Genomic DNA, 288,358 nt, shown 5'->3' with positions numbered 1-288,358 from the left:
ATCATCTCTCACCAACCCTGAGTGTATTATCCCTTTAAACTACAGGAATCATTAGCTTTTGGCTTGTTTATGATCAAATTTTGCTTTATATTTACATTGCTCTTTACACTCTGCCTGTTCAAAAATACACTATGTATACAGCGTAATCAGTAGCCCTCTCTTCATTACCGCTCCACTATATTTTCTGGTAGGTGGTGAATTGACAGTTCCTGCTTGTAGGCCCAGCGTCAACGTTATTGCACCCAGGGGACCGCTCCAGGCGCACTTTATCGAGCGTGAAACGTCATGGAGTAATAACAAACTGAATGCAAGTCCTAAATGGAGAGTGCTGTGTTTAGTGACCCATGCGTGCAGGCAGAGGAAACTCATAATATCCATTACTCCGGCTAGTTAATGGCTCTTAGCAAGCCCTATTAATTATATGCACAGAAAGTGGCCCAACAATGCTGCCGGTGCCTTCCAACTACTCTCCTCTGCTGCATTATTAACGACTAATGAAGCAGACTCTGTCCCTTTTGTGGGATTTAATAGACTCTAATAGGCTAGTCCTGGGCACTGTTTACCTGCCTTAACCACAGGATTGGCTCTTAATGATGCTAAGCTAATGGGTTTACGCATCTCTGTTTCAGTGGGTGACATCATTGTGAGCTGTTTGTGTAGGGATTTATATTTACATTCGTATTTACCATGTCTCGGATTGTTTTCTTTTTAACCAGTGTGTCAGCGTTAGGAGTCTTGCCCAGGGATTTTTATTGGTCGTTGTTAGTCACATGTGTTTTTACCCTGTGACATTACTAAGTGTCAAAACTAAAACGGGAGGAGCCTAAGCGCCGTACTCCACACAGAGACAAACCCAGCTCCAGTTCTCGAGAAAGAGGCAAAACTTCAGAACAAACTGTTCTCTGATTGGACGGTGAGCTGTCAGTCAGGAACGTGATCCTCAGGGGAATTCTGGGAGTTGGAGTTTTCTCAGGTTTCCCTGTAATGCTTATATTGCTATAGACAACTGATGAGTGTAAAAGTATAAGTCCTAGGCACCTGAGAAATTCAGATTTAAAACCTGTTTGTCCAAATAGTAAGAGTTTATTTGCTCAAAAACAAACAACAAAAATCCCATAATAATGACTTTAATGGCATTTTTTATGATCATTTCACAACCGTCCAATGAAATTTGACCTCTGCAATTAACCCATCCATGACAGTGTGTGTGTGTGTGTGGTTTAACCCTTTCCACATCTCTCCTGGTGACAGTCCAGTGTTATTTGAGGTGATCGTCCCATGCCTAGTGTCAGCGGCTAATAAACACTCCATTGTATTAAAAGTGTGCTGTAGATTTAACAAATCCATACGATCAGGAGAAACATCTAAAAACACAGTGTTCTTCACTCACTCACAACACAGCGGCTAATTCTTAGAACCAAAATTGTTTTACTCTTTGTGTTTTTCTATTTATTGTATTTTCTTTCTAAATGCACCACACTTATTGAGAAGATGTAATGTTCTAAATAATCACGGGTATCTTAGCTTTTTGCACAGTACTGTAGATAACGACCTGCCCCATGGAAAATGTAGATCTCAAGCTGAAGGTGTGTGTGCACCCTGTTTTAAATCTCATCCAATGGTTAACTGCAGCCACGACATTCACACAACATCGCACCCTGTCACCAGTCAAAGGAAGTGAAGGAAAAGTAAAAGCTCAGAGTCGACTAATTACAGAACAGCCACAGAACACCTCCAAAATGGCAGTGAACACTAATCAGTGACCTGCTGGGTGAGAGTGATGTAGTTGCCTGGGTTTGGCTGTTTCTGAACCTGCTCTGACGGCTGAAGCCTACCATGGGGCTCGATGACCAACACGCTGTGTCCTTCGCTGATGGAAGAGGTTTTATTATTTTTGTCATTAGAGAGTAGAGGAGGTGGGGGAAAAGAGTGCATGCAGTTTATTTCATTCTCCGAAAGGCTCTGACCGTAGACGTAGTGTCTGTGAATGAGTTGCACTCGAGTTCCTTTATTCCTCTCGGTACTCGTCTGAAGGAACTGTTATGGCTTCCAGGAAATCTCAGGATTGTGAGTGTGTCTCCATCTCCAGAAGAAACTCTGCTGAAAGAACCGTTAATGTTTGGGTGGGATCTTCTCTCTGAGGAGTGTGGTGTGGGTTTCCTCCGGGTGACTGTCTGTGAGGAGTGTGGTGTGTTCTCTCTGTGCCTACGTGGGTTTCCTCCGGATGACTGTCTGTGAGGAGTGTGGTGTGTTCTCTCTGTCTATGTGGGTTTCCTCCGGGTGACTGTCTTTGAGGAGTGTGGTGTGTTCTCTCTGTGCCTACGTGGGTTTCCTCCGGGTGACTGTCTTTGAGGAGTGTGGTGTGTTCTCCCTGTGTCTGTGTGGGTTTCCTCCGGGTGACTGTCTGTGAGGAGTGTGGTGTGTTCTCTCTGTCTATGTGGGTTTCCTCCGGGTGACTGTCTGTGAGGAGTGTGGTGTGTTCTCTCTCTGCCTACGTGGGTTTCCTCCGGGTGACTGTCTGTGAGGAGTGTGGTGTGTTCTCTCTGTGTCTACGTGGGTTTCCTCCGGGTGACTGTCTGTGAGGAGTGTGGTGTGTTCTCTCTATGTCTGCTTGGGTTTCCTCCGCTTTCCTCCCTCAGTCCAAGCACACGTCGGTATGTGGAATGACTGTGAATGTGAGTGACAGTGTGTAATGTCCTTAAGGCTTGATCTCTCCAGTCCCTGGCCTCCTGGAGTTGTGTGTTTGTGTGTTTTCTTTCCTGAGAGTGTGTACCACTTGCTCCTGATTTGCTCTCAGTTTGCTGTTCAATTAAACTTATTATTAAACAAATCTGCAACAAAAACAGTGTCCGCACACATCCCTCCCTCGGACGGGCATTAAACACAGACGCACACAAGAAGCCTGCGCCTCTAATGGGGCCTTCCACTTAGGTGCAGTGCTCAGCTCGTTCTGGGATGTATCAGGTTCTCAGATGTCTGGCAGGTTCTGAATGATAAAGGCGCTGAGAGATTTGGAGGAAGGCCTTTGCTGAATCAGTGGGGGAACTGTTTGAGTGAATGCACTTATGTTTCACAGTAACTGGGGGTTTATTTAGTTGTGTTGTTTATTCCCTCACTTTCTGAACTCTTTGGCCATTGATCAGGGTCCTGTTTGTTGTCTCCCTCCTGACCGCCACTGTCCAGGAGATTTTTAATGCGCAGTGTCAGCACTGTTTTGTTTGAAATGAGAGATTGTTTTACAGCCAGAAAGTTGTGTCTTTCTTTCTGACTGCAGCTCACACAGCACCACTGCACTGCTCTACTACACGGCAGTAAGTGCATGGCTGTGTGAAACTCTACACAGGGGTGTGTGTGTGTGTGTGTGTGTGTGTGTGTGAGAGAGAGAGTGGGTAAGTGTGTGAAACTCTCCACAGGTGTGTGTGTGTGTGTGTGTGTGTATGTGAGACAGTGTCCTTTGGGGTGTGTGTGTGTGAGAGAGAGAGAGAGAGAGAGAGAGAGACTGGGTGATTGTATGACAGTGTCCACAGGTGTGTGTGTGAACGACAGTATCCACAGGTTTGAGAGCGTGACTAGGTGAGTGTGTGACAGTGTCCACAGGGGTGTGTGTGAGTATCAGTGTGTGACTGGGTGTGTGTGAAACTGCGAGTGACAGGGTGAGTTGTTGCTATGTCAACGTTAAACCCAAAGATGATTGTTCTTATTGAGTTACCAGCTACACGTGTGCTCCAGTTCATTTACAGTGCAATGAATAAAAGGCACTGAGTGAATAACAGCTTTAAGACTGCTTCTGTCTGGTACCTGACCTCCTGGAGTTGTGTGTGTGTGTGTGTGTGTGTGTGTGTTAGTCTTCCAAAACTGTGAGTGTGTGCCATTGCTCCTGATTTACTCAGAGTTTAAAGTCGAGTTTGCTTTGCTTTCCTTGCCGCTCGATTAAACTTCAGACGATCTGCAACAAAACCAGTGTCCGCACACATCCCTCCCTCGGACGGAACTCAAAACAGCATTAAACACAGACGCACACAAGAAGCCTGCGCCTCTAATGGGGCCTTCCACTTAGGTGCAGTGCTCAGCTCATTCTAGGATGTATCAGGTTCTCCAGCGTCCGGCAGGTTCTGAATGATAAAGGTGCTGACAGATTTCGCTGGAAATGAGCACTTAACCGATACAGAAGCACAATATGGAGATAGCGCTTAGGAAGGCCTTTGCTAAATTAGTGTGGGAAATGACGCTGTACTGTATTTATTTATATATTTACTGGCATTGGGTTTTATCTCATAATCATGTTTTTCCATCAATTTTTGAACACTTTAGCCATTGATTAGATTAATTTTCGTGGCTTACGTTGTCTCCAACCAGACCATCACTGTCCAGGAGCTTCTTAAAGTGCTACATCTGCACTGTTTGTGTGACTTATAAACTTCCAAATGCTTCTGCCAAGACTTTCTTGCTAACTGCTGCTAACACAGCGCTACTGCACCTCTCTACACACTTAGAGGAGTTGGTGTGTCTAGTGGCTGTGTGTTCCGGTCCACAGGTGTATGTGTGTGTGTGACCGAGTGACTGGATGAGTGTGTGAAATTGTCCACAGGAGGTGCCGTAAGAGCCAATCTGTCTCTAAATATGGAGCGAGTGTGACTGATCTCTGAACATCACCTGCTACACCAGATTGTGTGAAAACACATAATGTCACGGGGATTCGCAAATGGGAAGGACTCCTTTTTATAATGTGTTTAAATAAAGAGCCCAGTAGTTAAAACTTCTGCTTCTTTTGACTCCAGTAAACAGAGGGCACTGAGATCGGAATCCCCCCCAATTGGTTACTCTTGGGCAGCAGTCTGATTGGCCAATGAGAGGTTAGCCTGCTGATTGGCTAGTCAGCTCAAGCATTAAAACTGAGTCGAAATGTATGCTTATGATTCAGGTTTGAGCTTTTACCTCAAAAGTAGGATGTGTGTGTTCGCAAAGACTTGTGAAACCTCACTGTTGAACATTTCCATCCAGACCGATCATGGCGCTTTTAGGGTCGAGCCTGTAACTGCTGATCAACAAAGTGCACGTTTGACACTAGTGATGCTAATTTGACTCCATAGTGATAAACTCATGTTAAATCACAGTGTCTTATATGCACACACACACACACACTGTGCTGTGCTGGGAATGGTCCATCATTACAATAACATCTGGATAACAGCCATCTTGAGCTCAGAAACTGACCAATGATGAATGAAGAAGAGTTGAGCTGATAAAATTTGCACAGTTTGTAGCCGAACCGCAACATAGTGGAGCAGTAAGCAGGAGCTCTGATACCTCACAAAATACGTCACCACACCTCCCAAAGACTACGATTCTCAGTCCAGCAGTGACATTGAGGGGGTTAAAAACTCCAGCAGCACTGCTGTGTCTGATCCACTCTACACCAGCACAACACACACTAACACACCACCACCACGTCAGTGTCACTGCAGCGCTGAGAATGATGCACCACCACATCACACCTGCTCTGTGGGGGTCCTGAGCGCTGAGGAACAGGGGGGAAAGGGGGCTCCATGGTACCTACTCTACGTTAAGCAGTAGTAGTAATATAGTAGCAGTATTACATGGTACCTACGTTAAGCAGTGTTTACTCATGGTGTATCGGCGTGTTGTTGTTGTTTGGGACTGAACACAGCTCCGTCATCAGTTCAGACAGATCAGTAGAGTTTGTTCCTTCCTTGTTGCAGCGTCCAGCTCTCGCTGGATTATTTCGTCGGCCACCGATCCAAGGAGCGTTTGAACCTCTTTAAAAGACCACGGCGTAATTTTCCGAGCTGCCGTCGTGAGTCGGATAAAAACAAACCTGATCTCTGCTGCAGCTGGAGATTTTACAGATGGAGAGTTGGTGCTGGTCGTCTGCGTTGCGTGGCGTAGAGTGACGACTCTCTCTGGACGATCAGCGCTCTGCAAGATTTACACGCCACGGTTTAGTCCCTACTCGCCTCGCTCTGAACCACGAGAGAACAGCCACTAAACAAGAACCCGCTTCCAGAACCAGAACCTGATTCACCTGGTGAAGGAGGGGAATAGACATCAATGCAGTGGAAGAGTGGTAAAAGTATGTAGAGCAACAGATGGACTACAGTCTGTATGTGCTCCTGTGTGGTCAGTGGAGCTGAAAGAATGGACAATGAGTGCAGAATCGAGGAGGTAATTTTAAAGGTTTGGCTGTGGGTGTATATTAAATAACTCCAGCTGTTTGAGCGGTGTGTGTGAATCATATCCTACTGCTTCTGTAGTAATGAACTCTCTCTGAGCATATGGTGTAGCCCATGGTTCACATCAGACTGAGAGATGGACAGAGCCTCCTGTGATCATGTTGATCGAATGCCATGTATCTGCAGCTTCTGGACAATAGGAGTGGGCTGCTAGGTCCCAGCACGTGACTGACTGAGTGAGTGAGTGAGTTTTGGACTGCCTGTCTGGCCTGAGCTGTGTGAAACAGTCTGGACTTTGTAGGTACTCACAGCTTGTTCAGTCTCCATTTCTGGCATCCACCAATGGAACAGGACACTCTGGAGTAGCTACAAATGAGCCTAGAGTCACCATGCTCAATGCCAAGTGTTGAATAAAGGGATATAACGCATCCCATCACTGGGTTTTAGACAAAACTGTTCTCAAAGTATAACCCCATTTAACTGTACTCCATCACGTCCCAAAGATACTGAACATTGCTTCATCTCTCCAGAGAGCTCAGTCCTTACCCTAACTTCATATTGAGATGCTTTACACTCCTCGGGGCATGGTGTCCTCAGGCTCATGTATAGCTGCTCTCATTGTAAATGTCTGTGCTATTCTGTGAAGATTGCAAAACCTGTGTAGCGTTTAAGCTGCTTAAACCTGACGCGGCCCAATGTCCTCAGCAGACTAAGCCATTTAGATCCAATCATAATTATCTACTCGACTGGACTTCAAGGGTCTTTAGCCATTCCCTGATGTGTCAGGGTGACAGATCTGGCAAACTGCTGCCAGGAGTCTGCACACGCTTGATGAAGGACAAAGAAGGAGAGAGAGAGAGAGAGAGAGAGAGAGAGATAAAGTTGGATGTCTGCCAGATCAGTGGCCCAACGCCCTGAAATCGCCTCCAATCTGCTGCTCTGGACCCGGCCACCCTGCTCAACTGCAGATCATTTGGAAAAACATGGGTGACCTTGTCCACAGACTACTGCTTCTGTCAAATGGGGTGACCAAGAGTAGCTGGAGAAACACCAGGCCACGGAGAGCCCAGCCGCTTTCATGCAGATGCCCTAGACTGGTCACTGGGATGGTCATCTCGCATCTTCTGTACCTTTCGTTAGGCAACAATCTAGTGTTTCTACCATACAGATGATACACAGACCAGAGTTAATTTCTTTAACGAAAACTATGATGAAAAACATTAGCTGACAATTTATTTTTCACAATGAAAATTAGGCAAGAACTAAATTAAAATATAGATTTAAAGGCTAAGCACCACTTAATGGACCTCCATGAATATTTGACATTATTGTAGTTACTGACAGATATAAGTATGAATTAAAATGAAAATAGCTGCTTAATTTGCTTTAAAACTGACAATTTTATTAAATTGAGGGAAAAAACCCGAGCTCTCTACGGAAATTCTCGAACGCGACCGTGACGTCACTGGTGGACAACAGCTGAACAACGCTGCGGTAAAACACCGTTATGACTGACTGTTATGACAGTATCTAGCTAAATAACCAACATTATTCATGACAATAGCCTAGCAATAAGCTAAACTCAAATGTAGAGGTACCGTTATTCTTGTAAATGTGGTAAATATGCTTGTAAATATGAAGTCGAACTCGAATTCATCCGACACTAGAAACCTCCGTAATGCAGCTACGTAGCCGAGTATAATCTGAGCCACCGAGTTTAGCGAGTCAAGCTAACGTTAACTAACACCAACTAAAACAGGCGAAGTGAGTGTCCTTACCCTGTTTACCTCCATGTTACTGTAAAGGCTCTTGAACACCTTTTGTTGGTGTCCTTACATGCCCATATTGTTGGAAAAGCGCCAGTGAAATGAGCTACAGATAACGGAGTGAGCGGACGGTCCTTTCCAAAGTGCCCGTTTAAAGTGGACAAATGTAGTCCATTTTCTGGATATTTTGGGATCTTTGGGCCAGTGGTCTTTTAAACTTTATTCCTTGAATTATTAAGAAATAACATGTTTTCTGAATATCAATAAACATAACTTAGGAACTCAAACACCACTGTATTTATTTGTTTGACACTTTCATAGAGCTGGTGCTTAGCCCTTAAAGACGAGATCTATGACAAAATGTTTGTGGTTTTCATTAGTGAATATAAACTGAAGAAATATTTGAAAACTGACAATTGCAAGGAAATATATACAGGGAAATGCTCCGCCTCTTGGCTGTTGTCAGACTAAAACTAATACAAACAATATCAAACTACATCTAAATCAGATTCCGTTATGTTCCCTGATAATAAGCTTTTAATGTTATTTCTCTGGTTTAAAAAGTCTCCTGCGAGAGAGACATGCCCTTGTTTGTTGTGTTTTTCTGAGTGTAAAAATGATCACAATTAAGAAACACATCCACATCCTCTTGAGCTGGTCTGTCAATGAGAGGCAGGATTCTGTGAATGAGGAAACCTTTATATACTCTTACAAACACGGTGATGGTTTGTAGATGTCCATGATCTGCAACATATCCACGTCCTCTGACTGTTTCTCTCTGTTTGTGTGTTTATTTGACAGAGTAAGTGACTATGCCCACAAAACCATTACGGCCAGGATGAGTAAGTTATTAGATCAGACCACAGGCTGGCAGTCCTGCATCTCCATTTGGTGCCATTAGGCTCAGAGAGGATGCTTTAGAGAAGACGGTTTGGTGGGTTTGGGTATTGGGGCGGATGTGGTTCTTCTCTTCTGTGGCCTGGGATGATTCACTTCTGGGGGGAGGAGGGGGGGGGGGGGGTTGTAAAAACATAATTGCCCAGGGCTTTTCTGTTTTATTGCTATTTATTGAAGAGAGAATGAGGTGATGTTCTGGACCCTGTGAGCCTTTAATGGACGTCTTCTCCCTTTCTGGGCTCCATTTTGATTCCAGATACACTGCAATAATCCAATAGGGAGCGTACAGATGGGTTTGGTTTGGGTAAAAAGCAGATGTCTAAAACACTAATGAGATAAGAATGAAGACTCCAGTCTCTGGTTGCTGGCTTTAAAAGCTCGTGCTTCAGGCGCTTTATGGGACGTGATGGAAACATCACAAGTCAAATGTCTTTAGTGTCTTTGTTTATGTAAGAGTGTCCTGAACACTGCGTAATGGCCGCTCTGGTTTTGACATCACTGTCCCTGGATGCGCACGTATTAGAGTTAGATTTGGAACACTGAAAATGATACACACTTCCACTGTCCTGTCCTATTAAAGGGCACATACTATCTCTGGGGTCAACCAACACACACAGTGTGAAACAAGACCCCCAGTTATAACCCTCAGGATTCTGATTCTGCTCCGCTTCTGACATCAAGTGCGGAGACTTTGGAATTGCCCCGCCCCCTCGTCTGAGTCTGTCCAATCACAGCGCTGGACCCGTGTTTATCTGAGAGGGCAAAGACAAGGTTAAATGCAGCGAAACAGAAACAACGAGTGCAGAGATCAATAAGTAAAAACGGACTGAGTAAAAACAGAAAAGGAGAATGGAGAAGAAAGAGAACTGAGCAAAAACAGCTAAAATCTTCTGCTCCTCACTGCTGTGCACTGGGGTCTGGGAGAACAGCGAGTGGCTCATTGCCATTTTAAAGGAACAGGTGCTGAAAGCATTAAGACACAGCACTGTGTTCCACTGTGGAGAAGAAGAGGATGTCACGTTAATACCTTTGCTGAGTGAATTACACTCGACTGGGTGTCGCTAAATGACCACAATTGGTTGTTTGGTCCAAACATTGAGACTGAAATCCAAAAAACATCATGTTGCTTTGCTTAAAAGCCTCTTTTTACATTCAGTTAATACACATCTGATCATTTGTGTGGTCTGGCTATTTTATAATTAGATGAATATGAACGGAAAGTCCTAATGTAGCAGAAATAGATCATTATTTGCGTTTTTAAAAATAACAGCTGCGGGCTGAGTACTCTGTGGGTTTTGGTGGTGTCCTGTTGTGTCCTCAACATTTCATCTAACCGTCACAAGCCACTGGCCTCGCACAAGGACTCTTCACTCAGGTCCAGTTGCTCAGTTCAGAACTGGCTCTAAGAAGAATCGACATAAACCTCTCCATCTGTCCATCACCGTCCGCCACTCATCATGAGTGAAGGCTCGGTCCGAATCTGTGACCAATTTGTAATAATGAGAATAAATAATGACAATGAAACAAACGATTTGGAAAGTCATGGTGATGACTCAAAGGCACAGCTGAGCCAACCAAATTGCTTGTTAACACTGAGGCGAGTTCACTACCGAGAGCGAGAGCGATGTGAGAGCAAGGACAGTGTGGTTTCACGATGTAAAAATGCGTATATGATTAAAATGTAATGTGGTAAAATGGTGTTCCTGAATTAAAGGTGTAAGATGTACTGCCGAGGGTGTCACCACAGAGACAGCGTGCTTACTTTTTTATATGTGCTTTATATTGTCATTGCATATTAAATTTTTGCCTCTGAATTAAAGCCGTCTGTGGCAGTAATCTCATTCTCTTTCGCTTTCTCTCTGAAAGTGGATTACATTATCAGCTAAAAACGAAACAGAGTAAGCTTTGCGTATGACGCTCCCTTCATGAGATTACCGTACATTCATATCCCTTTTCCTGTACATTTATTTTCACACATAATTTTGAATTTGGCCAAAATGGAGTCCAAGAAAACATTAAAACAATGCAGAAATGACTTGGTAATACACTATGAACCAGTGTGTGATTTATCTTTTGCTGATCATTTGTTTGGGCAGATACATTCCCGTTTAAACTAGAACTGAAGGACACATATCTAATCAGTTATTTCCCGTAGACACCAACGTGTCCCAGAAAGATGTATTACTCTTAATAAAGCTATAAATGGAGTTCATTGTGGCAGGAGATCTCAGAGAACTTTGAGCTCTTTCCTATTTCTATTACAACTAAGAGTTATAGAGAAGGTTTATGAAGGAACTGGAAATAGTGATTATACACAGTGCTGTGATCACACACCCCTCAGTGTCCTCTGGATTCTTACAACCCTGGTGCTCTCCAGTGAAGCTCCCAGATCATAGTGACCGCTCCTCGAGAGCCTCCCTGAGAGTGAACGTGTGATTTCTGTGTGTGTGTGTGAATGAATGTGTATTTTTTTCTCAAGTGAGTGATTGTGAGAATGTGATTATTTTTTGTGTGAATGTGTGAGTGAGCGAGTCGATTGTGTGGTTTATTTTGTGTGTGAGTGATTGTATATTTGTGTTTGTGTGATGTGTGTCTGTGTGTGAGTACTTTTATGTACGTGACTAAGTGAATGTGAGCGACTGAGTGTGTGTGCACGTTCACTCACAGCCTGATATATGAACCTACCTCAACAGGGGGCACTGTACCCACTGTAGACCATCAGTGTTATTCACTTCCCCTGTCAGTGGGTTTATAATCTTGTGGCGGATGGTCAACTCTTTTGGATCACGTGGGTCTCTCTGGCCTTTTGTCGCAACCATCATGACCCAACACACACTGGACACACTCGGCAACGTCTCCGTAATGAAAAAAGCATTCAGGAGTCTGAACCACGCTGTGCCTCTTTCTGTGAAAAAATAATTCACCCCTCAGCCACCCACCCCCACATCACATCACTGGTCAACAGAAGCTATACCTCCCCCTACTCTTCCTGTATGGTACTGCAATCTCTCAGAATAACTGTGAGGATCTTGTATATATTCTATTACAAATACACAGCCATTTAAATTCACAGTTAATGTGTCCAGCACAAAAAAGGATTGCACTTTTTAAAGCTTAAGACGTTAAAAAAGATAGAAATTGTGCATTCAAACCTGCATAGAATCCATATCATCACCCAACCCCCCCCCCCCCCCCCCCCCCCCGGTAGAGGAGGGAGGTGTTAATGTGTATCCACCAGTAAAAATGTCATTTGAACAGGCGTGTGTTTCCACGTTGTTGTAAATGACTACAGATTGTCTGGATGTAGTCGTCTGTTACGCTTCATGTTACATCACACTGTATTGCAGCTCTGGAGGGAGGCCAACCAAGCTGTGTTCACATTATCCACAGAAACTGCTCTCTCCTGGGCAGAGGTCTTCATCTCCTGCCCCCTGGCCCCTGGGGGTCTTTCCTCTCAGTTTTGGAGCATATGTTCCCCTGGCCCATTAACCTTAGAGAACAGCAGTGGAGTTAGAGGGTCTTCTCTGGGAGTTAAAAGGCATGTGGTAAGCTGGCAGAAGGCTTCGTTGTCATTTTGTGGGATTTAAAATGCCTTTTGATGCCTTTTAACACTAATGATGCTGCTACTGCTATTACTACTTCTGCTATAACTACTTCTGATATTACTACTGCTGCTATTTCTATTTTGATATTACTACTTCTGATATTACTACTACTACTACTACTACTGCTGCTGCCATTACTACTAATGCTACTGTTACTTCTACTACTGCTATTATTACTACTACTACTGCTGCTATTCCTACTAAAGCTACGGCTACTACTGCTATTACTACTAATGCTACTGCTATTACTACTTCTGCTATTACTACTGTTATTAGTACTACTAGTACTATTACTGCTACTACTGCCATTACTACTACTACTACTACTACTACTACTACCAATACTGCTATTACTACTACTGCTGCTATTATTACTACTGCTATTACTACTAATGATATTACTACTACTACTACTACTACTGCTATTACTACTACTACTACTACTACTGCTATTACTACTACTACTACTACTGCTGCTATTACTACTACTGCAATTACTACTGCTATTACTACTAACAATATTACTGCTACTACTACTACTACTACTATTACTAATACTACTCCTATTACTACTACTACTGCTATTACTACTACTGTTTTTACTGCTATTACTACTACTTCTAATACTAGCACTACTACAGGTATTACTGCTGCTGCTACTACTACTACTTCTAGTAATACCACTGCAGCTACTATTAATACAATGTATTTAAATAAGATCTCCATGACTAGTACAAGTTTTATTAAAAAAGTACACTTCAGATATTCCTAACATTGCTGAATTATTGGTCAAACCTAATTGAGTAATGATTAATTTTTCTTTCTTTCTTTCTCTTTCTTTCTTTCTCTTTCTTTCTTTCTTTCTTTCTTAGCTATAGATTGGTGCATCAGTTTATCCATTCTGCACATTCTCAGAGAGAGAATGAATAGGAAAAAAGACAGAAAAACAGAAGGCAAGGGAAGAGAGAGAGAGAGAGAGAAGAAATAGAACGAGAGAGAGTTAGAGGTGAACAGTAGTTTTACTCGTCCCTGATGTACCACTTACCTTGATACTGTTTTACAGAAACACTAGACACACTCTGAACACAGTCAGGCTACAGACTCCAGATTCACCTAAACACCACTCTGGGGCATTTCATCATCACAGAACACACACACACACACACACACACACACACGCTTCACACGCACACAATACTTCAACAGCAGCAAAAAAAAGAACCTAGGTTTTTTTTTAAATCAATTTTCAGTTCAATTCCAAAGCTCAGTGTCTCTATTTCTATGAATCTGTGTAGTTTATAGATACATAGATTTCCCTGCATTATGTTTTAACTCTCTATCATCTCTAAACCAGCAAATACACTAATGGTTAGGGACAGAACACACACGTCTTAACAGACTGAAAAGTCCTTGAGTAGCTGCAGGTGAGAATTGTTGCCAAGGGGCGGAGACTGGGAGGAGCAGGGTTTTTATTTATTTTATTTTTTTAAGGAAAAAGTCCTGAGTGAAACACAGTGACAGTACTCTCAAGACTTTAAATATTTAAAGCTGGGCTCGGTCTCCTCTAGAGGAGCATCAGAACCCCCTGGATAAATCACAACCTGCCACTGAAAGTTGAGTTTGTACATTTTTGATTAAAGACATTCCCATGATTCATACAATGTTTACTAAATATATCTAGCATTTGTAAAACGTGTTCTGTTTATATTTGTGCAGGTTCATATGAATTTCTGGCAACCCACAGGGAAAAAATCAGCATTGAGTTCAAATCCGACTAAAACCAAGAAAATAAATAAAGTCTTCAGAAGTCTGATGTCAGCGTAAAGATAACTTCACTCTTTTGAGGCGTAAGCTTCAAAGGCTTGATCCCCCTTTGATTTTAGTTTATTTTGAGGGATTACTAATAAACACTGATGTGATGATGTAGCCGTAAACTTAACTATAAACACAACTGTAAACAAAAGATTAGAAAAACAGCAGTGTGTTGTGTTTGTTTTGGTTCAAAGTGAAATTTGTGTTTTGTTAATAATCACAACAAAAGATAAATGAAATTTCATTAACGTAGTCTTTGTCTTTTAAAGACGTTGCTGAGGTAACAGTGTGGTCAAAGAGTGGGTCTCACCAAGCTCGCTTTCATCAACCCTGTTTAACCCTTTGATGAGTCAAGACCCCACGTCACCTCCAGCTACACAAAATAAAGTGCGTGTGAATTACGAACGGAACACTAGTTTAAAAAACCGTGTTAGAAACGCGGAAACAAAAAGCCGAAACAAAAAGAAATGGATATAACAAATGAATATGAATCATAACCAAAAATAACAGAAGTATAAGGAATGCGTATCAGAAATATGTGTAATATGTGTATATTGTTTGTGAGCTGATAAACACAGTGAAGCGAACATGTCCGGGAGCATCTGCTCTCAGCTCTCAGCTCTCAGCTGCTGACTCAAATCAGAAAGTTCTAACACTGCAGACTCGGTAATTAAACAGCTAAAAATATGCATTTTTCCATTCAACATTATTTTTTCTAATGGTACAGCAGTCACCAGCGTGTGTGTGTGTGTGTGTGTGTATGGTATGGAGGAGGACCCGAGTGAGAGCAGCAGATGGCTCCAGAGGGGGGAACCGTGGGCTGAGACACTGAAAAACAGAAGAGAAAAAAGGCAGCAGTTCAGAGGCGCCATTCTCTTTCGCTTATTCAACCAAATCCTCGTAAAATTACGACTTCTGAACTGAATAGAAGCCACAGACTCGCATTGTCTTCCCAAACAATGTGGACTGCTCCTAAACGAGGGAGTTCTTTACGGGTAATTTAATTGGGTGCTAGCCTTTTAATCTCTATGTAACTGTATGTAGATTCAAGCTCATTTAAAGTAGTTACTTTGTAATTACTTTGTCATTAGTAGTAGTTACAGCTGGAGGGGCATGATTTCATTTTAATTTAAGAAGATAATTGTAACTTATTCTATTTTAATGGTAGATTTTAAAGTTGTGTTGATTTCACACGCTCCATTTCATCTCCAGGACTTTTACACAGTGGTATAATGAAAGATTACAGATGTCCCCCTCTTCTTCTGGAGAAGAGAATGTAATGAACCTTTAGGGAACACCACTGCTGAACCTTTAAAGGTTTGTACCTTCAGTGACCAATAATGTACCTGTACTGTACCACACACAGCTGTCTGTGAGGAGTGTGGTGTGTTCTCTCTGTGTCTGCGTGGGTTTCCTCCGGGTGACTGTCTGTGAGGAGTGTGGTGTGTTCTCTCTGTGTCTGCGTGGGTTTCCTCCGGGTGACTGTCTGTGAGGAGTGTGGTGTGTTCTCTCTGTGTCTGCGTGGGTTTCCTCCGGGTGACTGTCTGTGAGGAGTGTGGTGTGTTCTCTCTGTGTCTGCGTGGGTTTCCTCCGGGTGACTGTCTGTGAGGAGTGTGGTGTGTTCTCTCTGTGTCTGCGTGGGTTTCCTCCGGGTGACTGTCTGTGAGGAGTGTGGTGTGTTCTCCCTGTGTCTTCGTGGGTTTCCTCCGGGTGACTGTCTGTGAGGAGTGTGGTGTGTTCTCCCTGTGTCTTCGTGGGTTTCCTCCGGGTGACTGTCAGTGAGGAGTGTGGTGTGTTCTCCTTGTGTCTTCGTGGGTTTCCTCCGGGTGCTCTGCTTTTCTCAGACAGTACAAACGCACATGTTGGTAGGTGAAGTGACTGAGTGGAGTAACTAAGTGGAGTGACATTGCCCACAGCTGTGAGTGACTGGGTGAGTGTATGAAATTGTCTGCAGGTGTGTGTGTTGTGTGATGGTCCTATGTCCATGTCGTGTTATTGTCCTGTGCCCAATGACTTAGGGCAGGCACTGGACACACAGTGACCCAGAATTGGATGAAGCAGTTATTGAAAATAGATGAAAGTAATAGTAACACTTTAAACGATCTCTCAGTCACTTTATAGTTGTATACTGCTTAGAGAACAATAACAAAACACACCGTATGTAAATGCTCTGGAAAACACAACCACCCAAGGGCTGGGGTGAACCTCAGGATGTGTGAAATGGTGGTGGGCTACAGCAGGGGGCGCTACACATCACCTCACTGGTGTGGATTGCATGCAGCGCTGAGTGTCGCATATTTCTGAACTGGTTGAACCTATTGATCAACTTCACGCGTGTATTGATTACTCAAACGACAGCAGTGGTGTTCTGTGTCATGTGCTTCATTGTTTGGTTGATTCTGTGTTTGTTTATTTGAGTCATTGTTGGTTTTAAGAAGCCGTGGTCACTCTGGATGTCTTTGGAATCAGAGTTGGGCCAAAAAATACCAGAACAAGTTGCTTAGTTTCCCCTCTCTTAGATTCTGTCACGCCTTCGTCCTGTTATGTCTGTTGTCCCCGCCATGTGCTTTATTTGCCCATGGCTATGTTTTGTTTATGTTCTAGTCTCCGCCTTTGTCCCGCCTCCTCGTCTGTCATCTGTTAACCCGTCCTCCTTGTTATCTGTCCAGGTGTGTCTCGTTTGTGTGAGTATTTAAGCCCTCTTGTTTCACGTCCTGTTTGTCGTTCATTTCATTCACATTCTCTTTTCTCTTTTGTCATGTCAGTCATGTTATCTGTCTGTCTCCGTAGTTTCTCTCATCGTCGTTTCGCTCCCCAGTCTAGTCTGTCTAAGTGTTAGTCTAGTTTCATTTCGTGTTGTGTTGTAACTACTGTTTCCTGTCGTTGTTTTGTTATTTCTTTCATTATAAAAATACCGTGTTTTAGCAAATGCGTCCGCCTCCGTCAGTCCGCTCCGTGAATCCTGACAGAATGAACGACCCACTAAAGGACGCAGCTAGCACGGACTATTTTCTCAACGAGGCGTTCAGGAGAGTACAGGAGTTTCTAGCGGCAAAGGTGGGCGATCAACCTGCTGCCCTGCAATCTCATATGGGAGTTCCCCCCGAGTTTGAGGGGACTTCAAACGTTGAGGGTTTTCTGCTCCAATGCCGCTTATACTTTGACTATCTGACTGTTCCTGCGCCACACGAATTTATTAAGGTAATGTTCATGAGATCTCTTCTTAAAGGGATAGCACTGCAGTGGGCTGATCGCGTGCTGAGAGAGAGAGGCCTGCAGATTTCGGTGGAGACTTTCAGAGATCTATTGAGAGCCAGATTCTCCCGATCGGCTCTCGAGGTCAGCTCCGCAGGACCCTCTGTTCCCGAGGATTGCCCCCTCAGGTCCGGGGAAATTTTTGGGGGGGCGTTAAGGGTAGGGGCTGTTAGCCTCACCTCCGTACCTCTGAGGCCTGAGGCTAACAGGGGCGCACCTCGAGGTGATCTAATGGGTGCGCCTGTGGAACCCCCTAAACCCTTTACAGCTCCAGCGCGAGCCCGGCGAGCAGCACAAACCCCTGTCCTCGAGAGCGCGGCGCGCGGCTCTCCTGTCTTCGTGAGCGCGACGCGCGCCTCTCCTGCCTCCTTGGACGTCGTCGCGGGTCCCCCTGCCTCCTTGGACGTCGTCGCAGGTCCCCCTGCCTCCTTGGACGACGTCGCAGGTTCCCCTGCCTCCGTGGACGACGTCGCAGGTTCCCCTGCCTCCGTGGACGACGTCGCAGGTTCCCCTGCCTCCGTGGACGACGTCGCAGGTTCCCCTGCCTCCGTGGACGACGTCGCAGGTTCCCCTGCCTCCGTGGACGACGTCGCAGGGCTTCCTGTCTCGGTGATGGCGGCACCCGCCGCTCCTGTCTCGGTGATGGCGGCACCCGCCGCTCCAGTGTCCGTGATGGCGGCACCCGCCGCTCCAGTGTCCGTGATGGCGGCACCCGCCGCTCCAGTGTCCGTGATGGCGGCACCCGCCGCTCCAGTGTCCGTGATGGCGGCACCCGCCGCTCCTGTCCCGTTGATGGCGGCACCCGCCGCTCCAGTGTCCGTGATGGCGGCATCGGCCGCTCCTGTCCCCGTGACGGTGGCTACGGCCGCTCCTGTCCCCGTGACGGTGGCTACGGCCTCTCCTGTCCCCGTGACGGTGGCTACGGCCTCTCCTGTCCCCGTGACTGTGGCTACGGCCGCTCCTGTCCATGTCCGTAGGTCGGCCCGAAGGACTTCGGGGCCGATCCCCAGAACTGTGCCCAGGCTGGTTCCTCAGACTGCCACACGGACATTAGCCAGTCCTGGGCACCCCCCTGTTATTTTGGTTCCCTTGTCAGTCCCTGTCCTGGTTCCCGTCTCTGTCCTTGTCCCTGTACCCGTGTCTGCCTTTGTCTCTGTCCCTGTCCCGGTCACTGTGTTTGTGTCAGTCCCTGTAAATGTCCTTGTACCTGTTCCCCTACCAAGTCCAGTCCAGTCTCCTGTCAGCCCTGTCCAGTCTCTGTTTCAGTCTCATGTCCAGTCCCCTGTCAGTCCTGTCCAGTCCCTGTTTCAACTCTCTGTCTTGTCTCACGTCCAGTTCCCGTATCCGTCCAATGTCCAGTCACCTGTCTTGTCTCCGGTCCAGTTTCCCTTTCAATCCCCTGTCCAGTCTCCAGTCCCGTCTCCGTTCCAGTCTAGTGTCATGTCACCTGTCCTGTCTTCTGTCCAGTCACGTACCCCTGTCCAGTCTAACGTTCCTATCCTGTCCAGTGTCTTGTCACCAGTCTCTGCTCCCGTCCAGTCCCAGCACCAAGTCATGTCACCTGTCCCGTCTTCTGTCCAGTCCCTGTTTCCATCCAGTGTCATGTCCAATGTCAAAAACCCTGTCAAGTCCCATGTGTCCATTCCTGTCCTGTCCAGTCCGTTCTCGTCTCTTGCTGCCCCCCTTTGTCAGTCTCCTGTCATGTCCCATGTCCCGTCTCGTATATTCGGTCCTGTCGTGTCCCCAGCTCCTGTGTCTGTTCCCGTCCTGTCCTGAGTCCTGTCACCCGTTGGTTTGTTGTCCTGTCTTGTTTTCCGTGCCCTCTCCATTGCCAGCTCCTGGGGGGTTTAGGAGTACGCGCCCGGGAGTTGCGCGTTCTTGGGGGGGGCATCTGTCACGCCTTCGTCCTGTTATGTCTGTTGTCCCCGCCATGTGCTTTATTTGCACATGGCTATGTTTTGTTTATGTTCTAGTCTCCGCCTTTGTCCCGCCTCCTCGTCTGTCATCTGTTAACCCGTCCTCCTTGTTATCTGTCCAGGTGTGTCTCGTTTGTGTGAGTATTTAAGCCCTCTTGTTTCACGTCCTGTTTGTCGTTCATTTCATTCACATTCTCTTTTCTCTTTTGTCATGTCAGTCATGTTATCTGTCTGTCTCCGTAGTTTCTCTCATCGTCGTTTCGCTCCCCAGTCTAGTCTGTCTAAGTGTTAGTCTAGTTTCATTTCGTGTTGTGTTGTAACTACTGTTTCCTGTCGTTGTTTTGTTATTTCTTTCATTATAAAAATACCGTGTTTTAGCAAATGCGTCCGCCTCCGTCAGTCCGCTCCGTGAATCCTGACAGATTCTTTTATTTATTGATTTTTTGATGTTAAAAAAGGTTTGGTTGATATTTCTTGGCACAGATTTGACTTCCTACACCTCCAGAGAGACAGAGCCCTTAAACAGCCCACGCGAGAGTTTTGTGTGAGAACTACAAAGAGAAATCAGGCCACACTCGACCATTTTTAAGGGCTGTGTCCCTATTGGCTAATGAGGTTTTGAGTGACAGCTCGTTGCTTCAGTAAAATACACACGGTTGCTACACTGAACCGCATTTCGGACACATCTTACATCTTACACAATCGCCCCGCCCCCTCGTCTGAGTCTGTCCAATCACACCCCTGGACCCGCTTTTATGTGAGAGCACAGGGAAAGAGAACAGAGTGAAAACGGCTAAAAACCAGAGCTTCTGCTCCTCGCTCCTCACTGCTGTGCGCTCGGGGTCGGGGTGAACAGCGAGCGGCTCATTATCATTTAAAGGAACAGGTGCTGAAAGCAGGCGTTCTGAACAGGGGCTGTTTACACAGGGGGAGAACACTGGGGGGTGTAGGTGTGATGTGTTAAGTCTCTCTCTCTGTGGTGTTATTAGCATGGTGCTGCACACACAATATTACTGAAGCAATTGTTACAGGTACCGTATAACAGCACCGAAGTAACAGTTAATTCCTGAAAACAGGAGAGAAATAATGAGGCAGGGAGGCAGGTCTTAGCGTTACCGAGTTCTCTTGAGCTATATTTTATTAAGTTATTATATTTTCTTCATGTACATACATGGTCTTATTCCCTCAATTCACTTAATCTTCAAAGTGTCTTTATAGAAACAAAAAGATATTACCAATGTTTACATTGAATACAAAAATATGAAATCAATTCTAACCACACGTTCATGTCTTTTGTTCTTTTTATCACATATACTGTGTACTATTTTAATACATTAAGTGACCACCCTAAACTCTATTTAACATACAATTATGAACTGTACTTTTAGCACTTAAATATTCAGTGTTTTTCATACACTTCAGATGTATCAAAATTAGTTTAAGTGTACTGCAAGAGATTCTCTGTACTAACATTGCTTCTGTAAAATTACACATCAAATGATTTTTTTATATTCTACATGAAAAACAGTTTTCCTATAAAACTAACAAAATAGCAAGAAACATATAACGTTTGGTGGGAGACTCATGTGACCTATGCTAACTTGAGATTCTCTAACAAAAGAAATTTGTGGCGCCATTAGCCAGCTACACTCGGCAGAGCTTAGTTTTCTCATTCCAAAAAGAAGCATATATTACAACAAAATGATTATCTTAATGCAAATTATTCCATGAAAAGTGCTGGCTCACAACGCAATGTGTTTTTTTATGACATCTTTAAAGAGATATTTCACATTACCAACCTGAAAACAGGAGAGAAATAATGAGGCAGGGAGGCAGGTCTTAGCGTTACCGAGTTCTCTTGAGCTATGAGAGAATTTCAGCAACGTGCGTAAGGCAACTCTCCATGTCACACTGCCCCCTACTGTCGCTGAGTTAGATCTACTGGCAAAGTCTCCAAGCTAGAAATGCTCACATTGCTGGCCAAACATTAACATATGAATAATGAGAATATGACCGTATTCTCCCAAATTAAATACATTCCACACCACACTTCAGAGGAGTACAGCAAATAAAACATTATATACGAAAAAATTTAAATATTCACCAAAATGAATGTGACCACACTTTTGTGGGCGTCACACACTCCCAGACAAAAAGAAATGGGTCCCACAATTTACCAAAAAAATCTCTCACTAAATGCTCCCTTTTTTATTTTTCTCTAACATGTCAGGGTGACAGGTGGTATGTATGATAGTGAAAATAAAGGTGCAAAACAAGTATAAGGCATGTATGTGAGTGAGGGATAGCAAGTAGGATATGGTTGTAGGGTATAGCTTGGTGTGATATTATACTCAGGTAGATGTTGAAACTGATTAGGATTAGGGGTGGTATGTGCAAGTGGGGGCGGACCTGTTAACACCTTCGCTGAGTTAACCCTAGCATAGGTCTGTACTGTCGGTTGACCAAGTGATTCATAGGTAAAAACCTGCCTGGGTCTTCTATCCCGAGCTGACCTCCTGACCCCTGATGTGGCATCTGCTACAGGAGGAACCAGGTACTGCTCTTCGTGGACAGTTTCTGATTCCTCATATACATCCTCCTCCCCAAACTCTGCAAAAACAGGCGTGCGTTCATCAACTCCTTGTCTTTCTGTTTCCCTTTCTCTTACAGGCACGCTTGATGGACTGTTTTGGTCTATGGTGGGTTGTTGGTGGTAAATTCCTGCAGGTCTCTTCTCTGCTTTTTCTGTTGGTACCCTTAGCCAATAATGTCCGATGTCTGAATCATCACTAGAATCAGTATCCAGACTGTCTCGTGAGTTGTTTAGTCTGTTTGTGCTAAGGGGTCTGGATTGACCTTTTGGTTTTCCTTTCTTAGGGACAGATGTGTTGGAATTTGAAAAGGCCTCCACTGGCAAGTCATTTACTAGTAATAAAAGATTGCGGTGAAGCGTCCTCGTTTTCTGCTTTTCCCCTGTTTCAGGGTACACTACATACACTGGGTTATCAGCAAACTGCTCTTTTACAATATAAATGACCTTCTCCCAGTATGACCTCAGTTTTCCTGGTCCTCCACGCTCACTGAGGTTCCGAACTAGGACCCTATCCCCAGGTTGTAATGTCACTCCTTTAACTTTTGCATCATAATATGACTTGCCTCTGGCACTAGACTTCTTACTATTTTCATTGGCGATTTGATAGGCCTCCCACATCCGTTTGGCCCACTTTCCTGCATATCCCTTAGGCGAGTTTGGTTCTGTTTCTTCTACCAATCCAAACAACAAGTCGACTGGCAAACGCGGGTTGCGACCAAAGAGAAGAAAGAAAGGGGAGAAGCCTGTTGACTCATGCCGAGTACAATTGTATGCATGCACAACTTGCGGCAGTCGATCCTTCCACCTCTCTTTTTCCTTGTCGGTTAAAGTTCTTAACATCTGGAGTATCGTTCGATTAAACCTTTCAGCTGGGTTGCCCTGTGGGTGGTAGGGTGATGTTCTAGAATGACGGATACCAGAAAGCTGTTGAAGAGTGTGAAATAGTTCGTTCTCAAACTCACGGCCTTGGTCGTGATGTATCTTTGATGGATACCCAAAGCGGGGTATAAAGTCATTAAAGATGCGCTCAGCAGCCGTTTTTCCACTCTTGTTTCTTGTCGGATAAGCTTGGGCGAATCTTGTAAAATGATCAATTACCACCAGGATGTACTCATAACCACCCCTACTTGTCTCCAAGTGCAAATAGTCAATGCAAACCAACTCTAGAGGAAAATTTGAGGTGATACTACCCATGGGAGCCCGGACATGAGTAACTGGCTTCTTTGACTTTATACAAGGACATCTCTTAGTGATGTAGTCCTCGATCTCCCTTGCCATGTAAGGCCAGTAAAATCTCTGCCTCGCCAAATGCAATACCCTTTCTGTGCCAACATGAGACATCTCATTATGAAGTTGCTTTAAAACAAAGTCTCTATATTTGGCTGGGAGGACTAACTGTTTCCTTTCATTCACTCGCCGGTAGAGGAGTTCATCCTCTAAAAATAATTTACCCCATTCATGGAACAGTTTCCTTGTGGTTCCTCTGGCTGACTTTCGTACCTCCTCAGTCAACGGTGTACCTGCTTCCTTTAGCTTTATCACTTCACTGATGGCGTCATCTGCCCGTTGTGCTCCTACAAGCTCATCATGACTTATTTGACCTGGATGGTCACAGGATAAGAGAGGGGGACCTTGGGTGGAAATGTTGAGAGCTGCAACCCAGGCTACATCTTTTTGCTTAGCTACTCTGCTTCCATTCCAAACAGCATGTACCACATCCTTGGAAACCTCCTTTGTACAGGACTTAGCATAACTCTCAATGTCCAACGGGACACGTGATAACATATCGGCATCAATGTTTGACTTTCCTGGCCTATATTTGATGTCAAATCGGAAATCTGAGAGTTCCCCAACCCACCGATGACCCACTGCATTTAGTTTAGCAGTACTCATGACATATGTCAACGGATTGTTGTCGGTGTATACAGTAAAGTGTGTTGCGTAGAACAGGTAGTCCCTAAATTTTTCGCACACTGCCCACTTTAAAGCGAGGAACTCTAGTTTCCCACTGTGCAGATGGTAGTTACGCTCAGCTGCTGTTAGTGTCCTGGACCCATATCCAATGACTCTCAACTTGTTATCCTGATGCTGATAGAGAATGGCACCCAAGCCCAGGTCTGAAGCATCTGTATGTAGCACAAAAGGCAGGCTGAAATCAGGGTATGCTAACACAGGGGGGTTCACTAGAAGAGCGATAAGTTGTTCAAGAGCTAGCTGGTGTTCACTTGTCCAGATAATCGGTTTTCGAGAAGGCAATTGTGGCCCTCTAATTTTTCCACCACCTGGACTTTCCTGATCGGGCTTGTTTTGAAGCAACTCATAGATTGGCTTGGCTATTCGCGAAAAGTCCTGGATGTAAGAACGATAATAGCCCAGAAACCCAGTGAGCTTCCTAACATCTCCCACCGTCTTGGGTATGTTGTTGGTCAGTAACTGCACTGCTTCTAAATCTTTAGGGTCAATCCGCACTCCCTCAGCTGACACTAGGCGACCCACATACCTAACCTCATGTCGAAACAGCTCACATTTCTCAGGTCTTAGCTTAACCCCGTGACGCTGTAAGGCTTGAAGCACGTTGCGCACAGATTCTATGTGATCGTCAAAGTTTTTTGCATAACATAGAACGTCGTCAAGATATGGTATGCAGCATTCATCCCTCAGCGGCCCTAACATCTCCTCCATGCTCCGCTGGAATGCTGCGGGGGCATTGGAAAGTCCAAATGGGATACGGACCCATTCATAGAGTCCCCATGGAGTAATGAATGCAGTGAGATGCCGGGAACCCTCTGCGATGAAGCCTTGATGATAGGCTTTTCCCTGGTCAAGAATGCTGAACCAAGAATAGCCACCTAGAGTGTCAGTCAGGTCTTGTATCCTAGGTAGAGGATGTCGGTCAGGAATGGTCTTTTGGTTTAATAGACGATAATCTATGCATAGGCGGAGGGTCCCATCCTTTTTACGGACGCAAACCACGGGAGCAGAAAAGGGGGACTTAGATTTTACAATCCAACCTTTCATCAGCAGCTCCTGGATATACTCCTTCACTTCCTTGAACAATGGCTTAGGGACTGAAGAATATGCTCTTTGTACGGGAATATCGTCTTTAAGGTTGATTGACATCCGCAAACTAGGAATGCACCCGATATCATTAGTGTCTCTAGCGAAAGCTGCTGATTCCTCCCACAGCATCTTCTTGACTTTCACCTGTTCTTCCTCGCTAAGGTGGTTGAGGTCAACAGGAGGCTGCCACAAGGATAGACTAGTTTTAGTCAATGACGATGATGCAGCACTGCTGACTGCTGCTTTAGCCTTTGGTTTCACGGGTTGATCAATCTCAATGACTCTTGCTATCGTTTGGACACTACCAAGGGCTGTCTTCCTTGGCAAAGTAACAGAATGTTTCCTGCTGTTTCTCACAGGTATCACAACGTACGGTCTCTTTGAAATGTGTATTTCCAGCAGGCCTTCCCCTACATCCAACTCTGCGAGCTGTCCACTGTTCTCATCAGGCTCAAAAAGAATGTAAGTATCTGATGGATCAATACTAGATGGGGCCTGGCACTTGACCCAAGCTACTTGTCCTGCTGGAATTATAGTGTCACATGTACCAGTTCTCAAACGTCCATAATGCATGGAAGGTTTCCCTGCTTGGATGAAGCTCACAAGCAGCTCTGCCTTCTCAGTTGGTATCGCTATTGCATCAGAAAGGAGGGAGGTAAGTACTGAAGCCAACCCTACTGGGTGGCTGTGAATCACATTCTCTAGTACATTAAATCCCAGTAGTGGTCGTTCAAGGGGAATACTGCTAATGAGGAAGGGCACCATAATAGATTCACCAAAACCCTTATCCTTCCCCAAGCTGACAGAGATGAGAACCCAACCGTCAAAGGGGAGGATATGTCCATTTACCGCATGAACCTCCAATTCTTCATTGTCATCAAGAATATCACTGATAGGCCAAACACTGGTGTTGGGTAGATATTTCTCTCTCCAATTTCTATCAATCATGCTAACCTGAGCCCCGGTATCCAGTAAGGCACTAACTGCTATGTCATTGAGATGACATTGTGTGAGAGCTTTTTCCCCAATAAATTTAGCTAGACGCTCATCTCTGTGGGTAGGTGAGGACAGAGAGTGTCGAGGAGATATTTGGCTTTGCTGGTAATTCCCCTGTACTCCTTTTTCACCCTTTGGCTTTGACATAACACTGCCTAGGCACCCAGCATGGCACTCTGAAGCATGAGGTAAGAGCGGTTGGGACTGAAGATGGAGCCCGGTCACCACTTGTCCCCTGGCAGGGACCGGCTCCAGTTTTCCTGGTACTTTGACTTCTTTAGACATCCCATTGCTCTGTGGCCTTCTTCACCACAGTAGAAACAATGAGTGCAGTCAGAACGGTTCTGTTCGAGGCATTTGGCACAACTATAGGTTTTCCCTTTTCTTTGGTCCACCTTCCTTGAACAATGCTTACATGATGATTCTGTTGATTGGCTTTGTGATGGGTTCTGTAGAAGTGCTACGATGTTTGTCAACCTCTCCACTTTCTCTGTTAACTGCTGGAGCATGTCTACTCTAAGCTTTCTATCTGAGCTTTCATTCTTCATACCAGATTCTTGTGCAGCTGCAACTTCAAACTGTGTGCTATGTATGTTTACATGTTTCTGTCGAACAACTGGCCCAAAACGCCTCTGTCTTTCGTTTTCATCATTTGTTATCTTCATCATTTGTTTTAGAATGGTCTCATCGGTCACTTTGCAATCTAAAAGTAAGGGTTTAAGCTCCCGGCGAATATCTTCATGCTTATGTCCAAGACCCTGGTATACAGTGTGTAGAAAAATATCTTGAACTGTGCTTGCACTGTATTTCACATCTGGGTCAGTATGTTTTGAAGAAAACAAGATCTTCTGCTTGAGCCCTATCACGCGGTATAAAAACTGTTGGGGTGTTTCACTGTCTAGTTGTTTCGTGCACATAAGCTCTTGAAATAGTTCCATATTACTCCGTCCCCCTAGGTGGGATTGTAGGAAACCCTTAAGCTCGTCAACAGTTAAATCATCTTTATGCATTAACATGTCCTTGAAATTTCCAGATTTGATGACTTTAAGTACACCTCTCACTATCTCAGCATTACTGAACTGTTCCCTAATGCCTTCTTCAATTTGTCTACATATGTTGTTGTAGCTTATATCTGAGCCCTGATCACTGATCTGTCCACCTTGAATCTTAAATTCTCTACGCTGGAGCAATGAAAGATCTCGAATTGGGACTAGTCTATCAGGTGTTATATGTGAATACTGTTCAGCTGAACAATTGCTGTGGGCACCACTTGGTTGTGAGGGAGGCTGTAATGGAGGGGGTGAAGGAAATGTGGGTGGTGGAGTGGGCGTGGTCATGTACTGCATAACTTTCTGACCAAGTTCAACATAGCTAGAAAGCATTTGCTGTAGACCTATGTCAGTGTCAAGTGTAGCTTTGGCAGCAGTAATTGTGGTTGGACGGGCCAAATGAGGAGTTGGAGCTAAATTAAATGAGCTACTTGTGACTGTGTGGCTTATGTTAGTGTTAGGAGCACTCACTACCATACTGTCAGCATCTGCGTTAACTTGGCTTCCTGCAACACTCAAATTATGTTGATGATCTGGCAGCATTTCATGCATCTCAACCCTACTATCTACCCCAGATTTGAATGAAGAGCATGACTTTACATGACTTTGAATGATGGCATCAATGACACTGTTTAACTCTAACAACTGTGCCATACCTGTGTCCTCAGACTCTAATAAGTTCTTGCTAGACGTGAAGGCTTGGATGTACTCAAAGCAGCCTTCGTCATCACTCATCTCAAGCACGGACAGATCCTTCCCCGGCACTGGACCGACACTCCTTGCAAGCTGGAAAAGTTCCTCAGTCGTGAGCGTGAGCAGGTTCTTCTTGATGGTCCACACCAAGTTTTTTCTCTCACTGTCCCCCATGGCCTTTTCCCTCTACACTCTCAGTCCCCAGTCCAGGAAATTTATGCCGCTCTTTGGTCTTGGTCTTCTTCTACCTGTATAGCACAGTCTTTGCTTTCATTCTTTAAAAGAACTCAGAACCATGGAGACAGAGTCTCAGAGTTGTGGTTGTTATCACTGCGGTCATGTTGCATGTAGCTAGATATCTCTTCCTAAGCAGCAAGATAAGAGAGTGTATTGATGTCCCAGTTAAACACAATCCATTCTTTCCCAATGGGAAAATCCACAGCAGCACCAGTTCACTGGTTCAATGGCTTCTTTAAACAATTGGGTCTGGATCAGCTCCTCGCCTGTGCATATGATGCTGATCCCCGTACGGGCCACCAAAATCTGTTACAGGTACCGTATAACAGCACCGAAGTAACAGTTAATTCCTGAAAACAGGAGAGAAATAATGAGGCAGGGAGGCAGGTCTTAGCGTTACCGAGTTCTCTTGAGCTATATTTTATTAAGTGATTATATTTTCTTCATGTACATACATGGTCTTATTCCCTCAATTCACTTAATCTTCAAAGTGTCTTTATAGAAACAAAAAGATATTACCAATGTTTACATTGAATACAAAAATATGAAATCAATTCTAACCACACGTTCATGTCTTTTGTTCTTTTTATCACATATACTGTGTACTATTTTAATACATTAAGTGACCACCCTAAACTCTATTTAACATACAATTATGAACTGTACTTTTAGCACTTAAATATTCAGTGTTTTTCATACACTTCAGATGTATCAAAATTAGTTTAAGTGTACTGCAAGAGATTCTCTGTACTAACATTGCTTCTGTAAAATTACACATCAAATGATTTTTTTATATTCTACATGAAAAACAGTTTTCCTATAAAACTAACAAAATAGCAAGAAACATATAACGTTTGGTGGGAGACTCATGTGACCTATGCTAACTTGAGATTCTCTAACAAAAGAAATTTGTGGCGCCATTAGCCAGCTACACTCGGCAGAGCTTAGTTTTCTCATTCCAAAAAGAAGCATATATTACAACAAAATGATTATCTTAATGCAAATTATTCCATGAAAAGTGCTGGCTCACAACGCAATGTGTTTTTTTATGACATCTTTAAAGAGATATTTCACATTACCAACCTGAAAACAGGAGAGAAATAATGAGGCAGGGAGGCAGGTCTTAGCGTTACCGAGTTCTCTTGAGCTATGAGAGAATTTCAGCAACGTGCGTAAGGCAACTCTCCATGTCACACTGCCCCCTACTGTCGCTGAGTTAGATCTACTGCCAAAGTCTCCAAGCTAGAAATGCTCACATTGCTGGCCAAACATTAACATATGAATAATGAGAATATGACCGTATTCTCCCAAATTAAATACATTCCACACCACACTTCAGAGGAGTACAGCAAATAAAACATTATATACGAAAAAATTTAAATATTCACCAAAATGAATGTGACCACACTTTTGTGGGCGTCACACAATTACAGCCTGACAGGCAGCGCCATAACTCCCACCTCCATAACGAGAAACATCGGACCACAGAATCATAATGTAATTAGCAAGAGTTACATATCATTTCCCTTCCATTAATACACTGTAATATTAATGCATCCTCTTTATGTGGAATATTAAATAATCAGAAAAACAAAGACGCAAATAAGTGAAATAATATATGAATGATTTGAAAGCGCGTGTTTGTGTGTGTGTGTGTGTGTGTGTGTGTGGCTGGGGGGTCTTGTTCTGAAGGCTTAGCTGAAGTACTGAGTTGTTTCTGGTTCTAATTGTGGAGTCACAGGGCTGGATTAGATGGAGTCTTCACTCTGTGTGTGTGTGTGTGTGTGTGTGTGTGTGAGAGAGAGAGAGGCTGAAAAGGTGTGAGGAGAGAAACCAATTTCTGCTCTTCATTTCTTTTTTTCCAAGGAAAGCTATTCAAGCAAAGCACTGAGTTCAATTAAAAGGCCGTTACAGGGAAACTGTGTGTGCTCCGGCCTTTATTTATCACCCAGCGACTGTCTCTCTTTCCCTCCACCTCCCCTCTTCTCTTCTTTCCATCATTCCCTCTTCCACTCTCCCCTCTTCTCTTCTTTCCCCTCATCCCACTCTCCCCTTCTCCTCTCTCTCATCCCCCTCTCCCCTTCTCTTTCCCCTCTTCCACTCTCCCCTCTTCTCTTCTTTCCATCATTCCTCTTCCACTCTCCTCTCTTCTCTTCTTTCCCCACATTCCACTCTCCCCTTCTCCTCTCTCTCATCCCCCTCTCCCCTTCATCCCTCTCTCCCCTTCTCTTCCCCTCATCCCACTCTCCCCTTCTCCTCTCTCTCATCCCTCTCTCCCCTTCTCTTTCCCCTCATCCCACTCTCCCCTTCTCCTCTCTCTCATCCCCCTCTCCCCTTCATCCCTCTCTCCCCTTCTCTTTCCCCTCATCCCACTCTCCCCTTCTCTTTCCCTTCATCTCTCTCTTCTCTTCTCTTTCCCCTCATCCCACTCTCCCCTTCTCCTCTCTCTCATCCCCCTCTCCCCTTCATCCCTCTCTCCCCTTCTCTTTCCCCTCATCCCACTCTCCCCTTCTCCTCTCTCTCATCCCACTCTCCCCTTCTCCTCTCTCTCATCCCCCTCTCCCCTTCTCTTTCCCCTCATCCCACTCTCCCCTTCTCCTCTCTCTCATCCCTCTCTCCCCTTCTCTTTCCCCTCATCCCCCTCTCCCCTTCTCCTCTCTCTCATCCCCCTCTCCCCTTCTCCTCTCTCTCATCCCCCTCTCCCCTTCATTCCACTCTCCCCTTCTCCTCTCTCTCATCCCCCTCTCCCCTTCATCCCTCTCTCCCCTTCTCTTTCCCCTCATCCCACTCTCCCCTTCTCCTCTCTCTCATCCCTCTCTCCCCTTCTCTTTCCCCTCATCCCACTCTCCCCTTCTCCTCTCTCTCATCCCCCTCTCCCCTTCATCCCTCTCTCCCCTTCTCTTTCCCCTCATCCCACTCTCCCCTTCTCCTCTCTCTCATCCCTCTCTCCCCTTCTCTTTCCCCTCATCCCCCTCTCCCCTTCTCCTCTCTCTCATCCCCCTCTCCCCTTCTCCTCTCTCTCATCCCCCTCTCCCCTTCATTCCACTCTCCCCTTCTCCTCTCTCTCATCCCCCTCTCCCCTTCATCCCTCTCTCCCCTTCTCTTTCCCCTCATCCCACTCTCCCCTTCTCCTCTCTCTCATCCCACTCTCCCCTTCTCCTCTCTCTCATTCCTCTCTCCCCTTCTCTTTCCCCTCATCCCACTCTCCCCTTCTCCTCTCTCTCATCCCCCTCTCCCCCTCATCCCTCTCTCCCCTTCTCTTTCCCCTCATCCTACTCTCCCCTTCTCCTCTCTCTCATCCCCCTCTCCCCTTCATCCCTCTCTCCCCTTCTCTTTCCCCTCATCCCACTCTCCCCTTCTCTCTCTCATCCCTCTCTCCCCTTCTCTTTCCCCTCATCCCACTCTCCCCTTCTCCTCTCTCTCATCCCCCTCTCCCCTTCATCCCATTCTCCTCTTCTTTCCTCTCATCCCCCTCTCCCCTTCATCCCTCTCTCCCCTTCTCTTTCCCTTCATCCCTCTCTCCCCTTCTCTTTCCCCTCATCCCACTCTCCCCTTCTCCTCTCTCTCATCCCTCTCTCCCCTTCTCTTTCCCCTCATCCCCCTCTCCCCTTCTCCTCTCTCTCATCCCCCTCTCCCCTTCTCCTCTCTCTCATCCCCCTCTCCCCTTCATTCCACTCTCCCCTTCTCCTCTCTCTCATCCCCCTCTCCCCTTCATCCCTCTCTCCCCTTCTCTTTCCCCTCATCCCACTCTCCCCTTCTCCTCTCTCTCATCCCTCTCTCCCCTTCTCTTTCCCCTCATCCCACTCTCCCCTTCTCCTCTCTCTCATCCCCCTCTCCCCTTCATCCCTCTCTCCCCTTCTCTTTCCCCTCATCCCACTCTCCCCTTCTCCTCTCTCTCATCCCTCTCTCCCCTTCTCTTTCCCCTCATCCCCCTCTCCCCTTCTCCTCTCTCTCATCCCCCTCTCCCCTTCTCCTCTCTCTCATCCCCCTCTCCCCTTCATTCCACTCTCCCCTTCTCCTCTCTCTCATCCCCCTCTCCCCTTCATCCCTCTCTCCCCTTCTCTTTCCCCTCATCCCACTCTCCCCTTCTCCTCTCTCTCATCCCACTCTCCCCTTCTCCTCTCTCTCATTCCTCTCTCCCCTTCTCTTTCCCCTCATCCCACTCTCCCCTTCTCCTCTCTCTCATCCCCCTCTCCCCCTCATCCCTCTCTCCCCTTCTCTTTCCCCTCATCCTACTCTCCCCTTCTCCTCTCTCTCATCCCCCTCTCCCCTTCATCCCTCTCTCCCCTTCTCTTTCCCCTCATCCCACTCTCCCCTTCTCTCTCTCATCCCTCTCTCCCCTTCTCTTTCCCCTCATCCCACTCTCCCCTTCTCCTCTCTCTCATCCCCCTCTCCCCTTCATCCCATTCTCCTCTTCTTTCCTCTCATCCCCCTCTCCCCTTCATCCCTCTCTCCCCTTCTCTTTCCCTTCATCCCTCTCTCATCTTCTCTTTCCCCTCATCCCCCTCTCCCCTTCATCCCTCTCTCCCCTTCTCTTTCCCCTCATCCCTCTCTCATCTTCTCTTCCCCTCATCCCTCTCCTCTTCTCTTTCCCCTCATTTCTCTCCCCTTCTCTTTCCCCTCATCCCACTCTCCCCTTCTCTTTCCCCTCATCCCTCTCTCCTCTTCTCTTTCCCCTCATCTCTCGCCCCTTCTCTTTCCCCTCATCCCTCTCTCCTCTTTTCTTTCCCCTCATCCCTCTCTCCTCTTCTCTTTCCCCTCATCTCTCTCCCCTTCTCTTTCCCCTCATCCCTCTCTCCTCTTTTCTTTCCCCTCATCCCTCTCTCCCCTTCTCTTTCCCCTCATCTCTCTCCTCTTCTCTTTCCCCTCATCCCTCTCTCCTCTTCTCTTTCCCCTCATCCCTCTCTCCTCTTCTCTTTCCCCTCATCCCACTCTCCCCTTCTTTTTCCCCTCATCCCACTCTCTCCATCTTTTCTCCTTCTCACCCTCTCCATCTCTGCTTCTCTCTCTCTCTCCATCTCTCCTCCTCCTCACTCTCTCCATCTCTCCTCCTCTCTCTCACTCCATCTCTCCTTCTCTCACCCTCTCTATCTATTCCCTCTCCTCTACCCTTACACCTTTCACTCTCTCCTCTCCTCTCCTCTCCCCTCTCTCCGTCTCTGATAGGATCAGTTTGTGAGTGGGGACTGAGAGCCAGCTGCTGCTGCTGCGATTCACGGCGAGTGCAGATCAAAGAGAGAGTGATAAGTGATTCTGCATTGTTCTCCTTCATTTGTAACAAACATTTGTAAAAAAAAACAAAAACACTGTAATAACATTGTAGTTATGAGTAGTAACAGTGTAATAAATGATTAATGAAGTCACTGAATGACGTTAACATTTCTCTTCATGTTGTTCTGATTCCAAAGAAGGACCTGAAAGAGAACACAAACAATCTCTCTCTCTCTCTCTCTCTCTCTCTCTCTTTTCTTTTGGTCTCTCTCCTCATATTTTTCACTTTATCTTCTTTCTGTTTTTCCTTTTCTCTCTCTCCTCCTTGTTTTCTCCTTCTTTATCCCCCTTTCCCCTCCCTCCTTTCCTTCCCACTTAATCATCCCTTAAGCCCACCTTCTTTCTTCATGTACCTTGACACTTCCTGATTCATTTATGTGACTTCAAAGCACAGCCACACACACACACACACACAGATGTGTCAAAAACAGCACTGATGAACACCGCTCTGCACACACACACAACGTGACACTAAAGTAAACAGATGCATTAGCATCAACAGTCTGCTGAGAGATGAACATAGTGGAGGCTTCTGAGTGCTGCAGCCGTGTGTGTGTTTGGGGGGGGTGGGGGTGGGGTGTGATGTGGTGTGTTAGAGTTCCATCAACTCCTGGAGGAAATGTTCCTAAATCTGGAATCATAAATCTGAGTCAACACACCTTTTAAAATTCAATGAATGTTGTAACATTCACACACCGCTCCACCTTAAAATATACAATTCCTTCTTACTCACACACACCGCTCCACCTTAAAAGATAGTCGCTTCTTACTCACACACACCGCTCCGCCTTAAAAGATACAGTCGCTTCTTACTCACACACACCCCTCCACATTAAAAGATACAGTCACTTCTTACTCACACACACCCCTCCACATTAAAAGATACAGTCACTTCTTACTCACACACACCGCTCCGCCTTAAAAGATACAGTCGCTTCTTACTCACACACACCCCTCCACATTAAAAGATAGTCGCTTCTTACTCACACACACCGCTCCACCTTAAAAGATACAGTCACTTCTTACTCACACACACCGCTCAACCTTAAAATATACAGTCGCTTCTTACTCACACACACCGCTCCACCTTAAAATATACAATTCCTTCTTACTCACACACACCGCTCCACCTTAAAATATACAATTCCTTCTTACTCACACACACCGCTCCACCTTAAAATATACAATTCCTTCTTACTCACACACACCACTCCACCTTAAAAGATACAGTCGCTTCTTACTCACACACACCGCTCCACCTTAAAAGATAGTCGCTTCTTACTCACACACACCGCTCCGCCTTAAAAGATACAGTCGCTTCTTACTCACACACACCCCTCCACATTAAAAGATACAGTCGCTTCTTACTCACACACACCCCTCCACCTTAAAAGATACAGTCACTTCTTACTCACACACACCGCTCCACCTTAAAATATACAATTCCTTCTTACTCACACACACCGCTCCACCTTAAAAGATACAGTCGCTTCTTACTCACACACACCGCTCCACCTTAAAAGATACAGTCGCTTCTTACTCACACACACTGCTCCACCTTAAAAGATACAGTCACTTCTTACTCGCACACACCGCTCCACCTTAAAAGATACAGTCGCTTCTTACTCACACACACCGCTCCACCTTAAAAGATACAGTCGCTTCTTACTCGCACACACCGCTCCACCTTAAAAGATACAGTCGCTTCTTACTCGCACACACCGCTCCACCTTAAAAGATACAGTCGCTTCTTACTCGCACACACCGCTCCACCTTAAAAGATACAGTCGCTTCTTACTCGCACACACCGCTCCACCTTAAAAGACGCAGAGCTCCTGAATGAACACTAACAGAGGGAGAGTCTGTTTTGCTGTGAGAACAATAGTCCTCCAGAGTCGTCCATGTTGCTTTTAAACTTTCAAGTAGAGAACACAGTAATATACAATGCAAAGTGTGTGGATTTGAAGCCCACCACTCTCTCTGACTTTGTAAGAGACCTTCATGATGTACCTCGGGGGTCTCTGGTGTAGAGTGGACGCATACACACACACACACACACACCCATGTGCTTCAGCTTGTCTTCTTCTGCCTCATCCTTCAATCAGGAGCACTTTGTTACATAAGTCCTGAGGAGGTCTGTGGACCGAGAGATATTGATCTCCTCTGTGTGTGTGTGTGTGTGCAGTTTGTGTGCAGTGATATAAGCCTCTCTTCTCCACCCACCTACAGCTTCACTCTGTGATTTCCCTGCCACAAAAACACGGGAGGGGTTTATTTACATCTTATTCGCCAGGAACAGAGGAATCTCTACAACACTCTTTAACTGTTTGAGCAGTAAATGCACTCTGTGTGTGTGTGTGTGTGTGTGTGTGTGTGTGTGTGTGTGTGTGTGTGTGTTGGATGGTCTCCCTCTCTCTCAGCACAGTGCTAGCCAACACAATGTCAGGGTGTTTGTAACACATTGAGCAGTTAGTGTTCTCCTCCAAGTGTGCTGAGTGGGAATGTCAGTGTGTTCCCTCCAGAGAATGTGTGTGTGACTTGTTCTTGTTTAGAAAACATGCAGTGTGTGTTTCACACACATTAACAGTTCATAGTCTCATTAGCGTCCTTTAAATGGAAGTGTAAACGATGGTTATACGTCCAGAACGACATTTAATATCAATGTACTGCCACCAGGGGTCACCACAAGGGTTTATCACAGGTTCCTCACACACTCACCCAGTCACTCGCACACTCACCCAGTCACTCACACACTCGCCCAGCCACTCGCACACTCACCCAGTCACTTGCACACTCACCCAGTCACTTGCACACTCACCCAGTCACTTGCACACTCACCCAGTCACTCGCACACTCACCCAGTCACTCGCACACTCACCCAGCCACTAACACACTCGCCCAGCCACTCACACACTCACACATTCACTTGCACACTCACACAGTCACTCGCACACTCACCCAGTCACTCACACACTCACCCAGTCACTCACACACTCAGTCACTCGCACACTCACCCGGCCACTAACACACTCGCCCAGCCACTCACACACTCACACATTCACTTGCACACTCACACAGTCACTCACTCACCCAGTCACTCGCACATTCACCCAGTCACTTGCACACTCAGTCACTTGCACACTCACACAGTCACTCACACACAGTGGAGTGTTTCAGACAGTCTCTCCATCTCCTGCCCTGTGTGTTTAGTCTGTGGGTGGATGTGGTGCTGTATCCTGTCTCTCTCTCTCTTTCTTTCTGTGGAGATGAGTGAAAGTCTTGCATTAATTGTGTGTAAGAGACAATCACAGAGGGACGGTGTTGTTCTCCACAGTGAGACGAGCATGAAAGGGACATCCTCTGTGAGATCTGCCTCCTGCACAGCTCCTGTTTTCATGGAAACCCACCACACGTCTGTTTTTCAGACTGTTACATGGTACAGGGAATGACGTGTCAAACCTGCTGTCCTCGGGTCACACAGAGGAGGACGCAGCGGGAAACGACAGAAGCCAGAGCAGAGGACTCATGCAGACGTCTTCAGAACAGACATGACAGACGCAGTTGAGCTGCTGCTGCACAGCGAACAGGCAATTAAACACTGCACAGTCCAAACAGTGGCTGAGAAACTTGCCCTGAGGGAGGCAGGGGCCCCACTGGAGCGCTGCAGCTGGGCCCCTGCTGGAGAGGGCTCTCATTTTCCAAACCTTTAAAGTACAAAGAACGTTTCTGAGGTTTTATCCTGAGCGTATTCTCTAAAGGAGAATTTTGTCTTTTTTCAAACTCCTTAAATCAGCAGACTGTATTACGGCAGAGTTTCAAGGCCATGGAATCGACAAACAAGTAAACAAAATGGTTCTGAGTAAAAACTGTATATTTCTGAGTAAAAATTCAGAATAATTCTAAGATTTAATTTTGGAAAAATTCTGAGTAAAATCTCTGAATAATTTTGAGTAAAATTCGGAATAATTCTAAGATTAAAGTCGAAAAGGTTCTGAGTAAAAACTCTGAATAATTCAGAGTAAAAATTCGGAATAATTCTAAGACTAAATTCGGAAAGGTTCTGAGTAAAAACTGTTATAACTCTTTAAGGTACTTTAAGGTGTGGAAATGGAAAGTGACCCGATTGAAAAAGTGAAAAAGCCCAGGCACAGCTCTGTGTTCTAAGCGCTGGAGTCGTTGCTAGGTTACATGTGTTTTGTGTGTGAATACAATTACAGTTATCATTTTTAATACCACACAACAGTCACCATAACACAGACAAAGAGCTGGAGATTGTATTATACATTGAATTATAATAATATTTGTACACCGAACGATTCCTGGAGCTTGTGTCCGACTCTGACTGCGTTAACTCCTCCCCCCCTGGAGCAGTGTTGTGCTACAGATGTGTTTTCCTGAGCCGCAGGTTGAACAGCAGGCGCTGTCGTGTGTGGTGGTCTCTGCTCTTGTGTTCAGAGGGGTTTAAATTGGCGTGAGACCGAGGCTAAGTGATTTGCAATCAATTATTTATGGCATAACCGCGTTGTCCATTGTGGGCAGAAAGCGCTTGTAATGGCTCCCTGCTCGTAATGAAAAGCGAAGCTGTCACGCTGCAGCATTTCTGTTCGACTTAATGATCTATAGCTTTATAAAAAATACATTTATATAATATATATATATATATATATCCACTGTGTAAGGCCAGTGCTTCAGGAGCAGGTTCATGGGTTCTGGATTTATTTGTGTGGGAGGCTTCTAACTGTAACACTTATCGTCTAATAGCTTGTTAACTATTGTTGATAAATTATAAAAATTATGCTCTCCCAAATCCATAAAGAAAAAAAAAGAAAAGAAAAAAACGTGGTCAGTGATGTTCAGTTACAGTTTGACAGCACTGTGATTTCCCACTGCCTCATACACTCCATACTCCAATAACACAGAAGGGTTTGTGTGGATCAATCTGTATCGGTTACATTTTCAACACCGCTGGCCGTTATGGGAGGAGTCAGTGGGCGGTTCTTAACTCTGGAACTTGTGTCTGATTGGCTCTGCTGGCTGTTATGGGAGGAGCCAGTGGGCAGCTCCTAATCGGAGGCTTGTGTCTGATTGGCTCTGCTGGCTATTATGGGAGGAGCCAGTGGGTGGTTCTCAACTCTAGATCTTGTGTCTGATTGGCTCTGCAGGCTATTATGGGAGGAACCAGTGGGCGGTTCTCAACTCTAGATCTTTTGTCTGATTGGCTCTGCTGGCCGTTATGGGAGGAGCCAGTGGGCAGCTCCTAATTGGAGGCTTGTGTCTGATTGGCTGCAGATGTTTTTCTTCTGAAGATTCTCTCCTGACTGCGGTGCTCTTACGGACCGATCTACTGTAGATCAGATTCTTCAGCTCTGTTTCTGCTGTCAGAATCACTCTGAGAGACCACTGCACAGTATTTTACACATGGCTTCAGAGGCCAGAGTCCTGTTGTTCTGTCTGAGGGCTGTTTGTAATCGTCCTGCGCTTAAGACAATAACCACCCGTGCATCATTATTATTCCTTGTGTGATCATTTTCATGAGATTTTCCCCTTCACCGTTGTGTTTACGGCAGTCCACAAATGTCTGATAAATAAATGTCAGAGAAAGAGAGAGAGAGAGAGTGCGGTCTGTGTGAGAGAGGGAGAGTGTGTGTGTGTGAGAGAGGGAGGGAGGGGTCCTTTTCCTCAGAGCTGTGGGACTGAGATTGCGATGAGGATTTCTTTGTTTTTCTTCCATTCTTCCTTCATTAAGAAGCACACACACAACACACATCAACAACTTTCTCTCTCTCTCTCTGTCTCTCTCCCTCTCTCTCTAACACACACACACACACACACACACAACACACATCCGGCACATCAACAACTTTATCTCTCTCTCTCTCTCTCTCCCTCTCTCTCTAACACACACACACACACACACACACACAACACACATCCGGCACATCAACAACACTCTCTCTCTCTCTCTCTCTCTCTAACACACACACACACACACACACACAACACACATCCGGCACATCAACAACTCTCTCTCTCTCTCTCTCTCTCTCTAACACACACACACACACACACACACACACACACACAACACACATCTGGCACATCAACAACTCTCTCTCTCTCTCTAACACACACACAACACATCAACAACTTTCTCTCTCTCTCTCTCTCTCTCTCTCTCTCTCCCTCTCTCTCTAACACACACACACACACACCACACATCCGGCACATCAACAACTTTCTCTCTCTCTCTCTCTCTCTCTAACACACACACACACACACACACAGTCTGTATGTGTCTCTCTCTATCAGTGTTTCTCACTCTTTCTCCCCTCTATTTCTCTCACATCTTTTATTCTCTCTCTCTCTCTCTTGATTTCTGTGTGTGTGTCTGTGTGTGTGTGTGTTCTGCACGGTTCATTTCTGAGGCTGAATGTAAAGCTGTGGCTCTGTGAATCAGTTTCATCACAGAACTGTGTCCTGCTCGTCCTGGATGGGGTTTAATACTCTGCCACCAGCTCTCGCCTAAAGCCTCACACACAGGATCCACCTGGATGTGTGTGTTGTTCTGACTGAGGCAAGCACAGTGATCCAAACACGCCATGCTGCTCCACCAGAGTCTGGGATCACACACGTCCAGTAAGAACAACAGTGGCGACTGGAGGGTGAGCGGAAGGAGCTGGGGGCCGGCTGTGCCCTGCCTCCCTGGAAGAGGCAATAACCTCAGCCTAGGGGGCAGAGGTCAGAGCCAAACTCTGGGCTTCCAGCCTGGTGTCAAGGTGAAACTGTGGAAAGAAAAACCGTGTCCTGAAAATAGTACATTTACAGGAGAAAGAAAGATCTTCTAAACTTTCAGTGCAAGTCAATGTAAAATACACATTTATTTGATAGTCATTTTGGAGCATTCCTATTGGTCCATTCATCATGAAATGTCCAGACTGTGTGAAGAAACACTGCTGTGTTCAGATGATCCACAAACCTGGAGGTACACGGACTAAAAGAGAGTTCCTGGGGTTGTATAATGTGTATTATACTACTGCTATTTCTGTTTATCATTGTGGAAGTTCACTTGAATATTTGGCAACCTGGCCTGGATCAGCCTTAAAGGCAACACCCACGACTGTAATCAACCCTTTTTAATAAAGCTCTGAGTGTGTGTCCTCTCCATGTGCTGCTCTGGAAACCGCTCTAATGTGTTTACGAAGCCCCAGTGTCTGTAAATGGGTAAAAAAACAAAGTGTCTGGGTCCGGTGCTAGGCTTTCTCTCTCTCTGCTCACGGCAGAGAAACGCCATCTGGAGGTTTTTAGACAACGGAGAGACTCCAAACGCTGAAAAGCACCAACCGAGATGAGGATGTTGCTCTATTCCTGCTCCATAGGGGGGTAACACTGACTTATTTCTGCTGTTACAGTTACATTACTTAAGGTGGACCTGACTCTAAATTCAGGAGAGCGCTGACTGCATGAAAGTAAACGCAGAGGGAAAGTGCTACAAAACTAAACAGCTCGAGTTACACATGAATAAACACTTACAGCAGAGTCACACTTTTATCCAGTGCAGGGTGGCGGTGGTTCTGGAGCCTACCCAGAATCACTAGCCTGGGTGTCCGGGGTGTGAGAGATCGGAGATGATTTTCTCTGCACGCGTCCTGGTTCTGGAACTGTGCAGATCCAGCAGTGTGAGCAACACCAGTGGTCTTCTGCGCAGACCTGATGACGTGCAGCTGCACCACACTGTGATGGATGCGGTGATGGCTGGGTAAAACCACACCATCAGCTCCTGGGGCAGGTTGAACTTCCTCAGCTGACACAGGAAGCACATCCTCTGCTGACAATGGAGCTGATGTTTGTGTCCCACTTCGGGTTTCTGGTGATCACTGTGCCCAGGAACTTTCAGGACTCCACAGTCATCACTGTTCTGTCAAGGATGGTGAGTGCTGGCGGGGTCCAGAGGCTCTCAAACCTCTCCTTCCCAGGGCAGCGTTGTCACTGCAGCACCTACGTACGGAGAAAGAGTTTTCTACTGCTTTAAAAACATCCCATCTGTCTGTAACCTGGTGTTGCTTCTGTAAATGTTCCCTCGCGGGCGCTTTAACGCCGTGTCTGCACCTTTGCTTTTCTGTGAAACCTCTCTCTTGTGTCAGAACGGATCAAACCGAGCTCCCACACTCAAACCTTCTCTCTGTCTCCGAATTACCATCGTTCTGAAAGTACCTTTCGCTTTATGGATGCTTCAAACGTCCCCTGAAGACAGCGCGGACTGAGAGGGAGCTCCATCCGTGCACCACACACTTCCTTTACTGTCTCAGTGATGAGAATGACAGAAACAGAGCAGTGTGAACCCCTTGGTTCCTGCTGGGGACACTGACCCGAACGCCGCTCTCTGGGTGGGGCTCTGTGGAGACGGTGCTTCTACCTTCTACCTGTCAATCAGAGACTTTCTCTGGGCATCTGTCTCCTCCTTTCTTTTTAAACTCACTCTGTCTTTCTCTTACACACACACACACACACACACACACATTTTACTGGACGTAGATAACTCGATGCTGCGCATAATGTTGCACATTTTGCACTTCCTCTGGGTGACTGTCTGTGAGGAGTGTGGTGTGTTCTCCCTGTGTCTGCGTGGGTTTCCTCCGGGTGACTGTCTGTGAGGAGTGTGGTGTGTTCTCCCTGTGTCTGCGTGGGTTTCCTCCGGGTGACTGTCTGTGAGGAGTGTGGTGTGTTCTCCCTGTGTCTGCGTGGGTTTCCTCCGAGTGACTGTCTGTGAGGAGTGTGGTGTGTTCTCCCTGTGTCTGTGTGGGTTTCCTCCGGGTGACTGTCTGTGAGGAGTGTGGTGTGTTCTCCCTGTGTCTGTGTGGGTTTCCTCCGGGTGACTGTCTGCGAGGAGTGTGGTGTGTTCTTTCTGTGCCTACTGCCTAATGCCTAATTTTCGTAGGTTATTTTATGTTGAATAAAAATTGTCATTTGTATTATGCAACATATTAAAATACTCCAGCATTGATTATGGAATTACAGTTAAACACTTCACAAAAACACTTTGAAGTCAGCTTTAAAAGACAAATGAAAGATTGCCAGGATGATATTTTTAGTTTGCTTTGTTCTGTGACCGTCTCTTAGTAAGGAATCTCCCGACTGCAGGCCGGCAGACGCAGCGTGGCGCAGATGGTGGAGTCGGGTTGTAGTTTTAATTGTGCGAGGTCCTGATAGGGCAGAGAGCAAGGCCATTAATCCAGTCTGGAGTTCAGGGGGCGGCCAGCGTAGCGGACTCAGCTTTCAGAAACACGAGAAGATGATGGTCAGACAGAAGCCAGGGTTCAGAGAGCTGACCTGTGACGGAGATGACCGCTCTGACAGGAGAAACCTGCACTGGGAATGACAGAACTCGGAGAGGGTGCATTCACTCAAAGACCTTTAAAAGCTTTTCTTTGTTTCTTCGTGTCCGTCTTTCATTTTGTGATTGTGTTGAACATTTGGTGCCTCCGTTGGTCCACCTTGTCAATGTAAAGTCAGAGACAGTAGCTCATCTGTCGCTGCACAGTGTGTGTCGCTCGTCCTCTAGTCCTTCATCAGTGACACAGGACGCTGTCGGCTGGATGTTTTTGGTCGGTGGACTGTTCTCAGTCCAGACACTGAGGGGTTTAAAAACTCCAGCAGCACTGCTGTGTCTGATCCACTCTACACCAGCACAACACACACTAACACACCACCACCACGTCAGTGTCACTGCAGCGCTGAGAATGATCCACCACCACATCACACCTGCTCTGTGGGGGTCCTGAGCGCTGAGGAACAGGGGGAGAAGAGGGTAACAAAGTATGCAGAGCAACAGACAGACTACAGTCTGTTATTGTAGAAATACAAAGTGCTCCTGTGTGGTCAGTGGAGCTGAGAGAAACAAGGAAATGGCCATAATATTGCGGCTGGTGTATGGGTAGATGACCAGTGTGAAATACTGTACTGATTGTGTGTGTGTGTGTGTGTGTGTGTGTGTGTGTGTGTGTGTGAGTCGCAGTGTGGTGTTGACAGTGCTGTGCTGTGGTGATATCTGCTTTCCGTCGTGAGTAGTTTGTCAGGCTCAGTTTATAATGCGGTCATTTCTACAGATAAACGCCTCTTTGTTTTTCCTGGATGCGCAGATTCCACATTATCTGCATGTGTTTTACCACTGAGTGTGACTTTATCCAGGCGTCTCATCTTGATGCACAGCGCGGTGTGAGTACAGAGTGTGTAATGTATCGTTTGCGGGACCATGTCTAACGCAGTCCACAAACTACACCAACCATAACTATAACTATCACTATTTAGATGATGCATCATTTAGACGGGTGAAGGATAGACAGTAACAGCCCAGTCCTGTTTCTTATTTCTTCTCCTACCCCTTGTTTCCCAGTGTCACCTTGAGCCTTGGAGCTGAGTGACATGGCAACCCTTCAAACGCCTGATACAGGGATTCCTACACGACTCCAAAAGTTACATAGTGCCGCAGAAACCGAGTAACAACTGTATTGTCTATAGAAATCACACGGATTTTGAAGATGTGATTTTGAGGTAAAAATATGACCTAGTGTTGCTTTAAGGTAAGTTTAGGGTTAGGGTCAGAGTTAACACTATGTATTGGGCCTCATTATAATAATAATAGTGCAGCACGGTGGAGCAGCAGGTAGTGTCTCTGTCAGAGCCGCTCCACTCTGTGAGGAGTGTGGTGTGTTCTCTCTGTGTCTGCGTGGGTTTCCTCCGGGTGACTGTCTGTGAGGAGTGTGATGTGTTCTCCCTGTGTCTGCGTGGGTTTCCTCCGGGTGACTGTCTGTGAGGAGTGTGGTGTGTTCTCCCTGTGTCTTCGTGGGTTTCCTCCGGGTGACTGTCTGTGAGGAGTGTGGTGTGTTCTCTCTGTGTCTGTGTGGGTTTCCTCCAGGTGACTGTCTGTGAGGAGTGTGGTGTGTTCTCCCTGTGTCTGCGTGGGTTTCCTCCGGGTGACTGTCTGTGAGGAGTGTGGTGTGTTCTCCCTGTGTCTGCGTGGGTTTCCTCCGGGTGACTGTCTGTGAGGAGTGTGATGTGTTCTCCCTGTGTCTGCGTGGGTTTCCTCCGGGTGACTGTGTGAGGAGTGTGATGTGTTCTCCCTGTGTCTGCGTGGGTTTCCTCCGGGTGACTGTCTGTGAGGAGTGTGGTGTGTTCTCCCTGTGTCTGCGTGGGTTTCCTCCGGGTGACTGTCTGTGAGGAGTGTGGTGTGTTCTCCCTGTGTCTGCGTGGGTTTCCTCCGGGTGTCTGTCTGTGAGGAGTGTGGTGTGTTCTCCCTGTGTCTGCGTGGGTTTCCTCCGGGTGACTGTCTGTGAGGAGTGTGGTGTGTTCTCCCTGTGTTTGCGTGGGTTTCCTCCGGGTGCCAAAAACACACATTGTTAGGTGGATTGGAGACTCAAGTGTCCATGTGTGTGAGTGTGTGTCGCCCTGTGATGGACTGGTGCCCCCTCCAGGGTGTGTTCCTGCCTTGCGTCCAGTTTTTCCGGATAGGATCCGGACCCACGGTGACTCAGAATTGGATATATGTTATAGACAATTAATGAGTAATAAAAATAATAATACGTTTCTTTATTTATATTTTATTTTTTATTTTCAGTCTTTTCAGTGTGCATTAGGAATACTGCAATAATTTCTAAAAGTCAGATTTGTGTGTCCTTCCACGCAGGGGGGACTACAGTACTGTTTAAGGGTTTTAGATACTTATAATTATTATTCTTATATTATGTAAAATTATATGTAATTGCGCCCTGTGAAGGACTGGCGCCCCCTCCAGGGTGTATTCCCGCCTTGCGCCCAATGATTCCAGGTAGGCTCTGGACCCACCGTGACCCTGAACTGGATAAGGGTTACAGACAATGAATGAATGAATATATGTAATTGCAATAAAAACGGTAAACGTAAAACGATTTTTTTTCCTAAAAAGTAGCTTGATTTACTGTGATGAGGTATTTATTGACACTAAATCTAGGTGATAACTTCAAATAAAACTGGACGGCCAGAAGGGCGGCGTGGAAAGGGTTAAGTCCAGTGTGTGTCCAATGATTCTGGGAAGGCTCCGGACCCACCACGACCCTGAGCAGTTACATGAGATGAATGAATGGATATTTAAACACCATGCTCTGGAACGCTGGGTTTGAGAACGGAAAATTGTAATAAATTACAGTTATTATTATTATTATTATTATTATTATATTTATTATTATATTTATAGCCAGATGACGGAAGGGAGGGCAGCGTTTCTGATGTGATCTCTCTGCTCTTGTGCAGGTGTCAGTTTTAAATCTGCCCAGTAGGTGGGACTTGATGTTCAGAGCATGAACCCCTTCTCTCTCTCTTTCAATCTGCACACACCCACACACACTCTCTTAAACCTCTCTCTTCCATTCTCTCTCTCTCTCTCTCTCTCTCTCTCTCTCTCTCTCTCTCTGTCTCTGTCTGTCTCTCTCTCTCTGTCTCTGTCTGTCTCTCTGTCTCTGTCTGTCTCTCTCTCTCTGTCTCTGTCTGTCTGTCTCTCTCTCTCTCTCTCTCTCTCTCTCTCTCTCTCCACACACACATCTATACTCTCTCTTCCCCCTTCCTCCTCTCAGTCTCTCGCTCATTCTCTCTCTTCACACACACTCTCTAATACTCCCCCAATTCTCACACACACACACACACACACACACACTCTCTCCATCTCCACCTCCTCTCTCTCTTTTTCCCTGTCCCTTGCACACCCACCATCTCCCTCCCCCTCTTTTCCTCCCTCCCTCCCTCTCTCTCTCTCTCTCTCTCTCTCTCTCTCTCTCTCTCTCTCTCACACACACACACACGCCCTCCCCTCTTCTTCCTCTCCGCTGCCGTAACTCCTCAGCGCAGTGTGTGTTAGAACTGTCCGGATCTCTGCACCGTCCTCAGCTCCGTGTCTCCAAGGCTGTGTGTGATGCGATGTGTGCAGCGAGGGGCTCTCCTCGCGCGCGGGATGCTGCCGTCGTTTCTTCACTAACGGAGTAGTCTTCTCTCCCTCCCACCCTCTCTCCATCCTTTCTCCCTTTCTTCTCTTCTCTCCCTGCTCTTTCTCTCGCTCCTCTCCCGGCTCAAGTAGCAGGACCTGTGTTTTTAATTCTCACTCCGCTGCACCTGCAGTCTCCTTTCCTATCCGTGGATAAAAGAGGCGTAAGGGCTTTCCGCCTGCAGCCGTCCGTCGCCTGGATCTCTCCGAGCCAGCGCCCGGCACTCATGGACGGCTTTCTGACTTGGTGCGCGATGTGCTGGTGGAGGGCTCTCCTCGTCCTGGTGGTCCTCCACCGCTCCCTGGGCTCTATCCTGGACTGCCCGCCCACCTGCAGCTGCTCCAGCACGGAGATTTTCTGTAACAAGTCCTACCAGGGGAGCTTCTTTCCTCTGCTGGCGCTGCACGACACTGGCAGCGAGGGGAACGCGACCCACAGCAGCCTACCGGACCTGTTTGAGAACATCTCCTCCATGTAAGTGTCCGTCATGTCTGCTGTGCCTGTGCTCTTCAGCCGTGGGGTTTGGGGGCACTCGCTTTTCATGGAACAGGGGGGTCTTTAGACTTCAACAACTTGCTTTTTGCAAAGATGGACCACTCGGAGGGTCTCAGGACCTATGGCGGTTCTTCTAGGGGTCCAGCACACTAGGTCTGAGATGAATAAACATTCCTGCTGGAGTGATGGCTTCTAGTAGTGAGCTTTGAGGCTGTTTGATGCTTTGTAGAACCCTCTTTGGTTCCTTAAAGTGCAGGTTTCATCAAAAACCCTTGTGCACTCTTAAAAATAAAGGTGTTGCCAACGAAGAACCGTTTTCATTAAAGCGTTAACATGGGTAAAGAACCTTTCGAAGGATATTTAAACTTTTTTAAAGGTTCTTCACACTCACACACAGTTCTCTGTGGAACCAAAATGGTAGACCCCTTGGTAGCACCTTTATTTTTTAGTGTAGCACTCGTAAATTAAGGTGCAGAGCCTTTCCAATGGTTCCTGGAAGAACCTCTCGTATCATGCATGTGTGTGTGTGTGTGTGTGTGTGTGTGTGTGTGTGTGTGTGTGTGTGTGTGTGTGTGGTGGTGGTAAGCATGGACGCTGGCGATGGTTCTTTAGAGAGTGCAGTGGTTCTTCAACACCGTTTCTCTCCCAGACGTAACCCCGAGACCTCGGTACGTTCAGGTGCAGTGTTCACTGGTGTGTGATGCTCAGGGCCAGCCTCGTTTATGTGCTGTGTTTGTTGGAGGACAGCAGCCGGTTTGGTTTTAGGACGTGCCTCAAAGACGCTGCAGAAGGAGCAACACCAGGGGGATGTTCTGATCTGCGAGGTGCGGGAACTGAGACGCAGAGCTGGGCTGTAGATGGAGAGGAAGAGTTGGGGGCTAGTTATTCTCCAAAGGAAATCAATAAGAACAGCCTGGAGAATAAGTTTGGAAATTAATTCAGCCTCAGGAGAGAGATGAGGTGTTTCTTTTCCCTTCCTTGCCTTTTCCTTTCCCGTCCTTTCTTTTCCCTTCCTTTCCTTTCCTTTCCTTTCCTTTCCTTTCCTTTCTTGCCTTTTCCTCTCCTTTCCTTTTCCTTCTCGTCCTTTTCCTTTCCTTTTATTTGCTTTGTTTTTCTTTTCTTCTCTTTTAATTTTATCTTTCAGTTTCTTACTTTGATGTACTTACTTTCCCTCCACTACTTTGTATTTCCTTTAATTTCCTTTCCTCTTTCATAAAGAGAGAGAGAGAGAGAGAGAGAGAGAGAGAGAGAGAGAGAGAGAGAGGTGTCTTTATGGAACCTACTTTGTATTCACGGCACAAGCTCCAGTAGGAATTTTTCGATTTCTTCTCTTTCTCTCTCTCTCTCTCTCTCTCTCTCTCTCACGCCTTCAGTAGCTCAGGCAGCGTTTGGAAAAGCAGATCGTCCTGAGCTCCCTCGGTTCTTTCTGCGAATGTGTTATGTGTTTATCTCTGTGGAGATCGAGAGTCTTTAGAGCTGCAGGGGTCTCAGCTCAGAGCCCACATCCCACTGTCACTATCCAGAGCAGCGTAGTCCTGGTCAGAGATGGGGTTTTTGAGGGGAATCTCACTGCTGTGGTCAAACCAGAACCAGCTTCCGCATCCTCATCATCCACCGCGGCGGAGGCGTCCTGTTCTCCCTCTGTCTTTTGTTCTACAGCCGTTTCCGAGCGAACGCTTAAGGCACAGGCTTTGCTCCAAACAGATGCTGTTGATATCGCGTGTGAAAGATGTGCTGCAAGTGAGGAATGCCAAGAGTGGGGGAAACACAAGCCACACTCCTCTCCAGGGTCTCTCTCTCTCTCTCTCTCTCTCTCTCTCTCACACAGTCAAATGCATCATTACCGTGCCTCTGAAAGATGCCAGAGCTTTTGAAAGTGATCCACGGCTTTGTGGCTCTTTCAGGTGCTCAGTAAACACTGTGCAGACACCGAGGCTGGACGCTGGACAGAGGTTTTAGCGGCAGACGCCAGTCCAGGCCACTAGGGGGAGTACTGATGGTCATTTTCATGATATTTACACTATTAAATGCAAAAAAAAATCATCAGATATTAAAAATATATGTAGCAGAGTCTAAAGTAAAAACATGAGTAAAACACATTGCAACAGAATTTAAAAGTCAATGGAAACCATAAAGTGTAATAAAACGAGTTGGACGTTCTCAGTTGTAAACACAGTAAAAGGGGCATGTTTTAACCTGGATTTATAAACACAGTGAACAGGGGCACAGTGAACATCTGGGTGTTTGTACCAGCTGTTTTCAGCATCACAACCAAACACCGTTTCATGCTTAATTCAGTTTCATTGATTTGTAAACTAACAGAAGCACTTTAAAATCAATTCTCAAACCCTGCTCTGCTCCTTGGGTCCTGGTTAAAGCTCCAGATGCTGAAGGAGATGGAGCTGTTTAAGACTTCAGCAGTTACACCAGTCCACTCCGCTGGAGATAGAGCATGGACTAAGCTTCTCCGGGTCTTTCTGCGACCCCACACTTAATAGTAGTGTAAGTGATCACAGATAATCCATGGTCCTCCATCGGATCAGTCGCCACACTGTACAAAAATGCTGTAACTTTACAGTGAGTCTGCTACACTATTTCACTGTGAATCACAGTATTTACAGTACATTATTGTATTATACAATTACAGTAATACGCTGTAAATTTGAAATACAGTAGTGTTCCTCTAAAAATACAGTAAATGGCTGGGAACTCTGTAAACCATACAGTGACGGTTGAACCATAACCGTGTGGAATACTTCTTTTTTACAGCAGCAATTCCCTGTGTTTCACATGTGGATGAATTACATTAACCCCTAATGACATTAGGGGTTGTAAACACTGTGCCGTGAGAGCCAGAGTCCAGTCGCAGATCTGCAGCCACGTCACCGTCCAGTCTCTGGGGGCTCAGACCAAATAAATGTATAAGAAAGGTCTTACACTCTTAGAAAAAAAAAGTATGATAGAGGTACGTTACTGTCACTAAAGGTACAAACTGTTTAAAAGTACATCAATGTTTAAAAGTCCAGATGTGTTCCCGAAAGGTGGTAATAAAACATAAAAGTCCTGGAGATGAAACGGGGCGTATGAAAGCAATACAGTTTAAAAATCTATAGTTATAATAGAATAAGGTACAATTATGTTCCCTAATTAAAGGTACAAATATGTGCCCTGAGGGTGCCATCACAGAGAGATCAAAGGGAACCACCACAGTGGCTTTCTGATGGTGTACCTTTTTTATATTGAACCGCTCACTCTGGAACCCTCAAGGGGATGGCTTTGGCTAAAGGACAGAGGTTCACAAAGTGGGGGGCATGCCCCCTAGAGGTAGTGTGGTGGGGGAGTGGGGACACAGAAAAGCAGATGAAAAATAACGAGTCTCATCAGAAATTCACCTTATTTGGTTTGTTTAGTAAGAAGCTGCAGTTTTGTTTGACTCGCTGTGTTTAAAATACATTCCAGTGGAGGTTCGAAGCAAGACTGTGTGTGTGTGTGTGTATATGTGTGTTGTGTATATATATATATATATATATATATATATATATATATATATATATATATATATATATATATATATATATATATATATATATTTTTTTTTGGAGGTTTTTCTTAAGCAGCATTCAGTTCATACTCCACTAGTTTTGTTATGAGAACGTACAGATGTTCAGCTTTCCCTCTGGAGCCGTGAACGTCATGTACCTTCAAGGCACACTCCTGGATCATAAGACCCATGCTGTACCTTTTGAGGCTACATGAACACTGTCTGTGCCTTGAGAGAACAACTATGTACCTGTAGAGGTTCTGTGCAGACACTGCGGGGGTCTACTAGCGTTTATCATTTGTGTTTAGTTTGATTTTATTTTTCTTTATTTATCTTTACTTTCCTAATCTTTGATCAACATTTCTTCATGTGGTTTGATTATTTGGGTCCATTCTTAAAGGCAGGGCTGTGTGTATATGGGACAGTGACCCGACAGTTCATTCCTGTTGAGGTCGTACTGTTGATTGTACTCACTGTACTGAGATTGCAGAAGCACCTGGTCGTGAATGATCAGAATCCTCTGGGAGATATTTTCTTAAAGCCGTTATATGAGGAAACCAAAGACTTCCACCTTAAAGTCATATATGTCTAATAGGAGAAAAGGTCACGGGTATTACAGTGGGAGAATGCCCAGTTTAGGTTTATTTTACCATAGTTTTATTGTTGTTACATAATTATTACAACAAGGAATGGCTATAAACGGACACTGGAATCTATGCAGTGATTCTTTTATACCACATAGAGATAGAGGTATCAAGAGCATATCCATCACACATGACAGATTTTGAACTCGGACTACGTTCCTACTTCACTACAACAGCCTCTGCTCTTGTGGGAAGGTTTGGCCCAAGATGTCAGAACATTGCTTTGAGGATTTGATTGCATTCAAGGGCTTAGAAACTGGTGTTGGGTGTTAAATGATTAGTTCTGCCACTGGACTGAGCACCATCACTTCAGAGAACACAGCTCCACTGCTTCAAATCCCATTACTGGGGGCTTTATGCTTTTTCAGCTGGCGGATATCACTGGGCAAAGTGACCGCTGGCTCATGTGCAGCTGCTCCTGAGTGCCCCATGTCTCTGTTTATCTGTGGAGATATTGCAAAACCCCTCTGTCAGTAGAAGAGTCATGACAGGGCGCCACAGTAAAATAAGACTACGCTCATAAAGGTTTATATATGTTTTAGAAATCTGTATATTACATGGTTATTAATTAGGTTGTAAACATATTATAGGTCATTAATAATGACTGTAATACAGAGATAGAGAGAGGGTAACAGTGACCTCTTTTTTTCTAACAGTGAAGTTAATAAAAGTGTGGAGGTAAAGAATGAGCTCAGACCTGAGGAAGTGAATTTAGTCGTTTCACATGTTAAAGTGCAGCACGTTATCATCAGCGTCTTAAAATGCATTCTATTGAGTTAATGGAGTAAACCTGATGGTTAAAAAGGTAAACATATTAACAAATCTGTGCTGGAGCTGGCGGGGTTAATGTCGACTGATGGAGGAGACACAGTGAGGTCAGTATTCGGCGAGAGCTGAGGTTTAACTGTAGATGGAGGTGGGTTCACTATTTGGCAAACAACTCAGATTGTAAACCATCTCTACACCTTTATAAGTGAAGTCTTATTCTAAAACTGTACCCAGGACGAATAGTGATCAGTGTTCAGTTTTTTTGGACAGCTCTGGTGTGTTTAGAGCGTAGAGGTCAGCACCTCCTTGCTGGACAGCTCCCTCACTGTGCTGTGGTCAGATCTGAGTAGTTTGTAGTTTCCAGGCCGAATTGCACATGAAACACGAGGCCGATATTTTGGCTGCGTTCGCGTTCCCCGACGAGTCTTCAGCCCAGTTTCACTGCCGTCGACCACGACCTCTGGAAGATTCCTAGTGCTGCACTCTTAAAAATAAAGGGTCCTTTGAGCTATGACATAGAACCACTACCAGGTTGGTTTAAGAGATGTGTGAGTGTGTGAAGAACTTGTAAAGGTTTAAAAATCCATCGCTTGATTAAACCAAAAGTGGTTCTTCTCACACATAAAAATGATGGTTCTATGTAGCACCTTTTGGAAAAGGGTTCTATGTGGTACTAGACATTGCTCTTTTATTGTTACAAGCTTGATATCACAGCAATAGGAGAACCCCTTTTGATGCCGTATAGAACCCTTTTCTAAAACCTGTAGCACATTCTCCATCACTTTGAAGAACCCTTTCATGATGCAAAAGGTTCTTCAAGTGTTGAGGGTTCTATCCTTTACTAAAGAACCCTTGTAGAGCCATCATTTTTAAGCGAGTATGACATCGCTCAAGGGAGCTTTTGTAGGGCCTTTATTTTGAAGAGTTTTGTTTTGATCAATGAATCACTCCTTCATTCACTTCCTCACTCACTCACTCACTCATGCCTTCACTCACTCGCTCACCCCCTCTGTCACACACACACATTCATTCAGTCACTCATTATCAGTTCACTCACTCACTCACATTTAGCAACGTTCTCCACAGGGGGCGCTATTCAATGCTCTGAAAGTACGTATCTTTGTTTATATTCAGTTTGTTTCATTCTTGTTTATTACTCTGTTGTTAATCCATGTGCTGTGGGTTGTTTTATACGTTTTAAAGCACAGTGTATTTCTCTGGAACGGTGGAACGCTGTTCCCCCACTGTCTCTGTCGTGTTTTGAATCCCTGCGCAGTGACAGATGTTAGTGAGGGAAGGTTCTGAAAGTCTCCGAGACTCGGCGGACGTGTGGACTGTGAGCGGGACGATCCATCATCGCCGGCCTCTCGAGCCGCGGCGAGACGCGGGGCGCGTTATCTATCATAATGATCACCCTTCCACCGCCATTTTTCAGAGGGCTCTTTTTGTCGTTGTTGTTTCTCGGAGCGTTGCAGGATCCGTGTTCTTCCGCGCTGCTCGGAGAGAGATTTATGTGTTGTTTGGAGTCTTTTCAGCGCGTCCTGCATCACTGTTGTCCGATTAATGAGTCGGAATCATTCTACACCAGACGTCAACTTCTTGTTGCAGAGAGAGTGAGCGCAAATCGGTTCTTCAAAGCAAAACTCCACGTCTTAAAGGGGAAGATCATCTTTTTTACACCGGAGCCACTTTAAATTCATAGTCATCAATGCAACACATTTGAATCAGATGGATTTATGAGTAATTACAACATCAAATTCATATAAAAACAGTTTCTAAAGACATACAACAGTACAAAAGACTTGTTATTCCTGGTGATGGTCAGTGTGTGTGTTCCTGATGTGTTTTAGTGAACTGCAGGAAGGAACGTGTGTATGAGGCAGTTAAGACAAATTGATTCTTTAGCCTCCACAAAGGCCTCTTCATGAACAATAAGGGTGACAATGTCATATGGGATGGATGTGTGTTCACTAGGGTGTGTACAGTGTGTGTGACCTGGATTTAGCACTTGAATGAAGTCCAGTGAGTGTGTGTGTAGAGTGGAGGGAGGGGGCGGGGCTTTATTTATTATCGTTAATTGTAACAAATGACAAACCTTCCCTTTAACTTGTGCACGTTTATGTTTCTAGCTTTGCAAACGTGTGTATTACACACTTAGACGTGAAGCTACGTAGCCAGATTGTACTCTTGTGTGTGTTTTAGTGGCATCTAGTGGTGAGGCTGGAAACTGCAAAAAACAGACTGCCCCTCCCTCGCCCCTCCCTCACCCCTCCTTCCGTTTCCAAGCTCCAGCTAGGACGTAAAATCATGAAAGGTCCTCCCTGTTTAGATAAGAGGAGCTTACTCTAAACCCAATGATGACAAGATGGTTTCCTACCCTCCTCCAAAAGTTACATAGTAGGGTTTCCGAGGTGCTGAGCCCCCAACAGGAAAGGCAGAAGCTCTATTCTCCCTATTACAGCTCAGTGAAACGTAACTATGATTTTGAAGATGGACGTTTATGCTAAAAATACAACCTACTGTCGCTTTAATTGTGGGTGAAATGTCTATATTATAGGTACGAGGAGGTGGAGACCGCTCTGAAACCGTGTGTTAGAGAGTGTTCCTAATCTCTTGTTGCGAAGGAAACAAAGAGAAAGGCTCTGGACGGGTCCCAGTGCTGTAGACGTGACAGGGTTCGCAGTGTTGTGCTTGAACTCTGTTGGTGCTGAGCTCTGCAGAGTGTGTAGGACGATAAGGTCATCCTGCTGACTTCATTAAAACAAGCGGCTTTGACTGCCCTTTCCGCTAAACAGCACCTGACAACGCGGGGCACCTGCTTTCCAGCCACAAACAGCACTTTCCTTTTTACTGAAACAATGCATCGGTGAAACAGGGCCCAGTGAGTGAACTCCACAGTCTTAAAAATAAAGGTGCTACAAAGGGTGCCATAGAAGAACCGCTTTTGGTTCCATATTTGTTTGATCCTGTGTTTGTTTGAGGGATGTGTGAAGATAAAGGTTTGAAAGGTCCTTTAACAGTTTGAAAATTGTTAGCACAAATGGTTCTTTATGGAACTGAAAGTGATTGTTCTATGGCTTTGCTCAAAGAAAGCTTTGTAGAACCTTTATTTTTAAGAGTGCAGCACGGTTTGCTGGATGCTGCCTGAACTCTTCTTGACTTTCACTGATTTGGACAAACACCACCTCTCCACTGATGCTTTAAACCTTTAACCTTCTTATGAATGTGTGACTAGGTGAATGTGTGAGTGACCGGATAAATGTGTGAGTGACTGGATGAATGTGTGACTGGGTGAGTGTGTGAAACTGACCTGTGGGATTACAGCGCACAGGTGAGGGTGAGGATGTGGGGTGGACTGGATGAATGTGTGACTGGGTGAGTGTTTGAGTGACTAGGTGAATGTGTGAAACTGTCCACATGTGTTACTGTGTGAGTGACTGGATGAAAATGTGTGAGTGACTGGGTGAATGTGTGAGTGACTGGGTGAATGTGTGTGTGACTGGATGAATGTGTGTGTGACTGGATGAATGTGTGTGTGACTGGATGAATGTGTGTGTGACTGGATGAATGTGTGTGTGACCGAGTCAATGGGTGAGTGACTGGGTGAATGGGTGAGTGACTGGGTGAATGTGCGTGTGACTGGGTGAATGTGCGTGTGACTGGATGTATGTGTGTGTGACTGGATGTATATGTGTGTGACTGGGTGAATGTGTGAGTGACTGGGTGAGTGTGTGAAACTGACCTGTGGGATTACAGTGCACAGGTGAGGGCGAGGACATGGGGTGGACCGGATGAATGTGTGACTGGGTGAGTCTGTAAGTGACTGGACGAATGGGTGAGTGACCCAGTCACCCTCCTCCAAATGTTACACAGTGCGATTTCTGCAGTGCTGAGCCCTGATTACAGCTCACTGGGCGTTACAATGATATTAAAGCTGCCATTTTGAGATTAAAACACTACATAGGGCTGCTTTAAAGCAAGGTAAAGCAAAGCAGAAGGTCTTTTGAATGAGTTGCAGCTTTAAAAGCACTCAGGGCCGGCGAGTCCCGGGCGAGAGAGGGAAGACGGGGAAGAAAGGAGGGCTGGAGCGGTGCTGGTGCTCTCTCTTCACTGAAGAAGCTTTTAATGGAGATTCAAACAGCTTCCCGACTGATACCGGCGCTGCTCCTCCTCCTGCCGCTAGACTACAGCTTTCAGGTAATCAAACAATGGCTCCAGGGCACAAATGGATCCTTAATTACCCGCCGCAATACGGGACGATCCAGCTCGCCCCCTCCTGGAAAAGCAGGGTGGGTTTAATTAGTTGCCGCGGCGATGGAGTGGGGTGAGGGTTGAGATTGCAACGCTTTCAAACAAATCCATCAACGCAGACGCTCTTTAGAAACGACTTCAATAGACACAGCAACCTTAAAACACCTTCCGCTCCTTCTCCCTGTGTGTGTGTGTGTGTGTGTGTGTGTGTGTGTGTGTGTGTGTACATTTCCTGTATGGATAATACAAGCTTGGTAATAAACTCAGCTACACGACCACGAGCAAAACCCTCTACTGACATTTGCATTTTTTTCTTTCTCTTCTATTTTTGCTTTTTCCCTGTTTCTTTTACTCTCTCTCTCTCTCTCTCTCTCTCTCTCTCTCTCTGTCTCTCTCACTATTGCTCTCTTGCTATTGCCCTCTCTCTCTCTCACACACACACACTATTGCTCTCTCTTTCTTTCTTTCTTTCTTTCTCTCTCTCACACTTTCTATCTCATTCTCTTTTTAACTCTTTCTCTCTCAATATTGCTCTCTCTCTCTTGCTCTCTTTCTCTCTCACTATTGGTCTCTCTCTCTCTTTCTCTTTTTATCACTCTCTCTCACACACTATTGTTCTTTCACTCTCTCTCTTTTTCTTTCTCATTATTGCTCTCTCTCTTTCTCTATCTCATTCTCTTTTTATCTCTCTCACACACTATTGCTCTCTCTCTCGTTCTCTTTTTATCTCTCTCTGAGGAAGCAGTCAGTGGTGTCTCTGTCTCTCAGTGAGTGAATGTTTGAAAAGAGAGTTTTCCAGGTTTAAGAAGAACTCAAAGGCAAAGTTGGAAATGTGTTTTCTCAGTTAAGGTCCGTACAGAATCAAAAAGCCTGCGCGTGTTCTTATTTCCAAAAGCTGCAGAGAAATCTGGAGCCTCTGAGCGCCCGGAGCCTCGGATCCTCGAATCAAAAGGGAACCACGGCGCGGGTCGGAGCTCTAATGTACTCACAGACCCTGGACCAGTGTCCTTGCCCCCAGATGACCCCGTCAGTGACCTTGCAGGATTAAAAGGCTTATTGTTTATCCCCCTCCCTCCCTCTCCAGCCCCGGGGGAGCTCACGCATGAGCGAGCTTCTCCCGGACGCGTTATCATTCCCAATAACGTTACACACATGACCCCTTTTTAAAAATCACGGATTCAGAGCCAGCGCCTGCTAATGTAGAAATTATGGATCAGATCCTCCTCACCCCACGTGTGTTTGTCATTTCCGAGCGGAAGGCGTCCATCTGAATGACATTTCCCCACTGATAATGTGGCCCCAGGGGCTGTTTATGACGACCATTATGAGCAGCAGAGATCAATACACAGTGTCCAACAAAACAGCGGACACATGATGAAGGGCGGGTCCACCTTCCAGGAGCAAGGCCATGAAGAACCCAGGCGTGGGGATTACAGCACACAGGTGACAGTGACTGGGTGAGTGTGTGAGTGACTGGGTGAGTGACTGGGTGAATGTTTGAGTGACTGGGTGAGTGTGTGAGTGACTGGATGAATGTGTGAGTGACTGGGTGAATGTGTGAGTCACGGGGTGAATGTGTGAGTGACTGGATGAATGTGTGACTGGGTGAGTGTGTGAGTGACTGGGTGAATGTGTGAAACTGTCCATAGGTGTGACTGTGTGTGTGACTGGATGCGTGTGTGAGTGACTGGATGAATGTGTGAGTGAATGGATGAATGTGTGAGTGACTGGGTGAGTGTGTGAAACTGACCTGTGGGATTACAGTGCGCAGGTGAAGGCGAGGATGTGGGGTGGACTGGATGAATGTGTGACTGGGTGAATGTGTGAGTTACTGGATGAATGGCTGAGTGACTAGGAGACTGGGTTAATGTGTTTTAGTCCAGGACTTTACCGAGAAAAGGAAATAGACACAAAAGAAGAAGAGGGACCAATCAAACAAATAAATAACCACTCTTCACAGAACAATGGACTGTCCGCCCCAGAGCTCAGAGCACAATGAGCAATAACATTAAAACAGTGTTCATCTTATTTTACAGAAAAAGACTGTCATCCATCTGTAGCTCTGCATACTTTGTTAGCCCCCTGTCACCCTGTTCTTCGGTGCTCAGGACGCCCACAGAGTGGCAGTGTGTTGTGTTGGTGTGAGTGGATCAGACACAGCAGTGTTGCTGGAGTTTTTAAACCCCTCAATGTCATTGTGGACAGTGTCCTGTGTCCACCGATGAGGAGGGGACAACTGTACAAAGCTAAATGTCCTTAAAGCTGGGGCCAAGCATGTGTCCCGTCCCTTTCTTGGACGCTGTGTTCTGCTCGTGTGGAGCTCAGTGCTGAAATGGGTTGACTCTCGCTGTGTTGTATCGATCGAACCTCATGTCCCTCTGTGTTGATCTCTGCAGGTTGTACTGTGTGTGTGTGTGTGTGTGTGTGTGTGTGTGTGTGTGTGTGTGCGTGCGCGCGCGCGCGCTGATGGAAAGCGGCCAGAGGAGGATGTTTACAAAGCCAAGGAGCCGCTCCATGGTGCTGCATAGCAAGTGGCCGGGAGTGACCGCGTAAATTCTTTAAACATGTGGCACTTTCACAAGTTAAAAAGAAGAGAGAGAGAGAGAGAGAGAGAGAGAGAGAGAGAGAAATACTTGGAAATAGTGGATGCAGTCAGTGGTCAGAAGGTCCAATAAACACTCTCCACTTTGAGGAGAGAAAGAAATTGTCTGTGTGACTGGGTGAATGTGTGAGTGAGTGACTGGGTGAATATGTGAATCTGTCCACAGGTGTGAACATGTGAGTGACAGGATGAATGTGTGACTGGGTGAGTGTGTGAAAAGGTCCACAGGTGTGAATGTGTGAGTGACTGGATGAATGTGTGAATCTTTCCACAGTTGTGAATGTGTGAGTGACTAAATGAATGTGTGACTGAGTGAGTGAGTGGGTGAATATGTGAATCTGTCCACAGGTATGAACATGCGAGTGACTGGATGAATGTGTGACTGTGTGTGTGTGTGAAAAGGTCCACAGGTGTGAATGTGTGAGTGACTGGATGAATGTGTGAGTGACTAGGTGAATGTGTGAATCTGTCCACAGGTGTGAATGTGTGAGTGACTGGGTGAATGTGTGAATCTGTCCACAGGTGTGAGTGTGTGAGTGGCTGGGTGAATGTGTAAATCTGTCCACATGTGTGAGTGACTGGATGAATGTGTGACTGGGTGAGTGTGTGAAACTGTACACATGTGTGAGTGACTGGGTAAATGTGTGAATCTGTCCACATGGGTGAATGTGTGAGTGACTAGATAAATGTGTGAGTGACTAAATGGATGTGTGAGTGACTGGATGAATGTGTGAATGGCTGAGTGTGTGAAACTGTCCACATGTGTGAATGTGTTAGTGACTGGGTGAATGTGTGAATCTGTCCACAGGTGTGAATGTGTGAGTGACTAAATGAATGTCTGAGTGACTAGATGCATGTCTGAGTGACTGGATGAATGTGTGAGCGACTGGGTGAATGTGTGAATCTGTCCACAGGTGTGAATGTGTGAGTGACTTGATAAATGTGTGAGTGACTGGATGAATGTGTGAGTGACTGGATGAATGTGTGAGTGACTGGATGAATGTGTGAATCTGTCCACAGGTGTGAGTGACTGGGTGAATGTGTGAATCTGTCCACAGGTGTGAGTGTGTGAATCTGTCCACAGGTGTAAATGTGTGAGTGACTAAATGAATGTCTGAGTGACTAGATGCATGTCTGAGTGACTGGATGAATGTGTGAGCGACTGGGTGAATGTGTGAATGTGTGAGTGACTTGATAAATGTGTGAGAGACTAAATGAATGTCTGAGTGACTAGATGCATGTCTGAGTGACTGGATGAATGTGTGAATCTGTCCACTGGTGTGAATGTGTGAGTGACTGGATGAATGTGTGAGTGACTGGGTGAATGTGTGAATCTGTCCACTGGTGTGAATGTGTGAGTGACTAGATGAATGTGGGAATGACTGGATGAATGTGTGACTGGGCGAGTGTGTGACACTGACCTGTTTAAGAACGTTAACACTGTCATTGGTATTTGTCTGGGATTTCTCACAGTTAATAACATCATTTCGATCAGGCCTCGTAGTGGCTCCAGGACATTGATTAACCGGAGTAGTGCAGGTATTGAAACTCAGTATTGAACAACTCAGTGGTGCAGAATTAATTCACTCAATAATATCAGAGTATTGAGCTCCTGTGCCTCCTTCACTCACAGTGCAGCAGACTGGAGTCTCACAGCTGTTCTTCGGGCTGACGTTACCCTTCGAAATCACTCACCAACAGAAAAGCACAGTGATGGAAAATGATACATTTATAGCAGTGTATTAGGTATGTTTTTGTGTAACGTATAAATGTGATTCAAAATCCTCACAATCTCCGGCTCTTTTGTCATTTTATGGCGACCGCTGTGTCGTGTTAAAAATGACAATTGCCGTTTTATTCAACAGAAAGTAACCTACAGATGAAGCAGTGTGAAAACGTTGAGTGAAGAGTTTATTGGCCGCTGAATTCGTTATGAGCTCCATCAGGAAAAAGAGCTGCAGAGGACTGTGATGGATGTGTTCTGTTCTTTGGGATAATATCGTGTCCAGAAGTGTGTGTGAGTTTGAGTTTAGATGATTTACAGACGGGGAGTAGTTGTAGTTGTAGTTAAAAGATGATCCAGAGACTGTACGGCACTCTAGGGATCTAGAAAAGTGCTGAAGGAGTGCATCATCATCAGTGTATTCTCTGTAAGGAATGACCGGACGATTACGTTCTCCATCGCTTCTGATTCTAAGAGCAGAGGAAAAGTACACACACGGTCAGAGTGAGACGGGAAATGGAAGTCTGCGGCGCAGAAATGACACGGCTGGACAATTTGTGCACGTCAGACCCCCGCTGCTTTTGATAAGCGAGCTCTTCAGAGCGCTGCTGGGGCGGCCTGCTGCGTCTGCGTCTGTTTGTCTGCGTCTGTCTGTCTGAGTAATCAGTCTTCACGTCTGCTCAGATCCCTGCACAATGAAAAATCATCATCAGAATAGTAAATCACACACACACTCTCTCTCTCTCTAACACACACACACACACACACACACACACACACTGTGTTTCCAGGCCTTTAATATGAAGGTAAAACGCCAGGGGGGTCTTGCTCCAGGTCGTGATGAAACAGCAATGGTGGGGACATCACTATTTGTGGCAATCCGTTAAAACCAGGGGCTCAAGGTCACAGTTTATTATTTAATCTCTACTCCGGGGGGTGTTTATAGACGACGTGTTGTACTGGGGCACACTCTGAATTTAGAGGGACACAGCTGCACCCCTCTGCTCACTCATAAGGGCACATCTATAAAGTAAAAGTCTAAAACGTAAAGTAAACGTTTAGCAAAAAGCCTGTTAAATGCTAAATAACTCTATGTAGTTTTATTTTAACTTAAAATTACAGATTCAAAATCATTGTGATGCTTCAGTGACCTGTAACAGGGAGAACAGAGCCTCTGCACTTGCTCCTCTGGGCTCAGCACTGCAGAAACTGCACTATGTAAGTTTTGGAGGAGGCTAGGAAACCTGTAAAAGTGAATTAGGCTAATTATTTCATGTTGGGGAGGCGTGCCAAATCTGACGTAGTGTCCCTTCAACACTAAAGCGGAGGTTGAGGAGAAATGAAGAAGAAATGAACACTACACTGTAAAAAATATCCGTAAATTTTACAGTGAAAAACTGAAAACTGTTTCTGTAACAGTGCAATACCATAAATACATTTATCAGCAAAAACACTCATTTTTACATCTCTTTACTGTAAAAAATACATGATTTCACGGTTAAATGCACAAACCATTAGGGGGCAGTACAAGTGTCCAGTGACTGGGAGGAACTGAGAATTCCCAGCATGCCTTGCTGCTCCATATTTTCCGAGATTTTCCGAGTTTCTTTGTTTTTCTCTGCTTTTGAGATTTGTGGGTTGCATTGGGGTGGTTATTTTGTGTGTGTGTGTGTGTGTGTGTGTGTGTGTGTGTGTGTGTGTGTGTGTGTGTGTGGTTCTGTGCATGTTGTGACGACGTGTGTTGGTCACCATCAGTCCGTGTTCCGAGTGCTGGAGTGTGGCGCCCAGATGCTGCACTTTTCTTTTCTCTTTTCAGCGATATCTCTTTTTAAGAGTTGAATAAAGGACGTGGTAAGTCTTCATCTAAATATGACTTTTTCTCAGTCTCCATTCTCTTATTTGTCACGCTATTTACGTGTTAATTTTATGGCAAAACAATGTTTCTTTGTTATTTTTATGTAAATACTACAGTTGTCTACAGTACAGAAGTACTGTAAACAACACAATGTAAATTTACAATTTACAAAAGAATGTAAATTTTACGACCGCCAAAAATACTGCTGTGACGTCATATACACCCCTCAGCGCTGGGATCTTGGGTTCAAGCCTCGTTTGGGTGGAGTTTCCAAGTTGGAGTTCCTCCAACATGGAGGTTAGGTGAAGTGATGACTCTAAACTTTCCAGGAAGGAGTGAATGAATGAGTGTGTGTTTTTTTTTTTTTTTTTGGTATAGATCTCTATCCCAATGCCATTAGAGAAAAGGTGTTTGTGTCTGGTGTTCTCCCCGTATCCACGTGGGTTTCCTCCCACAGTCCAAAAACACACGTTGGTAGGTGGATTGGTGACTCAAAAAGTGTCCGTAGGTGTGAGTGAGTGTGTGTGTGTGTGTGTGTGTGTTGCCCTGTGAAGGACTGGCGCCCCCTCCAGGGTGTATTCCCACCTTGCGCCCAATGATTCCAGGTAGGCTCTGGACCCACCGCGACCCTGAACTGGATAAGGGTTACAGACAATGAATGAATGAATGAATGTTTGTGTCTGTGGTCAGTTTACCGTGCTGTGATGTGGTTACGGCTCTAATGCCAACAAACTATGCCCCTTTAACAGAAACCGACTCTTTTAATGCTGCCCTTAGTCCACAATAAAATATTAATCAAACCCTCCTCTCAAAATATGCCCTGGCCTTTAATCTCAAAGCTCTCCGTTAGAGGGATGCAGACTGCAGCCTCTGTTTCCAAATGCCACCTTAAAAAAACGTGCTCCTTTCAACCGCTCTTTGATCTGTGCTTTAAAAAGTGAAGAGGATGTTCTTTACGTTTTTTTTCCGAGAGGTGAGGAAACACTGTGTCACACATCAGAGGATTCTATGAAATTAACACAGTGATAAATGAGGGACATGTGACAATATTTCACTCCGCTATGAGAACAGACCCTCTCAAGGACAGCGGAGGAATTCCCTCGTTTATAGAAATTCCTGGATTCTGTTTCTTCTTTGGAACGAATAAATCCTCATTTTTCTCCCGATTTCGCTCTCTTTCCCTCCTCTGTCCATCTCCGAGTCTCTCTCACTCTCTATCTGTGTGTTTGTCTCACACACACCCTCCCTCCGTTCACAGGCTGTGATATTTTATTCATAGCATGGCTAATGAAGCGCCTGATAGGCTGCAGCAGCGTGGATGATTTCTTGGGGAGCTGCAGGAGGCCGTTTTCATGCCTGCCTGAGCTTTCCCTCGTATTCATATTTTAGCACAACTTTAAGGTGACCTCTGCACTGACCTGTTTACTTTCAGTGAAGGGTGTGTGTGATCACCACTGACGTGGTGGTGGTGTGTTAGTGTGTGTTGTGCTGGTGTAGAGTGGATCAGACACAGCAGTGCTGCTGGAGTTTTTAAACCCTGTGTCCACTCTCTGTCCACTCTGTGAGACACTCCTCCCTCGTTGGTCCACCTTGTAGATGTAGAGTCAGAGACAGTAGCTCATCTGTCGCTGCACAGTGTGTGTCGCTCGTCCTCTAGTCCTTCATCAGTGACACAGGACGCTGTCGGCTGGATGTTTTTGGTCGGTGGACTGTTCTCAGTCCAGACACTGAGGGGTTTAAAAACTCCAGCAGCACTGCTGTGTCTGATCCACTCAATCCACCAGAGCTCTGGAGAACAGTGTGAAAGGGGACTAGCAAAGTATGCAGAGAAACAGATCTACAGGTTACAATCTAATTACAGGAATACAGTGTGTTTCTCTATAGACCGTGGATCCCAGTGTAGAAACAAGGGGGTGGTTTTAATGATTTGGTTGATGTAGGGGCCCTTTAAATGTGTGGATAGCACAAGGCCAGGGTGACCGTGTGTATCTCTGGAAGGCTAAGAGTGTGTAAGCTCCGGAAGGTCGGGTTTAGCTCCATATCTCGGGATGAGAGGGCTCCTGGATTTTTCCGGATGCTTAGGGTTTGGAAGGGGCTTTACACTAATGAGGCTGGGTGAGGGTGGGGGGGGGTGTAGTGGGGTGGAGGGTTGCTGTTATCGGAGCTCAGGTTGAGCTGGTGAGGTTTATTCTACCATATTTACTCCGGCTGTAAGAAGAGCCTCAGTCCTGAGCTCAGAGTGGCCAACATACTGCGGGAGTTACTCACTGGCCACTTTATCAGAAACACCCCCCTCTACTGACACTCACTGGTCACTTTATCTGAAACACCCCCCTCTACTGACACTCACTGGCCACTTTATCAGAAACACCCCCCTCTACTGACACTCACTGGCCACTTTATCAGAAACACCCCCCTCTACTGACACTCACTGGCCACTTTATCAGAAACACCCCCCTTCTACTGACACTCACTGGCCACTTTATCAGAAACACCCCCCTCTACTGACACTCACTGGCCACTTTATCGGAAACACTCCATTCTGACCCTATAAAATGAAACTACTTTCATCCACCTAAAAACACATTTCAGACCCCCACTGAGCTAAAGATTTTTCCAAGCTGTTCTCCCTCATGATGAAAACTTTCAGGCTGTGTCTCAGGTGCTCTGACCCAGTCGCCTGGCTCCTTTATACACCACCGCTCGGGCGAGTGGTCAGAAGGTGGCCTGGCTCCAGGAGATCCGCGGGGCTAATTGTTCAGCTGCTGCAGAGAGCTTTCAAATTTCTCCAGACAAATTGAGGTTGAAGGAGGCAATTCCAGTCCACACCAGATTTATCGGCTGATCTCCTTCTCCCATCTGAGCTTTTAACGCTATCATCTGGACACTGAGTAGACATTCGGTAACAAACAGCAGACTCTCGTTTTTGAGCCAAAAATGATGCCTCATGCTAAGTCTTCTCCCTGAGTCATTTTCCATAGGTGTCTCTCTGGTGCGCTCCTATTCTTGTTTTCCTTCTATGGAAGACACAGGCACTTTGGCTTTGGACAGGCAGGAAAATCTGATTCTCACGCCACATCTCTGATCTTCCCTTTGAAGTCGCTACAACAAAGTCACATCCTACCACATCCTTTCTTTTCTATTCCCCACCAGCGTTAACACAGAGACAGCGGATTCAGCCAATGATGTACAATCAGCAGCAGAAGAAAAGCACATCTTGGCTGGAGGATTTCATTCTGCTGTTCCACACGCTGATCAGAAGAGTCGTGCTTAAAACTCGCTCTTGCACCAAAAACCCTCCTTCCTTAATAGGACACACTGCCTATCCAAAGCCTGGAGACACTCTGGAATTAGAAATAGTGTCAATGCAAATGAGCATGTGTTACATAACCATAGAGTGAAAAGTATAGTGAGTAATGTTGTGAACTCTATAGTGAACAACCGGCTATAATTACAGCACTGAATAATCATAGTAAATAATCAGAGTAGTATTGTATAATGACATCACAGTCCAGTGAAAAAATCTCCCAAAATAGTAACTTTATTGGAGAAGGAAAAAAACCTTCTGAACTTTCAGTGGAAGTCAGTTTTAATATAATATGATTTAATACGAAATACTTTTGGAGCATTTGTATTGGTCCATTTGTTATGAAATGTTCACACATTGTGAAAGACAGCTGCTGTGTTGAAATTATGTAGTAAACTAAACAGCCACAAAAGATACACATACTATATTTGTATGTTGTACATGCAGTACTGAACAGTATAGCCAACTGTAAGGTGTGTTTTAATGACATATATAGTGAACTGTATAGTGTATAGCAGTGGGTAGTGCAGTATAGTTGAGTCTGGGAATAGTGTAGTGCATAGTAGTGAATACCATGGTGTACTGTATAGTATATAGTAGTGAACAGTGTAATAAACAGTAAAGTGTATACAAGTGAATACATATTATACAGTATAATATAGTGTAGTCTAGTGTATATTAGAGAATAGTATAGTGAATACAATAGTGTTTTGTAGTGAACACTAAAGTGTATACAGGTGTGTATTGTATAGTGTTTTTTTGATGTGTGAACACTGATGAACACTGTAGCTGAGTTTATAGAGTATAGTCGTGATTAGTATATGAAGTGTAGGGAATAATATAGTGAAGTGTAATGAATAATACAGTGAAATGTATATTGTATAGTCGTGATTAGTATATGAAGTATAGTTAATAACACTGTGAAGTATATTGAATAATACAGTGAAGTGTAATGAATAATATAGTGAAATGTATGGTGTAGTAGTTGTGGTTAGTATATGAAGTATAGTGAATAATACAGTGAACTGTAATGAATAATATAGTGAAATGTACAGTGTATAGTCATGATTAGTATATGAATTATAGTGAATAATACAGTAAAATGTATAGTGTGGTGGTTGTGGTTAGTATATGAAGTATAGTGAATACTACAGTGAAACATAGTAAATAATACAGTGAAGTGTAATGAATAATATAGTGAAATGTGTAGTGTATAGTAGTGATTAGTATATGACGTATAGTGAATAATACAGTGAAGTGTAATGAATAATATAGTGAAATGTGTAGTGTATAGTAGTGATTAGTATATGACGTATAGTGAATAATACACTAAAGTGTAATGAATAATATAGTGAAATGTATAGTGTAGAAGTTGTGGTTAGTAGATGAAGTAAAGTGAATAATACAGTGAACTGTAATGAATAATATAGTGAAATGTACAGTGTATAGTCGTGATTAGTATATGAATTATAGTGAATAATACAGTGAAATATATAGTGTGGTGGTCGTGGTTAGTATATGAAGTACAGTGAATAATACAGTGAAGTATAGTGCATACTACAGTAAAATATTGTAAATAATACAGTGAAGTGTAATGAATAATATAGTGAAATGTGTAGTGTATAGTCATGATTAGTATATGAAGTATAGTGAATAATAGTGAAGTGTGTAGTAGTGAGCAGTGAATATTGACCCCTGCAGGCTTCAGTAGAGGACACAGTTTTGAAAGAGAGTGGGCAGAGCGTGAGAGGAGGTTTAATCAGTCCTGGGGCTTCAGCGCCTCCTCTGCATTCAGAAATAGCTCTCACTCCTCCACACACACACACACACACACACACACACACACACACACAGAAAGAGAGAGCCCACCAAGGTGATAACCATATTACTGTCTCATGAACAACTGGAAATGGAATCGTCCGCCCAGAGCAGGAGAACAACAGATTCCTCTTCCACCAGGAGCATCATGTTTCTGTAGATCACCGCACACTGTGACCGCATTAACACATCTAAAACCTGACACACTCAGAACATGCTGAGAACTCCCCTTGCTCTGGTTTCAAGGTGGTATTCATGAGTTTAATCTAAAGACACTTTTGAAAAACTCTGAGTGTGTCTCCTCTCCATGTGCTGCTCTGCAGTCGGTTCACGCTAGAAACCGCTCTAATGTGTTTACGAAGCCCCAGTGTCTGTTAATGGGTAAAAAAAACAAAGTGTCTCAGTCAGGTAATATCTCAGGGGGGTAATATTGACTTATATTTGCTGTAGATGGAACTGACACTAAATTCTGGATGAAAGTAAACACAGAGCGAACGTGCTACAAAACTAAACAACTTGAGTTACACGTGTTTCTGTGGCAATTCAAACAGAGAATAAAAACCTACAGACAAGTTGAACCTCAGCCGCTTTCCCCCTCAAACGTGCCACTCCACCTTAAAAGCTTCTGAATGTAAACAAACCAAAGAACAGTGTTTCCCCACAATCACAGACTCTACCTTTAACTCATCATATGTTTTAGTCATTCTCAAATATCTCTGTTCTAAGAACAACCCACTATAAAAGTCTTCACCAAACCCAAGGTGGTTCTTCTAGGGCATTGTGCCTGTGGGAACATTTCGGGCTGTGTTTGTGTGACAATAAACAACGTGATTTGACTTGGTCAGAGTGGCTTTAGCTATAGTTAGCCCCTGTTAAGTCGTAATAAGAGACCACAGCAGTGTGTGACTGAGCCTGAGGCCACACTGTTGTGGTTGCGGGTGATAGGTGAGTGTGAAATGACCCTTACATTTTTATTTACATTCATCTTTTATAACCACTTCATTCTGGTCAGAGTTGCAGTGGGTCTGGGGCCTAACTTGTATCACTGGTCACAAGGTAGAAATGCCTCCTGGACACAGCACCAAACACTCACTCAGTCACTCACACCTTTGGACAGTTTCACACACCCACTCAGTCACTCTCTGACACACAGCTCACTTGATTTGCTTCATGAAGAAAACAAGTTATTCCGTTTATTATCACATGAAGACATTGTTTTTATAATGAAATGAAGAAAAGCAAGTATACACCCCAACAATAGCAAAGTTATAACAACATGGCCCATGAAATCTGGAAGAGCAATGATGATTTTAGGTAAGAAATTAAATGTAGTGTCAGTGAATGTCTATGTGTCAACGTTGTTTATGGCTCAGTGCTGCTCTGTCGTTGTGGCCCGAGAAGACATGATATATCCAACACTAATAATAATCTGGATGATGTGGCTGATGATTATTGGGTTTCTAATCCAATACACATTTTATAAAGTTTAGATAGTTCATCTGTTCCACTGTTCACTAGACCTCCGGGCGGTTTGTGTGCTGGAAAAATGTCTGGTGTTTGTTCTGAATGCTCTCCGTGAGACGCTGTCTGAGCCACAAATGAGAAATGGCCTTTGGAGGCATTTGGACGGTGGAGAGACTCAGAACATTGAAAAGCATGAAGAGAGATGAGGGTGTTGCTCTGCCCATAGGTGGGTAACTCTGACTTGTTTTTGCTGTTTCAGATGTATTACTGAATGCTAACTTTACATGAAAGTAAACACAGAGTGAAAGCGCTACAAAAACTAAACAGTTCGAGATACAAATGAGTTTCGGTGAGAATTCAAACACGCCGTACCACCTTAAAAGACGCAGAGCATCTGAATGTAAACAACTAGAGAGAACTACAGTTATAGACATTCCTTTTAACGTCAAGCCTTAAAGATCGTAAAATCCAACGAGAGCAGAGCTAGGTTTTGGTTTCACTGCTGTATGCCATGTTTGTTTACATCTAGTTTGTGAGAAACTCTCGCCTGCTCTCGCGATGTTACAGTTCTCGAGAAACAGAACACAAGCACACCGTTCCACCTTAAGCGATGCTGAGCTTCTGACTGAACCCTAACCTGAGGGGGAGTTTGTTTTGCTGTGAGAACAGCAGGTCTCTACAATTGTCTATGTTGTATTTGTCCATTTAATACTGTGCTACATACGTATGCCACGGCAGGTAGACAGTGCAGTTTACACACAGCATTGGAATTAATTCATTATCTCAGAAAAAGAGCTTTTGTTATGTCATGATAATTAAAAGAATAATACGTTATCATGATAAATCACAGTCAAAAATAAGTAATTGCTTTTAGGACCTCTGTAAATAGAAAATGAAGATGTCTGTTCTTTTTGGGGACACTAGTGTGTGTAATGAGTGTATGAAATGTACTGCACATGTTTGAAGGGCAAATACCTGCACGTCTAGCGTAAAGATTCTCCTGCCTTTATTTTCTGCTGCTCCAGTTTCTCACAATTAACTATATTTTTGACATTTTTAAACCCTTAAACATCAGACACTAAAGGCACTGAAAGCCAGTAATGATACCATAATTACGGCATTGTGTTCAAGTGCAATTTCAAGTGATTTTTCAAGGCTGCACTTCATGGTAGCATCATTTCAGACACTTTGTAGTTCTTGCCAATCGCTGTTTAGCTTCTGCACAACAGTGGCCACCTGCAGGCACTAATAGTGAGGTAATTGTACATCATAATGGTGAAGAAACTACCCAGTTCTTTCTATTTACTCTTTGCCTTTAATATCAGTGATAAAAGGAAGTTCTAAGTCAATTACCTTCTATGGCATGAGGTAAAACATGGTGGTGGAAATGTTTCAGAGTTCACTGAGTGTGTTTTTCTCAATACTTGGTGGCGCTAGTTGGAGTGTGCAGGATGATCTCCAAAATTGTGTGTTGACTTGCACAGTTACCCATAACTTTTCTGGACTTTACCCATTCCAAAAGTGAGAATGCTTCTGACCAAGAAAACCTCTGGCTTTATGATACACGTGTGAAAGAACACCTTCAGAAAATGTGTGAACCTGCTTCTCCACACATTTTCAGGAGTTCATATGTGAAAACAGTTTAAATGAGCTCCTGTCCATCTCCCACCATTTCAGGTTTCATTGTTTGAGACCACGGGGTGGAGTTGTGGTAATGCAAACAGAACGGTGGTTCCCACAATTATGAAGTTTTTTGGAAAAGAGACACACATCAAACCACTTGGAATATTTCCTTCTCAGCAAGACAAGCCTTCAAATGTTCCTGAACAAACAGTGGTGTTCCTCTTCAAAAAGGGCATACTGAGGAATACTGAAAGTCGCCACGCAACGCAGACGACCAGCACCAACTCTCCATCTGTAAAATCTCCAGCTGCAGCAGAGATCACGTTTGTTTTTATCCGACACATGACGGCAGCTTGTAAAATGACGCCGTGGTCTTTTGAAGAGGTTCAAACGCTCCTTGGATCGGTGGCCGACGAAAGAATCCAGTGAGAGCTGGACGCTGCAACAAGGAAGGAACAAACTCTACTGATCTGTCTGAACTGATGACGGAGCTGTGTTCAGTCACAAACAACAGCAACAACACGCCAATACACCATGAGTAAACACCGCTTAACGTTACCGCCGCCGTTGTTGTGGTTTCCAAAGACCACTGTTTCCTTTAGAGATGGGGTTTGAGTTGACACCATTTTTGGGGGGAGCTGTGGGAGTGGAAAACCAATCAGGAACCAGGGACTAAACAGAGAGCAGGGTCCCGTAGAGTAGGTACCATGCCGTGGAAAAGCACCTTTAGTGTCTGCTGTGTTTGTGTGTGCTACCTTTGGAGATTATGTTTGAAGCACAGTAGTTCAATCATTAGTGTATAATTTGCTGTAATTAAGGTTTAAGTATTGATATGAGCACAGAACGTCAACAATGGATATTTAGTTCATGTCCCGGCGCACTAGTGCGGTGGGATATCTGCCTTTAATTAATTCATAATTGCACAGGAAACTCAGAGAGCTCGGCACGGCCACTGTTTCCTAAATAATTACAACTCTGTCACCCGACGGGATGTTTCAGATGGTAATTGGATTCTGATTTAAATGACTTTTTTGAATATGTAAGCCTGAAGAAGAAGGGAAAGCTGTAGTGCAATGGTGGAAAGAGAAAGGAGCATGGTACTGCGCCGGCAGGTATGAGGAACAGCGCAAAGCATTTCAATTAGATTTGTTAATATTGTGGTGATTTAAAAAATATGACCTAATAACTATGCAAATAGGCTTCGTGTAGCTTTTTTTTATGATAGCATGGGAGTCTCGTAGCTTCTGTTCTATTAGGTTCAGATTCACTCCCTTCTGCTGTGTCACTGTAAGACCACTTCAAAGTGGCGTGATCAAAAGCAGAGCTTGATTTAGAGCTGGGTCTCTGTGACCCGTTGGTTGGTGTGAGTATTATGAGCCCTGTTGGAAACAGGGAGAGAGATGGATAGTGCACACTTTCTGTCCAAGGCTACTTCTCTTCCAACAGATATACTAAAGAACAGCTCAGTGGAATATGAGAAAACGGGGTCCTGCTGCAGAAAAACATTCTAAAATAAGTGTGATGGTGAAGAGAGAGAGAGAGAGAGAGAGAGAGAGAGAGAGAGAGAGAGAGAGAGATATTCAAAGCCTTGGATAAAGGAATGAAGGGACAAAGGTATGAGGGAAGGTGAGAAGGAGAGAGAATAAAGCAGAGGAGAGATATAGCTTCAAATCCATGAAGGAAGAAGAAAAGAAATGAGGGACGAATCTGAAAGGAGAGAAAGAAATGGAGAAAAAGATAGAGAAGCAGAAGCAAGAGAGGGAAAGTCTCAAAGCCATAAAGAAAGTATAGACAGATAAAAAATAGGGAAGGGGAGAGTGAGAGAGAAGAATGAAAGTGAGAGTTTCCAAGCCATGAGGAAATGATAAAGGGATAGAGGAAATGAGTGAAAGAGTGGTAGAGAGGGAGGAAGAGAGAGTCTAAATTCACTGAGAGAGTCTAATCTAAATCCAAAGAGCCCCTATAGACCCCCCCTCCTCCCCCTTTACTCTCCTGAGCTCAGATCCCCTTCAGAAGGAACAGTGGCTGAATGAAGCCTCTTTCTCCACACATCTCTCCATCTCTTCACATTAATTGACTTGCTGAGAGTGAAAAGAAGCAGGGGGTGGGGTCTGTTTCACACTGAAGGCGTTAAAGCCTGGGACTGAGCACAGCAGCCGAGGCCCATACCCAAACAGGTATGAGTTAACCCTTTAAAACAACAGTTACCTTGGTTTTCCACTCCCACAGTTCCTCCACAAAATGTATCTGGTGTTATCTCAAAATTCTGTCTCTAAGGGGAACAGTGGGCTTTGGAAACCACAACAACAACGGCGGTAACGTTAAGCGGTGTTTACTCATGGTGTATCGGCATGCCACCATTCCAAGGAGCGTTTGAACCTTTTCAAAAGACCACGGCGTAATTTTACAAGCTGCCGTCGTGAGTCGGATAAAAACAAACGTAATCTGTGCTGCAGCTGGAGATTTTACAGATGGAGAGTTGGTGCTGGTCGTCTGCGTTGCGTGGCGTAGAGTGACGACTCTCTCTGGACAATCAGCGCTCTGCAAGGTTTACACGCCACGGTTTAGTCCCTACTCGACTCGCTCTGAACCACGAGAGAACAGACACTAAACAAGAACCCGCTTCCAGAACCAGGACCTGATTCACCTGGTGGTGTCGAGTATGGACCATACGGTGGACAAATGCCATTTGTGTCATCCAAGAAACATGCATGACTGTAAAACCAGGCCAGTGCTGGACATTTTTTGGCAGGAAGGTCCACCTTGGCTAGAGTCTCAGTGCAAGCAGCTTTGCCCTTGGAACCCGTTCATTCGAGAACATCTGCCAAATGCTCTGAATGTGGACTGCACATGTGAATCTGAGGTCACTGAAAAAGGGTCCAACATCGATCTGAGCACAGGGCTTCCACAATGGACGGTCAATTTACGTTCATAGACTGTCTGTACATGTTGATGTCATTAAGGTCAGTGTAGAAAGATGTGTTTTTGCTGACTCCCTAAGTGCAGTCACGTACAAGGTCTCTGCATTTGGAGAGTTAACTACAGACATAAAATTTTCCAGACTGATTAAGTATGTGTGTGTGTGTGTGTATGCAGCTCAGACCCTCGGCCCCCTCCCAGCCTCCCCACTGAGCTCAGCTGGGTGTTTGTGCACCTGTAGCGACTGGTTTCTCCGCTGCATTATTCATAAACACTGCTAGGAGTTATTTCTGGATGCTGCTGTTGACGGGAGACGGAGGTGTGTTCCGACTCATCCTCAACATCAAGGGGAGGTGTGGGCCAGCTTAGAGAGACTCTACCCAACCGTGGGGCATCACTTGGGGAAGCTCTTCTGTGCCCTTACCCCCCTCTGTGTACTGTTTCTTCTCCTCACATTTTTTATTCCAGTGTCTAAATCTGCTGCATCAGCCGACAGAGGCTTTTGTTAGCTAGCAGCATAAGCAGAGAGACGGGGTGGGGGTGGCATCCTACCCACCCAGGGAAGGAGGCCACTGCTGCTGTTGTTATTGGAGGCTCTGAGAGCAGCACAGCAGGTTGCAGCATGCGGTCTCTCTGCAGCAGGAGTGTCAAAAGTGTACGAGTTTAATACATTAAAAATGGATGAAGAAGTTGAACTGGAGGTCTTGCGTTCTTGGAGACTCCAGGGTTTTGTGTAGTCACGTGACCAGGGAACTTCATTCCTCTGCTCCACTGACCGATGGAGGCTTGGCATTGGGCAGCATGACCTTAAGCTTATGTACAGCTTCTTCAGAGCATCTCCTTCTGTCAACAACTGCTTTAAATGCAATGTATACAATTGTGGGGGACTTCTGTTTCCTCTGGTTTGTCTTTATTCAGAAGCTCCACATCTTTTAAGGTGGAACTGTGTGTTTGAGTAAGAAGCAACTGTAGTTTGTTGGTGAAACAGGGTCCTAGGGTCCTGGGTCCATGGTGCTCTGAGTCACTTCCCTCTTTCAAGCAGTGCTCTTATTTGGGGAGAGATGCAGAGACCTGTTCAGAGCTGAGGAGAAAGATGGAGACATATTCTTCAACACGTGAGATAAAGCATGGGGTGGGGGGTGGGGGTCAACAGAAGTGTACATTTAATTTCAGTGTCGCAGGGGGCAACTAACAGTCACATTTCTCAAGAGCAGTTTGTGAGAGGACGCCAACACACTGCTGTTTTGAGACTACAGGTAGTAAGTTCAATGAGTAATACCAGTAATTACCTGTAGACGACACAGTGGGCATAGTGGCGTGATCTCATCTAACAGATTCTTAATGGAAAGCCCTCATGGCTGGTTGACAAACAAATCATTTTCAGCGAGTGGAGACTGTGTGGTCATGGATTTGGGAGTAGCCACAGATTCAGGCCTCAGACAAGACAAGATCCTGCTGTCTGAGCCTTAAAAATACGTTTATTAAGATCATACAGAGTGAGAGTCGGAATATGGGCTTCACCCTATTGCTGTAATGCAAGCTTTACTTACCCTTCAACATGGAGACCACATGAGCAGTTCATGGATTACGAGGATGGTGTACAAACCTGTCGACACACTCTGATGTGCACAGGTACAGGGGAACTTGGCAGTGCGATTGTTTCTGTACTCTGAGGCCGTACTGTGGCGATAGTGAGGGGTTGGGACACGGAAAAGCACAGATGGTCCGGTTTGTGCATCAAGCAGGGTAACATGCTCTCTCAGCGGCCGAGGAGTCCAGAGCCCTTCAGTTCAGAGCCATGCTCCACTGACCGCGCCAGCAATTTGATCTACACAGGATCTAAACACATGGCTGACTTCACACACACAGACACACACACACCATATGAATCTGAAGATGGGACTGACCACAAATGACAAAATATGAATCTCCAGTGTGTGTTGTTTTTATAATCAATCTAGTAATAATCAAAGAGGGATTTCAACCCAATAATGAATCTGCTGTATGTGTTTTTACTGTACACACTTCAATATGGTTCTTGGAAACGAACATGGCTCTATATAGAACCCTGAACACTTGTAGGATCTTCTTGTAGAGTTCTTCAAGTTCTATACGGCACCAAAATCAATCCCTCTGTTGTAACAAGCTTGACATCGTAACAATAGAAGAACCACTTTTGGTGCCGGATCCTTTTCTAAAAGTCGCTGTATAGAACCATGTATAGCACAATCGCTATCAGTGTAAACAACCTAAACAATAAATGTTATCCCATGTTTTCTGACTGAGGCAGTGCACAGGAAACTGACTGGGGGGGGGGGGGGTCTTGTTTCACAGTGTGTGTGTTGGTGGATTCACACCTCCAAATTATTAGACTTAAATATATGATGTCCCACTTTTTATTTGCATAGTATTTTCTGCAGTTTGTTTAGCAGTGCTCTGTTCACTCACTTCACTCCAATATGATGCGACAGTACCCTTCTCCAGCCAGTGTTTCCAACCTCTACCCTGTACTTTGAGTCTTTGGCTTGGCTCAGGCCCACTCCTTTAACCCCCAGCCTTCCCCCCACTTCTCCTTGTTTATCTGCATTTTTTCATCACACATCTCAAAGACTTGGCAACATGCTGTTTTTAATTCCTCGCGACCATTCTCCCCTCACTTTGGAGGCATGAAGAGCACCTCGCGAGTCGAGCCAAATCCTCTTTCAGAAGCTGAAACACGGCCTGTTTCCTCTCCCCTCCCTCCTTTAACTCTCCACCTCCCCCAGATCCTCCTCGGAGCCAACCAATAGACAACAGAGACCAACAGGAACAAAGTCCATGTCTACAGAAATGTGTTAAAGAACAGAGAGAGAGAGAGAGGGAGGAAGTGAGGGGCCTGGTTTTACATACTGTCACAGAGAAATGAAGAAAAAGAGAGATGAGAGAGAGAGATAGAATTGATACAGAGGGATGTGGAAGGACAGATATGGGACAGTGAGGAAAGGGGAGAGAAAGAGAGGCCTGATTTAACAAGAAAAGGAAAGAAGAGAGAGATGAGAGAGAGAAGGAATTGAAACAGAAACATGAGGTGAAACAAATATTTCTAGAAGAAGAGAGAGAGAGAGAGAAATGCTGGATAATATTAACTAGTTATCATTAGTATATTGTAAATAAACTGTTTATTTATATTCTATTAATCTGTGTTATGCTCCTGTCTTATATCATTTTGCTGAGATTAAAATCCACTGATACTAAGAGGGTCTGGGTCAGTACTTGGATGGGAGCCCTCCTCCTAGGCGAGCTTGGAAGGTGCTGGAGGTGGCGTTGCTGGGGCCAACAGGGGGCACTGTCCCTGAGGTCTGTGTGCATCCCAATGCCTGAGTGCAGTACTGAATAAACAGCGCCATTTGATGAGACATAAAAAAAGGTTCTCTCTGAGGCCATTAAAGACCCCAGGGCAGTTCCTGGGACAGAGTCTGGACGCCTGGCCCACACTTCAGTGTTTGATTATTGTTAGCCCTCAGAGTCCCCACACTACTCGACCCGCCCTAAAGGAAACATCCTGCACTTTCAGATCGCTCACAAAGACAGACAACTCCAGGAGTTTCTCGAGAACTGTCACATCGTGAGAGCAGGCGAGAGTTTCTTACAAACTAGTTATAAACACACAGGGCAGATTCCAGTGAAACCATTACCCAGCTCTTTTCTCATTGGTTTACCGTTATTTAGGCCTGATGTTAAAGGGAAGGTCTACAATTCTGGGTAATCGCAGTTCTCTCTGGTTGTTAACATTCAGAAGCTCTGTGTCTTTCAAAGATGTGAAATGTGTTTGTTGTTTGTACAGGGTTATATTTAAATTCTAATTTAACTTCAATGTGTGAGTGTGTGTCACCCTGTGAAGGACTGGATAAGGGTCACAAACAATGAATGAATGAATGAATGTTTTTATTATCTCTGCTGTAAAACTAGATTTTCCATCTAGGATCAATATATTGATCTAGAGATCTATCTAAACCTGAATTTGTGAAACCATATATAATCAATACATTCTTTGTAATTCATTCTTGAAAATGGACACAAGGTGTTTTGTTTCACTTACTGTCCACACACAGTTACATACACAGAACCCTATCTTTAAAGGCAGCGTCTATGATTGTGGGTAAGCACTGTTCTCGCACTTGTTTTACATTCAGAAACTCGTTTTAAGGTGGACCAGGATATTTGAAGAAAATATGATGGTTGTTTGTACATAATTGAAGTTATGTAGCACAGTAGGTAACACAGTTAGCCGTCTCCTGAGTTTGGAGACATTTCCACCTTAAGGGATCAGAAACAGCTCAAAATAAGTCTATATTACCCACCAAGCAGGAATAGGGCAACATCCTCATCTTGGTTCAAGCTTTTCAGTGGTTGGAGTCTCTCCATGAGTAGAGAGAGAGAAAGCCTAGCATACCGGGCTAAGACGCTTTGTTTATGTATATATATATATATATATATATATATATATATATATATATATATATATATATATATATATATTTACAGACCCTGGGCCTTCGTAAACACATTAGACAAGATTTGAGTGCAAAGAGAGAAAGAAAGAGAAAGCCTAACATACCGGACCGAGGCACTACTCTGTACCTGTGGTCACACTCTCTGCCCTACTACTCTTCCCATCTCAGACCTTTGATGTTGCACACTGCTGGAGGTGCATGTTGATTTCCCATATGTCACAGAGATATATAGCACTCTGGTCTAGATCTGTACACTCACTCACTGTCCATTTGTCAGCTCCATGGTCCATACAGGAGCACTTTATACTTCTCCAACTACAGGCTGTAGTCTGCCTGTCACTCTGCATACTTTAGCCCCCTTTCACCCTGTTCCTAAATGCAAAATGGACCCCCACATCTTCATGCAAACTGGACAGGAATCAATTCCCAGCCGGACATATGGAAGGCAGCAGTGTTGAGTTGAGTCATGGACTCTTCAGTTGTGAACAGATCAGTCGAGCTCCACTGCCAGGTTTTAGCACACTTGTGCGGTGTCAGTAGCTAGCAGCGAGCGCTGTGAATGTGCCTTCTGTTTCTCTCACCTCCCACCTTGACACTTCCTGTGTGTTTATCTGCGGCGTCTCTGGGGAAGAGTGCGTTCTGGTTGCTCTCGGGGGTTAGGTAATGGAGCTGCCAGTTCACGGCGGTACACAGGGAGCTGTCAATCAACGGCAGGCTTCGGCTTCTGCGCTGCTCATTCCCTTGTTAGTCCGAGTGAACAATCGATCATTCAGAAACCGTCTGCCTCTGTCTACATGCCTTCAATCATTCTGCTGAGTTACGACACACCCTGGGAGATTCTCAATTGCACATAGCCTTGTAAATGAGGATTGTGGGGACGTCACACAGACTTCCATTCGTTCTGTGGAGACTTACAACTAGCTTAATCCTAACTCTAATCTTTGCATAACCTTAAAACATGTATTCGCTTTCAAATGTAATGGGCACCCACAAAATGAGTGTGTACACAGGTTTTTGTCCTCACAATGTGATATAGTTCTGTTATAAACACCTCCCACACACACATACAGCCATAAAAAACTGTGTATGAATGTGTGTGTCACCAGATGGGGACCCTCTTTATTCTTGCTGCTAACGGGTCTGTCATGAGTCATTGACTTCCACCCACCACTCAGAAACTCTCATCCACATCTACATACGCAGCCACTCTCACTGCTCCACTGTCACGCCGCTAGACATCGCAGGCTGAAGCGTGTGGATGTGAGCTCTGTCTGTGCTGAGCCCTGGAGGTTAAAGCCTGCTGTCGAAGCCAATGAGGTGGAGACATTTGATAATACAAATGTAGATGAACTTGTGGCTAGTCGTACACACACCTTGTGCGGACTACAAACTCTATACACACTCACATGGTGGCGGCTTGTCTGTCTTGTTGGGACAAACATCTGGTCCCCACCATGTAATTAATTACGTTTTAAGGTGACGATTTTTTAAAATTTGGGTTTGGGTTAAGGTTATTGTTAAAGCTAAGGTTACTTTTCAGTATTTACAGAGTTGAAGAGGGTACATCTTTGCTTGTGGGGAAACGCAGCTCTAAGCTCTGCATCTTTTAAGGTGGAACAGTGCGTTTGAGGGGGAAAAATCAACTGTTGTTCGTACGTGGAGCGGTTTGTACATTTTAATTTAACGTTTGAGTTCCCACCGAAACTCATATGTGACTCGACTTGATTAGTTTTGTAACACTTAAAAGTTAGCCGTCTCCCATGTTTGGAGACTTTTCCACCTTAAGTGATCTGAAACAGCAAAAATAAGTCAGAGTTACCCCCCTATGGAGCAGGAATAGAGTAACATCCTCATTCTGGTTCATGCTTTTCAACGTTTGGAACTCACTTCGTTGTCTAACACAAATCCAGGTGCCTGTTCCATGAGCAGAAAGAGAGTAAACCTAGCATATTGGGCTGAGACACTTTGTTTTTTTACATATTTACAGCTCCTGGGACTTTGTAAAGATTTGAGTGCAAAAACCGACTGGAGAGTTTCAAATTCTTAGGCTACCTATGACAACGTATTTGTTTGAACCTGAATTCTGATATATGTACAGGGGTTGGACAATGAAAGTGAAACATCTGGTTTTAGACCACAGTCATTTATTAGTACGGTGTAGGAACTCCTTTTGCGGCCGATACAGCGTCAGTTCTTCTTGGGAATGACATACACAAGTCCTGCACAGTGGTCAGAGGGATTTGAAGCCATTCTTCTTGCAGGATAGTGGCCAGGTCTCTACGTGATGCTGGTGGAGGAAAACATTTCCTGACTCGCTCCTCCAAAACACCCCAAAGTGGCTCAATAATATTTAGATCTGGTGACTGTGCAGGCCATGGGAGATGTTCAACTTCACTTTCATGTTCATCAAACCAGTCTTTCACCAGTCTCGCTGTGTGTATTGGTGCGTTGTCGTCCTGATACACGGCATCGCCTTCAGGACACAGTGTTTGAACCATTGGATGCACATGGTCTTACTGGTGCAATGTGGAGTTAATGAAGATTGGCCACCAGGCTGCTCCAATTTAGCCCTGACACCTCCCACACTACAATGACAGGTGTTTCACTTTCATTGTCCAACCCTTGTATGTGTAATATTATGTCCAGACAACGTATAGTGTGTGTGTGGACTATGGCAAGTTTGGCCACCTCGCTCAGTGCTGGACGGCTCCTGTCTGTCCAGAGTTGCATTTGTCCCATTGGCTCCATCACTGTTATTAAACAAGACCAACTCAATAAGACGAGCGCAGGTTTTTAATGCTGACCTGATTAAGCTGGGCCTTGGCCCGTCTCCTCCACGCTGCCAGAGCTCCTCCAGCCACTGATCCACGGCTAAAATAAAAAAAACGAGCTCGATAGAAAAGCAGATACGGAAATTAATTCAGCCACGTTTGATTTCGTAAGCCCTCTGAACCTTATGGAAAAGCAATTGAGCAGATTTTTTAGGCCACGTTTGATCCCGCCATCAGTGCCATTCGCCACTTGTTTAAGCAGCCGTTCTCTAAGCTGCGTAGGAATTGCTCTTTAGTCTCGGTAAACACCGCCACTGCTGTGGCTTGCTTTACAATATCAGCACAATTTGGAGTTGTATTTTACTTTATCTTATTTATTTATTTTTCAGCAGCTCTACCCAGCCCTGGCTTTCCTAATGAGGATTAAACATTGTCATATGCTCCAGCTAATGAGAGCGTTTTCACAGCTTCTCTTTGATTCCTCCCAACCCCGGAATAGTAATTGGCTCCAGTGTTAATCTAAAACATTTACTACAGCCCAACGTTTTCTCTCTGGCCAGGAGGACACTAATGCCAGCTCTTGTTTCCTAACTGCACGATCAAAATAACTTTGGACACTGCATATATTAGTGCTGCTAGAGGCTAGCTGCCATCTGAAGAGGGACTTCAAATGAAGCGCAGACAATATCCCAGCCCGGCCGAGCTGGCTGACATGTTAATAGGCCTCAGCCCAGAACGCACTGGGGGCCCTTTTGTTAGAGCTGACAAACATGTCTCTGAACCCATATGGATAAAACACAGCTAGCGTCGCTGAATAACAGGTCAATTTCAGAAGTGATGGCAAAGCAGCTGCAAATATTCAGCTTGAAATATTACTAGAGTCGTTCTAGTGCTGATCTAGTGAAGTTCTGGGAGGAAAACAGCTGGTCTCATGATGGTTTTCGAGGTTCTGTTGTTGCTCTCAGATCAGTCGCTTTTTCACAGTGTCTAGATGTATGTGAATGTGAATGTCCCACATAGCTCTTTTCAACAAATGGACTCCAACCCATGTTTCCAAAACTTTTGATGGGAATCAAAGATGCATCATCAGCAGGGGGTGCTGTGGGACTGGGTTTCAGTGGGGCTGTGTCTGAATTCTGCTTCAGAGCCAGAGATAAACAGATAGAGTCAGGACAGGGTCAAGGTTTATCCACTGTTTACAGAGCGGTCAGATCAGACTGAGATACAATACATATGTGGAAATGATGTGGGATGAGTTGGAGTTTTTCAGTGTGTTTCCAAAGATGTCCTGCTGTACCTGGACGGTGAGAACAGCAGGGAGAAGCAGCCCACAAGCCTCGACTTGCACTGACCAGAGCAATTTCTTTGAGAATTACAAACTGGGTCATTTCCATCCATCCATCCATTATCTGTAACCGCTTATCCAAATCAGGGTCACGGTGGGTCCAGAGCCTACCTGGAATCATTGGGCACAAGGCAGGAATACACCCTGGAGGGGGCGCCAGTCCTTCACAGGGCAACACAGACACATACACACATTCACTCACACACTCACACCTACGGACACTTTTGAGTCGCCAATCCACCTACCAACGTGTGTTTTTGGACTGTGGGAGGAAACCGGAGCACCCGGAGGAAACCCACGCAGACACGGGGAGAACACACTAACCTTCTGGTTCTCTGGTCTTTACCCAGAAGACCATTGAGTATGATGTAACATGCTGTAAATGACTCATCCCGCTTTATTTGAGGCTCTGGTAGCTTCTGGAGCTTCTTTATCTCAACTTCCTCACGGACTGTGCCATGGTTTACACTGAAGAACCGACTCTTCTTTGGTTCCAGCTGGGAACAAACATTTCTGCCTGTCTGCTTACAGAGCCTGTTTGTGTTGGGGGAAATGTTGTTCCAAATTAGGTTTAGAAATGGGAACCGAATCTGTTTCATGCTGGTGGAAAATTACGGTTGGCTATCAGTGAATTCAGCAGTTCTGAGGTGCAGGCTTCATGGACACAGATTTTCAGCCGTGGAGGTGTAGTCTGTGGAATCAATAGAGAAGCATAGAATGACATACATAAGTCTATAGACATCATACTGTACGGAAAGTGATGGCTAGAGGGTGGTGAAAACTCTCAGATATGATCGGTGATGCAATGGGACTGCATTCTCTTTAGCGTTAAACCCCACCCCATTCCCCTGGGATGATTAGGCACTGTGTTTGTGATCAGTACCTGAGCTTATTAATATTCACTGTCTCCTCTATACATTGCATGAAATATCATCGACAAATCTGTAATACACACAAGTGCAACAGTGTGTCAGGGTCATGGGTGCGTGAAATGCACACACGCAAAAATACATATAAATGCAATGGAAAATAAATCAAATCAAAGTTTCTTTCTCACACACACACACACACACACAGTTATATACAGTACAACTAGCAGTGAAATGAGATGACCCAAGGAGCATTTGAACCTCTTCAATAACCCCTCGGGGGGATTTCACAAGCTGTTCCGAGTACCTACTCAACTCAGATGGAACTGCAACCGAGCAGGGACTGAAAAAGTACACGGTTCCAGGGACCAGGACCAGTGGGAGAGTCATGTAGGTTCCATGCAGTGGAAAAGCGCCAATAGACGTAGTGTTCCAAGGTTTCCAGCTGCTCCCACGCTCAGTGGTGTGTTTGTAAATGTGGAAAAGGCTATAACTGCTTCTAGTTTTCAGATTTTCTACGTTGCACTTGTGCACATACACAGGGACTATTTGAAGAAACATGAAGCCTGAAAGGCATTAGCCAGACGGATATAGCATTTGTTTTGGCTGATTGATTGTTTACCGTTTCTTGTCAGAAGCTGCATGTTGGACACACACACCAGAGTGACGTATGCAACTTGTCGCTTGCTGGTGAGAATGCGGGATGAGGCTAACTAAGACTGGGAACCAGAATAAAAAAAAAAAATAGTTAAAGATCTTGTCACATTAGCCTAATTTCAAAGTTACAAAGGTGTTTTCCTTCATTTTGCAGCGTTGTCGTTCTTGAACCTCATGGTCTGTTTCAGACCGGGAGCGTGTGCTAACACTAGTGCTAATGTGTGCTAATGCAAATTATCATTAGATTTATTAAGGCTAATTTTAGCTTATGGATTTCAGTCACAGATAGAAGTTAAGTGGCTTTCATAGCTGAAGCACACTGAGAATGTCAGTGTGTCTCACTGCTTTCTGTCTGAGCTTTACAAAGCCCTCGAAGATTAGCGCAAACATCACACAGCGGCAGAAAAAGCCATCGTTTTTAACGTGGGAAAAGACATGATGACATTAACGACTCTGTGATATATTTTACTCTTTTATTCTGTGAGTAAACACGGCTGGGGAGAACACCACTGTCATATTTCCAAGTGGAAATGCGGTGTTATGATTTTGCATTGCCGTCGCAGGATTATTACTTTTAAGGCACTGCTATAAAGCGGTAAATAAGTGCTCTCTGTACGGTCGACAGTAATCTGCAGCAACACGTGCAAGAATTTGTGCTGCTTTACAAATCCTTTAAAGAAAAAAGATTCTGCGGAGATGAAAGACCACAGGGAAGTGCAGTACACGTCTCCACACTCATTAAAAATAGGCTCTTAATGCCGAGAACTTGTCAACATTCACAAACGCCTAATAAACAACATTAAGCAAGGCATTGCTTTTCAAGCCCTCCCTGCAGAAGTGTTAATCAACTCGTACAGATGGCAAGACCCCAGTTTACACACTGCTGGGACCCCTCCGTTCACGCTTTCAGAAGGACGCTTACCAGGCCCTGATTTGATAGAGCACTGCACATCAGTTCAGACAGATCAGTAGAGTTTGTTGCTTCCTTGTTGCAGCGTCCAGCTCTCGCTGGATTCTTTCGTCGGCCACCGATCCAAGGAGCGTTTGAACCTCTTCAAAAGACCACGGCGTAATTTTACGAGCTGCCGTCGTGAGTCGGATAAAAACAAACGTGATCTCTGCTGCAGCTGGAGATTTTACAGATGGAGAGTTGGTGCTGGTCGTCTGCGTTGCGTGGCGTAGAGTGACGACTCTCTCTTGACGATCAGCGCTCTGCAAGGTTTACACGCCACGGTTTAGTCCCTACTCGACTCGCTCTGAACCACGAGAGAACAGCCACTAAACAAGAACCCACTTCCAGAACTAGGACCTGATTCACCTGGTGGAGAAGCAGAAAATGCATGTATATCCTAAGGAGATAACAGGAGGGACTACAGGTCTCTAATGGGGAGGGATAATGGCCTTGTTTCCACCTCATACCAAGCCCTAAAAGAAACCCTCTCAGTTTATCTGCTGCTGCATTAATGACCACAGAGAATAAATAGATGTGAGTCTTTACAGGAAATAACAGGATACCCATCGGCATGAAGCTCACATGTATTAGTAGCCCTTGGGCAATTGCGGAATTCTGTTAACCTGATGAACCCACTGTTCACTGAGGAATGATTTAGTTCCCACACATGGTCCACACTTCTCAACAGTCTGCAGGACCTCCCCTCTGCAACCACTCCATGCTCATTAACACCAGACAAAACAGCACTGAAGGATCCAGCTCTGAATACCACTAACACATCAGTGAAAATCAGAGGTCACTAGAGTACAGGTGCACCAGTCCCATTGCTCCCATTGCTCTACAGTAAAGCCCCAAACAGGTGGCTTTACCCCTCAGGCCAACACTTGGCACTGGGCATGGTGAACTCGGGCTCACGTGCAGCTGCTCTAGATCATGTCCTTTCTGTTCTTATACAGAGATAATCGGACATGATGGTGGTGTTGAGATTACACCCCGGCGTAAAGCCTCTCAGTTCTGTCATTCCCACACCCACAGCCTTTAGCACCGCTCCAGCTCTCGTACTTCTCAAGGAACGCCATTCTCCAGCTCAAAGGAACGTTCTTCATGATGAGAGCATCCTCATTCTTCCTCCTGAAGGAGCCACGGTGCTTAAGTGAGGCTCAGTTGTAGGCCGTCTCTGCCTTCTGCCAAGCGCTGTAGAGTGTACGCTCGGCTTAGGGAGGGGTCTGAGAACGGGGAGTTTTAAGGGGTAAGGAGGAAGAGAATGTGGACAATGTGGAGTTCATTCTATAAACTTTCCTACCCCTCACCCTCACATCAATTTAGCTCCTGTTTGCAACCCTTGCAAACAGTTCTCTCGTTCTCTCTCTCTCTCTCTCTCTCTCTCTTTCTCTCTCACTCACTCTCTCTCTCTCTCTCTCTCTCTCTTTCTGTCTCTCTCGTGCTCTCTCTCTTTCTGTCTCTCTCGTGCTCTCTCTCTCTTTCTCTCTCTCGTGCTCTCTATCACTCGCTCTCTCTTTCTCTCTCTTTCTCTCTCACTCGCTCTCTTTCCTTCTATCTCTCTCTCACTCTCTCTCTCTCTCGCTCTTTCTCTCTCTTTCTGTCTCTCTCTCGTGCTCTCTCTCTCTCTCTCTCTCTCTCTCTCTCCACCCACCCAGAGTATTGTAAACTGCACAGTCACATCTTGTTCAATGGTAAATAACATAAATGCTAGAGGCAGTGCTAAGAAGTGATGAATAGCATCTGTGTTTTTACCCTGTTTGTGTATTTTTCTTTCTTTTTTGGATGGAAAACATCTAATGGAAATGATCTGTAACTCATTCACACACTCACTCATGCATCCATTCACTAACGGGCATACACACTCACTGCTTCATGTACTAATTAAATGACTATACTTACATATAACATCTGGGAATGCATGAATACTATCAAATCTAACCGTTTTTTTATATATTTGACTGTGTTTATATTTTTAAATTCTTTGTAGGTTCATTCCTGACGCTATCCACCAACAAGACGCTTCCCAACAAAGTACCTCCAGAGCACTTGATCCGCACTCACTCACTCAAACACATACTCACTCACACATTCACTCACATTTAGGGAGCGCTTATGTGCTTCACATCAAAGACACTTTGTGTTAATGGAGGAAATGCCTCTAAAAGTTGGCGTGAAGTAAATAAAAGAAATAAACAAATAAATAACTACGCCCGCAGACCCAGAGAGCGATTAATCCAGGACGGTGAACCTGCTTAAAAGCTTTTGTGAAGTGCGAAATGTTGTGAAATGAGAGAAGGAGTGAGTAAAGGCCCGAGGTGCAGGAAGCGTCCCGTGGTGCCTCATGCTGTGTTTGAGGTTTAAGAGAATAATCCAATATTTTTCAGAGGCTTTTCAGGCTTTTTTTTTTCTTTTTTCTTGTGAAATATATCTTCTCAAATAGGCTTTGGCAAACAAACTCCTCCTTACCTCAGGCTTCCGCTCCGGACTGCGTCCCGTCCTGGGTTCACACAGGGTCCAACCACAACAACAGCTCAATATCACATCCTTGGGTTCCAGTGAATTATGGATGAATATTTTAATGCGTTTCTGCACTGAAAGTGTTTGTAGCATCAAGCCGTTATTAATCCTGTTAGAGCCAAAAAACCTCGGAAGACACTGTATGGCCAAAAGTTTGTAGAAGCCCCGTTATTAACTACGCTACTGTAAAGAGGACATCACCTTTTTCTGGAGCCTACCAACCCACACACTGTGAAACAAGACCCCTGCCCCCCACGCCCCTTAGCCAGGTTTCTGTGCACTGCCTCAGGCAGAAAACATGGGCGCTTCTGATTCTGCTCCACTTCTCACATCAAGTGCAGAGACTTTAGAATGACCCCGCCCCCTCGTCTGAGTCTGTCCAATCACAGCGCTGGGCCTGTGTTTATGTGAGAGCGCAAAGACAAATTTAAACACAACAAATGAACACACAAAGACCCTGACATCTTATTTACACAGTTGCAAACTATTTTTACTAAAGAGGTCATGTGTTTGATATGAATTCCCAAATTGCTTTGATGTAAATGAATGAACCTCTTTATTGTCCATGTAGAGGGTCCCCCATGTGGGAGTGGCCATGCTCCTGGATGTTGATTGTATTAAACAGCACCTAGTGTTCCGTTCACGCTTTTCTTTTTCCCAGTGATGAAAGTGCGGTGTGTTAAGGCGGTGGAGGGAGTGTGGGTTTGCGTGGCTGCCTCCAGATCCTGGGCTTGTTTTTTGCGACCTGGCAGGATCGGGATGGCTCTGCAGACTCAGCAGAATCCTGCAGTGCCTCCAGCAGCTAATGGCTTGTTGACACTGAGCCACAGCATGGAGATGAAAGCCGTATGCTAATGTTCACGCCACATCCTTTGTAGGAGATTTGTACACGCTGCGTTCGGAGGGTTTTTTGTGGCGCAGATGTTTTTACATTTATCCTGGAGAACGGGTTTATTTTATAGTTTATTTTTACGCCATTTTGCAGACGATTTTGTCCAGGGCAGCTCCGTCACGTTACAGTCACAGGCTTCCTGTAACACTGCCTGAGAGGGGACTCAAACCTGAGTCTTCACCAATGCTCCCTGTGACACTAAGAGACAGTCTTTTCTGAGTCTCACAGTCATTTTCCATTGATTATAATGTCTTTCAAAATCTAGCTGTGTATGAATCCATTGGCCGTATTCGTAGCCTGTCTTCAGCATGTCCTCCTGGGCCTGGAGAAGAGTGACTTGTGGTTTTTAATCTAACCCCTTTGTGGCACTGAGCATCCACACACACTTCCTCATGGATGTTGAAGGTGGTGAAGGTGCTGTTCCTGCATTCCACCGGCACTGCTCTAAGCATCAGACCGTGGCTGCCACTTAGTGTGTGTTGCAGTTTTAGGTCTCATTATTGGCATAGATTTTATTAACAATAATAATAACCCTGCTCTGGGCCCAGCAGGGGGCGCTGCAGTGTATGTCTATGTCCCTCAGCTGCAGGGGTTCGGGGTCCTGGGTGGGATCCTCTCCTCGGGTCACTGTCTGTGAGGAATGTGAGGTGTTCTCCCTGTGTCTGTGTGGGTTTCCTCCAGTGTCTTCACTTTCCTCCCACAGTCCAAACACATGTTGGTAGATAGAGCATGTGTGAGTGACTGGGTGAATGTGGGAGTGATTGGTTGAATGTGTGAAACTGTCCACACATGTGTTTGAGTGTGTGAGTGATTGGTTGAGTGTGTAAGTGATTGGGTGAATGTGTGAGTGATTGGGTGAATTTGTGAAACTGTCCACTGATGTGATTGAGTGTGTGAGTGACTGGGTGAATTTGTGAGTGATTGGGTGAATGTGTGAAACTGTCCACAGGTGTGTGTGAGTGAGTGAGTGTGTGAGTGAGTGTTTGAGTGTGTTTTATCCTGTTCAGTTTGTGGTTGTGCCTTGCACTCTGCGATTCTGTGTAGGATCTATTCCCAGCGTGACCCTGATCAGGATGAAGCAGTTACAGAAAATGAATGAACGAATGAATGAATGAATGAATCCCTGTGTGGGTATACATAACTGCCTGTAAGAAGCGGACAGTGCAGAACCATAAAGCATCTTAAGAAAGTGAGAATAAATGAAGGAGTGTGTGCGGTGAGTGTTTGTGTGCCACTCGGAGGGAGTCATCTCTGTCTAATACACTCCCCATTGAGAGGCAGAGGAGATGCATTAGAACGACGTTTAGCGGCTGTTGTTAACTGTTCTTTTTCAGTAAGGCAGGGATCTGCTCATTGTCAGCTCAGTGGAAAGGCATTTTCTGACACACAAAGGCAGTTCTGCAAGGATTCCTCGCTGGGGAATACACCTCACTATGTAAAGGAGAGCGAAACGATGCTGACTTTGTGATTCGGAAAGAAGGCTTTACAAAAGGGAAGGAGAAATGCAGTTTGACGTCCTGCCTTTATGTAAATGTTGTGACTTCAGAAGATAAAGAGACTGCGTCGCTGCATAAAAGCCATGTTTCTGTTGCGCCCCGTGGTGTTGTATTCCTTTTCTGCATTTTTCCCTCCTCTCCTGAGGCTGAAGCGTGGAGATGTTTTACAGTTGGCCTGCCCGCTTCATTGGTTCCCTGTATAACACTCTCTCCGCGTACGCGCATCTGCAACACTCGCATATTTATGAAACAAGTCGGCTTTTCTCTTTTAGGATAAATCCTGAGTGAGTGGTAAAAAAGGTCTGGTTTTGTTGCCGTGACCCACCTTTCTCTGCTTTTCAGACACCACCACTGTGAAGGAGAGGCTTGGAAAACTAGCCATGCTTTTAGGATTTCTTATAAAACCCTTTGGCTTTTAGTGTGAATGCAATCCATCAAAGCACTGAACGCTGATGTGGCTGGAAGACCTTTTACACAGCGACAAAAAGCAAAGCGATTCTGCTCAGACAGAAAACACGAGGACTGGAAAACAGTCCTCGTGTTAAACACAGACTGTCTTAGTGATTGTAGTTCTGTCGTTATCAGCTGCGTCCTGTTTTGTGCTTCTGCTTTACTTCAGCTTCTGGTTTCATAAATAAGCCCAGGTTAAATCAGTACAGTGTGAACACAATTGGACTCGTGTGAACTAAAGAAAACATTTGGAGGTGAAGTGCTACAACAAAAACACACCCTCAGTAAACAAGGACATCTCCACAACCTACATCCCTTTGTTATTATTCATTCACATTCTGTAACCGCTACGTCCTGACCAGGGTCACCCTTTCATTCACACTCACCCAGTCATGTGGACAGTTTCATTTACTATCTGCAGCACCACCACGCCTCGCTTGCCATGAAAGAGACAAAACACTTTTCAGTGTAGCAATTATGGCTTCCTTTCTACATTTATTCATTCATTCATCTCTTTAAGTTACTAGACTCCCAGAGACGCCATGTAACATTACAGACATCCTGTGGTAACATTTTCTCATGGACATGTGTCCCCACGGAATATCACTTAAGACGACGTCTTATTAGCACTGACGCAAGAAACGGCAGTGGTTCTCGTCAAGCACAATCAAAGCCTGCTGTGAACGAGAGGCTTACCTGTTGTATTCAGAGTAGCATTGATATAAATATGTGATAGAGCCTTTCTATGCAAATCCCTAGAGGACTGACTGTCATTCAGAGGGAAGAGTCTGAAATGCGTGGTGCACATCGAAGAAGGGAGCGCTGAATATTCAGCACAACACTCAAACATGACATCCGTCAAAAGAGTCAGGGTTTCAATATAAGGTAGGTGTGAAGTATGTGTGAGCCGAGGTAATGGGATGCAAATTAAAGTGTAACAGCTCACGTCGTTCTGTTTCACATATGGATGACGCTTGCATGGTGTAGCCGACTGTGTCTGCGCTAACTGGAAGGCAGAGGTAATGCAAGAGTTGTCTTGTTAGACTTACACAGAACACGAAGTCTGCTATAAGTTGGCCACTGGGAGACCTCCGGTGTAGAGTCAGTTCTGTTTAAATGTAATTGTAACTGTAACAACAGCAATAACATCGCTTTTAATTGGAAGTGCTTTGTGCAGCTTTTTTCTCATCAACATGGCAACCCTACACTGGACCTGTTATCTCCTCTTATATCAGTTTTCCAGTGAACTCCTACCTATTGAAACAAAGGACAATGCCCAGAACATGCTTTTGATCCAACTCCTGTTTAAATATTCACAGCCTGTAAATGATTTTCCTGTCGAATGACAGATGATGCACTTTGCCACAAAACACTAATACAACCCTCCACCGTAGCTTTAAACTTTCATTTATTTTAATATATAACTTGAGAACATGAATGAGGTCTTGATTATGGGCATGACCTTCCGAGCCCTATTTGTTTTATTTGGGAACGAACATGACTGTAAAAAGTCCTCATGGTCTGTGGAGATAAGCGGAGAGGAGTGTGCCATCTCATTCTCACGAGGGAGGGGGAGGTCTGGGTCCGGATCAGTACTCGGATGGGAGCCCTCCTCCTAGGCGAGTTTGGGTGGCTGCTGGGGGGGGGTGTTGCGGCGCTCTCACTGTGGTTTGCATACATCCCAATGCCTGGGTGCAGTGAAAGGGACACTGTACTGAATACATACTGCCATCCTTCAGATGAGATGTAAGGATCCTGGGGCAGTTCCTGGAATTGAGTTCAGGGGTGACCCTGATGTCCAGTTAAACCTTCCCCTGTGATCACGCCCTCATATCTCCTCTCTACCTAATAGATGGTGTATTGCTCTATGGGATCTAGAAAAGCATGGTATGAGTGTAAATATTATTCATTCATTCAACATAGGAGTGTTGGACATTTACACACACAAATTCCAGGATAATATTTTAGCTGGTGTTGTTATAAACTAAGCTTAATATTGGGTATTATTCAGTGCTATAACTGGACAATGTTCTCAGAATGCGAAGCAGAAATCACTTTATTTGTGTTTGTTTCTGACATGCTTTGATGATTTCATGACATCTGTTTAGAATGAAGTGTCACAGACCAAATAAACAATGCCTCTGGAAAGTCACAAGATACCAACAACCAACAAAACTCATATTTTAGTGAAGCAAGGCAATTGTTAGCAATGATTTAAATGTAAAATCCTATTTAAATGATTTAAATGAGTAGCCCATATATTCCTAGTATTTCTATGGTATGATTGATTGTGATTATTTGTTCCCATTCTATCCACTGCCGAAACTGTTTCACAAAATCCAAACTAAATTCCTATTTGTCTCTGATGGAGAATCACAGAAACAGAGCTGTTAACTGTTAATCCTGTGGCTTCTGATATTCAGGAGATTAGAGTTTAGGTTTAGGCTCATGGCTAGTGTTTGTGTTAGAGTTATGATTAGAGTTAAAGGTGAAGTTCACCTTTAAGTCAGATGTTTCCTCTCCGTGTGCTGCGCTGGAAACCACTCTAATGTGTTTACGAAGCCCCAGTGTCTGTAAATGTGTACAAAAACAATGTGTCTCAGTCCGGTATCTAGGCTTTCTCTCTCTCTGCTCATGGCAGAGGCATCTGTAGTGTTTTTATACAATGGAGATAACTTCAAACGTTGAAAAGCACAAATCGTGATTAGGATATTGCTTTATTACTGCTCCATAGGGGGGTAACACTCACTTATTTTTGCTGTTTCAGATCACTTAAGGTGGAAATGTCTCCAAATTTGGGAGGTGCCTAACTGCATTGGCGACAGTGCTACAAAACTAAACACCTCGAGTTATAAATGAGTTTATATGGGAATTCAAACAGTGAATAAAAACCTACAAAAATGTTACATTTCAGACACCAACGCACAGTCATTGTTTTCCCCTCAAACACATCATTCCACCTTAAAAGACATGGAGCTTCCGAATGTAACAACCAGAGAGAACTGCACTTACCCACAATCATAGATGTTCCCTTTAAGGTTAGTCTACTGGTTATGGTTGAGGCTGTGGATAAGTTAAAGTCAGGAACATTGCAGAATAAAAAGGTTAAACAATGTTACAAAAGACAACGCTTGTGCCACTCAAAACAACACAGAAAGAGAGCAGAAGACACCTATAAATCAACTGCACAGTTGCTATAAGATTAGTCTTGCTGGTGCATGCTGTGAAACTCTAGAACCACTCCTGAAATCCTCTTCTATCCACTCCTGTCCTCAGTGCTCTGGAGACTCGTTGAAGACCCTGTCTGACTCATTACTGGCCATTTAGCCACTGTGCTCCCCAATCGATGACTCCATCAATTAGTCCACTGGTCAATTAGTCACTGGGGGGAGGCTCAGTGTGCTCTTTGAAACCTGTCCAGTCCATCATTCACTCCCTAACTTTGATCCATCTCTGTGTCTGCAGCTATTGATCACCGGTAGCTGATACAGCTGGGAGGAGTCCAGGGCCTGACTGGGGTGTGGGCAGTATGATATTGCGTTTATTTGTAATGATGAGTGCCTTTTTTGTTTTTTAGAATACAGTGGTCAAATGGGACCAAATCAGGGGAACAGTTTCCATTCCATGCTCAGAGTACTTTGCTTCTTGTCTAGTTTGGGCTTTCTATTTCCTTTCCTTCTGAGTAAGAGAAGACCTGTCCACTCCATTACGTCTCATTACCTGAAACTGTTGGGTAAGAGTCTGGAATGGTGTATACCATGAATAATTTTCTTTTATATTCCGGAGACATCATGCCACAAGAAAATGCTAACAACATCATCACAACTATGAAGCTGTGCAACAGCAGTTATGACGATGGTGGTGTAGTCGTGGGAGGAGCTGGGTGGTCACTTACTGGACTGGGTGGTGCTGAATATTCTGATGTGACTAAATGCGTGTAAGTTAACCCTTTACTGGCACATGAAGATGTGTAATGATGATGCTGATGATAAAGATGACGTTGATGGTGGTGTTGGAGCTGGGTAGTCACTCACAGGTTTGATAGATGAGGTGCTGATGATTTCGCTGATGTGGATTGTGTTTGTATGTTAACCCTTTGCTGTTGTATGATGATGATGACGGTGGTGATGATTATCCTAAATCAAAACATGCAATCTCAAAAAACAACCATCAACTCACTAGAGTAGGTCTAATTTTCTAGTGACCGAGCAAACCAGGTTTACATACCACCCCTGCAGAGTTGATGGTGCTCTCTCTGGATTCCACCCTATTTCTCCAGGTTGGACCTTCCCTCACCAGAAATGTCCCTTCTGAGTTCTCATGTTTCAGATTTCCTCAGAACACCAGGGTCTGGATCTGTGTTAGCACAAACAGGCCACTGGTCCCCCCATGACAAATGAGTCTTTTCCTGACAGGTTTGCCTTGTAGATTATTTGAAGGTTGCTGCTGCTCACACTTGATTCTCACCTCTGGCATTATCTTCACTAATCCATTGTCCTTTCAAAATAATGGCAGCACATGCTTAGCATGATGTAGGACACACCGAATGTAATTTACAGAAAGACATGGTGCTCTCAAACACCCTGTATGTGATCAACTACAGTGTTCACTCAAAGGATTATGGCAGATTAAATGTGGCACCTGAGGTCTAACCGTGTGCCCAGGTGGAACGCTGTGGTAAACCATCTGGCCTGAATCGCTCCTGTCATCAGATCCCTCAGATGTTCATTGAGAGATTCAGCCATGCGAGTGAGTCTGGGTATGAGAGACATCTCTCCACAGGAGGTAGTTCCATGTGAAGGAGTTGCTCAAGTATGTGGTGTGCATGGATTGCTATTCAAGCTTATTAAAGTTCAGATGAAAATATTTGAGGCCAACTGTTAGCTGCATTAATTTACACCTGATAATACTTTTTGCCAAATGAATTTCTTGAATTTCAAGTGTTTCTCGGATGTGGTCAATGCTTCATTGGGCTGTATTAGATATTTCCTAGTTTAAAACCAAGTAGCATTTTTCTGTAGGGCCCCTAGTGGCTATAGCTTGAATGCCTTTTCTTGGGGTGATAAAGGAGTCCCAGCACGTGCATGTTCATGGTGTTGAATCAGAGCTCTTGGTGTGTTCTGTGTATCTTACCACTTTAGAAATGGTGCACAAGGCTTTCTGACCTCTTGGAGGCGTTTGTTGTGTTGAAATAGAGTGAATATGTTCATTATACTTCTGTTTCTCCTAGGGGCAAGATGACATTCATAAAGGGTAAGGGTAAAAATAAAAAAAATGAGATATAAAGTACTATAGTACATGGTGGAGAGCAAGACAGAGGGGGCAGGGTAAATCTGTGGGATGACTGAGCCACCAGGATGTTGAAAACGACACATCGGCAAATCCCAGAAGTTTCGAGTCGTTTGGTGCTAAGTGCCGCAAATGAATAGGTGATAAAAACTCAGGGTCTAGTGGCTGATGGTCCTCAGGGAGGATTCGCAAAGCGGCCTCCTTGGCTTCGCAAACCTGTCGTATGCGTCCTGCCCGCAGCTGCTGCTCGATATTCCCTGCAGGACGATGGGAGGACAGGACGACAGGAGGGGAATGCCAGGGCAGTCACTACACAGTGACAAAACCACAAGGGCAGGATTTTACATCAGTGTCTCACAAGTGCCAGGGGGACCGCCACAGCCTTATCCTTCATTAAACGCTGCCTCATTAGGCGGGGTGTAATTGCAGTGTGGGTAGTTAGAGTAAGTCATAAATCTAAGGAACAAAGAGAAGTGTGCTGTAACAATTACAGTCGTGTGCAGAGGTTTATGTGCTCCTAGTCAATGGGAAAATATTTATTTGTGACAAGTGTCCAGTGTGAAAAATCACCCATAATCTTAAACATAACCCTAACCTTCAGCCTAACTCAAAGAGGTTTACCTTAGTTAAATTCTTCCTCTATGAAACCCTTCAAGAGTTACAAGAGTTACATTTAGGGTCTCATTCACCTTCAGAGGAGTTTCTCAATCATAGATTACCCCCCCTCCCCCTCACTCTTCTGTGACATGGAGCTCAATTCAGATTCTAGTTCTTCTAGTTCCACCTTAAATGTTGCAGTAGTCTCAGGCACTAGAATGTAGTTGCTTCACAATTTAAGGTGGAACTAGAGTTTTACAGCTAACTTTCGAAAAATCAGCTGCTACTGGTGCTGTTTTCTGCTTTTTCTGAAGTAAAGGGCCATACTCCACTGAAACTACATTAAACTCAGAGAATACACTGGGGATCATAGATTTTAAAGGAGAAAATACTGACATCTGTGGGTTTCTAACTCTAACCCTAACCCTGCGCCATAGTCTATTAACTATAAACGTCTAATTCTAAGCCCAACTCTAAATATAACGTTAACCTATCATTCATCTTCAGCTCCAAAATAGAGCCAAAATAACTTTCTCCCACAATAGTTTACAGCTGTCTCTCTGTAATTCTACCGTGAGTACATGAGGTACAAGTGCCACCAGTGGTCGGGAACTGATTTCCCGATCGTATAGTGACTATTTATCATAAAATAACAGCTTGTGTAAGAGTTAGGGATATCCCTGCTACTCCTTTTAGTCGCACATATACCGAGATATTCTGAGATCTTGTTGGAAAACTGGTGTCCAAATGATTCTTCATGTAAAGCCAATGATGAATCACTCTGGTTCCTAAAACTATTGATTTTAGTGGACTGAAATGAGTGCCTTTTGCCTGATGATTCCATGTAGGCTCTGGACCAACCCCAACTATTATCGGGAAGAAGGATTTACAGATGACACAGCAGCTGTCCTTCTCACTGTGTGAACAATTAAATAATGCATGGACCAATAGAAAGGCTCCAAAAATACTTTAGAATTATTATTATTATTATTATTTTACTTTTTTTCCTTCTCCTGTATTTTGGAAATACATGTTTTTTTTTTTCCTGATGCTCAGGTCCTGTACCAGTTAACACTTTGCTGGACTCTCCTATCCCAGCCAAAACACAATTAGGAAGGATGGTAGTACCCTTGTGCCAACAAACCACACACTGTGGCCCATACAAATTGCCCATACCTTCACTTTAAATTCAACAAAATATGTGCTTTGACTGGAGGGTTCCCAAACCTTTGCATATGACATCATCTCTGACCTGAGGGCTTTTCCTTGCATTCTGGATCACAGGGAACGCCATTCCGAAGGCACAGACACAGTCATGGTGCAGAGCTAGCTGCTGCTGTTGTTGTTTTTCCCTCTTATTTGCTCTCACAGAGCTGGCAGTGGTATTTTTTCTAATGGTCAGCCTTGTTGCGATCTTGAAGTTTGTTATGTTGTTTTTTCCCTCTCCTCCTGTGAGTACTGCTCTGGTTGCTATAATGAGGTGCAGTGTCCACGTGTGGCTCCAGGTCATCTTCTGAAATTGACCAGCGGATGAAGCATCCACCTCCAGCACTGTGTCCATACCCTGAGTCCTGGGCACTCCAGAGCTGAGAGGACCCTTATATGAGGTCATTTATGTTTCATCTGGATTTGGCGCACAGCAGTGTTTGTCGATGCTGGATTTGGAGTGTCCTGTGTGCAGTTTCACACATTCACCCAGTCACTCACACACTGTGGGAAATTCTACACACTGTGTTTGTGTTTCATTGTTTACTGTGAGTTAAAGAATATAAACATTTTCATTTTCAAAAACCTAATGTGTCAATTATAGTTAAAAAGAAACCTCTTATTTGTTCCAGTTTTTTTTTTTTAATAAATGAGACGTAATATTCCTCACCATCGCCCTTCAGACACCGCTGTTTGTTTTCTTCCAATTTCTCTCACCATTTTGGCTCTTTAAAGCCTCTCCAGCCTGCATCTGTCCAAGCTGGGGTTGTTTTTCTCTGGAACATGACGGATCCTGTCCTCGTGGCCGATCTGGGTTTAATTGCTCTTCTGGCTCCCGATGCTTCCGGGAGGCAGACTGCTTCAGCTTGATGAGGCTAACTCTCTCAGCCCTGCCTCACCCGGAGAATAGCTAACTGGGAGTGAAAGTAGCACAATGCTAACAGCCTCCCATGGGACTTCAGACCTTTATTAGCAGTGTTAGTAGATTTGTGGGAAGGACTTTATTGTTAAAAAAATCCAGGGACTGATTTTAAAGATCATAAGCTTGGAATGAAGTGTATTAATAAGCATTTTGCCGCTCTTTAATGTGGCTTTAGTGCAGAAGTCAATGGCTTCTATTCTTCTGTGAAGGATTTACACTGGATGTAGAAGTTTAACGCAGACGACCAGCACCAACTCTCCATCTGTAAAATCTCCAGCTGCAGCAGAGATCATGTTTGTTTTTATCCGACTCACGACGGCAGCTCGTAAAATGACGTCGTGGTCTTTTGAAGAGGTTCAAACGCTCCTTGGATCGGTGGCCGACGAAAGAATCCAGCGAGAGCTGGACGCTGCAACAAGGAAGGAACAAACTCTACTGATCTGTCTGAACTGACGACGGAGCTGTGTTCAGTCCCAAACAACAACAACACGCTGATACACCATGAGTAAACACCGCTTAACGTTACCGCTGCCGTTGTTGTGGTTTCCAAAGCCCACTGTTCCCCTTAGAGACGATACCAGATACATTTCAGGGGGGACCTGTGGGAGTGGGAAACCAACCAGAGACCAGAGAGTAGAGTCAGATTGAAGTTGTGAAGCAGGTTGTTGAGTTGCTACAGTGCTACGGTGGTCCAACAGGTGGTGACACTACCTCTAAAGACTGGACTCTAACCTAAAGATGGTACAACGTGAAAGTAAAAGGAAGTGAAAAGGAGTACACCACCGTGAGGAATGAACACATCAGTGCCTCATAACAGCAATGTTCCCCCATGCTCCCCATTCATTCAGCCTATTACTTTTAGCCCATGGTTTATTACAGTCTTCAAACTATGGTCCTTTCATTTGACCAGCCACTTTACAGCAGCAAAGCATGTGGTGTGGCCAAGGGCATAGGGTTGGGTTGAGACAGTAAGGACATGTCTAAGCCCCAATCCAGGGACTACTGTGTCCCGCCTCCCGAGCCCCCACTGCTAACAGGATTGGCCATTTCTCCCTGATGTGTGACAGGCTGTGGCTGTAAGTGCTGTAAACACACGGCTGTGTGAGGGAAGCCATCTACGTCGCGTCTCTTATTGATTAAAGGACTGTGCCCCCAGCTGCGACTGTGTTTTAGGGCGCCTTCAATCAGCTCTTTTGGATATTCAATATCTGCACTTTTCAGCATGATGCTTTCCCTCTATGCTCACCCACTTGTACCGTTAAACTCAGTGTAGACGAGCGGAACGAGTCGCCGTACCGTGCTCCACAGTGACTGTACATTTTTGAAATATTATTATTATACAAAAAGCAAGAAAATAAAAATAAACGACCTTTTTACCTGCAAAATATTTGTGACTTTATGGCATGGTGTATAGTGTTTTCTAGATGTTGTCTTCTCTGGCTGCAGTCTGGCCCCTGAAAGACCGAAAAACCATGAGCTGACCCTTTGATTAAACATTCTGAGGGCCCCTGGTTTATTACACCAACAATTTTCTCTTGCTCTGGAGTTACAAACTCGTTCTGAGCTCCTGTAGAGTTCTTTTAAAAGTATCCTCATGAACGCCTAGGAACCAAAGTGAAAGTAAACTAGTTTTAATTATGTTTCCTCCTTTTTCATTTCCAAAGGGAGGTGGGTTTTCGATGATAGCTGCATGTGCTGCCGTTTAGGGGAAGCACTTTGTAAAGAGCTCTGCTTTTTTTTTTTTTATTTTCCTCTTCTAAAACCCACTGTAAACGTGTGATATGAAGCGAGGAGAGCTTTTCTTTGATTCCACATGATACTTTAGATACTTTCTGCAATTTTCCCAGAACTGAGGCTCTATCGGCACGCCACAGTGTTCCTCAAAAAAAAAAGAAAGAGCTCTGAGGACTGAGGTTATTTGCAGCTTCTTTTCCCCCCAAACACCGCTACAGGATTGGAGCCAACTCAAGAAAACATTTATTAATCAGCATCTCTGTGTTATGATGGCGGGGCTAATTCATTCGCTCTCAAAAGCTGACTCCAGCTGCTCCTCCTCACTTCCGCCCTAACAAGAGACCTCGTAATTTGCCTCCACCAATGCCATGATTAGCCATGACTTCTTCAATCATATCCATCCATGCCGACGGCTTTCTTCAGCTCCGCGGCACTCCAAACGTGCAGCAATTGCATGCGTTTTAGTCGCTCTTTCAATTAGTCCAACTCTATGTGGAGGGGCGATGCACTTTAATCTAGGTTTGAGTTCTACATTCATGTGCAGTGCCTGTTAAAGTTTGGCGCTCTGTAACTGATGCTAATTTGCTCCTCTGCACCACGTAGTTAAAGCAGTAGTGGCATATGGCAGTGTTTTGACTAAAAGGACATCTTCCGTGCAGCAGTGGTCAGTTTCTGTTTTGCTTAAAATGAGAATCCTGTTGTATAGTTAATTAAAGAACTGGTTTATACTAATGGCTTTGTATTGTAGACACATTTGGAACAAATCCGTCTCAATATTGGCTCTAACAGCAGAGTTACTGCACTGTAGAGTGTTCCGCAGTCTGCACTCTCCATTCACTGGCCCATAGGCGGAGTTGTTTACTGCTATTCGAGGCCAAATGTGGGCCAAAATAGAACTGCAGATGCAAATATTCATTGCTACCTGGGAGGGTACTATCACTAACCCACTAGGGGGTGCTACTCAGTGCGTCACATCAAAGACACTATGCGCCCTTTTTTTATAAAAACAGCTTGCATTTGCACACTGCCTCCTTCCCTGTCCCTACACTCTCAGAAATAATGTCACTGTGGTGGTACCCAGAAGGGTACTTATTTAATACAATTAGTTCGGTAATATAATTGTACCTTGTTGTATTATAATTGTAATTATAATGTAATGAACCATTAGGGAACACAACTGGACTTTAATACCACTGCCGTATGTTTATTGTTAACTAAATGTACAATGTACCTCTACCATACCGTCTGTATGTAAAAATCGCACCCTCATTTGACTACATTAATTAAAGCCAAGTGTATTTAATCCTTAATTTTGTAATGAGTAAAAAGGGCCACGGATGCGACCATTAGAAGAAAAACTCCCTCAGGTGCATGAGGGCTTATCCTTCTTTGATCAAAACCTGAGTACGAAAACAAAGAAAGAGCAGTGTATAGGCACAGAGCATTATGAATGGAGAATAATGGAGGTACAGCCAGTGCACAGTGGTCTATAACACTATGTTCTGAGTGTGTGAACAACACTGTTCATAAAATATGTGAGGTACGTTGCAGTATGAGTCATGAAATCATTTTGGTGCCTTCTCCGCTGGGTGTTTCATTACATATGGATCCGTATCTCCAAAATGTGCTAAAACTCACTGATTTTTATGTTCTGTACTACTGTCTAATACGGCTTTGCCTCTTCTTTGCAGACACATAGAGAACTGGTCAGGCCTCCAGACTCTACGTGACGTGGACATGGCGCTGTACACTGGAATCCAAAGACTGTAAGTAGCACTTCTTTATCTCTAAATGCTAATAGCTAATGGCTTGTAGCTAGTCACTAACAGTGTTGCCAATCATCACTTATTTGGACACTAAATAATGCATTCCGGTTTTTTCGACCAATACTGGACCCGTTTCGGTCCGTATTTTTGAGGTCACACTTTTAAGACAATGGTTTCAGACAGAAACATGCAGCTCTCTTTCAGTCAGAGCTAGGGGCGGATCCTCCACGGCTCCTCAACAGTGAACACACTTTTCATCTGTCGTCAAATTTATTTAGTCAATCAGCAGCCACCACCACACCACAGAACACACCACACTCCTCACAGACAGTCACCCGGAGGAAACCCACGCAGACACAGAGAGAACACACCACACTCCTCACAGACAGTCACCAGGAGGAAACCCACGCAGACACAGAGAGAACACACCACACTCCTCACAGACAGTCACCCGGAGGAAACCCACGCAGACACAGAGAGAACACACCACACTCCTCACAGACAGTCACCCGGAGGAAACCCACGCAGACACAGAGAGAACACACCACACTCCTCACAGACAGTCACTGGTGATACAGAATTTGCAAAATACATAGACAGATTCTGCTTTGCCAGGCACTGACCATCCTGATGGTAGTTGGCTTTATCTGATTGACTACAGTCGAAAAGGATTTACAAGTGCAGACTGGTCCCCTGGCCTCTGCGTTCCTTAAGTTGATTTCAGAAAGTTGGCAACCGGAGTCATTAATCTCACACTGACCTAGGGCTCAGACATGACAAGCTCCCGCCACTTCATCGAGGTCTCTTATTCGCAGTGAAGCATTTATTTTCCACATTTTTTTTTTTTTTGGGTTAGCATCAGCAACAAGGCGCTAGCAGCCGTCCTGCTGGTCATTTGGGCATAGTGTTTCCCCAGCGGCCGGTTCAGCAGCGCAGTCTTAATTCCTTTCAAGTCGAAGCGCAAACAAAAGAGGCTCCCCAAGGCCTGCTTTGCGCTGATCAAATAACAGAACCGGAGCGGCCAGGAAATTTAATTACGTCCCCATCACCCCTCCGTCTGGCCGAGCGCTAAGCTGCAGCTCCTCCTCCCTGCTGTGGAGACGCTCTCCTCTCCTCCTTCACAAAAATGGCAGTGGCTCCCCGTGGAGACGCTCTTCCACGCTCACATCTACACACCGTTTCCTCCGACATCCTCCTCAGCAGATTACTGCAGGCCTGGTGGAGTTCTAGCAGCTGATTAGAAGGTCTCGGGGATAAGGACTCGGAGCTCAAACTCAGCCTTATACGAAAATAATGGAGAAACCTAATGGAGATTTTTGGTATTGACTAAAGCTAACGCAAAGTATGCAGAGCAACATGCTGACTACAGACTGTAACTGTAGAACAACAAAGTGCTCCTGTGTGGTCAGTGGAGCTGTAGATACAGGGTAGGTGTTTCTAATCCAGTGATCATTTAGTGTAGTGTAAGAGTATTACATTTAAAGCAACAGTAGGCCACATTTACTTTAAAATTACAGCTTCAAAATAGAGAACAGAACCTCGGTCGTTGTGGGTTCATCACTGCAGAAACTGCACAAGGGAACGTGAGCAGGGATTGGTGTAAGCTCCGTGCTGAGAACTGGAGGAACCTCATTCAGCATCACACAGATGGTGAATTATCTAACTCTCTCTCTTTCTCACTTGCTCACACACACACACACATACACACACAAACACGCACGCACACACACACACACACATCTGTATGTATGGATGGACAACCCCGGTCCACATCCAAATTGTACAAGGGGCGGAGCAAATGCAAATATAGCAGCTTCCCTGAGGCCTTATTGGCACAGGCCCCCTACAGTCCATGGCCAGCGCATCCAGCATCAGTGTACCTCACCCCCCAGCCCCCACACCGTCTCGACAGGGGGCACTGTGACCAGATCACGATCCGTGTACATAGTCAAGTACTTTATTCTAAAAACCACATTTTTACTGCGTCTGCTTTCATTTCTCTGTGGATTTGACTAAGACACGATCAGTAGGAGACGAGGTGTAGACGATGCAACTGCGATTCATTATGATGCATTTGTAGGGTGTATATCGTGTGTGTGTGTGTGTGTGTGTGTACCACTCCAGCGGGTTCCCACAATGTATAATATTACATTATAAGGTCAAGACATACGTTTAAAGGTTAAGGTTATGGCACTTTCCCATTGCGTGGTCCGTAGTTAAGTTTGGTCCTGGCCCATGGAACTGGGCTTAGACCCTGGTGGGGCCCACTGTGAATGGAAAAGCTACCAGGGACCAGGTAGTGTGTGAGTAGGTTAGGGCTCACGTAGTGGAACAGCCCCTTTAGGGTTAATAATAAGGTTAGGGTCAGGGTTAAACATTTAGTATCCACACAATAAATGGAAGTCTATGTAATGACTCCACAATTTCACAGATTGGATGTGTGTGTGTGTGTGTGTGTGTGTGTGTGTAGGGGTTCTGAAAGACCTGTTGCAAAGGAACACACCAATCTTATCACTCCCTCCACAGACAGTAATGAAAAGAGCTGCGCGAACCCAGCACAAATAAACATCTCGCAGATGCCCTTGATAAAGATGTGTTCAATAAACATAATAGATTCCAGATGCCGGTAAGAATAGCCCCGGGAGGAGGAGGAGGGCGAGGGGTGGAGGGTGAGCAGGGTTACGGCTTCTTAATGCCCATCTCGGCTGTAATGAGGCTCTGGGAAGAAGGGACGATGAAGACTTCTTTCCTCTTTTACTCACTCTTTCTTCAGTCCCCCTTTTAAAACGGTCGCCCCCGAGCCGTGCTGCTGTCAGAGGCACTTTAAAAACCCAAACACGAGCCGCTCAGTCGGTTCGCTTCTGCACCGGGCGTGTGATTTACCGTAAACGAGCCCTTAAACCAGCAGCTACTCAGCCCTCCCTGACGCTGGCATGACCCAGTCGGCCCTCTCCGCAGGTGGGCGGTCACAGCCGGAGTAGCCGCCACCGTTGCCATAGATACCATCACAGCTTATCCTTGTTTTCATTGCCATTTACATAACCTCGAACTTCACTGTCATTTTCATCCCCAGAGCTCAGCCTCTGCTTCTCTGTCTGTTTGGATCTGTGCTCGGGTTCTCTCGGGCCGGGCCGAAGCGGCGAATGATCCGGCTGCTCCTGGTTCTGGTAGATTAGACCTCTACAGGGTCTCAGATGCATAATAATAACAATTTTGGCATGTTACTTATCGAGATGTTTCAAATATTTGTATTTATTTATTTATTTAAATATTAATACATTCCCATGAGGCACTGATTTTAAATTGAAACAAAATTAAATCAAATTTGGCGACAAATTAAAGGAACACTAGGTAGGATTTTTACCTTAAAATGACTGCTTCGGAATCATTGTGATGATCCTCTGTGCTGTTGCTACTCTGGGCTCAGCACTGCAGAAACTGCACTATGTAACTTCTGGAGGAGAGTAGGCATAGTCGGCAGTTGCTTTGTTTAGCTGTCATTAGTAAACCCACATAAACACAAACACAGTGACTTTTCTGGGATTACACACATTCTCAGATTTGTTGTTGTCTGTAATGTATAACTGCAATTTATGGATCTGTATAGTTTTAAAATATAATTCTCACTGTATTAAAAAAACAAAAGTGAAGCAGTGTGAAAACGGTGAGTGAAGAGTTTATTGGGCCCTGCATTCGTTATGAGCTCCATCAGGAAAAAGAGCTGCAGAAGACTGTGATGGATGTGTTCTGTTCTTGGATTTGTTCTTGGGCGCAAGGCAGGAATACACCCTGGAGGGGGCGCCAGTCCTTCACAGGGCGACACACACACATTCACTCACATACTCACACCTACGGACACTACTGAGTCGTCAATTCACCTACCAATGTGTGTTTTTGGAACGTGGGAGGAAACCAGACCTGTGGGAGGAAACCCACGCAGACACAGAGAGAACACACCACACTCCTCACAGACAGTCACCTGGAGGAAACTCACGCAGACACAGGAGAACACACCACACTCCTCACAGACAGTCACCTGGCGGAAACCCACGCAGACACAGAGAGAACACACCACACTCCTCACAGACAGTCACCCGGAGGAAACCCACGCAGACACAGGGAGAACACACCACACTCCTCACAGACAGTCACCTGGAGGAAACCCACGCAGACACAGGAGAACACACCACACTCCTCACAGACAGTCACCTGGCGGAAACCCACGCAGACACAGAGAGAACACACCACACTCCTCACAGACAGTCACCCGGAGGAAACCCACGCAGACACAGGGAGAACACACCACACTCCTCACAGACAGTCACCCGGAGGAAGCCCACGCAGACACAGAGAGAACACACCACACTCCTCACAGACAGTCACTCGGAACGGAAACGAACACACAACCTCAGGCCCCTGTAGCTGTGTGACTGAGACACTAACCTGCTGCGCCACCTTGCCGCCTGAGCTTGGGTTTAGACAATTTTAAAATTTAAATTGTCATTTTTTTTACTACACAAGCTACTGTCAATCGACAAAAGAGCAGGAGAAAGTCTGAGTTCTGAATTACAATGCTACGTTACACAGAACGTTTTAAACCTGATTTGTGTGTGATATATCACCACTGTTACATGAGTAAATTACTCAGTCTGTGCTCTTTGTGTCCTCTCTTTTCCAGAACCATCATGAACTGCAATCTGCGGACAATCCTACCTCGAGCCTTCGCTCAGAACCGAAACCTGCGCTACATGTAAGTCCTGTTCTGTGTGAATCTGAGAGGGAACCGCCTGAACCGCCATTGTTGCCTTTTACAAAAACTACCAGGGAAACGTCTGCGCAGCGGCTGCTCACTTTGACAGGGAGCGATTGCGGAGACATTGCTCCATGCTTTGTCTTCTCACCAAGTGCCTTATGGAGGGGGTTTCAGTTCGGTGACAACACAAAGAGCCATTTCAGCGCACAAAAGCTGCACTTTGTTTCTTTGAACAGCTCTTTTCTATGATTATTTTTAAGGAATCTTAAAATATGGCACCAAAAGTGTTCTGTTACAAGACACTGGTGCTTTATAAAACCTTGGAAGAGATTTGCTCTCTCTTTTTAAATATACATATATGATTGGTGGCTCTGCATACTTTGTTACACCCCTCCCCCCCTGTTCTTCAGCGCTCAGGACCCTGTGTTGTCTGCAGTGTTGTCTGCAGGGAGCAAACAGAGGTTGTTTGAGATTGAGGCAAAGTGAGCGAGTGGCAATAAATGAAGTTGTGAGAGAGAGAGAGAGAGAGAGAGATAGAGAGAGAGAGAGATGATGATGATGATGAGGTTTTTAATGAAGGCTGAAACAGGCGAAAATGACAGAGCTGTTATTTTCTTATTCTCTTCGAGCTGTGAATGAGAACGTGACGAGTCGCTATCCGTCACCTCTTCTCCATCCGGCCCAATTTGGGCTGTCCATCAGGGCCCAAAAAGGCACTCTCCATTTTCACTAGGACGCCACCCGGAGGTGCGTCTGGGGGCGGCGTGCCCGCGTGTTTGTGACTTTATAATGCATCTGTCAGCATGGGTGTCTACATCAAATTGCGTGAGGCGAGAAGCGTCGCTCCTGCTGAAAGCTGAAAGGCCCGCTGGAGCGTTTTAAAGCCTTGCCGTGGGAATGCAGGAATATTAGAGACAGTGTTTACAGACTGCAGCTCGGGGGTCTTCTTTCAGCTGGAAAACACTCCCCCAGCAGTCCATTCTCATAGCTGTCAAACCATAATGTTTACTCATGTACAATTCACAGTCGTGGAGGTACATGACCATTACTCTGCCATAAACACATTATCCATTCTCTCAGCTCCACTGATCATAGAGGAACACGGTATGGTTCTAAAATTACAGACTGTAGTCCATCTCTGCTTTCAGCACCTGTTCCTTTAAATGATAATGAGCCGCTCTCTGTTCACCCCGACCCCGAGCGCACAGCAGTGAGGAGCGAGGAGCAGAAGCTCTGGTTTTTAGCTGTTTTCGCTCGGTTCTCTTTCTCCTCCGTTACTTTGTGCTCTCACATAAACACGGGTCCAGCGCTGTGATTGGACAGACTCAGACGAGGGGGCGGGGCCATTCTAAAGTCTCTGCTCTTGACGTTAGAAGCGGAGCAGAATCAGAACGGCTCGTTTTATCCCGTGTTTTCTGACTCAGGCGGCGCACAGAAGACTGACTGTGGGGTCTTTTTTCACAGAGGTAGGGAGTTTATCATGATATGACCCCTTTAAGATTGAGATGACGGGACGTTGGTTTTTATGCTCCTCTCTCTGTGCTTACGATGTTTTCCAGCTTCAGTTTTCACGCAGCGCTGACTTTTATAAGCCGTAAAAGCCCAGTGCTTTTCCAGGCGGCTCGTGAAGTGGTCAGACCCCGGAACAAAGCGTCTCGTGTTCTGATCCATTTCCTGTGCTTTATGTCCCGAAGGCTGCAGCTGAGCGAGCCATCCATCAGCCCCCCTCTTGCAGCTAATGTAATGACCCCGGGGGTCCGGCCTCCGGATACAGATGAGCTGCCCTGTCCAGATCGATAACTGTAGCCCAGACGGTCCGGGCCTGCGCTGACCAAGCCATGCAGCAAAGCCCACTGGGTAATAACAGCAGTCCCTTGACTGTAGAGGCATTGCTGCATCAGGAGAATCTCCATTCTTCACTCACTGGGCACATTAATGTGTGAATCTGGAGCCCACCAACCCACACACGGTGAAACAAATGCGTGAGTGGCTGGGTGAATGTGTGAAATTGTTCATGGTTCTGTGAGTGTGACAGGTGAGTGAAACTGTCCACAAGTGTGAGTGTGTGTGAGTGACTGGGTGAGTGTGTGTGTGACTGGGTGAGTGTCTGAGTGACTGAGTGTGTGAAACATTCCACAAGTGTTTGTGAGTGAATGAATGGGTGAGTGTGTGAGACTGTCCACATGTGTGTAAGTGAGTGAGTATGTGAAACTGTCCACAAGGGTGTATGTCTGAATGAATGTGTGTGTGTGTATCCACAGGTGTGAGTGTGTGTGACTTGGTGAATGTGTGAATGACTGGGTGAGTGTGTGAAACTCTCCACAAGTGTGTGTGAGTGAGTGAATGTGTGAGTGTGTGTGTGTGTGTATGTCCACAGGTGTGAGTGTGTGTGACTTGGTGAATGTGTGAATGACTGGGTGAGTGTGTGAAACTGTCCACAAGTGTGTGTGAGTGAGTGAGTGAATGTGTGAGTGTGTGAAACTGTCCACAAGTGTGTGTGAGTCTCTAAAACGTAACCCTTAACATGATGAAGCAATTGATGAATGAATGAATGAATGAATGAATGAATGAATGAACGTGGCTTCCTGACCACGTCTCCCCGTTTTTGTCAGACGTCTGAACTCCAGTCGGTGAAAGCAGCCGTGGTGTCTGTGACATTTTCCCATCATCATACAGTGTTAGGGGTGAGTGCGTGCTTATTGATCACGCTGTAATTGATCTGTTCGCCCTCTTTTCCAGCACCTTCACTTCTCCGCAGATCCTCCCGAGCTCCTCGACCCGCCCCGGTTAACGATCAGCTGTTCCGATGTTTATTTCATTGTCCTCTCTACTTCTTCAATCCCTCAGCCACCGGCGGAAATTTGTTTTCAACCGCTTTAGATAAAAGACGAGGGGATCGATGTCGTGGCCCTGTGGCTTTCAGGGGTCCGTCTGAAGTTCTGCTGCTTGTCTTTCATGTGTCGCAGTGTGGCATGATGGAAAGGTTGCGAGTGTGGCTTCCTGGAGGCGGTCTCTCTCTCTCTCTCTCTGTCTCTGTCTGTCCATCCTTCAGTTTCTTTCTTTATTTGTTTATTTACGTATTTTTGTGGTGTGTTTTTCTCTTCTGTCGGTGGTGGTCTACAGTGAGGGACGGTTGTCAGTGAGACCCGTAAAAGGTTATTCCCCAAAGTGGTGACAGAAAGTCACTCTCATTAAATCCCTCTCAACCCCACCCCACCCCACAGCCCTCCTCCAAATGTCACTTTCACACTCTCCTCCAGGAATCAGCTTTTCATCCCCAGCCCTGTGCTCTCCAAACACAGTGGGGCTTTTGTTGTTGTGTTTTCTTTCTCTCTTTTCAATCTCACATTCTTACTCCCTCCCTTTCTCTGGTTCTTGTCCAATGGTGTGTTTCCACGACATGGTACCTACTCTTCTGGACTCTACCGGACTCTACTCTCTGATTGGTCCCTGGTGGGTTTTCCGGTGTCGTCTCTAACGGTGTTATGTATTGTCCTCGTGTGCCTTCTTGGTGATGACTTGCCAGGCCCCTGCACCTGTGAGCTTCCCTAGTCATGTGACCCAAGTTCATGTTTCACCCTGCGAAATTCATCCATCTCCACGTTCCTCACACCCCCATCTCTAAGGAGAACAGTGGGCTTTAGAAACCACAACAACGGCGGTGGTAACGTTAAGCGGTGTTTACTCATGGTGTATTGGCGTGATGTTGTTGTTTGGGACTGAACACAGCTCCGTCATCAGTTCAGACAGATCAGTAGAGTGTGTTCCTTCCTTGTTGCAGCGTCCAGCTCTCGCTGGATTCTTTCGTCGGCCACCGATCCAAGGAGCGTTTGAACCTCTTCAAAAGACCACGGCGTCATTTTACGAGCTGCCGTCGTGAGTCGGATAAAAACAAACGTGATCTCTGCTGCAGCTGGAGATTTTACAGATGGAGAGTTGGTGCTGGTCGTCTGCGTTGCGTGGCGTAGAGTGACGACTCTCTCTGGACGATCAGCGCTCTGCAAGGTTTACACGCCACGGTTTAGTCCCTACTCGACTCGCTCTGAACCACGAGAGAACAGCCACTAAACAAGAACCCGCTTCCAGAACCAGGACCTGATTCACCTGGTGGAGAATCAAAACAGACGAGTCAAGTCCAGTTGAGCAGAGTAGAGAAGAGTAGAGAGCCTGCAGTGGAAAAGCGCTGGGTGAGTCTGAGATGACACTGATCATTCATATCTGTCTGGCTGGGTTTGTTTATGAATGACACTCTGATGGAGGGAGGAGGGAGTAAGTGCTTCTCTTCTCTTCTGTCTGAGAGAGAATAATGAGGTCATCAGATCTTTTGTCTTTCTTAGGATCTCTGTTTTTTTGTCTTTATCTCAGATTAGGGGATTAATCCATAGACTCCAAGTGACTGTAACCACCCACTATCTCTCTCTCTCTCTCTCTCTCTCTCTCTCTCTCTGAGTTGATCACACTTTACTCTGTGTGAGGTTCAGCAGGATAATGGGGGCAGCCAGAGCAGAGCACTCTGGGTAATTTTGAGATGATGAGTTCCTCTCTTTATCCCATGACCCTCATTTTACCTGGCCGCTCTACACACACACACACACACACACGTGTCTAAGGCTGGGTGGTTGGATGATAGAATATTCATTTGTGATTGCAGTGGATGGAGGATCAGAGAGAGAGAGAGAGGGAGGTGAACAGTGAATTGAAGTGTAGTGTGGTCTGGTACATCATCAATAATTGCCATAGCAATAAGAGCAGGAGCAGACAATGACGCTAACACTGTGCATTTCCGCAACAAACAAAACAAAAACTTTTACTTATTAATGTGTTTTCTTATTATTTTGAGATTCTTCTAATGACTCAGTCTCTCAAACTGTTTAATTGTTTACTTAAAGGGTACATCTACAGTTGTGTGGAAACGTTCAGTCTTTTAAGGTGGAGCTGTGTGTGTGTGAGTAAGAGACGACTATCTTTTAAGGTGGAGCGGTGTGTGTGAGTAAGAAGCAACTGTATCTTTTAAGGTGGAGTGGTGTGTGTGAGTAAGAAGCAACTGTATCTTTTAAGGTGGAGCGGTGTGTGTGAGTAAGAAGCGACTGTATCTTTTAATGTGGAGTGGTGCGTGTGAGTAAGAAGTGACTATCTTTTAAGGTGGAGCGGTGTGTGTGAGTAAGAAGCGACTGTATCTTTTAAGGTGGAGCGGTGCGTGTGAGTAAGAAGCGACTGTATCTTTTAATGTGGAGCAGTGTGTGTGAGTAAGAAGCGACTGTATCTTTTAAGGTGGAGCGGTGTGTGTGAGTAAGAAGCGACTGTATCTTTTAAGGTGGAGTAGTGTGTGTGAGTAAGAAGCGACTGTATCTTTTAATGTGGAGCGGTGTGTGTGAGTAAGATGCGACTGATGCTTGATTCCATGTGCACTGATATAAACACACACTGCTTCTCCTCCATCTTCCATTTAAACACATATTACAATGTGCATTTATTTAATATGACTGACTCCGCCCATTTCCTCCACTCTCAGATGCGCCCTCAGTTTAACCCTGTACAGTTTGGTCAGTAGAGGCAGCTGTGCACTTAAACTTCACCTCCGTGTGCAGCCATTGGCTCAAGAAGCTCTGAGCTCCATCTAATCATTTTATCTCATCAACCAAAGCCTCTTTATGTAAATTATATGTAAATGATTTGCTGGTAGGCGGAGCTTGTTTCTACACACTGAAGCTGAGTCATCCACAGCGCTCGAATCTCCACTTGTTTCCAGGTTTTGTGAAAGTTGCATGAATCAGGCGATGAAGACCTTATGGCTAGGCAGGAGGTTCTGACCCAGCTGATCACTAGGGGTCAGTAAAACCCGGAACTGGACCTGGCAAATTATCTCTACCGGAACCAGAGGAAGAGGAGCATGTGCTTGTGATTCATTGCCTCAGTGTCCAGCCCACACATTGAAGTGTTTTCTAGTGACTGTGAGGTACACATACACACACACACACACACACACACACTCTCTGAGTGGAGGCTTGGGTTGCCGTGGAGACAGCTCTGCCCACCACGTTGGCGGTCGGTGGATAGGGAGATTGCTAGGTTGCCTTTAGCCTGCTTTCAGCTCTACTCCCACGACACAAGCTGGCGTACACGCATTTGTGAGTGTGTACACGGCTGTGTGTGTGTGTGTGTGTTGTGCTGTGGGGGCTGTGAGGCCCACTGTGCGATGGTGGGATGGTTTTTGACAAGTCCTCTCTGACCGCTAGTGTGTGCATGCCTCTCTCTCTCTCTCTCTCTCTGTTTGTGTGTGTGTGTTTTCTCTTTGCTCTCAGTGTGTTTGGGAGCCTGTGCTGCGGAGAGAACAGCCGTCCGTACCACACTCACTCACTCTCCTATGTCTCTCACACTCAAACACTTACAGAGTCTGTTGTGCCAACTCATTATGTAAGCCCAACCCAAAGTTAGTAACTGGGAAAGTGTGTGTGTGTGTGTGTGTAAACCTACTCCTGAAATCAAGGCTGTTGGTAAACATTTCAGTCCAGTGCTGGGGTCTTTATACTTCTCTAACCCACACTTTCCATTGATGGTGAGCTCCGGCTCATGTGCAGCTACTCTAGACCATCCCCCTGGATTCTTGTCCAAGTTGAGATGGCATCCAAAACAGCCGTGTTCACTAGAGAGAGAGAGAGAGAGAGAGAGAGAGAGAGAGAGAGGGACATAAGTGAAAAACTGTAAAATAAAAACAGTTAAAACAAAGACAAAAGCCGTTGTTATGGGTTTGATCTTCTTCTAAAAGAGACTCTTCTTTTTTTTCTTTTATTCTGTGATTTATTTCACTTTGATGTCTGCCTTAAGTCCTTTTGGTGGAAAATAGAGCTGTGGCAGTGTGAGGGTTAATATTAGAATTGATTTCAATCAATGCCACTCTTTTAAAACCAGCGCCTCTGTTATATACTCATCATCATTAGTGCACTGTTATTGGAAGATTGGTATGGAACATGGAGCAGAGTGGAAATAGTCTGTGGTCTCACTCTGCACACCCACCCCCACCTCAGAAGACAGCGAGGGAGGGGACGTCAGCGGCTGAGCCGTGGGGGGATGTCCTTGTAGAGGAAGATAAAAGCTGTGAGTGACTCACTGGAGAACAGGCCCCGCTCCATGAGAGGGGCAGCTAATTGGCTCCTTTGTCAGAGATGTGTCAGAAGAGGGGTGTTTTTTTTTCCCTCTTGACAGGGTCCCACACATACGTATAGAGAGAGAGAGATGTTTGAGGGTGAAGAGGCAGCTGACTCCTTTTACGACTGAATGTGGATCTGATAGAGCCTAATAAAGCGGGCTGAACGTCTTCAACATGAACCACTTTCCGGACCCCTTCAGTCTGAACAGCGAGATTGAGCCCAGTCCTGGCTCTGGACCCCTGCACCTGGCTCCTCCACGTTTAGATTCGCCCAAACTTCACTTAAACCCCCACGTTTTGTGGAGGTGGGCCCCCACTGTGGACACAGATGCTCTGTTGTGCACAAACAGTTTATAGAGCTCTCCACAGAGGAACAGGAGATTAGACGGAGATGCTGTGGAACAGCTACATATGAGCATGAGGCCACCATGTCCTGTGCCAAGTGAGGGCTAGACGGGTAATATCTGAAGAGAAAGAGAGCGAGAGAAAGACAAAGAGAAAGAAAGAAGCAATGCGAGAGGTGGAGCAGCTAGGCATGAGCCGGATTTCATCATGTCCAGTTCCAAACAAGGTCTAGAGGGGTACAAATTACGTCTTCTCTGGAGCAATGGAACTCCATCCACTTGTGAGGTGCTGGAGATGTTTGCGATCCAAAATCAACCACGGGTTCCTCTCAAGCAGGGTTTCTCAGTTCAGACTGATGACCTAATCCTCAAGTCCTGTTTCCAACAGGAAAAGAGCCGAGGGACATAGCTATGATGAGCGATTCTGATGTTGGGTATGAGGGAGGATATAATGGTTGAATAGAAGGGGCCCTAGAATTGAGCCCTGAGGTACTCCATGAGGGTATACTTTGAACAGTGATGACAGATTTAGAGAACTGCTGCATTTTAAGGTGGCAAAAACTGTAGAGGCAATAAAAGCAAACAGACACCTGTTGACGGACAAGGTATGCAAATGATCTTTTGAAAGAACTGAGGAAAAACCCACAGCGTGTCTTCCAAACTGCGGATAGAAACAGCCGAGTGTTTGTGCTGAAGATTAGAGGAGTCTGTCAGGCAATTAGAGCTGCCAGTCGGAGGCAAACTTCTAGCTCTCTCTGACGCCACCTGCCAATCATCCTCACACCATCAAGCTTCAGAAACCCACCACAAAGCCCCCACCGTACACCACACAGCCGGCCTCTATCAGCTCTCCGCAGCCTCAGAGCTGCACGGTCCGAGGAAAGCGTATCATATTCGATTGGGTTTTGTGTTTCTGAAATTAAAATCTGTGCTGTGTTGCTGGGTTCACATTTTCCTGCGCCATGTTTATGTCACACACAGGAGTTCAGATTTATGTTTGGATACGTGATAAAAACATAATGTAAAATGATTATATACAAGAAATATCTACTCTATACACACCCAGGCCTACTGCGGTCTAATGCTGGGATTGATGGGGTGCTGTCATGACTGGAGTGGCGTAGGGATACGAGCGCAGAGCTGTCGTGGCAGGAAAAACAAACAAATGGAAACTCAAACCTAAACAGGCATAAAGTAAGAAAAGGGCACATGAATTAAACAAGTCACACAGGGAAATCAATCACTGACCCATGACCTGGGTGTAGCAGGAAGTACGCGAGGACAGGACGTAGCAAAGCACATGGCTAAGTAAACGAACACAGCCAATGAGGAGAAGCGCAAGGAGACTGAAGAAACAGAACCAGGAAAAGAAGTGGAACAAAGCAAAGCACACATTACAGGTCCTCGACTTTTAACAACACAGGTTGCTATTGTTTGTTTGGGCTTATTATGAGGTGAATCAGGATCAGAATCAGAATCAGGATTTATAGACCAGGTGTTTTCACAACGGACAGGAAAGTGTCGCGGCTAATAGTGCGCTGTGGTTATTTTTATTATCTATTCATGAATAAGACGTGTTCAACACTGTGTCTGTGATATGGAGCACTGGAGAGAGAGAGTGAGAGAGAGAGAGAGAGAGAGAGGCAGAGGCACAAAGGTTTTCTGTCACGTCCATCATTCACAGTCCACGTTTGTTTGGGTGAGTGTCAGAAAGTCAAACAGTGGTTTTATCTGCTGTCTCTTCAGTCACCGGTGTGTGTGGGTTTGGTAAACACACTCCGACACTGTGGAATTAATGTAACACTGGACTCTGGGCCCGAACCCGGCCCGGTGCAGCCTGACTAAACCCTGATAGGAGCTCTAGCTGTCAGGGAGGTTAGTACAGTCCACATCGGTTACGCGACTGCTGTGTGTTTGTCTGTGTTCCTGATTTCACTTGTTTCTCTCATAACTCTGTCATTGGTTTAAAGACAATTAAGACCCACTCATCTCTGAGTGTACACTCGGTTCTGACGTCAAGTGCAGAGACTTTAGAATGGCCCCGCCCCCTTGTCTGAATCTGTCCAATCACAGCGCTGGACCCGCGTTTATGTGAGAGCACAAAGACGAGGTTAAACTCAGCAAAACAGGCACAACGAGCGCGGAGAAATAAGAGCACTGAGTAAAAACGGAGAAGAAAGAGAACAGAGTGAAAACGGCTAAAAAACAGCAGGTCACGGATGTTTCATTAAGACCCAGAACTTCTTTAGGGAATGTGATTCTTTTGTGGCATCAATTGAGTTGTTTTTACTTATAAATTTTGCAGTTGATTGTGCATAATTGTGACAGAGTGCAGTACACTACAGGAAGCACAGGGGGCGATATAGTAATATTTGCTCTGCAATGTTTATATGAAGCATAGAGGGTGACATGGCTTCTGCTGTATCATTACATCACAGTTACATTACCAAACAAAACACATGCCATAAATAGCAAATACACAGATTAAGGGTTTGAAACTTATATCCATTACTGCACAGTCTTTCCGCACTGAAGAGAAGTGTAAACTGAAGAGTGGAGAGTTAATGCGAAGAGAAAAGCAGGCCCCGTTTCTGAGGGTCTGCGCAGTCTCGCTAGATTAGCGTCGCCTCATCTCCATCAGGACGGAGAATCTAACGCTTCATTAAGGCCATGTGCTCCCTCGCCGGTTCCCTCACTCAGCACTCCGCATCAGCCTGGGTTCCCCAGCTCCACAGCGTCCTCGGTTCTGATGACGGACCAAGTTCCTCCAGGTGCATCCTTAATGTGCTGTGCACGTTTGTCTGCACTGTAATTAAATCCGTTGCTCTAATGATCCAATTAACACCTCGCAGGAACAAGCCAAGCAGCTACTGCACCTTCCTTAACCCTTCGCAGACAAGGCTAGCAGAGAGAAGTTCAGTCTCCCCCATTAACCAGGACCACGCCCCCACTTCTAAATCATGCACAGTGCCACCATCTGCCTTACTTCCTCCGAGATGTGAATGCACCTCTTTTCACACTGCTGTTAACACCATGACACTGGTGAGCTCAACACGCTTGGAGGAGAACTTCAGGAGTAAGTAGTAAGTTAAACGTAAACAGAAGCAAAGACGAAGAAGAGAAGAGAGAAGACAAGCAGATATAGAGAAAGAGAGAGAATAGAAGGGATAAGAGAAAACAAAGAGAGACAGAGAAACATGGAAAAGAAAGATAGAGTAAAGGTGCAGAGACAAGAAAGAGACACAGAGGAGGATGTAACTAAAAAGAGAAGAGGTTACATAGAGAGAGACTACAGAGAGTCAAAAAGAAGTTCCCTCCATGTTCCTTTCAGAAGCTTCTGGGTCCAGTCGGAGTCGGAGGAACTGACCACAACACATCATTAGAAGACACTCTCCAGTGGAAGTGGGAGGAAGTGTGTGTAAGAGGAGACAGTGTGTGTGTTTGAAGAGAGTCTTCAGTAGTCAGTCACACTAATGATGACTTGGTAGACCCAGGCGGACCTTCTGATTGGTCCAGAGACTGGATTGTGTCACTGTGGTGAAGTGGACAGTGTGTGCTATGGGACACATGAGGGAGGGAGGGGGCTTGCTAAAGCCTTGCTGCTGTGTGTGTGTGTGTTTCTGGGGGTGTTGTGGGCACACATCCCCTATAAATACTCAATGGGAAGCCCCAGAAATGTGCCTGAGAAACAGGATGGTGCACCACTCAACAACAGGGATTCTGATCAGGGCCCACCGATGGAGCCAAGTCTTTCTAGACCAGGTCTGGACCCAAATTTTCATGACCCACTTGCGACATGTATTGTTGATACTTGGGATACGGGGCCCACGTTGCCAAAAGTCATGTTTTGACCGTGTGCCCTGGACAGCAGTGGCCAGATCTATTTTGGGACGTGTGGTCAAATGAACATTTTTAACAGGTCCAAATCCACCTGCTCTCTGGGCAAGTTGTGTTTCCTTTCATTTGGACTGTAGTGGATATTACACACTTGCATCCCGTCCAAGGAGTTGGATGGTGCTTCAGAAAAAGGATGCCCCGGACCAACCCAGTTCTGCTGCACCATCTGTGCCCACTGCTCAGGGCATCTCAGCTTTCCAAACCCGGCTTAACGCCAATGTAGACCTTTCTGGAGAACTACTGTTCTCACAGCAAATCATTTGAGTTCAATCAAAAGCTCTGTATCTTTTAAGGTGGAGCGGTGTGTGTGAGTAAGGAGCGACTGTATCTTTTAAGGTGGAGAGGTGTGTGTGAGTAAGAAGCGACTGTATCTTTTAATGTGGAGCGGTGTGTGTGAGTAAGAAGCGACTGTATCTTTTAAGGTGGAGTGGTGTGTGTGAGTAAGAAGCGACTGTATCTTTTAATGTGGAGCGGTGTGTGTGAGTAAGAAGCGACTGTATCTTTTAAGGTGGAGCGGTGTGTGTGTGAGTAAGAAGCGACTGTGTCTTTTAAGGTGGAGCGGTGCGTGTAAGTAAGAAGTGACTGTATCTTTTAAGGTGGAGCGGTGCGTGTGAGTAAGTATATTATTTAGAACACCTAAGCCAATTCACACCAATACATTTAATTTGTTTCCCATTTACGGAGCCAGGGCTGCGTACAAATACTGGACCTTTTTCCAGTGCAAACACAGAGGAGAGTAGCAAATGGTGAGAAAACATTATCTGAATTTTATATATTGGATTAAAATTGTATGTGTGTAGAGTCCAACATAGCCCGGCCTCTTTAGCAACAGGAAGAAGCAGAGTGTTTTTACGCCACAGTCATCTGTATTCCTCCGACTCCAGCAGCTTCCAAATAACGCTTCCATTTATAGACACACTTCTGCTCAAACCCAGTCAGACAGCAAGACAGCTTTGAGTCATCAGCGACGCTCCGCTGCACAGCTACCACCAGCGCCGGCCTGATACTGCACCATGAGAGGAACTGCAGCCTCGGAATAAACGTCTGGATATTTGATGGGTCAACACTGTGGTGGATTTCTCTTGGCTTTCTTTACCCAAAGCAACATACACTATGTATCTAAAGGTAGAGATGAGCGTTCAGCCGTGGACACACGGAGCTTCATCGGTACCTCCATCAGTTTTGGACGCACTGGCTGTATGCCATCAATTCCTCACAGCAATGGAATGTAGCATCAAAGAGGGGACGATCTCCGCATTGAACCCCTCACTTCAGGGTGTGATAAACAGACTCATTAGATCAGGCAAATTATATTACATCCACAGCCTCGTACACTCAAGTAAATACGGTTGCTCTGCATACTTTGTTGTGACCTTTCACCCTGTTCCTCAGCGCTCAGGACCCCAGCAGGGACTCGACTGTCCCTGTTCTTTATTCCACAGAAATGTGTTTTATAATGCTGTGGTTAATGTGTGTGTATTAAGGCTTAGCCTAAATCACCCCCTCCCCCCGTCTCCGTATCGCTTTACGTTTCCTCAATCGCAGCCAATCAAAGGTGTGAGGAGAGAGTGAAGTGTGGAAAGTGACACCAGCAGGAGGTGTTTCTTCACACCAGCTGGACCCACCGGCCTGCTGGCACATTTCAGGTTCAAACGGTGGGAAAATAACGCTCTCTTTCTTGGCGGAACGGCGCGAGAGAGACGACTGGAGCTGATCCAGTGACCTTCCGCTCGCTCGGACTGAATAATGCCGTGTTCAGACATGCGGAAAGTACGAGCTTCCAGTGATCCTCCATCACAGCGGCATGCTCAGGTGCATCCGTAATGAATGAGAGAGCGTGGGATTGCTTCACCGCGGCTCTCACAATCTGATGAATTAACCATGAGCTCTCCATGTCCCCTCTTTACACTGCCTCATATCCTTCCGCCTGTTGTCTGTCACCTTTGTAGGGTTGCCAGATCCGGCAAAAAAAAAAAATCACCCCAAGTAGTTGCCCTCACAAATAGGACACAGTTTAATATACACAGCTTTGAAAAGGGTTTAGATTTGATTGTGTACGTGTGTGACTGGATGAATGTGGAAGATTATCCACAGGTGTGAGTAAGTGACTGGGTAAGGATCTGAGATTGTCCACAGATGGGAGTGACTGGGTGAGTGTGTAAAACTGTCCACAGGTGTGAGTGTGTAAGAGAGTGACTGGGTGAGTGTGTAAGACTGTCCACAGATGTGAGTGAGTGAGAGAGTGACTGGGTGAGTGTGTGAGACTGTCCACAGGTGTGAGTGAGTGAGAGAGTGACTGGGTGAGTGTGTAAGACTGTCCACAAGTGCGAGTGAGTAAGAGAGTGACTGGGTGAGTGTGTAAGACTGTCCACAAGTGTGAGAGTGTGACTGGGTGAGTGTGTAAGACTGTCCACAGGTGTGAGTGAGTGAGAGAGTGACTGGGTGAGTGTGTAAGACTGTCCACAAGTATGAGAGTGTGACTGGGTGAGTGTGTAAGACTGTCCACAGGTGTGAGTGAGTGAGAGAGTGACTGGGTGAGTGTGTAAGACTGTCCACAAGTGTGAGAGTGTGACTGGGTGAGTGTGTAAGACTGTCCACAGGTGTGAGTGAGTGAGAGAGTGACTGGGTGAGTGTGTAAGACTGTCCACAAGTATGAGAGTGTGACTGGGTGAGTGTGTAAGACTGTCCACAGGTGTGAGTGAGTGAGAGAGTGACTGGGTGAGTGTGTAAGACTGTCCACAAGTGTGAGAGTGTGACTGGGTGAGTGTGTAAGACTGTCCACAGATGTGAGTGAGTGAGAGAGTGACTGGGTGAGTGTGTGAGACTGTCCACAGATGTGAGTGAGTGAGAGAGTGACTGGGTGAGTGTGTAAGACTGTCCACAAGTATGAGAGTGTGACTGGGTGAGTGTGTAAGACTGTCCACAGATGTGAGTGAGTGAGAGAGTGACTGGGTGAGTGTGTGAGACTGTCCACAGATGTGAGTGAGTGAGAGAGTGACTGGGTGAGTGTATGAGACTGTCCACAGGTGAATGAGTAAGTGACTGGGTTCTCCTGCTTTACCAAGTGATTCTGTACCCACCTGATCAGGATGAAGCAGTTACGGTAGATGAATGAGTGAATGACGCTAGCTCCATATCTATGTTTGTAGAGTCCACACAAAGCCGTGGGTTTAACCCTGCGTTTGTCGCTTGTTTGCTGTCATTCTGGGGATGTTTTGCTTGTTATTTCAGTGTCTCCTCCGTCTTGTCCTGGGCTGACTCACGCTGGAGAGGGACAGGAGCCAGAGGAGAGAGGATAAAAACAGCTTACGATGAAAAAAGCATCTCGTCTGCTGTTAAACTATTTATTGCGATGCGTGTGGTGCCCTTATGACAGTGGAATGGAGGCAGCGAAGGTGTACGGCGTTATAATTTGCTGTTATTGTGCTCCAAACAGCATCTTACGGGCTTTTTCTCGTGCCAAATAATGGAGCTTGTTTAAGTAATTACCCACAATTTTGCAGCACTAGAATAGAACACCATTCTAAAGTGGTGCCCTGTTGTGCCTTCTGCAGATTGGACTGTTCAATCAAGATTATCCCTCTTCCAGCAGCCGACCAGTGCCAGGCTCTTTGATATTCATCTCTCTGCTGTGGTGTAAACGGGGTAAAGAAACAGATCAGATGCAAGGTCAGATAAAACAAAGAGAGACAATGAAAGTAGTTTAAAGCAATCAGTCTATGTTTCCATCACATAGACATTCAACCTCTCCTCCGGGGAGACGAGGAGCTCTGCACATGTGTCAGAGGAGAAACAGCTGGAATAGGGATTGACTGTGTGTGTCGTTTTGCTGCTTTATGGCATCACTGTCCAAATGTTGACTGTTAATCTCCGAATGACTCCCTCTTATCCAGAGAGACTTACACGGTCACTGGTATTACAGGTAGGGCAATGCACTGTTAGGAGTCTTGCCCAAGGACTCTTTTTGGTGTTGCTCAGACCTGGAATCGAACCCCGGTCTCTGGTGACACCACTGTATCACAACTGTACCACACCAATCACTAAATCGCTGTATCAGTATAAGCCTAATTTGTCTATCAGTTATGACTTGACATGCACTTTTTAGACACTCCCTGAGCTCCACTGACGTGACGTGTGCAAAATCACTACTCAAATTGGTTCTTGAGGCTGTGCTGTCTTAAAGGCAGAGGGAATGTAATTAGTTACCAGCCAGCAGGCACGGATGATGGGGTGGTGGTGTGTTAGTGTGTGTTGTGCTGGTGTAGAGTGGATCAGACACAGCAGTGCTGCTGGAGTTTTTAAACCCTGTGTCCACTCTCTGTCCACTCTGTGAGACACTTCTCCCTCGTTGGTCCACCTTGTAGATGTAGAGTCAGAGACAGTAGCTCATCTGTCGCTGCACAGTGTGTGTCACTCGTCCTCTAGTCCTTCATCAGTGACACAGGACGCTGTCGGCTGGATGTTTTTGGTCGGTGGACTGTTCTCGGTCCAGACACTGAGGGGTTTAAGAACTCCAGCAGCACTGCTGTGTCTGATCCACTCTACACCAGCACAACACACACTAACACACCACCACCACGTCAGTGTCACTGCAGCGCTGAGAATGATCCACCACCACATCACACCTGCTCTGTGGGGGTCCTGAGCGCTGAGGAACCTCAGTGGAGCTGAGGGAGTGGACAGTGAGTGTAGAAACAAGGTAGATGTTTCTAACCCAGTGATTGTTCAGTGTGTATATTCGTCTCCAGTCTCTTTTCACTCGTCTAATGCTTTTTCTTTGTGTCCTTTACTTTCAGTTCCTGTAGAATGTATTGGTTGTAGCTGTTGTAGCTGTTGTCAGCATTTTGTAGCCTCTGTAAACTCCATCCTGAACTGATTAGAAAGGTTGGGGTTTCACCCACGTTCTGTAAAACAAGCCCTTTTTTCTCACTAGGCTCTCATCTTTTTTCTTTTTTCTTTCTTTTCTTCTTTACTTCCCCCCCTCCTTTTTTTCTATTAGTTTGTGATCTCTCTCTCTCTCTCTCTCTCTCTGTGTGTTGGTGTTGAATCTCTCCTCTGTCATTTCATTTAAACCTAATTAAAAGCGTCTCATCGCCTGCCACTGTAATTGAGTGCTGTGTCATGGCAACTGGGGAGGAAGTGTGTGAGTGTGTGTGTGTGTGTGATCACTGAGAAAAGACCCTTTTCCAAATACTGAACAGAAGTGAGATCCTATGACATATAGTGGCCAGTGAGTGGAAGTAGAAGTGGATTACACATCCGGGCCACAAGACGGAAGTGTGAAAGGTCCTGAACTCTTTAAACATGGCCACCCTTGTGTGGGGGACCCTCTCTGTGTAACATATAGGGCAGGTGAAGATGACACCGTTACCATCATCATAAAAGAAATATTAACTTGGTCAAGACTGACATCTGTTCCTCTGCCACTGTGTGAGGAATGTCTAAAGAGAGAGAGAGAGAGAGAGAGAGAGAGAGAGAGAGAGAGAATAATATGAGAAAAAGAGAGGCGAAGGAAGAGAATGAGGGGAAAAAGAGAAATCTGCAAAAAGCAAAGGACTGATGAGGAGAGAGATGGTGGAGATCATTTAGACACAGGCCATTACCACTCCTCTCTTATCCTTATTAACTTCCAGCCTGAGAGAGAGAGAGAGAGAGAGAGAGAGAGAGAGATGATAGTGATGAGAGAGAAGGTGGAAGCTGCAGTAGGCCTCTGCTGGTTATGGATCTCTTTCTATGCCTTTATCTTTTCTGTATTCTTCCCATCCTTTCATTTTTCTGTTTCCCTCACGCCCAGTTCATTACATTCTCTTTCACTTGCCCGGGGAGAGCCCGCCCCCTCCCTGCCGTCCAATCACTGTCCTCCCGTTCCCCTCCACCAGCCCTCACTCAGAGGTTATTGATGGTTGCCTATTGATTGTTCTCTAGAACGATGGAAGGACAGAGAGGGCAGAGTGGACACGCTGCGGCAAAACCAAGGCTGATCTCAAATGTCTCTCCACCCTATGTATTGCAAAGTGTAGGTCATAAAATAACCATATTTTATAGTGAACAGTCGGAGTCCGGTTTCACTTTAATCATCAGTGAAGTGTGCACTATGTAGGGAGGAGGGCACTGTTTGTGCTCTTCCCTGTAAACACTCTCAGCGCTGATGTGGTGGATCAGACACAGCAGTGGCTGCTGGAGTTTTTAAACCCTGTGTCCACTCTGTGAGACACACCTCCCTCGTGTGTCGGTCGTCCTCTAGTCCTTCATCAGTGGACGCTGGAGTCTGCCCCCTGCTGGTGGACTATTCTCAGTCCAGACACTGAGGGGTTTAAAAACTCCAGCAGCACTGCTGTGTCTGATCCACCACATCACTCCACTCTACACCAGCACAACACACACTAACACACCACCACCACGTCAGTGTCACTGCAGCGCTGAGAATGATCCACCATCCACTCTGTGGGGGTCCTGACTGCAAAAGCAAAGGCTGAAAGGGGCTAGCAAAGTATGAAGAGCAACAGATGGACCACAGTCTGTGATTGTAGAACTACAGAGTGGAGCTGAGGGAATGGAGAGTGGGTGTTCATAATGTTATGGCTGATCAGTGGCTTCGAAACAGCCCAAAGAGAGCTTTCCTTGACTAAATGGAGGTGTCCGGCCGTGGGGCAGCTCTGTGTGTGTGGAAACCTGTAACTAACAATAAGCAGCTGGTATTTTGCCATGAGCATCTCTCCTCGGACTAAAGCAGTGTGTCGTATTTACAGCCACAACATAACCCTCATCTGAACGGGCCCCTAACTCAGCTGTTTCTTGACTTTAAAGCCTGTGTATAGAATCAATGACACCTGGCCTTAAAGGTGTTTGATTGCCATCAAATTGTCACAGAAATGTCCCACCCTTACCTTTGTTAGTCTATAAACAAGCTCTGTCTACTGTGTATCTGTGTGTGTTTTAACTCAGGGCTCTAGGGTTGTGTATGTAAATGACCTCTTTCCTGATTGGCTGCCTTGTAAATTGGCTTTTTTTTTTTTTTAGACAAAGCAGCTCATATAAATATATAAATAATAAACGCATATAAAAACAAATGGATTAATAAATATATAAATAAATACGGTACATACATAAATATGCAAATAAATGCTTTAATAAATCAATAAATACATTTTTTGAGAGTGTGTGTGAAAGCCTTAGATAACTGCATGAGGCTTTTAAACAACAATACAGTTCTCACTGCTGATTGGTGATGGTCCTTTTCACTTGTTCATCAGCGGAAATATGCAGCTCCGCCTTTGTTTGTTCAGTCAGTGGGCGGATGTTATTATGTTCACAAGAAAGAACCACGGATGTGCCTCAAGAAAGAAGCTGATTCTACAGCAGGGCTTTTAATAATCCAGCCCCTACACTACTGCCTGAAAATGGTGTGTGTGTGTGTGTGTGTGCAAAAGAGTGTGGGACTGAATTACATTCTGCAGCTGAAAATCTCATGCACTCTCCCAGCAATGACCGGGTTCTGCTGGGTCATTTCTCTTCTGACTCACTTGGTTCTTTTCTCTCTTGCCCTACAATGGCAGGTCCATTTATAAATTCCTGAAATAGACAAAGAGGAAAAGCAGTAGGAAAAGAAAGACTCCACAAATATTCCTTGGTCCTGAAACTCCACAGAGACAAGGCTCCGTACGTTCATCACTTTTGATTATTACACGATAAACGGAGTGATCTGTCCATCCAGTGTTTCCTGGTTTCTCTTGTTATACCATCACCATGTGCAGTTCTTCCTGAATGACTGGGTATTTTCTGGTCACTAAGTGATCACCTGTCCACGGGTGTTTCACTAAATCACCACACACTGGGTCTGTCCCGAATCCTAGTGGGCTGTGCCAATTAGGAAACCCACGCAGACACAGGGAGAACACACCACACTCCTCACAGACAGTCACCCGGAGGAAACCCACGCAGACACAGAGAGAACACACCACACTCCTCACAGACAGTCACCCGGAGGAAACCCACGCAGAAACAGGGAGAACACACCACACTACTCACAGACAGTCACCCGGAGGAAACCCTTTGTGATTCAGACCTGATCTCATAAGGAGTCATCTGGCAGAATGCTATCAAATCTTCACAGGAAATGGTAAATATCTGCTTAATGAAGCACTTACAGAGTTATTCTAATTTTAGAATAACCAGAAATGTGTTGATGTAAACCTGACACACACACTCACCAATACACACTATAGCACACACACACACATACGCAAATTTGTATTTGTGAAATGTAGGGACATCACATAGGCTTCCATTTATTTCCTGGAGACTTACTATTAATATTTTCATAAGCACTGCTCCCTTAATCCCTAACCCTAATCTTAAATCATGTGTTCACTTTTAAAGTAAATGATTTACATGGTGGGGACCAGCTGGAGGTCAGGACATAGAGGATACGTTTCTACTCTGTGTGTGTGTGTGTGTGTGTGTGTGTGAGAGAGAGATAGGACAGGTTTTGGTCCCCACAAAATGATACATCCCTGATACACACTCACACTCACACTGCAAATTGACTCTTCCCAGAAGCATCAATCTGGGAGACGAGTAGCTGCTGCTGGTCTCAAATCATTAAAGACACAATTAGCGGCGGGTTGGGATTCACTGCCCGGACCACCTGCCCTGGAGCCACATCTCAGTGACTGAGGGAGGACTCAAACGGACGCCTCGGAGGGGTCCTAATACATATTTAGGCAGATTAATGACCCCCTGCCTGCCTCCGAGGAGCATTTTTCACCCGCGTGCTGCTGTCCAGCTGCTCCGTAAAGACAGCAGGACGGTCAGCGGCGACAGGCCGGGGGCACCTTCCGAAGACGGGGTGGTGCTGACTTTGGACTCTGCAGGAGTGAGTGTGCACGCGATGGGAGAGTGTGGTTCTGTTTGCTGGAAGCTTAACGGATCTGTGCTTTTCCATTTGAGCTCGGGGCCTAAAGCAGTGTCCCTCAGCTCAGTGGGACTGGACGTGTCCATCAGGACGAGAAGGCCACACTTCATTTCTGTTTCTCCGCCAGCAGCATTGGTTAGTGGACCTTAAATTCCACACAGCTGCGGGGTCGCGGGGTCCTGGGTGGGATCCTCTCCTTGGGTCACTGTCTGTGTGGAGTGATGTGTTCTTCCTGTGTCTGAGTGGGTTTCATCCAAACACACATTGGTCAGTTCCATGACTGTGTGACACTACCCACAGGTGTGAGTGCGTGACTGGGTGAATGTGTGAGTGACTGTGTAAGTGTGTGAATGATTGGGTGAGTGTGTGAGTGAGTGAATGGGTTAATGTGTGAGTTACTGAGGGAGTGTGTGACACTATCTACAGTGCTGCTGGAGTTTTTAAACCCTGTGTCCACTCTCTGTCCACTCTGTGAGACACTCCTCCCTCGTTGGTCCAACCTTGTAGATGTAAAGTCAGAGACAGTAGCTCATGTGTCGCTGCACAGGTGTGAAATTGTGAGTGACGGGGTGAGTGTGTGAGTGACTGGGTGAATTGGTGAAACTGACCTCTAGCACCCCAATCCTGTGGAGTCCTTAGCAGTGTCTGAAGTGCCCCCCTCTTAACTATTCCCTACATTCCTCACTATACACTGCAGTAGGAAGCTGAACTCAAAAGGATAGTGAATGAATTCAGACACTACCTCATACGGGTTTTTACCAAACAACAGTGCATTGTGGGTATTCGCTATCTGCTAGTGTCAGCTAGGTTACATGGGTTGCACAGTATATTTTGAAAACTGCGAATTGAAAATGGTGTAACCCCAGAATAGTGCACTGTACAGTGAATAGGGCACAGTTTTGGACACAGTCCTTCAGAGTGTATCTCCCAACACCCCCCAGAAGCGCCCGCTGTGGTCAGACAAACCCCTCGGCCAATGCTTTGTTGATTGAGGCCGTCCACTAGACACCGTGTTTTTGCTCTCATTGTCCAGATGAACTCTTCTCCGTGTGCTAGGAATGCTAATGTCCACACAGCGATAACAATAACCCGTCAAAGAGAAAGGGAGCGTCCGGACCCGGGTCTCAGTGGACGCCACTTTAATAATCTCATTATCAATTTAATGAGGTGATTAGCATGCGCAGGGCAGGCCGAGCCTTAGGCATGAGCTCAGGATTATTTTGTTGATACTGTTTGTGTGTGTTGATGTTTTCCTGCCAGAGCTGTAGTGCTGGGAAGCTGGGGGCGGGCTACTAAGGATGGTGTTAGTGGTTAGCCGTTAACGTAGCCGAGGTTTCACTGTCTGTGCCGAGGGAGCCAGGGGAAACGAGAAGGTGAGAGGATCCTCTGCTCGTGGTTGCCATGGAAACAAGCCGACAGTGCTGCTGCTGCTGCTGCCATCAGGGCCGTCAGGAGAAGCTCTTTAGCATCTGACTCTGACACACACACACACACATCATACAAGGTCCTTTCTTTCACTCATTACTCTGCAGAACACATTTGTGAGTATCTGCTGCTCTCTGCTCTGCTCGTACCCATCCGGAATATAGACCCCCTCTCACGCCCCCTCCACCCCATCCATCACTGGCCAGTCTCTGATCCCAACCCACCCTTTTTCTGAAATTATTAGGCGGTTCTCTCTCAGCACAAGATTAACACTGATATAGCAGTGTTTCACACACTCACCCAGTCACCAGCTCATCCCACGGGTATTACACCATCACTCCGTCACTCTTGGGAATGCCGTTGCCAAGCTACATTGTAAAGTTTAAGTGTGTGTGTTGTGTTGTCAGTGTGAGACGATGAGAGAGGAAGTGTTTGGGGTCAGGGGACACTGAGGCAGTACAGCTGTGGTCACCTGTCTCCAGACCCTCACACGCCAGACTGAATTGACGATCTGTCAGTGAGTGGTGAGGGGTCTTAAAGGACCACTGCTGAACTTTGGTGATTGCACTGATCCAACGCATATCGATGAGAAAGAGATGCTGTTGACCTTAACACTATCCAGTTCAATGATAATTAAAGACTTCACCCTGTTCTTTAATCAGGTCCCCATCAGGACCCCCACAGAGCAGGTGTGATGTGGTGGTGGGTCATTCTCAGCGCTGCAGTGACACTGACGTGGTGGTGGTGTGTTAGTGTGTGTTGTGCTGGTGTAGAGTGGATCAGACACAGCAGTGCTGCTGGAGTTTTTAAACCCTGTGTCCACTCTCTGTCCACTCTGTGAGACACTCCTCCCTCGTTGGTCCTCCTTGTAGATGTAGAGTCAGAGACAGTAGCTCATCTGTCGCTGCACAGTGTGTGTCGCTCGTCCTCTAGTCCTTCATCGGTGACACAGGACGCTGTCGGCTGGATGTTTTTGAGGGTGGGGGTCTGTGGGGGTCCTGAGCAAGGTGAAATGCAGTAACAAAGTATGCACAGCAACAGATGGACTACATTCTGTAATGGTAAAACAACAACGTGCTCCTGTGTGGTCAGTGGAGCTGAGAGAATAGACAGTGAGTGTAGAAACAAGGAGGTCACTTTAATGTTATGTCTGATCTGTGTATTGAACAAACCTTGAAGACACATCACTGCACACAGTTGACAGATGAGGTCGTCCCGATCGTCTCTTAAGCATCTCTCCAATGTCATCGCGGCTTCGGAGCGCGGTGTTTGAGCTGGAAAAAGGGACGTCGTCGTCTGCATCTTAACTCTCAGTGTTTTTCATTTTCCTTGTGCCTTTTCTCTTGGTTATTTACGGCGCTGGTCCCTGGGGACGACGCACAAACATCAGCGCCAGGGCCTTTCACTGCTGTTTGACGCTAATGCGTCTCGGGTTGGGTTGTTTTAAAGCAGCTCGCTGCAGACCACATCTTATCTGCTCTGGCTCTCTTCTACTGGATTGAATTTACAGGCTTTTAGAACCGCAGGCTATCGGCATCTCGATTTAATTTGTCGCCTTGAAAGTGACCAAGCCGCTGTGGATCTGGGATCTGGGAGTCACTATTCTCTTGTCCATTTCTGCAGAGTTTAAATGCGATACACCATGGAGCCCCAACACTGTACCTGCAACCTGTGGCTGAAAGCTACAGCACTTCCATAACTTCTGCCTCCCTCTGAAGTCAAGGGTGTTAAAGAAAATGTACATCATTTTAAATGAATACAGTTTTTTTATTATTTAATTCAGAGAATGATTCACAATTTTGTTTAGATTTCCTCACTCTCCTTGGTCCACTTTGTAGATGTGAATCAGAGACAGTAGCTCATTCGTGTTGACGTCCTCTGGCCCTTCATTAGAGGACACAGTACGATGCCCCCTGTTGGCTTGGTGGACAATTCTCAGTGCAGCAGTGACACTGAGTCGTTTGTAAATATGATTCAACATTTAAAATATGATTCTCAGTGGATTCTTCCAAAGTTACTATTGTGGAGATACATGTTTTTCTTTGGACAGAAAAAGGTACCACGAGTGCTAAATGTTTCCCATTTCCACGGGTAAAAATAATCCGTCTGAACAAGGCTTACATTTCGGAGGCTGTTTACAGAGAGAGCCGAGCCTGTTCTGATCAGTTTAATGGGAAACAGAGGGAGATCAGGTGCATTCAGAAGCAGAAACTGTTAAAGGGTTAATCTGGCTCAGCCTATCACATTTTAGAAAAATAATTTGTATGTAAAACGTAATTGACCTCTCTCTCTCTCTCTCTCTTTCCTCCTGCAGAAACTTATCCCGGAACCCTCTGACCACTCTGTCCTGGCAGCTTTTCAGGCATCTGCCACTTATTGATCTGTGAGTACACCTCTCTCTTTTTGCTTTTCACTACTTTTGCCACTCTTTCCCTGTATTGATTTTACTCCATAATGCCTTCTCGCATTACATCACACACCTGTTGTCACGTGCAGTGATTTACCTGACAGCAGCAGTTCACAGTCATGGCCAATCTGCAGTGATATCAGAGGAGTGCTTCTGGACTTTAAGGTAGTTAGATCTTGCATTCAAAATAGTTAGAGAATATTTTATTATCACCCACTCCTAACTCTCTGAGATGTGAAGCTTTTTTTCAGCTTCAGCTTCTTATTTGGCATCTTTTTGCTCAAAACCAGTTCCACCTTAAATGACGCTGTAGCTGGAGGCAAAAGAATTGTATTGCTTCACTATTTAAGGTGGAACATAGACATGTTCCAAAACAATAACAATCACAATAGAAATATACATCAACACATCATTCATTTAAACAGTAACTACTTTGATCCGTATTAAATGCTTTAAAGGAAACCTTAACAGTTAAACGTTCAGAAGAGCTTTCTTTACCAGCTTGGTGTGATTGAGGTAGAGCTGTTGAATTAGTAAAACTCAGTAATAGGGAATGGCGGCACGGTGGCGCAGCAGGTAGGTGTCGCAGTCACACAGGGTCCAGGTCCAGGGACCTGGAGGTTGTGAGTTCGATTCCCGCTCCGAGTGACTGTCAGTGAGGAGTGTGGTGTGTTCTCTCTGTGTCTGCGTGGGTTTCCTCTGGGTGACTGTCAGTGAGGAGTGTGATGTGTTCTCTCTGTGTCTGCGTGGGTTTCCTCTGGGTGACTGTCAGTGAGGAGTGTGGTGTGTTCTCTCTGTGTCTGCATGGGTTTCCTCTGGTTTCCTGCCACGCTCCAAAACCACACGTTGGTAGGTGGATTGGAGACTCAAATTTGTCCATAGGTGTGAATGTGTGAGTGTGTGTTGCCATGTGAAGGACTGGTGCCCCCTCCAGGGTGTGTTCCTGCCTTGCGCCCAGTGATTCCAGGTAGGCTCCAGTCCCACCACCACCCTGAACTGGATAAGGGTTACAGACAATGAATGAATAATAGGGAATACATTTGGAAAACTATTATTATTTCAAAAGTACTCCAGGAAAGAACCTACCGCCAGAACCTTCTCAGCTCTTTAGCCGATGTCCTAATCCTCACTCGTTGTCGTAATGTAATCTGTTGCTGTGTGAGCAGATTTTAAGCTTCCCTCTTGCTCACTCATCAGACTGAAAGGTGTGGTGTGAGTCCTCTGTCCACCTCGAGTTGTTTGGGATTTTACACAAACCACAAACCCGAGCCTAGAGTGAAGTTATTACCTCAGTCTCAAAATAACACCCTCACACCAATGTGCTGAGAGCTGTCTACTGTACAGGATCTGTGTGTGTGTGTGTGTGTGTGTGTGTGTGTGTGTGTTGATAGTAGATTCTCAGTGTTGTATTTTAAGAGCTGGAAGCAGGACACCTCCTCAGAGGAGCAGATCCATCTCCTCTGCTGGGCTACTTCGTCTTTTGGGGACTCTCCAGGGAGGTTTGGGAGCCGTGTGAGAAATGAGACGTCTTTTTATATAGTGTCCTCAAATTAAAGAAATACAGGCACTTTGCTGTACCTTCCAGGAGGACTGTAGACTCCCCGGATGAAGAGGGGGTGGGGTTTACAACAGGAAGACATCCCACTACAAGAGGAAACACTGTTATATGTTATAGGAGGTTCCCCAACCTGAACATTTTGAGGGTCACCAAATGACACTTCTTAGTGTGTGTTGTGCTGGTGTAGAGTGGATCAGACACAGCAGTGCTGCTGGAGTTTTTAAACCCCTCAGTGTCTGGACCGAGAACAGTCCGCCGACCAAAAACATCCAGCCGACAGCGTCCTGTGTCACTGATGAAGGACTAGAGGACGAGCGACACACACTGTGCAGCGACAGATGAGCTACTGTCTCTGACTCTACATCTACAAGGTGGACCAACGAGGGAGGAGTGTCTCACAGAGTGGACAGAGAGTGGACACAGGGTTTAAAAACTCCAGCAGCACTGCTGTGTCTGATCCACTCTACACCAGCACAACACACACTAACACACCACCACCACGTCAGTGTCACTGCAGCGCTGAGAATGATCCACCACCACATCACACCTGCTCTGTGGGGACCCAAGTAGGCAAAGCCACAGATGGACTACAGTGTGATTGTAGAATGTGGTCAGTGGAGGTGAGAAAATGGAGTGTGTGTTGACTGACCGGTGTACAGCGTATAATATCTGAGAACGTGTGATAGTTCAGAACAACCAAAGGGCAGCATCCAGACGTGAAGAGCCAGTGCTGCTCGGAGGCTGCAGCCAGTCAGGAGCCGGTTCTGCACAGTCATGGGGCGGTCCACTCTGGCGGATGTGCTGTGAGACGGAAATGAGAACATGCTGGAGCTGTCAGTGTGAGAGGGGATATGAAGCCCACCTGGAGAGCTGGGGGCTGTGCTGTTTCCTGATGGAGATCAGTGGTGAATGCTGAGTATTTGCTGAAGTGAACTCTTCTGTGTTCATTACTTATCACAGAGAGGCACAGCTGCTCTATATGGAGTAACATGTAGTGTCTCTGGCGTTCTGGATAGGATCCTCTCCTCAGTGTGTGGTGTGTTTTATTTCCTCCCAGAGCCCACAAATTCATTGGTGAGTGGATAGACTGAGAAACACTTCCTGAGTGTGTGAGAGTGACTGAGTGACTGAGTGAAAATGTCCACATGACTGAGTGAATGTGTATGTGTGTGTGAATCTCTCCACGTGAGTGAGTGAGTATCTCTCCACTAGTGTGAGTGAATGTGTGTGTGTGAGTGAATCTTTTTACATGTGAGTGAGTATGTGTGTGAATCTCTCAACAAGTGTGAGTGAATAAATGAATGAATGAATGACTGAGTATGTGTGTGTGAATCTCTCCACAAGTGTGCGTGAGTGAATGGGTGAATGTGTAAAAATGTCTGAGTGAGTGAGTGAGTGAGTGAGTGAGTGAGTGAGTGAGTGAGTGAGTGAGTGAGTGAGTGAGTATCTCTCCACGTGAGTGAGTGAATCGGTATGTGCGTGTTTGAATCTCTCTGAGTGAGTGAGTGAGTGAGTGAGTGAGTGAGTGAGTGAGTGAGTGAGTGAGTGAGTGAGTGAGGATCTCTCCACGTGAGTGAGTGAGTGAGAATCTCTCCACGTGAGTGAGTGAGTGAATCGGTATGTGCGTGTGTGAATCTCTCCACGTGAGTGAGTGAGTGAGTGAGTGAGAGAGAGAGAGTGTGTAAAAATGTCCACAATAATGAGTGAGTGAATGAATGAATGAACGGGTGAATGTGTGCTGTCCTGTGATGGACCATTGTGGTCCACCTTGTGCTCAGGTGTTCCAGGTGGACTCCCTGAGCATGATGAAGTGGTTTCTGAAGATGAATGAATGGATGAATTTATGAATCCATTGCCCATTGTTGATTAGCTTTAAAACCCTCTAAACCACATAAACTTGGTATTGAGAATGAAGACCTCAGGCTCATGTGGAGCTGCTCTAGAGTGTTTCACTGCTCATCTCATGATTATCATTGGAGATTATGACATTAGAATATGTGCCATCAAATCCACACAACAAAGTTCAGAAATCTCCTCCCGCTGAGCCTCTAAGCTCTAAGCCTGCTCTGGAGAGTGGAAACCGTTCTTCGGTGAACGTGGGAGAGCCACTGAACGATGGACACGCCTGGCTCCTTCAGGGAGCTGCAGAGAGTCCGGGAGCTGATCCAGGACCAGTTCCTCGGCCCGGGGAAGTGTATTCATGAGGATTTGAGCAGGAGACACTGATCCCAGATGAGGTCCCTGAGTGTTTTCTCAGTGAAGAGACCAGCCAGGATTAGCCGGCCTGCTGCAGCCCTTCAGCGGACTTATCCTGAGCTTCACTGTGGGGATCAGCCAAGACTGCTCAGCTAAAACAAACAGAGAGAGAGGGAGAGAGAGGTGGAGAGAGAGAAAGAGAGAGAGAGGGAGAGACTGACTCAGAGAAAGGGAGAGAGAGAGAGACACTCAGAGAAAGGGAGAGAGAGGGGGATGGAGAGAGAAAGAGAGACTCAGAGGGAGAGAGAGAGATTCAGAAGAAGAAGAAGAAGAAGAAGAGAGAGAGAGAGAGAAAAGGGAGAGACAGAGACAGGAAAAGGGAGAGAGAGAGAGAGAGAGAGAGAGAGAGAGAGAGAGAGATTCAGAGAAAGGGAGAGAGAGGGGGATGGAGAGAGAGAAAATGAGAGAGAGAGACAGAGAAAGGGGGAGAGAGAGAGACACTCAGAGAAAGGGAGAGAGAGAGATGATGAAGAAGAAGAGACAGAGACAGGAAAAGGGAGAGAGAGAGAGACAAGGAAAGGGAGAGAGAGAGAAAGATTGAGAGAGACACTCAGAGAAAGGGAGAGAGGGGGATGGAGAGAAAAAGAAAATGAGAGAGAGAGAAAAATTTAGAGAGAGGGAGAGAGAAAATGAGAGAGAGAGAAAGGGAAAGAGAGAGGGGGGAGAGAGACACTCAGAGAAAAGGAGAGAGAGAGAGAGAGATAGAGGGAGGGATGGAAAGAGAGCAGTTTTTCTGCACCATTGCTTGTGTGCAGTGAAAGTTAATCATCTTCAGAGGTCAGTTGCTGACCACAGAGTTGCACTGTTGTTGTCTGGATATTTATTGTTGGTTGACCACCAGAGGTGGATAGTAACACACTACATTTACTCCGTTACATTTACATGTGTAACTTTTTGGATAAATTGTATTTATATTATGGGTTTAATGCAGTATAGTTTTTCATATTTACTTGAGTATATTTGTGAAGAAGTGATACTTTTACTTCGTTACACTGAGCTACATTCTGCTCGCTACTCGCTGCTCATTTTTTATCGATCCGTCCAATTCACGATCTCGGTTTTGTTTTGTTTTGTGGATACTTCCAACAGAGGCTCTGTCACATGACTGCATCTCACCAATCAAATTGACCTGGAGATTGTGAGTTCGAGTTCCGCTCCAGGTGACTGACTGAGAGGAGTGTGGAGTGTTCTCACTGTGTCTGTGTGGGTTTCCTCCGGGTGACTGTCTGTGAGGAGTGTGGTGTGTTCTCTCTGTGTCTGTGTGGGTTTCCTCCAGGTGACTGTCTGTGAGGAGTGTGGTGTGTTCTCCCTGTGTCTGCGTGGGTTTCCTCCGGGTGACTGTCTGTGAGGAGTGTGGTGTGTTCTCCCTGTGTCTGTGTGGGTTTCCTCCAGGTGACTGTCTGTGAGGAGTGTGTTGTGTTCTCTCTGTGTCTGTGTGGGTTTCCTCCAGGTGACTGTCTGTGAGGAGTGTGGTGTGTTCTCCGTGTCTGTGTGGGTTTCCTCCGGGTGACTGTCTGTGAGGAGTGTGGTGTGTTCTCCCTGTGTCTGCGTGGGTTTCCTCCAGGTGACTGTCTGTGAGGAGTGTGGTGTTTTCTCTGTGTCTGTGTGGGTTTCCTCCAGGTGACTGTCTGTGAGGAGTGTGGTGTGTTCTCTCTGTGTCTGTGTGGGTTTCCTCCGGGTGACTGTCTGTGAGGAGTGTGGTGTGTTCTCCCTGTGTCTGCGTGGGTTTCCTCCGGGTGACTGTCTGTGAGGAGTGTGGTGTGTTCTCCCTGTGTCTGTGTGGGTTTTCCTCCGGGTGACTGACTGAGAGGAGTGTGGTGTGTTCTCCCTGTGTCTGCGTGGGTTTCCTCCAGGTGACTGTCTGTGAGGAGTGTGGTGTGTTCTCCCTGTGTCTGTGTGGGTTTCCTCCAGGTGACTGACTGAGAGGAGTGTGGTGTGTTCTCCCTGTGTCTGCGTGGGTTTCCTCCAGATGACTGTCTGTGAGGAGTGTGGTGTGTTCTCCCTGTGTCTGCGAAGGTTTCCTCCGGGTGACTGTCTGTGAGGAGTGTGGTGTGTTCTCCCTGTGTCTGCGAAGGTTTCCTCCGGGTGACTGTCACACACAGCAGTTACAAATGCCACATGTGGACGACATAATCACAGAACTAGAGTCACATGTCACCAAAGGTCACCATTTGCACCACTTTTGCCTCACGTCCCCTTTGCCTCGGTCAACACACTTAGCAATGTCTTCGCCAAAAGTGGCCGGACACTTCGGTTGTTGTTATCCTGTTGTCGTGGCACAAAAGACCCAATGAGAATGTTTATATGTGAATCACTTACAGTCCACCAGATGCATGCAAGCACAGACAGTAGGTCAGCGGCACTACACCTGGCCACATCTGCATGCTACCAGCCTGAGAGTGGCCAGTGAGCAGATGTAGAGAGTTGGGGTTTATCCAATAAAGTTGCCGAAGAAATCCACTGCAGTAGAAAGATGAGTGCAGGGAGAGAGAGGGAAGACAGTGGTGAAGGGAGGAGAGAAAGACAGCAGAGCTGAAATCAGAGCATCGTCTCACTGCACTGTCCCAAACAAACAGATACAATTAGCCCCCTGTCAGCGCGGGGTGTTTGTGTGTGTTTTTCTGCCCACCAGCCCCAGGAAGATAAACACAGGATTTCCAATGTTTTCCCTCTGTTCTTCGGCTCGTCCTTTTTCTCTGCCTCGAAGCGATTGCAGGAGATTACAAGAGAAATCCTGCAGCAACTGTGTGGCTTTCCTTTCCTTTCACTCTTTCAGACGACTGTCATTTAAAGTGCATGCCCCTAAAAGACAAGGTGTCTTTGTGTTTGACAAGTTTCCATGCACGTATTCACAGGGATTAGATGTCAAATTGCATAAAAGTATTTTAAAGAAACACTAGCTAGTATTTTGACATTTGTTGTTGCTACTCTGTGCTCACCACTGCAGAAACTGCACTATGTAACCTTCGGAGGCAGGTAGGAAACCTCCAAAAGCTCAGGACCCCCACAGAGCAGGTGTGATGTGGTGGTGGATTGTTCTCAGCGCTGCAGTGACACTGACGTGGTGGTGGTGTGTTAGTGTGTGTTGTGCTGGTGTAGAGTGGATCAGACACAGCAGTACTGCTGGAGTTTTTAAGCTCCAGAGAGATTCTGTTTGAAGAACCTCTCCTCGACCAAACCTTGAAATATTTTTTAAACCTTATCTCTATGAGTTTCTTTATTCAGATGACTTGATAAAAACGTCCTTCATGGATTTCCCACGGAGTCTGTTCCAGAACTTTTTTCCAGTGTTGATTACTGTGATGATATTCCTGCTGTAAATACTCTCAGCTTTAATGCTAAGTCCATGAGAGAAGCTGCGCGTAGCCTCGCCGATTCTCCCACACTGCAACAGAGCGGCCAAATCAGCCGTCTCCACTATGAGGACCATGCTGCAACGTAAGCCTACTTACGGCAGGAGGACAAAGGGCCTTTGGCCGCTGTCCACGGCCTCGGACGGATCAGGGGCTTCTGGGTAACGGAGGCGGAGCTACATCAATGCATTTCCTTCTGTTGACCTTTCTCTAATCTCGGCCTCTGTGCCCGAGCTCACAATGAGCGGGATAAACACGGCCGGCAAAGCTTAGACGGGAATCTGGGCTTAGACTTTTCAGTATATTCATTTATTCACTTATTTCTTTATTAAATTGAAGTCGTTAGAACAGTTGATGTCCTCTCTGTTTCCATCTCCAAACAACTGGCTGTGTTATTAGAGGATACAATTTAGCGTCTCTAATTGTGAAGGCGCTGTTTGCTCTTGTAAACGTTTCTAAATGGGAGCATTAGTGCAGTCCTGCACTGGACGTCTGTCTACTTTATACATTACACATAAACGGATAAAGGCCATTCTTGCAGCGAAAGAAAAACGACATAAAAAGCATCTTACAGATGTCCACAGTCACGTTCCGCTGCTTTAATATGAAGCTTTATGAAATCATAGACTCTTATTCTCTTGCCTTAAAGGGAAGGTCTGATTGTGGGGAAACGCTGTTCTCTCCTATTGGTTTACGTCCTGAAGCTCTGCATCTTTTAAGGTGGAACCGAGTGTTTGAGGAAAACGTGACACATCACTTGTAGGTGGTGAGGTGTAACTTCTCTGTAAGTGTTTATTTACTGTTTGAATTCCCACAAAAACTCATGTGTAACTCGAGCTGTTTAGTTTTGTAGCACTTTGGGTCTGCGTTTACTTTCATGCAGTTAGCGCTCTCCTGAATTTAGAGTCAGTTCCACCTTAAGTAATGTAACTGTAACAGCAAAAATATGTCAGTGTTAACCCCCTATGGAGCAGGAATAGAGCAACATCCGCATCTCGGTTCATACTTTTCAGCGTTTGGAGTCTCTCCATTTTCTAAATTGATGTTCCTCTGTTGTGAGCCAAGAGAGAGAAAGCCAGGCTACCGACCTGAGACACTTTTTTAGACTGTTTTATTTATTTTTTCTCCATTTACAGACACTGGGGCTTTGTGAACACATTAGTTTCCAGCACAAACCGACTGGATGGAGAAGCTAGATAAAGCCTTACTGAGCAGAAGCAATGCAGCTCATTAGACATTGGATAATCAGACTCTGTGCTCTTGTAAGACAATGGAGTCAGACCCTGTGCCTTTATAGAGCATTAGGATCAGACCTGATGTCCTTATGAGTTAATATAATCAGTCTTAAAGCTTTAGAAATTCAAGAGAGGGTCAGACTCTATGTTTTTAAATTGTTAAATTCATGTCCTGTTCATATTATTGTTGTGACTATCATCGTTTGTGTTCACTTTGCAGTACACACATTGTCCAGGATGAACAGAAGTGTGTGTTACTTCATGTCTGTGTGAGCGGAGAGCTTGGCTCAGTGGAATGGGACCTGTCGGTGTAAAGGGGGGTAGGATTTGTTGAGCCACTGAGTTAAGACTAATTACAGCTCAGGTGCAGTTAATTAACCCAATGGAACCAAGTGCAGTGACTCAAACCACCACTTCACCACTCCACCATTTACCAGAGTAGGAGGAAGAGTCAGTGACCCGTTCTGGAGTTCCATTCTGCTAAAAAAGTCTGAATAAACAGACCTTAAAAGGCAATAAAATCTGATTCTGAACCCGTATTAAAATACACAATCCATCCTCATGACGCTGTCGAATCAGACTCTGTCCTTATAACACCGTGTAATCAGACTTTCTGTAGAATAATGGTCTTCTGAAGAATAATATGGCAGTCAATCACAGTCAAAACACATCATAATTGATGCTCATAACACAGTAGAGTAAGGGTCTTTACCTTGTGATTTATAAATCTATAGAATCAAACACCATGCGTTTATAAGGTACGATAAGATGAGATGGTTTAAATATACAACAATACAAATCTGTTTAACACCTGGTTATGAATTAGGTTGCAAACAGCATGATATTATCATCAGCGCCAAAAAGACATTCTACCGGTGGTTAATTGATTAAAGGGTTAAACGTATTAACAAATCTGTGCTGGAGCTGACGGGTTTAACTGACCACAGTGAGGTCAGTATTCGGCGAGAGCTGAGGTTTAACTGTAGATGGTGGGTTGGGGTTCATTATTTGGCACACAGCAGGTCAGTGTTGCTCTTTCTATCTCCGTGTTATAGCTGATTGTTAATGACCTTTAAAGCATATATAACCTATTTAATAAACAGATTGCAAACATTCCTGAGCCATTATGAGTGTAGCCTTATTCTTAAGTAGCACAGATATAAATAAATAAAGAAATAATACATTATAAAAGAAGAATATTTCAATCCAAAGTTGCACATGAAGAAAGTTGATTCCTTCATTCTCTCTTAAGGCTTGGTATTTCCATACAGCATGAGGCACCAGGCTTGAACCAGGCATGCTCTATGACCCAGGGCAGCATGCAGCACTTATAGAAGTTGAATAAATGAACAAGGCGTCAGACTCTACGCCTTACAGAGCTACAGAATCAGAAATTATGCTCTTAAAGCAATGAAATCCCACTCTGATGTGATACAGCGATAGAATCAAAGCCCTATGTCTTTACAAAGCAGTCGACTCACGTTCTCATTCATTAAGCAGATGTGTACAGTGTTTAAATTAGGCGGTGTGTGTGTGTGTGTGTGTGTGTGAGTCGAGGTGTGCAGTGCGGAGCCGATGTGTGGAGTTCCAGGGCTGTAATGATGGCACCGTGGGCTGGAGTTCAGTACAGAGAACATGTCTGTGACTCACACAACTCACTAATGAGAATCACCAGCCAAAGCATTCGCCGTTTCATCACCTAATGTGGCATCGCAGCGCTACACCCGCGTTATTCTGCTCTTCTCCATAAGATCAAAGTGTTGTCGACAGAGAAACCTGTGCTCGGGCTCTCTCTGGGATAGATAACAGGACCTGTGCTTTAATATTGATTTCCAGCCTGTAATCACGCAGACCATGAAGATATAAATACGGAGGAGCACTGCTAAAGTGTCGTGAAATGCTCGTGTTTTCAGAGCGCTGTCCTCGGGATCGATTGCCGCTGCACACTTTCTCCTCAGACTTGTTATCGGTTTGTATTCTGTCGATGGGTGAATGCACTCGTTGTCCTTCTTCTGCTGTTAGACCCAAATTCGCGGTAAAAAGGCCCCGTCGTTTACCATTTTCCTCATGCATTTTATATAAAGATGTCAGCCAGGGACAGACGAGGATTTATTCCTATGAAATATGGATTTTTGATGGAAAACTGAGCTCATGGCACATATATGTATGTGTGTGTGTGTGTGTGTGTGTGTGTGTGTGTGTGTGTGTGTGAAGGTTATGTTCTTTTTTGCATTTACAATCCTGTACAAGTCACCATAATGCAGCTGCAGGGGCTCAGGGTCCTGGGTGGGATCCTCTCCTTGGGTGACTGTCTGTGAGGAGTGTGGTGTGTTCTCCCTGTGTCTGTGTGGGTTTCCTCCGGGTGACTGTCTGTGAGGAGTGTGGTGTGTTCTCCCTGTGTCTGCGTGGGTTTCCTCCAGGTCACTGTCTTTGAGGAGTGTGGTGTGTTCTCCCTGTGTCTGCGTGGGTTTCCTCCGGGTAACTGTCTTTGAGGAGTGTGGTGTGTTCTCCCTGTGTCTGTGTGGGTTTCCTCCGGGTAACTGTCTGTGAGGAGTGTGGTGTGTTCTCTCTGTGTCTGCGTGGGTTTCCTCCAGGTGACTGTCTGTGAGGAGTGTGGTGTGTTCTCCCTGTGTCTGCGTGGGTTTCCTCCAGGTGACTGTCTGTGAGGAGTGTGGTGTGTTCTCTCTGTGTCTGCGTGGGTTTCCTCCAGGTGACTGTCTGTGAGAAGTGTGGTGTGTTCTCCCTGTGTCTGCGTGGGCTTCCTCTGGGTGACTGTCTGTGAGGAGTGTGGTGTGTTCTCTCTGTGTCTGCGTGGGTTTCCTCTGGGTGAATGTCTGTGAGGAGTGTGGTGTGTTCTCTCTGTGTCTGCGTGGGTTTCCTCCGGGTGACTGTCTGTGAGGAGTGTGGTGTGTTCTCCCTGTGTCTGCGTGGGTTTCCTCTGTGTGACTGTCTGTGAGGAGTGTGGTGTGTTCTCTCTGTGTCTGCGTGGGTTTCCTCTGGATGACTGTCTGTGAGGAGTGTGGTGTGTTCTCCGTGTCTGTGTGGGTTTCCTCCGGGTGACTGTGTGTAAGGAGTGTGGTGTGTTCTGCCTGTGTCTGTGTGGGTTTCCTCCGGGTGACTCTCGGTGCATATGAGTTAACTACGCTCAAAGCTGAACATGGGGAAGGGGGTTTAAATCACTGCGGCACTGAAGTGTGGAGCAGTGAATGAGCTCCAGACGATATAACTGTGAACTAACGGTCCATTTGTCGGTTCTTCAGCTTTATTTATTTGCCTGGTTGCAATCAAATAATTACAGCAATGTTCCAACCTCTAGTATAAAGACTTTCTACGAAAACAGGGGCTGATACTCGGTGTCTACAAAGTTTCTGCCAGTTTATGGGCCAAGTGCACGTCTCTCTCTCTCTCTCTCTCTCTTTCACACACACACACACACACACACACACACACACACACACGCATTCCCACTCCCTCTCTTACTCTGTCTCTCTGAAAGACAGACTGCAGACTGCTGCTACATCTCCTGCTCCTGTCTGATGCATATCAACATGTGTCATTTAAAGTGCTGGTCACTGACAGTTCTGCTCTTCTCTCTTTCCTCTCGCATGCCCACACTGACTGCAGAGAGGATGCTGAGGATACCCGCCTTTATATGCCATTAGAATCAGACTCCTGTGAACTTACTAAAACAATATTAACACAGTCTTATGGTGCTTTTCCACTGTGTGGAACCTACATGGCTCCACTTGGCATGGCTCTTTTGTTTTTCCACTGCCCGAATCTTGCCCCTGGAACCGGGTTTTTTTTTTTTTTTTACAGTTCCAACCGAGCCGAGTAGGTACTAAACGTGACGTGTAAATCTTGCAGAGCTCTGATTGGTCGGCGAGACCTGTCAATCACCACAAAATGCAGAGCTCCAGCACAAACCCACACTTGTAAAATCTCTGCAGTTACAGCAGCTTTAAAAGCTTTGTTTTTATGCGACTCTCAGCAGCAGCTCGTAACGTTCCCCCGAGGGCTTTTGGAGACATTCACAACGTCGTTGTGGTTTTTAAAGGCTGCCGTTCCTGTTAGAGACAGGGTTTTGCCGTGTCGCTGGCTCCATTTTGCGGGGGAGGGGTTTGTTGCTAGTGGAAAAGTGATCAGCTAAAAGTGAATCAGGGTGAGTCAAGTCAAGTCGAGCTGATCCCATACAGTGGAAAAGCACCATTAGACGTGTAATCAGAGTTCATGTTTTTACACATCACTACAATTAGTCTTTGTGCCTTTGTAAGGTAGTACATATGTTGCTGTATGTCTCTGTTTTCCTATAAAGCACAATGATCAGACACTTCTCCCCTATAAAGCAATATGATCAGACATGGCGTCCTAATAAAACACAGAATAACAGAATCGGACTGCATGCCCCTGTAATTGATAATCGTTTGTTTAAACTTGGAGTACAATGAGGATGACCTTTATTTACAAGTTGGTTATATGTGATTTAAAGGTGTAAATAATACACTGTGATGTGGCATAAACTCAATATCCTTATAAGGGGTATAATTAGACCCTGTGCCTTCATAAGGCAGTGTAATCAGGTATATGCTTTTATAAGTGAGTATAATTAGACTCTATGTCCTTATGAGGAGTAAAACCAGACTCTACACCCTTATACGGCACTATAATTAGACTATATGCCTTTATAAAGAAGCATTTTCAGACTCTATGCTCATATAAGGAAGTATAATCTGATTGTGTGCCCTTATAAAGGAGTATTATCAGATTATATGCCCTTATAAGGGAGCAAAACCAGACTCTATGCCCTTAAAAGGGAAATAATCAGACTCTATGCTCTTATAAGGCTGTGTAATCAGACTCTACACACTTTTAAGGCAATATAATCAGACTCTATGGCCTTATAAGGGGTATAATTAGACCCTGTGCCTTTATAAGGCAGTGTAATCAGATATATGCTTTTATAAGTGAGTATAATTAGACTCTATGCCTTTATGAGGGCGTGTAATCAGACTCTGTTCCATTATGAGGAGTAAAATCACACTCTACACCCTTATACGGCACTATAATTAGACTATATGCCTTTATAAAGAAGCATTTTCAGACTCTATGCTCATATAAGGAAGTATAATCTGATTGTGTGCCCTTATAAAGGAGTATTATCAGATTATATGCCCTTATAAGGGAGCAAAACCAGACTCTATGCCCTTAAAAGGGAAATAATCAGACTCTATGCTCTTATAAGGCTGTGTAATCAGACTCTACACACTTTTAAGGCAATATAATCAGACTCTATGGCCTTATAAGGGGTATAATTAGACCCTGTGCCTTTATAAGGCAGTGTAATCAGATATATGCTTTTATAAGTGAGTATAATTAGACTCTATGCCTTTATGAGGGCGTGTAATCAGACTCTGTTCCATTATGAGGAGTAAAATCACACTCTACACCCTTATACGGCACTATAATTAGACTATATGCCTTTATAAAGAAGCATATTCAGACTCTATGCTCATATACGTAAGTATAATCTGATTGTGTGCCCTTATACAGGAGTATTATCAGATTATATGCCCTTGTAAGGGTGTGAAACCAGACTCTATGCCCTTGAAAGATAAATAATCAGGCTCTATGCTCTTATAAGGCTGTGTAATCAGACTCTACACACCTTTAAGGCAATATAATTAGACTCTATGGCCTTATAAGGAACGTTAATCCTACTGTATGTTCTGTAAAGACAGTGGAAACACTCTCTGTGGCCCTAGAAATTGATAGGAACAGATTTGTATAGTTTCACAGGGAAATATTATCAGACCTTCATTATTAGGTAATAGGACAAGCCTCTTTAGCTGTATGAGTAAAGACGGGAGGTGGAGGAATCCTGCCTGCTGTTAGGAGGATTTGTGGCAGAGTTGAAGCTAAACATCTAAAGAGATGGCAATTGTGAACACAGCTGAAAATAATGAAGCATGCTGGGGGAGCCTCCCTTGTTGGTACCTGAGCTGCTTTCTTTGCCTTCATTTGTCTCCATAAACGTCTGTTTGTCTGAGTATTTATTCCTCTCCGTGTTTTAGTCAGCTGTGAGCGGTATGCAATTTGTAACTTCCAGGTTTTTGGTGATTGGGGATTTAGATAAACATTATTTTGCTTGTTTTCTTCTCTTTGTCAGTGAGTTACTGCCTGATTGTTTATGAGGCTCTGTTTGTTTGATTGATAATTGGATTCTGATGACTACCAGGACATGAAAATGTAATTATGCTATGCTTAAACAAGGCTTTCTCGTGTAGGATCAGACTAATGATGCAGGAAAGCTGAGGGAATCTCTGGTAGCATGATACTGAGCCTAGCAGGGAGGTAATGAGGGCACACTGACACAGACATGATGTCCTCCACATGGGGTTTATTCTCTCCACAAGGAGCCAAAGAGTTACATTTACACACATGCTTACACTTGCTGCGTCAGCTTTTATACATTGCATACACACACACACACACACAAGACACACTTATAAACTGCATGCGGCATTAGCTTGTGGTCTGTATTGGTGATTACTTCTAACCCCCTGCAACAAGCTGGGCCCTGTTCTAATGGTCTGGAGCAGCCTTGAACAAGTTGTAATGTGCTGTAAATGGTTGCTGTGACCGCCTTTAAATGGTGTACCAGCCATAAAGCTGCAACATGCTACAACAACAACCTGTGACTGTCTGTGAGGAGTGTGGTGTGTTCTCTCTGTGTCTGCGTGGGTTTCCTCCGGGTGACTGTCTGTGAGGAGTGTGGTGTGTTCTCCCTGTGTCTGTGTGGGTTTCCTCCAGGTGACTGTCTGTGAGGAGTGTGGTGTGTTCTCTCTGTGTCTGTGTGGGTTTCCTCCGGGTGACTGTCTGTGAGGAGTGTGGTGTGTTCTCTCTGTGTCTGCGTGGGTTTCCTCCGGGTGACTGTCTGTGAGGAGTGTGGTGTGTTCTCTCTGTGTCTGCGTGGGTTTCCTCCGGGTGACTGTCTGTGAGGAGTGTGGTGTGTTCTCTCTGTGTCTGCGTGGGTTTCCTCCGGGTGACTGTCTGTGAGGAGTGTGGTGTGTTCTCTCTGTGTCTGCGTGGGTTTCCTCCGGGTGACTGTCTGTGAGGAGTGTGGTGTGTTCTCCCTGTGTCTGTGTGGGTTTCCTCCAGGTGACTGTCTGTGAGGAGTGTGGTGTGTTCTCTCTGTGTCTGCGTGGGTTTCCTCCAGGTGACTGTCTGTGAGGAGTGTGGTGTGCCCCATGATTCTGGGTGGGCTCCGGACCCACCACGACCCTGAACTGTATAAGGGTTACAGACAATGAATGAATGAGTATCTACAACGTTCTGTACCTGACTGTTGCTTGTTACAGTAACTGGCTGTAACTATACTCTCAGATTTAAAGGTACAGCAGTGGTGTTTTCCCGAAAGGTTCATTAGGTTCAGACGGAGAGGGGGATATCTGTAATCTTTCACTATTGATCTGTGCCAAATCAACACAACTTTAAAATGTACAATTAAATTAGAATAAGTTACAATTATGCTTCCTAATTAAAGGTACTGAACACGTTCCCTTGAGAGTACCATCACAGCGACATTGTAAAACTGCTACGGGGCCTCAGTCTGCTGTGACTTGTTGTAATAACCGGTTATGACTGGATAAAGCTTCCTCTAACCCGTTTTTATTCCACCTTTTCCTGCTTGGTCAATTACCTCCAGCTAATCTGGTCAAACCTGTGCTGCTAATGATCTCAGGGGAACTGACTCTGTCCACACTCCAGGCCGAATTAAATGCAACACTCCACTCTCAGCCACAGTGCTGGGAGAATACATTATTGAAGAGGGAGTCCATTCTGTTAGAGACTGATTGGACTCTCTGGTCTGTTTAGTGGAGGAGAGTGTGAGTGTGGGTGAGTGTGTGGGTGTGCGTTCACACTGGAATACACACAGGTGAAAAGGATGACCTCTTTACTCAGGAAAGTAGAATAGCCAATATGTGGGACATTAGTGTGTGTGTGTGTGTGTGTGTGTGTGTGTTAGTGTGAATACCCAGAATATAAAGCTCAGTGCTGTTATACTTCCTTTATATATCAAAACTGTCAGTTTGATATATTTTAACACAGTGTTTCCCAAGCTGCGGGTGGGCCCCCTGTGGGGACACGGAGGTATTGCAAGGATGGGGGGGGGGGCTGTTACGCCGCATGGTAAATGAATGAGATCCATAATGCATTTCACCTGTAATAAATCCACTCTAAATGTGATTTGATTTTATTTTTTGTTCAATATGAAAAGGCAGCTTTGTATGAATTAATTTGAATTAAATTCCAATGGTGTTTTAAAGCAAAAGAATGTGTACATCTGTGTCCGAATGGTGGGGGTCTTGAAAATATTCTCATTTACAAAAGGGGGGCCCTGCAGGAAAAGTTTGCAAATCAGTGCAGTAACTAATATCTGTATCTACATACTGCCACTATCTATTTAAAGCTAATTTGGGAGATACATGTTTTTCATTGGACATTGATGATATGTGTAGTGTGTAACATACTTTAATAGCTGTCCCCCACTGAAGTGTTAATATCTAAGCAGTAGATTATTCAGGGTATATTTTATACCACTACTTGGTGGCAGGAATTATAAAAAATAGTAAACACAGCAAAGTCACAGGGTGCTACTACTGCTATTAGCTGTTAGCTGTATTGGCTAACCTGTCTTAACTGTCATTAGGCTGGGATTATTCAGCCCCCATGCTGCTGGGCTGTTTTTTCCCTGTATATATGTATGTGTATATATATATATATATATGTGTGTGTGTGTGTGTGGTTAATAGAAAGCCTCAGCAGTATGAAGCCCATTAGCTCATTTCTCCAACTACAGTCTCACTCATTAATTCACATGTATAGCTGACATTTAGCTGCCTAGTCTGGGGACAGCCTTCTGGGAATGACCCGTACGCTAATATAACCTAATTATTTATATACAGATTCCAGACAGTTTGAATGGAGTGTTTATATAAAGCATGTGGGGGCCGAGCTCCGTCAAGAAGACCCCCCCAAAAATGACACATACCACTAAACGAAGAAATACAGATATTTGTAATGTTTTCTAAATTATGGTTTGTATTGTGTTTTATGATCACAGCGTGAACCCCCATTCACTGGTGGAGCAATTTCACTAAATACACACAAACTCTCAGTTACGAACCTGAAGAAGGATAACAGAAACAGTGCTGTAAACTGTTGTAGGAGAATGTTACATAGGACACCATCCTGCAGAGTTAGGATTAAGTTTAAGGTTATGGTTAGGGTTAGGCTTAAGGCCACCACACACCAGATTCATCACATCGTACAGTGTCCAAAATTCAAAACCATTGGTTTAAAGAGATGTACACACACTGACTCTGACAATGAATGTCAATAAGGTTCAGCGACTGTTCAATTTCTCAGCGCCTCGTTATATTTCACTAAATGGCATTTAGGCATTTTAATGGAGAGACTAAAACCCATCTCTTCCTCATTGTTTTTGAATAATTTGATGTATTGTTTTATTCATTGTTTCCTCTAAGTTAATTTAATCTTAATTATATCATATTAACTTTTCAGTCCCAGTGAACAATAAGACATTGATTCAACGTTGAAATAACGTAATGACTGCTGTCTAATCAACGTTCTCTGGAGGTTGAAAATGAAAGTTGAAAAGACGTCCAAACACAGACACTGAAAAGACGACTATTAGACTTATTTTGGACGTCCATTGACGTTATTAATTGGTCCCGAAAAAAATTACTTGTATAAAACGCGTTTTGGACGTCCACTGACGTTATCGATTGGTCACCACTTAACTAACTTATTAAGATGGAATTTGGACGTCCATTGACGTTTAAAATATGTCCTTGACGGACAGACTACTTTTAGACCTATTTTGAACGTCCAGGGACGCTCCTTGTTAACTGGGGTATTTCGCATTATTTTATTTGTTTTAAGTACATTCTTTTTTCTCTTTATTTTGTTCCTGTATTTTATTTATTTTATGTCTCTATACATTTTTGTTTTCTTTATTTCTTTAACATTTTTATGAAAATGGATCAAATTATTAGACTAAAAGCTATAAACGCTAAAAAAAAAAAAAAAAAAAAAAAATCAGCACTTCAACACACATAACCACAGGTCTCTAAGTAATGGTTTAGGTCTAACTGAGTTAAAACTGAACTTTTTGAACCAGGAAATGTAGTAGTTTAACTCCGTCGTTGTATCTTTACCAAGTGTTCTTCAGTTAAACATCCTAATGAGCGAAGCAGTGTCAATTTGTTTAACAAAAACATACTGATATTGACATAGACAAAAATACAGACTCTCCAATGCAGCAGAGTTGCAAACATAGCGTATGCTAATTTTGGTTGTGATCAGCTTAACGATTTTCCCTTCTGCTGACACACACAGCGGAGTAGAGCAGGACATGAGCTTTTAAAAAAGATGGACATTTTGAAGGAGAATGAAAACACTTCTTAACTTTAAATAGGAGTTAAACAAAGCATCTATTTTCCAAGTAGGTTTCAGAGAGTTCTGTTGGTTCATCCAATTTAAAATGTAAATCAAATTTATGAACAAATGGAAAAGTAAAAAATGTAAAAGGATATACGTTTTGAATACGTCCTTCAATTTCTTCTTTCTTGTCATTTAAACAAATATTATATTTATTTCATATTAATATATTTTTATGCCATTTTATTAATAGCTATAATGTAATATATTTTGTTAACATTTATATAATCAGTATTATAATATAAGTGACCTTCAAACTATTTTGTTTCTACTTTAATAGGTAAATATCCCTTAAGGATTAATAAAGTGATCTAGCTAGCTATCTGTCTGTCAGTCTGTCTGTCAGTCTATCTTGCCACTGTGGGCATCCTGCAGCCTGTAGCTTAGAGCAAAGTTTTAGTTTTAGGTGCCATCTTCATCAAAATTCACTTTTCTAAAGCAGCGTGTGTTCCTGAGCCTCTCAGTCTTCAAATCCAGCCTGTCCTGTCTGTTCGCTCGCTAATGCTACTGCACTGGCTTGAGAGAAACAGAAGCGCATGTTTAATGCATAGCTAGCATGAAGGCCTGCGCAATGCTAGGCGATGCTAAGTTCTCCGGCTAGTCCCTGTGCTAGGCAGTCCCCTGTGTTTTCTCTCCTCCGACAGCTTCTCTCTCCTTGACCTTCAGGAATGCTAATTTGATGTTTAATTCATGGTTTGCCAGGATGATGAAATAGTTAAGCTGTGTCTGGAGGTAAATTAGCTCCTCCAGTGCGCTTTCTGCTAAGCTCTGGTTTAGAGGCGGACGCTGTTTGTTTGTGAAACAGTTGTTTACATCTTAACCAGTGGATTAAGCTGAAGTTTTTTTGTAAAATTTCTCTTTTACTGGAGAGCAACTTGGAGAAATTTCCCCAGCTTCCGGTTATGGGTTTAGCACAGAGGCTGTTTGTTAGCCATGTGTTGGCTAATTTCCAGGGAATGCCCTCTACTTCTTTTTCTGTTAATTTCTGTTGGCTTCTCCGAGCAGGAGGAACCGCTTTTGTTCTCCTTTGATCTGCATAGATCAAAGGCTAAAAATGCACAGATGGACCGTGAGACGAGCAGGTTACAGTGTCCTCTCACGGAGAAAACACTGAAGAAAGTCATTAACGCCGTCATTCAAAAGTTTAAGGATGCTTCCTTTATCAAAATGAACTCATTATTTATCTGTTTACAGATACAGCAGTAACTCGTGTTCAAATCCTTGTGACAATATTTCTTACAGTGCCTTAATTATAGGGTTTTCACCCAGAGAATCCAGGTTTGTCTGGCTTTGTCATGTGTCAGGTTGTTGTAAAGTTATCTTGAATAGTGGGGGATCAAAAAATAAACATGCAATAGCATCATATCTGTCAGTTTGTTTGTTACTCCCCAGGGCTGGTGCCAGAGTGAAGCTAGCTCTGATCATATTTGTGGAAATGCATTACCTGAGCGATGCTACAGAGGTAAATAAATTTAAAACAGTCGCCTGTCTCAACATTATCAGAAAACTACAGACCAAACCCAGATCACAGGCAGACACAGCTGCACCATGACCCAACAGAGCCAGTACACTGTATTACCTAACAAAACGTCAAATAACAGCCGGAAATGCGCTCTCTTTAGCTGACATTCCACATCACAGCAGGCTACTCTCACTGAATTATACTTTACCATGTTACACAATACCGTCTCCTGCTGCTGCTCCAGAACGACTGACACTGACAGCTGTGGAACCTTACAAAGGTGGTTAGGGTTTTATTTTCTGTTGTATTTTCATTAAACATACATTTTTCCATGACTTTATGCAGACACATTTTTGTTTGCATGGTCAAATCCCACCCACTACTGGCAGCTAACCAATCAGCTTTCAGCCAGTTTGACAGACTTTGCCCCACACCCTTATTCTGGATCTTGCCCGTGGTGAGCTCCTCCCACGTTGCAATTTCAGGCTGAGCCTTGCTGGGTTACGTGGGCTGCCCAGCCACCAGGCGCTCGCCGTCTGACACTACCCCCAGACCTGGCTCCAGGGGTAGGTCCCGGGAACCCTCTCCTGGGCAGGGTACACTGAGTTTTAATGGGTGTACTCATAGGGATGCTTTTGGATCATGTTTGTCTGGATCTTGACTCCAGACCTGTTCGCCATGGGAGACCCCACTGGGAGCTAACTCCTGACGATATTGACCTGGAGGTCATGAGACCACACAAGCCCTTCCGCTACGACAAGGCCCTGATCCAGGAAGGGGAAACAGATGGCGTGCTCCCTTCAGGTAAGGGGTGAGAACCTGCCCCAAGTGAAGGAGTTCAAGTATCTCGGGTTTTTTTTCACAAATGATGGGAAGAGGGATAGTGAGATTAATTGTAGGATAGATGCAGTGATGTGGTCACTGTACCGCACCATTGTGGTGAAGAGAGAGCTGAGCCATAAAGCAAAGCTCTCAATTTACCGGTCAGTCTACGTCCCCACTCTCACCTATGGTCATGAGCTCTGGGTAATGACCAAAAGAATGAGATCGCAGATACCAGCGGCCAAAATGAGCTTTCTCCGACAGGTTGCTGGGCGTACTCTCCGTGATCGGGTGAGGAGCTCAGTGACTAGGGAGGAGCTCGGAGCAGAGTTGCTGCTCCTTCGCGTTGAGAGAAGTCAGTTGAGGTGGTTTGGGCATCTGATCAGGATGCCTCCTGGACGTCTCCCACTGGAGGTATACCAGGCACGTCCAACTGGAAGGAGCCCCTGGGGTAGACCCAGGACACGCTGGAGGGATTATATCTTCCAGCTGGCCTGGGAACGCCTTGGGATCCCCAGGAGGAATTGGTGGAAGTTGTGGGAGACAGAGACGTCTGGGCTTCTTTGCTCGCCCTGTTGCCACCGCGACCCTGAAATGATGAAGCGGAAAAGTAGAAGATGATGATGATGATGTATATTTTAAAGTAAAAATTAAAGACTAGTCCAGGTGTGTGTGTTTGGGATAGTAAAGTCTGGTTTTGTCTTGCTGAAAGCTGGCAACTCTACACCATTAGCAGACACTTAAAGGTTCAGCTTCAGGTGACTTCAGGCCTAGTTTCTGATTTAATATTATGAGAGTAACCTGTTCTCAATGTGAATTTATACATTCCCAGGTTTGTACAATGTGTGCTTCATCCATAAACCTGCCTCCAACACAAGCCCTAATCATAGAAACTAAACTCTAATTCTAATCTCCAGACAGTTAGTAGCTAAAGAGTTATCTTCTTTTTTTAACATTCTCCCACAACAGTTGACAGCACTGTTTCTGTGATTCTCCCTCAGCCTGATAAGAGTGTGTTTGGATTTAGTAAAACAGCGCCACCAGTGGACAGGAGCTAGTTTGAGCGAATGTAAAATAACACCTAATTATAACCAAACATAACGTAGACATATTACACAGATACAGAAAGCTCCTTTTTCAAAACCATGGGAGATCTTATCATATACAAAGTTAAACATGTTTATATCATTAAGACTAAGTGCTGAATAAGTCACACAATCAATTTTGCAGTGGTTATGATCGGAACCAGACGTCACAGTGTCCAGAGGTGTTTGTCTCTCCAGATGCCTGGTTCTCATCACCACCACAGTCCTAACACTGTTATTTATACCTTTGAAAGTAAAACGACTTCCAAGATGTTTTTCATCCTCTTTTATTTGCTCCAGTTTTCCTGTGCATTCTGTGTGGCCACCTTTGTATAAAGATAAGAGTGTGTGTGTGTGTGTGTGTGTTTATGTGTCTGTGTGTTATCTTTTTGCCACATCTTGTAATTGCAAGAGGTTATCTGGGTCAAAACACCAGCGCTTCAGATTAGCATGCTCCGGCAGGCTTCACACCAGGTGGGAAATTTCCTGTGGGCAAAATTCTGTGTGATCTTAAAGCAGAGGAAACCATAACACACCCCTCCACCTCCCCAGAGACCAACCCCACGAAACCCTTCCAACACCCCACTGCGATCAGCCTCAGCACCTTCCTCAGCCCTGCAGCGCTCCTGTCTGCTGGAAGCCCTTTCAGAGCTGGGAAAAAAAAGAAAATAAAGCAGAACAAAGATGATTAGAACAGAGGGGCAGATACAGTGATAAAGCCAATTATCTTATAACACAGTGAATGAATAATGTGGGGAGCTGCTGTTCACATGGAGGCAGTCCTTTGGCAGTTAGGAATTATATAATTGTTCATAAATGCGTACGCTGGCTGGAGAACAAGGCGAATAAGGGCATGTTTATTTACACTCTTTGGCCTACATTAAAGGCAGCATCTACGATTGTGGGGAAACCCTGTTTACGTTCAGACTATGGACAGATCCACACAGTTAAGGCCTTTACACAATGAGTCAGATATTTACACATGAAAAAAATACCTTGACTTAAAAGTTTAATTTGTTCTGTGACCGAGCTCATAACTCAATTTGATTGTATATCTAATTAAATTTCCCCATTAAAATGAATAGAAATACTTTTAATCCCTCCCAGCCCCAAAACCACAACACGTTTCTAAATAAGAAAAATGTGGTGTGTTCTCTCTGTGTCTGCGTGGGTTTCCTCCGGGTGACTGTCTGTGAGGAGTGTGGTGTGTTCTCTCTGTGTCTGCGTGGGTTTCCTCCGGGTGACTGTCTGTGAGGAGTGTGGTGTGTTCTCTCTGTGTCTGCGTGGGTTTCCTCCGGGTGACTGTCTGTGAGGAGTGTGGTGTGTTCTCTCTGTGTCTGCGTGGGTTTCCTCTGGGTGACTGTCTGTGAGGAGTGTAGTGTGTTCTCCTTGTGTCTGTGTGGGTTTCCTCCGGGTGACTGTCTGTGAGGAGTGTGGTGTGTTCTCCCTGTGTCTGCGTGGGTTTCCTCCGGGTGACTGTCTGTGAAGAGTGTGGTGTGTTCTCCCTGTGTCTGAGTGGGTTTCCTCCGGGTGACCTTCTGTGAGGAGTCTGGTGTGTTCTCTCTGTGTCTGCGTGGGTTTCCTCCGGGTGAGCGGGATGAGCAGCTTTTTCGTAGCAGAACACAAGCTCTGGGGGTTAAAGAAAATATAATCCCTTTTACTGAGACGAGCAACACGCAGAGCCTCAAACTCCCTCAGTGAGCTTCACTGAACTCCTCGTGTTGTTCTGGAGACTGGGGCGAATTCAGTGTAGCGTTTAGTTACATAGTTTACAGGAAAATGACAAATTCATCATTGTTCCTACTGAATCATTCTATTTATTCTTCCTCTTCCATCATCTTCCCCTGATTTCAGAGCGCTGAGAGAGGAAACACATCAGACGCAATGTAAAAGTGCCACTGCATTAGAAATCACATCTGTTTTTTTTTTACGAGTTTCACACATTCACCCAGTCACTCACACACTCACCTATGGAGATTTTCACACACTCACCCAGTCACTCACACACTCACCCATGGAGAGTTTCACACACTCACTCAGTCACTCACACACTCACCCATGGAGATTTTCACACACTCACCCAGTCACTCACACACTCACCCATGGAGAGTTTCACACACTCACTCAGTCACTTACACACTCGCCTATGGAGAGTTTCACACACTCACCCAGTCACTCACACTCTCACCTATGGAGAGTTTCACACACTCATTCAGTCACTCACACTCTCACCTATGGAGATTTTCACACACTCACCCAGTCACTCACACACTCACCTATGGAGATTTTCACACACTCACCCAGTAACTCACACACTCACCCATGGAGAGTTTCACAAACTCACCCAGTCACTCACACACTCACCCATGGAGAGTTTCACGCACTTACCCAGTCACTCACACTCTCACCTATGGAGAGTTTCACACACTCACCCAGTCACTCACACACTCACCTATGGAGAGATTCACCCTGTCACTCACACACTCACCTATGGAGAGTTTCACACACTCACCCAGTCACTCACACTCTCACCTATGGAGAGTTTCACACACTCACCCAGTCACTCACACTCTCACCTATGGAGAGTTTCACACACTCACCCAGTCACTCACACCCTCACCTATGGAGAGTTTCACACACTCACCCAGTCACTCACAGTCTCACCTATGGAGAGTTTCACACACTCACCCAGTCAGTCACACACTCACCTATGGAGAGTTTCAAACACTCACCCAGTCACTCACACTCTCACCTATGGAGAGTTTCACACACTCACCCAGTCACTCACACCCTCACCTATGGAGAGTTTCAAACACTCATCCAGTCACTCACAGTCTCACCTATGGAGAGTTTCACACACTCATCCAGTCACTCACAGTCTCACCTATGGAGAGTTTCACACACTCACCCAGTCACTCACACCCTCACCTATGGAGAGTTTCACACACTCATCCAGTCACTCACAGTCTCACCTATGGAGAGTTTCACACACTCACCCAGTCATTTACACTCTCACCTAAGGAGAGTTTCACACACTCACCCAGTCACTCACACCCTCACCTATGGAGATTTTCACACACTCATCCAGTCACTCACAGTCTCACCTATGGAGAGTTTCACACACTCACCCAGTCACTCACAGTCTCACCTATGGAGAGTTTCACACACTCACCCAGTCACTCACAGTCTCACCTATGGAGAGTTTCACACACTCACCCAGTCACTCACACCCTCACCTATGGAGAGTTTCACACACTCATCCAGTCACTCACAGTCTCACCTATGGAGAGTTTCACACACTCACCCAGTCACTCACACCCTCACCTATGGAGAGTTTCACACACTCATCCAGTCACTCACAGTCTCACCTATGGAGAGTTTCACACACTCACCCAGTCATTTACACTCTCACCTAAGGAGAGTTTCACACACTCACCCAGTCACTCACACCCTCACCTATGGAGATTTTCACACACTCATCCAGTCACTCACAGTCTCACCTATGGAGAGTTTCACACACTCACCCAGTCACTCACAGTCTCACCTATGGAGAGTTTCACACACTCACCCAGTCACTCACAGTCTCACCTATGGAGAGTTTCACACACTCACCCAGTCAGTCACACACTCACCTATGGAGAGTTTCACACACTCACCCAGTCACTCACACTCTCACCTATGGAGAGTTTCACACACTCACCCAGTCACTCACAGTCTCACCTATGGAGAGTTTCACACACTCACCCAGTCACTCACACCCTCACCTATGGAGAGTTTCACACACTCATCCAGTCACTCACAGTCTCACCTATGGAGAGTTTCACACACTCACCCAGTCATTTACACTCTCACCTAAGGAGAGTTTCACACACTCACCCAGTCACTCACACCCTCACCTATGGAGATTTTCACACACTCATCCAGTCACTCACAGTCTCACCTATGGAGAGTTTCACACACTCACCCAGTCACTCACAGTCTCACCTATGGAGAGTTTCACACACTCACCCAGTCACTCACACTCTCACCTATGGAGAGTTTCACACACTCACCCAGTCACTCACACTCTCACCTATGGAGAGTTTCACACACTCACCCAGTCAGTCACAGTCTCACCTATGGAGAGTTTCACACACTCACCCAGTCACTCACACCCTCACCTATGGAGAGTTTCACACACTCACCCAGTCACTCACACCCTCACCTATGGAGAGTTTCACACACTCATCCAGTCACTCACAGTCTCACCTATGGAGAGTTTCACACACTCACCCAGTCACTCACAGTCTCACCTATGGAGAGTTTCACACACTCACCCAGTCACTCACACTCTCACCTATGGAGAGTTTCACACACTCACCCAGTCAGTCACACTCTCACCTATGGAGAGTTTCACACACTCACCCAGTCACTCACACACTCATATAATTAAACATTTAATAAATAATACAAATAATAAAACCACAACAAATATTTATGGCAAATAATAATAATAATAATAATAATAATAATAATAATAAAAGTAATAATAACAATAACCGTTGGCTGTATCTGGCCAGATTTCCCGCCTCAGTAACTGAGCACAGGCACAGTTTGTGGGAGGGAGGTGTGAGTGTGTGTTCGTGTTTGTGTGTGTGTGTTTGTGGCATTGACCTCACGCCTTTCCGTCTGTCCAGAGAGTCAGAGCTGATCATGAGCCATATGTCCAACTAATTATCCTCCGCTCACAGCAGCTCACTACACACACACCCACTGACTGCTCCACCACAGACGTGTACACACACTTAGACTGGTCATTCAGCCCAAATAACACTCAGTAAAGTGTGTTTTACTTCTCTCAGCTCCAATGAACACACAGGGGCACTGCTGTGTCTGATCCACTCTACACCAGCACAACACACACTAACACACCACCACCACGTCAGTGTCACTGCAGCGCTGAGAATGATCCACCACCACATCACACCTGCTCTGTGGGGGTCCTGAGTGCTGGAGAACAAGGGGAGAGGGGGGTAACACAGTATGCAGAGCAACACATGGACTACAGTCTAACTGTAGAAGTACAGTGTGCTCTTGTGTGGTCAGTGGAGAGAAGAGAGTGGATACTGTGTGCTGTATGTTTTGTTTAATTTGCCCGTTTTCAGACAAAGCAAGTGTTTCTGTTTTGATTGAAGCAGATGCCAGACACTAGCGACAAATCTGGCTTCATCACAATGTGGACACAGAGGGACAGGAAAGGGCTAATGTCCAAAACCACAAAGACAAATGTCCACACGTACAGGCTGCCACAGATGGAGCTACTCCAGTCTCTCTCTCTCTCTCTCTCTCTCTCTCTTACACAGACATATAGTATCTCTCTCTCTGGCTCTCAACAGGCTTGTGTGATGCTGTTTTGTTTTGGAATATAATTGTGTGTGTGTGTGTGTGTGTGTGTGTGTGTGTGTGTGTGTGTGTGTGTGTGTACCTCAGGTCCCTTTACAACTGTAAACACATCTTTAGGTTTCCTAGTATGCCTGTCTGTGTATATATCTGTCCACCTGTCTGTGTGTGTGTCTATCGGTCTGTGTGTGTGTGTCTGTCGGTCTGTGTGTGTGTGTCTGTCGGTCTATGTGTGTGTCTGTCGGTCTGTGTGTGTGTGTCTGTCGGTCTGTGTGTGTGTGTCTGTCGGTCTGTGTGTGTGTCTATTGGTCTGTTTGTGTGGATTTCCTCCTGTCTCTCTGAGATGAATGCCATTGTGTTTGTGTGTGTGTGTGTGTGTGTGTTGTGGCCCTAACCACTGATTTATGCTGTGCTTTTCAGGAGGTTGGAGGGGGTGGTGTTTAACTGCAGTTGCGATATCCGCTGGCTCCAGATGTGGCAGCAGAATGGCGAAGCTGGACTCCACAACCAGCAGCTGTTCTGCAACAACGGCTTCAGCAAAATCCCTCTGCAGCTCATGAACATCGCACAGTGTGGTGTGTATTTTTTCACACAAACCCCGCTCCTTTGCAAAGGACCTCCTCCATCATATTATTATTCATTCATTCAATGCCTGTAACCCCTTATCCAGTCACGGTGGGTCCAGAGCCTACCTGCAATCACTGGGCGCACCCAGGAGGGGGCGCCAGTCCTTCACAGGCCGACACACACTCCCACATTCACTCACCCACCCACCCTTATTTAATTATAAACAATAGATTTGAAAACATTAACTGGACAGCTCAACACGCTCGGAGGAGAATGCTATGTGCCCACTTCTGCCAATGTACCGTCATTAATTACGATGCAGTGCTGCTACACCGAGGCATTCACAGTCTGGTGGTGTATTCTATAATTCCCATAGAGAAGCATGGACCAAGAGAATGAGGCCCTCTGGAGTAGCTGCACATGAGCAACGCTTCACTAGTGCTGTATAGTTTCCATCAAATCCTCACAGCTATATTCCAAACTGTAGCATAAAGCCTTGATAGTAGTGTGGAGCTGGAGAAAAGAGGGAAATAAGTACTTTATTTTAATGGTGTTACAGAATTACGCTGAGTTAAGAGTCTTGCCCATTGATCCGACCTGAGCTGGGTACTGAACCCTGGTCAACTGTATTTAGACTCATTTCTGCTACCTTTTCTTATGGAAATCAATACGTCAGTTCCAGGTGATGTAAATGGAAGTTAAAGAAGACTAGAAGGTGCAGGTTCATGTCCAGTTTCTGACAATAACAACGGCAACAACAACAAATATTTATTTATTTGTTTGTTGAAAATTTCAGTTATAAAATTTAAATCTGTCAAACATTCCATGCGTTCATAAACGTGAAAACGAGTCACTGTGGACTAAGAGATTGGGCACGAACAGCTTGATTTATCTCCGTAAATAAAATTAGTGTTTATTAGAGTGATGGAGTAGCATTATATCTGTGAAAAGATACTTTACAAGAGACTTCTGTTGTGTCTCTCCCTCTCTTCGCCCCCCCCCCCCCCTCTCTCTCTCTCTTTCTCTCTCTCTCAGATTTGCCAAAGATCAGCGTGAGCCACAGTAATCTCACCGTTACTGAGGGAGACCAGTTCACAATCACCTGCAATGGGTCAGGAGACCCGGTACCAGACGTGGACTGGGTCGTTAATGACCTTCACTCAATCCACACACACCAGGTACGACAGAGAGCACCAGCTCCACAGGGACATTTTTTAAAGCTTTTGTAAAGTTTATTTACAGGATATTAACAATAAAAACAAAAACACATTTAAAAAGCCTTTTAAAGTGAAATGGTTAATTGTAGAATAATGTAAGCCTCTGACATAATACATATATATTTCTCTCTTCTGGTGGAGATTGTGAGCACGAATCACTGTGGTGTTTACAGGTGTCCTGCTTTATTTATAGTATAAAATTACAAAAAACATATGAGGTAGGTGTCTTTAAAGCTGTGCCCAGTTAGTGAAAGTCCACTTAGATTTCCCCAATAAACTTATAGTGGAAGTTAGTGGAAGTTAGTTAAGTGGCCTGTGAGTTGAGGTACATGGGATGTGTTTCCAATAAAGTGGCCAGAGTGTAGGAGTACAAAGTGGGGAAGATGTTGTGACTAATAAAGTTGTCACGGGGGCTTGTAATAAAGTAGTAATCGTAAACATTGGGTCTTTTCCAGGCTTTCCAGTATCCTCCGAATGTGTACTCCATTAAACTGACGGTGCTTAACGTCAGTCGGGATGATAACCTCTACGCTCTGACCTGCATCGCCGAGAACGTGGTGGGAATGACCAACGCCTCGGTCTCTCTCTCCGTGCAGTGTGAGTGAATCCTCTCTGCACTCGTCTCCTCCTTTTCAGCCCTTGACTAGTGAATAGTTTATAGTGGATACTAAGTAACTTCTTCTTTGGATGTTCTTCACTGGATGGTTCCAACATCAGTTATGAAAAGCGCTATACAAATAAATATGATTTAATTTGATTATTCGGTAATTATTTGTACAACGACAAATCATTTAAAACACATCCTTCTCTGGTTAAACTACTTAGAAATGAATGGCATAAGGTTAATGCGCCGGGGTGACTGTCTGTGTGGAGTGTGGTGTGTTCTCTCTGTGTCTGCGTGGGTTTCCTCCGGGTGACTGTCTGTGAGGAGTGTGGTGTGTTCTCCCTGTGTCTGCGTGGGTTTCCTCCGGGTGACTGTCTGTGAGGAGTGTGGTGTGTTCTCCCTGTGTCTGTGTGGGTTTCCTCTGGGTGACTGTCTGTGAGGAGTGTGGTGTGTTCTCCCTGTGTCTGCGTGGGTTTCCTCCGGGTGACTGTCTGTGAGGAGTGTGGTGTGTTCTCTCTGTGTCTGCGTGGGTTTCCTCCAGGTGACTGTCTGTGAGGAGTGTGGTGTGTTCTCCCTGTGTCTGCGTGGGTTTCCTCCAGGTAACTGTCTGTGAGGAGTGTGGTGTGTTCTCCCTGTGTCTGCGTGGGTTTCCTCCAGGTGACTGTCTGTGAGGAGTGTGGTGTGTTCTCTCTGTGTCTGCGTGGGTTTCCTCCGGGTGACTGTCTGTGAGGAGTGTGGTGTGTTCTCTCTGTGTCTGCGTGAGTTTCCACCCACAGTCCAAAAACACACGTTGGAAGGTGGATTGGCGACTCAAAAGTGTACGTAGGTTTCAGTGTGTGAGTGAATGTGTGTTGCCCTGTGAAGAACTGGCGCCCCCTCAGGGTGTGTTCCTGCCTTGCGCACAGTGATTCCCGGTACAGATAATGGATGGATGGAATGGATAATAGTAATAATGGTAATAGTTAAAGGTCGGCAGCTAGTCCAAGGCAAGTGGCAGTAGCTGGAGCATGGGCATTTGGTCTGAAGCAGGGCGCAGGTGAGTCGGACAGTCAGGCATCCATCGGTGTCCAGTCGGAGAGGTGGGCTGGGATTAGTTCTGTTTAGATGTTAATACAGAAAAGCCACAGCTATTTAAAGGGAAGTCAGTGCCTGCTTCGTACAGGTCTGCTAATGTAAGAAAGTGATTAAGGATTATGTGGCTCGCAGCAATAATCAAAGGTCTGAAATCAAACCCCAGTGGCGTTCAGGGCCCCCGCTGTTGATGAAGCAGGCAATCAGACGTGGCTTTATTAGACGGCAGCTGGATACGGTTACAGCGTAACGTGAGGCGGCCCTGCGGACGCTGTATTTACATTCATGGTGAACGGTGTTGTCCAACACTTGTGTAACACAATTCTCCCCACACTTGATATCTATTGACTGGGGGAGATTTGCTGAGACCTAAAAATCCAGAGGAAAAGAGGAGTCGGAGAACGAGCCAGGCTTTTTCTTCTCCATCTCTCTGGATGTCTCGGGGGCCATCTATGAAGGGGCTATTCAGGGCTGAGTCAGATTTATGAGCCGGAGTCAGCGTGACCCTGTCACTGCACACAAGTGAATTTCCTAAATCTCGCGCTCTCCCTCCACCTCCCGGACCTCCAGCACACAAAGGCTGCCTTGGGGGGGGATTATGTGTGTGGGAAAAAGTGAACATTTACCACATTTTTCTCAGAGAAACGATGAGCCCCGGGTAGTGTGTATCTCTTTGTTTGCCAGCGGGAGTTTCAGCACCAACTGTGTTTGAGGGCAGAAGTCGGAGGGGGGTGTCCTGGATAGACTGGGAGCAGCTGTGGCCTAACGGTTTCAGGAGGAGGCTCGTAACCGATAGGTCACTGGTTCGATGCCGAGGACAGGCAGGAACAATCAGGGTAGACGGGGTGAAGGAAGAGTTTGTTGTACTCCTTCAATATCCACAGCTAAAGTGCCCTCGAGCACGGCACCTAACCCTCAACAGTTCCATGAGTGGGTGCGGGTATGTTCACTACCCTTTAGTGTGTAGCTGCTCCAAAGTGTTCCTTCCTTTCTACCGAGGCACATACAGTTTGATAATAGTTTGAGACAAGCCCAGAGACCATCAGATTCTCACAATGACTTAGGTTTAGCCTTTTGTCCGAGAGAAGAATAGGTGCTACACCAGCAAACGGCAGCAAAGAGAGGGCGAACTCTCTAATGCTACCCTTGCCGAATGTCAATGGGTGCATTTCCATGAGCGTAATAATCTGGTAACTGCACAGAATCAGATTTTGTGACTAATGTGATCAACGTGTTTAATGCTTCTGGGAAATCGAATAACGTGAAAACTTTACGTGTCTCTGGCGCTAATCTGATCTGTGCTCTGAAACAGCCAATAATATCAAAGAACAGCGTGACAAACATCCTGCTGCGTCGTGCTGCTTTTGTAAACTGTACCTGTGAATATTTATCTTTCTCTTCTCATGATTTCTGATATTACACAGCGCTGCTCTTCTCTCAGCTTCTCCATGGGGACAGGCTTTTTTAAACCAGCATCTGTTCTTGGAAACAGTGTGTTACAGATCCCTCTGTTACAGATAGAGACCTGAGCTGCTGGACTGTGGGGTGGGGGCAGCAGGTGGTACTCAATGACTTGATCTCTGATACAGAACCATGAGAGAACTTCGGCACCCACGCTGGAGATGCTCATCACTGTGTGCGGTCATGTCTACGCACATGTGTACGTCTCGACGTTATTTCGGTCTCAGAAATCCGAGTGTGCTGTTTACATGACAACTGCAGAAATCTGATTAAGAACGAATGATAAAGTGTATGCAAATGTCACATTTATTTATGGACCACACTTCAAAATAAACATGAGCTGATTAAACTGCTGCACAAAGATAGAAAGAGATACACGGCAAGCGCCAATGACGGAAACTAGCGGAAACTAATAGTGTAACGTCCAGTGGTTTAACTACAGTCGGGAAGGCATTCGGCACATCTGGCCAGCTGTTTGAGGTGGACGAGCAGCTGGTCACCCAACTCTGATGGATGTGTTATGTGTCTGGAGTGTGACACCTTTACAGTGGTGTGATTTCAGACACAAAGAGAGGAAGGAGTTAAATGCTGCACTCTTTTATAGACAGCGGTTATCTCTTCTGATTCATGCTCTTCACCTCTGCTTAAGTGCACTCACCCAAGTCAGTGTGTGTGTGCCGCACCCGAGCTTGACATGTACCTACTGTTCTGAAAGGGCTTTACATCAGATATTGGAACATTGCAGTGATACGATGGCATTCAGCCACCAGAACTCAAACACAGTCAGGCACTGGTGATGTATGGGTTCAGGGTCCCAAACGCCACTCCAGGTCCTCCCAGTGATACTGACTGCAGATCCACTGTTCCACATACAGTGTTGTCTTTGTACACGTTCCTAATCATTTTTTATCGTTTTGTGTCCTCCCCCTAAAGTCTCTCCCACCATCGTGCGATTCGGCAAGCCCGAGAAATGGCACGACACCTGTATGGTGTTCACGGTTCGAGGTCATCCCCTACCCACGCTGCGCTGGATCTACAGTGAAGGAGAGCTGACCCAGAACGAGTTCATTCGCCCAGAGAGGGAAGTCTATAAGGATTATCTGGAGGGTTGCCTGGTGTTTAAAAATCCCACCCATCACAACAACGGGAACTACACCCTGGAGGCCACCAACGCTCTGGGCAAGGCCAGCAAGACGGTGTACGCCACCTTCATGGATGCGCCGTATCCTGGTGAGTTTTGACGGGAAAATTCAAACAAGAAAATGGAAAATAAAGCTGAGCACAGTGAAACCTCACCGTTGAAATATTCCTACAAGCACCACATATTTTCACACATGCACAGAATGTTTCTACAGCTGCAAATCTTTATTACACATTCACAAACGGGAACTTTTCAAACGTTTATGGTGACCAGACGTCCTCTTTTTCCCGGACATGTCCTCTTTTTTAGACTTAAAAAAATGTCCGGGAGGAATTTCACAAATGTCCGGCATTTGGTTTTTCTAGAGCTTACATAGAACTTGTAACTTGAAACTAGTCCCGCCCTCCCCTACTCCGATTGGTTCGCTTGAGTGAGAAGGGGGCGTGGTGAAGTAGCCTAAAATCTTCTGATTGGACGGTCTGACTGTAGAGCTACCATTATTGGTCGATAACCTTCTCTGTAAACATTTAATTGGTCAGTCTGCACCTCAGTAGTCCTTGTTTACGTCAGGCAAAGCTCATGTACCCACCCTCATCTCAAGCAGATGCCGAAACGGAAATGTAAGTTCTTGGATGAATTAAAAAAGAAATTCCCATGTTTTCCCATGTGTAGCAAACGTACACTTTCTTTATATACCGCTGTCCAATTAAAAACACGTATCTACATTTTTGATGATTTTTAGTTTACCACATCATTTGAACACAGCAGCTGTCCTTCACACTGTGTGATAATTTCATGATGAATCGACCAATAGAAATGCTCCAAAATTACTCTGAATCTTTCCGCATTCTCGTCTATTTAACGTTAAGAAGGATGCTTTTCCTTCTGTAAAGCTACCATGTTGGGAGATGCATCTATTTAATTGGACGGCGATGATGCTTAGTTCTGTGTTATGTTTTGTTTTGGTTCCTGATTGTGTTCTCCTTGTCATGTGATCGTCCTGTCCTTGTGTTGCTCATGTGATCACTCTAGTGTCACTTGTCTTGATTACTTCCAAGGTGTGTCTTTTTAGAGTCCGTGCCTGTGCTCCTTGTCTCGCTTGTGTTTATGATTCCTGCTCCCTACTTCCTCTGCTCTTTTGGCCTCTGTGTTTAGCTTTAGTGATTAGTCTTTGTGCCTAGTCTTAGTAAATAGGTTCTGTGTTTGGATTTCTGTTGAGTTCTCTCTCCAGCTTGTGTAGCCTTCTAACTCTCCTACTTACTTCTTTCTTTTCATTATTGTATAGTTCTGTGTTTAGTTATCGTTCTATGTCTTAGTTACGTTTGTGTTAATTACTTCCTGCTGTGCCTTTTTTGTATTTCCTGTTGTGTCCTGGGTCTTGTCTTTGCTTGTAACGTCTTTGTTTCAATAAACTCAGCGTGACGATATAAGGCACATGGTTTGGTCCTGAAGGGGGTCGAGTGTATTGATCAAACTGAGCTCTCAAACTTGAGCTCTTGTCATCAGTGTCACAGGCTTTTGCTCAGAAAGTGCTGTGAATGTTTAGCAGTGTGTTTCAGAGCCGTGGGACGTGAGCATGATGCATCTCTGTAAATATTACAAACTGAAAAGGCTGTTTTATGTTTCTTCCCTTCAGATTATGTAGAATACGGTGAGTGCTTATCTTAATTGTTTAATGCATGTGCTGCTTGTGCCTTAATCATTAGTGTGGACATTTGCAGTTCAAACAAATAATGCATGAGCTGTTAGTGCATGTGCAGCCTGAATGAACAACTCTGCTTTGTAGCGGCTTCAGCAGAAACTCAGCTTCCTTTAAACTTAGCGCTGTGGCTTGTTTCCACACAGATGACAGAAGATAGGACACTACCTTATTCTCATGAACTTATATAAGGCGTGAAAAAATTGGTGAACACTTAAAGGAACACTAGGTAGTCATTGTACCTTCAAATTACAGCTTCAAAATCATTGTGATGCTAAACTGAGCTGTAACAGGAAGAATAGAGCCTCTGTCATTACTACGCCGAGCTCATCACCGCAGAAACTGCACTATGTAATTTACGGAGGAGGGTAGGAAACCATGCTCCCACCTTCTCCCTTCTCACTGCTTACATTGCAGTGCTGTAAAAATAAACTAAACTAAGGGGAGCAAAAAAAAAAACTTTCCTAGTTCTCCATTTTCTTTTGCTCATGGGCTCCCCCTACAGTTTGAGAATGTAATTAGTTCACTGTTCTAAAATCAGCAGGGTTTGGGGGTGGTTTCCTACCCTCCTCCGTAAATTACATAGTGCAGTTTCTGAAGTGCTGAGCTCAGAGTAGCAATGACAGATGCTGTACTCTCCCTATTACAGCTCAGTGGAGCATCACCATGATTTTGAAATAGGAATTTAAAGGTAAAATGTTACCTAATGTTGCTTTAAAGCAGCTGTTGGGACCCAGACCCTGATTTTCATCAGTGACTCAGAAGGATATGAGACACATTTTTATTGCCCGCCTAATGGCTTCACTCTGATAGGCCCATTCAGATTGCCGCACTCTAATTGCCTCGTTGTAAAGGGCTCATGGCCACTGGCCCATACTTACTGGCTCAGTTTTACTGGCCCGCCCTGAATGGCTTATACTAATTGGCACCTTTTTACTGGCTCATTATGGTCGGTTGTTTTAATGAGACTTTAGCTTGAAGAGCATATGCTCTTAAAAATGATGCTTCTGGAAAAAAAGAAGCGCATACTTCCACAGAAACACAGAAATCTGTTTAAAGGATTCTCTGACCCCTGAAAGTGTGCTGTAAATGGTCATAGGGCACCAAACAGAGCTGTAGATCTAGATCCAATGAAGCTGGATGATGTTTGTGTGTGTGTCTGCATGTATAAAGGCATGTATGTCAGTAATGTGTGCAGGTGTGTGTGTGTTTACAGATGGACCCTGAGGTTTTGCCTTTGTTCTCTGTCCCTCTCCCTGTGTCTAATAACAGAGAGTCTTAAAATGGAGGCTCCTGCTCCTCCTCTGAATATTAGTGAGGTTTATCCTCCAGTATAGTAATGTACTATTATATATTACAGTAGAGTACTCCACACCAATCAACTATAGCTCCAGCAGCACTGCTGTGTCTGATCCACTCTACACCAGCACAACACACACTAACACACCACCACCACGTCAGTGTCACTGCAGCGCTGAGAATGATCCACCACCACATCAGGAACGGGGGGGGGGGGGGGGCTAACAAAGTATGCAGAGCAATGGATAGACTACAGTCTGTAACTGTAGAACTGCAAAGTGCTCCTGTGTGGTCAGTGGAGCTGACAGAGTGGACAGTGATTCAGTTCAGGACACATGGTGCAGTGCTATTAAAGCACAGTATTAAATAGGGTACACAGTGCTGTAACACTCAATACAATGTAGTGTATTTCAATAAAGTATAACGCCATGTTATCATCCCTTAGAAAATAATTAAAGACATGTGAATGACAATCGTTTGGGGGAACAATGTTTAAATATGATATTAAATATTTAGTAATTACTTTCCACACATTATTTAATTGTTCCCACAGATAATTAAATAGTTCCCACTCTTTATTACGTTGCCCCTCACATTGTTCAGTTGTCCCCATGGACAGTTAAATAATTCCTATCTTTATTACGTTGTTCCCACGTATTAATAAACCATTCCCACTTTTTTATTATGGTGTTTCCAGGTATTATTTAGTCACATTTTTTACAGGTAATTAATTGACACTGTAATGAACTAATTTCCCAGTGTGTTGAGTGTGCAGTGGTGTTACACCCGTTTTGCTCAAGCCAAATCAGAGGCAGATCAACAACAAAAGTGTTGAAAAGTAGGGGGAAGTAGGAGCTCTACACTGTGAGGTAACTTCAACCGAGCCACAACATAGCGCTATGTGACGTACTGTATTTGAAGGATGCTCTCTTTCTATTTCTGACGCATTGCTTAAATTAACACAGAGTATAGGATGGGCCTCCAGTTCAGGTGGAGTCTCAAGCTGTTTTCTGATTGGTCTGTCATTCATTTACATTCTAATAGGAATAAATAAGGCTGTTAGAACACGGTGTTAGAGCTAACTAGCTAATAGTGTGGCTTCAAATGTAGCTAGGCCCACTATCTGATCTATATAAACAAGATCACTCTCCCAGAGTGGTCTTTTACACACTCTGTCCATCCTGGTGATTGGAATATATCTGTGGGTGGAGCCTGGAGGGTCCATTGGAAGCTTTTTACTGAACGTGATTGAACCTCCCTGCACTGACCGCGCATGCCGCCATATTTAACGTCTATCCCACATTACATGTTTCTGTCACATTCACAGTTCATCCCTCCATTCATTCTTCAGTGAGCCCCAGCCTGATGCCCACCACTGCCGTCTCACACGGGCCAGAAGAGGACACCTTCGGGGTGAGTCTCACTTTGGGATGAGTTCTGGGTTTGTCTCATGTCGAGGAGTGTGTTGATTTTTTGATTTTTTTTTTTTTTCAGGAAAGTTCTTCAGTCCAAACACTGAGGCTGGGAGCTTATTTCTTTCTGAACATAGGCAGCAGAGAGTTGTACACAGTATAATCTGAGAGTACATACAAAGATCAAACACTGATAATCTGGTTACAGTGCCCCCTGCTGCTGGGGGTGGTGTATATCAGGCAGTGAGTGAACTCTCAGTTCTTGAAGTTGGTGTTGAAAGCAGGTGGAATGGTCAGTGGAATGTGTGTTAGTTTTAGTCTCTTTTTAGTAATTTATTTATTATTAGTTTGAGTCAAATTTTTGTCATTTATTTTTAAAGGTTTTACTGGTTCAGAAGTGTTATTTATTAAAAACAACACCTACAATAATTATGTTACATTTAAAAACATGTTAAAGTCCAAAATTTTGGAAGGAATTTGGTCACTTTTTTCTTCAAATACCTTTTGTTTTTATTCAACATTAACATTTTAAGTTCATAGTCGGTGCAGACAAGATCACAGAGTCGACTCCTACCCTGTGTCCGAAATGGCTCCCTATTCACTATTCCCTATATTATTCACTATAAAATGCACTAGTATAGGGAACTGAATTCAGGAGGGTAGTGAATGATTTTGGACACTATCTCATGGGGTTTTTAACCAAACAACCTAAATTATGGCATAAAAGTATAATTATTATTACACCTGTCAAAACATTTTTTTAAGTTGAGAAAACAAGGTCGTCAATAAATATTTGTCATCGTAAAGTTTTCTAAACAATAAAAGGAACACTGGTAGGAGATGTGTGCCCACCCTGAGCCCTTTTCTCTTTCCACAAATGACCCGTTTGCTGCCAGTCAGCGATCATCCTTTCGGTACTGACGACTGCACACCGGGAACACCCCCCAAGACCTGGGTTGTGGGCCTTCATCAAAGTGTCCCAGATTCTAAGGCTGGCAATTTCTCGGCTTTCAGCATCAACTTCAAATAGTGACCTTTCACCCACTACATGATATAAACCCCATCAACAGGGGGTGCTGTAACCAGCTCATGAATGTTCTTCTCACCTGTCAGTGGTTATATCTTATGGCTAATCAGTGGAAAGGACATAAACAAGTCTGTTATAGATAACTGACCAGCTCCACATGGGTCAGGTATATGTTTATGACTTTGTGGGTATTACCACTGCCTTCCACAAATCAGTCTGGGGTTCATTTCCCAGCTCAGGGAGGAGCACAAGTCTTGTCTTATAAGGTACACCCTCTTTGATCAGTAGGTAAATTGTGGGATGAGTGAGTGATGGAACAACAGCACCCATAACTGTGTCTGTGTGTGAGTGTGTTTTCACTGCCACTGTTGGGTTAAATGCCAAGGTATGATTTCCTTGTAACCGCTGTGCAATGACAATGAAAGCACCTTTATATTAAAACAAATCCAGCTGCAGAAAACCCTCTGGCAGCTCGACATTTGAGGAAAGGGAAGTGAACTGAATTCTTTTTGTAGATTAAATTCTTTTCTTTCTTTAAATCTTTGGTCTGAGCGACAAACACAGTCCTTTAAGCAGGATTTAAAGCATAGACTGAGCCCAAAACACTCCACAGATGAAGGGCAGTTGAATGTGAGCTATTTTAATTTATTTCTGTGTTCCTTTCTTTCGTTTGGCTTCGTTATCACGTCACTCCCTGATGACTTCTATGTTTTACAGCTTCTTAAAAATGTAATTTAGTTCAAGGTAGCGCTGTAATTGGCTGCAGGGAGATTATGTCCGTATTTGGAGTTTCCTGATTACAGCGTCCTCTCTCAGTGCTTTGGTTTGACTGAAGTGTTTGATACGCAGAGTTCACGTGGCGGAGGAGATTGTCTTTGTGTTTGTGCCAAGCTCTAGAGACAACAACATTCCCAAGACCACAAGATGAACTACTTAAATCCAGTTGCTCTCAATTATTTCTACCGTGCCCCGCTTTTGTAGATGAGAATATATTGCGTATTTAGCCGTCAACCTCAAATGGAATGTATTTTAAACCCCACCCCCAAGGGGCACGCCCACCACTTTGGGAGCCACTGACATAAATGATCAAAAGGAACAGTGTCTATGTTTATAACACTTTTACACAAATGGTTTAAGATGTTATTGTTATTTTATGATCTCCCACCTCCCGTCCAGTGGTGGCGCTGTTTCACTAAATCCATCTGTCTCTTATGAACCTGAAGAAGATTCACAAAAACGGTGTTGAATTGTGCTGTGGGAGAAGGTTAATTTTGCTCAAGAGAAAAAATGTCTTCTGCTTCTGAGCTCTGAGTTCTTAGGGTTGGGATTAGGCCTGACCAAGGAGAACGCAGGTTTTGTCAATTGTTGGTAAAACTACGTGTGTGTGTGTGTGTGTGTGTGTGTGTGTGTGTGTGTGACAGAGTCTTCTGAAGTTCCTCACCTGAGGATTTTTTAATGCTGAGATGTTTTCACTGTTTATATGTTTCACCAAAGCTTCTGCTGCTTTAAGCAGAAATACTACACCCTGGAATAAAGCTTTCATGATTACTGCATTCACATCAATAAAAATCTCACACACACACACAGGGAGAGACGGATAGAGCTAGGCAGAACAACTACAAATGTCTCAGAGGCCTTTTCTCAAATTGCAGGCTTTTCTGAAAACACCTTCCCTCTCTGTAGTTTAATAAAAACCATCCCCACAGCAGCAGAGTTTGAGAAAATCCACACAGGAGCAGAAATAACGATGAGAAAACACTCGCACGAAGAGATCTGCCGAGGATGAGGCGATGACGCCTCGTAAATCCTGATCTGTCCATGACCTGAGGAGCTGGTTTATCTTGAGAATGCCTCCGAAGCGCTGGACAGTCAGCTCATGGTCAGTTAGATGTTACTGAGGATCACATCCAGGAGTGTCCTGGGATTTTAACTCAGAACCATGTGTAAGTACAAGGCTAGTGGCCTTTCTGTAGTTCTAGAGTGCCCCCTGCCTCCAATTCACTTTTCTGTGTGCTGTCCATGTCAGAAAACACGGGATAAAACGAGTCATTCTGATTCTGCTCCACTGCTGACGTGAAGTGCAGAGACTTTAGAATGGCCCCGCCCCCTCGTCTGAGTCTGTCCAATCATAGAGCTGTGTTTATGTGAGAGAGCAAAGACGAGGTTAAACTCAGCAAAACACTGAGAAAATCGAGAACAGAGAAGAAAGAGAACAGAGTGAAAACGGCTAAAAACCAGAGCTTCTGCTCCTCGCTCCTCACTGCTGTGCGCTCGGGGTCGGGGTGAACAGCGAGCGGCTCATTATCATTTAAAGGAACAGGTGCTGAAAGCGGGCGTTCTGAACAGGGGCTGTTTACACAGGGGGAGAACACTGCTGTGGGGCTCGTGGGGTTTGGACCAAAGCAGGTCACAGACGTTTCACTAAGAAACAGAACTGTGCCCCACTGTGGAGACGAGGGGGAATGTGTCCTCTGTAATGAGACAATAATAAAAACAGTCTGTTTTGGAGCATAAAATCACACACGTGAACGTAATAGAAGAAAACGTACGGCTCATTCTCAGTGACCTGAAGTGGCATTTCTTCGAGGGGAAAAGACGCTATGAACCAAACACAAAGCCTTCTCTTTTCAAAAAGCACGTGTCCAGTGGAGGATGTGTCCACGTGGCCGACGATAAGTGTTCATTTGTCCGACCGGACATTTCCATTTATTGTGGCCTTCCACCTGAACGCAGTGGAAGAACCAAGGGCCTATTATTAACATCCACTTGTGGGCAGAGGCTTTGAATAATGAAAGTTTTCATGCCACTTTTCTGCTCGATCGACTGTGGAGGGAAAGTTCATTTAATCTTGTTTGGCTGTAGACCGGTGCATTAAAATATCTTCATAGAAACTGCCTGAAAGTGTGTGAATCAGACTAATCCCCTCACATGCCGCTGACTGAGTGTGTGTGTGTGTGTGTGTGTGTGTGTGTGTGTGTGTGTGTGTGTGTGTGTGTGTGTGTGTGTGTGTGTTTTGCAATAAGGTGCTGCTCACCGCTGAGAGCCTGTTCCTGTTAGTCTTATCGCACTGGACGTGTGTGCTTCTTTTTCCAGCTTTTCTCTGAGCTGATGAAGTGCTCTGTGCTTTGCCAATAGAAGATTTTTTCTTTCTTTATGTTTGTGTGTGTGTGTGTGTGTGTGTGTGGATCGGTTTACCAGGTTGTCCCTTTATTTTCACACCCCTGTCAGCCTGCTGCTGCTCCAGGCACAATTTCAACTTGACCTTGGACTAAATTTCACCGTCAAAGACAATTCCCCTTTTCAGCCTGAGCCTGAGTTTAAAGGTGGACTTACGAGGGTCGTTTTCTTGTAAATATTTCAGAAAGCGAATTAAATCTTAATTGTTATCTTTCTGAAAACGAAAGATATGACACTCTCTAATGTTCATATGTTAACTTTATATAAATATGTTTAACGTTCTGAGAGATTGCAAAACACTACAAGAAGCAAAGGAGGTGATTATGATGTCTGTTTCTCAGTAAAATAAGACTCGGGGGCAGCACGGTGGCGCAGCAGGGAGTGTCGCAGTCACACAGCTCCAGGGACCTGGAGGTTGTGGGTTCGATTCCCACTCCGGGTGACTGTCTGTGAGGAGTGTGGTGTGTTCTCCCTGTATCTGCGTGGGTTTCCTCCGGGTGACTGTCTGTGAGGAGTGTGGTGTGTTCTCCCTGTGTCTGCATTGGTTTCCTCCGGGTGACTGTCTGTAAGGAGTGTGGTGTGTTCTCCCTGTGTCTGCGTGGGTTTCCTCCGGGTGCTCCGTTTTCCTCCCACAGTCCAAAAACACACGTTGGTAGGTGGATTGGCGACACAAAAGTGTCCGTGTGACTCCAGGTAGGCTCTGGACCCACCGCAACCCTTAAATGGATAAGCGGTTACAGACAATGAATGAATTAATGAGACTCTGAACTAAGGCGGAGTCAAAATGAGGGGTCTATAAATGTGTTTGAAATAGGAGTCGAGGAGCTGAACATAAATAACTGCACACAGCAGTCCTCTCAGTGCAGGGATGGTTTGGGTCTTGATGCCTGTTGTTGCTAATAGAAGACTAAATGTGTGCTAATATTTACGTATGTGCGTGTCTGTGTGTTTGCAGGTTTCTATCGCAGTGGGCTTGGCTGGATTCGCCTGCGTTCTCCTCCTCGTCATGTTTGTGCTCATTAACAAATATGGCAGACGATCCAAGTTCGGCATGAAAGGTAAGGAGCGGTAAACGGCCTCAGCAGGAGACTCTGCGTGTGGGTTCTCACCTATTTTCTACAGAAAAGAGACCGAGATTTGTGTGTGTGTGTGTGTGTGTGTGTGTGTGTGTGTGTGTGTGTGTGTGTGTGTGTGTTTTGTACGTTCAGTCGGATCAGAACTGTTCTGGGCTGCTGTGATGAAGATGACTCAGGTTTTGGCACTGAGTGGAGAGTTAAATAGAGTAAAGTTAAGAAGTTTGCATGTGCCAACTTGTTATAGACATTTTGGAAATAAGTGTTGGATGTAAGTTTGTGTGTTTGTGATTAGTCTCATCAGGGATACATTTGGTGCACTTTTTATTTAAAATAAACAGTTTTTGTAGTGCTTTGTAACAGTTGAGTTATTCTGAATCATTCTGACAGATTGTAGTACACTACAGGAAGTGTAGGTGGCGATATGGCTTCAGGTTTTTCCATTGAAAAGTGTTCTATACTGTTCTATAATGGCACTGTCCCAAAACCCACACTTGTACCATTGCAGCTTTTGTCTGTGCACACTCATTTAAGTGTGAAATGCTGTAGTGTGTCCCATAGCTTTCATTTTCCCCAAAAAGTGTGCTCATGAGCGCCCCCTATTCGCATTAAATGTCTCCACAAATACCTAGGAGGAGAACACAGTCGTCCCTACACTATGTTAACTCATGTCCCATTTCAGTCTCATGTTATATGTTCATCTTGAACACATACACTCTTTTCCCTGCACTCCCATTGTAATACCCGACCATAGGGGGCGATATATAGCTCCTTTTAATTTCTAGTTTGTAGTCCACATGTGAGGAGTTTTTTTGTTTTTTTCAAGACCAGGGTCTGGACTATGGTGGGAGTGACAGGAGAGGTTACTTTGATTAGTCAGGGGATAAAGACATGCTGAGTACAGAGTGGGAGGAGCTTCTTAAATCTGGAAAAGTGTTTATATAGAGAGCTCTACTTCCTACATAGTGCACTTCACAGGTTATAAAATGTATATAACTACACTCAGACAGTCCACTAAGTACTGAACAGAGGAGCATGAAGCTATTTTAGTGCAGAAGCCATTATTTTATGACCTACACTGTGCACTACGCAGTGTGGAGGGAGATATTTGAGTTGTAGCTGCAGCTTGGTATGATGTGCATTGTCATAGCAACAATTCATCACGTCCTGTTAACATGAAACAGTCTCACGCTTTTAAGGTTAGTACATAATATTTACTGTATAGTGTTATAGTGTATAACACAATTGGGACGCAGCCATAGTGTTCTAGCTCAGGCTGAGCATGTAGCTAAACATTAGCCACCTCTTTTGCTGCTGATGGAGCTGAGATTGCTGCAGTATCACCCTACTCCAGCTCTCAAAGGAGGGTTTGTGCGGTTCCGGCCCCAAACCCTGGCCACTGTCCAGACTCTGCATTAGCCTGGCCTGCCTTAGCCTCCTGGCCAGCGCTCAGGGGCTATCAGAGGCTTGGACGTGGACGGTGTCACTGTCCTGGATGCTGTGGATTCAGGTCCAGGGAAGGTTTGGCCACACTTTCGTCCCGTTCTGTCACATTCCTCTGGCTCCTGGAGCCTTCAGCTGACGAGGGAGTGCTTTTTGGCTGCAGTTTTACTCATAACCCTCGCCATCGTCCTCTTTCTCTGCCAGGACCAGATTTTGTCCTCAGGCTTTTGCCACATTATACATTTGCATAACCTCCATAATGTAATCTTCCACTGCATCTGTGCCACAGGTAACATGTAAATGAGTCTGGAAATATAAAGGGTCCAGGTACGGAAGAGAGATTTTTACATCAGAGCTGTGTCTCATACTTTTAAATTAACATTTTTGAAGTTTCTTTCATTATTTTAACGCTTTGAGGTTAATGTAATCAAGCTAATAAAGTCATCACATCCCTCTAACGGCATTGAGTTGTTCATCATCAATCGGCATCAATTATTACAACGAAGAAAAGTGTTTTCTGATTTCTCATCTTTTAAGGGGCACTATGCCTTTTCTAGCTCTCTGTACTACGCTTGTTTATATAGTTGTCTATTCAGCAGGGTCTGCATACACTTTAAAGGAGACATACCATTACACACTGTAAAACAAGACCCCTCAGTCCCAAACACGGGATAAAAACGAGCCGTTCTGATTCTGCTCTGCTTCTGACGTCAAGCGCAGAGACTTTAGAATGGCCCCGCCCCCTCGTCTGAGTCTGTCCAATCACAGCGCTGGACCCGTGTTTATGTGAGAGCGCAAAGACGAGGTTAAACTCAGCAAAACAGACACAACGAGCGCGGAGAAATAAGAGCACTGAGTAAAAACGGAGAAGAAAGAGAACAGAGTGAAAACGGCTAAAAACCAGAGCTTCTGCTCCTCGCTCCTCACTGCTGTGCGCTCGGGGTCGGGGTGAACAGCGAGCGGCTCATTATCATTTAAAGGAACAGGGCTGTTTACACAGGGGGAGAAGGTGTCCTTGGAGTGTTGCCATGTCCACTGACTTTGTCCTGTGTCTCTGTGTTCTCACGAGGCGTTGCACTTCTTGGTTATTTTCAATCCTCTAGTTTAACTGCCTCCAACCCCTCCTCCCACCTTCCCTTCTTCCTTTTCTCTTTCTTAAGTCTGTTCCCCTCCTCCCCTCCTTCCTCCAGCTTTCCTCGTCTGTGCTCTGTTTAACAACAGCTCAGAGCATCCCAACTCTCGCACCGCTTCTGTTTTTTCTACAGAAAGTTAATTAAAAGCAGATTAAGTCGATAACACTGGCAAACAAGGAATTAAAAGAGGAAAGAGAGGAAGAAAGGAAAGAGGGGAAGTGTAGACAGTGAGGATGGATGGACAGATGTGTGCTCCAGCTTTGCCTGTTCCAGCTGGACACAGCTCCAGTGGTATACAGCCAGAATCTCCAGAATCTCCCTGTCCTCCAGTTCAACTGATGTGTTTTCTGCTGCACAAACCACAGAAGAGTGTGTGTGTGTGTGTGTGTGGGGGGGGGGGTGTCAGAGAGAGAGAGAGAGAGAAGAGTAAAAGATAAATAGATAGAAGAGAAAGAGGAGAGAAGGAAATAAGACATGAGATATATAGATGAGAAAATGAGGGATAGATAGAGAGAGAGACAGAAGAGTAAAAGATAAATAGATAGAAGAGAAAGAGGAGAGAAGGAAATAAGACATGAGATATATAGATGAGAAAATGAGGGATAGATAGAGAGAGAGACAGAAGAGTAAAAGATAAATAGAAGAGGAGAGAAGGAAAGAAGACTTGAGAGAGATATAGATGAGAAAATGAGGGATAGAGAGAAAGAGAGACAGACGAGTAAAAGATAAATAGATAGAAGAGGAAGAGGAGAGAAGGAAAGAAGACTTGAGAGAGATATAGATGAGAAAATGAGGGATAGAGAGAAAGAGAGACAGACGAGTAAAAGATAAATAGATAGAAGAGGAAGAGGAGAGAAGGAAAGAAGACATGAGAGATATAGATGAGAAAATGAGAGAGAGAGAGAGAGAGAGAGAATGCTCCGGTTTCCTCCCACGCTCCAAAAACACACGTTGGTAGGTGGATTGGAGACTCAAAAGTGTCCGTAGATGTGAGTGAATGTGTGAGTGTGTGTCGCCCTGAGAAGGACTGGCGACCCCTCCAGGGTTGTGCTCCAACAGGTAGGCTCCGGACACACCATGACCCTGAACTGGATACGTGTTACAGACAATTAATGAATGAACATTAAAGATTTGGTAACGCTTCATTGTAGGTCAGTGTTCATAAGTCTACATAAGACCTACCTGAGCTCCTCACGACTGACCACACACACACCTGTAAAGCCTTATTCCTAATGCATCAGTTGCTGCTGTAACACCCTCTAACACACCGCCACCACTGCAGCACTGAAAATGACCCATCACCCAAATCCCGTGGGGGTCCTGACTGCTGGAACTACAGGGTGCCCCCTGATGGTCGTGGTAAGTGTTTGTGAGCTTGTGAAGAGTATTGCACAGTTCTTGGGCAGGAGGATGGCGCGGTAATGATCGGGTCATTCAGACTCTTTGAAACATTGGAGGGTCTATGCTGGGGGTCCTGAGAGTGATACGGAGGGTCTCCTCTTCCTTTAAGTTGACTTCTGCTCAGAGTTTAACTTTCTCCAAGGGCTCTGTGTGAGATCCCATTATCACCGGCTTATATCTGACAGCACACACTCCACACAAATGGCACAAATGGAAAGCCGGCACTTCTTCTGCCTCACACATATCTTAGGAGTATGTGTGTGTGTGTGTGTGTGTGCGCACAGCTGTGATGTGTCAGAGGCTGTATTCGTCCTGTGCTTCACTAAAGCAGACAGCCTCGGCTCTGCTCTTCTCTCGGCTTCAGTCCCGAGATTACAGCTCAGACGCTCGGTTTGAGAAACCTGTGCCGTTTAAAGACTCCTCCCATTCAGCCTATAGCAGTCTAGCCCCGCCCATTCCTGCTGAAACGACGTGGAGTGTTGTTCCTGCGGACTGTAACGGCAGGGGCATGTGCTGTGGTCAGGAGTCCGCGTACGGACAGAGTACTGCCTTATCTTTATAAGTCCCTTCTCCCCACCGTGAGAAGAGATGGTGCAATGTGTTCTATAATAAACACAGAACAGGAACTCTCAGTCCTCGTAAGAAAGATGACACAGATGCGGGGATATAATTAAATTTATTAAACCATCATTGACGCATTATTTCTCTAAAATGTTCCAAGCACGAAGCCTGTGAGAAGGAAAGGGTTGTTTTGTGTGTGAAAACGTGGCTGTGGTTTCTGTTCTGTTCTGGACTGTGGCGGAGCTGGTTGGAGCCGGTGAGGTGTGTTTCAGTAGCACAGTGTGGTTCTCTGGAAGACGTCGGTGTGGAGCGTGTGATGAAGGTATTAAAAAAAAGGCAGGATATTTACTGTGAAATGTGTAATTTGACTTTTGTCAATGCACAGACGTTCTCCGCATTCAGCCCCTTCACGGCAATGAAAACACACACACACACACACAGTGTGAAACTGTCCACAGGTGTGTGTGTGAGTGACTTGGTGAGTGCGTGTAACAATCTAGAGGTGTGTGCGTGTGTGTGTGAGAGAGACTAGGTGAGTGTGTAAAACTCTCCACAGGTGTGAATGTGTGTGACTGGGTGAGTGTTTGAAACTGTCCACAGGTGTATGTGTGTGAGTGAGTTGGTGAGTGTGTAAAACTCTCCACAGGTGTGAGTGTGTGAGTGACTGGGTGAGTGTCTGAAACTCTCCACAGGTGTGTGTGAGAGAGAGAGAGGGAGACTTGGTAACTGTGTAAAACTCTCCACAGGTGAGAGTGTGTGAGTATGTGAAACTGTCCACAGGTGTGAGTATGTGAGTGACAGGAAGGAGGTAATCACAGAAGACTTTATTAACCAATATTAACCAAAAGGAAACTAGAAAAGGGGCTAAACACAAAGGCTAGAATGCTAAACACAAGGGCTAAACACAAGGGCTAAGCAGAGGCTAAACACTAAACACTGGGGTTAAACACTAAACAAGAAAATATCAAAAGGGGCAGGACACTAAACTGTAAGATGAGCATTAAACAAGGCTAAACAAGACGCCTAAACAGAACAGTACACAGAAACTAAACAAGAACTAAACATAGCAAGACTCTTAATCAAGGACATGAACTACAAACAGGAAACACTGACGTGGACAACACCAACAAGAAACACCTGGGACAGACAGCGAGGGGGCAGGAACACAAAGGAGGCACAAGAGGGAGGAGGGAAGACCGGGTGGAGACCAGGAAGACAGAAACAAAACAAAGAGCCATGTGCTTATAAACACATGAAAACCAGAGGAAACAACAGAGGAGACAGACAGCGGGAACACACTAGACAGGGCTATACATGACACTGTCCATAGGTGTGAGTGTTTGTGACACTGGGTGAGTGTGTGATGCGTTCTGGAGGAGGTATTTGGAGGGAGTGATTGATGGTGGTAGGACAACAAACTCCTATGAACTTGTTAGTGTTTCATGTTCCTCATGTTGTCACAAACATCCTCTCTGATAGAGACATAATCTTCTGCTGCTACCACTCTGCAGTGAATTGATTTGCAATCCTCCCAAACCCCAGGAGCAGGGCAAAGAGGAACAATGGCTTTTCTCTTTGTTCTCTTTCTCATTTGATCTCTTTCTCCAAGCTGCGGGATTGATCTGTTTCCTAATTCAAGTATTAGCTTGTGATTACAGCTTTTTAGGAGCTTTTTGTCACCAGTAGAGATCTAAACAGATTCTCAGAGTCCGGTTTCAAGCAACATCTGAGGTGAAATATGGCCTTTTACCTGTGTAAAATCTCTCAGAAATTGATTTAAATTGAAGAAATTATTTCTTCATTCTACGTCAATGTGGGAATCTGGAGCCCACCAACCCACACACTGAGAAACAAGATCCCACCCCAGTCGGTTTTCTGTTCTGATTCTGCTCCGTTTCTGACGTCAAGTACAGAGACTTTAAAATGGCCCCGCCCCCTCGTCTGAGTCTGTCCAATCACAGCGCTGGACCCGCGGAGAACGGAGAAGACAGGGAACCTATAGATCATAAGTAGTTCTGCTTTTCAACACATGGGATTTACACTTTATTGAAACAAAAGATGTAAAAATAATACATAATCACTTTGATGAATATCGTTTGTGACGTTTTCCCCAGTGTTAATATTGAACTGCTCTTTTTAGTGTCTACATGCCTTCAGTCTGGAAGTGAAGGAATTTCTCTGAAGCTTTTTTGTAGGTGCAGCCAGAAGCACACGCTCCGTCTCTGACTCTCTCTCTAGTGCCATATTTCTCAGCTCCCAACGGCAGGGACATGAAAGTGATTAGATTGAGAATTCCCCGGGTGTATTAAACCGTGGCGTCTGTGTTACAGTCGCTCTGGTGATTTATTCCTCAGTGGGCCTCGAGTGTTCAGTGTTTCCCCTCTGGTCCCAGCAGGCTCTTCCCATTCCAGCGTTTCAGTTTTTAGTTATCAGAGTTATCTTTTCAATTCAACCTCTGGTGTGTTTATTTAAACTGAACCAATTTGTGCATCACATCACAGAGACTTTGCCTTTGTCCTCTTCATCAGACTTCGGATCTACTCTCTGTCTGAGTTCATAGTGAAGTGGACCTATGTGTTTCCTATCAATGCGTAAAAGAAGACGGATGACTGAACTAATCTATCATTCATTCCTTCATTCATCTTCTGTAATGAACACACCCTGGACAGTGCACCACACACTCAGCCAGTCACTCACACAATTCCTACCCTCCTCCAAAAGTGACATAGTGCAGTTTCTGCAGTGCTGAGACTCTATTCTCTATTCTCTTAGGCTCTGTTACAGCTCAGTGGAGCACCGCAATGATTTTGAAGCTGCAACTTTAAAGTGAAATACTACCTAGTGTTTCTTTAAGTCTGAGCTGAGTTCGTGATCAGGTCCATTCTCTGCGTCTGGAGTGTTTTGGGTAATAAGTGTAATTTTTCCGGGTGCCTGCCACTTTTTAGAGTTCAGCAGCTTTTCCTTCAGGCTTCCAGAGATCCATCTGCCGATAGAGAGTCAAGCAGAGGAAGAAGGAAGCTTTTAAAACAATGCAGTGGGACAGCAGGACAAATGATTCAATTAACAATCTGTTGCTCACCATCCTTCGACGATAGATTCCCTGCCAAAAGGGCAAATTGAATAAAGTCCCTGTGTTTTTCCCCCCCCCTTTAGCCAGGGCTCTTATATCTAAATAACATCTCGTTCCTTTTCCCAGAAAGCTGGAGGTGAAGCCTAACTTAAAGAGGACACATTCCCCCTCGTCTCCACAGTGGAACACAGTTCTGTTTCTTAATGAAACGCCTGCTTTGGTCCAAACCCCACGAGCCCCACAGCAGTGTTCTCCCCCTGTGTAAACAGCCCTGTTCAGAACGCCCGCTTTCAGCACCTGTTCCTTTAAATGATAATGAGCCGCTCGCTGTTCACCCCGACCCCGAGCGCACAGCAGTGAGGAGCGAGGAGCAGAAGCTCTGGTTTTTAGCCGTTTTCACTCTGTTCTCTTTCTTCTCTGTTTTTACTCAGTGCTCTTTTTTCTCTGTGCTCGTTGTGTCTGTTTTGTTGCGTTTAACCTCGTCTTAACGCAGGTCCAGTGCTGTGATTGGACAGACTCAGACGAGGGGGCGGGGCAAATCTAAAGTCTCTGCACTTGACGTCAGCAGTGGAGCAGAATCAGACTGACTTGTTTTTCTTTTGAAATTCATACAGCACACTCCATCAGTATCACTGAGACGCATCGCTGTCAGTCCTCCTGGAACAGCTTTTTCTGTCTTCACATATTCCACACTCAATGATCCAGATGGCCTTAGGGTTCCTGTCATTTGTCATTGTCTGTTTTACTGTCTGACCTGAGCACCTGTGCGACAGCAGTGGGGTTGAAGGTTCAGGCTGAAGATACACAGAGGGATATGTATTTAGCTTGGGAGCATAACTAGTGCAACATGCTGATTATTCTGCTAGTTAGCATTAGCCGTAGCAGTTTTATCCATGTTTCTCATGGGTGTCATGCCATTGGCTTCAGATTTGGCTTCAAGGTGTTTACGAGCTAATGTTTTGAATAATTTTCCGAGCGAAATCGGCTCGCTGACCAGTAAAATGGAATGCCCTGGACATCGCGTATCACTCTGTGGTCACTGCTGCCAAAGTCAAACATGGGCAAGAGGAATATAGAATCCCCCAAGGTTTGATAACCTCCAAGTATTGTTTAGTAGTGACATTATTTCATGTGTCCGTCATCTGAATTAGGTGAACTTTCACAGACAACACCAACTCACTCCTCTGCTCACTGCTGTCCCTAGTGTTAACTGATTGTATTGTTGTGTGTAAAATTTGTTGAGAGTGTTGAGATTACCGAGAAGACACCTCAGCATATCTTCATACACAGGCTTTGTTGATTTACTGACTGTGTCGAGACTTGCATTTGGCCATAGGTAATTTGGTCATTCATATTCCTCATTCTTATGAAAATAGTGGAGATCTGCAGACAACAACAATCTTGGCCCATCTGTCTCAGTTGGCCACCAGGTCTCTGATCTCACTTTTGGTCAGTGGCATGTTAATGATTGTAAGTTTCAAGGCTCATTGGGTATCAAGTTGTTGGAGTCTTTTTATGCCCTTGTCATAGGTTGTGAGGTCACTGACCTAGACTCTGAGGTCACAGGTTGCTGGCAGCTCCTGGAAATGTTGTTGCCTGAAGTAGGTTCTTCGAAGGTTGCCTCTAGTTACCCTCCAGTGGAAAAGATCTACCACTGACTTTTTCCCACCCAGCGCTTCAAGGAAGTTGAGCTAGGACGTAGCGGATAAGCTCGTTTGATGATGCTTATTATTTTTAAAAAGGAGAAGCATATTTCAGTCATTTCAGTGTCAGTTGATGAAGATTATTGGTGCTTTTCCTCTGCATGGACCCTAATCTACTCTACTCAACTCTACTCGCCTTTTCTCCTCCTCCACCAGGTGAATCAGGTCCTGGTTTTGGAAGCGGGTTCTAGTTTAGTGGCTGTTCTCTCGTGGTTCAGAGCGAGTCGAGTAGGGACTAAACCGTGGCGTGTAAACCTTGCAGAGCTCTGATTGTCCAGAGAGAGTCGTCACTCCACGCAACGCAGACGACCAGCACCAACTCTCCATCTGTAAAATCTCCAGCTGCAGCAGAGATCACGTTTTTTGTTTATCCGACTCACGACGGCTGAAATGTGTCATTTCATTTTATTGGACGGTGTGGGTGTGAATTGATAGTTTCTACTTATAGTTGCTACTGTTTACCCAATGTGTAAAGGCCTTGACATACTGGCTCCTGTCGCTCTGTGACCCAAGCAGCATATTTCAAGCCTCACTGCATCCAGTTGGTTTCCCTCTTAACCCCTGCTCCTTCCATGTCTGCTGCTGCAGACGATCCTCCCCCACAACCTTGGGAATCTCACTCTTTAGCCTTCCCTCTCCACCCCAGCTGACATCCACCACCTCCTGGGTGTCACAAGGGCTTTCCTTTCCTTTGCGCAACATTACCTGTGTACCGCCGAAGGGCGATTAGCACACGCCAGTGAAGCAAAGTACATCATTCATGAGTGACTGAGCCCCAGCCACAGCAGGCTAAGCGCAGGCAAGAGGAGCGCTGCTGAAAAAGCTAGTCTGCGGCTAGCCCTGCCCCTGTCAAGTGCTAATGCAGTGTCCTCTCCTGTCGTCATCGATTCTTACGTCCACCCGATTCGTCCTACTCAGATACTGGTTTAAAGCCTCCTGCGTTTTAGTGAAACACTAGAATAAAAACATGAGCACTAGTCTTATTTTAACACAATGACACCTTCTTTCCTGGTCACACTAAAGCACTATTACTTCGTATACAATGTCCACATCCTAGCAACTAGGCCCAGTCAAAAATTAGCATAACACACTCTCAGTCAAATGCTTGATTTAGAGACAGAAAATGTCAAATCTGTGTCAGAATCGGTGTGTTTGTTTGTGTGTGTGTGTGTGTGTGAGAGTGACTGGGTGAGTGCGTGAAAAAAAATGTGTGTGTGGGTAAATGTGTGAAACTGTCCACAGTTGTGAAAATGCTCTGTGATTGTGGGTAGACTTTGGACTCACCACGACCCTGATCTGAATGAAGTGCTTGAAGAAAATGAATGAATGAATGAATCATGCTGAAATAACACTCGAGCATGAACACTATAATTAAATAAACGCTAGTTTGTGGCCTAGTTTAGGTCTTGGGAAGGTAAAAATGGTGCGTGCTGCTGTGCTCCCCCTGCTGGGCAGTGACGGGTGCTTAGGTTTGGTCTTGAATAAAATATGGTGAAACATTTTGTTTTAGAAACCATAGATCGGGTCTAAATGCTGCGGTAATGGACCCAGTTAATTATTCAGTTCGCTCAGTCGGCCTTTAACCCACCTGCAGAAACTGCACAGCAGGTACAAAGTACGGTCATTTATCTAAACAAGTAAACAACCCCCAGACCAGCCATTCATATTTAAATATCCTAAATACATCACAGTACACTTGTTTTTACAGCTTCACTGACCACACTGGAGCACTCGACAATACACTGTAGTTCTACAGTTACAGACTGTACTCCATCTGTTGCACTGCATACTTTATTTCCCCACTTTCCCCCTGTTCCTCAGCGCTCAGGACCCCCACAGAGCAGGTGTGATGTGGTGGTGGATCATTCTCAGTCCAGCAGTGACACTGAGGGGTTTAAAAACTCCAGCAGCACTGCTGTCTGATCCACTCTACACCAGCACAACACACACTAACACACCACCACCACGTCAGTGTCACTGCAGCGCTGAGAATGATCCATTACCATATTACACCGGCTCTGTGGGGGTCCTGAGCGCTGAGGAACAGGGGGAAAGCGGGGAAATAAAGTATGCAGAGCAACAGCTGGACTACACTCCTGTGCAATGTTTTGTGTACAGCGCACGCACCGGGAACAGGAGGTGAAGTGAAAAACCCACATTTATTCCAAACAACAAATAACTGGACATGTTTTCTTGTGCCCACACGGTATGTCCTTTTTTTAGTGCCTGGCAAGGAATGCCAAAGCTGGCAGCACACTGGCACGGAGCTCTGTATTGAGCTAAGCATTCCCAGTTGTATGCTTGTTTATATGGCTGGGTTTAAGGCACTTATCACAACTTAAAATGCGAGGCAAGTAATGTCATGCATGAAAATAACCAGCACTTCTCTGATCTGCGGCTTAAAAAAAAAATCTCTTTGGACCAGAACTCGGCCGGCTTTTCCATTGCCTGCAGGTTCCTTCCCCCATCTGCCATCATCTCGTCACTTTCAAACAAAACAGGAGTCCTCCAAACCCTTTTACTTATTTACTGTATGTGCGTTAAAGATGGATGAGCCCTAGCTGCCGGCTCTGGCTCCTCTCCACTGCCACTGACCCACAAATAGCTCTGCAGCACTCAGTGTCAGGCCCATAATCTCCACCATGGACCAACTGTGGTGCTTGAAATGGGGACATGGAGGCATTTGCACATTGATGTGAGAATATGGAGCCCACCAATCCACACACTGTGAAACAAGACCACCCAGTCCGTTTTCTGTGAGTCAAAAAACATGGGAATAAACAAGCCATTCTCCGCTTCTGACGTCAAGTGCAGAGACTTTAGAATGGCCCCGCCCCCTCGTCTGAGTCTGTCCAATCACAGCACTGGACCCGTGTTTATGTGAGAGCGCAAAGACGAGGTTAAACTCAGTTAAACAGACACAACGAGTGCGGAGAAATAAGAGCACTGAGTAAAAACGGAGAAGAAAGAGAACAGCTTTCTAGGAGAAATTTCAGAAATATTAATGTCTTTTATTTATTTATTTATTTATTTATTTCCTTTGTGATACTATCAGTGAAAGACCTGTCAGTGAAAGCACAACACCTTTTACTAAAACGTACACTGTGGGGTACCATTTCATTGCCTTCTCCGGAAGAAAAGGAAATCAACTCATTTTAAAATGATATAATTACAAATAAAATATGCCACAGTACTTTTCCTAAATGAAAAATTCTAGCACGTGCTCCAGAGTGACCCACCAGAGCGAAAGTTTTTCTAAATGTGTACAACTTCTTTGAGACGGACGTTAGTGCATTAGAACAGATCAAATCCAGCGTGTAATCCGAGCACAGATACATTAAAATACGCCTGAGCCCCACAGATGATCTTCGTCTGAGCCAGCGTAGCGACCGCTAATGCTAATGCTGTGTGATTATTTCTCACTGCTTTAAACGTAATCATAACCTGTGAAGATTGCAGTGTACTGACGTAATGACCTCATTTAACGTTCCGTTTTTAACATTAACATTAATTCTCCATTCTCCTCTTTCAGGCTATTAGCCTGAGCTCCCCAGCGCCGCACGCTAACGCTAATTCCGAATGAATTCAGCCAGATTTCAAAGAGAATAGGCAGAGCTACCAGCTGTCGGAGACAGGCTACAGAATATAAACAGCTCTGTGGCTCATGGCTTGGATTCAGATGACCTTGTATTCAATTCTTATAAACACACACACACACACACACACACACAGCAAACGCTGGCAAGTAGCTGCTGCTTTATTAGCTTCCCCTAGGATAGCGGTCTTTAGCGAATATTCATTACCATTTTAATTGGCTGCTTAAAGATATACATAATTATGAGCTCCTTGGCAGAAAAGTATATGTTTAAGCACCATCTTGTTCCACTAAACAGCTGTATACGCACTCACACACAGGCAGCCCGTCCCTGGCATCGTGTACGAAGACGGATCTGAATCGGAAATGAGGCGTCGGGGACAGAGAGGCCGTCTCAGCAGTTCAAAGCTGTTCCCTTTCTTCTCCTTCAGCTAAAAACGAGGGCTGGAGGCCGGAGGAGCGCCCCAGTTTACACAGGACATGAGCATGAAGTGGAGATCATCCATTAGACACGCTTTAACACCCACACGTCCCTCAACTGTCGCATCAGTTCCTTCCTTTAGGAATGACCACAATTTTTAATATAATGCACAACGGAGCCAAAGGCGTCTCTCTCTCTTCCCTTTTCACTCCATGCCACATACACACACACACACACACACACACACACACTCGCCATCCCTTTGAACCCAAAATGAAGTGGACACTATGAAATATCAATTATGTAGTGATTTACTGGCCTTTACAGTTGGTGAAAAAGGGCCAAAGTTTGGTCCTGAATCTAGTGTCCCACAAAGTCAGGGTCCAACCTGAGGAAAGAAAAAGGGGGAGGAGTTATGTTCAGAAATTTGCGCAACAGAAAAGTAATGGGAGAGTGTGGGAATGAGTGTGTGAGTGAGTGAATGAGTGACTGTGGACATTTTCACCTACTCACCCTGTCCCATACACACACCAGTGGGCAATTTCACACAGTCACTCACACTCAGGGACCCACTGAGACCTTGGAAATATGACGGTTAAAGACGTTAATTATTGACCACATTAACAGACTAATACATTTGACGTTAACGTCCATTAAGCCATCTCCAAACTCACCGGCGTTAACCCCAAACACTGCAGCAGCCAGCGACTTCTTAAGACGGCTCATTAATTGTTTGCTGGTGTCTAACTGTTGTTTCTGGAAAGGGAGGAAGGGAGTTCTCACCCAGATCAGGGCTAGCTTTGATGGTGTGTTTCTGCAGCTTTATCTCAGAGCTGTAGAGCCGCCGTGAAGGAGCTGAGAGAACTCAACGAGACGAAAATGAATGAAGGATGAAGCTAATTACTCCACATCCAAAGCGTCTTCACCCTCCGAATTTTCACTACGCAGACTCTGAAGTTACTTTACTTTTGGGGAGAGAAAGTTTCAGAGGAGCCTCTTTCGCTCGAGCCAATGCCGTTTCATCAGAAGTGGTAATGAATTGGCAGGAGGACGATGGAAAGCGCTAGAAGGCTTTGATAAATTCACTCTCCTCTTTATTTAAAAAGGAATGAGGTGTTTATTAAGGTGGATCAGAAGAGATTTCATACCGACTCGACGGGAATTAAGGATGGACAGGAGCCTGGGAGAGTGTTTGAACACATCCTGACAGTGACAGGCGCAAATAAATACGCTCTTAAATGGCTTAAGCCACACCAGCCAATGAAAACAAAATTGTGCTGTTATCCCCGAGCATGGAATTGAAATGTAGTAATCAGCTGTTAAGGATTCATGCTTTACCCAGGCAGGGAATCGAACCCTAGCCTGATCTGTGCTGTACACGAGCAGGGAATCGAACCCTAGCCTGACTTGTGCTGTACCTGAGCAGGGAATCGAACCCTAGCCTGACTTGTGCTGTACGTGAGCAGGGAATCGAACCTAAATGTGAGATGCAGTCACAGTGAAATCATCTGAAGGAAGCGAGTGTGTTTTACAGCTCAAACACTGTTTTTCTGCTGTAGCTTCAGTCTGTGATTACGACTGTCCATAACACTCCCACTGACCATTTATAGGCAGAGCAGGTCAGAAACAAGGGGCTGAGAGTTTTACACAGAAACCTTATCATTTCAGCAGAACTCCTGCCCTGAGTTTGGGTCATGAACTAAAATTACACACCTCACTACAGCGGCAGCTATCGAATTATTATTTACTCACAAACAGGAAACGGAGCTTTCATTTATGGGTCAGTGCAGCTTGATATTACCATAAAATTACCATATTATCACAGACTAAACATTATACATTAATTACTGTTTAATTTACGTATTTATGTTCGAGCTGTTCATTCAGAAAAGGGTGGGGAAAAAATAAAAACCTCTCTAAAACTCTTTAAACTCCCTGAATGTCAGAGAAAGGATAATGTAGTGGGATGAGCTGGTGTCTAAAGCATGTCCAGAGTTTATGAACTGATCTCGGAAATGCCACTTTTAAACCACAGTGAGTCGAATGTCTCTTACACTCTTACACCTTGTCTTCGTTTTTCCAGGAGGTATGCATTTATTAATTCAAAGATCTGGTTCTGATCTTCTTTCATTCAAACATTATTATCTGATTCTTCTCTAAACGAATCAAACCTGTGATCAGCACCTGCAACTAAAATCACGTGTTGTAATGAGAGGAGTATTTTTGCTTCTGAGCTTCATAAGTTGTAAGTAAATTGTAATTAAATATTCAAAGATTCTTATACTATATTGTCATTTTATGGTACGTTTTGTGTCAAATTAAAAATCAGCTAAAACTGAAGCAGTTTGAAAAGTGAAGAGTTTATTGGGCGCTGTGTTTGTGTTGAGCTCCATCAGGAAAAAGCTGTGACTGTGATGGGTTTGTTCTGTTCTTGGGGACAATACTGTGTCCAAAAGTCCGTGTGAGTTTGGGTTTAGACCAGTTACAGATGGGGGTTTAAATGTTAGAGATTGTGAACGTAGAGGATTAAGAGAACTCTTAATTTTTACAGTTACGCATTTCACAAAACACTTTAAAACATGTTTGTACACCTAATAGATTTCATTCTGTTCTGCTGTGTGATGATGTAGGGTGAACCCTGAGCCCAGGGCCTCTCTCGCGGTGTCCTCCTCTCTGGGTCTCTGTCCGGTTCTGAGAGCTCCTTCCCTGGAGCGCCACGTTAATGAGAACTCTAGCCTCTTAATGTTTCATGAGAGGGCCTTTTAATTTTTAAGCAGTAGCGAGTAATTGTTGTGTAATCACACGCTGGCCGCCTTAATTATTCATGTGTGAGGATCTGGAGAGGCGCTGTGGCGGAGGAAGGGGTTTAAGGCGGATGGGCAGTCGTCAGTTCATCCAACAAGAAAACAGGAGGTATGTGTATTTGCTCGTTGCAATTTGCAGCTGTGGTTGAATCGAATAAGCATTTGTCTGATGCCTAAATCATCATACGGCTGATATATTATCTAACAGATCCCCCAGTCAGGTTTTCGTGTGCTTCCTAAGCTTAAGGGATAAAACGAGTCGTTCTGTTTCTGCTCCACTTCTGACGTCAAGTGCAGAGACTTTATAATGGCCCCGCCCCCTCGTCTGAGTCTGTCCAATCACACCGTGTTTATGTGAGAGAGCAAAGACGAGGTTAAACACAGCGAAACTGGCACTGAGTAAAAACGGAGAAGAAAGAGAACAGAGTGAAAACGGCTAAAAACCAGAGCTTCTGCTCCTCGCTCCTCACTGCTGTGCGCTCGGGGTCGGGGTGAACAGCGAGCGGCTCATTATCATTTAAAGGAACAGGTGCTGAAAGCAGGCGTTCTGAACAGGGGCTGTTTACACAGGGGGAGAACACTGCTGTGGGGACCAAACTAAATATATAGAGCTACAGCTGGACTACAGTTTGTAACTATAAAACTACAAAGTGCTGAGGGAGTGGACAGTGAGTGTAGAAACAAGGTAGGTGTTTCTAATCCAGTGATCATTCAGTCTTATATTTTAATATGAAATGCCATAATATATTTCTGGAAATGTCAGTATGGTGCTAATATTATATTCATGTGAATGATGAAACTATAACAGAGAGAGTTCACTGTTGGGATCAGAGTATATTTAATTTTTCACTAAAGTGCAGTTGTAAAGGAATAAGACTCCTCTGAAAAGATTGCTAAAATGAATTTAGCATTTGGCAAATGAGCTCATTCTTAGGCTCCTCACCTCCAGTTGTGCTACATTGTCACTGCACTTGCATTCTTAGTCCCTTTAATAAGCTTCCAGCAGCAGGGACGCTCCCTCGTACCTCCCTGTGTATTAAACCTGGCTAAGAATTACACACTTTTGCCCTTATTGGATTTTCCATTAGCGCTCAGCTCTGCAAGGATTCATTCTCCATCTTTATGGGCCATCCCTGCTGCAGAAAGACAGTCTCCGAAGGGCTGTACCTGGAGTCTGCTGCTCAGATATGTCTTCTTTAAATAAGCCAATAAATGAACACATTTTAATTTAAAGAAAACAGTCAAGGGTTTATATTTAAAGTTGGCTTTGATATACTTGATCTAACAGACTATTAAATAACAAACATTCCTTGTTGTATATTAGCTTGATATTAGGGCGGCACATTGGAGCAGCAGGTAGTGTCTCTGTCATAGCTCCAGGGTCCTGGAGGTTGTGGGTTCGAGTCCCGGTCCGGGTGTCTGTCTGTGAGGAGTGTGGTGTGTTCTCCCTGTGTCTGCGTGGGTTTCCTCCGGGTGACTGTCTGTGAGGAATGTGGTGTGTTCTCCCTGTGTCTGCGTGGGTTTCCTCCGGGTCACTGTCTGTGAGGAGTGTGGTGTGTTCTCCCTGTGTCTGCATGGGTTTCCTCCGGGTGACTGTCTGTGAGGAGTGTGGTGTGTTCTCCCTGTGTCTGCGTGGGTTTCCTCCGGGTAACTGTCTGTGAGGAGTGTGGTGTGTTCTCCCTGTGTCTGCATTAGCTTGGTATAGCCACCTTAAGGGCAGCTGTACTTAATGCTGATTAAAACAAAAATGGTGAATATGTAAGATATATAGGAGATATTTGTCCTACCTCCTTCATTTAGTGTTGCTATGTCTTTCACAGGCTGCTTCACAGACTCTGTAACACTTGAGTACATTCCAAACATTTTTCTAGTTGTACCAGACGAACAACGCAGGTGCAGCCGGGCCTCAACGTGAAATCCAAAGATGAGAACACATCTTACTAAAAGATGAGCTTCCCATTTGTAGCATTGCTATATTTTGATATAGGAAGGGTGTGTTTGACTGACAAAAACAACTGTAGTTTGTACGCGTCTGAAGTGTAATTGTCTGCACGTTTTTATTCACTGTTTGAATTCCCACAGAAACTCGTTTGTAACTCGTTTGTTTTGTTTTCTTTTGTCGGGCTGTTGGTAATGCAGTTAGTCGTCTCCTGATTGTGGAGGCATTTCCACCTTAAGTGATTGGAAACAGTAAAGAAAAGTCAATACTGCACACGTATGAAGCAGGAATAGAGCAATGTCCTCATTTCGGTTTGTGCTTTTCAACGTTTGGAGTCTCTCCATTGTCTAAAAATACTCCTGATGCCTCTGTCAACTGGACTGAGCCACTTTGTTTTTTTATTCATTTACAGACACTGGGGCTTCGTAAACACATTAGAGCTGTTTCCAGCGCGAACCGACTGCAGAGCAGCACATGGAGAGGAAACACCTTCTGAATTTTATAAAAAAGTGTTGCCTTTAAGATTAGGTTTAGAGTAAAAATTGAGTTTATTCACGTGAACATTTACAAATTAAACAGTACACAATATGTGGGTGTCAAGTATAATTCATACACAATATCTCCTGGAGACTGGACTGAAAGACCATTCCCGGGGGCCAAAATAGAGCTTAGTTTAAGTGTGCGTGAATTTCTGAATCCTACTCGGTGTAGTTCGGAAAAGGAGAAGGAGTATCCACATCCCACTTGCATGAGTCCGATTCCTCACAAAGGTTGCACTAAAGCGATTCCTTTCTCGGATCACAGCCAGCCGCTGTGGGAGCGGTGCTGATGAGCGCCAAGCAAACACGCTAGCCCACAGTCTGTCAGTGTGTTAGCCAAGCTAAGCTAGCCCATGTAGGGATGGGCTCCCAGGCAGCGCTCAGGCTCCAGCCAGGACCACACTAGCGCAGTAGGACAGTGGAGTTGGGTCCAAGCTGAAGCACAGTTAGTGGCAGCACCTGTGCACGCGGCCTGTAATGGAATAGCTGGCACAAAACTCCTGGAGCCTAGAGCTTCTTGTCAGCAATTAGACACCTGTGTGGCTTTGCGTAGCCATGTGCGCAGACTCCTACAATGTGCAGACGCAACATTTAGTTGGCATGTTGTCAGCGGCAGCTTTTGTATGAGACAGTCTCCATGTTTTATAACAGAAAGGTGCATATGCTGCTATCTCTGCTTTAACAAGCCGCTCATTTACATACACACGCATGCTCTGAGTGCCAGTGTGGCCTTTGGGGTCCACGAGAAATCATCAACACTATTAAAAATATCTTAAAGGGGGATTTAATGTTATTTGAGCGATGCCATTGAAGTCCAAAGTTAGAGTTTACCAAACCATTTTTGGTAATATATTTAAATTGGTATAGAACCTTACAGGTGACGTTTATTAGTGCAGTCTGGTCTGGTAGGCTGCTATCTCTCTCTCTCTCTCGCTCTCTCTCTGTCTCTCTCTCTCATTCTCTTTCTCTCTGTTTCTCTTTCTCTTTCTCTCTGTCGATCTCTTGCTCTCTCTCACACTCTCGTTCTCTCTCTGTCTCTCTCAATCTATCACTCTCTCTGTCTCTCTCTCTCTCTTTCTCTCTGTCTCTCTCTTTCTCTCTCTCTCTCTCTCTCTCTCTCTCTCTCTTGCTCTCTTTCTGTCTCTCTCTCACTCTCTCTCGTTCTCTCTCTCTCTGTCTCTCTCAATCTCTCATTCTCTCACTCTCTCTCTGTCTCTCTCTCTCTCTCTCTATCTCTCTCTCACTCTCTCTCTGTCTCTCTCTCTCGTTCTCTCTCTCTCTCTCTGCTCATGGCAGAGGCAACAGAAAGACTCCAAAGGATGTTGCTCTATTCCTGCTCACTGTTTTATTTTTGCTGTTTCCCATCACTTAAGGTGGAAATGTCTTGGGAGACGGCTAACCGCCTTAGCGACAGTGCTACAAAACTAAACAGTTTGCTTGTTTTGTTTTTTTTTTCCCTTAAAAGATGCACAGCTTACATCTGCATTTCCCCACGATTGTAGACGTTCCCTTTAAGCCCAGGACATTGCTGTAAAAATGAACTACACTCTGCAACTGTAGGGGGAGCCCAGGAGCAAAAATAAATAATCTTACCTAGTGTTCCTTTAATTTATCCTTGATTTCAGAAGAAATATTAGACGACCAAGAGCCCAAAATCATTAAAATCATTTAGTCTCAGATGATCTAACCTAGCTGTGGATTTTTAACCCCCCGATACACACACACACTTTGTCTCTAACTACAACTGTGAATATGCAGCTAGAGCTGGGTCCTGTTAAACTAACAAGCTCCTCTGATAAACACATACATGCCCAGGGTGCAAACAGCCTTTTTAAACCCTTTATGATATGGTAACGGCCACAAAAGGCACTGATTTGCCGCTATGCAGTTAATCTGAGTCAATTTGGACCTGAGAATTGGGATTCCCCAAATGCTTCTTGTTCACAGTCCACTCACATCCCACGCCGGACTTGTTCCTTCACTCCGCTGCCACCATTTCATTTAATCTGGGAAAAACTGGTGGGTGCCTAAATTGAAATCTTTGTAATTGGGTGTTTTTATTTTGCTCTCTCTACTCTTTCTCTTGTTGCGATTGGATCAATAGAGGGTAATCGAGCCCACGTAGTGAGGCGTGTCAGAGGTCTGTGGAGTTAGGAATGGGAATGGCTGCGTTGGATTATAATGGATGACTGTGGTTTTAGAGTATGAGGGGTATTCTGGGAAATATATGGACATTCATTCATTATCTGTAACCCTTATCCAGTTCAGGGCGGCAGTGGGTCCAGAGCCTACCTGGAATCATTGGGTGCAAGGCAGGAACACATCCTGGAGGGGGCGCCGGTCCTTCACAGGGCGACACACACTCACGCCTATTCTCCACCTACCAAAGTGTGTTTTTGGACCGTGGGCCCCGGAGGAGAAGCAGGGCTCAAACCTACAACCCCAGAACAAATTTCACGATGAATGAACCAATAGAAATGCTCCAAAATTACTTGGAATAAAACCTTTTATATTGACTTCTATTGAGAGATAGAAGTTAAGTTACTATTTTGGGAGGTTTTTAATTGATTTTAAATGTGATAGGCTAGTAACTGTAGAGGCTAGCTGTGGGCTCCAGAGGGTGTAGAGTGGTCCTCAGACCAGCTGCAGTATTAGGGTTTGGATGACTGATGGATTAACATCTAAAATTCTGGAGGTCACATGTTCCCTTTTGGGCTGAAGAACATTCCCTTGTGTCAAATTCAATATTGATGGATGTTGTTATGAATATCTTTGTGATATTGCAGCATAGAAAAAAATGGTACCAACACTTCTCAGAAATGCAGAGTTTGCTCTGTCTGCTTTGTATCATCCCTCACATCCAGAGTTATGAGGCTGTGAAGAGGGACTGAGATCCCCTACACGAGACACAGTCCTGAGATCTGGGTTAGGGTTAGGGAGCTGTTCCTGTGTCTTAGCTGTGGAGAAAGAACTAGAAAATACATTTGACAAAGGAATTCTCTTTGAAATACATCTAAATTAGTTGTTTCAAACTGCTCGTGCCACAGGGACATACGCATACATTTTGCCCCACCACTTTGGGAGACGTGGTGCCACCCCTGCCTTGTACCTATTCCCTCGCTTAAGGGCAAGACCTCCCTCTACCTCCAGGTTGGAGTGGTACCTGTGGTATTGCAGAGCAGATCAGTCCTTCCCACTCGATCGGCTAATAGTTTTCATTCTGAAATAAAGAGATCCATACAGATGTTGTTCTCCATTTGCTGTGAAAACAGCCTCTACTCTTCTTTGAAGTCTTTACTCTAGATATTGGAGCACTGTGATGGTTTTTGACTGACCCTCGACATTGGGCTGTGTGCCCCCTGTGCCAGAGCAGTCTATTGTGTTGGTGAAAGATTTTCGGTGGGAATTATACAAGCTGTGTTGGCAATGCCTACACTTGAGCGAAGCAAGAAGGAGAACCTAGATACTTACACAGCTATGAGTTCTTTTTACTCTTTTTACAGTCTGAATTAAAGAAGAAAAACCATTGTTATTCTAATCCTGATAAAAGCTCAGGCTGAATGTATCAATTAGCTCAGTGCTTTTGGTCATTTGAATACCTCAGTGGTTGAATGGGGCATGCAGAATTAATGCCACGGTTCAATTGGAATCAGAATTGCTTGCTAACATGGCCCGTAATGAATGAAAACTGGTAACCCTCAATTAGCATTGAACATTTTTCAAATTACAGCTTTCCTGCTTGGCCACTGTTCCCAGACTGAATGGAGAAGCTTAACAGAAGACATTGTTTTTGAGCAATTTTCAACGGTGCTTGAGGTGTTTTAGCCAAGTGTAGTCAGCTGTCAGCATCCACATAATGTCCCACATATTATGCAGAAATCGTCGGTGCACCCACCAACCTACACACTGTGAAACAAGACCACCCCAGTCAGTTTTGCCTGAGTCAGAAAACAAAGGATACAACGAGCCGTTCTGATGTTGCTCTGCTTTTGACGTCAAGTGCAGAGACTTTAGAATGGCCCCACCCCCTCATCTGAGTCTGTCCAATCACAGAGCTGGACCAGTGTTTATGTGAGAGCGCAAAGACGAGGTTAATGCAGCAAAACACTGAGTAAAACGAGAGTGGAGAAGAAAGAAAACAGAGTGAAAACGGCTAAAAACGAGCTTCTGCTCCTCGCTCTTCACTGCTGTGCGCTCGGGGTCGGGGTGAACAGCGAGCGGCTCATTATCATTTAAAGGAACAGGTGCTGAAAGCGGGCGTTCTGAACAGGGCTGTTTACACAGGGGGAGAACACTGCTGTGGGGCTCGTGGGGTTTGGACCAAAGCAGGTCACAGACGTCCCTGTTAATTTACCATTCTTAATATGAAGTGTTGACTAGTGTGATATAAAGCACCTACTGGTGAGCGGTGGACTGGTAGAACTGTGTGCTCTGGATGGTGGGGAACATGCATATAGTCACCATTAGGAATCACAGAATTTTGCTCCAGTACTTTAAACTGTTTAAATGCTATTATGTGTATTTTAGCGGAGCCAGATGTTGTATGTTGTGTCTCTGCTGTAGTGTTGATGGAAGTAAAGCTCTGTATGACACAGAACAGTGACACACACATCACCTAGAGAAGTGGCAGGTTGAATTGTGGGACTAAATAACTCAGAAAAGCAGTGTATTGATCGTGAAGTAGTTTTAGACTGTAGGTCAGTGGTCATCCTCAATTGTGACAGCTAACTTCTGTGTGTCATTTTACTGCAGCTCCTGTCCACGGCTCAATGGAAATAAAGAGAAAAAAGTCATATGAAACTAACACACACACACACACACACACACACAGAGGACACACAGACACTCAGAGAACACACACACACACAGAGGACACACAGACACTCAGAGGACACACAGACACTCAGAGGGACAAACAGACACTCAGAGGACACACAAACGCTCAGAGGACACACAGACGCTCAGAGGGACACACAAACACTCAGAGGACACACAAACGCTCAGAGGGACACACAGACACTCAGAGGACACACAGACACTCAGAGGACACACAAACGCTCAGAGGACACACGGACGCTCAGAGGACACACAGACGCTCAGAGGACACACAAACACTCAGAGGACACACAGACGCTCAGAGGACACACAAACGCTCAGAGGACACACAGACACTCAGAGGACACACAGACACTCAGAGGACACACAAACACTCAGAGGACACACAAACACTCAGAGGGACACACAAACGCTCAGAGGGACACACAAACGCTCAGAGGGACACACAAACACTCAGAGGGACACACAAACACTCAGAGGACACATAGACACTCAGAGGACACACAGACACTCAGAGGACACACAGACACTCAGAGGACACACAAAAGCTCAGAGGGACACAAACACTCAGAGGACACATAGACACTCAGAGGACACACAAACAATCAGAGGGACACACAAACGCTCAGAGGGACACACAAACGCTCAGAGGACACATAGACACTCAGAGGACACACAAACACTCAGAGGACACACAAACACTCAGAGGGACACACAAACACTCAGAGGGACACACAAACGCTCAGAGGACACACAAACGGTCAGAGGACACACAAACGGTCAGAGGACACACAAACGCTCAGAGGACACACAGACACTCAGAGGACACACAAATGCTCAGAGGACACACAAACACTCAGAGGACACACAAACGCTCAGAGGACACACAAACGCTCAGAGGACACACAGACACTCAGAGGACACACAGACGCTCAGAGGACACACAAACGCTCAGAGGACACACAAACGCTCAGAGGACACACAAACGCTCAGAGGACACACAGACACTCAGAGGACACACAAACACTCAGAGGACACACAGACGCTCAGAGGACACACAAACGCTCAGAGGACACACAAACACTCAGAGGACACACAGACACTCAGAGGACACACAGACACTCAGAGGACACACAGACACTCAGAGGACACACAAACGCTCAGAGGACACACAGACACTCAGAGGACACACAAACGCTCAGAGGACACACAAACGCTCAGAGGACACACAAACGCTCAGAGGACACACAAACGCTCAGAGGACACACAGACACTTAGAGGACACACAGACACTCAGAGGGACACACAAACACACAGAGGACAAACGGACACTCAGAGGACACACAAACGCTCAGAGGACACACAAACACTCAGAGGACACACAAACGCTCAGAGGGACACACAAACGCACAGAGGACAAACAGACACTCAGAGGACACACAAACACTCAGAGGACACACAGACACTCAGAGGACACACAAACACTCAGAGGACACACAAACGCTCAGAGGGACACACAAACGCACAGAGGACAAACGGATACTCAGAGGACACACAAACACTCAGAGGACACACAAACGCTCAGAGGACACACAGACGCTCAGAGGACACACAGACGCTCAGAGGACACACAGACACTCAGAGGACACACAGACACTCAGAGGACACACAAACGCTCAGAGGACACACAAACGCTCAGAGGACACACAAACGCTCAGAGGACACACAAACAATCAGAGGGACACACAAACGCTCAGAGGACACACAAACGCTCAGAGGACACACAGACACTTAGAGGACACACAGACACTCAGAGGGACACACAAACGCACAGAGGACACACAGACACTCAGAGGACACACAAACGCTCAGAGGACACACAAACAATCAGAGGGACACACAAACGCTCAGAGGACACACAAACGCTCAGAGGACACACAGACACTTAGAGGACACACAGACACTCAGAGGGACACACAAACGCACAGAGGACACACAGACACTCAGAGGACACACAAACGCTCAGAGGACACACAAACAATCAGAGGGACACACAAACGCTCAGAGGACACACAAACGCTCAGAGGACACACAAACGCTCAGAGGACACACAAACAATCAGAGGGACACACAAACGCTCAGAGGACACACAAACGCTCAGAGGACACACAGACACTTAGAGGACACACAGACACTCAGAGGACACACAAACGCTCAGAGGACACACAGACACTCAGAGGACACACAAACGCTCAGAGGGACACACAAACGCACAGAGGACAAACAGACACTCAGAGGACACACAGACACTCAGAGGACACACAGACACTCAGAGGACACACAAACGCTCAGAGGACACACAAACAATCAGAGGGACACACAAACGCTCAGAGGACACACAAACGCTCAGAGGACACACAGACACTTAGAGGACACACAGACACTCAGAGGGACACACAAACGCACAGAGGACACACAGACACTCAGAGGACACACAAACGCTCAGAGGACACACAAACAATCAGAGGGACACACAAACGCTCAGAGGACACACAAACGCTCAGAGGACACACAGACACTTAGAGGACACACAGACACTCAGAGGACACACAGACACTCAGAGGACACACAGACACTCAGAGGACACACAAACGCTCAGAGGACACACAAACGCTCAGAGGACACACAGACACTTAGAGGACACACAGACACTCAGAGGACACACAGACACTCAGAGGACACACAGACACTCAGAGGACACACAAACGCTCAGAGGACACACAAACAATCAGAGGGACACACAAACGCTCAGAGGACACACAAACGCTCAGAGGACACACAGACACTTAGAGGACACACAGACACTCAGAGGGACACACAAACGCACAGAGGACACACAGACACTCAGAGGACACACAAACGCTCAGAGGACACACAAACAATCAGAGGGACACACAAACGCTCAGAGGACACACAAACGCTCAGAGGACACACAGACACTTAGAGGACACACAGACACTCAGAGGACACACAAACGCTCAGAGGACACACAGACACTCAGAGGACACACAAACGCTCAGAGGGACACACAAACACTCAGAGGACACACAGACACTCAGAGGACACACAAACACTCAGAGGACACACAAACGCTCAGAGGGACACACAAACGCACAGAGGACAAACGGACACTCAGAGGACACACAAACACTCAGAGGACACACAAACACTCAAAGGACACACAGACGCTCAGAGGACACACAGACACTCAAAGGACACACAGACACTCAGAGGACACACAAACGCTCAGAGGACACACAGACACTCAGAGGACACACAGACACTCAGAGGACACACAAACACTCAAAGGACACACAAACACTCAAAGGACACACAGACACTCAAAGGACACACAGACACTCAGAGGACACACAGACACTCAGAGGACACACAAACGCTCAGAGGGACACACAAACGCTCAGAGGACACACAGACGCAGAGAGGACACACAAACACTCAGAGGGACACTCAAACACTCAGAGGACACACACTCAGAGGACACACAGATACTCAGAGGACACACAAACACTCAGAGGGACACACAAACACTTAGAGGACACACAAACTTTCAGAAGTTTGCCTCAACCTTCACCCTCTCCTCCTGGTAGCATCATGTGACTGAGGGAGACCTAGCCATTGGCTGGCAGTTGAACTGATGATGAATGCGGTTAAGTTTGGGCTGAGAAACAATAGCGGGACTGAAAAGGCCTCGTTCAGACCAATATAGACATTCACCATGACGTGCGTACACATAAATCTGAACGCTGGATTAATTGTATCCTCGTGGCTGTGATGTATTTCTCTGTGTCTGGGGGAATATGTCTTGTCTAATTTCAGTCTTAATTCTTCTGCAGAACCAGCAGACAAACAAAGCACGCTCATCCCTCACTCAGCCAATCACCGCCTATAAATAAACCTGAGGCAATTAGCCTGAGTAATGTGTGTGTGTGTGTGTGTGTGTGTGTGTGTGTGTGTGTGTTTCTGTTTTAACGAGAGAGAGGCATTTTTCAACTGCACCCTGAGAAAGTGTATGTTAGAGATGAGCTATTCAATCGAGTTCACCATATTGAGTCATTCACTTTGATTCAGTGAATCAAGTTAATGATTCATTACATAGAAAACACATTAATCATTTTAAATTCATATTTCAGAATGATGTCTGGGTTCATTTAAATATTTTTGGGTAATAAATGTTTCATGAACTTAGATTGTTTTAACCGAGTATAAATGATTTGATTCACTTGGAATGAGTCAGTGAATCCGTTTTTTTTTAAGAACTCATTAATTCTGGTTTACAATTGTGGGGACTCCTCCTCCTTGCGGTGACCTGCAACATTAAAGGGAAGGTCTAGGACTGTGGGGAAACATAACTTTAAGCTCTTCGTCTTTTAAGGTGGAACGATATGTTAAAATAAAACTCCATAAAGTGAATTGAAGTGAATGCAATGTCCCTAGAATACATGAAAACGTGTGTGTGTGTGTGTGTGTGTGTGTGTGTGTGTGTGTGTGTGTTACCTGTTGGAGAACACATCAGATCTTATTACGTCTACATCTTCGTGATCTTTCTGAACAACTCCAACAATCCATCAGTCACTCAGCTAAACTCGGACACAGCGACTGACCCTAGTTCAGCTCTGAACTTCTCCAGAGTTCTCCACACTGTTCCTACTTCTACATTTCTATAACACTGTTTAATAATAATAATAATAATAATAATAATACGGTTTGTGTCTGAGTCTGTGTCTGATTTCAGTCATTTTCTTATGTGCTTCTAGATCTAAAAGTGTGAAAAGTATGCACAGTGTGAATGCATAAACCTACACTGTGAATTACATAGAGTGGAGGGAGACTTTTGAGATAGAGTTGATCTTCAGTACAGCAGTTAAAGCCAGCTGTTTTTTCCCTCTCCTTCTCTCCCTGATGGTGTACAGCAGATGTGTTGTTTGTTGTCCTTTTGACACAATGTGATACAGGTGAACTACACATGCATCTATTCTTCCAGTTTCTTCCGGGTGACTGTCTGTGAGGAGTGTGGTGTGTTCTCTCTGTGTCTGCGTGGGTTTCCTCCGGGTGACTGTCTGTGAGGAGTGTGGTGTGTTCTCTCTGTGTCTGCGTGGGTTTCCTCCGGGTGACTGTCTGTGAGGAGTGTGGTGTGTTCTCCCTGTGTCTGCGTGGGTTTCCTCCGGGTGACTGTCTGTGAGGAGTGTGGTGTGTTCTCCCTGTGTCTGCGTGGGTTTCCTCCGGGTGACTGTCTGTGAGGAGTGTGGTGTGTTCTCTCTGTGTCTGCGTAGGTTTCCTCCGGTTGACTGTCTGTGAGGAGTGTGGTGTGTTCTCTCTGTGTCTGCGTAGGTTTCCTCCGGTTGACTGTCTGTGAGGAGTGTGGTGTGTTCTCCCTGTGTCTGCGTAGGTTTCCTCCGGTTGACTGTCTGTGAGGAGTGTGGTGTGTTCTCTCTGTGTCTGCGTAGGTTTCCTCCGGTTGACTGTCTGTGAGGAGTGTGGTGTGTTCTCCCTGTGTCTGCGTGGGTTTCCTCCAGGTGACTGTCTGTGAGGAGTGTGGTGTGTTCTCCCTGTGTCTTCGTGGGTTTCCTCCGGGTGACTGTCTGTGAGGAGTGTGGTGTGTTCTCTCTGTGTCTGCGTAGGTTTCCTCCGGTTGACTGTCTGTGAGGAGTGTGGTGTGTTCTCTCTGTGTCTGCGTAGGTTTCCTCCGGTTGACTGTCTGTGAGGAGTGTGGTGTGTTCTCCCTGTGTCTGCGTGGGTTTCCTCCAGGTGACTGTCTGTGAGGAGTGTGGTGTGTTCTCTCTGTGTCTGCGTGGGTTTCCTCCGGTTGACTGTCTGTGAGGAGTGTGGTGTGTTCTCCCTGTGTCTGCATGGGTTTCCTCCGGTTGACTGTCTGTGAGGAGTGTGGTGTGTTCTCTCTATGTCTGCGTGGGTTCCTTCCGGGTGACTGTGATGAACTGGATAAGGGTTGCAGATGAATGAATGAATGAATGGATAAATATATCACTGTGCACAGGCAGCCATTTCAGGGCCATATCTGTTCACATTTCTGTCCGATACATGACACGTACACGTCTGCTCTCAGCAAAAAAATCTGAATTGATTTGTGATATTTAAAAAGCCTTTAGTGTATTCTCTTAGGTGCTGTGTAATATGAGGCCTTTAAACAAGCTGCTATTGATTAGTGTTGTCTGGTGTGGAGCAGTCAGCGCACTGCTATTGTTGAGGTGGTTGTTGTTGTTTACATGTGCTCCTTCCTCTGTTTTCCACCTGAGCGCTGCAGTGTAGGGGGAGAGTAAACTGATTTTTACGCATAGTTTTTATCTGTGTCAGTGGTTCTGGGCTGCTATGATCCCCCCGCACCCTCTCTGCGTGAAATGAATTCTTCTCAGTTCTCTGTGTGTGTGTGTGTGTGTGTGTATGTGCTTTCACTGCCACAGATGGGTTAAATGCAGAGGCAAAATTTCTTTTTACTACTGTGCACTGACCATGAAAAAGCACATCCACGTTATATTTTTGTAAACCCCCCTCTCTGAACCCCCACTGCTTGCAAAAAATTCCCTTTCCCTGAAACTGCTTACTGCAGCAGAAGCGTCCGGTCGGCCTGTGTGATGTTGTTTGAGGTCAGGACGATCTGACTGCAAAGCAGCGCTGCTGTCAGTCCACGCTACGCTGAGGGAATCTAACTCAGCTACAAGTTCCCTCCCAAATTAAAGCCTGCCTTTCACTTCGCCTCGATCTCGGCTGCTGCAGAATAGTTACCTGTCGTTTACCGTAAGAGAAAAACAACTCTGAGCAACAGTGGCACAGCAGATATTTGGAAATAACTCAGTTGGGTTCTATTTTCATGAACCAGAGCAGCTACAGCACGACGAAACCCAGCGAAGTCCTCGCTCTCCCTTTCCCTCCTTCCCGCCCTAACTCTGTCATTGTGTTTTCATTTCTGTGGAGGTCCTGAACCTTTATGAAATGAAATCTGGTGGTGAGGGTGGGGTTCAGACATCTTTACCCTGCATTCTGCTCTTGAGAAATGCTTCCTCATCTTTCAGATGTAAATAAAGGTGGGCTGTGAACGTGAGGAGGAGCACTGACAGAGCGACACAGGGGGCTTTTATAAGGCGCCTTTCAGCATTGGTTATGATGTCACAACTACAAGAAAATGTACTTCGGACTGTCCCCTGCATCCCCTGCAACGGCAGTGTAGCCCTGTCTATGCAGGTCATAGATGTGTAGCCCCGCCCATTCAGCCAAGAGATTTACAGCCCCACCCCTTATCCTACAGCAGTGTAGCCCCGCCCATTCACCTTAGAGCAGTGTAGCCCCACCCATTCACCTTAGAGCAGTGTAGCCCCACCCCTTATCCTACAGCAGTGTAGCCCCACCCATTCACCTTAGAGCAGTGTAGCCCCACCCCTTATCCTACAGCAGTGTAGCCCCACCCATTCACCTTAGAGCAGTGTAGCCCCACCCCTTATTATACAGCAGTGTAGCCCCACCCATTCACCTTAGAGCAGTGTAGCCCCACCCCTTATCCTACAGCAGTGTAGCCCCACCCATTCACCTTAGAGCAGTGTAGCCCCACCCCTTATTATACAGCAGTGTAGCCCCACCCATTCACCTTAGAGGATTGTAGCCCCACCCCTTATCCTACAGCAGTTTAGCACCACCCATTCACCCTAGAGCAGTGTAGCCCACCCCTTATCCTACATCAGTGTAGCCCCACCCATTCACCCTAGAGCAGTGTAGCCCCACCCCTTATCCTACAGCAGTGTAGCCCCACCTATTCACCTTAGAGCAGTGTAGCCCCACCCATTTAACCTAGAGCAGTGTAGCCCCACCCATTTAACCTAGAGCAGTGTAGCCCAACCCCTTATCCTACAGCAGTGTAGCCCCACCCATTCACCTTAGAGCAGTGTAGCCCCACCCCTTATCCTACAGCAGTGTAGCCCCACCCATTCACCTTAGAGCAGTGTAGCCCCACCCCTTATCCTACAGCAGTGTAGCCCTGTCCATTCAGCCTAAAGTAGTCAAGTCATGTCACTTCAGCCTAAAGTAGTGTAACCACGCCCCTCAACCGTGCATTAAATGTTTGCCTGAGTTTTTCAGAATCAAAGATGTTGGGAGAAAATGAAATGTGCTGTTCCTGGCTGTCAGGAAGCAACTTGAAAACTGCTGTTTTCCACAGGATCCCAAACATCCAAAAGGACCCACTACAGCCAGTCAAAGCAGAGGTCATTTACATATATCATATTAAAGAGACAGTGGGGGGAAAAAAAAAAAAAGCAGCTCATCCTAGACACGAAGAGAGGCTGGAAAACACACACACACACACACACACACACACATTATATAAGTGGCATTTGCGGTTTCAGGAGTGGGGGTTGTCTCTTTAATCTTTTAGGACACACTCTATGTTTAACTAACACATCCACTTCTGCATTAGATAAAGACCTTTCTGCAGGTTATTGATCTGAGCCCTGTGTTTTCCACGGAGCTGCTCGGGCATCAGGCATCCGACGTGTAGGTAGAAGACGAGTGGACAGTACCGGCCATCTAAGAGCCATTCTGATTGGTAGAGAAGGATGAGAGAGAGAGAGAGAGAGAGAGAGAGAGAGAGAGAGAGAAGTACTGTTTTTCTATTTCACCGTCTGTTACCCCAGGGCTTCACTCAGTGAATCATCACTTCACAAGCTTCTATGTCTCAGCAACCTCTCTGTCCACTTCGCCTCATGTGCAGGCTGCAGCGGGCGGACTGGACACACACTGACCAGAGTGTGTGTTTACCAGAGACCCTGTGTTTTTCTCAGAGTACTCCGGGCTTCAGCTCTTCTCTTCAGGAGAGAGAGAGAGAGAACAAAGCAAACGGCAGCTCTTGGGGGGGGGGGGGGGGGGGGTCCAGGGATAAGGGGTAGTGGACTGTGGAGTCCCTCAGGGCCCAAAAGAGCACATCTGCAAATGTGGAGATGTTTACGTCTCTTCATCTCTCTCTCTCTCTCTCTCTCTCTCTCTCTCTCTCTCTCGCTCTCTCTCTCTCCCCTGAGGTGGAGTCCTAAGGCCAAAGAAATGAAGCACTGCTGCAGAGGAACCATTTTAATGTCCTGTTGCATGCCCTCTGTTTTTCAACCAATCGCTGTTGTCTCAGCTGTTGCCATGGCAACAACCAAGATGACCCATTGCTAGAATAAGCAACTAAGACAAACAGTGAGAGGAATTGTTTGCCCAACGTGCCTTGGGTGTAACTCTAAGCCTTCGTCTCCTTTAAGTACCGTATCTATGAATATGCAAATAGTCCCTGCCACTTTCTCCGCCCCCTTTTCTGTGCATCACATGCAACTTGAGCTTATTTGCCATGTTCCTGCTCCTGCGAGTTGAACCATAGCTACTTAATGAAGCTAAATCACTGACATATGTATTTAACTCGAAATATTAAACGGCAAAATTCATGATTTTGAGGCAGCACTGCCTTCGAGGCAGAGGGAACGGTGTTGATTACCAGCCAGTAGTCGGGGATAACTTTTGAGTCTCCAATCCACCTACCAACGTGTGTTTTTGGACTGTGGGAGGAAACCGGAGCACCCGGAGGAAACCCACACAGACACAGAGAGAACACACCACACTCCTCACAGACAGTCACCCGGAGGAAACCCACGCAGACACAGGGAGAACACACCACACTCCTCACAGACAGTCACCCGTAGGAAACCCACACAGACACAGGGAGAACACAAAACACTCCTCACAGACAGTCACCCGGGGGAAACCCACGCAGACACAGGGAGAACACACCGCACTCCTCACAGTCACCCGGAGGAAACCCACGCAGACACAGGGAGAACACACCACACTCCTCACAAACAGTCAGCCGGAGGAAACCCACGCAGACACAGAGAACACACCACACTCCTCACAGACAGTGACCCGGAGGAAACCCACACAGACACAGGGAGAACACACCACACTCCTCACAGACAGTCATCCGGAGGAAACCCACGCAGACACAGGGAGAACACACCACACTCCTCACAGACAGTCACCCGGAGCGGGAATCGAACCCACAACCTCCAGGTTGTGACTGTGACACTACCTGCTGCGCCACCGTGTCGCCCTATAAAGATAATATAATAGTATAATAACACTATGTCATCGCTTAAAAGAGCAATGTATTATTAAGAATACTCAGATGTTGTAATAAGAATACAAACAAATGTTTAAATATGCTAAATAAATATAACATGAATATATTTAGACGTTTATTCCTTAAAAACCTACTAACATTTACTCCTCCATAAAATGAGGATATATTTAAAAGTACAACAAAGACTTCTGAGGCCTGCTTTAATAAAAATCCAATTCTATCTGGCACATGGAGGCACATATGCTGAGACAAAGAGATAGAAAAGATGTTTGCATCTCTCTCTCTCTCTCTCTCTCTCTCTCTCTCTCTCTCTTTCTTCCTCTCTGTACTACTCCTTTCCTCTCTTCTCTCTCTCTTTCACTTCAGTCAAAACTCCTGCTGAGGACGAGCGCTATGTCTTTCTCCAGGGACGATCTGATCTGAGGCTCTAGCTCTTTTTCCTTTGCTTCAAAATGAAAGCAACAGCCTTCACATCTGCGCTATTCTCAGAGCAGCCTGGGGTTGGGGTGCATCTGCTGATGACGCTAATGATCATGAGTCTGTCCAGTTGGGGTGTGTTCACAGATATCCCAGGGTCTGACTTACGATTTTCACCTTAAACATTATGTTCTCACAGCAGAACAATTTCCCTCTCATGTTTGTGTTAATTCAGAAGCTCTGCATCTTTTAAGGTGGAGTGGTGTGTGTGAGTAAGAAGCGACTGTATCTTTTAAGGTGGAGCGGTGTGTGTGAGTAAGAAGCGACTGTATCTTTTAAGGTGGAGCGGTGTGAGTGAGTAAGAAGCGACTGTATCTTTTAAGGTGGAGCGGTGTGTGTGAGTAAGAAGCTCTGCATCATTTAAGGTGGAGCGGTGTGTGTGAGTAAGAAGCGACTGTATCTTTTAATGTGGAGCGGTGTGTGTGAGTAAGAAGCGACTGTATCTTTTAAGGTGGAGCAGTGTGTGTGAGTAAGAAGCGACTGTATCTTTTAATGTGGAGCGGTGTGTGTGAGTAAGAAGCGACTGTATCTTTTAATGTGGAGCGGTGTGTGTGAGTAAGAAGCGACTGTATCTTTTAAGGTGGAGCGGTGTGTGTGAGTAAGAAGCGACTGTATATTTTAATGTGGAGCGGTGTGTGTGAGTAAGAAGCGACTGTATCTTTTAATGTGGAGCGGTGTGTGTGAGTTAGAAGCGACTGTATCTTTTAAGGTGGAGCGGTGTGTGTGAGTAAGAAGTGACTGTATCTTTTAAAGTGGAGCGGTGTGTGTGAGTAAGAAGCGACTATCTTTTAATGTGGAGCGGTGTGTGTGAGTTAGAAGCGACTGTATCTTTTAAGGTGGAGCGGTGTGTGTGAGTAAGAAGGTCTGCATCATTTAAGGTGGAGCGGTGTGTGTGAGTAAGAAGCGACTGTATCTTTTAATGTGGAGTGGTGTGTGTGAGTAAGAAGCGACTGTATATTTTAAGGTGGAGCGGTGTGTCAGTCTGAACAGATCACGCTCCTTAAGTGAGCCACATGATCAAAAGGGAGCTGACCAGAAGGAAATACAGTATACAGTAAATATAGTATGTTTTCACTTATTACATTTTAAAAGTGGAAGAAGGTGGTTAGTTTTAATCACACGTCTTTGTCTTTACTGCTGGTCTGGCTCTGGAGCAGCAGCCATATGGAGCAGCATGGTTTGTTTTCCGTTTGTTTGGAAATGTGCCGAAGAGGCTAAAACTGGGCACCAGCCATGCTGAAATACCAGGGCGCTTGGGGATGACTTCAGCTGCTGTGAAAACAATAGACTCCTAACTTTGGTATTGTTAAAGATAACAACGAGGTTTGGACTCAGTCTGTGTTGCTCTGCATACTTTGTTTACCCCCCTTGTTGCTCAGGACCCCCACAGAACCCTCACATTACAGGCAGCTGGTTCCTTGGGTGGTGGATCATTCTCAGCGCTGCAGTGACACTGACGTGGTGGTGGTGTGTTAGTGTGTGTTGTGCTGGTGTAGAGTGGATCAGACACAGCAGTGCTGCTGGAGTTTTTAAACCCCTCAGAGTCACTGCTGGACTTTGAGTAGTCCACCAAGCCAGCAGGGGGCAGTGTAATGGCAGAAATAAAGGGTGCTCCTTCATGGTTCTTTGCAGTGGTATTTCACAGCTGCTGGAAATCAAATCATTCGGGAACTGATCATAAAAGCGGTCATATCCTGCAGTGGTCGGTAATGACCTCGTAAGTAGCTGGTCATATAAACGATGGGGTCCTGGCCTGCGTTAAAGGACTGTTCTCCTTCATTAATGAAGTTCTGTTCATGAATCAGTCAACACTGTCCACATCAAACCGTCTCATGCACAGCACAGCCGAGGAATCGGGAGGCAGCCGAGGCCAAGAAGGAACCCTGTTCCAAGTGTGGATCCTGTAACTAAGCCTGAGAGGCAGATGGCCGGCGTGTACACAGGGGCAAGGCGGCACGGCGGCTAATTCAGGGGGTTGGCTCAGACACAGGCAAGACCATGTTTCCTCCGGCTTCGGCGCTGCTGTAGGTGTTCGTCAAGAGGTTTTTCGACAGAACACATGCCTCGAGATGGCACTGCTTCAGAGAACGGAGTGAATATAGATCTGTCCATCTGCCAGCCTCTTATAACTCGCATTATGGCACGGTTGCTGGGGATGTTTTGATACGTTGAGTGTTGTCCACTGTTCATTTCTCAGCCTGGTTACGAATATGAGACATGAAAGCCAATCAAATCCAAACTCTGCGCCTGTGTTACAGAATTACATGGTCAGGGTATTGAAATATCACTTGGTCTTCCAATATATTGCAAAAACAGAGAGGTAATGGAACCATTAATGTGCTTAAAGCAGCACTAGTTTTGTCTGTTTCCCTAAATTTACAGCTTCAAAATCTTCGTGATGCTCCACTGAGTCTAATGGCGTTGCTACTCCAGGCTCTGCGCTGTAGAAACTGCACTATGTAACTTTTGGAGAGGGGTAGGATAGCACCCCACCTTCCCGTTTACTCAGGACCCTCCTGTAAATGTACACTCTTCAACTGTAGGGGGAGCCCAGGAGCTGAAATACCAGATCTTACCTACTGTTTCTTACTTACCCCTACGCATTCATTTGTACATTTTATAAAAGAACCCCCCCGTTAGGTACATGTGCACAATAACGTGTGAATCTGGAGCCCACCAACCCACACACTGTGAAACAAGATGCACCCAGTCAGTTTACTCTGTGCTGCCTGAGTCAGAATACTTGAGAAAACGAGACGTTCTGATTCTGCTCTGCTTCTGATGTGAAGTGCAGAGACTTTAGAATGGCCCCGCCCCCTCGTCTGAGTCTGTCCAATCACAGCACTGGACCCGTGTTTATGTGAGAGCGCAAAGACGAGGTTAAACTCAGCAAAACAGACACAACGAGCGCGGAGAAATAAGAGCACTGAGTAAAAACGGAGAAGAAAGAGAACAGAGTGAAAACGGCTAAAAACCAGAGCTTCTGCTCCTCGCTCCTCACTGCTGTGCGCTCGGGGTCGGGGTGAACAGCGAGCGGCTCATTATCATTTAAAGGAACAGGTGCTGAAAGCGGGCGTTCTGAACATGGGCTGTTTACACAGGGGGAGAACACTGCTGTGGGGCTCGTGGGGTTTGGACCAAAGCAGGTCACAGACGTTTTATTAAGAAACAGCACTGTGTTCCTTCATGGTGTGTGTGTGTGAGAGAGAGAGAGAGAGAGAGAGAGAGAGAGAGAGAGAGAGAGAGAGAGCAAGCATTATCTAACTAGGAGAATGTTCACCATGCCATTGAACCATGAGGCACTCTCTGTCTGCTTTTAGTGTAAGGGCAAAGTGCTTGAGTCTGACAGGATTTACAGACCCCCCTCTCAGTCTTAATCTCTGTATAAGACACACACTATTTGAGGCGTATGACTGCGGCTTAACCCCTGCAACACCTTCATAGTGAGTTACAACACATCCTCATCTGTGTGCGCAAATTCAGCGCCGAGCGTGAGCCAACACTGTCAGAAAGCTCAGCAGGTCTGGGTCTGGGAGCCCTCCTCCTAGGTGAGCTTGGGAGGTGAGGTGGCTGCTGGAGGTCATGTTGTTGGGGCCAACAGGGGGCGCTGTCACTGTGCTCTGTGTGGATCCCAATGCTTGGGTGCAGTGACAGGAACGGAGTAAAGAGAGGTCTTCCCTGAGGTCAGTAAAGATTAATTTATATAACTTTAAGCAAATGATATTAAAATTTAAAAAAAAAATCTGGTTAGCTGGTGTCTACAAAGTTATGGCCATCTTTCTCTCGCACTCAATGTGTGTCTGTGTGTGTAGTTTCTCTCTTTCTCTCTTACTGTGAATTCTCTCCCCTGTTATCTCTCTCTCTCTCTCTCGCTCTCTCTCTCTCTCTCTCTTTCTTTCTCTCTCACGCTCTCTCTCTCTCTTTCTCTCTCACGCTCTCTCTCTCTCTCTATGACAGCTTTGACATCACTCCTCCAGCGTACAGAAGTAAACCAATTACAGAGAGGAAAATGTGTGGGAGGGGGTTTGTGTGTGTTTTATTGTGTGTGTGTCTGTGTCTGTGTGTGTGTGTGTGTATGTGTGTGTGTGTGTCTGTGTGTGTGTGTGTGTGGTGCTGATGGTGGTGGTGGGGCAGCAGCAAAAGGTCACGTCAGTCTCAATACGCTGATGGCTTTGAAATGAAAAACCTTGACCTGTCTGAACAGTTTAGTGTCCGCTTTGATTGCTCTGTCTGGCCATTACTGTCCACTGATACGCCTCAGAGTATCCACAGCTGTCAGAACAGCACACACACATACACACACACACACACACTTTCACACAACCTCCTGGAGGTTGTGTTTAGCTCCCCCTTCCTCCCACAGACAGGCAGAGAGTGTGTGTTCTCTCAGCTCCCTCCAGGATTAGGGAAGTCTTTATCTGCTGCTGCATAATGAATCTCATATCAGCCTTTGTTTCCTTTAATCGCCACTCGCAGCCGTCGCAGTGAGAACAGAAAGGACTCAGAATGGCCTGTGCGGCTCTGGGCTGAGGGACATTTGTCCCCATTGTGGTTCTGATGAAGAGTTATTGGGGCATTAACATACAGTGCATACTCCTAAAAATAAGAGTCCTATAAAGAGTAAAGGGTTCGTAGCTTCAGTCTGAGCTCTGACTATCACTCAGAGGAGCTTTAACCTGCACACGTTCTCCACACCGGGCGACGGTCTGCAGGACTCTGATCAGTGAGGGAGCAGCTATGTTCATAATCCTCAACACCAACATCAACATCATCACCATCATCATCACCACCATCACCACCATCATCACCATCATCACCATCACCACCATCATCACCATCAACATCATAACCATCATCATCATTATCATCATCACCATCACCACCATCATCACCATCAACATCATAACCATCATCATCACCATCACCACTATCATCACCATCAACATCATAACCATCATCATCATTACCATCATCACCATCATCACCATCAGCACCATCAACACCACCATCATCACCATCACCACCGTCACCATTATCACCATCACCATCACCACCATCACCATTATCATCACCATAATAATGACCATTACCATTATCACCACCATCATCAGCACCATCATCACCATTATCACCATCACCATCAGCACCATCAACACCACCATTATCATCACCATCATCACCACAATCATTACCATCACCATTATCACCATCATCAGCACCATCATCACCATCATCAGCACCATCATCACCATCATTACCATTACCATTATCATCATCACCATCATCAGCACCATCATCACCATCATTACCACCATAATCACCATTATCACCATCATCATCACCATCAGCACCATCAACACCACCATCATCACCATCACCACCGTCACCATTATCACCATCACCATCATTACCATTATCACCACCATCATCATTATCACCATCACCACCATCATCAGCACCATCATCACCATTATCACCATCATTACCACCATAATCACCATCATCATCACCATCATCACCATCATCATTATTACCACCATCATCACTATTACCATCATCATCATGTTCATAATCCTCAATGTCATCTTCATAATTAAAGTAGTCAGAATCATCAACATAACCTTCATCATCATCGTCTTCTTCAATATTTCCATCTTTGTCTTCTTCATCACAGAGCTTCATGAGCCAGTAATAACAGATATAACAGCCTTGTTAGCATTTTCTGACAACAATAAATTAATTGCAGTGTGTGGCAGACTGTAAAAGTGTGTGTGTGTTGCCTGTGATTTTTCTGATTAGCCTCTGATTAGAGAATATTCTGAATTCTGAATATACTGAAATGAATATTCAGTATTAATTTGACCATTCACCTGACACACACACAGAGAGAGAGAGAGAGAGAGAGAGAGAGAGAGAGAGAGAGAGAGGAAATGTCAAAATGAAAGTAAAGGGCACCGAGGAGCGAAGAGAGGGAGTGTGAGGTGTCATAGAAAAAGAGAAGTGAGTGCTTTTGTGTGTGTGTGTGTGTGTGAGAGAGAGAGAGAGACTATAAGGGAACTAAACACACACACACACACACACACACACACACACACACACTTGTATGTGTAAATTTTGGGGACATTGCATAGACTTCCATTCATTTCCTGGAGACTTACCATTAACTTTCCCGTAAGTGTGTAAGGAGGTTTTTGTGCCCATAACGTGATATATTCCTGGTAAACAAACACACACACACACACACACACACACACACAAGAAACCCCAATGAAGTGTGTGTACAGTAGCAGCAGTAGTGTGAGGAACTACAGCCGTGGCTCTGTTCTCTGACCAATAAAATCATCAGTTCCACATCTGTATACAGCTGTGTATTACCACTTCATCCCAGCATTACTTCATCTGTCCATCATCTCAGGGGCTCGGGATCTCTCTCTCTCTCTCTCTTTCTCTCTTTCTCTCGCTCTCTCTCTCGTCCTGGAGATGCAGGTCATTATTATGCAGCAGGAATCCAAACCTGCCAGCCACATCAAACACACACACACACACACACACACACACACACACACACACACACACAATCAGCCAAATGTTTTCCTTGGATGGATGTGTGTTCCTGTCACTCGTCTCTCTGATTTACAGCTTTTTCTTCTTCTTCTCTCTCTCTCTCTCTCTCTCTCTGTGTGTGTGTGTGTGTGTGTGTGTGTGTGTGTGTGTGTGTGTGTGTCTTTCTCCTGTCTGATTTACAGCCATCTGCAGTACTCAGAAATAAAGAAATAAATCATGTCTTTTTCATTTTCTCGTTGAGGTTTCTGTTTTCTCATTGGGGTCATTAGATATTGGCATTTCAAATTAATCTCTCTCTCTCTCTCTCACACACACACACACACACACACACTCTCTCTGTGTTGTAAGCAGGTCTCTGACAGTGACAGAGTCAGGGTCACTGATGGTCATCTGAGGGCTGTGTGATTTGAACCTGGTGTAAAACCCACTGTGGAGCCTCTAATGTGTGAAAACAATATACGAACTTCGCCATCTGCATGACTTGTGTTTGAGTGAGTGTGTGTGTGTGTGTGCCAGGTTTATATTGCATTGTGTATACCCTGTTTTACACATTCATGTTGTGGACAATTGATTACCTTATGAAGACCACCAGCTTCTGCCCACAATGTAAATCATTACAGTAAAGAGAGAGAGAGAGAGAGAGAGAGAGAGAGAAAGAAAGTGAGAGAGTGAGTGATAGCATGAGAGAGAGAGGGATTGGGTAATAGAGCAAGAGAGAGATATAGATAGAGAGTGATAGAGTGATAAAGAGTGAGTGATAGAGAGAGAGCGAGAGATGTAGAGTAATAGAGAGAGAGTGAGTGATAGCACAAGAGAGAGGGATTGAGTAATAGAGCAAGAGAGAGATAGAGTGAGAGAGAGATAAAGATAGAGTGATAGAGAGAGAGAGTGTGTGAGAGAGACCCTGAGACGATGGACAGATGAAGTCATGCTGAGATGAAGTGGTAATACACTATCACTACATCTGTATACAGATGTGGAACTGATGATTTTATTGGTCAGAGAACAGAGCCACGGCTGTAGTTCCTCACACTACAGCTGCTACTGTACACACACTTCATTGTGTGTGTGTGTGTGTGTGTGTGTGTGTGTGTGTCACTGAATTAAAGATAATATACATTTTTTTAAATAATAAATAATCACAGAATCAATCTGCATTCTCTTTGTGTGTGTGTGTGTGTGTGTGTGTGTGTGAGAGAGAGAGGGAGAGAGAGGTATGTGGTCACGTGTGTGTGCCCTGTCTAATGGCTGACATTAGTCAGGGGGCACTGATATGATTTGTTGTGGTTGTGTTGTGTCTGTCCACTGCGGCAGTGCAGTGCTCATTGATTGGAGCAGATTGTGTTATTGATGCTGCACATTATTCCCCTGTATTTCAGACGCTGGGGGAGAGCTTATTTCTACGGGTCGTTTGATTGGTTTAAAATAAGCGGGTTCCTTTTATCACTGAGGCTGAGTATAATCACGGGACACTGACACTGTTCGGTTTAAAGCGAGGCGTGAATCAAACCTGAGGGTCCTGTCTACGGCGTGTGTTAATAACCTGTTTATTTAGAACACACAGCACCTACTGTATACGCTGCGTTGCCGTGGGAATCTGTATCGTGGGGTTACAATAACCTGGGGTTACAGTTCTATAGTTGTTTTGAGGTACAGGATTAACATAACAGGATTAATGATGTCATAAACATAGCCAGGGTGTGTTTCTACAGTTGTTTAACTACGTACAGAGGTGATGAGGTGGTGTCCACACACTTATGGCCATTTTACGTGACTGGGATTACTTCTGTAGTTGGTTTTAAAGCACAGGATGGATTTAGCCTGAGGTCATTGCTGTAGTTGGCAGCCGTTGGGGTCTTTTCCACCGTGAGGAGCACAGTGTGTGAAAGTGAGTGATGTGGCAGGTTCAGAATGCAGTGAAATCACTGTGAGACTCTGGATATAAATCTTTATCTTCACGTTCTCCACTTCTGCGTGATCCCAGCTGTATTTACATATCTGTGTTTATTACTCCATCATCTTTCCTCTCCTCCATCATCCTCCTCTACTCCTCCGACAGTGTGGAGAAACTGAGTGAATGGGATTCTGCTGAGCGCCATTGGGGAACATGTTTGTGCTGACTTAGGAACAGTTCAGCAGTGCAGGTGTGTGTGTGTGTGTGTGTGTGTGTGTGTGTGTGTGTGTGTGTGTGTGTGTGTGTGCACTTGGTACATTTATGCTGGTAATCATCATTTTCCACTCTGTTGTAAAGGCACAGATGTGACACATGTTCAAGGCCATTGTGTTCCATTAAGAAATGACCACTCAGACGACTCACTGGCCACTTTATCAGAAACACCCCCCTCTACTGACACTCACTGGCCACTTTATCAGAAACACCCCCCTCTACTGACACTCACTGGCCACTTTATCAGAAACACCCCCCTTCTACTGACACTCACTGGCCACTTTATCAGAAACACCCCCCTCTACTGACACTCACTGGCCACTTTATCAGAAACACCCCCCTCTACTGACACTCACTGGCCACTTTATCAGAAACACCCCCCTCTACTGACACTCACTGGCCACTTTATCAGAAACACCCCCCTTCTACTGACACTCACTGGCCACTTTATCAGAAACACCCCCCTCTACTGACACTCACTGGCCACTTTATCAGAAACACCCCCCTCTACTGACACTCACTGGCCACTTTATCAGAAACACCCCCCTCTACTGACACTCACTGGCCACTTTATCAGAAACACCCCCCTTCTACTGACACTCACTGGCCACTTTATCAGAAACACCCCCCCTCTACTGACACTCACTGGCCACTTTATCAGAAACACCCCCCCTCTACTGACACTCACTGGCCACTTTATCAGAAACACCCCCCTCTACTGACACTCACTGGCCACTTTATCAGAAACACCCCCCTCTACTGACACTCACTGGCCACTTTATCAGAAACACCCCCCCCCTCTACTGACACTCACTGGCCACTTTATCAGAAACACCCCTTTGTTGAACCTGGTGATGTGCAGTGTCTCATTAACGCTCTCTTTGTCCTTGTCTGTCTGTATAGTTACACAAGCAAACAACAGTGATTTGTGTGTGTTTGTGTGTGTTCGAGAAATTGATTAATTCCTGTTATTCTTGTGGAGGCATTGTGTGTGTGAGAGGGTGTGAGAGTGTGTTTGTAGGGGGCTGTAGGCTCTGCATCTGTCCCCTCAGGCTGTCCTGTCCTTTTCTCCTCACACACATAGATACACAAACAGACAAAGCTCAGGTGCGCACTCTCTCTATCTCTCTCTTACACACACACACACACACACACACACACACACACACACATACACACACCTTTTTATGCAGCTATAAACAAACTGCCCATTTTCTGCTTCTGTTCATATCTTATGTGCCAGTTCCCTGAGGAGTGTAAGCACAAGGTCGGTTGTGTGTGTGTGTGTGTGTGTGTGTGTGTATGCTCACTGCCACAGATTGGTTAAATGCAGAATTCAGTTTGTCCATGAGATGAGTAAAGCATTGTTTCTTCTTCTTCTTCCTCTCTGTGTTTATTTGGACACAGGTTCAGTGCAGAGCTTTATTCAGAAGGAAGACGATGAGTGTAACTGTGTAATGAATCGTATTCCTATGTAATTACACAATAACAGGTAGTGTTTACCTGTGAAGGGGGCGTGGTCTTTCCTTGTTTAACTACGATGTTCCAGATGTTTCCTTTGTATCGTTTACTCTGTGTTTTTTGGGTGTGTTGTTGAGCCTCGTTCAAAGCTTTTCTCCGTAGCTTCTGGGGCCAAGCGGCAGCCAAATGTGCCTCAGTTGACAGAACTGGCAGCATGTAATTTATCTGCCACTTTCTGCCCCGGACCCTGCTGCCCCTCAGCAGAGCCCCCTCCACCACCCCCACCCCTCCCTTAACGCCTGCCAGGAAAAGCTGTGGCTGTCTGCTGTGTGCCCGCTTTATTAAACTGGTTTCCTGCTTTTACTGAGGGAGAGTTGGGTAAGAGAGAGACGGTGGGCTTTAAAACTCTCTGGCGATACGTAAAAACAAGTTTAGAACTCAGTGTCCTCACTTTTTCTTTTCTTCCACCTCTTCATCTTCTTCTTCTGCATCTTTTCTTTCTTTGTTTTCCTATACTGCTTCCTCTTCTTCACATTTGTCTTGTTTTCTCTTATTATTATGTTTTTCTTTTTTAATTTTTCTTCTTCTACTACTTCTTTTTCTTCTCTATTTCTTCTTCTTTTTTTCGTTTTTCTCTTTCTCTATTTTTTGGTCTTTTTACTATTCAGAGTGTCCTGGACTTTTTTTTTCTTCTAGGTATGGTTTTGTGTTTAGTGATATGGTTTAAGCTCAGGGGTACGATACAAGAGGCTTATGGGTTTGGTACTAGGGGCTCAATGGTACTGTACTATGGGCTCAGGGCTACGGTACTAGAGGCTCATGGGCATGGTACTAGGGGCTCGGGGGTGTGGTACTAGGGGCTCAAGGGTACTGTACTAGCGGCACAGGGGTATGGTATTAAGGGCTCATGGGTATGGTACTAGGGGCTTATAGGTACAGTACTAGGGGCTTATGGGTATGGTACTAGGGGCTCAGGGATACGATACTAGGGGCTCCGGGGTACAGTACTAGGGGCTCATGGGTGTGGTACTAAGGGCTCATGGGTACGGTACTATAGGTTTATGGGTACGGTACTAGGGGCTCAGAGGTGTAGTACTAGGGGCTCAGGGGTGCGGTACTAGGGGCTCCGGGGTACAGTACTAGGGGCTCATGGGTACAGTACTATGGGTTTATGGGTGCGGTACTATGGGTTTATGGGTATGATACTAGGGGCTCAGGGGTACGGTACTAGGGGCTTAGGGGTACGGTACTAGGGGCTCAGGGGTACAGTACTAGGGGCTTAGGGGTACAGTACTAGGGGCTCATGGGTATGGTACTAAGGGTTTATGGGTACGGTACTATGGGTTTATGGGTACGGTACTAGGGGCTCAGGGGTACAGTACTAGGGGCTCAGGGGTACGGTACTAGGGGCTTGGGGGTACGGTACTAGGGGCTCAGGGGTACAGTACTAGGGGCTCATGGGTATGGTACTAAGGGTTTATGGGTACGGTACTATGGGTTTATGGGTATGATACTAGGGGCTCAGGGGTACGGTACTAGGGGCTCGGGGGTACGGTACTAGGGGCTTAGGGGTACAGTACTAGGGGCTCATGGGTATGGTACTAAGGGTTTATGGGTATGGTACTATGGGTTTATGGGTATGGTACTAGGGGCTCAGGGGTACGGAACTAGGGGCTTAGGGGTACGAAACTAAAGGAGAGTAGTTGAAATGATAGAAGATCTTAAAGGGGATGCTGTGTTTTCATCCATTCCTGCTCATCTTCATCTCAGAGCAGGATGCATTCGGAGGAGTATCAGGGCGCTCAGTGCTAACTTTAATGCCGATTTGCCTGAGCGGCGTATCACTGTAATTGGAGGTAATTATACGGCTTGATTATTAGACTTAGGTTAGAGGTAATTGGTGCGCTGATGACTTCAAAAAGCTAGCTTCAAAACACTGCCTATAATTTCTAGAGCAGGGGTTTTAGCGTGTGGTGGGGTTTATTATTAACCCCTTCTGTTTGGAGCCTGACCTTTGACCTAAATGTTAATACCTGTGCTCCATTTGGAGATCAGATTACAGACTGTATTCAGACTCGGAGGATGAGTTCCGGCTCCTGAACAGATACAATCTCAGAGAAAAATGTCCTGTATTTAGTACAAAACTCTGTCTTTTAGTCAAATATGTCGAAATCCACCTGGAGACGAGGCTGGACAGTGATCCCTGATATCCCTGCCCTTCCCAGCCAGCAGAACTAAATCCGATTACTGGATCAATGTATTTGCACTGGGTTTGAGGGGATTTCTGACCAGGCACAGCTCCCTTAACCATTTACCTCATTTGGTTAATAATCTTCACTTGGCTTACGCTGTGACCCGAGCTTTCCAATTAAACAGAAAGAAAAGCAGCTGAAATGACCCAATTAGAGGAAGTGGTCGTTTGGCAGCGGCAGGACGCTTGTCTTAAAGGCTAAAAGTAATTAAGTTCTCGCTTTTCTTTCTTTCCTTTTTTGGTTTGTTTCTAAAGATCGCCCTTTGAACGTTCCACGAGGGACGGCCGCCGTGCTCTCCGCTCTCTTTATAGTCACCAAATCCAGCTTTAAACCCATGGCTATTTTCATCTCTACAGCTTTGTTTCTGGAGTCTCTCATGGCGACTTTAAAGATCTGATCAAACTGTTCGGCGCAGAGCCGATGAAGACGAGGCACCTCTGTTTCCACTGACAGTGCACTAAACACAACCTGTGTAATCTGCATTTCTACAATTACACACTGTAGTCCATCTGTTACTCTGCATACTTCCTTACCCCTTGTTCTTCGGTGGTCAGGACCCCCGCAGGGTGAAAGACGGCTAATGAAGTATGCAGAGCAACAAAAACAAGAGCTAGAATACTGCTCCTGTTAGCTTTCCCTCGGGAAGTATCTTCACTCTTATTAAAAAAGTTAAAATAGAAAACGGTGATGGTGCGGAATAAGTGTGTATCTGTGGAGCACAGACGCCGGAGTGTGTGTGTGTGTTTTATTATTTTTTATTACTTTGCTGATGAAACAAACACAATGTGAGGGTTGCATGAGGACTCATTAAGATTGAACATGTCCGTCTCTCCTCCGCCTTCCTGCTGAAGTCCCTGTTTCTCCTGCAGTGAGACGCCGCTGAGCTCACCCATGTGTGGCTGTATCTGCTCGGCCGGCGGCGGATGGGACGTTTCCATGGTAATCAGATTTGTTTGGACAGCAGGCAGTGGAGTGTCACTTCTCACTTGTGGATGCTGCAGTGAGAAGTCCCAGGACACACATACTCTCACACACACACACACTCCCACCCTGTCCAGATCCATCATAGACCATCATTAGCATTAATGTTTGAATCTGGAGAGCACCAACCCACACATTGTTAAACAAGACCCCACCCACAGTCAACACAGGATATAACCAGCCGTTCTGATTGTGCTCTGCTTCTGACGTCAAGTGCAGAGACTTTAGAATGGCCCCGCCCCCTCGTCTGAGTCTGTCCAATCACAGCGCTGGACCCGTGTTTATGTGAGAGCGCAAAGACGAGGTTAAACTCAGCAAAACAGACACAACGAGCGCGGAGAAATAAGAGCACTGAGTAAAAACGGAGAAGAAAGAGAACAGAGTGAAAACGGCTAAAAACCAGAGCTTCTGCTCCTCGCTCCTCACTGCTGTGCGCTCGGGGTCGGGGTGAACAGCGAGCGGCTCATTATCATTTAAAGGAACAGGTGCTGAAAGCGGGCGTTCTGAACAGGGGCTGTTTACACAGGGGGAGAACACTGCTGTGGGGTTTTGCTATTTCTAGCACTGCCATGATGTAAAAATAAAATAGTGTTAGTTGCTGACATCACGGGTCATTGCTTTGTGTGCTTTTATCTGCTTTAGATGTTGCAGTCTCTGCATGTTTCTGAATGTGTGTGTGTGTGTGTGTGTGTGTGTGTGTGAGAGAGAGAGAGAGAGAGAGAGAGAGAGAGAGAGAGAGACTTGTCTGTGTTCTCAGGATGTCTTCTGTGTGCTCTGTTTACGCTCGCTGAAAGGCTGGACCATTGATATTTACACTGCACTGAGACAGAAAAGCTGCATTTCAGCCTCCTCCATCCTCAAGTATGCGTGTGTGTGTGTGTGTGTGCCGTGAAATCTCAGACTCATCCAACATCTCTTTAAAATTGCAGTAAAGGCTGTTGCTCTACTGTGAGTGGATCAGACACAGCAGTGCTGCTCACTGTCCACTCTGTTAGAAACATTCAACACACCACCAACATGTGGGGGTCACTGCAGCGCTGACATTGATCCACCTCCCGAATAATAGACGAGCTGCTCTGCGGGGGTTGTTTGGTTCTGTAGGGGGTCCTGTAGGACAGGGTGAAAAGTGTCTGGCAAAGTATGCAGAGGAACAGAAGGACTACAGTTATGGTGGATTGGTGTATAGTGCACTCTTGGCAGTAACAGTGTGTGTGTGTGTGTGTGTGTGTGTGTGAAAGGCCCCGCAGGCTGCTGTGTGTTTGTTTCAGCTCTTGCTCGGTGTGGTGTGACCTCTGCGTCCTGAAAGCTCTCAGTGTGTAACTCTCTGCTCCTCGCGGCTGTGGCTGACTGCACCAGCAGAACATCGAGGGTCTACAATCCTCATTAACAAACAAGCAATAAACAAACACCTCTAACTACTGCCCTCTAAAGCTGTTATAAATAAACACACATGAAACAAACAAACACACCACTCATCCCTGCCCTTTAAATGTGTCATTATCATCAAATAAACAAACACCTCAAACTACCGCCTTCTAAAGGTGGTATAAACAAACATCAGATAAACAAACTTTGGTCAGTGTCATCCATGTGTGTGTGTATGGTCCGTGTGTGTATGGTCTGTGTGTGGTGTGTGTGTATGGTCCGTGTGTGTATTGTCTGTGTGTGGTGTGTGTGTATGGTCCGTGTGAGGTGTCTGTGTGTGGTGTGTGTGTGTATGGTCCATGTGTGTGTCTGGTCTTTTTGTAATGTGTGTGTATAGTCCATGTATGGTGTGTGTGTGTATGGTCTATGTGTGTCTGGTCTGTGTGTGGTGTGTATGTATGGTCCATATGTCTATGTATGATCTCTGTGTGTAGTGTGTGTGTATGATCGATGTGTGGTGTGTGTGTGTAAGGTCCATGTGTGGTTTGTGTTTGTGTGTATGGTCTATGTGTGTGTAGTGTGTGTATGGTCTGTGTGTAGTGTCTGGTCTGTGTGTGTGTGTATGATCTGTGTGTAGTGTGTGTGTGTGTATGGTCTATGTGTGTGTAGTGTGTGTGTGTGTATGGCCTGTGTGTGTGTATGGTCTGTGTGTAGTGTGTGTGTATGGTCCATTTGTGGTGTGTGTGTGTGTATGGTCTGTGTGTAGTGTGTGTGTATGGTCCATTTGTGGTCTGTGTGTGTGTGTGTGTCTGGTCTGTGTGTTTGGTAGTGAGTGGTAAAAAGTCTAAACCGTGAACCCTGAGCACATTCCTAATCCCATAAACGAGTCCGTCTGCTTATCGCTCTCAGACTTATTAATAAATTAGGAATGTTCTGGTGAATCTATTTATTCTGCAGTGTATTCAATTTAAAAGTAAAATTTCAGCTGTGATGTTTGGGTAACAGTGTTCCATTATGTGCACAGACAGTAGCTGTCTGATCTCTCTCTCCCTCTCTCTCTCTCACTCTCTCTCTCTCACTCTCTCTCTCTCCCTCTCTCTCTCACTCTCTCTCTCTCCCTCTCTCTCTCCCTCTCTCTCTCTCTCACTCTCTCTCTCTCCCTCTCTCTCTCACTCTCTCTCTCTCCCTCTCCCTCTCCCTCTCTCTCTCTCTCTCTCACTCTCTCTCTTTCTCGTTTTCTTTTCCACTGTCTCTCCTTCGCTTTGGCTCTATCTACCTACCAGATGTTTAATGTAAATGATGTATGTGAAACAATGCTCATTTTAGAATAAACACTTGTGATGATATAACTCAAATCTCTCTCTCTCTCTCTCTCTCCCCAGGTCCTGTAGCTGTTATCAGTGGTGAGGAAGACTCTGCCAGTCCTCTTCATCATGTGAATCATGGAATAATAACCCCGTGCACGCTGGACGCTGGACCGGACGCAGTGGTGATCGGAATGACCCGGATTCCAGTGATCGAGAACCCGCAGTACTTCCGGCACGGGCACAACTGCAACAAACCATCCACCTGTGAGTACCAGCTGGGTGCTGCTCTCTGTCAGTCCACAGGACTCCGGACAGAGGCTCTGAAGCGTAAACACAGCCACTTCATGCTGCAGGTCACCATGCTCAATGCCAAACGTAAACGAGAGGGGTCTAGAGCCTTGGGGAACTGGGTGGAGAAGGGGATCTGTGGAATTGTGCTCTGTGGTGTAATGGAGCTCCATCAGTATTCCAGGGGTCACTTGGGGTTAATCCCACTTCACTCTTTACCACTAGGACTTACCCCTCTGTTTGGCCTAGGGGTGGGGGTCTCAGTTTTTGTTGAGATAGGGGAGTAGAGTGACGTGTGAGGGTGCCATGGCACTTTGGGAATCTCTGGCGAGACGATGTGCAACACCCAAAGACACCCACAGGTGTCAGTATTTTCTCCTTTAAACTCTATGATCACCAGTGTATTATGTGTTTAATGTGGTTTCAGTGGATTATATAAAGCATGAGTTGTATATCTCGGTAATTAGCTGTACATTTCCAGTTCCACCTTAAATAGTGAAGTAACTACATTCTGGCGCATGAAACTACTTCCACATTTAAGGTGGAACTAGAAGTTTGAACAGAAAGCTGCAGAAGAAGAGAGGGGGGTAATCTCTGATTGTGAAACTCTTCTGAAGGAGAATGAGGCCCTAAATGTAACTAAAGTCCAGCAGCTCCTCTGATATCACTGCAGACTGGTGCAGAGCTGCTACAGAGCGGCGCTAGTCGCCTGGGAATGAAGTGCTGCGCCATTTTATTTATGTTCTGATGACGTAGCAGGGTCTTGAAGTGCTGTCTCGTGTTGTGGGGGAAATTTTAGGCACTAGGTTCAGCTCCAAGATGACATACGAAAACAAGGGGGAGGGGTTAAAAATAAAAAGCATTATTCAGCCTTTGAGAGTCTTTTTGGGATCTTTGGCATCATCAGTACATGACCTCACCCATGCTTCTGAGGCTGAATGCCATCAAACGTACAGAGAGACTTGGCATGAATGGTCCTCCTGTCCCTAGAGCCCTTGAATCAATGTGGGATGTGTATCATCAGCTTCTTTTTAATCAGCATCATATTCTAAAAAAAATGTTGCCCCTAGTGAAGCCACTGTTTAACCCCCTTTATCCAGGCAGGCACTAGTCTTGTGCCAGTCCCTCTAGCGCCCCCTTGAGCCATTCCAAATGAAGCCTGATCCATTATTGTTTGGTGAATATCCCCATGACTTCCAGCCAAGAATGACAACGCCGTTCTGCCACGCAGCAGGATTTATGGCTTCTCCATCCTTGTCAAATCTCCTATCTCTTTCCTTCCCTTCTTTTTTATCTCCACTGCACTTAGCGGAGTGCATAAATCTCACCCTCCCCACTTCCCCCACCCAGCCTCATCCCTTTTGAGAGGCTGCTGTGGTTGTAGAGCACCTGCGACTGGGCTCTCATGTTGTGAGCGAAGCGAAAACGAAGTTGCATGGAAATGTAGGTCACCGGCGCGGCTCAGAGACTTCATAGAGGTATAAAGGAGAGAAAGGGGAGAGAGGAGAAGAAAGAAAGACCTAGAAATTGAAAATAAATGCTAATGTATATGCAGCATTAATAACAAAGATGTAAACGATGTCCAGCCCTTTGTGGATGTCCCTCTGAATTACTTGGAAATGTCCTCATTGTGGTCACAGGCAGTCAATAATATTCGCTTGAATAAGATTCATTGAAAAGCAGTGCTGACAATCTCACACACTCACCCTGTCATTCACACACTCACACCTGTGTAGTCATGACCCTCACACTCTCGGTGGTGTTTATGGACTACTGGAGGACGTGAAAATGATCAGGATGTGTCCAATTAGCTTAATTAATCTGCTTAATTAAAACTGGTGTAAGTCATTCTCTAGAAAGGAGCTAATAAAACAAGACAAATGAACCCCTCACTTCAGCCCTCCTTTTAAAGTGACACCTGTACAGCACATGAACAGAAAGGCACTGCCAGGCTACAGCTAGAGGAGTCCCAGAGAGAGAGAGAGAGAGAGAGAGAGAGAGAGAGAGAGAGATAGCACTAAAGAGGAGTACAACACTATTCTCCACACAGTCCTCCTTGTTTCTACACTCACTGTCCACTCTCTCAGCTCCACTGACCACACAGGAGCACTTTGTAGTTCTGCAATTACAGAATGTAGTCCATCTGTTGCTCTGCATACTTTGTTACCCCCCTTTCCTCCTGTTCCTCAGCGCTCAGGACCCCCACAGAGCAGGTGTGATGTGGTGGTGGATCATTCTCAGCGCTGCAGTGACACTGACGTGGTGGTGGTGTGTTAGTGTGTGTTGTGCTGGTGTAGAGTGGATCAGACACAGCAGTGCTGCTGGAGTTTTTAAACCCTGTGTCCACTCTCTGTCCACTCTGTGATTGTCTCTCTCTGATTGTCCAGAGAGAGTCGTCACTCTACGTCAGACTTACTGCCATCACCTAGTTCTTCATCTGTAGTTTCTGGAGAGTGTTGTCCACTGGGTCAATCTCAGCACAGCTTTAGAAGGCGCTGTGGTCACCAGTGGTCACCAGAGCAATAATAAACACCAGGTGGAGAGTGGTAATGGGTGTTTCTGATAAAGAAGCTAATGAGTGGATGTTGTTTCTACTAAAGCATGTAGTCTTTCAGTCCATAGCTGTGGGTTGTCCATTGACGGTCATTATACAGCAGGCCTCTAGTAAAGCAGCGATACTGACCACCGTAAGCTTTATTAGTTACTGGGGAATTGTTATTGAATTTACTGTGGGTGAATGATGATATATCTGTAGCAATAACCGCACGCGGCGCCTTTCAATGCGACGACTGCTGCTCATCCGTCCAGCGTCGGTGTGGTTTCAGGCCACAGTGTGATATATTTCTCTATAAAGACGTGAAGGGAAAAGCGCCGGGAGAAACGAGCGAGCCGAGCCACTGTCCACGCTCCCTCCTTCTCCTTGTGCTCGCAGCAAAAACAGAGAAATAGGGACGTAGCTCAAAGGCTGATGGCTTTCTGTTGGAGTTTCTAGAGGTGAATAAGTTTGTGGAAAGCCCCGGAGAGCACACACTCCAGCCCCATCGCCGCAGCACCGCACACCCCGTCCGATCTGCTGAAATACCTTCCCATTCTTTCAGTCTTTACAGCCGCACTGAAACCCAGGGCACGACTGTACATCATGACTGACCGCTTCATCCTGAAGGACCATGTGTAGGGTCTGCGCTGGGAAATTAAACTGCACATAAACTACAGTCGTTGTGGTTTATTTCACTCTTATGGGGATTGAGGGTGGGTTGAAATCAGCTGTGTCATTGTTTGCCATCTGTGGCTCTGAATACTTTGTTAACCCCCTCTCCCCCTGTTCATCAATGCTCAGGACCTCACAGAGAAGGTGTGATGAGGGCGGTGGACCATTCCCAGACCCTGCCATGAGTCCGTGAGACACTCCTCCCCCTGCAGATGTAAAGTCAGTTTGTAAAACCCTGGTAAGGAGTGTTTCAAAATTGATAACGATAAAAGCTTCATAAACGAAGGACGTACTCCAGCGTTAATCAAATATATAAGGCCTTCACTCTTGGCTCCTGAAGCTCCAGCCAATGAGAGAGCTCACTTTGCTGTGCTAATGGCACTTGGTTCCTCCTCTGGTTTTCTGCTTCTCCTTTGGGTAAATTTGGTCCTGGACTGGCCAGAGAGAGTCGTCACTCTACGCCACTCATCCAGCTCTACATCAAAGGTTTCTGGACACTTTTTGCCACTGCAGCGATTGTATAAATAATGACAGTTGTCATTCTATTAAAATAATAAACTAATATTTCATGACTAACATTAAAATCATTTTAACCACATCATTATCCCCAAGAATAGAACAAACAATGTAACAAATAATAAGCATCAAACTGGAGGTAAGGAGACAAAAAAATCTTGTTCTTGTATAATGTGGATGATTCTGTTCTGTTCTAATTCACATCCAAAATCCATTCAGCCTGCGTGGTCAGATGAATATTTAACCCGGTCTATTCCCCCAGCCCACCACAGGCAGGGAAGGATTTTGCGGTAGCTATTTCCAGGTAAAAGGAGGAGGAAAAGACACAGGAGAGCTCCTGCTGTACTCAGGTCAGTCCTTTAAAGGAAAGAACTCATCAGTGAGAGTTAAACAGCAGTGGAGGAAGAGGAAGAGGAGGAGGAGGAGGGGTGGGGCAGTGGCGTTGGGGCCCTGGGGTTCGCCCGGAGGCAGAGTGAGTGAAGCACTGTGTCTGAGGGAAATGGACCAGGAGAGAGAGACATGTCTTTTTTACAGCTAGTTCACAGCTGAGGATTTCTTAGGTTCAGTGCATGTGCACATTAATGTGTGAATCTGGTGCCCACCAACCTACACACTGTGAAACAAGACAGACAACATAGGTTAAAACGAGACGTTCTGATTCTGCTCTGCTTCTGATGTCAAGTGCCGGGACTTTAGAATGGCCCCGCCCCCTCGTCTAAGTCTGTCCAATCAAGTGAGAGCGCAAAGACGAGGTTAAACGAAGCAAAACAGACACAACGAGCGGAGAAATAAGAGCACTGAGTAAAAACGGAGAAGAAAGAGAACAGAGTGAAAACGGCTAAAAACCAGAGCTTCTGCTCCTCGCTCCTCACTGCTGTGCGCTCGGAGTCGGGGTGAACAGCGAGCGGCTCATTATCATTTAAAGGAACAGGTGCTGAAAGCGGACGTTCTGAACAGGGGCTGTTTACACAGGGGGAGAACACTGCTGTGGGGCTCGTGGGGTTTGGACAAAAGCAGGTCACAGACTGTGGCCATTTGCCGTTTAAACCCAAGCCAATCCAATTCTCTCCCCAAATTTCACAGCAAATTGCCTGGTGCTTTCTGACACAGGCAAATGATCTATTAATCTTTATTGCGTTTCACCTCTCTGATCTCACCACGGATGAAGATTAAAAATAAACAACACGCTTTTGTTTAATGTTCTTTGCCATAAAAGTATTCTGTCAAAACAGATGAGAAAAGTGCATGTTCTCTCTCTCTCTCTCTCTCTCTCTCTCTCTCTCTCTCTCTCTCTCTCTGTGTGTGTTTGACTGACTGTTAGGGAATAAAATAAATCCACTTTTATCAGAGGACCGGAGCTGGTGTGAAGAAAAGGCCGCAGTAGCCTCATTGTGGCTGCTATAAAGAGCGCACAGTAAAACCCAGCTTTCTCTGGAATATCAGGGGAAATGTATCTCACCTTCCTCAGTGTATGCTCTGTTTCTTCCGTCCACACACCTGTAAAACTGTTTAGCCGCTGATATAGAGTGTCCCACACACTGTAGATTTCACTCACCGTGTTCTCCAGTGTGCACTTACAGTCCTGGTGTTTCCCCAGTGGGCTCTTATCCTCACTTACCACCGTCCTTCTGTTTAAAAACAGAGTACAAACACATGAAAAAAATGAAGAAGCTGGCGATGGAAGCTTTACAGGAGCTCAGCAAGGCGGGGAATCCTCTGGGCTTTAGAGAAGCCCTGACCATTTCTATGAACTGAAAATATCAACTCTTATTGGATTTAAACTCAGTGGGTGAAATGTGTTTGGAAATAAAAGGGTCAGGGTCATCAACCACATGGTGGAACACTGTCCAATCAGGACTCTTCCTTCTGTGGTATCTAGAGAGATTCAGCCAAGAGAGTTCACCTTAAATTTGCTAACGCTATGTATCCCAAAAATGAACAGCTTAGAGGTGCTCTTCCTCTTCTTCCTTTGTTTTAATTGCTTTTAAAATATTGTTATCATCTTTGAAAATGTTAAATTCTCCCTGTAGTGTTTACATTTAAGAGCAGATGCTCTTCTCCAGAGAGACTTACAAGGTCACTGGTATTACAGGTAGGGCAATGCACTGTTAGGAGTCTTGCCCAAGGACTGTTACTGGTGTAGCACAGACAGTTTGCCCAGACCTGGAATCGAACCCCGGTCTCTCACAGTGTCACCACTGGACCACACCAGCCATAGTTACGTAAGGCACTTTGAATAGCCACTGTGTATGAAATGTTCTTCAGGAGCCTTCCATAATCACAGATTAACTTGTGAAATAACCAAGAAGTAACAGAGATATCAACTGATTATATTCTGATTAACAATCAACAAAGAACAATGTAGAAATGGAGTGTCTTGAGGGACTGCAAAGCTCAGATAGTTTTCCCCAGCCTTCTCTGGAAAGGATTTACACTATTTTGGACTAATGTAGTGATGCCATTCAGCCCTGAGAGCATTAGTGCCGTCAGAGACCGATGTTAAAGCTTTAGTTTTGGATCCAAATGCCACTCCAGCACATCTCAGAGGCACTGGATGGCACTCACTGCCACAGAGAACATAGTCATGTTCTGGGGCGCTGAGCTTATACCCCTCTGGCCTTGAACACGGAGGTATCAGCTTCAGATGTGGCTGCTCTAGAGCGCCCCTTTGTGTCTGCAAGGCTTTCCTATGGAGATTGGACAAGGTTAATTTGTGCACTTGAGCTCCTGTGTCTTTTAGCAAAGATAGCTATAATTGTTGGGCCGCTGTGTGGGACAGTGTTAATCCAGACCCTGTCTTGGTGTTGCCTCACACCTTCGTCCCTCATCGATTCAGACCCAATGCCCTGCCACTTCCAAAGAGGATGCGGGTAAAATTTCTATCGTGACCCACTCTTTTGTAACCCACTTTCACCGCCCACTCGCCAAAGCACAGAGCGACTAATCCAGCCTCCTTCTGAGCCTCTCCCCGTGATCACAGCCAGCAGCCACTGTTTGATTGTGTATCAGCTCTGTAGAAGAGCAGATATTGGCTTTGTTTGCCTGCAGCTCTGTTGTTCCTCATCTCTGTTCTTCCTTCCTTCCCTTCTGTTCCAGCTTCAAGGAAACGTGAACAATTAATGATGTCTCCAAAAGACCTTTGGTCAAAAGCACGCTGAGTTTCTTTTGTAAATTTAGAATGTGTTGTTTAGCTGAAGACGGCGCCGCACGTGTAGCAGCCTGTTGCAGCGGCTCCGGCTCCACTTTTCTTACTTTTAGTACTATTTTTTCTTTCTTTAAGTATTTGTTTCGACTGTTTGTTTACTTAAATGTGTCACTGTGGGCATCAGGCTTGTGGAGTTTGCTCTCTCCAATAAACGGACGAACTGGCGGCGCATCTGAGGGAGTACCGGGAGTGTAGCATTATGGTGTTTACACAGTCTTGGCTTCCTTCGCTAACAACGGACACGCCCGTCTCTCTGAATGGCTTCCACCTCATACGGGACAGGACAAAGGAGTGCGGCAAGAGGAAAGGATACTTGCAGTATTTGTGAATGATAGATGGTGTAGCTCTAATCACATCACTATTAAAGAGCAAATCTGCTATAAGGACGTTGAGCTGTTAGCCGTTAGCCATTAGCATAAGACCTTTCTATTAACCGAGGGAATTCTCGCATGTTGTTGTAATAGCCCTGCTCGCTGCTGTGAGCAGGCTGCAAACACAGCACCCACAGGTCATCCTTATCTCTGGGGACTTCAGCCATGCCTCTCCATCCTCCACTCTGTCCAACTTCACCCAGTATGTAACCTGCCACACCAGAGATAATAAAATACTGGACAGATATTCCTCACTACCCCTCCCTCCCCTAGAAGATCAGCTCACAACCTGCTTCATCTTCTGCCCGTGCACAAAACCATTGTACATATGGAACCAGCTGTCTCTCGCACAGTGAAGAAATGGTCTGAGGAGACTGAAGAGGTTTTACAAGACTGTTTCAGTACAACTGTGTGGGACGATCTGTTTGATCCTTATGGGGAGGATATTGATGGCCTCACACACTGTATAACTTCTGTGAAAGACTGTGTGGTGTTTCTCCAACAATAAACCATGGATCAGCCCTGATATAAAGGCTCTCCTGAAGGAGAAAAAGAGGGCCTTTAGAGCAGGTGACAAGGAGGAGCTGAAAACAGTGCAGAGGGACCTGAGAAGGAAGATCAGAGAGGGGGAAGCCAACTACAGGAGGAGGTTGGAGAAACAGCTGCAGGAGAACAATGTCAGCGGGGTCTGGAAAAGTCTCAGAACTACACTCCCAGGTGGTAGGGGACCAGAGGTGGGTGAATGAACTCAATCTGTTTTTCAATAGGTTTGATCACTCCACACTTCCCCCTCCTACACAGACATTCCTGCTGGAACCCCCCTGTCTGGCACTCCCAGTAGCCTGCTCTACCCTCTCTCTCAACTATGAGCTCACAGCCAACTCACACCAGGTGAGGCATGAGCTCAGGAAGATCAAGGTGAGGAAGGCTGCAGGACCAGATGGCATCAGTGCCAGACTCCACAAATCCTGCGCAAATCTGCTGTGTGGGGTTGTTGAGCACATGTTCAACATGAGCCTGAAGCTGGGGAGAGTACCACAATTGTGGAAGTTCCAGTGCCGAAAAAGCAGAACCCTAAGGACCTCAACGACTACAAGCCAGTGGCATTGACGTCACATCTGATGAAGATCCTGGAGAGGCTAGTCCTTATCCATCTCCGACATGTATCCATCTATGGATCCAATTCGGTTTGCCTACCAGCCTAGCATCGGGGTTGAGGACGCCATCATCTACCTCCTCCAAGAAGCTCTGGCTCACCTGCAGAAGTATGGGAACACTTTGAGGATCATGTTCTTTAATTTCTTCAGTGAATTCAAAGTCATACAGCCTGTGCTTCTGAGGGACAACCTGGAACATTCAGGGGTGGACCAATTGATCACAGCATGTGAGGGCATGGACGGGACTGTGTCACCGATATGTTCGTTTGCAGCACAGGGGCGCACCAAGAAATAATCTTGGCACTGTTACTCTTCACCATGTAAACTACAGACTTCATGTATAGATCACCAAACTTCCACCTACAGAAGTTCTCTGATGATTCGGCGTCCGTTGGCCTCACAAATGAGAGGGTACAGGGAACTGGTTCAGGACTTTGTGGACTGGTGTCTACATAATCACCTCCAGGTAAACGCGGGAAAGACAAAGGAATTGGTGGTGGATTTCCACAGACATACACACTCCCCTTCAACAGTAAACATCCAGGGAACAGACATTGAGAGGGTGACCTCTTATCAGTACCTGGGTGGTCACCTAAACATTAAACTGGACTGGATTGGACAGATAACACTACCACACTTTACAGAAAAGGACAGAGTACACTCGACCTGCTCAGGAGGTTGAGGTCATTCGGCGTGCAGGGACCCTTCATGAGGACCGTGGTCTGCTGGGGCAGGACAGGAGGAGACTGGACAAACTCATTTGGAAGGCCTGCACTGTCCTGGAAAGCCCCCTAGACCCAGTGCAAGAGGTGGGAGATAGGAGGATGTTAAGCAAGTAAACATCCATGAGATTCTGACAGCACTGGGCAGTTCCTTCAGTGACAGGCTGCTTCACCCCAATGGGTTAAGGAATGCTAACGCAGGTATTTCCTTCTTGCTGCTGTTAGAGTTTACAACCAGCACTGCTCCCAGTAAAGCACTCACATCTATCTACACTGACACTTTACTTACTCTGAAATACAGAATGTACTTTTATTTGGATGATGCAGACCATGTGTAATACTTAATACAATACAGTGATATTCTACAATACCTCATGCAATATTTCCATGTACAATAGTCATGTTCATTAGTTGTATATATTCCATTTATTACTATATTTTATATTCCATTATTTGTGTTTATAATAATTATTAAGATTTTCCTTGTTACATATTTGTATTACTTTACTCTCCCTTTGCTTCTGCAACACTGTTAATTTCCCCACTGTGGGACTAATGAAGGATTATCTTATCTTATCTTAAAACCTTGAAAGCAAACATTGCCCTGTCTGTCTATAGCCACAGCTCGCATCAGAGCCCCATGACGTTGGAAAGATACAGAGCTGAGATCAAAGACTGGCTAGAATCATTACAGGTCTCTGGAAAATGGAAAATCAGCATTAGTTTGCACAACAGAGACCCAAGGGCAACGTAAGACATTTTAGCATTAGCATGTCTTCAGGCTTGGATAACCACATAATGAAGCTTGGGGAAAAAAACGATGATTACAGGGACACTTCTACACTGACTGTATCTGTGATATAGATGTCGAAGTGCCCACTGGGAAATGATCCCAGAGTTGTAGCCATTGTAATCTCTAAACCCTGTCTCTAACTGGAACAGCCGGATTTGAAAACCACAGTGGTGGTAATGTTAAGAGGTGTGTACTCATGGTGTATTGGCATGTTGTTGTTGTTTGGGACTGAACACAGCTCCGTCATCAGTTCAGACAGATCAGTAGAGTTTGTTCCTTCCTTGTTGCAGCGTCCAGCTCTCGCTGGATTCTTTCGTCGGCCATCGATCCAAGGAGCGTTTGAACCTCTTCAAAAGACCACGGCGTCATTTTACGAGCTGCCGTCGTGAGTCGGATAAAAACAAACGTGATCTCTGCTGCAGCTGGAGATTTTACAGATGGAGAGTTGGTGCTGGTCGTCTGCGTTGCGTGGCATAGAGTGATGACTCTCTCTGGACGATCAGCGCTCTGCAAGGTTTACACACTACGGTTTAGTCCCTACTCGACTCGCTCTGAACCACGAGAGAACAGCCATTAAACAAGAACCCGCTTCCAGAACCAGGACCAGATTTACCTGGTGGAGGAGGAGAAAAGGCGAGTCGAGGAGAGGAGTACATCATTACTGTACTCCAGCAGGGGAGGGGTCTGTGATAAAGGGGCCAGGGGGTGATGAGAATATGTGCCAGGTTTAAAGGAGCATGCTGAGGCATCATTAAGAATCAGTCTCTCTTCTGAGGCAGACTCTGTTTGACATTTTATGACTGTAGGCCAGTTGCCATGATTGTCTCTGAAGTGATGATTCATAAATCCCCACCTCAGGCAAAGACCTAGAAATGTGCTAGGACTGCCCCTACCCCCATCCGTTTCTTCAGATTAATGCTGAAGCTGTGCTCTTCTGTCCAACGTTAAAGCACTTTCCTTATGCACTTTTAAGTGCATGCTATTCTGTGAAAGCTCTTGCTAGCCCTACTTTTCTGAGTGGTCTCTCTGTATTTGTTTGTTTCTGCTTCCAAAAACCTGCCCATCTGTGTTGTCTATCCCTGTACTAAAGGAGTCTCATGCGTCCTTACTGTTTGATAGTGTGATTTGACAGTACATCCTTACATTTTCACAGAATGTATGAGGATTCCACTTCTACTGCGCCTTTCTAGACCAGGGATCCATTGTGCGATCTCCCACTGATAGAACCAACAAAGCCCAGAAAATACCTGCTACTGAAGAAGAAGAGCAGCTTTGGATTTAAAGACCTACATCCAGATCTGACTCTGAAGACACAGGCAGGGACATGGGGACATTAAACCCAATGTCCGTCCCTCTGTCTCCTCCCACTTGTTTGGGATGAGGCACTTGATATTAATAAAGTTACAATCCGTATTCGCCACAAGCTCTTCTCCGTAGGAATGCCTCGCAAAGCTGATGGCCATCTCAGAGACGGATGACCTTCTGGAGGAGACGGCAGGAGCCTGGGCGCTGCGGAGCGAGCTGATTGGAGCGCACCTTGCAGCCAGGCTCATTCCTATTAGCTACAGGTGTAAACGCGGCAGGAGATTAATCCTGATTAGAGAACATAACTGTCGCAGGGCGTGGGACAGAGCTGCCGAGACGATGACAGATTCATATTTCAGCGCCGCTCCATTAATCCGCCGTTTGGGGCTCGGCGCTGCCACGCTGGACGTCCTGATGAAACTCCAGCTTTATCATCTGCCACTTTGAATTAGACCTCAGCTTTAGATCCCCCCGCTCTGCTCCGAGACCGCGGCGGTGAGTCAGGACACGACACTGAGACACGGAGGAGCTGCTGGACCCTTAGCATCTCAGTGGACTCACAAGTCAACAATTAAATAATTCATGAGACAGACCACACAGATCTACCTTACTTAACAACTTGAGGTCATGCCCTGAGTCCGAAATGGCTCCCTATACACTATTCCCTATGTTATCCACTATGTAGTGCACTATTTTTAGGGTACTGAGTTCAGGAGGGTATATTATTATGGGTAATCTGGTATCCGCTAGTGATACATGGCACTGAAAATTGTGCGCTCAAAATTTTGACACTTTTGGATGCAGTGATGGTGTTGACATGGAGTACTGCAATTTAAATAATTTAACAGCCGAGCAGCAACTTAGCAAAACCTTTGATACAATACTACAACTTAGTGACATCTTAGTAACCCCATTAAATACCATTGCAACTGCTCAGCAATATCCTAACAACCACCTGGGAAACAATAGTGTTAGTAAAACCTGGGCAACCCTTTGGATTTCAACAGCAATGGCAAAGTCTTATTAACCAGTTTTACTATACCATAGTAAAGGCTTAGTAATGGCTCGAATAACATAGCAAATGTTTAGCATATGGCTAGCAATGCCTTAGCAATCACCTTGAATACCATAGCAATGGAAAGAGACACCTTAGCAATCACCTGGGATACCAGAGCTTTTGCTAAGTAACACCTTAGCAAACAACGTCAATACCGTAGCACTAGCTTAGTATCACTTTACGAACTAAATTGAATACTACAGCAACTTAGCAACCACATGGACTGTCTTAGCAACTGCATACATGCCACAGGCAGGGTTTAACACATTAGCGATGACTTTATTTAGCATAGCAACAGCCTAGCATAACGTTTGCAACTGCATAGCAACACCTTAGCACCTAGGTTTTTATAGCAATTGCTAAGTAACATATAAGCAGCCACCGGGAATACTATAACAGTAGATTAGTAACACCTTAGCAAACATTTTGTAATACAGGATGCCTTGCAATACTGCTTTGTAATACAGTTGCAACTACCTTGAATTCCAGAGCTGCTTATTAATACCACCTTAGTAACTACATACGTATAATAGCAAGGACTTAGTAACACATTAGAAACCAATCTCACTGCAACAGCCTAGCAAAACATTTGCAACTACCTTTAATGCTATAGCAACTGCCCAGCAAATACATTATCACAATGGCTAAGTAACACAGAAGCAACCACCTGGGATACCACAACAATCAATTAGTAACACCTCAGCAATCACTTTGAATGCTATAGCAACCACAGAGGATATCACAGCCACTGGCAGTTTTCCCCCTGAAATAGTGTAGAATGATGAGTATCTCCCTTTTTCCTGCAGTAACAGCGTCTGCTCTTCTGTGAAAGCCTTAAAGCCCCTGGGACCCAAAATCTGAGTTTCCTTTGTCATGAAGTTAATCGGGCTCCTCAGGGCCCCCAGTGTAAATGTACATAGCATGACTTATGAATATCTTCCCAAAGTCTAATAAAACTCTGCTGGATTTCACTAATATTTCTCTCTTCTTGATGTAGCATGGGTGAGTCCTAAAAGTGGTCAGGCTACGGTCAGCTTACGATCAGGAATGAATTATTATTATGTGTTGACAAGACTATAAATTAAAAGCTGTACCATTGCTGTGAGGATCTGATGGTATTCAGCTCTCACATTCTGATCTTAGATGACTCAAGTTCTCCTGCTACACGCCCTTTAGCTGTGGGTCTATATAGACCCCCCCCGCTCTTCCTCCCCAGTGATGATCCTGTGCTCATGAGAAGCTCATCTAGTGTCATACGTCATATTTCATTATCTGCTTTTCTATTCACCCGTGTGTATCGGCACAGCTGTGTTTATGTTATATTATGGCACATAAACATGCTGTAATAACATTAGGACTGGAATACAGTGAATACAGGTCAAATGTGAAGGTAGTACATTGCTATTGCTATATAATTATATTTAATAAGATAATACCACTGTACCCCTCTTTGAAGACTCACATCTACACTACACAGGCTTGAGATGAATGCAGCAGTGTAGCTGCGTCGACCAAAAGGCTGCCGCTTTGATCCAGTGCCTTAGTTCACAAGGAATGTTGATGTAGTCCTCAAGGACTTAGATGTCCATAGATGTCCATCCTTTGGCTACCTGCATTTTGCCCTTGAGCAAGCTCACAGCTAACTGCAATGTAAAGGGTGTGCAGCACCTTTCAGAAGCTCTGCTGCACTTCGGTGTAACGCTACATTGATTTTTCTTCACAGATATGGACAGGGCATTACTAATGAATGCATTTTGAAGCATCTGCACATGCTGTTTCCTTTTTATTATCTGTGAAATACGTTTGGGTTTTATGTGATTCAGACTTGCAGCCATGAATTGTGTTTAAAATATTGGCCACACTTTTCATTGGGTCATTCTCAGCGCTGCAGTGACACTGACGTGGTGGTGGTGTGTTACTGTGTGTTGTGCTGGTGTAGAGTGTATCAGACACAGCAGCAGCTGCTGGAGTTTTTAAACTAGTGATGTGCAGATTGATACTGAAATGTCGATACCAGATCTTTATGCTCTAAAATCGATTCCCAAATCAAAACATTGATACTTTTGATACTTCAGTCATTTGAAGTAATGCGTGTCATTCACAGGAACACAGTGGAAAGTAGCTAAACTATTGAGATCTTGTCTAAATGATGCACGGTTGGTGGGAACAACTCGTCCTTCCACCTGGGTAAGTGCGTAATGTGTAAGCACAGCGGCACGCTGCTCAGTCAGTCACAGACACAATGGCAGAGCGTAAACAGAGTCATGTGTGGAGCTATTTCAGCTCTCTCTCTCTCTTCAGTCTCTGGCGGAGTCCTTCGGTGCTGCAGACAGGCACTATCCAGGTCCAGGGGGAGAAAATGTGGAGCTTTAAGATGCGCTAAGTGCTGTTGCTGTTGGAGTTGTTCAAATTAATAAATAGGGTTATGAAGTAAGTAACGAAATAAATACATGCTTCAACAAATAGCTGCATGGGTTTAGCTTGGAGTAATAATATTTATCACTTATTTATCTCACGCAGGCAGAAAAAGCCTAGATTTATTCAGGTAAGGTTTCCTAAAGAGTTGATCATTGATAGTGAATTACATCGTTAAATTACAGCTCTGTTATATTGTAAATTATGTCACTACCTCAATATACTTCAGAGTTTAAAATAAGTAAATACATTACTCTGATGTCTTGTATTCTTTGTAAAGCTATGATTTATTTATTTTTTTAGATTTACCAGACACATTAAGTGTATTTGCTAAGGTTTCTGTATCGGATCGGTATCGCCGATACTGGTTTTTACTCAGTATCGGATCGGAAAGGAAATCAGTGGTATCGAACATCACGATTTTAAACCCCTCAGTGTCACTGCTGGAGAACAGTCCACCGACCAAAAACATCCAGCCGACAGCGTCCTGTGTCACTGATGAAGGACTAGAGGACGAGCGACACACACTGTGCAGCAACAGATGAGCTACTGTCTCTGACTTTACATCTACAAGGTGGACCAACGAGGGAGGAGTGTCTCACAGAGTGGACAGAGAGTGGACACAGGGTTTAAAAACTCCAGCAGCACTGCTGTGTCTGATCCACTCTACACCAGCACAACACACACTAACACACCACCACCACGTCAGTGTCACTGCAGCGCTGAGAACGATCCACCACCACATCACACCTGCTCTGTGAAAGGGGGCTAACACAGTATGCAGAACAACAGTGTGTAATTGTAGAATATGGTCAGTGGAGGTGAAAAAATGGACAGTGAGTGTAGGAAAAGAAGGGGGACATTTGAACTGAGCTGCAACATTGTGCTGATGGCTGTTCACCTCAGGCAACTGGGTCAGTTCTGCCCTTCAGTTCCGCCGCCAGCCACGGGACTCAAACCAACAACCTTCCAGACGCTTGGACACAAATCTGACCGCATGTTTCCACCCAGTCCCAGATTATTCATGTCCCTGTGAGGAAGCTACTACATTGGTCACTTCTTAATTGATATATGAATGAACGATAGCTGCACCTCTCCAGCACTTTTCTAAACCCCCAGAGCTCCCCAGGACGTTCAAATTCACTAAGGGTAAGCAGGACTGGATCAGTACTAAGATGGGAGTCCTCCTCCTAGTAGAGTTTGGGTGGCTGCTGGAGGTGGTGTGGTTGGGGCCAATAGGGGGCGCTGTCCCTGCGGTCTGTGGGGATCCCAATGCTTGGTTGCAGTGACAGGAGCTGAGTAAACTGGGTAAACCGGGAGGTCAGAGGGTGACCCTCATGTCCAGTTACCTCTACCCATGTGGCCACTCCTGACCATCCCCATCATCAGTCAACTGGCTCAGTCGTGCCCTTTTGTCTCCTCTCTAGCTGATAGTTGGTATGTGGTGAGGGGGATGGGGCAGATCGCTTGAGGTGACTCCCTCCTCAATGTCCCGAAGAATTTAAAGCATTTTGAGGGTCTAGAAAAGCACTGATGTGTAACTATCTTGCATCTATCAGCATTGATGAGATCCTGCTGGTGTGGGTCCAGTTGGTTCCTTTGCTGATCCCAACTAACCTTGAGAAAAATATAGACAGGCATGCTTCTTGCGCCCTCTTGTGGAGAATCTTCAGCCTGCTAAACTGAACCGTCTGTACTCAAAGTGCTTGACATTTGTAGGCCGCCTTATACTGCACTTTCAGAAAAAAAAGTCTCTGTGGTGGTACCCTCAAGGTTACATTAAGAAACATAACTGTACCTTACTCTATATTAATTAAAATAGTTTTGATTTCAATAGTTTGATTTCTGGAGAAGAGAATGTAATGAACCTTTAGGGAGCACAACTGGACTGACGTAAACAAGGGCTACTGATGTGCAGACTGACCAATTAAATGTTTACAGAGAAGGTTATCGACCAATAACGGTAGCTCTACAGTCAGACCGTCCAATCAGAAGATTTTAGGCTACTTCACCACGCCCCCTTCTCACTCAAGCGAACCAATCAGTGTAGGGGAGGGCGGGACTAGTTTGTGAACGAAACTTCTCAAAATTGTATGTAAGCTTGTCCGGGTAAAAGAGGACGTCTGGTCACCTTAGACAATAATGTACCTGTACTATACCTTTAATTCTGAGAGTGTATTGTTGTCTTTCTATAAAACAGCTGAGACTCGACACTGGACATAAACAACAGTGCAATTTCTTCTGCCTCTTTCTCAGTAGCTCTGTGCTGTCCACACTTAATATAGCTATATATATGCAAATGTGTACCTCCCGTCTCATTAAAGGAACTAATTGCAGCCTAATGGCGTAACGGTCAGGGCCTGGCTGTGCATAACCTTCGTCCTCATTGCTCTTCCTCCTCCGCTGGTTTTTACTCTGTGTGAGAGTGTGAGGAGACAGATATCGTCGTCTAATTCATCAGGCCAATAAAGGCGTAGCGAGGGTAGGAGGTGGAGACGTTTGCCGTAGCTGTAGGTGTTGACAGTATGGTTTTTGTTCATCAGTCTTGCCCTTCTTTCTTCAGGATGTATTAAATTGCAATTACCTGCTCTGAGCGCCGAGGCTGGGCCCGGGCAGTGTCTGGCCGCGCTGTGAAGTGCTAATGGTTTTGTATATGAATGGAGCTAGTTTAGAGCAGTTGACCCGCGGGCCCCGGTGTTCCCTCCGTGATGGATTCATTATTGTGGCGAGGCGTGGTTCCGGCACTTTTTCTTTCTCTTATGGAGTCAGTGAGGGAGGCTTCAGAACTGCAGGTTAACAACAGCGCTATATAACAACAGAGCGAGGAGTGGTCTTTGGGGATCCTTGCTCGAGGGTCTATATAGATGGACACACACACACACACACACACACACACTTATACAGTGGGATTCCCTCAGGGAATTTCTAGAAGGTCATGTACTGTCTCTGTCTAAAGAAAAAAATGTATCTCCAAAATAGCTCCAAAAAAACCTTCACAGGAAAAGGAAAATGCGTCTTAAATTGCAGTGGAAGTCAATGTAAATTAGATTATATTCAGAGCAATTTTGGAGCGTTTCTATTGGTTCGTTCATCATGAGATTAACACACAGTGTGAAGGACAGCTGCTGTGTTCCAATGTTGTACAGAGATACAGAGTTTTCATTGGACAGTGATGCTATAGAGGTCTGGAACTTCTGAGAGGCACTGCTGCTAAGGCACGGTCACTGCACAGCTCCACCTAGTGGAGGAGAGCGCAGACAGCCCACAACAGCTGACAAACACCAGGGGCATTAACCAGGGGAAGAGAGGTGGCCTTAGAGAGAGCAGTTTCCGACGGCACACATTAAGGTGTCCTTCACTGTCGACACAGCTTTTATAGGCTCCACTGAAAAGCCTTCACACTCTGGAGCAGCTGCACATGAGTTCATAGCCGTCATTGTCAGTGCTGACGGTGGGGTGCCTGCAGATTTAAGATCTATGAGGTGATGGGAGCTTCATCCTATACCATGATCAGTCTACACTTCAAAACAATGGGTTCTTCAAGGGTTCCCTAGTGGTTCTGCTGTGTGTATTGATTACTGTGAATCGTAATTTGCTCACACCAACTCTCCTTTACATTAGCAACCCTTACAGCTACCAGCAGAAGTCTGGAGACTTCATGAGACATCTTCAACAACACACCCTCTCTATGGGGATGGAACTCGTACTGTGTGTTTTATATAGCGTCCTTATCTTTCAGTGGAAGTCAGTGAAGTGGTTGATTCTTCATGACGTTTTCACACAGTGTGGAGGACAGCTGCTGTGTTCAAATGATCCATAAAACCACGGAAGCCACAGAGATACGTTCTTTTCTTCAGTTAGTGATGAGATGTGCACACGATCACAACCACAGTGTGGGGACCTACGTCTGTTTACACACACACACTGTGACATGGTCGTGGACTTGGTTAAGATTAGGCCACACTTAGGGGAAGCTTGGTGTTAGGGTTCAGACAGGGTTGGCTTTAGGGCGCTGGGTAGGGTTAAGGTCAGTGCTGATTATGGCTTTGTGTGGAGTTAATGGAAGGATTAAAGTGGAGCTTAGGCTGAGGTTAGAGATAGAGCTAGTCACGGATGAGATGAGTGAAGGTCCCCAGAAAACAGAGACAAAACAGTGTGTGTGTGTTTAAAATGATGAATGATCTTTCAGCTCACACACCTATCCCACACAGAGTAATAACACACACACACACACAAACACACACCCAGCAGCACTAACGCTGCAAATAAATCACCTCCTACAATTACAACTTCAGAACAACAAGGATACAACATGGTACACACTCTGAGAAGAAACAAACTGGAGGAGGGAGAGAGAGAGAGAGAGAGAGAGAGACCACATACTGTTTATACTCACCCTTATTGTCTTCCCGTTACTATGAGTATAGCTAAGGACAGTGGAAGATAAGAGATAAGTTGTGTGTGTGTGTGGAGTAGGTGAGGATTTATTTGTGATAAAAGCAGCCCCCCTAATTACACAGAACTCACAGCTGTGTGACACACCCGGGGCAGAGACGCCCCCTAATCTTACACACACACACACACACACACACACACACACAGTGTCCTAAAAAAAAACACCATGAAAGGATTAGTTGTGATTAACAACTTTCTAGTTCACTGAGAGACAGACTGCTCTCTCTCTCTCTCTCTCCTCTCTGAGGAAAACATATTAGCAACTGATTTTCTAACTCTCTGTATCTTCCTCTTGTCTCCTCTGCTTTCCATCGCTCTATTTACATCTTAACTCTCTCTTTCTCTCACTCTTCCCCCCTCTAAACCAACCCCCTCTCTCTCTCTCCTCTCGTTCACTTACTCTCCCCCCTCTCACAGCCCCCCCACCTCTCTCTCTCTCTTTCTCTCTCTCTCTCTCTCTCCTCTCTCTCTCTCTCTCTCTGTCTCTCTGTGTCTCTCTCTCTCTGTCTCTCTCTGTCTCTCTCTGTCTCTCTCTCTCTCTCTCTCTCTCTGTCTCTGTCTCTCTCTCTCTTCTCTCTCTCTCTCTCTGTGTCTCTCTCTCTCTCTCTATCTCTGTCTCTCTCTCTCTCTCTCTCTCTCTCGCTCTTCCGCCGCTGATTAAATTAATGGCAGTTTAATTAGTTGGAAGTGATGCCTGGGTTTTGCGTCTCCTTCGTCTTAATCTCCAACAAAAACCTTGTCCAGAAAAAGCCAAAGGCTCCAGCATTCACACACACACACACACACACACACACACACACACACACACACACACACACACATTCACACACAGACACAGACACATAAACACACATACAAACACAAACACACACGCACACACACACAGGGCAATAAGCCAGCCATCCAGCGGTGATGCTCACGTGTGTGTGTGTGTGTGTGTGCTGTAGCCTGAATGTGGTTAATATGTTGAAGCTGATTAAAAACCCCCAGGCGCAGTAACAGCGCTGTGTACTCACTGATACACAACACACAGCTTCGTCTGCTGACAGCGAGAGACTGGAATAAATATTAACCCAATTCAACACCCCACCCACCCTCCGCACCCACCCATCACCCCCCCCCCCCCCCCCCCCCCCCCGTCCCCCGTCCCCCACCCCCACACTGTTTACCTCTAACACTGACATTCGCTGCTAAACATAACAAATAAAAAAATAAAAGAGTGGGAGGCTCAGCTAAGTACAGAGCAGTGTTTTTGTCACTGATTTGCACAGCAATCACTGTCACTGTGTGTGTGTGAGAGAGAGAGAGAGAGAGAGTTTTTTAAAGGGAATGCCATAGAAACCACATTTCTCTTTAGTAGATGATTACAGTCATCATTCATTCATTAATTCATTCATTCGTTCATCCATCTTCTGTAAACCTCCATTACGGTTGTGATGTCACAAAAAGCACAAGCTCTCTCTCTCTCTCTCTCTCTCTCTCTCTCTCTCTCTCTCTCACACACACACACAAAAAAAATGCTTTTCTCTGTTCATATATAAACATAGCACATGGCATGGAAAAGGGAGGAGACTTTATTCATTACATAAGAGAGAGAGAGAGAGAGAGAGAGAGAGAGAGAGAGGAGAGAGAGAGAGAGAGAGAGAGGAGGTCTTTGTAACCTTGTGTCAGGGCCCAGGGCCCAGAAACCAAGCCTGATGCTAATGGTCAGGGCTTATGTTCCATTAGCGTGGCAGCTCCAGCGGTGAGTCTACAGAATGTGGTGGAGTCCTCTCCTCCCCAGGAAGGCTGGTGTTGATGTCGGATAGATCTCGTCCAAACCCCGCCCTCCATTTTCTGTTTGGGGTAAAGAGCAGATGTTGCCGTGCCCTTCCAGATGTTTCTGCGCTTTTCCCAGTGCTGCGGAGGACGAGGGGGAGAACAGGTGGACGACGGTGTGGAAATTAAGAACTGGCCCCAGCTTTGAGCCGCCCGCTCCTGTCCAGCACACAGCGCCCAGAGGCTGGAGCTGATTGGATCAGGAGGACTCATAAAGCCGTGATCAGATTCTACGGGAAAGGCCAGGCAGCCCAGCCGGTGTAACTGTGGCTGAAGGCTGGAACAGCGTTCCTCTGCTCCAGCGATCTCACCTTCAGGAGCACGTCTGTGTGTACATCTGTGTGTACATCTGTGTGTACATCTGTGTGTACACGCCTCTAAACCTGTGATCAGTAAAGATGCAGAAGCGGACGCTACACTGGCCTTTATCTGGAAATATGTTCTACACTGACCCTCAGGTTTCTGACTCTTAACTCACAGAGACAAGTGGAGAACCTGGAGTATTATTATAGACAGAGAGACAGATGGAACCAGAAGAGGGAGTGGAGGGACTGAGAGACAGAGAGAAGAAACATAGACACAGAGAGACAAAGAGCGACGCTGAGAAAAGCCCTGTGCTCCTGGCCTTGACCTGGAGAGTGAGACACTCGAGTGAATGGACAGAGACTCAGAGACGGCTCAGGAAACACAGACACTGAAACACTTCAGCACCGACATGAGTGTGTGTGTGTGTGTATGGGTATCTCCACATTGACACTGTAGTGCATCCATGACAACCACTTACTACTGGATAACAGCTAACACCTAGGTTATTGTGTTCATGAGCAGAAGCCTCCCTTTTCCTTTTAACCTGAGAGAGAGAGAGAGAGAGAGAGAGAGAGAGAGAGAATGTGTGTGTGAGAGAGAGAGAGAATGTGTGTGTGTGTGAGAGAGAGAGAGAATGTGTGTGTGAGAGAGAGAGAGAGAGAATGTGTGTGTGTGAGAGAGAGAGAGAGAGAGAGAGAATGTGTGTGTGTGAGAGAGAGAGAGAGAGAGAATGTGTGTGTGTGAGAGAGAGAGAGAATGTAGGGCAGTACCCCCTCCTCATAGCCATTCAGAAAAGAGCTCTGAACTTCTGGAGGCATCTTAAATCCAGTGACCCCCAGTCACTGCACTACAAAGCCCTGTCCAATCAGGAGCTTCACATTGATAGGAGTCCCCTCAGCCAGCTGGTCCTGACCCTCGGTGACCTACAGCCAAACGACATCACCAAGTCCAAACATCCTCACCACACACTCACTCAGAAAATCAGACCCCAACACATCATCATCCAACAACAAAACAATTATCTCACACACTGGACCCACACCATACAACAACAACATAAACTGCAGAGCTACTCAGCCCTAAACAGAGAATACACACTGGCCAAATACCTCACAACCATCAGGGAGAGGTCACTGAGGAAGACACTGACCATGTACAGACTCAGTGAGCACAGTCTGGCCGTGGAGACCGGCCGTCACAGACAGAACTGGGTCCCCAGAGAGGACAGGCTGTGCTCTCACTGTGAGCTCTCGGTGGTGGAGACAGAGCTGCACTTCCTAACCCAATGCCCCAAGTATGAGTCCGTCAGGAGCAGGTTCTACCAGAGAGCGAGTCGAGTCTGTCCTGAGTTCCTGCTCCTCACTGATACAGAGAAGCTCCAGTATGTACTGGGAGAGAAGGAGGAGCTGATCCCACACGCAGCCAAATATGTGACAGACTGCCACAACCTGAGGGACAACCAGTGTGGTCAGTCAACAGTGTAATTAATTATTACTGAATATTACTGATTATTAATGATTATTAAACATCTATATTGTCTCCATGCTCTTATTTTCCTTTTCTTATTTAATTATCATTAATCTTGTAAATATCATTTCCTGTTGTTGTAATTGTATCTGTATCTATATGTTTATGTATTTTCTGTAATATGCTTTAGCAACAGTGTATTGTTTTACATTCATGCCAATAAAGCACTGCTGAACTGAACTGAACTGAATGTGTGTGTGTGAGAGAGAGAGAGAGAATGTGTGTGTGTGTGAGAGAGAGAGAGAGAGAATGTGTGTGTGTGAGAGAGTGAGAGAGAGAGACAGAGATAATGTGTGTCAGAGAGAGAGAGAGAGAATGTGTGTGAGAGAGAGACAGAGATAGAGAGACAGAACGAGAGACAGTGAGAGAGAGAGAGAGAGAGACAGAGATAATGTGTGTGTCAGAGAGAGAGAGAGAGAGAGAATGTGTGTGTGAGAGAGAGAGAGAGAGAGAGAGAGAGAGAGAATGTGTGTGTGTGTGACAGAGAGTGAGAGAGAGAGAGACAGAGATAGAAAGAGAGACAGAACGAGAGACAGAGAGAGAGAGAGAGAGAGAGAGACGGAGAGAATGTGTGTCAGAGAGAGAGAGAGAGAGAGAGACAACGTGAGAGAGACAGAGATAGATAGAAAGAGAGACAGAGCAAGAGAGAGAGAGAGAGAGAGAGAGAGAGAGAATATTTGTGTGAGAGAGAGAGAGACAGAAAGAGAGACAGAGACAGAGAGAATGTGTGTGTGAGAGAGAGAGACAGAGAGAGAGAGAGAGAGATTGTGTTTTTTGTGACATCACAACAGCAATGAAATCAATACAGGTTGTTTTTGCACCTTCATTACCGTATTTGGAGTGGACGGGTGCCCTGTCCTGGTGTGTTTCAATTACTCCCAGTGCTTTACAGAAGATGAATGAATGAATGAATGAATGAATGAATGTGGCTGTATTAATCTACTACAGTAATTTAGCTCCTGGGCTCCCCCTACAGTTGCAGAGTGTAATTAATGTTTACAGCACTGTCCTGAATCAAGGGGGATTTTTCCTAATTTGCTCTAAACATTACATAGTGCAGTTTCTGCAGTGCTGAGCTTGGGGTTATAACAACAGAGGCTCTGTTCTCCTCTTTACAGCTCAGTGGGGCATCACAGTGATTTTGAAGCTGTAATTTTAATGTAAAAATACGACATACAGTTGTTCTAATAGTATTTTTACGACATTCTCATTCCGTTGCTCCCCGAGTTAGGGATTTAAAAGTAGTCCCTTCAAGGACTTTTATTTTGTAAGAGAATACTTGGTAAAGATGTGAGAGTGAGCTACAGCAGTGAGAGAGAGTGGGTTGTTGTCTAGGGCTGTTGTGAAGGTCAAAGCTGCTGTGCTCACAGGGGAACTTCCAGGTAGTGTCTCCGAATGTCTGGAGCGTCGTGAGGAATTTCCCAGAGATAGATGATTCCCATTGAGCCGTATTATCATTTTGAGTGACAGGATTTGGTGCGAACAAATCCCAACTCACCAGCATCCACTTCACACTATCACCTCCCCTCGTCTCAAGACTGCCGTCCAGTTAACTGAGTCTCTCTCTCTCTCTCTCTCTCTCTCTCTCTCTCTCTCTCTCTCTCTCTCTCTCCAGACGTGCAGCACATAAAGAGGAGGGACATTGTGCTGAAGCGGGAGCTCGGAGAAGGGGCCTTTGGGAAAGTGTTCCTGGCAGAGTGCTATAACCTCAGCCCCACCAAGGACAAGATGCTGGTGGCTGTCAAGGTAAGAGAGATGATGATGATGGTGAAGATGATGAAGAACATGATGACTCCATTAGGACGAGGTCACCTCCGGCTCCTCTTACACGGGGCCCCACCATCAGGGTCGTGCCTCCTCACCCAACTCCTCCTCCTCTGTAATATTAACCCAATCTCGCCAAGGGGGTCTCGGGTCCAGAGCTGTGTGTGAGACCTGGATCAATGGCAGAAAGAAGTCCCTACTTTGTGACAGTGGAAGGGTCGATAGTAGCCATCGATGCCATTTGTCATGCATATGAGGAGTGTGTGTGTTTGGGGTTGGGGGGGTTTATCTGGGGGGTCTTCAAAATCCAACATCTGTTGCCCTCCTCTCGTGATCCAGTTGTTCAGTTTATGATCTAAGTTGATAGATACCATGGGGCGGATTCAGTTCCACTGATCAGCGATATGTCACTCTTATGCTTGGTTATGCACATCCTGTTTCCATAGTAACGCTACCCCCATTTTTTTAGGGTCACTCTACATCCATTTAAATACTTAGGCCACACCCCACTTTTCTTGGTAATGCTACACATTATATGCATTGGTGTATTCGCCCCGTTTCCATTGTTACAATAAAGTTGATCTCCATGGTTATAAAACCCTCAGTTCCCATGGTTACTGTACACCCAGTTTCCATGCTTTTGCGTCAACCATTTCCGTGTAAATGGGTTGGGAAATGCCATGGAACAGTGTATACAGTAACTATGGTGATGGCTGTAACAACTCATGGAAGCAGGCTGTATTCATTCATTCATTGTCTGTAACCCTTATCCAGTTGAGGGTCGATGTGGGTCCAGAGGCTACCTGGAATCACTGGGCGCAAGGCAGGAACACACCCAGGAGGGGGTGCCAATTGACATACACTCACACATTCATACCTACGGACACTTTTGAGTCACCAATCCACCTACCAACAAGTGTTTTTGGAGCGTGGGTGGAAACCGGAGCACCCAGAGGAAACCCACACAGACACAGAGAGAACACACCACACTCCTCACAGACAGTCACCCGGAGGAAACCCACACAGACACAGAGAGAACACACCACACTCCTCACAGACAGTCACCCGGAGGAAACCCACACAGACACAGAGAGAACACACCACACTCCTCACAGACATTCACCCGGAGGAAACCCACGCAGACACAGAGAGAACACACCACACTCCTCACAGACAGTCACACGGAGGAACCCATGCAGACACAGGGAGAACACACCACACTCCTCACAGACATTCACCCGGAGGAAACCCACGCAGACACAGGGAGAACACACCACACTCCTCACAGACAGTCACACGGAGGAACCCATGCAGACACAGGGAGAACACACCACACTCCTCACAGACATTCACCCGGAGGAAACCCACGCAGACACAGGGAGAACACACCACACTCCTCACAGACATTCACCCGGAGGAAACCCACGCAGACACAGGGAGAACACACCACACTCCTCACAGACAGTCACCCGGAGGAAACCCACGCAGACACAGGGAGAACACACCACACTCCCCACAGACAGTCACCCGGAGGAAACCCACGCAGACACAGGGAGAACACACCTCACTCCTCACAGACAGTCACCCGGAGGAAACCCACACAGACACAGGGAGAACACACCACACTCCTCACAGACAGTCACCCGGAGCGGGACTTTAACCCACAACCTCCAGGACCCTGGAGCTGGGTGCCGCCCTAGTAGGGTGTATAGTACCAAAGAAAATAAGGTGTAACTATGCAAATATGTTGTAATGTAAATATCAACATTGGGTGTAACATATCTATAAAAACTGCTGTACTTTAACCATGGTTGTGTTATTCCAGGTTTCCATGGTTACGGTATACCCTGGCTGTGTCCAAAATGGCTCCCTGGTTATGTTTTAGGGCTCTATTGCGTGTGCTGCCATTTTTCTGTGAGTGTCTAAGTCATAAAGTGTGATTTTGAGGCACTACACTCTCCCACAATGCACTTGTAATTCACCGCACTAGCTGAATGTGGACCAGGATGCATTGTGGATTTCACTGTTACTAAGGAACGGAGGAAATGTCCAAATTCAATGGTGTCTCTTAGCAATTACTTAGTGGACTAAACAGTGCCTCACAATACAGCACAATGCTTCTGAATACTTCTGAAAGTGCCCCCCCCCCCCACCCCTGGCTGCTGTACACCCATTTCCCATGGTATTGCTTCACCTATTGTTCAAGTTACCCCCATTTTCATAGTTATGCTACACTCCTTTTCTCTGGTCATGCTGCATCCCATTTCCTCAGCTGTTCTAAGTTGTCTTACATACTCATAATACACCGGAGGACTTCAGGACTGTCCTACACCTGTACACCTGCTACACATGTGAGAACATGTTCACTTTTACAGAGCTCAGGTTGTGAACGACGGAAATGAAAATGCACAGAAATGTGTTTGAAATACTCAAATGTAATAGTGTTATGTGGTAAGGTATAGTCCCGTTTTGTGGTGGTTCCTTAAACAGTAAAAATATCCTCATCCTCATTCATCTCTGAAACCATTCTTTACAGAAACACCCACTGAGGAATCCTTCAGGGAACAAAGCTGAGAAACTAAAGTCAAACACATCGCTGCTTTAGAAGAGAAGGAGAAAAGCAGTCCTACATTTTAATTCAGAACTGACTTAATGCAGAGAGAGTTAGCTCACTGTAGCTCTGGAGTGTTGTGGTCTATACCCTTCATAGAGAGCAGTGGCTGTGATCACATGACATACAGGATTAAAAGTAGTTCAGAAACTGGACATCTTTTCATGTTTCTGATCTTCCCACACCTTGAAGATCTAGAGTAGCCCTTGGATACATGAATCAGATGTCGTTTTAGAGGTTTTTATTGCTAATCCAGTCCTTTTCAAATGACGTGGAAAATCAAAATATAAAAAAGTACATTTGTCTTTCACTTAAAGACAGTTCCTAGGATTTGTATAATGTGTACAGTGTATAGTTCAGGATTTGTGGATGTGAACACCTACTCAGCTTATAAAATCCACCTTGACCCTAATTACACCCCTTAACCTAATCCTAACTCTGCAGCTGTTCCTAATCCTAACTCTGCAGCTGTTCCCAATCCTAACTCTTCAGCTGTTCCCAATCCTAACTCTGCAGCTGTTCCTAATCCTAACCTAGTGATGCCATTTTTTGTGACGAACACAGAGTTAGAGCACACTGTAGCAGATTCATAACACATTTTGCTTTTTATAATTCCACTGTGAAAGTGATTATTTTTTTAATAATAGGCGGCAGTATTTATTAATTTATCTTAATTGTCTCGTCTTCAAAAGATACTTTGCAGCCCATTTTTCTGCCCTAACCTGAACTCTAACAGTAAACTTGAACCTAATCTCAGGGGCTGCAGGATTGTGTACTGTGTAAGTTCATTTAGGGTTAGCAGTTTACAGCACTGTTTCTGTCATTAATTTACATAAACTAGTGCACTAGGGGCTGTGAACACACACCCAGAGCAGGGGGCAGCCATTCCTGTCGCCCGGGGAGCAGTTGTGGGTTAGGTGCCTTGCTCAAGAACCCCTTAGCTGTGGATTGAGGAGGAGGACAGTGCTGTTCCTTCATTCCCACCGCCCCCAATTTTCCTGCTGGTCGTGAGAATCGAACCAACATCCTTTCAGTCCTAAGCCCTCTTCTCTGACCATTATGACCATGGTTCCTTCAGGGAATAATAATTGATGTGGATTCAGTGAAACAGTGCCACCAGTGGAGAGGAGCTTCCTCGCTGTAATTAATGTAGAACTGTTTTGGATACCCATGTTTGGTGCTCCATTCTTTATGCACTATTTTTGGAGAACTAGTCATCCTCGCACACTTCCATGATCCATAATATCCAGTGGGTTTAGGTAACAGACGGAGCCTCGTTGTTTTAATGATGAAAATCATTACTGAATAAAATAGACGCATGTTCCAGCTTCATAATCCCTCTACTTACGCACTCCTTAATCCAGAATCCCTTGTGTGGGGGTATGGGATGTTAAGGTGGTGTTCCGGTTGGGTTTGTTTCTGGTGCAGACAGAAGGCAGTGAGTCATGAGGAGACTAAAGCCTGACAAATGCCTTAACATGGTTCATCTACCGGAACTATCCTCCAAGGTCAGTAAACACACCACAAGCTTCCTGAGTGGGAGACGCTCTGTCTGTGAGCTATTGACATGCAGCCACCCCCCCCCCCCCCCACCCCAAATAAAAGCAGCTATTTTTCCCGCTACTGAAGGATGTCAAGGCCTGTGGCAGGTGAAGGCCAGACATTGTGACTTTTGCAAGCCCCTTTTTCACAGAGGTATTAACTTTGCGAGATCCTTGTGGTTTAATTGGTGTTGTGGTTGTGGCTTTAGTGAGGTGGGTTTATGGAGGGAACACTGGAACTGTGCTCCATTATCTCAAAGCCACGTGAAACCTTCACCTTCTGAGAACACACAAAAAAAAGGCCACGTTCTCACCTCACGGCCACAGACGACTGCTTAACAGTCCAGTGGAGTTTAAAGCTTCCCTGAGGAGAGACTCACACACACACACTCACATGTGCTCACACACACACGCCTAGAGTCACTGGACTTCAAGGTCTGCAGTTATCTGAGGAATAAGCTCTCTGGAAATTGCTTTTCTAATGGAGAAGCCGTCTGTGTCCCTTGTGTTTGTGTTATGTGCTCATTCAGCCAGGGAACTAACAGGTTGTGTCCCCCCTGTGCTGCGTAAGGCTTTAGACATGATGGTGGGACATTTCTGTGAGGATTAGATGGCATTTAATCAGAAGAACAAGTCAAATGAGGTGCTGATGCGTGATGATTAGTTCTGGATCCCAATCCCCACTCCACAAATTAAAGCTCCATTGCGCCAGTGCATTGAGCATGTTGGACTTAGACTCATGTACCGCTGCTTCAGAGCATCCCATTCCATTAAGCTTTTTTATTTTGTGTAAATAGGCTTTGGTTCCAAAATGAGGGCACTTTAACTAACTAAATTCTCACAGTACGGAGCCACTCACTGACCTTGTTAACATTGTGGTTGTGGGAATCCATTTTCCCAAGGATTTGAAAAATCTAAGCTCATCAATAAAACACAACATAAAAAAAAACACTTTAAAATGTAATAATTCATAGATATATATATTGCTTTCCAAGTGTCTCATTTCATTGGTGTTAGTTAAAAAGAAACCATTCTCCCTCGTCTCCACAGTTGAACACAGTTCTGTGACCTGCTTTGGTTCAAACCCCACAGCAGTGTTCTCCCCCTGTGTAAACAGCCCCTGTTCAGAACGCCCGCTTTCAGCACCTGTTCCTTTAAATGATAATGAGCCGCTCGCTGTTCACCCCGACCCCGAGCGCACAGCAGTGAGGAGCGAGGAGCAGAAGCTCTGGTTTTTAGCTGTTTTTGCTCAGTTCTCTTTTTTCTCCGTTCTTATTTTCTCCGTTTTTACTCAGTGTGTGGTTTGCATCGAAAATGTGATTTTATTATGACATGTGCCCTTTAAAATAATTAATTAAACATATCATCAATTGGGGGTCGTTTGCCGTAAAGTTTGAGGTCCTCTGTTCCTTTAAATGACAGTGAGCCACTTGCTGTTCTCCCCGACCCTGAGCTCACATCATTGACCTCAGAACTGTTCACTCGTGGAAAAGGGGAATACTATGTCCTCCATTAAAAACTGGGCTTCTGTCTGAGCTCTCAACATTGACTCGAATGTTATCCAGAGCTTGAGGGCTTTAAATGGAAAGTAAAACTTGAAACTATAAGCGGTTAATTTCAGCAAAACTGTCCCCACTTCCCTTCAGTTCAGATGAGGTGCCATCAAAGTTTCAGCGAATCCCGTTTCATGTTCAATGAGATGCTTGAAGTGGTCCGACTGAAGAAAGACATGAACCAACATGATAAAGAATTTCAAATTTTCATTTGAGCTCGACTTTATCTGTTCACACATTCCAGCTCAGCGTACATTTGCCTGTCATTACCAACTCTGGGACTGTTCTGAAAGGCAAAGTGATGAACCTGCCCAGGACCCTTTTTAAAATATACGGATCCTGCGCCGTACCCGGTGTTTTAACGGCTAAGTGTTTGCGGCGGCAATGTTAAAAAGGCTCTAAAAAGACTCTATTAAACATGGTACGAGTTCTGCATCAATAGCTGCTAGTCACGTATTCCTTCCACGGAAAGGAGGAAATAAAAATGGTGTAGTGACTGAAAGGAGCCGTTCTCGATCACTATTCCGCTCAGCGTAGGTCTCGCCCATTATAGGCTGTTCTCTAAGACACACACATGGGGGGCATTGCTTTTAAAGTGGAGTGCAATTCCAGACAGGGAGTCTATCAAAAGCTGCACCTGGAATGCAATTTAGAGACCAAAAGAGCAAACGCTAAACAGCCCACCGCCACACACCCTGCTTATGCAGTTATGTCCTGTCATTGCCTGCTTATAGACCCCCGTAGCCTGGGGGTTAATGGAATGGACTGGGGTTGTGTTGAATCTGTTTATATTTAAATTGTTTGGGGTTGGTTTGCTGGTGGAGGGGTGGAGAGGGGTCTCTCACAATAATGGACAGCATATGTATGTCTTTTTAGAGATATAAGAAATACAGAAGGGGTCAGGATTCAAGATCATTATCAGAGAAATGTCTGCTCAAATGGTTATACAGCAAAACCTAGAGGACACCTAGCGATCCCTTGATATAGATCACACACACACAGCGATAATAAACACACACTCTGACTCTAAATTCAGTGAGTGTTAAAGTTGACAGTGACGTCATGTAGGAACCGGCTCCTCTTTGGATGGAGAGAAAACACAGAGGGAGAGGGAGGAGACGCCGAGGCAAAAAGAGAACAAACCGCCACTGGTTTTACTGCTGGAACTGCCAAGCTTAATATTTGAATTTTCATTTCCACCTTAAAACTAGGGACATCACTCTTCTCTGACCACTGAGACCTGGAAGCACAGAGAGCCGCTGGTTTGACACTGTGACCACTCTGGGCTCCGCTGACCTCCCTCCCACACCAAAACCAACACGGCGCTCTGAGTAAAGTCAGTAACCGTGCTCAAACACAGACCAGCTCTCGGCGCTTCTAGGGTTAAATGTGTCATTAGTTGAGGCTGATTTCTTCCTCATCAGTTTTTTTTTTCACTTTCCATCTCAAAAGTCATTTTAGAAGGCAGACTTTTTATTTGTATTCTCAATTTTCATATTCAAATGTGTGTTTCTGTCACTGTACGAGGCTAATGTTGGCGTTGCTCACCAGCCTTTTGTTGTTTGAATGTTGTTTTCCACTTTAGAAACGTGAGGCTGAAGTTAGCTTTGTAAAAACAAGTCTCATTCCTCACTTTCTTTGTTTTCAACCCACAAAACCTGAACTTAACACCCTTAATACGGCTGTTTATCCTCACTTTCTTCAAATAAAACACACCAAATATGGATGTGACCTACACATTCAATCCACACATACTCAGCTAATCTTTACAGAGTTGCCGGAAACACAAAGGCAGAAGAAACAAACTGTTGAAATGGAGCAGTAAGATGAAAATAAGTAATGGAACCAAGTTTGACAACAGAACATGCAAATCCAATGAAGCTGGTCAGTACTTAGATGCAAGACCTCCTAGAAACACATGGTTAGTGGCTGTAGATGTTGTTATTGAGGCTAATAGGGGGCGCTGTACCTGTGGTCTGTGTGGATCCCACTGCCTGAGTGCAGTGACAGGGACAGTGTACTGAATGAATACATTTTTCATTTGGATGAGACATAAAAATCTCTGAGCTCACCTACTTTAGGTTGATCCCATTGATGACTTTGGAGTAGCTGCCCCTCTAGAACCTCTTCAAAAGACCCCGACATAATTTTATGAGCTGCTGTCGTGAGTCAGATAAAAACGTAAGTCAGAGAGTTGGTGCTGGTCGTCTGCGTTGCGTGGCGTAGAGTGACGACTCTCTCTGGACAATCAGCGCTCTGCAAGGTTTACACGCCACGGTTTAGTCCCTACTCGACTCGCTCTGAACCACGAGAGAACAGCCACTAAACAAGAACCCGCTTCCAGAACCAGGACCTGATTCACCTGGTGGAGGAGCAGAAATTCAAGTTGAGTTAAATGAAGTAGACACCATGCAGTGAAATAGTATCATCTGTGATTTCAAAGACATTGCAAGCTTCAGACATCTGGTTACCATCACAACCACAGTAAAGAGGAATGCTGGATGTCTGATCCAATGAACCTAAATTCAGTGGGCTTTCCAATTTGAGCTTCCATCAAATACCATCCTTTCAAACACAGCCCAGAGTGACCAAGACCCAACACCCAGACCCACGCAATGCCACTATCAGCAGCAAAAACGTTTACCAACGCCTGGAGGAAATCACAGGTCAAACCGAAAGGCGGCTCAATTTCACAGCATCTTCTTTTTTTATCTGGTCATCTACGGCAGAGCGGGAATCAGAGGGAGATGGTGACGGCAGTAAATACAGCGCTCGCCAGCGGCGGACCTTGGCACCATTAATCTGCCCAATCCCTCGGTCCCATCCCTCTTCATCTGAGCACTCATCCGTGGGATGATGGCGTCTATCAGAGTCCGGTGCAGGGCAGCAGGACGGATAATCCTGTCTGCCGGGTCTGTTAGATCATCACCCAAACACTTTACTCCACACACACTTTGATCAGGAGGAATAGCGCACACTTTACTGACCGCTTTCTATTCTCCCTCCATCTGCACCGGACGGCTGCATGACCTCAGATATGCAGCTGAGCAGGAGAACCTCAAGTCTGGAGAAAAATATCATTAAAAATATCCAGCAGACACTGAGTGGAGGAGTTACAGAACTGTGATAGTGTGATATACTACTGTGATAGTGAGTGTGTGAAACTGTCAACAGGTGTGAGTGTGAGTGACTGGGTGAGTGTGTGAAACTGTCAACAGGTGTGAGTGTGTGAGTGACTGGGTGTGTGAGTGTGTGAAACTGTCCACAGGTGTGAGTGTGTGAAACTGTCCACAGGTGTGAGTGTGTGAGTGACTGGGTGAGTGTGTGAGTGACTGGGTGAGTGTGTGAAACTGTCCACAGGTGTGAGTGACTGGGTGAGTTTGTGAAACTGTCCACAGGTGTGAGTGTGTAAGAGACTGGGTGAGTGTGTGAAACTGTCCACGGCTGTGAGTGTGTGAGTGACTGGGTGAGTGTGTGAATGACTGGGTGAGTGTGTGAAACTGTCCACAGGTGTGAGTGTGTAAGAGACTGGGTGAGTGTGTGAAATTGTCCACAGGTGTGAGTGTGTGAGTGACTGGGTGAGTATGTGAAACTGTCAACAGGTGTGAGTGTGTGAGTGACTGGGTGAGTTTGTGAAACTGTCCACAGGTGTGAGTGTGTGAGTGACTGGGTGAGTGTGTGAAACTGTCCACAACTGTGAGTGTGTGAGTGACTGGGTGAGTGTGTGAGTGACTGGGTGAGTTTGTGAAACTGTCCACAGGTGTGAGTGTGTGAGTGACTGGGTGAGTTTGTGAAACTGTCCACAGGTGTGAGTGTGTGAGTGACTGGGTGAGTGTGTGAGTGACTGGGTGAGTTTGTGAAACTGTCCACAGGTGTGAGTGTGTGAGTGACTGGGTGAGTTTGTGAAACTGTCCACAGGTGTGAGTGTGTGAGTGACTGGGTGAGTGTGTGAGTGACTGGGTGAGTTTGTGAAACTGTCCACAGGTGTGAGTGTGTAAGAGACTGGGTGAGTGTGTGAAACTGTCCACGGCTGTGAGTGTGTGAATGACTGGGTGAGTGTGTGAAACTGTCCACAGGTGTGAGTGTGTAAGAGACTGGGTGAGTGTGTAAACTGTCCACGGCTGTGAGTGTGTGAGTGACTGGGTGAGTGTGTGAATGACTGGGTGAGTTTGTGAAACTGTCCACGGCTGTGAGTGTGTGAGTGACTGGGTGAGTGTGTGAATGACTGGGTGAGTGTGTGAAACTGTCCACGGCTGTGAGTGTGTGAGTGACTGGGTGAGTGTGTGAATGACTGGGTGAGTGTGTGAAATTGTCCACAGGTGTCTATGAGTGATTGCATGAGTCCTGTCCAGAGTATTTTTCTGACAGTTGTTACAGGGTGCGCTATGGACCCATCACAATCCTGAACAGGATGAAGTAGTTACAGAAACTGAATGAGTTAATGACTTCCATGAAAACTAACATTTCCTGGTCATTTGAAGCTTGTAACAGACACGAAGAATGTTTACACAAACCAAACATTAACATATTTGAGCAGGTCGTGTACGTGCACAGAATTAATGAATGAATGAATAAATGCCAAGAAATATGCAGTGTCACTGAGTAAAAAACACTCCTTTCAACACTAGTATACTGAGGTGAATACTATAACTTGGAAACACACTGGAAATGACAAATATTATTTATATTTTACTAAAGTGCATTCACATCATTAATTTTTATATGAACTGTCCACCTTTGACTTTACTGCATGCTGAAGAACCTGCTGAGGTTTCCTAAAGGAAAGTCCTATAACTTTTGCACTCATTTTTAACTCCTTTTGGCAGCGTAAACTCTTATAGTCATTACTATGTTTTAAACAGTCAGCAGATACCTCTCTGGACACCGCGACCTTTTCACAATGATGCCTTCCTCATGACTGATGTTTTGGCCCAGGCTCTGGACATCTGTGCATCTTTTCTCTTTCCCTCTCGGGCTTTATCTGTCACCGCATGATGTTGGAGTTTACCTTGCTGAAGTCTGTCTCATCTGGGCGAGTTCTGTGTGCTTCAAAGGTGAAGGCTCGGTCCAGTTGAGCAGAACGTAACACAAAAATATAACAGGCATTTTGTGTGGTGCAATGGCGTCATTATTGGAATTTTTGGAGGTTTAGCTCCAGGGTCAGAGCTGATGAGCTTGAGCTTTATTAGACAGGTCAGAGATGCTGCTACATGTGCATTTGTGTCTAATTTCTGACAGATGGATGAATGGTTATGGCACAAAGGCTTAAAAAGAAATCTTACGTTACACCGACTTGTAGAAAAGTAAGGTTCTGGACATGTGCTATTTATATATTTATGGCTCGGCTACAGTCCTGGGAAGTGTTGTGTGGGCCAGACGACATTTGGCCCAGATTTGTTCCAGACACACCTGATATCTGGCCAATAGATGGAGCTGTGGCTGAGATGAGGCTGTCAGACTCACCCTGAGTCAACTCTGTCATTCAAGACCACAGTATTTCAGATATTCCACATTTGGGCCAAAGATTCCTTCACACCAAAACTTAACCTGTGAAGAACTGACCTCAGTTACTTTCTTATACAAGTATCTTTCTTCAGATATAAGGTTAAATAACTGTGTGCTAACTGATCAAACATTAACTTTAATGGTGATACATGGATTGAATGGACCAAGCAACACACCACCAGGTCTAGGTCAAGGATTACCGTAGTGTGTTGTCAAGAATCAATGTGTAAAAGTGGATGAAAATGAAGAAAAACCTCCTCCATAGGGGTGTGTAAAACTTGGTCGGCTTCTGTATAGACGTGTGTTTGTGTGTGAGAGTGTGTACTGGCTGAAATATTACGCTGCCGTGACTTGTGTGCTATAAAATAAGGACATGGTCTGCCAAAAATGGCTGATGGACCCAATTTAATCTTTTAGGAAGGACAAAGAGGATGATGGGAGTTGACAAGTGTGGCTTAAAGGAGGACAGTAAGGCAGGGCAGCTGGAGTTAAGCGGCTAGGCGTGTGTTTTTCGGCTGGATTTAAGTGGTTAGAAGCTCCACTTCGTCACAGTCTGAGTTCAGTGATGGGATTTGTCATTTTTAGCCGTTAATTCAGCTACAAGGATCATCCTCGCGCTTCTGTTTCTCATTGTTAGCGCCTTATGATTATCGCTCTAATCGCCCAAGACTGGTTGTTGTCTGTAGGTTGTATTTATGGTTTTACATTGAAGCTACAAAGCTAGCGTGGCTAACGAATGCTGCAAGATTATACCTCATCAATTAGCATGGTGCTAACTACATGGCTAAGCCTTCACACACTCACCTGACACTGTGTTTTGTTGGATTCTGACAGTTTGTGACATATTTATCTGAAAACATGGGGAAAACAGCCCTTTACTCAAACTCAAGGACACACACACACACATAAAGTGTGTGTGTGTGTGTGAGAGAGAGAGAGAGAGAGAGAGAGAGAGAGAACAGTATATAAGTCTAAGATCTGCAGCCCAGTAAATGCTGACACTTCTGTTCTGACTCAGTGTCAGTGCCCTACACCATTGTGAGCATTTATACTTCAGTGTTGGTGTGTTTGTGTCAACCTGCATTTACACCACCACAACACTAGGGCTGAATCAGAAAAACATCTAATCTGTGAAGTGCACTATGTAGGGAGTGGGATGCAGTTTGGGACAGAGCATATTTTACCTGCAGTGCCAGAAAAGGAAACCCAAATGAGCAGATTTGTCTCACCTGTTTTATGCTCCTCGTAGCAAGATGTTCATTTTCTTTTGTTTTTCCAGAGGCGTCCATATTTTTTTCTTGTTCCCCATTTTCATTCATTTCGTGATGTCCAAACCATTGTGTGAGGAAATCTCTAGTGGTGAATGTGCTGCTGTCTGGAGTCTCCTGAGTATGGAGAAAAGGAGTTCATATTTCTGGACTTTGTCAGTTCAACTTAATCCATGTTTGTCCGACACAAAACACGGTTGTTGTGGTCTGTTTTGCCACGGTATGTAGTTTCATTTCTTGGGAAATGCATGGGAAGTCTACTTGCTTCTACTAAAAGTACTGACTATATACTCTTGAAGGTACCACCACAGTTTATCTGAGAGTGTACTACAGTGAGAGAGTCTCCATTTGGACGTGCTGCTGTAGTGCAATGTGTAGCTGGTCCAGCTCCACTTCTCTGAGGAACCAGCAATGCAGCAGAGATCACTTTTTTTTTTAATCCGACTCACGACGGCAGCTCGTAAAATGACGCCGTGGTCTTTTGAAGAGGTTCAAACGCTCCTCGGATCGGTGGCCGACGAAAGAATCCAGCGAGAGCTGGACGCTGCAACAAGGAAGGAACAAACTCTACTGATCTGTCTGAACTGATGACGGAGCTGTGTTCAGTCCCAAACAACAACAACACGCCGATACACCATGAGTAAACACCGCTTAACGTTACCACCGCAGTTGTTGTGGTTTCCAAAGCCCACTGTTCCCCTTAGAGACTTTACTGGGTGAGAGCAGTGGGAGTGGAAAACCGACCAGGAACCGTATAAAGAGTCCAGTAGAGTTGGTACCATGGAGTGGAAAAGCACCAGCAGTGTTGAAAATATGCGGTTAGCATGAGTGTGATAACAGCCCCAATGTGTTATCCACATTAGCTGCGGAGCTCCACAGCAAACAAAACAAACCTGAATTTAAAGACAGGATTTGTCAGGCTTATCCTTTAATGAAACTATAAGGATCATTTGTGCTCTCCTGTTTAACATTGTTAGTGTCTTATGATTGTTATCGCTCTAATACCGAGGAAATCTGTGCAGGATTTTACAAGGGCTGCATCCTTAATTGTGACAGTTCATCTGCATTTTAATCACGTCTTTATTTATAGAGGAGGGAGAAAGAAATTCGATAAGGCTAAGTATGTGCCTTGGAGGGAACAGTGGTGGCGAGCAGCCAAAACACGTGACAAATGAGTGAAACATAACCTTCTGATAACAGGGGTCTGCTTTATAAACCGGGACAAGATAATACACTGATGAGCCAAACGTTATGACCACTTGCCTAATAAAACAGAGTGTCCCTGCACAGTGTATAACCCTGTAACATGACATACCCTGCCCTAAAGACTAAAGAACAGTGTAAAACTGGACTCAGACATTAACTTTAATGACCAAATACAGGCCATAAAAAAATCTGCTTTTTACCATCTCAAGGACATATCAAAGGTCAAAGGTTATGTGTCACCTCCAGACCTAGAAAAGCGAATGCTACGTCCGGCTGCTCATCGGAAGGTTGTACACGGCAGGTGGGGGTTAAGTAGTAAATATGATTTTCTCCAGGGGAAGAGGTAAAAGGTTGCGATATCCGTCACATCTCATAAACTCGTGTATCATCTAGAATCCAGAGTTTACCCGCAGTAAATGTCCACCGTTCAGGTGCAATTTACAAGTTGAAAAATGGCTATTTCCCAGTTTCCTACATCACTCGTGCCCAGCATAATTCATGCCTTCATCTCCAGCAGCTGGACTACTGCAGTGGTCTCATTACTGGACCTCCCCAGTCCACAGTTAAGCAGCTGCAGCTTATTCAGAACTCTTACCAGAACTTAGAGAACCGAAAACCTCGCTCCAATTCTCAGGTCACTGCACTGGCTACTGATTAAACACAGGGTTGATTTTAACGGTGTATGAACCCAGAAGGCCCCTCAGATCACTCGGGACTGGTCAGCTCCTAGTGCCCTAGGTCAGAACCACACAGGGAGAGGCAGACTCCCGGAAGAGGTCAGATTTGCCCCAAATAATGCAAACTTCAAATCTAGACTAAAGACATGCCTTTGACTCACATTGCACTTAAAATCACACTTCAGCCTACGTCTGTATTTTTTATATCTCTAACTTGTCTTTAATTTGTTTGATTACTTATTTAACTGTAATTCTTCTACTGTATTTTTCTGTGCTGTTATTTAAAGCACTTTGAATTGCCACTGTGTACAAAGGGTGCTCTATAAATACTTTAAACTTGCCTTCCCCACACAATGGTACACAGTAAATTCACCAGTGTTAAATCATCACTCTCAGTGTTAATCTAAGACTAATAATGTTGATTTAACACTGGTGAATTTACTGAGTAGGACACATTCATACAGCTCCTCAATAGATGGAGCTAGAGAGGGAGAGACAGTTAATGGCTTTAATTAAAGTAGACAGCCTACCCTTTTTTCCAAACCCAAATTTGTCAGCACTGGATTTCAATTTACTGGATAAAACCTCCACTGGATGTGCTCTCCCTGTTTCTGCATGGGTTTCCTCTGGGTGACTGTCTGTGAGGAGTGTGGTGTGCTCTCCCTGTTTCTGCATGGGTTTCCTCTGGGTGACTGTCTGTGAGGAGTGTGGTGTGTTCTCCCTGTGTCTGCGTGGGTTTCCTCCGGGTGACTGTCTGTGAGGAGTGTGGTGTGTTCTCCCTGTGTCTGCGTGGGTTTCCTCCGGGTGACTGTCTGTGAGGAGTGTGGTGTGTTCTCCCTGTGTCTGCGTGGGTTTCCTCTGGGTGACTGTCTGTGAGGAGTGTGGTGTGTTCTCCCTGTGTCTGCGTGGGTTTCCTCCGGGTGACTGTCTGTGAGGAGTGTGGTGTGTTCTCCCTGTGTCTGCGTGGGTTTCCTCCGGGTGACTGTCTGTGAGGAGCGTGTTGTGTTCTCTCTGTGTCTGCATGGGTTTCCTCCGGGTGCTTCGGTTTCCTTCCACTCTCCAAAAACACACGTTGGTAGGTGGATTGGAGACTCAAAAGTGTCCGTAGGTGTGAGTGTGTGAGTGAATGTGTGTGTGTTGCCCTGTGAAGGACTGGCGCCCACTCCAGGGTGTGTTCCAAACTTGCGCCCAGTGATTCCGGGTAGACTCCGGACCCACCACGACCCTGAACTGAATAAGCGCTTACAGACAAAGAATGCAGAATTTTATTTATATTTAATTATAATTTGTTGCTGTAGGGTTAATGCTCTAGTCACACAATGCCCTAACTCCCCATTTTGTGTGTCACTGTTGTTCCAGACCCTGAAGGACCCAACGCTAGCCGCGAGGAAGGACTTCCAGAGAGAAGCTGAGCTCCTGACCAACCTCCAGCACGAACACATTGTGAAGTTTTACGGCGTGTGTGTGGACGGCGACCCTCTAATCATGGTGTTTGAGTACATGAAACATGGGGACCTCAACAAGTTCCTCAGGTACACACACTCTGCTTCTCACTAAGAGTCTACACTGACCACTGTCCACTCTCTAAACTACACTGACCACACAGGACCACTTTGTAGTTCTACTGTTGCTCTGCATACTTTGTTACCCTCCTTTTCCCCCTGTTCTTTAGCATGCAGGACCCCCACAGAGCAGGTGTGAGTGTGTGAGAGTGACTGCGTGAGTGTGTGGTGCTCTGTCCAGGTTGTGTTCCTGCCTTGCGCACAGTGATTCTGGCTGTGCTCTGAACCAACAGCAATCCTGATTGGATGAAGCAGTTATATAATGTCAATGAATGAATGGATGAATGTAAGTAAGGTAGCCCTTACTTCCACATTATGTTATTTAAAAGGGGCGGCATGGTGGAGCAGCAGGTAGTGTCTCTGTCACAGCTCCAGGGACCTGGAGGGTGTGGGTTCGAGTCCCGCTCCGGGTGACTGTCTCTGAAGAGTGTGGTGTGTTCTCTCTGTGCCGGCGTGGGTTTCCTCCGGGTGACTGTCTGTGAGGAGTGTGGTGTGTTCTCCCTGTGTCTGCGTGGGTTTCCTCCGGGTGACTGCCTATGAGGAGTGTGGTGTGTTCTCCCTGTGTCTGCATGGGTTTCCTCCGGGCGACTGTCTGTGAGGAGTGTGGTGTGTTCTCCCTGTGTCTGCATGGGTTTCCTCCAGGTGACTGTCTGTGAGGAGTGTGGTGTGTTCTCTCTGTGTCTGCGTGGGTTTCCTCCAGGTGACTGCCTATGAGGAGTGTGGTGTGTTCTCCCTGTGTCTGCATGGGTTTCCTCCGGGCGACTGTCTGTGAGGAGTGTGGTGTGTTCTCCCTGTGTCTGCATGGGTTTCCTCCAGGTGACTGTCTGTGAGGAGTGTGGTGTGTTCTCCATGTGTCTGCGTGGGTTTCCTCCGGGTGGATTGGTGACTCAAAAGTGTCCGTAGGTGTGAATGTGTGAGTGTGTGTCGCCCTGTGAAGGACTGTCGCACCCTCCAGGGTGTGTTCCCTGAATGAATGAATTTTATTTAAAAGCGTTTCCAGATGCTCATGGACATGTTGCGATTCAACAATAAAAAAAGAAAGCAGTGAGGATCATAAAGAAAATAAAATTATAGTTTGAAACTTGATAAGAGTACAGTACAAAAAAAAAAGTAAAGGACAACTACAACAGTGATAAAACAACAAAGCAGTGAGGCAAAACGTCCGATAAGGAAAAGTTTTTAAATGCTTCTTAAAGGTGCAGGGTGACGGGCAGAGACGAAGACGCAGGGGGATAGTTCCGTGACATTAACTGTGATGCTAAAGTCTCCCAGCGTAAGTTGGTAGGAGGAACCGAGAACAAATGAGCGTCAGCAGACGTCAGGAGTGTGTCTGAACAGCAGAGCAGAGAGGCAAACAGTGTAGGTCTTTAACCTGAGAGTTCCCTCGTCTGTAACATCAGCGGAGATGTGAGAACATAGGTGAAGGATCTGATGTGTGTTCTTCAAAGGTTCTCCTGACATATAAAACATATCAGACACGTCTGCAGACAGGATGAAAAAAAGATTAAGGGCTTTGAGGAACACTGAGTTCAGGATATTCTGGTGATTGTGTGTGTGAGAGAGAGAGAGAGAGAGAGAGTGCAGAAAACTGGTCTTTGCACGCTCACTTGAGAACTGTATGACATTTAGGGAAAGATCACTGGAGCAGAAAGGGCTCTTGCTTGATTTCCAGTGAAAGTGTGTGCAGTACTGTGACACTCCATCAAAAGAGTTCGGTCGTGAATCAGTGCGGGTCCGAGACTGTGTCTGACGCTGCTGTACCCTACTGTTTAATTCCAGTTCAGCTGACCACAGTATCACTTTCTCTGAAGGCTGGAGACCTCAGGACTTTAATGTGTGCAGAGCAAGGCTTGGATTCAAAAACAGAAAACACAGCAGGACACGGAGAAACACACCACTGCAGCTTAGAACACAGAACAGTCCTGAACTGAGACTAAATACACACATTTATTTATAACACCTTTCTACACACTCAAGGACGACACAGAACACCACTCCATTCAACACTCTCTGTCTCTTTCACAGCACTGGACAGGGGTGGATCCTCTTGGGCAAGTTCCTAGCACTAGACCCTAGGATTGTTTTTCACGTCCTAATGAAGACATAACTCTTCGCTTTTAATTTTAATATTTAAATGGCTTTTATAAAAATGTGACACAGGCCATGGCCCTAAGACTTGTATTAAAAGGTACGGGGGTGAGATGAGATCCAGCTCCTTTCATTTCCTGCCGTCCTTGTGTAATACTGCCACGGCGCTAGCTATCGCAGCGTGATGGATGGGTAACAACCTTTTTGTGGAGGAATTGTACACGGAATAAGAGGTGGATACACTGCGCACATCGCTTCTGACAAGGCTCCGTCCCAGGAGTGAGAATTGCCTTCTATTTCCTGCTGGCTGGATTAAGAGGGATAACATGTTACTACAAAAGCGCCAAATGCGTGATGACACCGTGTCCTGATAGACACTGGATAACACACACTCGCTCTCCTCCGAGAAAAGAGAATCACATTCATCCCATCTTCCCCCCCTCCCTCCTGCTCCTTTCCTGAGTCACTGCATGCTGTTGCCTTGGCAGTGAGTGCACTGCTGCTTTGTGTTGATGGAGGAGGATGGAGGGTTTGGGGGTGGGAGGCTGAAATATAGGCCATGGGAATGCTAATGCCATTAGCATTAGCATATTTTGTCTTTGCTCATTATGAGCAGGCACCGATTCAGCCGGTTCAGACTGAGCACTCTCTCAGTAAGCAGCTCTGCGGAGACGCCTCGGGGAAGAGCAACATCTTTACCTCAGATAGGTGTCGATACGCAAGGGCTCCAACGGCTCTGGTCCAAGGTTACGCTCTGTTGATTTTCCAGCTGAAAAGATTGAATGCATCCTCTAAAGAGATTAAACTTTATTTGACGATCATTGCAAGAGTCCATGTCTTTGCTAAGGTCAACAGTTCAGGGGAAAATCTGTACAGTGATCCCTCGCTACTTCGCGGTTCATCTCTCGCGGATTCGCTACTTCGCGGGTTTTTTCGAGGGGGCTTATAGCCGCTATATATAAATTAAAAGTATTTTTTTTATTAATATTTACATGTATTAGACTGGGCCTGTAGGTGACACAATATATCATTTACAAGTGTTTCTTACGTACAGTACACGTGTTGTTCACGTCCACATCCGAGTGAAATTTACTGACGCTAAATCACAGCTTAGGAATGACTCTATTAAAGAAATTAACATTGTAGAACTGTTTAATGCAGAGGGTGGTTGTTAACAGCACAGGGAGGGTTTTAAAAGTCCAAATACTTGTTGAATACATTAAAAAAATATCTTTCCTCTAGTTCGTGAAAATTCCAAAACCACCCGCGAAAAACGAGGGAAAAACGTGCCCCAATTCCAAGTTGTCTTTATATAAAGAGTATTTTCCATCGAAATATACATATTTAACCTTCACCTTTTAAATCAGCATTTCTCTAGGGTAATTTTAGTAAGTTTACATTCAATTAACATTAAGATTTCTCATTGTTATTACTTATATTCTTCAGAAAAGCATTTTCCATGTTTATTTACAATATTTATTTTATGAACATTCATTTAAAATAATGTTTTTAATTGTGATTATGCAGTTGACTCTTTTACATTTTCTAATATTTGCCTTTTCAAAATTCTGCAAAGCATTTTGAGCTGCATTTACTCACAAAAATTGCTGTGCAAATAAATATTATGCTTACTCTTATACGTATTATACTCCTGAAATGGAGTTAATCAGAATACGTAAAGATCAGAGATCTGAAACATGCTCCTACTAAGGTACCTTACATTGACATCATTTTATACGAGTAATCAGATTGTCCCTCGGCAACTGAGGCAGCACGAAGTGATTTTAAGTTTGACACCTGAAATTGTTTACTGTATGATTTTAGCTGATTGTTTACAGCAGAAGTGCACAGCTCCAGTCCTGGAGGACCAGTCTCTAGTGAGGAGGCTTGAGAAGGGCAGCTAACAAACTTTGCTGGAAAAACGACCCTCCAGGACTGGAGTTGTGCACTGCTGGTTTAAAGGACTGTTTACCTCATCCATATTTATAAATTGTGGAGTCGTACCCATCACTGTCCATCTCTCTGTTGCACCCAAGCAAAGATGATTAACATAGTGACAAAATCACAGGAACACATCCATGCCTTAAACCCTGAGCTAGTTGTGAGCTGAGGGGAGTAAACTCTAGACACACGAAGTGATGGCAATAATGACTGACATTTCTGTATTTACAAGGGTTGGAATGCTGATTATTTAGACCACTGTCTCTGTATATAGCGCAAAACAAGGCAGCTGTCCAGGAATTTGGACATGCTTGAAGTGTTTCCTAATTTTCACATAGACCACATTATATTCCTTTTCTTATTTTCACTCAGAAATACACATATAACTATGATCACTGATCTTCAAGCAAAGTCTGTACAGTTTGTGTGCATTTTGATAAATCTGCTAGACAGTGATTTCCACTCATACAAGACCAGGCCTGCACCTTTGTGAGTGAGGACAGACCTATAAATTCCAAGAAAATAAGCCACTATAATACTTCAGAAACAGATTTGAAAACTCTGGTAGAATCTGAAGCCTATGCATAAAGATTTGAGGTTTTGGGGTAAAACAATGCACAGCAAATCACGTATTACTCATCATTGTCTCTTTCTATTGAAGGGTGGGACTTTCACCATAAACAGACACAGTGTCCTCTTTCATGTTTCACTCACAGGTTCACTCTTTTATGCCATCTGGTTTCTGGTTTCAACACTTTCAATTCTGATCTGTTGACAGAGCTCATGGTCCTGATGCTATGATCCTGGTTGATGGGCAGCCGCTGCAGACCAATGGGGAGCTGGGCCTGTCCCAGATGTTGCACATAGCCACTCAGATCGCCGCAGGGATGGTGTATCTGGCGTCCCAGCACTTTGTACACAGAGACCTGGCAACCCGGAACTGCCTTGTGGGAAACGGCCTGCTGGTCAAGATTGGAGACTTCGGCATGTCCAGAGACATATATAGCACCGACTACTACAGAGTAAGTCTAAGACTTTATTATAAACCAAAGGGGGAATGTTTGTGAATGAACTTTGTATCTGCAATGTTAGCTTATATACTGCTTGGTAGCCATGATGTTAAAGTAGTAGAACATTCAGTCGAATACTACCATAAAATACTCTCAATATATTGTGTCTGCCACATTAAAAAATTCCAAATTTTATTTAGATTATATAAATGACACTTCAAATAAACCTTAAAACTGTAAAGACTACCAATATGTTTTGACTGCCACCTTAAAAACTTTCCACCTTAAACAAACTTTTTAGACTTTTAGACATTAGACTTTCATCGTAAATAAATGACTGCTTCAAATCAACAATAAAACCTTAAAACGACTACTTTTTGACTACTACCTTAAAATAACTGCACATTGAAAATGGCCCTTTTATTTAGATTTACATTTTTAATAAATGACAACTTCAAATAAACCTTAAAACCTTGACTTCAGCATGTCCAAAGACATCTAGAGCACAGACTACTACAGAGTAAGACTGAGACTTTATTATAAATTACATTAACCCGAATTAACCCTTTGCAGGCTGAAGTTATCTTAGTTCTGTTGCTGTTCTACTGTGTAATTAAATAATGACACCATTAATTCCATAGTTATGTCATTAATTAGATTTACATTCCATTTCCATCGTGTATCAGTGGGACTGGGTCTGTTCTTGCAGATTATTTAATGGGTTCTCTTCAGAAAATGACAAAAATTACATCAGCAGGACCAGAAACCAAGACTGTACCAGCGACGTCAACCTCTCACCAGCTTCAAACATTGTCTAATTCTTATGAACTCTGCTGTGGTCTGGACTTAAATGTCACTTTTTCAATTTACTGTGTTTTGTTCGTTAAGATGTTGCAGAGACATTTACGCTGATCTGCGTAGCTCTGTCCATCTCTCTGTTCCACCCAAGCCAACATGATTAACATAGTGATAAAAACACAGGGGCACAATCCATGCCTTATTCCCTTAACTGGTTGTGAGCTGAGGGGAGTAAACTCTAGTCACACAAAGTGAAGGCAACAATTACTGACATTCCTGTAATCCTATTTACAAGGCTGTGGAGGCTGTGTGGGTTGGAATGCTGATTATGTAGACAGCTGTCTCTGTATATAGTGCAAAATAAGGCAGCTGTCTAGGAATTTGGACATGCTTGGAATGTGTCCTAACTTTCACATAGACCACATTTTACTTCTTTCCTTATTTTCACTCAGAAATATACATATAACTATGACCACTGTCTCTCAAGCAAAGTCTGTACACTCAGTGTGTATCTTGAGAAATCTGCTAGACGGTGATTTCCACTCATACAAGACCAGACTTGCATCTTTGTTGAAGAGATATTTATGTGATCTACATAGAGAACATTGGACATTGAAGACTTAAAAATGGCAATTGAGGGTAGCTGTGTAAGCGAGGTAAGTATTAGTTAAATTAAAACAAGCAAATAATTTGTATTTCGATATGATATTTCTACTTTCTCCACATTGCAAGTTGAGAATTTTGGCTCTGGTGTACGGAGGGAATTCAAACTCAACTTGGTGATAGCACTGGTTATGTATTAGACATCTAAGGTATGACGTGTATATATGCATTTATTAACCACACACAATTGTGAAAAGCTTATGAATGTAACCCTGGAGCACCGGTGGTGATCGACCAAAGCTGATATCAAAAACAAACGGCATTGTAATTAGTTCAGTGTGGAGGAGAACAGATGTCGTCAGAAGTGAAATTTATCTCTCATAAAGAGGCCATGGGCAGAATTAAGTGATTGATTAACCATCAGATGCCCATGAAATACACATTCATTTTGCATCTTAGGATTGTAAATTGTGATAGATTCATAATTACCTTGCTAAACTTGGCTCATATTTCATCTGCCCGTGACAGGTGGATATAGCTTGGTAACTGTGGGCCGGGAGATTTTGTGAATGCTTTTTGGAGTTATTTTCTGAACTAAAAAGTGTTTAGACTGGGGGAGAACACTGCTGTGGGGCTTGACCAAAGCAGGTCACATATGTTTCATGAAGGAAATATTCACACAGAAATACTAATAAGGAAAAAAAACTGATTGAAGTGAGGTAGGTGTCTAATGGTCACTCAGATCCAGTTGGTATTTTTGTTGATGATGGTGTTGTTGTTGTTTGTTGTATTGGTATTCCATTGTTATACCTTAGTCCTAATCCCATTGTAATACAGTTGAACCTTGAAATCTTCCTGACTGACTGTTTTCTCCAGTGTAATGAAAGCTGGATTTTACTTTGTCCTGTACTTATAAAATAATCCCTGATCACAGTCAGTGGACTTCACACGAGGGCTGGAGTCTGACGTCTGTAAATGAGCTGTCTTCTGGGAGAAAGCCAGTCTCAGGACTTGGGTTTGAACTGAGATGAGTGTTTTTATTTTGGAGCGGAGGTAGCTGCTTTGATGCGACGTTCCTCCATGAGGACTCAACAGCCCTATTTATACTGTAACGAACATACGCAATTACGGATTGCGCTGCTTCAAACAGGATTTTCCATTCTGTAGCTGCTGTGGTGAATGAGGCTTTTGCAGCTGTCAGAACAATTTCATGACTCCGATCCAAAGTCTAACATGGAGCTGGCGCTTCAATAAACCTGCATTATAACGACTGCTACAGGAACATCAAGATCACAGAATATTAACACTACACTTCTACACACACCTTCTGATCAATCAGTTCATCCAGAGTAAGGGTTTGAGTTTGACACAGACATTCGGTTCTGCTTGCATTTCCACTGCTAAACTTTGGCTAATCAGATATACCAGTAGATAATAAATTCTCATAAATATGTTCCAATGTTTGCACATGAAAACACCTTTCTGTGTTGTGATTGGTTGTGATTTGTAGTCATTTTGTGATCAGTAAGAGAGCTCCTGTCCTTTGGTGGTGCTGTTTCACTAAATCCACACTAACCAACTGAAATAGGACAATAGTTACGTTCCAAAGTCTAGGCTCTGGCCTCGGTTGAACTGTCCTATGAAGACTGTTACTTTGTAACCTAGGTCACACAAATGGAATGGTCTAAGGGTGCGTCGTGATGTCACCTGAAATATCTGCCTATATAGGTTATAGACAATAACTTTAATTAATCAATTATTTCACACTTTACAAGGTAAACAAACTCTGCTCCTGAAACTCCTGAAGATCGGTGTTTTGCCGTGTCTTGTTTATTTTCTCTAACACGCTGTACATGTGCAGAGAATTTTGGGTAATTTACGGCCATGAAGGACACATCTGCTGAGTCCTCAGAATCGCTCAGAACATAGGCTGCATTTCTAAGCTGTACACAAAGGGTCCTTCAGTTTGGAACAGCCTACTGTAATGTAGCAACCGAGAAAAGCAGTTGAGCTCAGCCACAGCCTAGGCTTTGGAAAGCATCTAATGTTACACAAGAGAACATCCTGATATTTATAATACTTTGGAGCATTAGATTTAGGGCTAGGGTTAAGCCTGAGTTTTGAAGCTGGATAGGCCTCAGATATAAATGTGTATATCCATAAATAGTGAACAATATTTTGTACACTTTGTACAAGTCCTGGAAATGATACTTTATTTTATTTAATTTTTTGCATATGCATGAATTCAGCTGGAACAGTCCCAAAAGATCAGAGGCTATTAGTGCAGCAAATCCTGATAAAATACCTCCTGATGCTCTTCATTTCAGATGAATTGCTCCATGTGTACGAGTGTGAACACTTTCCATAAGCCCTGCCATGTCTTTATTATGAGCTCAGTGTCGGTTGTAATCACTGCTGAGAAAATGTGCTCCATTTACTGTAAATGTCAGAGTCTTGTCCTGTTTAATATTCTGCTCTGCTCTCATCAACTCCAAGGAAAATAGACATGCAACAACTTGCCATTTCAGAATAACAGCAAATGAGCTAAACTTTAGAGATACGGGATTAGGCAATACATGCTAGCACTGCCATGACCTCCTCTGACGATACAACACGGCATGATATTTTAAAGAGCGGAAAAACTTGCTGACATTTCAGAATCTGACGGAAAATATACGGATGACAACTCCGAAAAATGTGGTTGCTCTTTCTGAGTCCGATGTCGCAGAGAGCTGCATCACGTGAGATACAAGTATTGTATACATCTTGAATTTCCCCTGGGGATCAATAAAGTATCTATCTATATATCTATCTAGTATTTGTTTTGCTTCCATTGACACTCACTGGCCACTTTATCAGAAACACCCCCCTCTACTGACACACACTGGCCATTTTATCAGAAACACCCCACTTCTACTGACACTCATTGGCCACTTTATCAGAAACACCCCACTTCTACTGACACACTGGCCACTTTATCAGAAACACCCCACTTCTACTGACACACTGGCCACTTTATCAGAAACACCTCCCTCCACTGACACTCACTGGCCATTTTATCAGAAACACCCCACTTCTACTGACACTCACTGGCCACTTTATCGGAAACACCCCCCCTCTACTGACACTCACTGGCCACTTTATCAGAAACACCCCCCTCTACTGACACTCACTGGTCACTTTATCAGAAACACCCCCCCTCTCTACTGACACACACTGGCCACTTTATCAGAAACACCTCCTTCTACTGACGAACACTGGCCACTTTATCAGAAACACCCCACTTCTACTGTCAGTCACTGGCCACTTTATCAGAAACACCTAACCTATAGCCCCACAGTATAAATGTACTATCACAGACTGTAGATAATACACTATGCAAGATGTATCCTGAGTCTTCTCCATCCCCCTCTGCCCCATTCATCATTCAGCCAGACCACTGGTGGACCATTTGTTTTGTTCTACACTGTGGTCCAATCAGTTCTCAGAGTAAAGTGTTCTTTCTTGCCAAATGTCTGAAAATAAAATAGGCCTGAATAGTGATCTGCTCTCATTCAATTTACTTTAACCTTTCTTTGAACTTGAAATAATTTACCTGAGAAAATAGCGCTGTGTTATCAGAGCTTTGAGGAAACTCCTGAAGGATCTCAGGCTGAAAGATCCTCTCTGGTATAATTTTGTTTGGCCTTTCAGTGATAAGAAAATCAACCAAAATCACGGAAGTGGAACTGTTGCTAATTGCAACACAGAACTGTGGCAGAGCTGAGACAAGCACGGACATAGCCTGGCCTAAAAGAGGGCTGGGGATAAGAATCTGGACTGCTCTGGCATTCAAATCGGTGCCATGTTGGAGTCAAGGGGAGTGAAGGGGGTTTACTGAGGGATGCAGGAAGAGGGGATGATGAGGCTCCTTACTTCTCAGGATTAAAAGTACTAAAAATCATAATAATAAAATACAAAATACTCGATTTTAATGTATTTTATGCATACAGCAGTGTTTACGGGCAACGTGGTTCAAATAAAAGTACAAGATATTAAAAATAAATTCATGTTATTTAGAGAATGTCACTGTGGATTATACAACAGCATCTCATTTTGAAAGTGTTATAAAGGTGATAAAAAAACAAAAACAAACACTAATATAGAGGAAACCCACAGTATTCCAGTTATTAAAAATTTTAATGAAAATTCTATGAGCAAAACCCCACTGCAGCCCTGAAGAACATCAGTGATGTTTTTGGATGCACGGAGTCTGGTCACTTAATAACTTAATGCTCAAAATATTACAACATTAACCTCAAAATAACATTGACTTCATTCTCAAAATATTACAACTTTAATCTGGAAATGTATTTATTTTTTAAAAGGCGGCCTAAAAGACCATTTAATCAATGTGTGTTGGTTCAGAAGTTTCTTTTTCTCTGTATTATTATTTGTATAATAATATATAAATTGAATCTAGTTGCTAGTCGAATGGGGAAAGTAACATCACTGTGTACGTGACGTACGCTGTTGACGCAGCCAAACAGCAGCATAAATGTTTGGTTTTGCTATCGTTCAGCTCTTCGTCTTCTTATCACTGCCTCCGTCACAATGGGAGAGGGGAATCTATTAAAAGCAGAGGGGTGAAGAGGGCTGCGTGTGGGTGGGAGATCTCCTCTCATCCCTCACACCACTCTTCACTGGATTAGACATGCTATTGATTTAGATACACATTAATTACTGCAGCGTGACTCCCCTGCTGTGTTCCCTGTCTGTAATATCCCCCCGTCCTGCTCTGATTGTCCTGCCTCTCCATACATAGCCCTGTGAGACTGCACTGACATTTTTTGTCACATTCCTGCCAGCCGTCACTCTGTTCCAGACGAAGCCCCGTCGGATGATTTCCATTCATCCGCAACACTTTATGTGGAGGAGCTGCCGGGGACCAGGCCTGAGAAGAAGACTGTTCAGAGGAAAAGTAATACAGTCAGGTCTTTAAAGACGATGTTCATGATTTTAATCAAAAAACACTTTTATAAGCTCTGTGTGTCTCCTCTCCATGTGCTGCTCTGCAGTGGGTTTGCTCTGGAAACCGCTCTAATGTGTTTACGAAGCACTAATGTGTTACGAAATGGGTAAAAAAACAAAGTGTCTGGGTCTGGTGCTAGGCTTTCTCTCTCTCTGCTCACGGCAGAGAAACGCCATCTGGAGGTTTTTAGACAACGGAGAGACCCCAAACGCTGAAAAGCACCAACCGAGATGAGGATGTTGCTCTATTCCTGCTCCATAGGGGGGTAACACTGACTTATTTTTGCTGTTTCAGATCACAGTGCTACAAAACTAAACAGCTCGAGTTACACATGAGTTTCTGTGGGAATTCAGGTACAGTTCAGACACCAACAAACAACAGTGGTTATTCTCCTCAAACACACCGTTCAACCTTAAAAGACGCAGAGCTCCTGAATGTAAACAACAGACATTGTGCGTTGGTGTGGCTGTATAACTGTAACAGCAGGGCCGACTCTACACTGTGTAGTTTTGTAGTAGTAGTAGTTTCCAAATCAGTGAAGAAGCATTATTTAGGGGGTAGGGTGCTTAGTGAATCAGAGCATAGTTTAAATGCAGTGCCAAGAAAGAAACCAATACAAGCCAGAACATTTTTCCCTTATGTTTGCTGCTCATAGGGTCTGTACTTTTTTCCCCCTTGTTTCACCTTGTTATTCTTTCCATGACGTCCAAACCAATGTCTGAGGAAACCTCTCACTGTGGATTTGCTGCTGTCTGCAGTCTCTGTTGTGTGGAGAAGAGGAGTTCCCGTGTTTGTCAGACTGCGGACTAATCATTGATGGGATGTGTAGTCACATTTCTGAGGAGTGGGACTTACGTGTTTCTTACAGCGTAGGTTTGACGCAGAGTCATGCCTTTACACTTTACTGAACAGCAGGCGTCAGATGCGCTAAGCAAGTCCTTGTCAGACAGCTCCAGGGCCCTGGGGTTGTGGGTTCAAGCCTTGCCTGGTGTATTTTCCTTGTGTCGGCATGGGTTCCCTCTTGAGTGCTTTGGTTTCCTCCCATATTCCAAACACATATGTCGGTAGTTGGATTGTGACTCAGTGAGTCCAGCTGGATAAGTGGTCTCTCTCTCTCTCTCTCTCTCTCTCTCTCTCGTCTTGATTCCTGTCCAGGCATGGATTGAGTCTGAAGTCAATCTCACAGATTGAAGAGAGTGCTGGTTCTCTCCCATTGTCCTCATTCACACCTCCTGCAGCTCTGGAAACACAGAGTGAGAGAGAGAGACAGAGACAGAGAGAGGGAGAGAGAGAGAGAGATGAAAAAAGAGATGCGTTACAGCTGGTTGGTCGGTGTGTAGCTGAAGGTCAGAGAAGCGTAGCTGATTAGTTTCACTGGCCTCTCACTGCACGCATTACAGCATTCACCCTGTAATTACAGCCCATCTCACTGTTCCCTCTGTCTATCACACACACACACACACACACACACACACACACACATACACCTGTCATGTAACACTGGTCAAATCACATGTGCTGTTCTTCCAAATGGAAGTAATTCTACATAAACACTGCTGACCGGTGCTATGTCCAGACACCGTTGCCAAGTGCTGTGGCTGGACTCTGTTACTGTGAGTGTTTGCCAGCTGCTACAGTGGTGTTTCCGAATGCTCTTGCTGGACACTTCTGCTGAACAATACTGGATGCTGTTGCTGGGCATGGTTTCTAGACTCTATCGGAGGACGCTGTTATTGGGCACATTTGCTGGACACTAGTGCCCAAAGTCTGTTGCCTGACAATGCTGTTTCTGGACACTCGCGCTGGTCACTGTTGTCAGGTGCTGTTTCTGGACACTCGCGCTGGTCACTGTTGTCAGGTGCTGTTTCTGGACACTCGCGCTGGTCACTGTTGTCAGGTGCTGTTTCTGGACACTCGCTCTCGTCACTATTGTCCGGTGCTGTTGCTGGACACTCGCGCTGGTCATTGTTGTCAGGTGCTGTTGCTGGATCCTCGCGCTCGTCACTGTTGTCAGGTGCTGTTTCTGGACACTCACTCTCGTCACTATTGTCCGGTGCTGTTGCTGGACACTCGCGCTGGTCACTGTTGTCAGGTGCTGTTGCTGGACACTCGCGCTGGTCATTGTTGTCAGGTGCTGTTGCTGGACACTCGCGCTGGTCACTGTTGTCAGGTGCTGTTTCTGGACACTCGCGCTGGTCGCTGTTGTCAGGTGCTGTTTCTGGACACTCGCACCGTTCGCTGTTGTCAGGTGCTGTTTCTGGACACTCGCGCCGGTCACTGTTATCAGGTGCTGTTTCTGGACACTCGCGCCGGTCGCTGTTGTCAGGTGCTGTTTCTTGACACTCGCGCTGGTCACTGTTGTCAGGTGCTGTTGCTGGACACTCGCGCTGGTCACTGTCATCTTTGCTGTTGCTGGACACTCGCGCTGGTCATTGTTGTTGCTACAGTTAGTGAACACTGTTACTGGACAGAATTCCTAGACACCGTTGCTGGACACAGTTGCTAAACTGTGGCTGGACGCTTTTGCCTGACACTGTCCTGGACACCGTTGCCAGATTCTGTAGCTACACACTGTGGCCGTCCACTGTTGCCAGACACTGTTAAAGGATGCAGGTGACTGGCCAGACTCTGCTGCTGGACACTGTTGCCAGATACTGTTGCCTGAGTCTTTTGCCCATCACAGTTTCTGAACACTGTCTCCAGATTCTGTTGTTGGACACTGTTGCCAGACTCTGCTGCTGTTAGACCACATTTAGACACTGGACACTGTTGCCAAATTCTGTTGCTGGACAATGACTCTGTTGCTGAGAAGCACTGTTAGATGCTGTTGCTAGACATTGCAATTGAATTCAAATTCTGGTCACAGTTGCCATGCTTTGTGACTGGACCCTGTTGCCAGATGTTGTCCAGTGTTGTTGCTGACCCGGATGCTATTATTTCTCCCTGATCAATGTTGCCTGTTGATGCTGTTGAAGGACACTGTGGATGGACGTTGTTGCTGGGCACTCTTGCCAATGCAGTGTGGGATGTGGTCCAATGAATATTTTACTCTAATCTTATTAAAAGATTATAAGCTTATGTCAAAGGTATTTCTAAAAATCGTTATAAGAACTAGGCTTGTTGATTCCTGGAGCTGAAGATGGGCATTTGGAGGAGGCGGCTGCTTCTGAAAGGAGGGCTATGAGCAGAGAGTGTCCACTGCTCTTCCAAGAATGTTGGAATGTTGCGGATAAATAACACCATTCCAATTGGTCCCAGAAGTGGATTTTCCCTTTTACAGCACTGGCCTGAAATCAAGGGGGAGGGATTGGGGAGGAAAGGGTGTGTTTTTCGACCCTCCTACAACATTTACATAGTGCAGTTTCTGCAGTGCTGAGCCCAGAGTAGCAATAGCAGAGGCTCTGTTCTCCCTATTACAGCTCAGATGACCACCACAGTAAATTTGAAGCTGTAATTGTAGCGTAGAAATACTACCTAGTGTTGCTTTAAGGTTAGGGTTAAGCTAGTAATAATTGATTAAAGGTTCCACAAACTGACTTCAAGTCTGTGTAATGTCCCCACAATTAACAGATACAAGTTTGTTTGTGTGTGTATGCCCTGGTAGCCAAGGTACGGTGTGTGAACCTCACTAATGAGCTTTGTAATTAACATAAAGCCATCACTTAAGAGCCGAAAGCTGCAATAACAATGCAGCCACTGCAGAAACGTCACTCGAGCTCATCCTGGCGTGGATGTAATTAACACACTGCACTGACACCGGCCGGAAATAGATTCTGAATCAACTCAGTCCAGCGCAGGCCTGGGCGGCCATGAGTAATGCCACGTTTTAATCGATTCATATCTGGCCGGAGGGGAAGCCTGAAGGGACACTTGGTTTTCTCTCTATGCTTTGAAGCTGTCAAACAGCTTTAATGAAGAAGGTTATTTTCCCCTCCGTAACTCCTTCCTCTTTCTCTCCGTCTCCGTCAGTGTCTCCCCTCTCTCTTCTGTTTGGGCGTGTGGTTGCCTCCTCTTCCGCAAGGCTGAACTAATCAATCTCCGTTCTAATTGATTTTTATTATATCCTCGCAGAGCCAGTAACATGGCCTCGGTCCACATTTACACAAAACCCAAACAGACGCTGAACCCAACAGGATCGGCCCTGAGTTCTGTTCGTGGGGGGGATACTGTCCTCTGCACACATCCTTCAAAGAGAGTTGGAGGAATGTTCTCTGACCATCAAATGTTTGGGAACGTTATGTTTTCTTAAAGCTAACTTTTGTGAATTCACCTTGGCTTTATTCCCAAAGTATCCCCGTCACGTAAATGTTAGAGAAGTGGGCTTCGGAGTGAACGGTTTAAATGTGAAATGATTTGACGATGTGAACAAATGGCGCCCAGGGAGCAGTTGTGAGTTCAGTGCCTTGCTCAAGAGCACCTCAGCCGTGGATTGAGGAGGAGGACAGTGCTGTTCCTTCGCTCCCACCGCTCACAATTTTCCTGCCGCTCGTTGGAATCGAACCAATGATCTTTCAGCCTAAGCCCTCTGCTCTAACCATTAGGTCACAGATGCCCAAGGTTCCTTTTTTGATCCCCTGGACTGGAAGGAAATGTAGAGTTGGGTAGTAAAGAAACAATGCTTTCTCTTCTCTCAGAATCCATGGCTGAAATGCCCCTGAGCAAGGCAGGCACCCCAGACAGTGTGCTCAGTGCCCCAGTGCACTCAGTGTCCCCATTGGGTGGAGGCATTAGGCCGGTCCTCAAATATGGTGAGCTTCCTAAGTAGGTGCTGACTCCGTAGGCGGCAGCGTTCTAACAGTCGCCTCTTCTCATGAGGCACTGTAGTTAGAGCGCGATTGCATCACGGCTTGTTCCCACCTACTGCATGCAATTGGTGTTTACATCGCATCAGCGTTTCAACACAGTGGATTCTGCTCTTCCTGTTTTTATTACAATTTTATTTATTTTTGCTTTGGAACAAGAGCATCATGGTATTACCTTGACGGGCGATAAATGGTTCTCTGCTGCCTTAAAATTTGGCCAGATAAAGGTATCTCAGTAGAAAGCGTATTTAAGGTGTCTAAGATATGATCACACTGTGACATATAATGCTCCCTAGGTTTTAGGACAGATTCAGAGTTTCTTCATTCTGCTCTGCAATGACAATAAAAGCATGTTTCTATTTTTATGACACAAATATTTACAGGTAAGTGTTTCTTTATAGTGGTGGCAGATGTCCACAGCAGAAAAGCAGCCTTTTTTACTTTTTAAATCAAACAGGCCCTGGATTTGTGAATGAGATGATGGTGATGGTGAAGTCTTGGGAAATCTGAATCAACCCGAGCCTTTGGAGACATTTTGCAGTACTCAGTTATTACTCTCAGAGACAACATGGGTTGCTGTTGTTTGTCGTTTAGTGCTTCATCATCAGGTCTGTTCTCTTATCGGCTGTGTGTTGTGTATTGTGTGTTGTAGGTCGGAGGTCATACGATGCTGCCCATTCGCTGGATGCCTCCAGAGAGCATCATGTACCGGAAATTCACCACAGAAAGTGATGTATGGAGCTTCGGGGTCATCCTCTGGGAAATCTTCACATATGGCAAGCAGCCGTGGTTCCAGCTGGCCAATAATGAGGTAGGTTGTTCCGTACAGACTCGGCAGGTTGTTCCGTGCAGACTCGGCAGGTTGTTCCGTGCAGACTCGGCAGGTTTACTGATGCCGTGGCTCTTGGGTTTGGAATCCCCCACTCAGCTCTGCAGCACTCCAGCAGCAATGCTGTGTCTGATCCACTCTACACCAGCACAACACACACTAACACACCACCACCACGTCAGTGTCACTGCAGCGCTGAGAATGATCCACCACCACGTCACACCTGCTCTGTGGGGGTCCTGAGGAACAGGGGGTAACAAAGTATGCAGACTATAGCGTGTGATTGTAGAACTGTGAAGTGACCCGTGTGGTCACTGGAGCTGAGAGAATGGACCGTGAGTGTAGAACCATGGTCATTTCAATTTGGTGTATTTTTGGGACACAATTAAAAACCCTCGCCCATCTGCTGCGTGTTCAGAGCTGCATCGGCTCCCACACACCTGACTCAGGGTTGCTAAATATGTAATGAGTTACATCAGGTGTATTAGAACAGGGAAAACACACACACAAGCCCTACATTACGATCACGTATTATCACGTATTAACTGCTGTGAGCTGCTTTTGGCTTGCGGTGGATCTTTGTAGTCCACGTCCCTGTGTGTGGCTAAAGCCCAGTGGACTTGTCCTGGTTCCTCACCATTGTCTTTGCTCTGACACTTACATGTGCGCCACACTCCCCTCAACATCCCGCTTCTGAGAACTGCCTGGGCTCGTGACGAGGCCCTATTATCAGCCCTAGCCCTTGGCTAGCGTATTTAAGCAGGAGTGGAATCAATTAAGGCTTAAGCCAAGATGACAGGGGGGAGCAATTAAACGACGGCAGCTCGGGCTCTTAAAGCAACAATGGCTCCGAGTCAAATCGCACATAATGAGGTGAGTGTAGTCTGTCTTCAACGTGACGTCCCCCCTCTCCAAGATGAAGGAAGCAGGCGCTGGGTGGGTGTTTTCTAACGTGGACGGCACGCCTCTGTGAAGTGGACGAAGCAGCGAAGTCTGATCTGCCTTTGTTTTCCTCTGTGTATCCTGTTCATGTTCGATAATGAGAATCACAGCACGGCTGGTACACACAACGCCAGCTGTTAGCTGCGTTGTTTCCCTACTAGCATTTAGCAGCAGGGTTCTGGTCTTGTAAGAACAGGAATAACAAGACGTGAACATTGTTTAGACTCTAGCTAGTGTCTGTGTGATGAGACGCAGAGATGTGGATTTACTCTAATAGCCTTAGACAGAACAGTAAACCCTGCTCACTCTCTGGTGACCTGCCCGGGCTGGAGGAACTCCCTCAGTGTGGTCAGGAACGCTGGCTATCGTCACTGACTCAGGGCCGAGGCGTTAGCCGTGATGAAGGAGCGAGAGCAACCTTCGGTTTACGTCCATGACCCTCTGAATGTTTTTCAGTCCACTCTTCTCTCACTCATTAATGCTCTGACCTTCCCTGCCCTTCTCTCTCTCTTTCTCTCTGCCGTGTGTCTCTTGTTCTGTCCATATCGTTCTTCCACTTCCATTTTTGTTTCTTTCACTCTCTTCTTCACATTCGTATTTGTATTTGATTCTCTCTCTCTCTCTCTCTCTCTGCAGGTAATTGAGTGTATTACTCAAGGGCGGGTGCTGGAGAGGCCGAGGTTGTGTCCTAAGGAGGTGTATGACATCATGCTCGGCTGCTGGCAGCGGGAGCCACAGCAGAGGCTCAACATCAAAGACATCCAGAAAATCCTGTTTGCATTGGGAAAAGCCACACCAGTTTACCTGGATATCCTGGGCTAGAAAACCTGGGAACAACCTGGGAATTAACCGGGAATAACCCTGGAGTAACCCTGGAATAACATGGGAATAACCCAAACACAACACTGTCAGACACCTGCGGAGTGGGGACGGACTTAAGTGCCTGCTACACCTTTCCAAATACTGGAGTAAAAGAGTCTTTGAAAAAAAAAGCACTTTTACATTTTGTTTACCTGCATTTAAAAATGTACAGTTCTGCTGTATGAAGAGGATGAGACTTCTTTGGGAATTTTTGCTTTTTTTTCATAGCATACTTCCAAAAATTCACAAAAAAAAAGACAAAAAAAATCTTCAAAAAAACATATGGAAAAAAAACAAAACAAAAAAAACCCCTGGAATCCGTTTATTTCCCTCCGTGTCCCGATCGCTCGATGGAAGCTCCCCATCTCCCTTTTCTTTTTCATTTTTTAACTCTATAAATATATAAATATATATAATATATTTTTATTTATTTTATTTTCCTTCCTTTTCTGAAGTGCGGATGTCTGCCATGTTCCTCGCTGAAGGTGCACCGCCGCCTTTCGGAGTGTAACCGCTCACTGTCGCCCCCTCCAGGTGGTTTTTAGCAGAAGAAAAGCCTTACTGCATTCGGGGGGGTCGGCTCTTCGTCTTCTTGCAGAGGAGCGTCCAAACAGGGCTTTTCATTCCTTTCGGAAGGAGCTTTTCTGGCGGTGGAGGAACCTTAGAGAGAGCCACTGATCAAAGGAGTTTATTTAAACACAACACGAAACAAACAAACAAAAAAAGTGAATGTAAATAATGTAAATTTCTGTGTTACAAAAAACTACGGTATGGTAACTTATTTCTTTTCACTGTTTAGATTATTTTAGTTCCTCGGCGTGCTGTTCCAGTGAGTGGTTCGATAAATATTTTGATAATACTTAAATGGTTTATTTTTTTTTGCCATAAGGCCATTGAGATATATGTCTTTCCATTGATTTCAGCCATTTTCATCTCATTTATTTAGTTCTTAACTTTCTTATCGTTATTATTATTATTCCTTTGTTTTCTTTTGTTTTGGGGGATTTGTGAAAAACAGTATCTATAAAATACCTGGGAGGTAACAGTAGGAAAGCAGCTCGATGTAGTTTGATAACAGAGAAAAAGCCACACCATAAAGACACCTCTGAATATTGCTGCTAATTATAGTAGGTGTCTTTCCCATCAGGACCCCTAAAGACTGCTACAGACATCACTGATCACTCTTTTCTCATCATTTTAGAACCGGTTTCAGACTCATGCACTGGTCCATAAACACATACTTAACTTACATCCCCCTAAGGCTTGACGTTTCTATTATAGAGCTATAGTTATTTAGCATATGTCGTATTAATTATTGGGGAGGGATTGTCTGTGCTGTACCTGGGCAGCAAAGATTCCTGATATTGAATGCTTCCTAAATATTCTGTATTATAACAAAACAAATAATATATATTTAAAGCCACAGGAGCCGCCCTAGTCTCCACCCAAAAGCTCCACCCACAGCTCTAGAGACTGATGTGTGGAGATATAACGATAATTATACTCTACCTCTCCACACAGCTGGACTGCCTTGCTCTTGAGAAACCTCAAACCAACACCAGAAACAAGTCAATCAGACTGAGGGATTGGTGAATTTAGATGACAGGGTCACGATTAAAAAAGTGCACATTTGAAATTCCATGTACAATTCATAAAGTCAGACCTATTTTGGTCATAAACACTGATCCCTGGTCAGTTTTACCATTCGCTAAAAATACATCTGCTTCATCTTCAGAGTAAAGTTTTCTGTGACAGTATAAGAATTTTGGTAACACTTTCTATAAGGTTCATAGTTATAATCATTTGTAAGTAACTCTTTGTATCGTGGTAATAATGATTCATGATGATGATGATACTTATGAACTTCAATAATAAGTCATAAGTCATCAGTCATAAGGCTCTGATTATGAGATTATATTGTAACTTATGAAGATGTCACTATGTATTATAATGCCTTTTAAATATGACCTGTGCATTATTATAAAACAGTAATGTAATAATGTATTAATGGTTATAGACACATTATAAACGTTTAAAATGCCATCAGTGAGGATTCAAATAAAATGATTCCTCATTTGATTTATAATAAATAATAATGTAAAGTGTAAGTCTCTTTACATGAAGCACACAGTGGTGGCATTTTAAACATTTATAACCTAGTCATTATTTATAACATGTTTTATAAGAGATTTATAATTATGCACAGGTCATTATCTATTTAAAAAGTTTTATAATGAACAGTGCCATATGTGAGTTAAAAATATATCTAACTTTATACGAGTCTTATGCGGCTTATTACAATTTATAAGTATGTTTACAAAGCAATATTACCAAGTTGCAAATAGTTATAACCACATTTTTAAATAGTTATAACTATGTACTTCATGGGAGTGTGATAAACCCTTGTTTGTCTACAACATCAAAGCAACCGTGAATTTAAAATCATGAATCCTACTCGTCTGTGCAGGGTAAGTGTTAGTCGTGAGAGCGGCAGGTGAAACGTGATATTGTCGGTTGACATGATTTACCCGAGCTTGCTGGTGCATGGTGATGTCATAGAGAATGAAATTATGTTTAAGGTTAATTGCATCTTGTCTTCAAACGTTACACAAGTAAATTAAATCCTTGCGTTAGTTGTTCCGACTTTGTTTCACATGGGTGTGTTTTTGTCGCAGCACCATTTTAGAGCTGGTCTGCTTCTACGCATCGTGCAGAATCGATGAGTTGTGGCTGGTCTATTTGCATACGATGCAAACATTTTCTTTTAAGTAGTTTTAAGTCAAATTAAGTAGTTATTGGCCACGTAACCTGAGCCACACAAAACTGTACTCCCATAACCCAGTCCCTAATATGGAAATAAGTGGCTGGAGCTTTAGTCCTGCTGAGATATTATTGTTCTGAGACTGGGGGCATGCTGTAATGTTGTCTTTGAATTGTCCACTGCCACTGTGAGTTTTTCTTCTACAGTTTACTAGTAGAGAGTCACTTCAGGCAACTTGGCAAGTGCAGGAATGTGAATAATTCATTGTGTATTGGAGATGTCACACTCCTGATGCTGTGGGTGTGTTTGGATCGGCGTAGGGTGATCAGAAACACTGGAGCTTGTGGCAGAGTGTTTTTAAATTCTCTCTCTCTCTCTCTCTAACCTGTTTTTGCTGACTAATGAAATTCATTTAAAGGAACTCATATCTCAGTAGCACTCTGAGATGAATCTGTAATCATTGTGTACAGAGGCAGAGCGGCCCAGAAATGAAAAATCAAACTCAAGTCACTTTTGGAGCAGTTTGGGTCAATCACAGAACAGTCTTTTTAAACTCTAGAGACTACAGCAGACATATTATGAAAATGTCCCTAGTTCAGTGCACATTTACATTAACGTGTGGATGTGGAGCCCACCAACCCACACACTGTGAAACAAGACGTCCCCACTCAGTTTCCTGTGCACTGCCTGAGGCTGAAATCATGGGCTAACCCGAGAGGTTCTGATTCTGCTCCGTTTCTGATATTAATCAGAAGTGCCAATCACAGCGCTGGACCGTGTTTACGTGAGAGCGTGAAGACGAGGTTAAAAACAGCGAGTAAAAACGGAGAAAACGAGAACAGAGAAGAAAGAGAACTGAGTGAAAACGGCTAAAAACCAGAGCTTCTGCTCCTCGCTCCTCACTGCTGTGCGCTCGGGGTCGGGGTGAACAGCGAGCGGCTCGTTATCATTTAAAGGAACAGGTCCCAGATGTTAGAACTGGACATCCATTAGTTTACTTTAAAATATCAAATATCTCCTACTTAAAAACCCAACGTGGTGTAATTTCCACACAGTTCCTCCACTTGTTTCAGTCAGAAACCATTCATACGTCATTAGGTCAAGTCATTGCTTTAAAATGACAGTGAGGGACCATGTTCCAGATGTACAGGTGCCCACAGTGTCGAGAGCTTAAAAGAGAACTCTGTAGCAAAGACTTGCACTTGGTGTTCTTCCTGTTTGTGTTTGTAACCCGCAGGAGAGCGCTGCAGCTGCCTGCTTTGCTGATTTCACCAGCTTTTGCCTTTTCCACTCGCTATCAGCTCTGTTTCTGCTCAGCACATTAGCGCTTAGCCGTAATCGCACGCCTGATATCAGAGTCCCAGCACGAGGGAAAAGAGAAGAGAAGAGGAAAAACAAGAAAACACCACTGGAGCATTTTGTTAATCTTGTTTTCTTGTTTATTCCCGCTCCCCTGTAGTTCGGCAGATAATTCTCGCAGCCTCAATGACGAGGGGACAGGAAAACAGGAGCGTGGCTTGGGAATGTGACTGCAGCCAAAAGAGAAAGTCCTTCCAGGGCCTGTGGTGTGCTCAGATGTGATAAGATGTTTTTTTTTGTTTAATATTCAGGGCAGGTGTATTCCCCCTTCCTGCAGATATTCAGTCCCAACAATTCTCAGCTCGCCCCAGGCCAGGCTTCCGGGCCACAGAGCTCCATAACAGAGGAGGTGCCCCCGACAGGTGAGGGAGGGGCTTCAGTTTAGCAAATACCTCCTAAACACTCTAATCACGGGTCCACGAGTCCATGCTGGACGCTCTGATTAGAGGCACACCTCCCTTCCCCACACTGCTGAGGAGTCGGCTGATTTTACAAAGAGTGTCAAGTCTAGAGTTAATGCAATTATCAGTCACCAGGAGGAAACCCACGCAGACACATAGAGAACACACCACACTCCTCACAGACAGTCACGCGGAGGAAACCCACACAGACACAGAGAGAACACACCACACTCCTCACAGACAGTCACCCGGAGGAAACCCACGCAGACACAGGGAGAACACACC

General features: G+C 45.3%; 1 protein-coding gene across 1 annotated transcript; it reads left to right on the top strand.

Annotated features, from left to right (window-relative positions):
* Positions 1–46,574: 46,574 nt before the first annotated feature.
* ntrk3a (neurotrophic tyrosine kinase, receptor, type 3a) lies at positions 46,575–284,244 on the top strand. The gene is made up of 17 exons (XM_066648906.1): positions 46,575–46,822; positions 101,243–101,317; positions 105,996–106,067; positions 130,112–130,180; positions 158,299–158,453; positions 159,481–159,623; positions 160,118–160,259; positions 163,732–164,028; positions 165,576–165,590; positions 168,289–168,350; positions 173,509–173,611; positions 223,913–224,101; positions 248,596–248,726; positions 264,465–264,637; positions 269,475–269,718; positions 281,573–281,731; positions 283,328–284,244. Exons 1-17 carry the CDS (start codon positions 46,575–46,577, stop codon positions 283,511–283,513), a joined length of 2,463 nt encoding a protein of 820 aa, XP_066505003.1. The 3' UTR covers positions 283,514–284,244.
* Positions 284,245–288,358: the final 4,114 nt, after the last annotated feature.

This window comes from Hoplias malabaricus, chromosome 17 (assembly GCF_029633855.1).
Source record: "Hoplias malabaricus isolate fHopMal1 chromosome 17, fHopMal1.hap1, whole genome shotgun sequence".
Classification (NCBI taxonomy): domain Eukaryota; kingdom Metazoa; phylum Chordata; class Actinopteri; order Characiformes; family Erythrinidae; genus Hoplias; species Hoplias malabaricus.
This window is presented reverse-complemented; position numbering and strand designations above follow the sequence as displayed.

Coding starts and splice junctions, on each gene's coding strand:
- ntrk3a (XM_066648906.1), top strand. CDS start 46,575: ATGGACGGCTTTCTGACTTGGTGCGCGATGTGCTGGTGGAGGGCTCTC. Junction 46,823..101,242: donor TTTGAGAACATCTCCTCCAT/GTAAGTGTCCGT, acceptor TCTTCTTTGCAG/ACACATAGAGAACTGGTCAG. Junction 101,318..105,995: donor TACACTGGAATCCAAAGACT/GTAAGTAGCACT, acceptor TCTCTTTTCCAG/AACCATCATGAACTGCAATC.